This window comes from Pistacia vera, unplaced genomic scaffold (genome assembly GCF_008641045.1).
Source record: "Pistacia vera cultivar Batoury unplaced genomic scaffold, PisVer_v2 Contig398, whole genome shotgun sequence".
In the NCBI taxonomy this organism is placed as follows: Eukaryota; Viridiplantae; Streptophyta; class Magnoliopsida; order Sapindales; family Anacardiaceae; genus Pistacia; species Pistacia vera.
The window spans coordinates 985,800-1,237,215 of NW_022196221.1; the positions used below are offsets into that span (position 1 = coordinate 985,800).

General features: G+C 34.7%; 11 protein-coding genes, 2 non-coding genes and 5 pseudogenes across 20 annotated transcripts; 9 read left to right on the plus strand and 9 right to left on the minus strand.

Annotated features, from left to right (window-relative positions):
- The first annotated feature begins 24,166 nt into the window (after positions 1–24,166).
- On the plus strand, positions 24,167–28,720 carry LOC116141403 (ribonucleoside-diphosphate reductase large subunit). Its single transcript, XM_031426913.1, has 17 exons — positions 24,167–24,394; positions 24,741–24,802; positions 24,909–24,996; positions 25,240–25,503; positions 25,599–25,839; positions 25,919–25,995; positions 26,153–26,323; positions 26,427–26,519; positions 26,642–26,791; positions 26,881–26,967; positions 27,106–27,270; positions 27,359–27,478; positions 27,606–27,808; positions 27,887–28,036; positions 28,130–28,277; positions 28,365–28,448; positions 28,533–28,720. The coding sequence occupies exons 1-17, from the start codon at positions 24,167–24,169 to the stop codon at positions 28,629–28,631; spliced, it is 2,430 nt and encodes an 809-aa protein (XP_031282773.1). The 3' UTR covers positions 28,632–28,720.
- Positions 28,721–29,293: 573 nt separating this feature from the next.
- LOC116141402 (ribonucleoside-diphosphate reductase large subunit) lies at positions 29,294–33,947 on the plus strand. The gene is made up of 17 exons (XM_031426912.1): positions 29,294–29,521; positions 29,868–29,929; positions 30,036–30,123; positions 30,367–30,630; positions 30,726–30,966; positions 31,046–31,122; positions 31,280–31,450; positions 31,554–31,646; positions 31,769–31,918; positions 32,008–32,094; positions 32,233–32,397; positions 32,486–32,605; positions 32,733–32,935; positions 33,014–33,163; positions 33,257–33,404; positions 33,492–33,575; positions 33,660–33,947. The coding sequence occupies exons 1-17, from the start codon at positions 29,294–29,296 to the stop codon at positions 33,756–33,758; spliced, it is 2,430 nt and encodes an 809-aa protein (XP_031282772.1). The 3' UTR covers positions 33,759–33,947.
- Positions 33,948–60,917: 26,970 nt separating this feature from the next.
- On the plus strand, positions 60,918–62,545 carry LOC116141325 (ethylene-responsive transcription factor ABR1-like). Its single transcript, XM_031426844.1, has 2 exons — positions 60,918–61,546; positions 61,793–62,545. The coding sequence occupies exons 1-2, from the start codon at positions 61,129–61,131 to the stop codon at positions 62,470–62,472; spliced, it is 1,098 nt and encodes a 365-aa protein (XP_031282704.1). The 5' UTR covers positions 60,918–61,128; the 3' UTR covers positions 62,473–62,545.
- A 2,116-nt stretch (positions 62,546–64,661) lies between these two features.
- On the minus strand, positions 64,662–82,728 carry LOC116141356 (annotated as a pseudogene).
- A 908-nt stretch (positions 82,729–83,636) lies between these two features.
- On the minus strand, positions 83,637–85,664 carry LOC116141357 (annotated as a pseudogene).
- Positions 85,665–85,677: 13 nt separating this feature from the next.
- On the minus strand, positions 85,678–88,022 carry LOC116141326 (protein S-acyltransferase 8-like). The gene is made up of 3 exons (XM_031426845.1): positions 87,912–88,022; positions 86,193–86,373; positions 85,678–85,786 (listed from the first exon to the last, which is right to left on the minus strand). Exons 1-3 carry the CDS (start codon positions 87,960–87,962, stop codon positions 85,707–85,709), a joined length of 312 nt encoding a protein of 103 aa, XP_031282705.1. The 5' UTR covers positions 87,963–88,022; the 3' UTR covers positions 85,678–85,706.
- Positions 88,023–90,584: 2,562 nt separating this feature from the next.
- On the plus strand, positions 90,585–90,691 carry LOC116141427. The gene has a single exon (XR_004129795.1). It is a non-coding gene; the product is annotated as a small nucleolar RNA snoR99 (small nucleolar RNA).
- A 299-nt stretch (positions 90,692–90,990) lies between these two features.
- On the plus strand, positions 90,991–91,112 carry LOC116141423. Its single transcript, XR_004129791.1, has one exon. It is a non-coding gene; the product is annotated as a small nucleolar RNA SNORD14 (small nucleolar RNA).
- A 2,627-nt stretch (positions 91,113–93,739) lies between these two features.
- LOC116141374 (ubiquitin carboxyl-terminal hydrolase 27) lies at positions 93,740–98,706 on the plus strand. 2 transcript variants are annotated; one of them, XM_031426885.1, is made up of 10 exons: positions 93,740–94,158; positions 94,598–94,709; positions 95,054–95,154; positions 95,237–95,470; positions 95,612–95,680; positions 95,828–95,956; positions 96,235–96,372; positions 96,927–96,989; positions 97,091–97,429; positions 97,995–98,706. In XM_031426885.1, the coding sequence occupies exons 1-10, from the start codon at positions 93,883–93,885 to the stop codon at positions 98,265–98,267; spliced, it is 1,734 nt and encodes a 577-aa protein (XP_031282745.1). In that variant the 5' UTR covers positions 93,740–93,882; the 3' UTR covers positions 98,268–98,706. The 2 variants fall into 2 exon arrangements, with proteins under 2 accessions (XP_031282745.1, XP_031282746.1); XM_031426886.1 differs by lacking the exon at positions 97,091–97,429.
- A 20,444-nt stretch (positions 98,707–119,150) lies between these two features.
- On the plus strand, positions 119,151–126,762 carry LOC116141400 (crossover junction endonuclease EME1B-like). 2 transcript variants are annotated; one of them, XM_031426910.1, is made up of 12 exons: positions 119,151–119,478; positions 120,834–120,989; positions 121,174–121,247; positions 121,840–122,025; positions 122,111–122,264; positions 122,380–122,489; positions 123,532–123,707; positions 124,461–124,524; positions 124,635–124,753; positions 125,050–125,139; positions 125,876–125,990; positions 126,549–126,762. In XM_031426910.1, the coding sequence occupies exons 1-12, from the start codon at positions 119,187–119,189 to the stop codon at positions 126,717–126,719; spliced, it is 1,707 nt and encodes a 568-aa protein (XP_031282770.1). In that variant the 5' UTR covers positions 119,151–119,186; the 3' UTR covers positions 126,720–126,762. The 2 variants fall into 2 exon arrangements, with proteins under 2 accessions (XP_031282770.1, XP_031282771.1); XM_031426911.1 differs by having other exon boundaries at positions 121,183–121,247.
- A 6,894-nt stretch (positions 126,763–133,656) lies between these two features.
- On the minus strand, positions 133,657–137,194 carry LOC116141399 (probable serine/threonine-protein kinase At1g54610). Its single transcript, XM_031426909.1, has 7 exons — positions 136,529–137,194; positions 135,792–136,076; positions 135,322–135,642; positions 134,962–135,180; positions 134,782–134,876; positions 134,558–134,669; positions 133,657–134,134 (listed from the first exon to the last, which is right to left on the minus strand). Exons 1-7 carry the CDS (start codon positions 136,883–136,885, stop codon positions 133,724–133,726), a joined length of 1,800 nt encoding a protein of 599 aa, XP_031282769.1. The 5' UTR covers positions 136,886–137,194; the 3' UTR covers positions 133,657–133,723.
- Positions 137,195–137,330: 136 nt separating this feature from the next.
- Positions 137,331–141,383, minus strand: LOC116141409 (TSL-kinase interacting protein 1). 4 transcript variants are annotated; one of them, XM_031426924.1, is made up of 8 exons: positions 141,330–141,383; positions 140,210–140,349; positions 139,352–139,518; positions 139,019–139,254; positions 138,699–138,939; positions 137,965–138,360; positions 137,750–137,869; positions 137,331–137,643 (listed from the first exon to the last, which is right to left on the minus strand). In XM_031426924.1, exons 2-8 carry the CDS (start codon positions 140,334–140,336, stop codon positions 137,551–137,553), a joined length of 1,380 nt encoding a protein of 459 aa, XP_031282784.1. In that variant the 5' UTR covers positions 140,337–140,349; positions 141,330–141,383; the 3' UTR covers positions 137,331–137,550. The 4 variants fall into 4 exon arrangements, with proteins under 4 accessions (XP_031282784.1, XP_031282782.1, XP_031282783.1 ...); XM_031426922.1 differs by having other exon boundaries at positions 139,352–139,554; XM_031426923.1 differs by having other exon boundaries at positions 137,331–137,639; positions 139,352–139,575.
- Positions 141,384–145,623: 4,240 nt separating this feature from the next.
- Positions 145,624–148,675, minus strand: LOC116141379 (annotated as a pseudogene).
- Positions 148,676–161,411: 12,736 nt separating this feature from the next.
- Positions 161,412–165,510, minus strand: LOC116141383. Its single transcript, XM_031426894.1, has 4 exons — positions 165,403–165,510; positions 164,924–164,974; positions 162,950–163,030; positions 161,412–162,433 (listed from the first exon to the last, which is right to left on the minus strand). Exons 1-4 carry the CDS (start codon positions 165,508–165,510, stop codon positions 162,050–162,052), a joined length of 624 nt encoding a protein of 207 aa, XP_031282754.1. The 3' UTR covers positions 161,412–162,049.
- A 13,983-nt stretch (positions 165,511–179,493) lies between these two features.
- LOC116141419 lies at positions 179,494–182,216 on the minus strand (annotated as a pseudogene).
- Positions 182,217–196,049: 13,833 nt separating this feature from the next.
- Positions 196,050–199,537, minus strand: LOC116141377. The gene is made up of 3 exons (XM_031426889.1): positions 199,076–199,537; positions 197,099–197,179; positions 196,050–196,582 (listed from the first exon to the last, which is right to left on the minus strand). The coding sequence occupies exons 1-3, from the start codon at positions 199,232–199,234 to the stop codon at positions 196,199–196,201; spliced, it is 624 nt and encodes a 207-aa protein (XP_031282749.1). The 5' UTR covers positions 199,235–199,537; the 3' UTR covers positions 196,050–196,198.
- An 11,116-nt stretch (positions 199,538–210,653) lies between these two features.
- Positions 210,654–217,015, plus strand: LOC116141365 (UDP-rhamnose/UDP-galactose transporter 4). 3 transcript variants are annotated; one of them, XR_004129780.1, is made up of 7 exons: positions 210,654–210,860; positions 211,855–212,048; positions 212,861–213,045; positions 213,144–213,344; positions 213,676–213,837; positions 216,403–216,812; positions 216,887–217,015. XR_004129780.1 is itself a non-coding variant. In XM_031426873.1 (6 exons), exons 2-6 carry the CDS (start codon positions 211,919–211,921, stop codon positions 216,721–216,723), a joined length of 999 nt encoding a protein of 332 aa, XP_031282733.1. In that variant the 5' UTR covers positions 210,654–210,860; positions 211,834–211,918; the 3' UTR covers positions 216,724–217,015. The 3 variants fall into 3 exon arrangements, 2 of the variants coding, with proteins under 2 accessions (XP_031282733.1, XP_031282732.1); XM_031426873.1 differs by having other exon boundaries at positions 211,834–212,048; positions 216,403–217,015; XM_031426872.1 differs by having other exon boundaries at positions 216,403–217,015.
- A 1,165-nt stretch (positions 217,016–218,180) lies between these two features.
- On the plus strand, positions 218,181–222,484 carry LOC116141358 (annotated as a pseudogene).
- The last annotated feature ends 28,932 nt before the right edge of the window (positions 222,485–251,416 follow it).

The window sequence follows — 251,416 nt, forward strand, 5'->3', positions numbered from 1 at the left end:
GCCAAAGGTTCAGTCCGTCGATGACACGACAGAACTAAATTATATTTAATCCTAGAAAATCTCGATTAACTGAACTTGGGAGTAAACAAAAATGTTGTAGAAATCATGTAGTATTATTTAGCCACCTACCGCAAATCATGTATGATTATTTAGTATCTTTTAATTGATTAGTTCAAACAGTCCAATTGGGCAACAGAACCATTCAACCATTTAAGTTTTTTTATTCTTCTTCTCGAAAATTATGGATTATTTAAGTGGATTTGCAATAAGATTCAATGTGAAAGTCATACAAAACACTACTTGAAGTAAGAAATCAGTGACAAGTTCCCCAATTTAGTTCACGTTCTTAGTTTCAGTTTTAGTTTAATACAGGAAAACAAATGATTGGATTTTTTTCTGTTCTCGAAATACCCAATAATGAAGACCACTTTCCTCATTCTTGCCATATTTTGGTCCGGTTAATGTTTCTCCCGATTGGTGGAGACCGACAATAATAATTGACCTACTTTAATTATTTGAATAGACTTCTGACACAGCAATTTAACGATTGATCCATACAACTATCAATATATAAAAATGTTGATGTTTGATTTTGTTATGTTTGAAAAAGTAGGGCTGACGCAGAGCTTTGTCAGTATGAATGGTCAGAGCTTAGGTAAGTCCAACAGCCGTTTAGATGAGCCCGTCGCACGCTAACACAAACAACATGCTCCTGCCAGTGCAGTAGGTGCGCCCTAGGCTAGTGAAAGGTTGAGGGCGATCCACGTGTCCAATCCCTACAAGAGTCAAGTAAATCACTTGAACAAGTGAGCAAAGAGACACTGGAAGGTTTGTACGACAATCTGACCCACTCCCTGATTTAGTAATCATTACCTCAATTCATCTATTATAAATAATTGATCCTCTCCCTTTTGCGAGATTAGCTAATTTCTCTCTAGAATTATATATTCTCTCTCTCTTTGTAATCTCTTATAGTCAGCTCGCTGAACGCGACCTGATCTCATAATCAATACAACACCAGTAGACGTAGGAGTCGCTTATTTAAGCATCCGAACCACTTTAATATTGTTCTCCATCTCTTATCCATTCTCATACCCCATTAGCGTGTGTCTTCTGAGTCAGCTCAGCATTTCACACATGCGTTTAGTTGGTATCAAATCACGCATCACACATTTGGCGCTAGAATGGGGGCCTAATTTGATCTTCGTCTTTCATCAGAAGAAACTCTAACTAACTAGTTCTACAAGACAAATGGCTCGCAGATTCGAATCTTAAAGATCCAATCATGGTGAGGAAAAAGTCCCTCAGTGCAGAGGCACTTCGGAAGTCCCTCAAAGTCTCGTAGGGGTATATCCTTCAAGCTCACGCTTGATCCAGCAGTCATGAGCTATCTGAAGAGGTTCAACAATACTCTTCAAATGGTCAACCAAAGGCTGGACTGTTGTGTTTGTATATATTTACATTTAACATACCAGGGTGTTGAGGGCACCAGCTTTGAAATTGTGGCGTGAAGTCTCGCTTTCTTCTGCATACAGATGAGGTTGGGCAACAAATGGCCACTGATGTCTCTGTCTTTGATATTCTCTTAAAAGACCTATTCATATTTAAATGTGTGAGAACAAAATTTATAGTCTGGATATATATATGGGTGGCTTTTAGCTTGAAATTTGAGAAGGTTGAATGCAAATGAACCTGAATAACACTGGGATGATCTTGGCGGGTAAATCATCAGTCCATTTATTGAAGCCTCACGTTCTTCATCTCCATTGACGTACTCATCGCTTACATTCCCAGTTTCAACAACATGTTCTACTCTGGATTTCATGCTTTCATACAGAAGCCTGTTACATGATCAAGGACTGAAGGTCATTAATTTGAAGAAGCTGATTATTGCTAATTATATATACCTATAAAGCTTATTATAATTAATAAGATCATGATATTGTCACTGTAAAAATGAAATAAGACTCTAAGTTATCATCAGTATTAGAAGTAACTAGCTTCCATCACTCAGACTGGTCAAGAACTACACTAGGTATAAGATTTAGAGTCAAATTAAGGTAAGGCAGTGTAGATAACGTTTGGTCATACTAATGAGATTTTGACAGAAACGATCATCTTATGTGTGCAATTTTTTTTATGAGGTGTCAGAAGTGGAGGCCAAGAACAGCTGCAATGTTTGTATCGTTTGCAAAATTGGATGAACAATAAAATATTCGGCACCTACAGCTGCAATATCAGGCAAAAGTTGAAAATAAACGTCGACAGCAGGGTTCAAACCTGCGCGGGCGAAGCGCATCAGATTTCAAGTCGGTCTCCTTACACACTCGGACATATCGATCCCAGTGCGTCGTGCGTTTTCTCTTAATGACAAGAAAATCATTGTTGGACAGCTAGGCAAAAGGTACCATTTCATGCTTTCATAGAGTCGGCCAAATATATCCCCACCACTCTTGAGCCGCTAGTTAAATTAAGTTTTCTTTTCCTATTCAATAATATACATAAAGAGTGATAAAGACCTGCACATATGGTCTTATCCTTTGATCACTTGCAGATATTTCCATGATCTGCCGTCAGCTCAGCGACATGCTAGTTCATCCAACCAGAGATGATCAAGCCTCCACATGACCTAGTTGCTGAGGACAAAACAAGTCCTCGCTACTTAATTTTCTAAATCATTGCTTAAACAAATAAACAAAAGAGGAAAAACCTTTTGTAATTTATAACTGAATTAAATAGCAAGAAAACTACTGTAGAAAAAGAATATTTCCCTTAATCTTCTCAGTCGGAGCACCAAGATAGATTTATGTACTGAAGTATACTTCTGGGCTCTCACCATGATATTCTTCTCCTGCAAATGGCGGCTAGTGACTTGCAAACTTAGCCGCCTCCATGAAAGCAAAGAGAGTGAGTGCCGAGCCTCCATCGTCCGATACATAAACTGAAACCTTCTCAGTTGATAATCATAAGCCATAACTGACAAGGCCGTGTTCACAACATTTATCGGCGGTTCTTTATAAGGGTCCGCGGTGCAAATAAACACATCAAGAGCTGGAAAATCACTCGGTTTCATGATTTTTTCAACGTTTTCAGGGTACTCTATACGACCTTCTCATTGATAATCATAAGCCATAACTGACAAGGCCGTGTTCACAACATTTATCGGCGGTTCTTTATAAGGGTCGCGCGTGCAAATAAACACATCCAGAGCTGGAAATCACTCGGTTTCATGATTTTTTCACGTTTTCAGGGTACTCTATACGATGAACCGGCCGCATATGAAAGGACTGTGAGGCCATCCACATGAAGGCCAGAACAAGATCAACAGTAAAAGGGAGAGTGTCACGGAAAAAAAAGCTACGTTTCTGCATTTGAAAAGTGTTAGTACATGGTGATAGACAAGAGCTAGGATGGCACACGTGTAACAGAGAGGCAAACACGCGATTGAAGAAGGGGCACGGAGGGGATGAAGATTGTGAAGAGAAGGGACTTGGCAGGAGGAGACGGTGGTGCCGGTGCACTCTTTTAGACTTCCCAATTCTTGGTAACTCTTTATAGAATACATAGCACTAGCAGAGTATTAGTCCTGGAAAACTGATACCAGACACACGTACAAACAATCTCAGTATCCGCAAAATCGTATATACAAAGAGAGATTACAAATATATATTAATTAATTTATATTGATGGGGATACAGCAGAAGCAATAATGAGGGTGGCTGTGAAATTTACTGGCCAGCAAAAGATAAATGAAGAAACTGGACACGTAAGAAACGAGCTCCTTTCAAAGAAGATAGTGAAACATTATTAATCCTAAAGTAATATTTGTGTATAATTAATTTACATGTAAAAACATAAACTGCAAAACATCATATTCCAATATTCATATAAAACTTGATAATACAATCAATTTCATATAATCTCTATAGAATATATGCGGAAGTAAATGACAAACCTCCAGCCATAGCAATTGTTGTTTAATCTTCTTGCTCCTTCAAAATACAAGATCTTCACTGACTGCAATTTTAGAGTGATGGTTTTGAATTTAAAATAAAAATTGCGTCTAATGGAGACCTGTAAAGTCTCCTTTTAATATGCAGTTGTCTTTCCATCAAAGACAATGCTCAAGAAAGAGACACAACCGTATGACCACATCAATCCACACCAGCATAAAAGTGTCACTACAAAAACTGACATTGCGTCTAGCAAAATTAGACGCAGAAAGTCACATTTAGACGCTAAGCCATTTTTAGCGTTAAATTTGGTGTGCGCCCCCTTAGTTGCAGTATGCTGGTCGTAGATTCATAGCACGTCTATATTGTGGTTTAACGCAAAAAGTTTTTTTTTTTTTTGCAACATGCAAAATAGTCGGTAAATGCTGGTCAAAATAGTCCCCTAACTTAGACGCTAAATTTCAAGGGTAATTTGGTAAAATTGTATAGCGCTAATCAATTAGTTGCAAAATGTCAGTTTTAGTGTCTAATAATTTGTCGCGAATCACACAAATTAGACGCCAAAGGTGTAAGGGTAATTTCGTAAAGACTTTCGCAACTATTTATTACGACGAATGTATTTTTTGTGACCAAAATTTAGTGGCTAATTGTAACTCTTTTAGACGCTGAATGTAGAATCCAAACGGTTTTCGCGACTATTTTATTAGTGGCCGAATGTATCTTTTGGTGACCAAAATTTAGTAGTTAATTATAGTCATTTTAGACGCTGAATGTGAAATCCAATAGGTTTTTGTGACTATTTTATTAGTGGCCGAATTTATCTTTTAGTGACAAAAATTTAATGGTTAATTGTAATCATTTTAGATGCTGAATGTGAAATCCGAAAGTTTCGCGACTATTTTTTAGATGCTGAATATGGAAACTTATACTAAATTACTTTTTGCTACTAAAACATTAGTTGCAGAATGTGTTTTTTTAGAGCATTTCATATTGACCTCCAGCGGAATGCAACTATGCTAAGACTTTTTGCTACTAAAACATTAGTTGCAGAATGTTTTTTTTTTTTAGAGCATTTCGTATTGACCTACATTATCATTCACATGAACAAAATATAGCCACAATATTAAAATCTGATCACTAAATCAAAAATCATATTTTCATAATATATAATAGTCCATACATGGATTTTTATGCATGATGAGCAATAAAAATCCAAAATGCACTATCACATCTGCATAACCCAAAGAACAAACATGCACCCACATTTTCCTTTTCTCTATCTATCTGTGCATAACTAAAAAAAAAATGCCCACCCCATGTACACCATCTAACACATATATGCAAACAATCCTAAAAAGATGGTTCTACCCCCATGTCAAAATATCTATTGTCCATACAACACAAAAATAACCATCAATACCGTTAGCACGTCAAGTATCACCATTTCCGGTATTTGAAATAGTTGTATCTGATGAGGATGATTCTTCATCATGTTCGAGAAGGCAGTGCTGTCGAGATAGAGCTTTATCAGATTCCCTAGTTCAAGGGCTATAGTTGGCTGCTTCATCATCTCTAACAGGACCAATTGTTGGTGTTCAAGGCTTTTTATTTTCTCTTTTTGTTGATCAAATAAGATTAGCTGGTCCTCCAACTGTTTAATCTTCTATCCATTGTGACCTTCTAGTTTCATAAACAAAACATAAATTCAGTATCATAAATATGTTCTATCATAAAGACAATACTCAACCCATTAACCACCATTCATTCCATACAAAGATATAGTACTAGTGATAATGTAAATGGGTCTAAACGATCAATAAATTAATTAAATATCAATTTACGAACTTATACCTTTTTGTTATGGTTGTAGTGCTGTGGTGCCCGTAGTCTTCTTAGCCTCGGTCTTCAAGTCAACTTTAAGATCCTCAAAAACCTTTTACAACAAAATAATTGGTTTTAATTTTATAATTTATCAAGAATATGTCATTTTTCTTATATGAAAAGAAATACCACACTCTAATTATTAATGTCGGAGGTCTCTCTTTGTACCTAATTAATACATATAAAAACGTCAACTCTCCGTAGAAGTCAATGGAGACAAAGATGGCTATGGAGGCAAGCAATAAAAAGAAAAAGAATATGCAACTGGCTAATTAATTAAAGAGATTAGGTAAGATTACAGGAGTTTAACAAGTAACACCATGATTAGACTTATAAAGTCTTAAAATGATAGAATCAGACTTGTAGAACGCAGGAAAAAGCATGCTTTACAACTTTAATTATTTTTTCGTTAAGCATCCCTTATCCTCACAATCTTATGATATTAAAAATTAATATATAATTCATACCACCAACTTTGTTATCTTCACTTTTTATAGAAAATTATTAAAAATTAAGAATTGTTGTAACTGATGATTCATCAAATTACCTACTAATTAAAGCCTTCTATTATTTTTACTTGCCCAAAAGCACTTAACAAATGATATGTGTAGTTCTCAGCTCGGAAACATATTTAATTTTAGAAGAAATTAAGGTATTAGATATAGCTAACTTATACCAGACTTACTTCAAAGTTAACTAAACAAAAAGCATTAACATCTCATAATGAGCAAGCATTAAAAATGCAGATATTCCCTTTCAACCAGAAGGCCCACCTCATCATTATTATATACTACCTAATTAATGTTTGCTTTCACTCAAAGCAGGTTAACTGACCTGCACTTTTTATGATAAAATATCCACCAAGTTCCTGTTAGTTGAAGAATAACATTTGAATTCATTATTAAAAAATGATACCTCGCAACCAGGTAGACGGTGAGGGTAGAGTGATGCCAAACCCTTTGGCAAACACGACTGGTCCTTGAGGTTTGGCCTAAGTAACACTGGGAGTTAGGTCTAGTAAATTTCAAGTGACATACCACAACAACGAAATTTTTAATTTTCCTACGGCTAATGTATATTTTTCAATGAATTCTATCATCAAATCCAAAACCATAACCAATGCAATACTAATAACTAGAGTAAGCCAGCAATTTAGATGAATTACCGGTTTCTACTCTTGACTCCCTTCCCCTTCACAGTATCTTCATACAAGTTGAAGTACAATTGAAAGTTTGAAACAAACATTCACCTTCATTACCATTTTCAGAACATTACATATAGATAAAACAAAATTTCATACAACATTTATTTCCTATATTCTCCTAAACTTCATAAAATCCAAGGTAAAATTGATTAAAGTTCTCCTCATATAAATCATATAGCCTAAAGTATAATATACTTTGAATGTAGGTTATCAGTGACCTAGATATTTAAAATTCAGCAGCCACTAAAGCAAATTAATATAGTATTTGCACTATCAAAAATTCATAGAAGAAAGCATATAAGTTGGTAAGCAAAAGGAATATGTTCACCTTAATATCCAGTACTCATAATGTAAACAAGAAACAAAGGAAATCATGAGGAACCATGACCTCAATTGCATTTGGCTGGTTGCACCATGGCAGATCTGAATGTGGTGACCACTCTAGGCAGCATGAATTTTACATAATAATGACACTTGTTTTTAACTCATTTTGATAATCTAGCTTACACCAAGACTTTTAAAGTAGAAATAACCATTTGCAAAGTAGCACCTGATGATTGTTTTATTTTTCATAAGGGTGCTAAAATTTTCATTACACCGAGTATAATATGTGTGATACTATCTTTGCCCCAAATGAAAATACACTTTCATTGCCATCATCCCCTTACAGTTTAATCCTCGATAACAAATAAAAAGAAAGTAACTAGCTTACCCTTTTGAGATGGATTCCATGCAGAAGGCAGAGTTGGTGGTGTCCGGAGCATTTGTTTCCAAGAGTATCTGAATTGCCTCACACTTCCTTGAATAAAAACTAAATGGTGCAAATGTAAAGTCAGAATGAAAAAATTGAAGCAGGGCTTTGTAATTAATGATGTGGTTTTTTCATGAGGCAGAGGTGATGAAGCATAACACTATTTTAATTTTGAACCCCAATAATTAAAATTCAGCATTAAAATTTGATTAGAACATCAAACTAACCCCAGCATGGCCACTTAAATAGTACTCATGTTTCCACTTTTAACTCATTCTTTGACTCATTTCCTCAAGCACATGGTGAGTACAATGCAAAATAAAAAATACTGCCACCTAATCTTCATTCTATTCAGTACATTATGAAATGGAAAATCTACCATAGCCATGAAAGAACAAAAACATGAAGCACGTAACATGATTTAATAAACTTATGTTATCTGATTACTATAATTAACAGCATACCCATCTCATGCAATTCATGAAACTCACATGAAAAACTTGATTAATTAATAAAATATTGGCATTATAAGCCGGGGGGGGGAGTGCTATCAATCAAATTGAACTCAAGTGAACATAGATATCTATTCCACAAATCCCAAATTCTGTAACTTCTAGATCCATGCTTCTTTCATCTTTATACACTTAGTCGCCAACAAGTACAACACCCAAAACTGAAATTAGCTATAATCCAACAACCATATCAACGCAATCAATAATTGAGTTTAATTCAACGAATAATATATCAGCTCTAAAAACGCAGTAATGAATTACCTTAGAAACAACATGAAATATGTCAAGCAACAGTTCAAGAGCCTCCCTAGCCGCAGCAGCCTCCAATCTTTTCTTTAAACTACTCTGCAACGCCAAAATAGAACCTTCAACAATGACTCTTAAACCCTTGATTCTCTCCCTCAACTCCAACAATGGGCCTGGTCAATTTCCCGAAGCACATCTCGTTGGATGGATGTCGTTGCCGTGAAGTGAGCTTGGCCACTGGATAATTCCCTAGCGCTCGAGGCAAGGTAGGAATGTTCGGGCTGAGCAAAGACTTCAAAGTAAGTTCAGGCTGACTTCTAAACTAACCAAATCGTGCAGAACTTCATCGAGAAAGGGATGTTGCTTGCCTTCCTAGAATCCAAGAGCCCAATGCAGATCGACATAGACGTTTCCTAAGCAGGTCCTTACTGCCGGAGTTGCTAAAATAAATGGAAGAAGCAAATCTGTTACCAGGTTTTGTCGATGACGAATTCCTCTTTCGATCCTACAACCCCTCTTCTCATTCGCTACTGGAATTCGACCTCCGTTGATGGATGTGCTTGGCCAGAAGGGTCCTTGACGGGGTTAGTAGCTAGAAAGCAGGCCGCGTCGACATCGACGAGCTTGGTGTTCAAGTTAACGAAATCAGCACAATCTCGGTCAATTAAATCAATAAGTTCATGGTTGAGGGAAGATAAATGAGATGTAGCTTAGATCGGAGTGTCTCGAAGGGAACAAAATTTCGGAGCTCCAAGATATAGGATTCGGAGTCAAAGGTTGGGGAGAGAAAGAGATTGGATTTAAACCAAACAGGATGAGCGTCAACTGGTTCAAAGAAGAGGTTAGTGGCGGATCTAGGCGGTGGAGCAGTTGCGATCGAATCCACATTTCTGATTGTGGTTGTGTTTCTTTGATAACAAGTTTTNTTGTGAAATTCACAAAGTAATTATACATATATTTAATTATTAGACTCCCTCGTTTAAATTATTTTTCTATAAATTTAATACAAACATTAGAAAGTATTATAAAAGTAAATATCATAAATTTAGATACATTACTTAAAATCATGATTTAAACTCTAATTTTATATACAATCTCGCAAAGGGAACAAAAAAAAAATACATAAAATTCTCAAAAAAGTGGGGCGAGGCAAGCGGGGCTTCACGGGGACGGGACGGGGCGGGGCGGGTCGGGCCGAGGATTGCACTATCCCCTCCCCAAGCCCGTCCTTGAGTGCGGGGATTTTTCTGAGGACCATCCTCGAAAAATTCAAGGATTCCCTGCCCCATTCGGGCCGAGTCGGTCTGGATCCCTGCGGGGTCGGGGCAAATGCCCATCTTTAGGCACATGCAAACAATCTTAGTATCCGCAAAATCGTATGTACAAAGAGAGATTATTACAAGTATATATAATATAATTAATTTATCTTGACGAGGATAAGCAAAAGCAATAATGGAGGGTGGAACCATTACCGGGTGACCCAGCGGTCAATTAAGAATCTTGGGTGTATTACTTAAGAGGTCCTGAGTTCAATCCATCTAAATTGCTAATAAGAGTGATCATTGAGGAGATTTATTCATTTGTCAATTTCAGAATCTCGAAAAATTATTTAAGGTACGAACAAGCTGACGTGAATACCCCGATAAAAAACAATAATAATAATGGAGGGTGGCTGTAGTAAACGATGAATGAAGACAACTGGACACGTAGGGAACAAGATTACGTACTAAAAATGGCTGTGGAGGTCCCTCCTCCTTTCAAAGAAAATCCTCCACTTACTATTTGGTTATTTGCCGACACTCACTCATATCTCTATAATTAACCCTAATAATAATAGTCAATTGCCAAAGGTTCAGTCCGTCGATGACACGACAGAACTAAATTATAATTTAATCCTAGAAAATCTCGATTAACTGAACTTGGGAGTAAACAAAAATGTTGTAGAAATCATGTAGTATTATTTAGCCACCTACCGCAAATCATGTAGTATTATTTAGTATCTTTTAATTGATTAGTTCAAACAGTCCAATTGGGCAACAGAACCATTCAACCATTTAAGTTTTTTATTCTTCTTCTCGAGAAATTATGGATTATTTAAGTGGATTTGCAATAAGATTCAATGTGAAAGTCATACAAAAACACTACTTGAAGTAAGAAATCAGTGACAAGTTCCCAGTCACTGGATTATAGATCACGTTCTTAGTTTCAGTTTTAGTTTAATACAGGAAAACAAAATGATTGGATTTTTTCTGTTCTCGAAATACCCAATAATGAAGACCACTTTCCTCATTCTTGCCATATTTTGGTCCGGTTAAATGTTTCTCCCGATTGGTGGAGACCGAACAATAATAATTGACCTACTTTAATTAATTTGAATAGACTTCTTGACACAGCAATTTAACGATTGATCCATACAACTATCAATATATAAAAAATGTTGATGTTTGATTTTGTTATGTTTGAAAAAGTAGGGCTGACGCAGAGCTTTGTCAGTATGAATGGTCAGAGCTTAGGTAAGTCCAACAGCCGTTTAGATGCAGCCACGTCGCACGCTAACACAAACAACATGCTCCTGCCAGTGCAGTAGGTGCGCACTAGGCTAGTGAAAGGTTGAGGGCGATCCACGTGTCCAATCCCTACAAGAGTCAAGTAAATCACTTGAACAAGTGAGCAAAGAGACACTAGGAAGGGTTTGTACGACAATCTGACCCACTCCCTGATTTAGTAATCATTACCTCAATTCATCCTATTATAAATAAATTGATCCTCTCCCTTTTGCGAGATTAGCTAATTTCTCTCTAGAATAGTATAAATTTTCTCTCTCTTGTAATCTCTTATAAGTCAGCTCGCTGAACGCGACCTGATCTCATATATCAATACAACACCAGTAGACGTAGGAGTCGCTTATTTAAGCATCCGAACCACTTTAAATATTGTTCTCCATCTCTTATCCATTCTCATACCCCCATTAGCGTGTGTCTTCTGAGTCAGCTCAGCATTTCACACATGCGTTTAGTTGGTATCAAAATCACGCATCAACAATTTGGCGCTAGAATGAGGGCCTAATTTGATCTTCGTCTTTCATCAGAAGAAACTCTAACTAACTAGTTCTACAAGAGCAAATGGCTCGCAGATTCGAATCTGAACGACCTGATCATGGTGAGGAAAAAGTTTCTCAGGCGCAAGAGGGCACTACGGAAGTCCCTCAAAGTCTCGTAGGGGATATTCCTTCAAGCTCACGGCTTGATCCAGCAGTCATGAGCTATCTGAAGAGGTTCAACAATACTCTTCAAATGGTCAACCAAAGGCTGGACTGTTGTGTTTGTATATATTTACATTTAACATACCAGGGTGTTGAGGGCACCAGCTTTGAAATTGTGGCGTGAAGTCTTGCTTTTCTGCCTGGATACATAGATGAGGTTGGGCAACAAATGGCCAGTGATGTCTCTGTCTTTGATATTCTCTTAAAAGACCTATTCATAGTTAAATGTGTGAGAACAAAATTTATAGTCTGGATATATATATGGGTGGCTTTTGAGCTTGAAAATTTGAGAAGGTTGAATGCAAATGAACCTGAATAACACTGGGATGATCTTGGCGGGTAAATCCATCAGTCCATTTATTGAAAGCCTCACGTTCTTCATCTCCATTGACGTACTCATCGCTTACATTCCCAGTTTCAACAACATGTTCTACTCTGGATTTCATGCTTTCATACGAAGCCTGTTACATGATCAAGGACTGAAGGTCATTAATTTGAAGAAGCTGATTATTGCTAATTATATATACCTATAAAGCTTATTATAATTAATAAGATCATGATATTGTCACTGTTAAAAATGAAATAAGACTCTAAGTTAGTCATCAAGTATTAGAAGTAACTAGCTTCCATCACTCAGACTGGTCAAGAACTACACTAGGTATAAGATTTAGAGTCAAATTAAGGTAAGGCAGCTGTAGATAACGTTTGAGTCATACTAATAGAGATTTTGACAGAAACGATCATCTTATGTGTGCAAATTTGTTTATATGAGGTGTCAGAAGTGGAGGCCAAGAACAGCTGNAAGTCCCGTTTTAATGATTTACAGAAAAGAATTTAGAATAACAATATATAAAATTGCTTAAATAACTCAGCGCATCAAAAATTAGAGTCACGCTCTTGCCCTTTAAAAATAGGCTTAATCTGTTTGAATCTTGTCCCCGCCTAATCACTTGAGATGCTGGGGGAGCCAGCAGCAGTGCCCTAACTCACTCCTTTGTGGCGAAGCTGCGAGTTCATGAGCAAGTGAATGAACGAGCTAGCGAGCTGTGAGTGAAGTGACTGAACGAGCCATGTTCCTAAAAGGAGTGACCCTCTTTGTTTTCTTTTTCTTCCTTTCTCCTATCCCTTCAAAGCCCATAGGTTGGGTGCTAGCGCTTTACTACTAGAATCTCAAGTAAGGGCGCCCTCTACCCTCTAAGTTGACCACCCTACCCACTAATGGACTATGATATGAGGGTGGTAGGCAAATGGGAACCGACCGAGAACCCGAACTGCTTGACTGGACTGGCAGACCCCTTTGTACTCGATTCATTAAGGTCGAGGATGGACGGAACCAATCAGAAGTGCACATCGCACAAGCGAAGTCAGGAAAGGGATCGCACCGCAACGACTACGACTCCTGTCGGAGGAGTTTTGAGCGTGAGCTACCACTCATGCAGCGGCAAGGACCCGCAACTCTCGAAGGGGCCACAACCCCCCAAATCACTATAGTAAACCTTCCTTTTACTCCATGGATAGCGCTTATCCTCTTTCAATCAACAAAATTCGAAATGGAGGAGAAAGAAAAGAAAAAGGTCTTTATTGAAAAGGCTTTGCACCTAAAATAGGGCTAATGAAAATCTAGAAGAATGGGTCTGGGCTTTCGAAAAGATGAAGATGCAAAGGGTAAAGAGAAAGAAAGTCTTTTGAACAACCAACCTAACATAAGGATTCTAGCTCGCCCACTTAGAGCAGATGGAGATTCTCGGACGGGGAAAAGCGGCACTCGACATCTATTAAACAACACCAAGAACAAAGCCATACCATGGCCCCGTCAAGCCTTTGTTAAGCTTCTTCAAGTGGAGCATGGCGCGCAACGGAATGGGCACTAGTTGAAGAAAACCACCATGGAACGGATTCTTTCTAACCTGCTGAACCTTCCATTGACCTATATGAAGTCTTGAGTTCAGTCTGTTTGGGTGAAAAGAACTTCCCCCTTTGCCAACGACATCCTAGAAGTTCGCCCGCTTCACCTGAGGGAAGTGCGATCAAGATTCAACTCATTGGAAGAGAGGCCTACCCCAAAGCCAAGCAAGGACAAGGGCTCCAAAGAACCAAGAAGCCTATCTACCCCTATGAAGTAAAGCCTGTAGCGCTTTTACCCGCAGAACTCAAACTTATCCGAGGGTTAGGATCAAGGGTTCGTTCGATGAGCGGTAAGGCTAGAGATAAGTTCTTGTGCTTCCTCCGCGAAGATTTCTCCTATAGTCCTTGACTGTGGGGCTAGGTTCGGGTCGATTTCCATCCCTATTGGTTAGAGAATCTGTTTAAAAATCTTATTCAGTCTTCCTTGGAAAAGGAAGAAGTGAAAACGTCTTCTTAGACTTGGGTATGGAGAGAGCATATCATATTCATATGTGGTAAAGGAGAAGGAGTGAGTAGACCTGTCAGTCTAGTATTGGTGGTAGGGTTGACTTCTTGTGCTTATTGGTCTTCAGTTGGTAAAGAGTGATTTCAAGGATAAAGATTGCAAGGCATTAAGGCACTAGCAGGTCTGTTCAGTCTTAGTAGTAAGGAAGTCTAATAAATGGGCTCGAGTGAAAGGACTGAATGAGCTAACTTTAGTCGTGTACGATCATATAGTAGCCTTCTTTCTTATCTTTGACAACCCAACCCTTCCTTTTACTAGCATCGGATATTCCGATTATCCCATGATGAGAAGGTAGATATGAAACCTAGTCTTTACCTGAGAGATGTCATTGCCCTTTAGATTTTTTTCTATGCCATCTTATTTACAAGGATCTTATCGACACATCAAGGACTTTAAGATTAAGGCAGTCTTACTGAAAGCTGGTTTTTCCTCAAAGCCTAGATCTTCCTCATCATTTGCAAACTTACCACTAGTAATAATATCATCTGAATAAGGGTCATCCACAGTCATGAATCCATTTTCCAAGAGGAAGGGCAAAAATCAATAAGTCACATGGTCTCCTCCCCTGCCCTAGGTTTAATTTAATGAGTGGTGTGAAAAAATTCTGACCTGACCTTTAAGGCTGATGAAATTTGTCATTCAGGATTTTATGGCTTTGTCTAAGGATATTCCCAACGTTGATATAAATTTGTTAGCTTATGCTATCTTTTTTTGGTCTCTTTCTTCAAATGCCTTTTTGTTCAGCAGATTTTTCCCCATGACCATGGATACTCATCCGAGTCTCCAATGAATCTGTTTTGTGACAATAAAGCGGCTATAGAGATTGCACACAATCCAGCCCAACATGATCGTACAAAACATGTTGAAGTGGATCGACATTTCATCAAGCAAAAGCTAGAGGCCAAGATTGTTCAATTTCCGTTTGTAAGGTCATACAATCAATTAGCAGATGTACTTACAAAGGTTGTCTCTAGCAAAACGTTCAATATCTCACTAGACAAGTTAGGCATTGGCAATATCTATGCACCAACTTGAGGGAGAGTGTTGGCGTGAGCTGTTAATGGAGAGATTCTAGGGATTGTCTAATTACCAAGATTGACTCTAATCCCTCGATTCCAGTGATTGAGAATCATCCGGGATACTAGCCTAGAATATGACTGATTTTTTATTTCGTNTAGTGTAGATCAAATGATGATGGATTGTGATACTAAATTGAGACGTATGAAGATTTCTCAAGAAATTTATCGTGAGAAGATGGCAATAGGAATCATAAAACATAACTACCCATATTCAATAGTGGAGCATGAAGGAATTAGGGATGTCCACATGTATTTGAATCATGAAGTTAAGCATTATACTAGGAACACCGCTAAGGCAGATTGCTTAAAGATATATTACAAGGAGAAGGAAAAGATTAAGCTTGCTTTAGAGAGAGTTTCGGGTAGAATATGCTTGACTTCTGATATTTGGAGTTCTTGTACTACTGATGGGTATATTTCTTTAACGGCTCACTATGTTGATAAGAACTGGGAGGCCTTCCTACACGCAGCGCCCTCCAGAATGCCTCCCTAGTTCTGTTCTGGATGAAGCTAAGCCGATATACGATAGGCGAAGGAAAGACCCCCATTTAATAGCATAGCGCCTGCGGAATGCAAGTTTGATCGAGGATTGGAGAAGAAAGGCGGAAGAAAAGGCTCGGGATGGATTTAGGAGTCTTTGTGCGAGCCGTATGCGGTGAGAGTCGCACGTACGGTAACGAGGGGGGTTCGCGTCTATACGTGTAGTGTGGTGGTTGGGCCCACCCACCTTATTTGTTCCATGATCTATGGGTCTACTGGAGCTACCCACTTCGATCAATTAGCCAAGATTTTGACCGGATACGAAATCACAGGTGCTCGATCTAGTGGTATTTTTATGGGGATTCTATCTATCGCTGTAGGATCCCTATTCAAGATCACTGCAGTTCCTTTTCAGGCGGCTATAGGACGGACGGCTGCCTATAGGTGGTAGGGTACATTAGACAATGCAAGTAACAATGATAAAATGGAAGACATTTTAAGGAGTCAACTTTGTGTGCAAAATGTTTTATTATGTGATGGTTCTTTTTTCATTTGCGATGTTGTGCACATATCTTGAATCTCATAGTCCAAGAAGGGTTAAAGGTGAGTAGCATGGCTTTGCATAAAATTCGTGAAAGTGTGAAATATGTTAAAGGAAGTAAGGCTAAAAGAATCAAGTTTGAAGAACTTGTTCAAAAAATTAGTGTGACAAGCTCAAAAGGATTGCGAATGGATGTTCCCACGAGATGGAATTCCACTTATTTAATGCTTGAAAATGCGTTAATATATCGTCTTGTGTTTGTTCATTTGGCACTGATAGATCTCAATTATAAAAGTTGTCCTTCAAATGAAGAATGGGATAGGGGGTGAGGATTTGCAAGTTCTTGCAACCATTTTATGAGATCACTACTCTTTTTTCGGGTTCCCAATACCCGACAATAAACTTGTATCTCAGAAATGTGTGGAGAATTCAAGTGCATTTATACGAAGAGATTGAAAATGAGGATGAAGTTCTTAGTACCATGGCAAGTCAAATGAAAGGAAAATTTGACAAATATTCGGATTCTTACACTGTTGTGTTAGCAATTACAGCAATTCTGGACCCACGTTTCAAGTTTGAGTTTGTTGAGTTTTGTTACAAAAAAGTTGATGGCCCAGTAGTTGCAACAAGAAAGTTGGAGTTGGTCAAGCAGGAGTTGTATAGGTTTTTTGCTGCTTATGAGGGTCTAAGTGGCAATGAGGTTCAAGTTCCCAGCGATCCTTGCTTGCAAGCTGATGATCCTAATATCATTGGAGATGATATTTGTGTAAGTCAATGCTCCCTAAATATTTTTATATTCTTGTAATTAATAAGGTTTTCTTTATCTTATATTCTTGTAATTTTGTATTTAAATGGTGCAGGAATTTGACTACTACAAGAGTGACTTTAGTGCTACTAAGAAGTCCGAATTGGATACTTATTTGGGAGAGGCAAGGTTTGATCGTATCAAATTTTGCAATTTGGATATCCTGGACCATTGGAAGAAAAATAGTGATCAATACCCGATACTTTCGATGATGACCCATGATGTGATGAGTATACCAATAACGACTGTTACTTCGGAGTCCAGTTTCAGTATTGGTAGCAAAGTGCTCAGTAAATATCGAAATTCACTTTTACCGGAGAATGCAGAGTCTTTGATATGCACCAAGACATAGATTTCTGGATATGAAGTTAAAGGTAACATTTTAACTTATATTTCACATGTTTTAATATTTTTGTTTGTTAATATATTATGATAGTTAACTTATATTTTGTTAATTGTAGAAGATGAAATTGATGATGTTCAGTTGCTTGTGCCATTAAGTCAAGTGCCGGGGAAGGAGATTGCATAATCAAGGGCGACTTTGTTTGTTTAGTGTGTTTGGTACTTTGGTTAAACAATTATATATGTTTAATTGTTTAGTGTTTACTATGTTATGTATGTTGAATGTTAAACAATTTTATATGTTTAGTTGTTTATTAATTAGTAATTGTTATGTATGTTTAGTGTTTATTATTTCTATTATCTATATGGTGGAGTTTGATATAAATATGAAAAATATTAATATTGAATTAATAATGTTTCGTGAAATCTAATCAAATTTAATTTAATCATCCATTTATTTAATATAATAAGTTTAATAAATGAATTTTATATCAAGTTTTTAAATTAATATAATTTAATATGCAATTTGAAATTTTGAATTAAAAAAAACAGTATAAATTAAGAAAAATATAAAAGGGTGCTGCCATTTTCACGGGTGCCCCGTGCGGGTACGGATCATGGAAATGTCAACTCGTGAGAATTTTTCACCCACGACCTGTTGCTACTCGGACCATACAAGCCCAACCCGCCTGTTTGCCAAGTCTACCCTTAGATAAGAATTTTATCTCTAAATCTGAATTTGTGCGCGTAATACTATCTCTTGCTTAAAACCTAAATCCAAGATTCTATTCCCTAACCACGACTGAGTAACCTAATGGTAAAAGAGCAAAGGAGGATCTAACATGATCTCCCAAGTTCGACTCCCCTTCATGGTAAAAGAGTAAGAGGAGGATCTAACATGATCTCCAGAGTTCGAGTCCCCACAACCCCTAATAGGGAGTGACCATTAGAAGTCTTACTCGATCGGTAATTTAAAGGTTCCAAGGATTAGTTGAGGTGCCTCTAAGTTAACCCGGACACCTTGGTCATAAAAAAAAAAAAAAGATTCCACTCCCAAGTAAATACTTTAAAGTATATGCTTAGAACAGTAAATATGGATCAAATAAGACTCCCATGAATCATTTTTAAACCCACGTTTTTCCTATCCCTACACAAATCTATTTTTATTCCAAAATCATATCGATAAATTTATATCCTGTAAACTTTAAATTTTTAATCCAAAATTACCCCCATTATTCGGCCAATAATTTAAGAGTGAGTGACGTTTTCCCATCCATAAACTGTGAAAAAAACATTTTTCCACCCCTTGTTATATTCAAACGTTAGTTTTAACGGCAAAAAAACATTTTTGTCGGTTCGCATAATATATATTATAAAGTTAATGTTACTTACACCCCTAAATTACAAATACATAAAATTACCTTCACCAATTTGGACATTAACCATTAAACTCATATCTTCAATTTCTACCATTACAATGGAGGTTTCACTTTTAAAGTAGGTGTGTTTCTAAAAATATTATAGTATAATATTCTTTACTATTTGACTTTATCATTTTTAACAAGACTAAATAACATTTTCCCACCCAAATTTTATTTAAATGTTTTTTCACCCCTAGTTTGGTTTATATTAATTTTAGGGTTAATAAATATATATAAAAAAAAAAAAAGTCAGTTATTAAAATAAAAAAATTATTAAAAAAAATTCGGTTCGATTCTTGGCAACTTTTTTTTTTTAAAAACTTTATTAATTTTTTTTTTCAGATTTTTCTTATTTTTTACAATTTTTCAGTTTTTTGTTTTTTTTTTTTGAAATTATATTTTTATATATGTGTTATGTCTAATAAATCAAGACTGACGTAAGCTTACATCAACGAGCACCAATCAAAGTTCATGAAGGCTTTGTACCGTCCAAGATCTGCCACGTCGCGCCAAGACAGAGAGAATATGGTTGTCATCAACCCAACAGGCTCAAGTTTTGTCTGTGAATGAATAGGGTCTGCACGCTTGTCTAAGCCCCATATAATTTAAGGATATCTCTTAAGTTATCAGCCAATGAGACGTAAGGAAGGACTTGCACGACATATATCCATTTGCAGACATGCAATCATTACCTTGAACTCAGCGGCTATAAATAGAGGACTCCCCCTCACAAAATTAGGATCTCTGATTTTCATAACAACAAATAGCAAAGACACCATACAAAAAAGAGACTGGTTTAATATTCCCTCTGAATACCGAGTCTTTGTACCTCTGTTCACTATTTGCGACCTCTTGTAATTTGGCTAAAAGTCAAAAACACTTATATAAAAGAAAACAGTAGATGGAGGAATCATTTTAAGCATTCGAACCACTATAAAATGCTTACTATCTCATTTAATATTTAGTCTTTGCTTATTATCTTGTAACCTTATCCAAATTCTTAAGTTAATTATGTGTAATTTTGAAGATTTGCTTAACACTTTGCACGTGCGAGGTCGTTGGTGTCAAAATCACATATCAATAACATGTTATGATAAAATATACATACAATTTTAATGAAATATTGTTTTGTAGTTTTATAAATATTTAATTAACAGATATTAATTATAATTTTAAAAAATAATATATACAATTTTAGTCTTTTTGTAGCTTTATCCTTGTTAGGCAACATATTCTATCGACATAGCTTGATCATAGGTGGAAAATTGTTTTTCTCAAAATTGATGATAGTCTTTTCGTAGCTTTGGCTCCGTTTGGTTCACAATTTTGTGTTTTTGGGAAAAGTTTTTTGAAAAAAGTTAAAAAAAAAGTTGAATTAGACGGGTATTACGATGTAGGATTTACAAATTGAAAATACCCCCTATGTTTGTTTTTTTACAAAACACCCCTTATAATAAAATATTAAAAGTTAACAAAAACACCCCCAATCCACCCTCAAATACGGACAGCTAGCCACCACCGCCGGAGGGTGGCCGTAACAAAAACATTAAAAATATTTAGGGGTATTTAATTGAATTAACAAATTTAGAGAGTTTAAAAAATATTGAATAAAGTTGAATAATATTGTGAGTTTTTGGGTATTTTACTGTTTAACTTTTTTAGGAATACTAAAAGTAGTATTCCCAAAATTCAACCAAACGAAACCTTTACTTTTGTCAATAACAGATTTCATTGACGGAGCTTGATGATGGGTGAGAAATTGTTTTTTTCAAAGTTTATGGGTGGGAAAATGTAATTACAGCAAACCAAAAATTGTCATTCACTGCTAATTTAACTTCAATTTCCCACTTAGTTGGGCAACGCGTGACTTACGAGTAAAATTATTAGTTCGAAAACCAAGAAGGCAATTTCTTATCCTCCAAACTGTAAATTTTAAACCCTAAATTACCCCTATTCTTAGGCCAATAATTGAACTTAAATTTCCCGCCTAGTTGGACGGCATGTGATTATGACTAAACAATCAAAACCTAAACCCCTTTTCACTTTTTTGTTCAAACTCTGTCATGTGAAGCCATTAATGCTTTAACAACGCAAAAGTGAAGGGATAAGATAAGACCATTGAAGCTGTGGTCTACTCATCCAACGGCCACGATCTCCTTGCAATCCGCACCCAAAAACAAGTGGCGCCAAGATTCGCTCTTCCATTATTGCCCCCCAACTTAGAATTGATAAATAATAAATAATTAAAAATGTTAATCAAGCTTGTAGAAGAAGCCAACCACATGAAAGTCAACACTATTTGACTTTTAAGGAAAATAATTTAATATTCTCCAAATTAGATATTTTTATTTTTTATTTTTATTAAGATGGTAAAATAAAAATATATTGAAACCTATTTGTTGTCATTTTCTTATAATAAGATAACATAGGGTCCATTTGTTTTGTTATTTTAAATAGGATTTTTGATATTTTTTGAGTTGGATGAGAATAATGAGGTAGAATTTAAAAATTAACAAAAACGCGCCTCTAGGTTTGCTAATTTATTAAATACCCTAATATATAAAAATTTTATAAAATGACAAAAACATCGTCACCTATAGTGGCCAGATTTCGACCACCACCACCGGAATCCGGCGTTACGGTGTACGACCAGTCGGATCTAACTGTTCATGTGCCGATATGGCTTTTTCCGGCCAGATCCACTTCGAAAAGGCCAAATCTACGGCCATTTCTGGCCGTTAGCGACGACCAAAGATATGGGCGTCGTTGATGCCCAGCTATGGCCAAACATCTGGCCATGACGACCAGATCTTTGGCCATGGATCCAACCTTTTCCGACTAGATCCATGGTGGATCTGGCCGAAAAATGATAGATCGGCACACTATCGGGCAGATCCAGCCGATAGTGTGCCATTATACTAGATTCCGGCCACCTCCCAGCGGTGGTGGCTGGAATCTCACAAATATGGGTGGGTGGGGGTGTTTTTGTTAATTTTTAAACTTTTTTCTAAGGGTGTTCAGTTAAATTAATAAACTTAAAAGATTTAAAATAGTTTAAGAAAATATAATAGTATTATAAGGATAATAAAACAAACAGTTATTTTGAGGATATGATATGAAATATTGAACCAAACGGACCTATAAATCTTTTATTTGTTATTTTTTTCTAATTTATAACTTTTTTTTTTTAACCAAGGTGGTCGGTTCAATCTACGCGTAGCTTGACTAATCATTAGGGGGGACTAGGGTCCTCCACTCAAATCGCGGATATTTATATGAGGAATCGAACCTAAGATCGTGCGTCTTTCCACACTATCCTCAATTTGCTCTAACTATTTGAGCTACTCACGGATGGGTTTTTTATGGATCACACACTATGCCAATTTACAATCAAACCAATAAGGCAATAATAATTGTTTGAAGTTTGCAGGATGTCTTTTAGAAAAAAATTGAAAAAAGCAAATCTTGAAGTTCACTAAATTCTTTATAGGAGTGAAAGACAATTGAAAAAAAAAAGGACCAAATTTTGAAATCTTTAAAAAAAAATTATTAACACATTTCTTTATAAAAGAAATTATCTACTTTCTTTCAAAAGATATGTATTCATGAGAGAGATTTCCTATTCTACATCTTTTAATTTTCTTTTGTTCTCAAAGATTTTATCAATTTTTTTTTGTTTGACCGCCGTGTCAAAGTTAGTTTACACATACCTCAATTAATTCCTCAGGATTCTAAAGTAAATGGTCTGATAAATACCCTTAGTGACCACCCTTAGTGGGCGTTTGGTTGGGGGTAATGTGAGATTACTAGGGTTATGTTATCTTATATTATTTGATTATCATGTTTGATTGTCAAATAATATAAGATTTCAGTAATCTTCAAATACCAATAGTAGTTATTGTTGGTAATATTGGAGGTAATTTAATTACCTTTATTTTCTTAGGTATTGTAAGATTATTAGAGTAATTTTTTTTGGTTACATTTCTATCTCTTATTAATAAAATTTTAGGACAATAATACCCTTATTTTTAAATTTATTTACATGAATATTGCTTTTACTATTTCACCTCAATTAATTAATTTTTTGGACAAAATTAGCCTTAAATTCAAAATAAATTGCAGCCCACCCAAGTCATTACCCCCACCCACATGCCTCTGGCAACCACCGTCGCGGCCGTTAGAAAGACGCATGGAAGGCCGGAAATGGCCGTCGTGCATCGATATGGCCTTTTTCGGCCAGAGATCTAGTCGTTGATGGCCAGATTTGTCATGATTTGGCCATTTTCGGTTAGATCTCTGGTCGAAAATGGCCACACGGCTCACGAAGGCCATTTCTTGCCTTCCGTGCGCCATTAGGTTGCTGGATGCCAATGGCTGGCGGTGGTTTCTGGCGGCCGACAATGGCTGGGTTGGTGGGGGTGCTTTGTTGATTTTCCAAAGTTTTATTATGAGGTTGTTTTTGCAAAGTTTTTAAATGCAGGAGGGTTATAATAATCCAAATAATAATCAATATTAAAAAATAATATAATAATAATATTTAATTAGAGGACAATTTAGTAATTTAAATAGCATACCTACCAATTTATTCCTCCCAATCAAACATATTAATAAAACATACCTATCAATTTATTTTAACTAACCAAACACATTCTCTTAAAGATTTCCAGTAATCTTCAAGATAATATAACTTTCCAGTAATCGAATATTTCTAATAATCTAATATTCTCTGAATCAAATACACCCTTATTAGTACTTAAGGAGACTTAAACTCAAGAACCCATACTAAACTCTTTTATTATCTTTTGACGTAATATTATCGAAAAATAAAATACGCTACAAATTACGTTCATTATTAATCATTTTAAATAAAGGAAAGTGGTCCCCACACTCTCAAATAAAATCACACCAACTGCCAGAACACACCACCAAGGCACCAACCCTATCTTAAATCTCACCCGCCACAATAAAACACAAAAAGCTTCGCAAACACGCTCCTCTGTCCTCTCCCTCCACAAATTTGGCGCGAAAATTTCAAATCCCTTAAAAAAATCAAAAAACCCCCCAAATCAAACAAACTCACCGTTTACAAACAAAACAAAACCCAAAAAAAACAAAAAACAAAAAAACAAAAAAAAATAAAATTCAAAACCCTAATACCCTTTTCAAAATTTAAAGCTCTCTAAACATTTCTCCTATTTAAGAAGAGCCTTCGTCTCTCTACCTCTCTATCACATTCCTCAACCTACCCACCGCTTGTTTGATAAAATTCCTCTCTGAAAATGTACGTTGTGAAACGAGATGGGCGGCAAGAGACGGTGCATTTCGATAAGATTACTGCGAGGTTGAAGAAGCTCAGTTATGGGCTGAGTATCGACCACTGTGACCCGGTGCTGGTCTCCCAGAAGGTCTGTGCTGGCGTCTACAAGGGCGTCACCACGAGTCAACTCGATGAGTTGGCTGCGGAAACCGCCGCTGCTATGACTACTAACCACCCTGATTACGCTTGCGTGAGTATTCCTTCTTTGTTTTTGTAATTGGTTTTGGTTTTAAATTAGTTTGTTTGGTCTTGATTAGTAGTGTTTGGTACTGGGTTTAAGTTTTATTTTTGAGATAGATATTGTTTATTATTTTCTTTTGTGAATTTTACGAAGGTCTTCGAGGCTTTTTAAGGAAGATTTATGATTATTTTTTAAAAATTTTGGAGGGTTTTTTTCCACCTCCTAATGAGGGAGTCTATTTAATTTTAGATGTTGTTTAGAACGTTGAGTTCTTTGCTTAAAATGGTGATAGAAAGGTTTGATTTTGATCTCCTTCCGTGTGATTCATTTATGCGTGAAAATTTGTTTGATGCAGTTGGCTGCGAGAATTGTTGTTTCGAATCTACACAAGAATACTAAGAAATCCTTTTCGGAAACGTAAGCGCTTCCTTGTTTTTGTTCTTAATCAGTGAGTTTGTTGATTGAAGTGCTAAACTTAAAGTGAAACGGTTGTTTATACCTATTAGTTGATTGGTAATTGCAGGATCAAGGACATGTATTACCATTTCAATGAGAGATCTGGACTGAAGGCTCCTCTGATTGCTGATGATGTTTATGAGATCATCATGCAGGTATAATTTTATTTTATTTTTGTCAATTGTTTATTGTTCTATAGATGTTTTAACCATGTTAATTATGCACTGCATTTTGATGAGAATAAACTCATATTTTGCCTGTTGAATATTATGCACTGCATTTGGTTATACCATGCTGAAATCTTGTGATTTTGTTTTCTTTTAATGTTTCTTTCAAAATTGTCTCTGAACAATGTTTGCATAAAATTAAAACTCACTGAGTTGACTTTCTTGTTGCAGAATGCTGCTCGTTTGGACAGTGAGATAATCTATGATCGAGATTTTGACTATGATTACTTTGGCTTCAAAACCCTTGAGAGGTCCTACCTCTTGAAGGTCCAAGGGACGGTTGTAGAAAGGCCTCAGCATATGTTGATGAGGGTTGCTGTTGGAATTCACAAAGATGATATTGATTCTGTTCTCAAAACATACCATTTGATGTCTCAACGATGGTTCACCCATGCGTCTCCCACACTTTTCAATGCTGGAACACCAAGGCCCCAGGTATGCTTTATTAACATAGATGATGAATCAGACTTTTCCCTACAATTTCTGTGCTAAACATATATTGATGTGGTTTCCTTGATGCTTTTTGACAGTTAAGCAGCTGCTTCTTGATTTGCATGAAAGATGATAGTATTGAAGGAATATATGATACTTTGAAGGAGTGTGCTGTTATCAGCAAATCAGCTGGAGGTATCGGTGTCTCAGTTCATAATATTCGTGCAACAGGCAGCTATATTCGTGGCACAAATGGGACATCTAATGGTATTGTCCCAATGCTGCGGGTGTTCAATGATACTGCTCGTTATGTTGATCAAGGAGGTGGCAAGAGAAAGGGTAAGTCCTCACATCATTGTTTATTTGCATAATAAATTTGACATTATTTTCTTAAAAATATTACTTGTCATGCCTGTAGGTGCTTTTGCTGTGTACTTGGAGCCATGGCATGCTGATATATTTGAGTTTCTCGAGCTTCGGAAAAACCATGGAAAGGTATAGTGACAAAATTTGGCTGTCACTTGCAATGTTGTCTTGCTATTAGGTTGCTATATCCTCATTTGTTATTGGCACTTAAGGTTTTTTTAAGAGTGTTATATCATTATGCTGTACCGAGTGTGTTATGTTAACATCAATTATCCGTCTGTTGCAGGAAGAGCACCGTGCTCGAGATTTATTTTATGCTCTTTGGGTTCCAGATCTCTTTATGGAAAGAGTCCAAACTAATGGGCAATGGTCATTATTTTGTCCTAATGAGGCTCCAGGACTAGCAGATTGTTGGGGGCCGGAATTCGAGAGACTTTACACCCACTATGAAAGAGAGGTAATTTTAATTCAACCTTCTTGTCCAAAGTCTTATGTTTTTATAATATGTTTCTTTAACTGCAGAAATCTGATTGGCCTTTTTGCTATTATCATATATTTAGGGGAAGGCAAAGAAAGTTGTTGAGGCTCGGAGCCTCTGGAGTGAGGTGTTGACATCCCAGATAGAAACTGGGACCCCCTATATGCTTTTTAAGGTGTGTAACATAAGATATTCAATTTTCTCTTCTATTTCTATCCTTTTTTTTTCCTATTTATTTATGTTCTTGATTTTGCTGTGATGATATGGATTCCCTTTTCTGATTCGATTTTCTTCCAGGACACTTGCAACAGAAAAAGCAACCAGCAGAACCTGGGTACCATAAAATCTTCAAATTTGTGTACTGAGATAATTGAGTACACAAGTCCAACAGAGACTGCTGTGTGCAACCTGGCATCTATTGCTCTACCACGATATGTCAGAGAAAAGGTGGATAGCATGAATTTACAAGGTCGCTTTTCTTTTCGTATTGATTTTGTTTGTTCATGTTAATTATTATATTTTAATGAATATTGTAGGGTGTTCCAATTGAGTCACACCCATCTAAGCTAGTTGGGAGCAGAGGTTCAAAGAATAGATACTTTGACTTCGAAAAATTAGCAGAGGTATGAGTTTTGTAAAATGCTTGTGACTAGTTAAGCATAATTCTGCTTTTTACATGCATGTTCTTGTTTTACTGACAAATGTTTTTCATTTCCAAAACTTGATTGTCTGATTTTGCTGTCTTTCTTCTTCTGGGACAGGTTACTGCAGTTGTTACTGAAAATCTTAACAAAATTATTGATGTTAATTACTACCCTGTTGAATCTGCGAAAAGGTCTAATATGCGACATAGACCCATTGGTATTGGAGTTCAGGGACTTGCAGATACCTTCATCTTGCTTGGAATGTCATTTGAGTCGCCAGAGGTAAAGTTAACTCTTGCATATACCACTTTACCTGAACTTCTTATTTCGATTGCTTGAGGATTGACAACATATTTGATATAAATTTCAGGCGCAACAACTAAACAAGGACATCTTTGAGACTATCTACTACCATGCTTTGAAAGCATCATGTGAGATAGCTGCTAGAGAAGGTCCCTATGAAACATATCAGGGTAGTCCAGTGAGCAAGGTATGCAGATCTACTGGAATTTTTTGAATATTGATCTGCATTCTAGTACTAGGCTGAAATATTAATTCCTGATTCTATAATACTAGTGCAAATTGTCAGCTGCTAAAATGGCCAATTAATTGTGCAGGGAATTCTCCAACCTGACATGTGGGGTGTAACTCCTTCAGATAGGTGGGACTGGGGAGCTCTTAGGGATATGATATCAAAGAATGGAGTGAGAAATTCACTTCTTGTGGCTCCAATGCCGACTGCCTCCACAAGCCAGATTCTCGGAAATAATGAGTGCTTCGAGCCATATACTTCCAATATTTACAGTCGCAGAGTCCTAAGGTTTGTGGCACAAACTCATTCTATGCTGCTTCCATTAAATTGGTTCTTTCTTTTTCCTGACTGTTTCTTTCCTTTCAGTGGTGAATTTGTGGTAGTGAACAAACATCTTCTTCATGACTTAACCGAGATGGGTCTTTGGTCTCCTGTTATCAAGAACCAGATAATATATGATGACGGTTCTGTCCAGCAGATTCCAGAAATCCCCGAGGAACTGAAAGTGATTTACAAGTACTAACCCAACTTCTCTGCCCTCCTCACTCTAGGATTTCTCTATTTCGACTCCAGACTAAAACGTATAAATTCTTTCTTCCTTTAATTCAGGAATGTTTGGGAGATCAAGCAGAGGACGTTGGTTGATATGGCTGTTGATCGAGGCTGTTACATAGACCAGAGTCAAAGCCTCAACATACATATGGAGCAGCCCAATTTTGCAAAGCTAACTTCCCTACACTTCCATGCGTGGTCAAGGGTATAAACTTCTACACCCTCATTATTTTCTGTTCCTCAAATTTCGGTTATGTAATCATTCTGATTATTCCTCTCTGTTGCACAAAAGGGTTTGAAGACTGGAATGTACTATCTTCGCTCACGTGCTGCAGCCGATGCTATCAAGTTCACCGTTGATACTTCCATGCTCAAGGTAACAATCCCGCATTGATAACACTATCATTTTCACTGTTTAACGTATTTCATGTTGTAGATTTAGAATCTGTTGATGATGCAGGAAAACCCTAAGGTGGGGGTAGAAGATGATGATACAAAGATGGCACAGGTGGTTTGTTCTCTCACAAACCGTGAAGAGTGCATGGCTTGTGGAAGTTAAAGGAGTGTTATTAATAATAATGAAATAGTAGTAGTATATTGTGTATAGTTATGATAGCATTATGGCTTGTATTATGAAATTGAATGTCGTGGAATGCAGGAGACACCGTGCTCGAGATTTATTTTATGCTCTTTGGGTTCCAGATCTCTTTATGGAAAGAGTCCAAACTAATGTTTTATTATCTTTTGACATAATATTATCGAAAAATAAAGTACGCTGCAAATTACTTTCATTATTAATCATTTTAAACAAAGGAAAGTGGTCCCCTCACTCCCAAATAAAATCACACCAACTGCCAGAACACACCACCAAGGCACCAACCCTATCTTAAATCTCACCCGCCACAATAAAACACAAAAAGCTTCGCAAACACGCTCCTCTGTCCTCTCCCTCCACAAATTTGGCGCGAAAATTTCAAATCCCTTAAAAAAATCAAAAAACCCCCCAAATCAAACAAACTCACCGTTTACAAACAAAACAAAACCCAAAAAAAACAAAAAACAAAAAAACAAAAAAAAATAAAATTCAAAACCCTAATACCCTTTTCAAAATTTAAAGCTCTCTAAACATTTCTCCTATTTAAGAAGAGCCTTCGTCTCTCTACCTCTCTATCACATTCCTCAACCTACCCACCGCTTGTTTGATAAAATTCCTCTCTGAAAATGTACGTTGTGAAACGAGATGGGCGGCAAGAGACGGTGCATTTCGATAAGATTACTGCGAGGTTGAAGAAGCTCAGTTATGGGCTGAGTATCGACCACTGTGACCCGGTGCTGGTCTCCCAGAAGGTCTGTGCTGGCGTCTACAAGGGCGTCACCACGAGTCAACTCGATGAGTTGGCTGCGGAAACCGCCGCTGCTATGACTACTAACCACCCTGATTACGCTTGCGTGAGTATTCCTTCTTTGTTTTTGTAATTGGTTTTGGTTTTAAATTAGTTTGTTTGGTCTTGATTAGTAGTGTTTGGTACTGGGTTTAAGTTTTATTTTTGAGATAGATATTGTTTATTATTTTCTTTTGTGAATTTTACGAAGGTCTTCGAGGCTTTTTAAGGAAGATTTATGATTATTTTTTAAAAATTTTGGAGGGTTTTTTTCCACCTCCTAATGAGGGAGTCTATTTAATTTTAGATGTTGTTTAGAACGTTGAGTTCTTTGCTTAAAATGGTGATAGAAAGGTTTGATTTTGATCTCCTTCCGTGTGATTCATTTATGCGTGAAAATTTGTTTGATGCAGTTGGCTGCGAGAATTGTTGTTTCGAATCTACACAAGAATACTAAGAAATCCTTTTCGGAAACGTAAGCGCTTCCTTGTTTTTGTTCTTAATCAGTGAGTTTGTTGATTGAAGTGCTAAACTTAAAGTGAAACGGTTGTTTATACCTATTAGTTGATTGGTAATTGCAGGATCAAGGACATGTATTACCATTTCAATGAGAGATCTGGACTGAAGGCTCCTCTGATTGCTGATGATGTTTATGAGATCATCATGCAGGTATAATTTTATTTTATTTTTGTCAATTGTTTATTGTTCTATAGATGTTTTAACCATGTTAATTATGCACTGCATTTTGATGAGAATAAACTCATATTTTGCCTGTTGAATATTATGCACTGCATTTGGTTATACCATGCTGAAATCTTGTGATTTTGTTTTCTTTTAATGTTTCTTTCAAAATTGTCTCTGAACAATGTTTGCATAAAATTAAAACTCACTGAGTTGACTTTCTTGTTGCAGAATGCTGCTCGTTTGGACAGTGAGATAATCTATGATCGAGATTTTGACTATGATTACTTTGGCTTCAAAACCCTTGAGAGGTCCTACCTCTTGAAGGTCCAAGGGACGGTTGTAGAAAGGCCTCAGCATATGTTGATGAGGGTTGCTGTTGGAATTCACAAAGATGATATTGATTCTGTTCTCAAAACATACCATTTGATGTCTCAACGATGGTTCACCCATGCGTCTCCCACACTTTTCAATGCTGGAACACCAAGGCCCCAGGTATGCTTTATTAACATAGATGATGAATCAGACTTTTCCCTACAATTTCTGTGCTAAACATATATTGATGTGGTTTCCTTGATGCTTTTTGACAGTTAAGCAGCTGCTTCTTGATTTGCATGAAAGATGATAGTATTGAAGGAATATATGATACTTTGAAGGAGTGTGCTGTTATCAGCAAATCAGCTGGAGGTATCGGTGTCTCAGTTCATAATATTCGTGCAACAGGCAGCTATATTCGTGGCACAAATGGGACATCTAATGGTATTGTCCCAATGCTGCGGGTGTTCAATGATACTGCTCGTTATGTTGATCAAGGAGGTGGCAAGAGAAAGGGTAAGTCCTCACATCATTGTTTATTTGCATAATAAATTTGACATTATTTTCTTAAAAATATTACTTGTCATGCCTGTAGGTGCTTTTGCTGTGTACTTGGAGCCATGGCATGCTGATATATTTGAGTTTCTCGAGCTTCGGAAAAACCATGGAAAGGTATAGTGACAAAATTTGGCTGTCACTTGCAATGTTGTCTTGCTATTAGGTTGCTATATCCTCATTTGTTATTGGCACTTAAGGTTTTTTTAAGAGTGTTATATCATTATGCTGTACCGAGTGTGTTATGTTAACATCAATTATCCGTCTGTTGCAGGAAGAGCACCGTGCTCGAGATTTATTTTATGCTCTTTGGGTTCCAGATCTCTTTATGGAAAGAGTCCAAACTAATGGGCAATGGTCATTATTTTGTCCTAATGAGGCTCCAGGACTAGCAGATTGTTGGGGGCCGGAATTCGAGAGACTTTACACCCACTATGAAAGAGAGGTAATTTTAATTCAACCTTCTTGTCCAAAGTCTTATGTTTTTATAATATGTTTCTTTAACTGCAGAAATCTGATTGGCCTTTTTGCTATTATCATATATTTAGGGGAAGGCAAAGAAAGTTGTTGAGGCTCGGAGCCTCTGGAGTGAGGTGTTGACATCCCAGATAGAAACTGGGACCCCCTATATGCTTTTTAAGGTGTGTAACATAAGATATTCAATTTTCTCTTCTATTTCTATCCTTTTTTTTTCCTATTTATTTATGTTCTTGATTTTGCTGTGATGATATGGATTCCCTTTTCTGATTCGATTTTCTTCCAGGACACTTGCAACAGAAAAAGCAACCAGCAGAACCTGGGTACCATAAAATCTTCAAATTTGTGTACTGAGATAATTGAGTACACAAGTCCAACAGAGACTGCTGTGTGCAACCTGGCATCTATTGCTCTACCACGATATGTCAGAGAAAAGGTGGATAGCATGAATTTACAAGGTCGCTTTTCTTTTCGTATTGATTTTGTTTGTTCATGTTAATTATTATATTTTAATGAATATTGTAGGGTGTTCCAATTGAGTCACACCCATCTAAGCTAGTTGGGAGCAGAGGTTCAAAGAATAGATACTTTGACTTCGAAAAATTAGCAGAGGTATGAGTTTTGTAAAATGCTTGTGACTAGTTAAGCATAATTCTGCTTTTTACATGCATGTTCTTGTTTTACTGACAAATGTTTTTCATTTCCAAAACTTGATTGTCTGATTTTGCTGTCTTTCTTCTTCTGGGACAGGTTACTGCAGTTGTTACTGAAAATCTTAACAAAATTATTGATGTTAATTACTACCCTGTTGAATCTGCGAAAAGGTCTAATATGCGACATAGACCCATTGGTATTGGAGTTCAGGGACTTGCAGATACCTTCATCTTGCTTGGAATGTCATTTGAGTCGCCAGAGGTAAAGTTAACTCTTGCATATACCACTTTACCTGAACTTCTTATTTCGATTGCTTGAGGATTGACAACATATTTGATATAAATTTCAGGCGCAACAACTAAACAAGGACATCTTTGAGACTATCTACTACCATGCTTTGAAAGCATCATGTGAGATAGCTGCTAGAGAAGGTCCCTATGAAACATATCAGGGTAGTCCAGTGAGCAAGGTATGCAGATCTACTGGAATTTTTTGAATATTGATCTGCATTCTAGTACTAGGCTGAAATATTAATTCCTGATTCTATAATACTAGTGCAAATTGTCAGCTGCTAAAATGGCCAATTAATTGTGCAGGGAATTCTCCAACCTGACATGTGGGGTGTAACTCCTTCAGATAGGTGGGACTGGGGAGCTCTTAGGGATATGATATCAAAGAATGGAGTGAGAAATTCACTTCTTGTGGCTCCAATGCCGACTGCCTCCACAAGCCAGATTCTCGGAAATAATGAGTGCTTCGAGCCATATACTTCCAATATTTACAGTCGCAGAGTCCTAAGGTTTGTGGCACAAACTCATTCTATGCTGCTTCCATTAAATTGGTTCTTTCTTTTTCCTGACTGTTTCTTTCCTTTCAGTGGTGAATTTGTGGTAGTGAACAAACATCTTCTTCATGACTTAACCGAGATGGGTCTTTGGTCTCCTGTTATCAAGAACCAGATAATATATGATGACGGTTCTGTCCAGCAGATTCCAGAAATCCCCGAGGAACTGAAAGTGATTTACAAGTACTAACCCAACTTCTCTGCCCTCCTCACTCTAGGATTTCTCTATTTCGACTCCAGACTAAAACGTATAAATTCTTTCTTCCTTTAATTCAGGAATGTTTGGGAGATCAAGCAGAGGACGTTGGTTGATATGGCTGTTGATCGAGGCTGTTACATAGACCAGAGTCAAAGCCTCAACATACATATGGAGCAGCCCAATTTTGCAAAGCTAACTTCCCTACACTTCCATGCGTGGTCAAGGGTATAAACTTCTACACCCTCATTATTTTCTGTTCCTCAAATTTCGGTTATGTAATCATTCTGATTATTCCTCTCTGTTGCACAAAAGGGTTTGAAGACTGGAATGTACTATCTTCGCTCACGTGCTGCAGCCGATGCTATCAAGTTCACCGTTGATACTTCCATGCTCAAGGTAACAATCCCGCATTGATAACACTATCATTTTCACTGTTTAACGTATTTCATGTTGTAGATTTAGAATCTGTTGATGATGCAGGAAAACCCTAAGGTGGGGGTAGAAGATGATGATACAAAGATGGCACAGGTGGTTTGTTCTCTCACAAACCGTGAAGAGTGCATGGCTTGTGGAAGTTAAAGGAGTGTTATTAATAATAATGAAATAGTAGTAGTATATTGTGTATAGTTATGATAGCATTATGGCTTGTATTATGAAATTGAATGTCGTGGAATCCTAATTGACATTTAATTTACAAATTGAAATTGGCTTAATTTCAATTATATGTATGTATTAATGATGAGTAGTGAAATTGTTATAGCTTAAATATTTGCCTATTTGTGAATGAGATATTGTAGTATTAAACTATTAATTAAATTAGTCTCTTAATTAACAAAAGAAAAAAAAAAAAAAAAAAAAAACCAAATATGATTCCACTAATTAAATCAAATTCTATTCTCAACCTCTAAAATTTAATATAATAAAGCTTAAAGACAACCAAATTTATTTAAAAATCAAATAAAAATAATTGTATTTCATAAAGAATTTTAACCATAGCTCCAAACCAATATTAATGGAGTAATCAATCAAGCAATATACCAATATACTTTGAAGCAATGTTTTAAAACCTGATTCGACTTGGTCGGTTGAATTGGAACCTAGGGCTTTCATTGGGTTGGGTTAGCAATTTTTCTATTCATCCAAAATTTTAGAAATTGGGACGATGATCAACGAATACTTGAAGCTAAAATGTTGAGAGTTTTAAAGAGAAAGCGTTGGTGAGTGCAATGGTGGCAACGAAGGTGATTTCTGGTGAGTGAATTGATTGAAAATTGTAAAACTGAATTGGCGGTAATAGCAAGTTGGCAATTGGCAAGGCAATCGGGGGACGGGTGAGATGGGTTTTGGTCAGCAGGCTGAGGGGAGTGTTTTCGTGATAATGGGGAGTGTTGTCTTTGTCAGAAACATGCCCCTATTTGCCTTGGTTTGTCAATGCCAACGGTGGTGCTTAAGGTGTTCTTGTAAGATTTAAAACCTGTATGAATTTATAATAATTTGTAGGTTTTTTTTTTTTATATTTCAAACATTTTGATACTGATTTGACCTGCCAATCAAACCGATTAAATCAGTCAACTTAGGACCCGACCACTTTGCCGGGTTTCACCTCGGATTGTTTATTAAAACACTACTTTGAAGTACTATTTAATTGCAGAAGAGATTTTTTATTTTGTATAAAACTTAATATTATTTTTCATTTTCGAAAACAAAAAAAAAAAATAATAATAATAATAAGAAAACGCTTTTAGCTGTACTGATTTTAGAATACAATTTTAAATGGTCGTTTTCTCAATTCTCTATATATTTTAACTACTATATCAAACACCGTTAAATTTATTAAAATTATTATTGTACCACAAATCAAACCGTTAGTAGTTTGAAATAAAAAGACTTTACATTATATATTTTATTTTTTGAGTTTGCAGTTTGAATTGAAATGGCTCTACTGCTATTCAAATTTCTCTAATTAGTTTAAAAACCCACTTGTGGTCAACCATTCACCTTTTCAACTTTTACAAGTATTCAATCTTTATGATTAAAAAAATCAAAAAAATAAAATATATATATATATAACATTTTTTAGGTTGAAGATTCAATAAAATATAATAGTTTTAATTGAAATTTCCATATTGGAACCTTTGACAATTAAATTTTATTTTATTTGTAGTGGTGCTTTTTTGAATTTGCTGTATCCAAACTTGGAATTTTGAAGATGATAATGATTATGCTTTGACATAAATGAAAGACCATTTTGATTGACAATTTAAAAATATTACTTTAGTAAATTATTTTCAAACTCTTTTACCATTTATTTTCAATGAAGTTTAATATTCTCTAGTAAATTTATTGACATTTTATGGAAGTGATAGTGCAAATTAAAAGTATAGTTAATTATAGATACCCTGAGATCGGGTAAAATAACAAAATGTCCTCAGATTTTGGAAGTAACAAAAATCCCCTGTCATTAAATGATTGGAGAATAATTTGGTAATATTGATCAATTTTTAACAGTATAAATTCTAATGACTTGCTAATACTTTAATAACCAAAGCGGAATTTTTGTCATTTTGGAACCTTTAAAGTTATTTTTCTTATTATATCATATTTGAGGGATTTTTTTTTTTAACTCTTAAAAATATCTTTTTTTTTTTTTTCATTGATTCTCTTGTTAGTTTCATGCTTATTGAATATAATATAAATTTTTTTTTTTTTAAAACCGACATATATTAAGTGATGTTGGAACCGGCCATTGAATATTTTTGAAAAAATGATGAATTAAAAGAAAGTGACATATAGATACAAAAAGGCATAAAAATGTTTTTAAGCAAAAAAGTATTTTTTTTCTAAAATTGGTAAGACTTGTAAATTTTTAACATATGATAGAATTAATTTTCAACAGCATAAAGTATGGTTCCCTTAGCTGTAGGTCCATAAATTAATTAATTTTGTCACTATATAACATGAATAAAATGTTGATCTTCAAACATTATTTAATTTCACTATTCAAAATGTCAATCACATGGTTGATGATTGATAGTGCCTTAATCTTAAAACTATTGAATGGTATTTTATGAATATTGAATTGTGGTTTTTGTTTTTGTGTTTGTGTTTGTCAGTTGAACCAAACCAAACCAACCACTCGGACGGGTGGTGCACATTCTTCGGCCGGCACTACTTCCAACTTCCAAGTCCTGCCGGTGCTGCTCTTTGGACTTTTTCTTGCAACTTTTGGTTTTCTCCCACGTGCATGTAAAACATATTATAATCATATTCGGAAACACGATAATATCAACCATCTTATAATATAATTGATCCAGTAATATTAATGATTTAGTGTACTTAATCGATTGACCATGTAAAAGGATAAATAAAAAAAAAAAATCCCTTTTTTTAGATTGGTTGATACTTGAGTGATGAAATAACTTATAAATCTTGGGTTATTTACATTTTGGGAACTTGCTTGTTATAGTTTACTAGCGATAAGAACTATTACCCCTTGTTTGTTTCATCATTTTTAATCATTTTTCTGTTATCCTATTCAGATTAAAAAACTAAATATGTATTCATTTACTTATTTGGATCATTATTTTGAAAATCAATCTGAATCAAATAAGATTTTTTCTATTGAAAATAAAAAGTGGGCGAGACTTGTTTCTTATTATCTTATTCTAATATTTTTAAAACTCTATTCAATTAAAAACAATTACATTTCACAATAAACGTTTATAAATTAACAAAGATACCTTCACTCACTCAAGCCACTGTCGCCGCAAGCAACCACTAGCGGCCGCTGATCGGCAATATTAGCCAGATCCAGATATCATACGCCATTCTAGCTACTGTTGACTGCCGTCTGATGGTGGTGACCAGCTGCCGACAATAGCTTGGGTGGGTGGGTGGGCTTTATTATAGGGGGTATTTAGCTAAATTAACAAATGTAGGAGATTAAAAATAATCTAAATGTTTTCAAAAAATGTTTTCAAAAAATATACCAAAAAAATATTCTAATTTTTATCCAACTCTGATATAATTTTCAGATATTGTACCAAACATATTATCAGAATTCTATCATATTTGATTTAATCTTATCTTATTATATTCAGATAGTTTTTTAGAATAACATTTTTTCAAATAACCTACCAAACAGGCCCTTAAGTTATAAGTAAGGTTAGATTATAACATCAAACCAATATTAGTACGCTATATATGATGAACAAATATTAAGTCATTTACGTTTTATATCATTCAAAACTTCTTAAATGTGGAAGTCTGAGGCCAGAATAACATTACTTATGTGATAAACCATATAAGATAAAAACTAAGTTTTTCGTGCGGAAAATGTTTGATTAAAATTTTGTCTTTTAATATTTACCAGTAATAATAAATATTTTATGAAAGTATTATATATATGACCTTATAATGTTCGATGTTTTTGAATTTTTTTTCTTCTCTAACAAATTAAGGCTTTTTGGAATCATTCCATGAAGTTAGTCTATAATTTTTTTTTGATGATCGAGGGTATCCAGGCCAATTTGTGCACACCTTAACTAAGTTAGTTATAAAATTCCCACATTTTATGGCGCAAATCAAGCTAATGATTTAATCCCAAATCTTATATCACAATGTCAAAGCCACAAGAAGTATTAGTAGATTAAAATGAGTGCTCAATTAGACTTCCAAATGAAGGTCAAAGAGCAATTTGAATACTAAAATTAGTGCTCAATTTGAATACTTCCAAACGAAGTATTTGGGTGTTTTTTCTCAACCATATATATATATATTCCTTATGCAACAATCCAATTATATTATTCTTTTTTCTTTTCCTAAGTATTAAGTCATGTTGGTCCTTTGATAGTGGCATATGCTCATTTTTGGCTCTCAATTTGGACTTTGACTATTCTCACCTTCCCTATTTGGACAAGAATTTTGTTGTTTTTATGGATCACACATTATGCCAACTTGCTACCAGACGAGTAATAATCGTTGAATTAAACGATGTTGTATGAAAGTGCAATGTTGGTTTTATTTTTCTTTTATTTATATTATACATCTCTTTCATTGGAGAAGGAGGGTGCGATTTTTACAGCAAAATTCGGGGCGTGAGCCTCGATAGAGCGACCATCATTACACATCTTGGTATTACATTTAATATTATAATTAGGAAACGTTTGGTTCAGGGAATATTGGATTACTTAAATCTTATATTATCTTGAAGATTATTGAGAATTTTTAGGAAAATGTGTTTGGTTAGTTGGTGAGTATGTTACATTAATATGTTTGGTTGGGGGAATAAATTAGTGGGTATGTTATTTAAATTATTAAATTGCCCTCTTTTTAAATATTAATATAATATTATTTTTATTATTAATTTTTGAATAATTCTTTTAACCCTCAATACTTCAAATTTAGCTAAAACACCCCGCTTATATAAAACTTTAATTTATGACAAAATCACCCCCACCCCCGTACCCCCTACCGCCGCCAAAGCAAACCACCGTCGGAAGTCTCTGAAAATCACCATGAGTAGCTCACCGTGACCACGAGGCTCCGATATGGCCATTTCTTGCCATATTGATGGCCAAAAACGGCTAGATCTCACCTAGATTTGGCTTCTAATGGTCAGGGATCTGGTCGTTAACAGCCATATCGAATCCTCCCGGAGCCTCCCAACAGATCTTGGTCATTTTCAGGGACTCCGACGGTGGTGGTGGTCTGTAATTTGTTTTAAATATAAGGGTATTATTGTCTAAAAACTTAATTAAACAAGCGTAAAATTGAAATGATATATTAATGTGAATAAGATTACCTTGAGGTAATCTTATAATACCTAAGAAAATAGAGGTAATCAGATTACCTCAAATATTACCAACAGTAACAACTATTGGTAATGCAAGATTACTGGAATCTTATATTACTTAACAACCAAATATGGTAATCAAGTAATCTAAGATGACATAACGCCGATAATCTTCTATTACTTCTAACCAAATGCCCCCTTAAGGTAATTATGAATAACGAGTTCTAGTGTAAGAAAGAAAATCATATTTTATAATATGTAACATTATGTCTAAAACATTCAATGTATTCAAGTGGCATATAGTGTTATATTAGTGACATGTAATATGTGACTTTTAAATGTTATACATTCTTAGTATTTCATAATTGACCCAATAGCATATAGTATGAAACATACCATTTTTTTTTTTTTTTTATTCTCTTTCATCATTCTTTTCTAAGTATGAAGTCATTCTGCTCCTTTGATAGTGGCAACATATGCTCATTTTTGCTCTCAACTTTGACTTTGACTAACCTTCCCTTTTCCTAGCCACAAATAATAATAATAATAATAATAATAATTAATTAGAGTTTTAATATTGTTTTTATTGATCGTAATATGTCAACTTGTTATCAAATAAATAATAATAGTTGAATTGACACCTATAACATGAATATATTTAAAATTAACAGTTTTCTCAAGTTGATAATATAAATAATAATGTTACTATGCCGTCAAACGAATAATAATATTGATATTACTAGTTTCATATTTATACTTTAAATCTGTCTCGCATATCATATTGTAATCATGATAATTGTGGATAACCAGTTTTAATATATAATAAAATCATATTTATAATACATTGCATTATGTTTACAATATTCAATGCATTCGATAATTCTAAATTGTGGCATATAACATGTATCAATAAATCAATATATAACTTGTAAAATAAAAACATAAGACTTGTAAAATGCATGATAGTATCATAACTACAACCTTTCCAAGTTTTACGTTGATATTTTTATATAGTTGTAAAGTAATAAAACCCGTTTAACTGATCGAATTTAAAAAATGTATATACCCACATGCAAAAATATTATTAATAAATTATTATTTTCATGTTGGAGTCGAATAATTTCCCATATGCGGCAACATGAAGCTACAATTTTGAAATGAATAATTTTATAATGAAGACGGTGGATTTTTTTATTCAAGCAAATAAAACATTATTTCTCCACATTCATTTTCTTCTATTTGAATACAATGAATTTAATCTGCAAATTGCAGTCCCACCATGTTGTAAGAATGGACCTAAATATGAATAGTCCATGTTTTACTAAAAAAAAAAAATAATAATATAAAATTGACATACCTTCTAATTCGATTCATGTGGGCATATTTTAAAGCTTTTTTTTTTTGGCAAGTTGTTACTTGTTTTGGCCCTTCAAAGAAGTTTGAATTGACACCATTATTATATATAAAATCACTAATAAAAAATTAATATAATTGTAGATATAAATTTAGGTCAAGTATCTGATGCCATGGCCCATGGTCAGCCTCATCTATTATTTTTTATTAAAACTAAGATGTCCATGAAAATCTTATCCATCTTATAATGTTTTAATTGAAATTTATAAAGTTTAATATTATTTATGGGAATCTTTCTCAACATTATACTATTCACCACGAGGCTCAAATGGGAAGACACATTTTTTATGTAGGCAAAAAGTCTATGCTAATACAACTAGATTTGACTCATTAGTTCACTTTTTTACAACTTTAGTTAATATTATTATATATTTTTCAATTTCTTTTAAACTTTTTAAATTTGTTAATTTAGCTAGACACCCCTAAATACTTTTTTTTTAGAAATTACAAAAACACTCCGACCACCCTCGGGTGGTGGTAGCCGGCTGTCTGTTTTTAAGGATGGGTTAGAGATGTTTTTGTTAACTCTTAATATTTTATTATAGGGGTGTTTAGTAAATAAACAAATATAGGGGATGTTTTTGTTAATTTTCAAATCCTATATCGTAATACCGGCCCAATTTAATTTTTTTCAAAATATTATTCTAAAAATCATCGGAATAATAAACCAAACGGAGCCTAAATAATCTAGAATGTTCTTACTTCATTCAAGTAAATACAATAAACTATGAAAAAACAAGCTCATATATATATATATATGTTCCTTATGCAACAACCCAATTTTATCATTTTTTTTTCTTTTCCTAAATATTAAGTCACGTTGATCCTTTGTAGTGGCATATCCTCATTTTTTGCTCTCAATCTTTTTTTTTCATTGACTCTCTTGTTAGTTTCATGCTTATTGAATATTATAAATAATTATATTTATTTGTGTGTGTGTGTGTATATATAAAATTTCTTAAAACCAACATATATTAAATGATGGTGGAACCGGCCGTTGAATATATTTGAAAAAATTATGAATTAAAAGAAAGTGACATATAGATATAAAAGGGCATAAAAAGGTTTCTAAGCATGAAATTATTTCTATAAGAATTTTTTTTTTTCTAAAATTGGTAAGACTTGTAAATTTTTAATATATGATAGAATTAATTTTCAACAGCATAAAGCATGGCCACCCTTACTTGTAGGTCCATAAATTAATTAATTTTGTCACTATATAACATGAATAAAATGTTGATTTTCAAACATTATTTAATTTCACTATTCAAAATGTCAATCACATGGGTTGATGATTGATAGTGCCTTAATCTTAAAACAATTGAATGGTTTTTTTTATGAATAGTATTCTTCTTTTCCCTAAGGAAAATTCCATCATATTTTAATCATATATTTACTATGAAAAAAAATATTAACCTTTTTTTTATTTAAATTAGTACTAAAATATTAATCATATATATTAATTATGTTGTTGAAGACATATCTTATATTGTTAACGAATAACAGTTTACGTCAATTATGTGGAGCATTTTAGTTGAATGATACTTGAAATACAAAAACAAATATATAAAGTTGAAAGGGTTTTCAATATTTTCTCCGAAAATTAATTATTATGACAATTTCCGAAAATCATAGATCTATTTCAAATTAAGCAATTACCCAAGCGTATGTAGAAGGGTTTTGTTACAGAACAATGTGATACCAGCTTATAAGTGTTAAATTTGTAAATAAAGGACGTAAAATTTGTAATATGTACTTGTATAGTGTTACCAATTAAATTCAATGGCATCTAGAAGGAACAAAAACTATCAACAAAAAATTGAAGTGTGAATGATTGATTTCTCTCAAATCAAACAGTACAAAAGAAATAAGTAGCAGCCCATATTACTCAAAAATTGAAGTTGACCAATTCCACAGGCTAATCTCATGGCTATTGAATTGCGGTTTTTGTTTTTTGTTTGTGTTTGTGACTTGAACCAACCAAACCAGCACATTCTTCCGCCGGCAATACTTCCAACTTCCGAGTCCTGCCGGTGCTGCTCTTTGGACTTTTTCTTGCAACTTTTGGTTTCCCCCACATGCATGTAAAAATATTATAATCTTATTCGGAAACACGACAGTATCAACCATCATTTAATATAATTGATCGAGTAATATTACTGAGTTAGTGTACTTAATCGGTTGACCACGTAAAAGGAGAAATAAAAAAATCCCCTTTTTTTTAAATTGGTTGACAATTGAGTGATGAAATAACTCATAAATCTTGGGTTATTAACATTTTTGGGAAGTTGCTTGTTAGGTTAATGGCGATAAGAACTAAGCACCTGTTTGTTTCATCCTTTTCTGTTATCCTATTCATATTAAAAAACTGAATATGTATTTGTTTATTTATTTGAATCATTATTTTGAAAATTAATTAGAGTCAAATAAGATTTTTTCTATTGAAAATGAAAAGTGGGTGGGATGTGTTTTTTATTATCTTATTTTAATATTTTTCAAACTCTATTCGGTTAAAAACAATTACATTTCACAATAAACATTTACAAATTAACGAAAACACCCTTACTCACCCAAACCACTGTTGTCGCAAGCAACCATCGGAGGCCGCAGATTGGCTAGATTCAACCATTGTGCGCCATTCCGGTGACTGCTGACTATCGTTCAATGGTGGTGGCTGGCAGTCGGCAATGGCTTGGGTGGGTGAGGTGTTTTTATTAATTTATAAACTTTTATTGTGGGGGGGTATTTAGCTAAATTAACAAATATTGGGGATTAAAAAACAATCTACATATTTTCAAAAAATGTTTTCAAAAAATATTCTAATTTATATCCAACTCTGATATAATTTTCAGATATTATACCAAACACATTCTCAGAATCCTATCCTATTTGATGTAATCTTATCTTATCATATTCAGATAGTTTTCCAGAATAACATTTTTTCAAATAACCTACCAAACATGCCCTTAAGTTATAAGTACGGTTAGATTATAACATCAAACCGATATTAGTGCGCTATATATTATGAACAAATGTTAAGTCATTTACGTTTTATATCATTCAAAACTTCTTAAATGTGGAAGTCTAAGGCCAGAATAACATTACTTATGTGATAAATCATATAAGATAAAAACTAAGCTTTTTGTGCGTAAAAAGTTTGATTAAAATTTCGTCTTTTAACATTTACAAGTAATAATAAACCATTGAAAAATGATTAATAAATATTTTATCAAATTATTATATATATGACCTTATAATGTTCGATGTTTTTGAATTTTTTTTTTCTAACAAATTAAGGCTTTTTGGAATCATTCCATGAAGTTAGTCTATAAAATTTTTTTAATGTTCGAGAGTATCCGGCCAACTTGCGCACACCTTAACTAAGTTAGTTATAAAATTCCCACAATTTATGTCGCAAATCATGCTAATTATTTAATCCCAAATCTTATATCACAATGTCAAGGCCACAAGAACTATTAGTAGATTAAAATGAGTGCTTAATTAGACTTCCAAATGAAGGTCATAAAGCAATTTGAATACTAAATAATCTAGAATGTTCTTACTTCTATCAAGTAAATACAATAAACCATGAAAAAAGAAGCTCTAAATAGACCAAAACAAAGTCAAACTTTGAGGAGTTTCAATTTATTGGGAGTTTAAAATGGGTTCAATTCCATGTTGTGTTGGGTATTTTTCTCAACCATCTATATATATATATATATATATATTCAAGAATCTAAAGCGTGAACTTGATTGACCTAGCCTATTTATGAAACGGAAGAGAGAGCACTGCACTCCCCTTCATACCTATCATTCCTGACCTATTCCTTATGCAGCAACCCAATTTTATCATTATTTTTTTATTTTCCTAAGTATTAAGTCATGTTGATCCTTTGATAGTGGCATATCCTCATTTTTTGCCCTCAATCTTTTTTTTTTCATTGATTCTCTTGTTAGTTTCATGCTTATTGAATATTATAAATAATTATATTTATTTATTTGTGTGTGTGTGTATATATATAAAATTGCTTAAAACCAACATATATTAAATGATGTTGGAACCGGCCATTGAATATATTTGAAAAATTGATGAATTGAAAGAAAGTGACATATAGATATACTTGTATAATGTTGGATGAATTAATTAATAATCGCCCAATTAAATGCAATATCATATAGAAGGAACAAAAAATTCAAGTTTGAATGATTGATTTCTCTCAAATCAAACAGTACAATAGAAATAAGTAGCAGCCCATATTCCTTGTGCCGTATGTTTTCAAAAATTGACGTTGACCAATTCCACATGCTAATCTCATGTCATGGCTATTGAATTGTGGTTTTTGTTTTTGTGTTTGTGTGTCACTCTCGGACGGGTGGTGCACAACTTCCAAGTCCTGCCGGTGCTGCTCTTTGGACTTTTTTAACAACTTTTGGTTTTCCCCCACATGCATGTAAACATATTACTCCCTCCGATTCCTTTTAATTGACGTTTTAGGTGTGGCACAGATTTTAATAAAAACAAAAATTTCTCTCTTCCACCACTTTTTTCCCTGATTTTGCAGTGGGAGGGACTTTGAAAATAGGAACTTTCCCGCATATTTAAATAATATATTTAATAATTTTGTCTTATTTATTTGTTTCTCCCACCTATTTCATCTGTTTCTTTTCTTTTACGTTGCTCCAGTTCTTTTACGCAGACAAGACAAAAGCAGAACGACTTTAATTTTGAAAATTTTAAAAAGTCTTAAAACGACAATTAAAAGGAAACGGAGGGAGTATAATCTTATTCGGAAACATGATAGTATCAACCATCTTATAATATAATTGATCCAGTAATATTAATGAGTTAGTGTACTTATTCGATTGACCATGTAAAAGGATAAATAAAAAAAATTCCCTTTTTTAGATTGGTTGATAATTGAGTGATGAAATAACTTATAAATCTTGGGTTGTTTACATTTTGGGAACTTGCTTGTTAGTTTACTAGCGATAAGAACTATTAGCCCTTGTTTGTTTCATCATTTTCCTGTTATCCTATTCATATTTAAAAAACTGTATATGCATTCATTTACTTATTTGGATCATTACTTTGAAAATCAATCCGAATCAAATAAGATTTTTTCAATTAAAAATAAAAGTGGACGGGACTTGTTTTCTATTATCTTATTCTAATATTTTTCAAACTGTATTCAATTAAAAACAATTATATTTCATAATAAGCGTTTATAAATTAACAAAAATATCCTCACTCACCCAAGCCACTGTCGCCACAAGCAACCATAATGGTCGTGGATCGGCAAGATCAGCCAGATCCAGCTATCATGTGCTATTCTAGCTACTGTCGACTGCCGTCTAATGGTGGTGGTCGGCTACCGGCAATGGCTTGGGTGGGTGGGCTTTATTTGAATACTAAATAATCTAGAATGTTCTTACTTTCATCAAATAAATACAATAAACTATGTGTTGATGCTCGATTTTGACGCCAATTACTTTTCCAGGCATAACACTACGGAAAAAGAAGCTCACAATAGACTAAAACAAAGTCAAACTTGAGGAGTTCCAATTTATTGGGAGTTTAAAATGAGTTCAATCCCATGTTGTGCTGGGTGTTTTTCTCAATTATATATATATATATATATATATACATACAACAGTCCAATTATATTATTCTTTTTTCTTTTCCTAAGTGATGTTGATCCTTTGATGGTGGCATATGCTCATTTTTGGCACTCAATTTTGACTTTGACTATTCTCACCTTCTCTATTTGGACAAGAATTTTGTTGTTTTTATGGATCACACACTATGCCAACTTGCTACCAGACGAGTAATAATCGTTGAATTAAACGATGTTGTATGAAAGTGCAATGTTGGTTTTATTATTCTTTTATTTATATTATACATCTCTTTCATTGGAGTAGGAGGGTGCGATTATTACAGCAAAATTCGGGCGTCAGCCTCGATGGAGTGACCATCATCATAGATCTTGTTATTATATTTAATATTATAATTAAGATGCGTTTGGTTTAGAGGATGTTGGATTACTAAAATCTTTAGAAAAATATGTTTGGCTAATTGATAGGTATATTATATTAATATATTTGGTTAAGGGGAATAAATTAGTGGGTATGTTATTTAAATTATTAAATTACCCTCTTTTTAAATATTAATATAATATTATTTTTATTATTAATTTTTGAATAATCTTTTAACCCTCAATATTTCAGATTTAGCTAAAACACCCCACTTATATAAAACTTTAATTTATAACAAAATCACCCCTACCCCCTGCCACCGCCACAGCAAATCACCATCGGAAGTCTCTGAAAGTCGTCGTGAGTAGCTCATCGTGATCACGAGGCTCCGATATGGCTGTTTTTTGTCATATTGATGGCCAAAAATAGCTAAATCTTGCCTAGATTTGGCTTCTAATGGCCAGGGATCTAGTAGTTAACAGTCATCTCGAAGTCTCCCAAAGCTCCCAGCAAATCTTGGTCATTTTCAGGGACTCTAGCGACAGTTTGTGTTGGCTGACCTGTTGCCGATGGTGGTCTGTAATTTGTTTTAAATATAAGGGTATTATTGTCTAAAAACTTAATTAAATAAGGGTAAAATTGAAATGGTATATTAATGTAAATTTATTTTAAAATAGGGGTATTATTGTCCAAAAATTTTATTAATAAATGATAGAATTGTAAGAAAAATAAAATTACTTTGGTAATCTTATAATATTTAAGAAAATAAAAGTAATCAGATTACCTCTAATATTACCAACAGTAACAACTATTGGTAATATAAGATTACCAGAATCTTATATTACTTGACAATCAAATATGATAATCAAGTAATATAAGATGATATAAACCCGATAATCTTTTATTACCTCTAACCAAACGCCCCCTTTAGTTAATTATGAAAAACGAGTTTTAGTGTAAAAGAAAATCATATTTTATAATATGTAACATTATGTCTTCAACATTCAATGTATTCAAGTGGCATATATTGTTATATTAGTAACATGTAATATGTGACTTTTAAATGTTATATATTCTTAGTATGTCATAATTGACCCAATAGCATATAGTATGAAACATACCATTTTTTTTATTTTTTTATTCTAAATCATCATTCTTTTCTAAGTATCAAGTCATTTTGCTCCTTTGATAGTGGCCAGATATTCTCATTTTTGCTCTTAACCTTGACTTTGACTATCCTTCCCTTTCCCTAGCCAAAAAAAATAATAATAATAATTAATTAGAGTTTTAATATTGTTTTTATTGATCGTAATACGGCAACTTGTTATCAAATAAATAATAATAGTTGAATTGACACCTATAATATGAATATATTTAAAATTAATAGTGTTCTCAAATTGATAATATAAATGATAATCTTACTATGCCGTCAAACGAATAATAATATTGATATTACTAGTTTCATATTTATATTTCAAATCTGTCTCGCATATCATATTGTAATCATGATAATGGTGGATAGCGAGTTTTAATATATAACAAAATCATATTTATAATGCATTGCATTATGTCTATAATATTCAATGCATTTGATAATTCTAAATTGTGGTATATAACATTGTATTAATAAATCAATATATAACTTGTAAAATGTATGATAGTATCATAACTACAACCTTTCCAAGTTTTACGTTGATATTTTTATGTAGTTATAAAGCAATAAAACCTTTTTAACCCGATCGAATTTAAAAAATGTATGCAAAAATATTATTAATAAATTATTACTTTCATGTTGGAGTCGAATAATTTCCCATCTGCGGCAACATGAACCTACAAGTTTGAATTGACACCATTGTTATATATAAAATCCAATTAATATTATATAATCACCCACTAATAAAAAATTAATATAATTGTAGATATAAATTTAGGTCAAGGATCTGATGCCATGGTCATCCTCATCTATTATTTTTTATTAAAACTAAGATGTCGATGAAAATCTTATCCAACTTATAATGTTCTATTTGAAATTTATAAAGTTTAATATTATTTCTGGGAATGTTTCTCAGCATTATACTATTCACAACGAGGCTCAAATGGGAAGACACATTTTTTATGTAGGCAAAAAGTTTATGCTAATACAACTAGATTTGACTCATTAGTTCACCTTTTTACAACTTCAGTTCATATGGGTAATACAACTAGATTTCACACAATGTGAACGACTGAAGAAATCCGTATAAAACTTATATGACCACAATACCTCGTAAAATACTAAATATTATACTGAACCATAACAAATAATGATAACACACAATACGACATTAAACGTAAAATTTATAATATAAAATTGTTAGATTTTAGTAATATAAACATGGATTTAATTTCTATTTACAAGATCCCATTTGAGTATATATACAAAAATAGAAATCTGACAAGACTAAATAGTGTGTAGTTGACAGTTGAGAATATTCAAGAGACAAAGAAGATATTGTTTTGTAATTCCACTATCAAATCACTTTCTATTCAATCCAAATCATCAACTTTTTTTATCTTTTATATGTTTGACGGTCCAACCATTCATACTAGTTTTCTAGCTCTATTGTAAGGGCTAAATAACATTACATAGTTCAGATTTGTTAACTGAATATCTGGTTGAGAAGATCCTGAGAGTGATACTGTCAGGGGTCAAAGTATTTTAACTTAGAATTAGAAATGAAAAATTAAAAATAATAAAATAATATTTTTTTATTAAAAAAAAAGTCTGATCTAGTGCCACGGATCAAAGTATCATTTTCTTAATCTTTTGGAATCACTTCGTCATCTTTTATGTGTTATATGGTTCAATCGTACAAGCTTCTATCTCCAGTCTGACAAAAGATGACATAACCTCATTGAGGCTTCATAAGTGATAATCGAATCTGAAGGATTCTAAAAAGTGAAAATGACATTATCATCTATATCAATTCGACGAAATGTATCATCCATTGGACGATGTAAGACACTTTTGTCATTCCATATCAATAAATTTATAAGGTTGTAAAAATAAGTTAAAAGTCTTTAAGGGTCTGTTTGGGAGTTTTTTTTACTGGTTTTGAGAGGTTTTTAATTAGACTGATTTTGAGGTGTTCTAAAACTATTGCCTACCAGATTTTTTATGCACTGGTTTTGACTAGCTCAAAAACCTCCCAGAACCAGTATAGGGTATTTTTAGGGGTTTATAAAACACCCAAAATCAGGGTGTTTTGATTGATTTTAAAATTTTACTCTATAAATACCTTGTCCATTGTAAAACTATCCCAATTATATATATAAAAAAAAAAACAAAAATTTAAACATATTATGCACGTCTCCAACCATATTAAATATAAAATAATTTTAAGCAATCATAAAAAAAAAAAAAATTATTAAAATCTCATTTCTAAATGCTTTCTTGGAGAATGATAAGGAGACTTTATCACATTTGAAGTTATAAAATATTAATAAGTAGAAAACAAATAAATAACCCTTACCTTGTAATTGAAAAAATAAAACTCCCAAGTATTGGTTGAAATTGAGGTATTTTTATGGGTATAAATGTAAATTTATCATTTTATGAATTTATTATATATATTACTTTATAATGTTCGATGTTTTTGAATTTTTTTCTTCTCTAAAAAATTAAGGCATTTGGGAATCATTCCATGAAGTTAGTCTATAAATTTTTTTTGATGATCGAGGGTGTCCGGGCCAACTTGTGCACACTTCAACTAAGTTAGTCTATAAAATTCCCACATTTTATGTCGCAAATCAAGCTAATTATTTAATCCCAAATCTTATATCACAATGTCAAGGACACAAGAACTATTAGTAGATTAAAATGAGTGCTTAATTAGACTTCCAAATGAAGGTAAAAAAGCACTTTGAATGCTAAATAATCTAGAATCTTCTTACTTTTATCAAGTAAATACAATAAACTATGAAAAAACAAGCTCACAATAGACCAAAACAAAGTCAAACTTTGAGGAGTTTCAATTTATTGGGAGTTTAAAATGGGTTCAATTCCATGTTGTGTTGGGTGTTTTTCTCGACTATATATATATACCATTGAATATATTTGGAAAAATGATGAATTAAAAGAAAGTGACATATAGATATAGAAGGGCATAAAAAGGTTTCTAAGCATAAAAGTATTTCTATAAGATTTTTTTTTCTAAAATTGGTAAGACTTGTAAATTTTTAATATATGATAGAATTAATTTTCAACAACATAAAGCATGGTCACCCTTACTTGTAGGTCCATAAATTAATTAATTTTATCACTATATAACATGAATAAAATGTTGATCTTCAAACATTATTTAATTTCACTATTCAAAATGTCAAGCACATGGGTTGATGATTGATAGTGCCTTAATCTTAAAACAATTGAATGGTTTTTTATGAATAGTATTTTTCTTTTCCCTAAGGAAAATTCCATCATATTTTAATCATATATTTACTATGAAAAAAATATTAACCTATTTTTTTTTAAATTAGTACTAAAATATTAATAATATATATTGATTATGTTGTCAAAGACATATCTTATATTGTTAGCGAATAACAGTTTACGTCAACTATGGGGAGCATTTTAGTTGAATGATACTTGAAATACAAAAACAAATATATAAAGGTGAAAGGGTTTTCGATATTATCTCCAAAATTTAATTATTATGGCAATTTCCGAAAATCATAGATGCATTTCAAATTAAGCGATTGCCCAAGCGTATGTAGAAGGATTTTGTTACAAAGTAATGTTATATCCGCTCATAAGTATTAAATTTGTAAATAAAAGACATAAAATTTGTAATATGTACTTGTTTAGTGTTATATAATGTTGGATGAATTGATTAATAATCACCCAATTAAATGCAATGGCATCTAGAAGGAACAAAAACTATCAACAAAAAATTGAAGTTTGAATGATTGATTTCTCTCAAATCAAACAGTAGAAAAGAAATAAGTAGCAGCCCATATTACTTGTGTTTGGAATTTATGGCCGTATGTTTTCAAAAATTGAAGTTGACCAATTCCACATGCTAATCTCGTGGCTATTGAATTGTGGTTTTTGTTTTTGTGTTTGTGTTTGTCACTTGAACCAAACCAAACCAACCACTCGGATGGGTGGTGCACTACTTCCAACTTCCAAGTCCTGCCGGTGCTGCCCTTTGGACTTTTTATTGCAACTTTTGGTTTTCCCCCACGTGCATGTAAACATATTATAATCATATTCGGAAACACGATAATATCAACCATCTTATAATATAATTGATCCAGTAATATTATTGATTTAGTGTACTTAATCGATTGACCATGTAAAAGGATAAATAAAAAAAAAAAAATCCCTTTTTTTAGATTGATTGATAATTGAGTGACGAAATAACTTATAAATCTTTGGGAATTTGCTTCTTTGTTTCATCATTTTCAATCATTTTTCTGTTATCCTATTAAGATTGAAAAACTGAATATGTGTTCGTTTACTTATTTGGATCATTATTTTGAAAATCACTCTGAATCAAATAAGATTTTTTCTATTGAAAATGAAAAGTGGATGAGACTTGTTTTCTATTATCTTATTCTAATATTTTTAAAACTCTATTCAATTAAAAACAATTACATTTCACAATAAACGTTTATAAATTAACAAAGATATTTTCACTCACTCAAGCCACTGTCGCCGCAAGCAACCACTAGCGGCCGCTGATCAGCAATATTAGCTAGATCCAGCTATCATGTGCCATTCTAGCTATTGTTGACTGCCGTCTGATGGTGGTGGCCAGCCGTCGGCAATAGCTTGGGTGGGTGGGCTTTATTGTGGGGGGGTATTTAGCTAAATTAACAAATGTAGGGGATTAAAAATAATCTAAATATTTTCAAAAAATGTTTTCAAAAAATATACCAAAAAAATATTCTAATTTTTATCCAACTTTGATATAATTTTCATATATTATACCAAACACATTCTCAAAATTCTATCATAATTGATTTAATCTTATCTTATCATATTCATATAGTTTTTTAATGTTATTTCAAATATTCTACCAAACATGCCTTTAAGTTATAAGTACGGTTAGATTATAACATCAAACCAATATTAGTATGCTATATATGATGAACAAATATTAAGTCATTTACGTTTTATATCATTCAAAACTTCTTAAATGTGGAAGTCTGAGGCCAGAATAACATTAGTAGATTAAAATGAGTGCTTAATTAGACTTCCAAATGAAGGTCAAAGAGCAATTTGAATAATAAATAATCTAGAATGTTTTTACTTCTATCAAGTAAATACAATAAACTATGAAAAAACAAGCTCACAATAGACCAAAACAAAGTCGAACTTTGAGGAGTTTCAATTTATCGGAGTTTAAAATGGGTTCAATTCCATGTTGTGTTGGGTGTTTCTCTCTCTCTCTCCCCTCTCTCTCTCTCTCTCTCTATATATATATATATATATATTCCTTATGCAACAATCCAATTACATTATTCTTTTTTCTTTTCCTAAGTCATATTACAATTAGGAGACGTTTGATTCAGAGAATGTTGAATTACTGAAATCTTATTTTACCTTGAAGATTACTGGGAATTTTTAGAAAAATGTGTTTGGTTAGCTGGTGGGTATGTTATATTAATATGTTTAGTTAGGGGGAATAAATTGGTGGGTATGTTATTTAAATTATTAAATTGCCTTCTTTTTAATATTAATTTAATATTATTTTTATTATTAATTTTTGAATAATTTTTTTTAACCCTCAATATTTCAGATTTAACTAAAACACCCCGCTTATATAAAACTTTAATTTATGACAAAATCACCCCCACCCCCACCCCCTGTCGCCACCACAGCAAACCACTGTCGGAAGTCTTCGAAAGTCGCCATGAGTAGCTCACTGTGACCACGAGGCTTCGATATGGCCATTTCTTGCCATATTGATGGCCGAAAACGGCTAGATCTCTCCTAGATCTGGCTTCTAATGGTCAGGGATCTAGCCGTTAACAGCCATATCGAAGCCTCCCGGAGCCTCCCAACAAATCTTGGTCATTTTCAGGGACTCCGACGGTGGTGGCTGGGTGGCGGTGGTGGTGGTGGTGGTCTGTAATTTGTTTTAAATATAAGGGTATTATTGTCCAAAAACTTAATTAAACAACGGTAAAATTGAAATGGTATATTAATGTGAATAAGATTACCTTGAGGTAATCTTATAATACCTAAGAAAATGGAGGTAATCATATTACCTCCAATATTACCACCAGTAACAACTATTAGTAATGCAAGATTACCGGAATCTTATATTACTTGACAACCAAATATGGTAATCAAGTAATATAAGATGACATAACGCTAATAATCTTCTATTACCTCCAACCAAACGCTCCCTTAAGGTAATTATGAATAACGAGTTCTAGTGTAAGAAAGAAAATCATATTTTATAATATGTAACATTATGTCTAAAACATTCAATGTATTCAAGTGGGATACATTAGCTATTAGTAACATCGTAATATGTGATTTAAAGGTGTAGATATTCTTAGTATGTCATAATTGACCAAATAGCATATAGTATGAAACATACCATTTTTTATTTTTTTTTAATTCTCTTTCACATTCTTTTCTAAGTATCAGTCATTTTGCTCCTTTGATAGTGGCAACATATGGTCATTTTTGCTCTCAACTTGACTGACTATCCTTCCCTTCCCTAGCCACAAATAATAATATTAATTAGAGTTTTAATATTGTTTTTATTGATCGTAATATGTCAACTTGTTTAAAATAAAATAATAGTTGAATTGACACCTATAAGATGAATATATTTAAAATTAACAGTTTTCTCAAGTTGATAATATAAATATATTTTACTATGCCATCAAACGAATAATAATATTGATTACTACTTATAGTTATACTTTAAATCTGTTCGCATATCATATTGTAATAATGAAATTGTGGATAACCAGTTTTAAATATAATAAAATCATATATAATACATTGCATTATGTTTACAATATTCAATGCATTCGATAATTCTAAATTGTGGCATATAACATGTCTCAATAAATCAATATATAACTTGTAAAATAAAAACATAAAACTTGTAAATGCATGATAGTATCATAACTACAAACCTTTCCAAGTTTTACGTGATATTTTATATAGTGTAAAGTAATAAAACCCGTTTAAACCCGATCGAATTTAAAAAATGTATATACCCACATGCAAAATATTATTAATAAGTCGTATCGTGTTTTCTATGCTGGGACGTCAACATAGATTTCCCTATAGGCAGGTCAGAGCTACCCATGAAGACTACTAATTTGTATTTAATGAAATCTTTTTATATTACCTTGAGACGTGACGCCATGTATTTTGTGGGCGGTGCGCTACAAAAACGACCCTGCAAAGCCATTTGGGCTAGTCGTTTTGCCGAAAAGGAAACGCTGCTTTGACTTCTAACTCATAACAGATTCAATTCGATCATGTGGATACTTCGACGTACTACGAGTGACCTGCAGCATACAATCAGAGATCTTTGAAATGACATTAGGGTATTGCTCATGAAGTGACGACAAATTACTTGCAGGATTACAAAATGACATAGGAAAGGATTTGGTTTCTAATGTATGCCTGCGCGAAGGTTTTTACTAGTGGTCGTCGTCCCGGTCATTTCTGCAACAAAGGCGCAACTGTTACTTTTCTCTTGTACCAGTTGCCACACGCTCACCATACGTACATCCGCAGATATATTGTTATTATTACGTATCGACCTCCCTATTCTATGATATATGTGCACCGTGAAGGTTCGACGAGGATGAAGAATAGTACGCGAGACGTGCTCATTGAGATGCAAGCAGAGTTTAGCAGAAGATTTACATGCGTACATATCGAGAGGCAATCGTGAGGACAACTCCCCTTGTCTGCGGGAACTTCGTACGATTCAGAAAAGATGAAGTCCGCGACGTACGTGGTTAATTGGGAAAGTGCCCATTGGTAGTTCAGCGAGATTTGTGCCAAGCTTCAGTCATATTGTTCCTCCTGACTTGTGAGAATAGCTTCACAAGACAACACTGAATTTTATTTTCCTTTTGATATACCCACTGCGTTTCCAGGTCCTACCCTCCTGTATACTCTTCCCATTAGTGACTTTTGCACCCAACTTCCGACGACCTAAAGTTTGGTGAGAATACTTTGGAGATATGGGCTTGGCAACTGGTACAAAGAGACATTAATTGTGTAAAATAGGCTGACTTTTGAGGGGATATAGAAGTCCCTAGTTTTTGAAGTGCGTTGCACTTTAGAAAACTAAAGTCTTTGATTTGATTGGCTGCGGTCTCGAACTGAAGAGCTCGAATTGAAATCTGTTAGGAAGATCAAAATCTGTTAGGAAAACGACCTGAAATCTGTTAGGAGCGACCAGAAATCTGTTAGGAAAACGAGCAGAAATCTAGTAGGAGCTCGACCTGAAATCTGTTAGGAAAACGACCAGAAATCTGTTAGGAGCGACCAGAAAGTGTAAGAGCTCGAACTGAAATCTGTTAGGAAAACGACCAGAAATCTAGTAGGAGCTTGACCTGAAATTGGTAGAGAACGACCTAAAGGTCATAACGAGCTCAACTGAGCAAAACGAGCTCAACTTGAGAGCAAAACGACATCGACCTGAGAGGTCAAAACGAGCTCAAAAAGCAAAACGACCTCAATTTTAGAGGTCAAAACGAGCTCAATCTGAGCAAAACAAGCTCAACTTGAGAGCAAAACGACCTCGCCTAAGAGGTCAAAACGAGCCAAAAACAAACGACCTCAATTTTAGAGGTCAAAACGACTCTCCCGACCTGAGAGGTCAAAAAGACCGAATGAGCAAAACGACCTCAACTTGAGAGGTCAAACGAGTCAATGAGCAAAACGACCTTGACCTAAAGGTCAAAACGAGCTCAAAAAGCAAAACGACCTCAATTTTAGAGGTCAAAACGACCTCTCCTCGACCTAAGAGGTCCAAACGATTGAATGAGCAAAAAGACCTCAACTTGAGAGGTCAAAACGAGCTCAATGAGCAAAATGACCTCAATTTTAGAGGTCAAAACGAACTCTCCTGACCTGAGAGATCATAACGAGCTCTACTAAGAGCACAAGAGATCAGCGATCTGAAACAGCGATTTGAAGCTAAAGATCTGCGATCTGAAGCTGAGGATCAGGATGCATGGGCGTGCGATCTGCGATGGGCCATGCGACGGAGAACTTTGATGCGTGCGATCTGTGATTTGGCCACGCGATTGGAGAATTTGATGCGCGATCGAAGAATTCTAACGGTGCGATCTACGATCTGGCCACGTGATCGGAGAACTCTGACGCGGGTTTGAGATCTGAGCATGCCATCAAGGAACTTTGATGCAGGTTCGAGAATCGGACCTGCATGGGCCACCAAACTGTTGACGCTTGATTTTGGATGCCAACGACTCGACGTAGGAAACGCTGAGCTGACTCAGGAGACACACGTGATGGATCCATGAGATTTGAATATGGAGCTGAGATTATATATTTTGCAGAAAAATGAATAAAAGTTGGCAAGAGGGGGTTTTTATAGTGGTTCGGATGCAACAAGCGACTCCTACATCCACTGGTATTTATTTGATCTCTCTCTACTTCTATGATTTGCCCGTAAGGCATACAAAGATGAAGAAATACAGTGTTTTACAGAGAGAAAGAATTGAAGCTAAATCTCAGCCCAGCCTCCCTTCTTCGGGAAGAGGGGTGCCCATTTATTCACATTTGACTCAATGCCATGAGAGTTTTGCAAACTGCTTGACACATGGAAGGCTCTCGTCCATTCATCTCTTTGAAATGAGATAAAGTTGGTGAGAATATCTTTGGAGATATGGGCTTGGCAGCTGGTTCAAAGGAGACATTAATTGTGCTGACATAAGCTTGACTTGAGGCATAACATAATTAAGACCGTGGATTTTTTATTCAAGCAAATAAAACATTATTTCTCCACATTCATTTTCTTCTATTTGAATACAATGAATTTAATCTGCAAATTGCAGTCCTACCATGTTGTAAGAATGGACTAAATATGAATGTCCATGTTTTACTAAAAAAAATAATAATAATATAAAATTGACCCACCTTCTAATTCGATTCATGTGGCATATTTTAAAGCTTTTTTTTTTTTTTTTTTTTTTTGGACGTTGTTACTCGTTCTGGCCCTTCAAAGAAGTTTGAATTGACACCATTATGTTGATATAAATTTAGGTCAGATCTGATGCCATGGCCATGGTCAGCCTCATCTATTATTTTTTTAAAACTAAGATGTCGATGAAATCTATCCATCTTATAATGTTTTAATTGAAAATTATAAAGTTTAGTATTATTTATGGGAATCTTTCTCAACATTATACTATCACCACGAGGCTCAATGGAAGACACGTTTTTTATGTAGGCAAAAAGTTATGCTAATACAACTAGATTTGACTCATTAGTTCACCTTTTTACAACTTTAGTTCATATGGGTAATGCAACTAGATTTCATCATTAGTTCACTTTTTTACAACTTTAGGTCATATGGGTAATACACATTTACTATATTCATCATTAGTTCACTTTTTTACAACTTCAGTTCATATGGGTAATACAACTAGATTTCACACAATGTGAACGAATGAGAAAATCCATATAAAAATTATAGTATGCGTTTGTTTAATATTTTTATTCATATTCTGGATCCTATTCTCCAAATAGGTTTGGACAATATTCTAAAATATACCCTATTTTTTTAATTACTTTTAACCCCATAAGGTTATTAATTTCACTAAATACCCCCTGAAAAAAAAGTTTTAAAATTAACAAAAACACCCCCATCAACCCAACTTGTCAGATTCCGGCAACCACCGTTGGTGATAGCCGGAATCTGTACAACAGCCTAATTTCCGACAGAAATGGTCGGAAGTTCAACGCTGTGGCCTTTTCCGACCAGATCACACAGATCTGGTCGGAAAAGGCCAGATCTGGCCGTCAGCGACGGCCAAAGAAATGCCGTCGTTGACTGAAAACGACGGCCACAACTTTGGCCGTCGTTGACGGCCAAAGATGGCCCTCGTTTGGCCTTTTCCGGCCGTCAACGGCCATAACAGCCCGTAGATATGGCCTTTTCCGGCCAGATCCACCATGGATCTGGCCGGAAAAGGCCATAACGACGTGTTACGGCACATATCCGACAAGTCTGTGCCGTAACGAAATTTTCCGGCCAGATTCCGGCGGTGGTGGCCGGAATCTGACACTGCAGGTGGTGGGGGTGTTTTTGTCATTTTATATGTTAGGGTCTTTAGTTAAATTAGTAAACCTAAGGGCTTTTTTATAAATTTTTAAAATTTACCTCGTTATACTCCCATATCCAATAACCCAATACTATCCCTAAAATCATATCCAAAATACTAAACAAAACGCACCCATAAATATTATATTGAACCATAACAAATAATGATAACATACGATACAACATTAAACGCAAAATTTATAATATAAAATTGTTTGATTTTAGTAATATTAACATCGATTTAATTGTCTATTTAAGAGATCCCATTTAAGTGTATATAAATATATACAGAAATAGAAATCTGACGAGACTAAATAGAAGGAAAGCTAGCAGGTGTGTAGTTCACACTTGAGAATATTCAAGAGACAAAGATATTGTTTTGTAATTCCACTATCAAATCACTTTCTATTCAATCTAAATCATCAACTTTATTTATCTTTATGTGTTTGATCATTGATGGTCCAACCATTCATACTAGTTTTCTAGCTCCAGGCTAAACAACATTATGTCGTTCAGATTTCTTGAGTGAATATCTGGTCGAGAAGATCCTAAGAGTGATATTGTCATCTCTTTCAGTTGTCGAACTTTATTTTTAACTTAGAATTAAAAATTAATAAATTAATAAAATAAGATTTTTCATTAAAAAATATTCGATCCACAGTCAAGGATGAAAGTGTCATTTTCTTAATCTTTTGGAACCAAGTGTACTTACATAAAACTATAGGTATCACTTCAGGGGTGTTCAAGAAAATGCAAAAACCGAACTGAAAAACCGGTTAACCAAAAAAATGGTTCCGTTATGGTTCAAGAAATTCAAAAAACCGAATTTTTGGTTTGGGAAAAAATCAAAACCGGTTTATATATATATATATATATTAAATAAAAATAATAATTATATATTAAATAAAATAATAATAATTTAAACTAAATCCTTAAAAAAATTGTTAGTAGTGGTCAATGGATATGTATGAATGTTTAATTTTTATTTGAATATGTATTGTTTATATTTACAATTTAATTTAGGAAAAAATTAAAAAAAAAAAGTTTTATCCAATAAAAAATGGGAAAACCGATTTTCTCCCAAACCGGTTCGGTTTCGGTTCGAGAATTTTCTCGAACCGAAAAACTAGTTCGGTTCAGAAAAGTGGTTAATCAGTTCGGTTAACCACTTTTGAACACCCCTAATCACTTCAGTATCTTTTATGTGTTATATTGTTCAATCGTACAAGCTTCTAGCTTCGATCTAAAGGATTCTGAAAATGACATTCTCATATATATCAATGGACAATATGTATTATCCATTATGTCATTCCATATGGATAAATTCATAAGGTTGTAAAAATAAATTAAAGTTATTTTAAAAAAATGTTAAAAATTAAATGCCCGTCGAAATCTTCCGGTCCCACTTGTATTGTCATGAAACCTAACGGACAAATCTGTTATTATCTTATTCGAGCTAGATTGGTCGCACCTAAGGTTAGCCACCGTCTATAAAAATTTAGTTCCGTTGACTCTGGTCAACGTTGACATTTAATATCAATCTACACCGGCCTATCCATCAATCAACATCCGCCACGTCAGAGTGAAAAAATTAATGAAGATTGTGGACAAAACGAACTTGAACTTCTATTTAACATTAAATCAAATAAATAATCTAAAGGCAAATATGTCGACAGAGCTAGAGCATAGAGGTGGGAAAAGGCCAAATTTATTTTTTATTATTTGAAATAATAAAAATAAAATATGAAGTATTTGATTTAATTTGACATTAAATCAAATAAATAATCTAAACGCAAATATGTCGACAGAGCTAGAGCCGCCAAATTTATTTTTTATTATTTGAAATAATAAAAATAAAATATGAAGAATGTTCTATAACTATCTTTGAGTAACATTGTTAAAATATTTTAATGATCTTTATTCTATTTGATTTTCCAAATAACCATATCTTTTATAATATATAACATTTTTTAGAATATTGAAAATAAAAAAATAGATATATATATATATAAAAGAAAAGGACAGAGCTGAAATAGAAGGCCATGTGGGTAAATTTTTTGTATCTTCATTTTCAAAACAAAACCACCGCCAAAGACACTAAGACAGGACGTTCTCCCACTTGCTTCCGCTGTTAAACATCACCGACTGCTTTAACCCTTCTCCAATATTCTTTTGACTTTGTTTTATCTTAACGTATTCACCTCCCCATCATTAAATTTATATAATTGTAATGGTTTCACAACTCAACTCTGTCTCCCCCCAAATTGATTATCCACTTCTCAACCGTTTAAATGTAAACACTCGATTTAACTTTGCCATGGCGGCGTTCTGTCTTATCCTTATATAAACACTCACCATACCACTATTTCTTTCTTCATAACGAAGAAAATTGTTAACCCTTCTTGTTTATCTCTCCGTTTTCTCGAGAAAAATTTTGTTCTTTTTCATGTGTTGTTGCGTTGTAAAGGTGGCGAGCCAGAAAGGAAAGAACGCGGCGGAGAACAATCCTCAGGTTGATAATGAAAGCTGGCTGTTTGAATATCAACCGTCGGATGAATCTCAGTTATCCGGTAGTCGCGGTGATGAGACGTGGATGCTTTCGAGGGTGAGAAGGGAGAGGGAGATGTCGGCGATGGTGTCTGCGCTGACGCACGTGGTGGCTGGAGATGATTGCGTGCAGCGGCAGAGTCACGACGGTAATGAGTATTTGGTAAATGAATTGATGGATAATATGAATGTTGCTTCAAGTGAAAGCTCCTTGCATGGCGGCGGCTCCTCTTCTTCTTCTTCGCGGAATAGCAGCGGCCATAAAAGAGGAAGAAATCAAAATATTCAAACCACTCAAGATTTGTCTTCTTTAAGAGGTAAGTTTTATTTTCAACACTCTATTAAATATTTTAAAAAATATTATATATTTTATATGAAAATAGAATATATTTTTGAAGATTTGATCATAAAATATATTGTTGTAACTCTCCCTCTCTAAAATGGTAGTATATTAATGTTAAAATTGCATGCAAATCAATAGTATAAATAATAATATACTCAAAATTAAGAGTTAATTTATAATTAATGATTGATTTAATTCTTGTTAATTTTTATACCAACAGAAACCTCAAATTCAACCGTGCAAACAGAAACTACATCATACAACACAAAATATGAGTACACCACCAATAATGGCGACCAACGTCAGAAGAATAATAACAACACCACCATTAACGTTCAAGAACCCAGAAGAAGATACAGAGGAGTGCGGCAGCGGCCGTGGGGGAAATGGGCGGCGGAGATAAGGGATCCATTCAAGGCTGCAAGAGTGTGGTTGGGCACATTTGACACGGCGGAGGATGCAGCCAGAGCTTATGATGAAGCCGCTTTGAGGTTCAGAGGCAATAAGGCCAAGCTAAATTTCCCTGAGAATGTCAAGCTCCGCTCACCGTCCCCCGCCGCCGAGGCGTCGGCAACCCAGTTCACCATTTCCGGTTCTGCACCACCCCTTTTGAGCATTCCCACATCCACTGAACCGATTGTTCACTGTCAACTGGGTGCTCCTGCCCCTATGGTTTTGGATTTTGCTGAATTTCAGAGTCAGCCTTTGAGTTTGTACGACCAGCTTGTGTTTTCTTCTTCATTGTCTTCTAATTTATCGCCGCCGCCGCCACCACCGCATTCGATGTTTCAGCTTCAGCCTCCTTATCATTTCATGCCACCCTCCACTCAGAGTGGTGGTGAAAATTTTCAAATTCCTCCATGGATGAGCTCCCATCAATATCCTCCTAGTTCAGGATAACTTTATATTATACAGTTGAATCATTCTCCCTTACAGACGTTGGCATTTTGAAATTATATAATACAGTTAATTAGACTCTCTTGCAGACGTTCGTATTTTTCCAAAATCCACTTCTTGGCGCAGGCAAAAGTCCATTCTCGTAAATAAAAGTTCATACAATCTTATTTTTTATTGAATCACTGATAATAGTTCATTCCCGTAGATCTACTTTTTTACATATATATGTATATATGCGTGTGTGTGTGTGTGTGTAAAAAAGTAGATTTTAAATCGTCTTAAGTGATTTATACGATATTATTCATTTATGATAATGGAGACTTTGATTACTGTTGCTATATGCCTATATCCAAAGAAAGATTACAAGTAGGAGCAGTCTCTTTCAAAGACTTTTAAAAGAGTACACCTCAACAAGTTATAATTTTTAATTTTTGCCATGATTCATTGCAACCAGTTTCAAATTTCTTCTTTGCCTTCTGGTTAAAGATTACAAGCCCAGTTTGAATAGTTTATGCTCTATACTTTGATGGATATGGACATTTTGAAAGGGGATGTGAAAGAGACAGTGACTTTGTCTAAGGGTTACTCTAATACTTGTTCCTTGAGTATGCAATTCAACACACTTTTCTTTAAAAACAATTGAATGCGTGGAATTTCTGTAAGCACACAGCAAAAGCCCTTGACTTCAACTGTATATAGTAAAAGTTGGGGTGATGTATCCCTCCATTGACCTTTTGATCGAGATATTCAGTAAAAATTGGAATATCATTATCGCTTCATCGGACCTTTCCATAATTCTAAGGTTAAGAAAAGGGGATAACATTACCTTCAATACTCTTATTAAGAGTAACATATTTCGTCCAATAGTTAATCAAAATAAATATAATCATTAGCTTAATGATTGAAAAAGGAGAAAAATGTTAGCAACCAATAACATTAGTAAATTAAGTAATAAAACTTACAAAAATTGATGTGAAAGAAAATGAATAAGAAACTAAATACGATAGATTTTACTTTTTGTATTCACTCTTCTGTTCATTTTATACCAAATCTAAAGAAATATATGTAAAATTTATTTGTACATTAATAAATATCCATTTGCAATCAATCTAAGCATTCGGAATGTTCTTTAAGAAAATACCCGTCTCGTCTACAAAGTACAATCTAACCACTAAAGTGCATTATAAAACCCTTTTTAGGAACTATATTGAATGTTTATAAAAAGATAGTATTAGGTGGGGTGAGTTGAATGATAGATTGTCAAACTATTGAAATAGTTGTGCCATCCCAGATTGACCATCTAGTTAAAACTGGTAAATTGACTGAATATTACTTCTTTCCGATATTTGAGATTGGATAATAATATAATACACACACAAAGTGCACAGTCAATATTTTGAATCTGACTATTTTCATTGACCTCTTTAATAACTCTTATATTAAAAAAAATGACTATTGTCTTTACTTCAAAGGTTAATAACTTTGTCAAACCTCCCAATAATTTTCCTGTCAGAATTATACAAGCGACTTCAAATTAACAGAAACCCTCATTAAATTATCCTGTAAAAGAATTAAAAAAAAAACTCTATTTAAGACATTAAATAGTTTTCGACAATCACTAAGACACTTTAAACTACACTTATCAATCCCTTATTAAAATCATAACAAAAATTAATTTCTAACTGTGAACTTCAATAGACAGAATCTCCACCTTCAAAATAGCCTCTATCTTGGGACATTTAAATTGGGGGCATCCAGGAAAACTTACTTCGACTTACGCTTGGAAGCAACAAAAACAAAACAACTTTCCATTTCAAGAACAAGGCATTACTGTCTGTAGACTACAAGACTCAGAGAGATGTTTCGATTGTTTATAACTAGATCCAAAATTGAGATTCATGAAATTTGCTTGCCCTATGATTTTCTCCTCTGATCCTACTACAGTACTGGTTGATAACTTTATTAATCCTTTGAAATCGAGGGAACAACAATCAAATAACACTATAATGTCATTTCCGATGCAATTTCTAGATATCCATAAGGTTCATTGACTGGTACCTAACTATTTCATGCATCTACTGATAATACTTGCTAGTAAATAAGGTATCATCTGACAAACCGGTTGATTCTGGCACTGGCAATTAACTCTAAATCAGAGGGTTAAAGTAAAACCACAGTTTAAAACACAAATATGGAGGAAACCATGAGAAAGATCAGAATCTTCGTGAAAGCATGAGAAATTATAAACGAACCAAGTGGAGAAATTTAATTTCTTTCCACTGCTACTAAACAAGCCCAATGAGGTTTTTGCTATAGCCAGCAATAAAAGTATGTACTGATAGTATACAACAATCTTTCAGTTTTAGGAAACAAATTCGAGATCTACATTCCCTAACTTCCTACCAACAAAATAACTTCCAGAAAGAACCTGATCATAAATTTGAATGCTTGATCAAACCGGTCGAAGTTGAATTCACATTGATTAAGATCACAATTGAAACCTATCAAGCATAACAAAAGACAGCATGTCACTATGGTCCTCTGTCGTATTCATTGGCACGACATAAAATTACAAAAAAAGAGACATCTACCTGAAAATCGGGCAATGTCGTCATCATCAAACTTTGAGGGCAGCTTTGTGAACCATAGTTTCTTTGTGAATTTGATGGCAACTCTTCTCAACGAGATCAAGTAGCTTCTCCAAGTTTGTTGCCCATGAGTTGAGAATGTCATTGCTATCCTTAGCTACCACAAAACTGACTATTCCTTTTGGCCTGTCAATTTTAGCTACCAGTGCCTTGGACACAACCATATCTGACAGATGCTTCTCCGCATCCTGAATTTATATGCAAAATTTTAGAAAGTCTTAATGCGGATCTGGGAGAAATATTTCATGAAGAAATTCCAAATTCATGCAGCTGTGGCATCACACTAAGCATTAATTAAACATGTTCTGAGGGAGAAAAGGGAGGAAGAAATCAATATTCAGCAGCACAACAGCAACAGAACTGGACCAACAAGAAATGCCTTTGCTTAACTACTACAAAAGCATGCTGCTTTAAGGGCAAGGACTATCCAGCCTCACAGGCCAGCAAAGGTATTTCTTTTCTTTCTCTGTTTGAAACAGTGAGTCACAACAGAAATCACACTATTCGGAAATTATTTCAAGCATTAAAGGTATAAACAGTTATTAAAGTGGCCCATTTTTATAGGCTGTTTATATGCAATTAAGTAAATCACCAAAACTGAAAACTTCAGACATTATCTTTTTCATTGGAATGTGACAGACTGCTAAATTAATCAGATTGTGGACTTTAAGAAAAAGTGATTGTAAAAAAGATCTAATTGGCAATGCAATGAATTGATACCAGAAATCACAACCATCTTTACGAGCTATATGTTTAAAGACAACCCATTGTTGCAAACTACACCATTTCAAGTAAAATTACAAAGTACTGGTTTCTCCCTTGAATCCCACCCACACACAGTGGTCAAAAAGATTTCTCATGGATAAGTTTGACATAAAAATACTTTAACAAATACAAACCTGGATACTGAGACACAACAGCTCTGCAAGTCTCGTCGGGTAATTCTTGAGTAGTACTTTGAAACAACAAGAATATTCTAAAAACTCAAGTGCATTGCCAATGAATAAAGGGGTTCAACAGAGGAAAACAAGAAGCACAAACCTAATTTTAGGCCAGAACTTACTTTCAATTATTCTCTGTCTCAAATCTTCTGCAGCTTTAGGACCCAATGGTCCTCCGAGCATGCTATTTTCATAACAAACTCCTTCTCATATGTTTCCAAAGAGATGTCCCCAGGATGACCTCCATTGTGACCAACTGTTTCAATAGCACCTAAGGCAAAAAGACCAAAAAAAGGCAGGCATCAGTTAAAATAACCTCATAGTTTAACAAGTGACCTAGAGCGAAGATATTCAAGAAAATACATCTACATAAAAGACATACCTAAAATTAGGAATTTCAGAGAGATTCTTATCCTCCAAGAGTTCAAAAGGCTTGTTGCATAGGATCGTGTGGCCAACACCAAATACCAACAGATTTTCCTCAGGACCTGCAAGTTAAAAATAAATAAATGTACAATCACAGATTCCCAGCGGAACCCAGAAGGCATAATTAGGACAAGCTTTACCGGTATCCACTGATCTGGGTTTTCTCTGATTAAGGGATCTCATATATTATTTATAGCACGACAAATTTCAAGGTAATCATTGTGTGAGATAATACCTGCAAAGATGAGAAGAAAAAACATGTTTATGACATGTTCCAACAAAGGCAAGAAAAAAACGACGGTACCATTGTAAACCTATTAGCGATTCTATGATTTAAAAGCATACATAATATGATAATTTCCAAGGAAAAACAACATGATAAAACACCCATCCCAATAAAAGAGTTAGTGAACAAGGAATTCAGTTATGTTATTATTATCATTATCGTAATTATGATATTATACAGAATCAGTTATACTATTCCTTCCATGAATTTGAACACGTGCATGAAGTACTTATAAACCACTAGCATATCGCAGCCAAACAGGAAAGAGGGAAAAAATGAAGCTCAAATTCCAGTGGTGACCTAATCTATTATTTCATAAATCAAACCAAGCTTACAAGTTCATAACATCAAACACCCTAAACTAAACTAGAAATTTTAGATATCTGGGTTGTCAAAGTAGGTATATATCAGAAAACACCTTTGTCGGCTGCTGTAAATGTAGAACAGGGTGTCAAAGACACACATCATTACACACCTCCAAAACAGAAGGCCAAGTAGGTGCAAATATCCTAAGCACCATATATCAAAGTCTATATTATTCTAGTCTATACCTTACTAACAGGAACATTTAAAGTTCAATCTTGAAAGAACACCACCAATCATTCCACCTTTAATGAAGTTCATGATTCCAAGACAAAACAAGATAATACTCAAAATTACTCCAATCTGGCGGCCAAATCCAAAACAAGTAGACTCTATTTTCTGCTCTCTAGATAAAAAGATAAAAGTACACATCTGCCAGAGCCTTATATATCCACAGTATGATTACATTTAGATATAATATTTTTCCATGTACTGCAGTTAATAGGAACAAGCATCTAAGGAGTAAACCATAAAAGAAAGATAAACTTATGAAGCATGCATTATTTCACCAAAATGTACACAGTTATTGCACAAAATAATCTCATCTCAATCAAGCATAACACAAGAACTTTGAGAATATGATCACACATTTAATCAGACTATCCCCATGTAAACAAAGCAAAATCAAAATATAAAATATTAATGTGACTAGATACCTAATCATTAGTTCATAGTAGATCCGTTTCAACTCCAATAGGGATGGTATATCAGCAGGAGCCTCTTCAACAACATTGTCACCTTCTTTGGGCTTTTTCTTTTCTTTCGAAGGATCGGCATCAAAAACTCTTGGACTAATCTTCCTTGACAGAATTTGTGCACGAACATAATCCTGGCGATCTAAGCACAGACGAACCTGCAAAATTCAGCTTATCAGCAAATGTCATCATATTTATAGCCCAAAAAAGAATTATCCAGTATTAATGATAATGAAAGCATAACAAAAAGAATTCCATACTTGCTCAAGAATGAATGCGATTTTCTCAGTTTTTGCCATCGCACCAAATGTTTCCACCTGTAACATATAAATTATTAAAAAGAATACCATAGGGGAATGAAAAATATATGAAAGGCATCGTCAAATACAGAAAATACTGACAGCGACTTCTTGCATGAGATCTGCTGCTTCAGCTATAAGCCCCTGTTCTTCCTTAATCTTTGCAAGTTTTTTAATCAACCTTGCTCTCTCAATTTCAACATATATCTGCAACAGATGAAGTTTATTAGAAAAGAATACAACAGTAGGTAGTGTCAAATTAAATAAAAAAATACTTAAAAAGATTTATTGGCACATGTTCACCTTCCCCGCGGAGACATTGTTCAGTGTTTCGATGAGCTCTATACGAGTACTAATATCTGGTGTCTCATCAATATATTGCATTGCTTGCTGGACCATTGCAGTTACCGCCTGCAGAAACATACACCCCCAAAGAAACATCAAACATGTATCTCAAAAAGCTAACCATTTAAATATTGCCCAAAGATTTTAGCAACAAATGATTCCAAATCTGATCAAATGGTTCACCATGCAAGTTATGTGAATAATTTGAAGAATACTTAATGAAATTCTAAAAGAACCAGAGAGAGAGACAAATAGCAACACAGGAGAGATACAGAAGTTACAAATATTGAATAGCATTACTTTTGTTCTCATTATTCTCAAGCACATACATGAAAGACATGCATACACAAAGAAATATTTTAAGATAATAACATCATATCTTTTGAGATTTAACACATGCAATAGTATTTTACATTAACATGCCACAAAATTCTAGATGTAATCAAATCTCGGGATCTTATCATCAATTAGATAACTGTACACAGGAATTGAACACAACAGGAACGGAAGAATGCATCTCTAAACACCATTAATGACACACTATCCGAGGTTCTTCCAAACAATAAATCATAAGCAAAAGGCATATCCACAGTTTTTCTCTCTTGCTCCCTCTCTTTTTTTTTTTTTTTTTTTTATTTGTTTAGTGAATCACAGACTAATAGTTCATTCCCGTAAATCTCACTATGTTGATATATAATTAAATCGCCATTTTAAGTCTTAAGTGTGATGTATACGATATTATTCATTTATGATAATGGAGACTTGATTACTGGTGCTATATTGCCTATATACAAGAAAGATTACAAGTATAAGTCAGAAGTTGAGAAGCAATCTGTTCAAAGACTTTTGAAAGAGTAACTCACAAATTATAATTTTTAATTTTTGCCCAGTTTCAATTTCTTCTTTGTCTTCTGGTAAAGATACAAGCCAATTTGAATAGCTTATGATCTTTACTTTGATGGATAGAGAAATTTTGAAAGGGGATGTGAAGAGACAGGTGACTTGTCTAAGGGTTACTCTAATACTTATTCCTTGAGTATGCAATTCAGCAACACTTTTCTTTGAAAACAATTGAATGGTGGAATTTCTGTAAGCACACAAAAAAGCCCTTGACTTCAACTGATATGGTAAAAGTTGGGGTGACGTATCCCTCACTGACCTTTCGATTGAGAGTTACTATAACATAATCTAAGGTTAAGAAAAGGGGATAATATTACCTTCAATATCTTAAAACATTTTGTCCAATAGTCATAATAACTATAATCATTAGCTCAATGATTGAAAAAGGAGAAATGTTAGTAACCAATAACATTAGTAAATAAGTAATAAATTTTACAAAGTTGATGTGAAAGAAAATGAATAAAAAATTAAATATGGATTTTACTTTGTATTCACTTCTTACTCATTTATACTAAATCAATTTTAAAGAAATTATGTAAAATTTATTCTTAAGAAATATCCCGTCAATAAAGTACAATCAACCACTAAAGTGCATACTAAACCTCTTTAGGAACTATATTGATGTTTATACAAAGATGGTATTAGTTGGGGTGAGTTGAATGATAGATTGTCAAACTATTGAAATAGTTGGCCATCCAGATTGACCATCTAGTTAAAACTGGTAAATTGACTGAATATTACTTCTTTCCGAATTTGAGATTGGATAATAATACATACACACACAAAGTGCACAGTCAATATTTGAATCTGACTATTTCATTGACCTCTTAATAACTCTATACTAAAACAATGAAATTTTCTTTACTTCAAAGGTTAATAACTTGTCAAACCTCCCAATAATTTTCCTGTAGAATTATAAAAGCCACTTCAAATACAAAAACCCTCATTAATTATCCTGTAAAAGAATAAAAATAAAAAAAACTCATTTAAGCATTAAATAGTTTTGACAATCACTAAGACACTTTAAACTAACACTATCAATCCCTTATTAAAATCTAAAAAAGTAATTTCTAACTTCAATAGACGAATCTCCACCTTCAAAATAGCCTCTATCTTGGGACATTAAATTGGGGCATCAGGAAAACTTACTTCCACCTACGCTTGGAGCAACAAAAACAAAAAAACTTTCCATTTCAAGAACAAGGCATTGCTGTCTGTAGACTACAAGATCAGAAAGAGTGTTCGATTGTTTATAACTAGATCCAAATTGAGATTCATGAAATTGCTTGCCCTATGATTTTCTTTTCTGATCCTACTCAATACTGGGTGATAACTTTTAATCCTTTGAAATCGAAGGAACAACAATCAATAACACATAATGTCATTTCGCATGAAATTTCTAGATTCCATAAGGTTCATTGCTGGTACCTAACTATTATGCATCTACTGATAATACTTGCTAGTAAATAAGGTATCATCGACAAAACGGTTGATTCGGCACTGGCAATTAATTCTAAATCATAGGGTTAAGTAAAACCACAGTTAAAAACACAATATGGAGGAAACCATAAGAAAGATCAGAATCTTCGTGAAAGCATGAGAAATTATAAACGAACCAAGTGGAGAAATTAATTTCTTTCCACTGCTACTAAACAAGCCCAATGAGGTTTTTGCTTTAGCCAGCAATAAAAGTATGTACTGATAGTATACAACAATCTTTCGTTTTAGGAACAAATTCAGATCTACATTCCCTAACTTTACCCACAAAATAACTTAGAAAGAACCTGATAAAATTTGTATGCTTGATCAAACCGGTCACTGTTGAATTCACATTGATTAAGATCACAATTGAAACCTATCAACATAACGAAAGACAAACATGTCACTATGGTCTCTGTCGTATTCATTGGCGCGACATAAAAATACAAAAAAAAGAGACATCTACCTGAAAATCGGGCAATGTCGTCATCATCAAACTTTGAGGGCAGCTTTGTGAACCATAGTTTCTTTGTGAATTGATGGCAAACTCTTCTCAACGAGATCAAGTAGCTTTCCAAATTCGTTGCCCATCAGTTGAGAATGTCATTGCTATCCTTAGCTACCACAAAACTGACTAATCCTTTGGCCTGTCAATTTTAGCTACCAGTGCCTTGGACACAACCATAAGACAGAGCTTCTCCACATCCTGAATTTATGTGCAAAATTTTAGAAAGTCTTAATGCTGATCTGGGAGTAATATTTCATGAAGAAATTCAAATTCATGCAGCTGTGGCATCAACTAAGCATTAATTAAACATGTTTCTGAGGAAATCAATATTCAGCAGCACAACAGCAACGGAACTGGACCAACAAGAAATGCCTTTGCTTAACTACTACAACAGCATGCGCTTTAAGGGCAAGGACTATCCAGCCTCACAGGCCAGCAAAGGTATTTATTTTTCTTCTCTGTTTGTAACAGTGAGTCACAACAGAAATCAAACATATTCGGAAATATCAAGCATTAAAGGTATAAACCGTTATTAAAGTGGCCCATTTTTATAGGATGTTTATATGCAATTAAGTAAATCACCAAAACTGAAAACTTCAGACATTTTTTCATGGAATGTGACAGACTGCTAATTAACAGATTGTGGACTTTAAGAAAAAGTGATTGTCAAAAAGATCTATGGCAATCCAATGAAATTGATACAGGAATCAAAACATCTTTACGAGCTATATGTTTGAAAAGACAAGCAATTGGTTGCAAACTACACCATTTCAAGTAAATTAACAAAGTATGGTTTCTCCCTTGAATCCACCCCACCACACACGTGGTCAAAAAGATTTCTCATGGATGAAGTTTGATATAAGAAAATACTTTACAAAGACAAACCGGATACTGAGACACAACAGTCTCTGCAAGATCCGTCAAGGTAATTCTTGAGTAGTACTTTGAAACAACAAGAATATTCTGAAAAACATCAAGTGCATTGCCAATGAATAAAGGGGTTCAACGAGAGGAAAACAAGAAGCACGAAACCTAGTCTAGGCCAGAACTTACGTGTTCAAATTACTCTGTCTCAATCTTCTGCAGCTTTAGGACCAATGGTCCCAAGCATGCTATTTTCATTAACAAACTCCTTCTCATATGTATTCCAAAGAGATGTCCACAGGAGACCTCCATTGTGACCAACTGTTTCAATAGCAACCTAAGGCAAAAAGACAAAAAAAAGGCAGGCATCAGGTAAAATAACCTCATATGTAAACAATGGACCAGAGCAGGAATATTCAAGAAAATAGTATCTACATAAGCATAACAAAATTAGGAATTTCAGGGAGATTCTTATCCTTAAGGAGGAGTTCAAAAGGCTTGATGCATAGGATCGTGTGGGGCCAACACCAAATACCAACAGATTTTCCTCAGGACCCGAAGTTAAAAATAAATAAATGTACAATCACAGATTCCCAGCGGAACCAGAAGGCATAAATTAGGACAAGCTTTACCGGTACCACTGATCTGGGTTTTCCTGATATAAGGGATCTATATATTGATTTATAGCAGCGACAAATTTCAAGGTAATCATTGTTGTGAGAATAATACCTGCAAAGATGGAGAAAAAAACATGTTGTATGACATGTTCCAACAAAGGCAAAAAAAAAAAAAAAAACAGCAACGGTACCATTGTAAACTCTATTAGCACCTTCTCCAAAAAAGGATACAGTAACCATAACAAAGTCAGAAACAAAATACTACTATCTTAGCAACAAAACCTCACCTGACCACATAATCAAAATTCCAAAACAATAAACAAGCCACAATTCTAAAAGCCAACACAACTCATAACTATCTCAACAATACCAGAAAAAAGCATAACAAACCAAACCCAGATCATCTGTCATTGCATTAAAAAAACCCACCAAAACTCTAACATAAATTAAACATAGCCATCTTCAAGAAAACAAAAAATAAATAAAACTATACACTTTAAGAACTTTTTTTTTTTTTTTTTTTTTTACAACTAGCCATATCAACACTAGACTATATTATAAAACATAAACAAATAAACAAGCCAAAATTAGAAACCAGATCACAATTCACTACATTAACAAAAAGCCACCAAACTTTAGCATAAACTAAGCAAACCCATATGCCAAAAAAAAACAAAAAACAAAAATAGTACACGTACAAGAAGTCCATATTATCATAAAACAAGCAAGCAACCACAAACATAGGAGCCAAAATTATAACTCATAACTTACAAGAATAATAATGATAAAATAAAGCCAACCATGTGCAGATCATATTTCAAACAAAACCCACCAAACTCTAGCAGAAACTTAGCAAAAGCATATGCCAAAAGGAAAAGAAAAAAACGACAGTCCCAAGCTTAGGAGCCAAAATTATATCTCATAACTTCAAAAAATAAAATAAAATAAAAACAATAAAACAGACCAACCGTGATCATCTTTCTCACATTAACAAAAACCCACAAACTCTATCATAAATATGCACAAAGAAATACTACAAGTACAATAACCTCTATATTATCATAAAATAAGCAAGCCACAAGCCTCAAAGTCCAAAATTATAACTTAGAACTTGATCAAAAACAACACAAAACAAACCCAGATCATATTTCTCTACATTAACAAAAACCCACATACATTTCTCCCCTTCCAAGTTTGATAAACACGCTTAGGCTTAGAATCAGCCATAAAGAAATGGTTTTTACTACAAGTAAGAGTTGAATGAGCAGGTAAAGCAAGAGATAAAGAGAAGAATACTTGAAACTTGTAGCTTTTGAGTTCATTTTTCAGAGATTATTAAAAAGAAAAGAAAAAAAAAATGCAAAAAAAAAGGCTGTCTTTGGGTTCACATTGTTGGAGTCCCACACCGACTAGACACGCTAAGCCTACTGGTTTATAAGAGGGGATAATCCTCCCATTCAACAAGGCCTTATTGGGCGAAGAGTAAGACCCACCTCAAATTCTATCATGGTATCAGAGCCCAGGTTCAGTTGAGCTGAGTCTTTGACCAGCTGGTGAGGAGTTAGAGCTGACAACTACCTCCAATAACAGGCATCACCCAACATATGGGCTTGACTCTTTATAAGAGGGGTAATAGGCCTTATTAGGTTAATTTATAATTAATGATTGATTTAATTCTTGTTAATTTTCATACCAACAGAAACTTCAAATTCAACCATGCAAACAGAAACTATACAACACAAAATATGAGTACACCACCAATAATGGCGACCAACGTCAGAAGAATAATAACAACACCACCATTAACGTTCAAGAACCGAGAAGAAGATACAGAGGAGTGCGGCAGCGACCGTGGGGGAAATGGGCGGCGGAGATAAGGGATCCATTCAAGGCTGCAAGAGTGTGGTTGGGCACATTTGACACGGCGGAGGATAAAGCCAGAGCTTATGATGACGCCGCTTTGAGGTTCAGAGGCAATAAGGCCAAGCTAAATTTCCCTGAGAATGTCAAGCTCCGCTCACCGCCCCCCGCCGCCGAGGCGTCGGCAACCCAGTTCACCATTTCCGCTTCTGCACAACCCCTTTTGAGCATTCCCACATCCACTGAACCGATTGTTCACTGTCAACTGGGGGCTGCTGCCCCTATGGTTTTGGATTTTGCTGAATTTCAGAGTCAGCCTATGAGTTTGTACGACCAGCTTGTGTTTTCTTCTTCGTTAGCTTCTAATTTATCGCCGCCGCCGCCACCACCGCATTTGATGTTTCAGCCTCAGCCTCCTCATCATTTCATGCCGCCCTCCACTCAGAGTGGTGGTGAAAATTTTCAAATTCCTCCATGGATGAGCTCCCATCAATATCCTCCTAGTTCAGGATAACATTATATGATACAGTTAATCATTCTCCCTTACAGACGTTGGCATTTTGAAATTATATAATACAGTTAATTAGTCTCTCTTGCAGACGTTCGTATTTTTCCAAAATCCACTTCTTGACGCAGGCAAAAGTCCATTCTCGTAAATAAAAGTTCTACACTTTATTTGCATGACTCAACAGATAGACGTTCATCCGTAATGATCTACTATTTTGAATATATATTTTAAATCGCCATTTTAAGTCTTCTGCTTTTTTACTCGCTCTTGGCTCGTTTACCAGCCAGCTCATTTTCTTACTAGCACAAAAGAGTACGAAATTATTAAAGGGCATGCTTTCTTTCATGGTAAGATAGAATTGAGAGCTACATCAGAGCTTGAGGACACCCACATCCAGCGGGCTAACCAAGGCTTTTAAGTATCCAGAAAGACTTGAACCTTGAGAGTTCACAGGGAACCCCTGAGAGGAAAAGTTTAAGCGTGATGTATACGATATTATTCATTTATGATAATGGAGACTTTGATTACTTGTTGCTATATTGCCTATCTCCAAAGAAAGATTACTAAGTAGAGTCAGGAGTTGAGAAGCATCTGTTTCAAGACTTTTGAAAAGAGTAAACCTCACAAATTATAATTTTTAATTTTATGCCCAGTTTCAAATTTCTCTTTGTCTTCTGGGTAAAGATTACAAGCCCAATTTGAATAGTTTATGATTTTTCTTTAATGGATAGAGAACTTTTGAAAGGGGGATGTGAAAGAGACAGTGACTTCGTCTAAGGCTTACTCTATACTTATCCCTTTGAGTATGCATTCAGCTAACACTTTTCTTTAAAAAACATTGAATCGTTGAATTACTGGTAAGCACACAAATTGAAAAGCCCTTGACTTCAACTGTATATGGGTAATAGTGGGGTGCGTATCCCTCACGACCTCTGATCGCAGATGTTCAGTTAAAGCGGAATACCATTATCGCTTCATCGACCTTTCCGATTGAGAGTTTACATACATAATTCTAAGGTTAAGAAAAAGGGATAATAGTTACCTTCAATACTTTAGTAACATATTTTGTCCAATAGTTAATCATAATAATATAATCATTAGCTCAATGATTGAAAAAGGAGAAGAAGATGTAGTAACCACTAACATTAGTAAATAAGTAATAAATTTACAAATTTGATTGTGAAAGAAAATGATAAATAAAAAATTAAATATGTGGGATTTACTTTTTGTATTCACTCTCTTACTATTTTATACTAAATCAATTTAAAGAAAATATTGTAAATTTATTCTTAAGAAAATACCCGTCAAAAAGTAAATCCAACCAGTAAAGTGCTATACATAACCTTCAAAATAGCCTCTATCTGGGACATTTAAATTGGGGGCATCCAGGAAAACTTACTCACACTACGCTTGGAAGAAACAAAAACAAAATAACTTTCCATTTCAAGACACAGGCATTGCTGTCTGTAGACTAAAGACTCAGAAAGATGTTTCGATTGTTTTAACTAGATCCAAAATTGAGATTCATGAAATTGTTGCCCTATGATTTTTTTTCTGACCTACTACAAGACTGGTTGATAACTTTATTAATCCTTTGAAATCGAAGGAACAACAATCAAATAACACTATAATGTCATTTCGATGAAATTTCTAGATATCCATAAGGTGTCATTGACTCGGTACCTAATATTCATGCATCTACTGATAATACTTGCTAGTAAATAGGTATCATCCGACAAACCGGTTGATTCTGGCACTGGCATTAATCTAAATCATAGGGTTAAGTAAAACCACAGTTAAAACAACACTATGGAGGAAACCATAAGAAAGATCAGAATTTCGTGAAAGCATGAGAAATTATAAACAAACCAAGTGGAGAATCAATTTCTTTCCACTGCTACTAAACAAGCCCAGAGGTTTTTGCTTTAGCCAGCAAAAAAGTATGTACTGATAGTATACAACAATCTTTCAGTTTTAGGAAACAAATTCGAGATCTAATTCCCAACTTCCTACCAAAAATAACTTCCAGAAAGAACCTGATGACAAATTTGTATGCTTGATCAAACTGGTCATGGTTGAATTCACATTGATTAAGATCACAATTGAAACCTATCAAACGTAACGAAAGACAACATGTCACTATGGTCCTCGTCGATTCATTGGCGCGACATAAAAATACAAAAAAAAGAGACATCTACCTGAAAATCGCGGCAATGTCGTCACATCAAACTTTGAGGGCAGCTTTGTGAACCATAGTTTCTTTTGAATTTGATGGCAACTCTTCTCAACGAGATCAAGTAGCTTCTCAAATCGTTGCCCATCAGTTGAGAATGTCATTGCTATCTTAGCTACCACAAAACTGACTAATCCCTTTGGCCTGTCATTTTAGCTCCAGTGCCTTGGACACAACCATATCTGACAGATGCTTATCCGCATCCTGATATATGTGCAAATTTTAGAAAGTTCTTAACGTGATTGGGAGTAAATTTCATAAGAATCCAAATTCAGCTGTGGCATCACACTAAGCATTAATTAACAGTGCTGAGGGAGAAAGGGAGGAAAAAATCAATATTCAGCAGCACAACAGCAATGGAACTGGACAACAAGAAATGCCTTGCTTAACTACTACAACAGCATGCCGCTTAAGGGCAAGGACTATCCAGCCTCACAGGCAGCAAAGGTATTCTTTCTTTCTCTATTTGTAACAGTGAGTCACACAGAAATCACACTATTCGGAAATTATTTCAAGCATTAAAGGTATAACAGTTATAAAGTGGCCATTTTTATAGGATGTTTATATGCAATTAAGTAAATCACCAAAACTGAAAACTTCAGACATTATCTTTTTCATTGGAAGTGACAGCTGCTAAATTAATCAGATTGTGGACTTTAAGAAAACTGATTGTCGAAAAGATCTAATTGGCAAGCAATGAAATTGATACCAGAATCACACCCTCTTTACGAGCTATATGTTTGAAAAGACAAGCAATTGGTTGCAAACTACACCATTTCAAGTAAAATTACAAAGTACGGTTCTCCCTTGAATCACCCACCCACACACCTGGTCAAAAAGTTCTCATGGATGAAGTTTGAAATAAGAAATACTTTAACAAAGACAAACTGGATACTGAGACACAACAGCTCTGCAAGACTCGGCAAGGTAATTCTTGAGTAGTACTTGAAACAACAAGAATTCTGAAAAACATCAAGTGCATTGCCAATGAATAAAGGGGTTCAACGAGAGGAAAACAAAAGAGGCACGAAACCCAAGTCTAGGCCAGAACTTACGTGTTCAATATTCTCTGTCTCAAATCTTCTGCAGCTAGGACCCAATGGTCCTCCAAGCATGCTATTTCATTAACAAACTCCTTACTATGTATTCCAAGAGATGTCCACAGGATGACCTCCATTGTGACCAACTGTTTCAATAGCAAACTAAGGCAAAAAGACCAAAAAAAAGGCAGGCATCAGGTAAAATAACCTCAAAGTTAAACAAGGACTAGAGCCGGAAGTATTCAAGAAAATAGTATCTACATAAAAGACATACTAAAATTAGGAATTTCAGGGAGATTTTTATCCTCCAAGGAGGAGTTCAAAAGGCTTGATTGCATAGGATCGTGTGGGGCCAACACCAATACCAACAGATTTTCCTCAGGACCCGCCAGTTAAAAATAAATAAATGTACAATCACAGATTCCCAGCGGAACCCAGAAGGCATAAATGGACAAGCTTTACCGGTATCCACTGATCTGGGGTTTCTCTGATATAAGGGATCTCATATATTGATTATAGCAGCGACAAATTTCAAGGTATCATTGTGTGAGAATAATACCTGCAAGATGAGAAGAAAAAACATGTTGTATGACAGTTCCAACAAGGCAAAAAAAAAAAAAAAAAAAACAACGGTCCATTGTAACTCTATTAGCAATCTATGATTTAAAAGCCTACATAATATGATAATTTCCAAGAAAAACACCATGATAAAACACCATCCCAATAACAGAGTTAGTGAACAAGGAATTCAGTTATGTTATTATTATCATTACTAATTATGATATTATACAGAATCAGTTTACTATTCCTTCCATGAATTGAACAGCGTGCATGAAGTACTTATAAACCACTAGCATATCGCAGCCAAACAGGAAAGAGGGAAAAATGAAGCTAATTCCAGTGGTGACCTAATCTATTATTTCATAAATCCAACCAAGCATACAAAGTTCATAACATCAAAAACCCTAAACTAATACGAAATTTTAGATATCTGGGTTTCAAAGTAGGGATATATAAGAAACACGTTGTCGGCTGCTGTAAATGTAGAACAGGGTGTCAAAGACACACACCATTACACACCTCAAAACAGAAGGCCAAGTAGGTGCAAATATCCTAACACACATATATCAAAGTCTATTATTTCTGTCTATACCTTACTACAGGACATTTAAAGTTCAATCTTGAAGAACACCGCCAATCATTCCACCTTTAATGAAGTTCAGATCCAAGACAAAACCAGATAATACTCCAAAATTACTCCAATCTGGCGGCCAAATCCAAAACAAGTAGATCTATTTCTGTCGTCTCTACAAAAAAAGATAAAAGTACACACTGCCAGCCTTATATATCCACAGTATGATTACATTTAGATATAATTTTTCCATGTACTGCAGTTAATAGGAACAAGCATCTAAGGAGTAAACCATAAAGAAAGATAAACTTATGAAGCATGCATTATTTCACCAAAATGTACAGGTTATTGCACAAAATAATCTCAACTCAGCAAGCATAACACAAGAACTTTGAGATATGATCACAATTTATCAGACTATCCCCATGTAACAAAGCAAAATCAAATATAAATATAAAGTGGACTAGATGCCTAATCATTAGTTATAGTAGATCCGTTTCAACTCCAATAGGGATGGTATATCAGCAGGAGCCTCTTCAACAAACTTGTCACCTTCTTTGGGCTTTTTCTTTTTTTCGAAGGGTCGGCACAAAAACTCTTGGACTAATCTTCCTTGACAGAATTTGTGCACGACTAATCTGGCAATCTAAGCAAAGACGAACCTGCAAAATTCAACTATCAGCAAATGTCATCTATTTATAGCCCAAAAAGAATTATCAGTATTAATGATAATAAAGCATAACAAAAAGAATTCCATACTTGCTCAGAAGAATGATTGCGATTTTCTCAGTTTTTGCCATCGCACCAAATGTTTCCACCTGTAAAATATAAATTATTAAAAGAATACCATAGGGAATGAAAAATATATGAAAGGCACCGTCAAATACAGAAAATACTGACAGCGACTTCTGCATGAGATCTGCTGCTTCAGCTTAAGCCTGTTCTCCTTAATCTTTGCAAGTTTTAATCAACCTTGCTCTCTCAATTTCAACATATATCTGCAACAGATGAAGTTTATTAGAAAGAATACAACAGTAGGTAGTGGTTAATTAAATAAAAAAAAAAAACTTAAAAGATTTATTGGCCCACGTTCACCTTCCCGCGGAGACCTTGTTTAGTGTTTCGATGAGCTCTATACGAGTATTAATATCTGGTGTCTACAATATATTGCATTGCTTGCTGGACCATTGCAGTTACCGCTGCAGAAACATACACCCCAAGAAAACATCAAACATGTATCCAAAAAGCGAACCATTTAAATATTGCCCAAAGATTTAGCAAAACAATGATTCCAAATCTGATCAAATGGTTCACCATGCAAGTTTGTGAATAATTGAAGAATACTTAATGAATTCTAAAAGAACCAGAGAGAGAGACAAATAGCAACACAGGAGAGATACAAAAAGTTACAAATATGAATAGCATTAGTCTGTTTCCTTTTCTCAACACATCATGAAAGACATGCATACACAAGAAATATTTTAAGATAAAACATCATATCATGTGAGATTTAACACATGCAATAGTATTTTACATTAACATGCCACAAAATTCTAGACGTAATCAAATCTCGGGATATTATCATCAATTAAACTGTACACAGTTAGGAATTGAACACAACAGGAACGGAAGAATGCATCTCTAAACACCATAATGACACTATACGAGGTTCTTCCAAACAATAAATCATAAGCAAAAGGCATATCCACAGTTTTTCTCTCTTGCTCCCTCTTTTTTTTTTTTTTTTTTTTTTTTTTTTTTCTCCTTTTAATAATGAGATCCTATGACCATCACATTTTCACTAAGCTCAAAACGGGAGTACTTCCAGAACCTACAATTGGTAGTTGAAAACTTGTGAGATATAATATCCCACGTAGGTGGTCTCAAGGAGATTTGAACCTGAAACTCTAAGTTGAACCAAGGGCTTTTACCACTAAATCCAACCTTGGGGATATGCCTATCCTCTATAGTATTTTCGCAAAAGATAATAACTGAGAAATTTGTTTGAGCCTCATAGTAGAACTAAGAGTTTATTTAAAATTAACAAATATCATGAACTAAAACATTAATATGAACAAGTACATGCATCATCTAAAATATAAAGAGAGGACACCAATCTCAGTTTGCACACAATTCCACAAAATCCCAAACAAACTCAAGCTGAAACTTAACAGAACCAGCAAATAACATTTATCAAGCTTAATCAAAGAAATCTACCATAGACAATATTTAATAATAGTATTGCAATCTATTAACATAACGAAAAAACACAAAACTCCTCAATTCAAATAAACAATTCCAAATTTGAAATTAAACCACATTTATAAAAAGAGTGTAAATTCACTAGTAATAGTTAATTAACTTACCGAACTACTCAACAATCTTTATCAATAGCATTTGCATTACAAAATTCTGCACAAACCATTAACATGAATTATAACACAATTGAACCCTCAAACACCATCACGATAGCAATACTTCTTCAAAAATTTCCTTTTCAAATTTAAAACTACCTATTAAAATTGTATCCCACAATTATTTCTAAAATCATTTTAACTAAACAAATTTTCTTAAATTTCTCATATCCCGTTTACAAAACAATTAATCCTTATCCAAATTCTATACAAACAGGCACTTAAATGTCATTCAAATCAAAAAACTCTCAAACCTTAAAAATCTAAATCCCAAAACCTAGATCACACCCTCTCTTTTCAATCTACAATTAAATTCTACAAAACATCCAATTCACAGTCACAATGTTCCAATCTACAACACCTAAATCAATGCATATACCTCCAATATGCTTCCCTAAATACAAAACACAAAATTCCTTTCATTTCAAATCTACAACTAACTCACCAAAAACCAATTCACAAATCCAAAATCCCAATCTAAACAACCACTTAAAAAAAACTCACCTGCTTCAATTGCCCGCGTTTCTTGGACAAATTAACAATCTGTCATTAAGAGTCTTCCAGTCTTTAGCTTCAAAACAAAGCTGAAAATGTCCGTCGCGGCCTTCTTGGTGCCCGCCACATCCGGCTAGTTCCTCTGCTTCTCGATGTTCAACAACTGATCTATTTGCGCCTCTAAATTGGCTTCCCTCCTGAACCATTGTCAAAAATTAAAACGCTGCGTTCAAAAAGAAGTGATTTTGAACAGAGAGATGTTAGATCTGATCCAATCAGAGACTTACCATTGTGAATCGATTGATATCTAAGAATTCAGAGTGTTTAAAAACAACCCAAAACAGAGAGAGAGTTAGGAGTGTGATTTTGAGAGAAAGAAAAGGCAAAAGTAAACCCTTGGGCGCGAAAGGTTTTTATTTTAATTTTTATAGGTTCTTTAATTCGCAAAAGTCCTCAAAAAAATATAAAATTCTACTATGGTTACAAAATTTTTTTAATTTTCATTTTTACTCTTACCTTTTTTTTTTTTTTTAAAAGGAAAAATAATTAATATAATGGTTTTGATGAATCCTAACCATCCATTATATTTTCTTTAAAGAAAATATTTTATTTTTCCTCTTAATTATTTTATATGTGACTAAAGTAGAAATTTTCAAGTGATTATCTTTTAGGATTAAAATTGATGGATTTCAAATTACTTCAAGTAATATTTTTTATGATTACATATGCTATATTTAGGAACTTGGGATTAATTTTTTTTGTTTTGAAATTTACTTGCTAAGCCAATTGACTTGTATAATAAAGCAAAAACCAACCATATGATGTATTCCAATCCCATTATTTGGTGAAATTTCAATCTCTATTACATCCTCTATTTTATCAAGAGATCAAGTAAAATTTTCTTTTATTTTATAAGAAAAAAAGACGAGCGAGGGGGAGTGTAACGTAATTACAAATGAAATAATATGAAAGTCGTACATATCGAACAACATCAATTTGTATGAAAAATCTGTATATCTATATGTATCGTTCGGTAATACGGAATAATGTTTGTAGATGGTAGCACCTAACAAAATCTTAATAAAAATCATGCAAAATCAAAGGAACACTTCCATGACATCATTTAATTGCCAGAATATCAACTCATTGAGATTCTGCAGTTAAACAAAAACGCAGTAAATTTCAACCAAATTTACTGTTCTCTCTGTTGGAACTCATAGTATGTATCAATGTCTCTGTACTATTTGCAAAGAGAAAAGAGGATCAATGGAGAAACCTCCAAGCTTCTCTTTCAAACCAATTCATGTGTTTCATTGCATGGTTGCAGCAAAAGTTTTCCGACGATCAAGTTTGATCATCAAAGCACTTCAGGATCATACCATTTCTTCCTGTTTTTCAGCCTGCGTGTCCTATACTTCTGCATTCATCACGGCGTTGGGATATCTTAAGGAGATCACCACCGATTTCTCGGTCATCTTCTACCTTACTCGCGGGTCCCCTCCCGATAACGGGCCTCGGCTTCTGGGTGTTCAGGCCATTTGAAGGCCTCTGTTCATTTTCTTGTACATATGCATGGAATTTGATTGCTGGTATCTTGCTGCAGAATACTTGAAGAAAGTTTTTAAGCAACCCTTGTCATAGACACGGATCCGATCATCTCCTCTATAGCGAAAGTTCTCGTATGTCGTCTAAAGAAGTAATTACAGAATTAGAAAGTTTCCATAATCAAGGCAGTATAATAATTATCAGTCTGTTATTTCAAAATTCTAAAATTCAACATGTCGAATCCTTTATTATTTTCATTAAGGTTTCGAAATTCAGTATCCTGTTTCACATCCTCATTTAGCAGCAAAAACATATAATTCAACCAGATATGGAGGTGTGAACAAGCAAAAAAAAGAGAAAAAGGAATACAGAAAACACTAGATGATAATTATTATACATTTTCGCGTGTTATAGATGAGCTATAACACAAATTTTATAGGCCCGATATTCTGTATATATCTTGCTGTATAAATTGATGTTGACAAGACTGTGAAAATGATTTGATTCAGTTTGTAAAAAAAAGGAGCCGAAAGTTGTAAGTCTGACTGTAGAACTCAAACCGAAAAAATCAAGCATATGAAGATATGATAATATCATGCCGAATTGAATGAGAGAAAAACTGACCTGGTTTGTGCTTATGAGATATAAGTGGAAGCAGGTGAGACCTCCAACAAACCAAAGGAAGAAGAAGCATAGGCCACTAGTATTACTGACGCAGGTGTCGCTTTGATTCCTTCCAAAGAGTTCCATAGTTGTCCATTTGAAGTTTTATGTTCAAATGACATTGCACACCACAACCGCAGAGAGAGCTGAAGAAGAACGAACAGAAAGATAACGGTAGTTCCGCTGACATGTATACAAATAATTTTCTAAATTAATAACACTTAGAAATAAGGTCCATGAAGGAAAGATTAGTAAAGAAATTCCCAACAGGCTCTAGTGTTTTAATTAACAACTAACTCAACATCTTTCGTGTCTTATATAGATTTTCTAAATTCCTTATTAAGTAAATGGTGTAGCAATTATCCAAGGCAGATCACTCGCTCCCTAAAATCCCTCTCCATTAAACAATTTTTTTGTTTTGTTTTTCGTTCTCAAATTATAAGCATATATCTAAAGCAGTTTCTGAATCTTCTTTGTCAGCCTATGGCTTTTGAACTGCTAAACCGTGTAAGAATGTAAATCTGACAACATGGAATGAGAATAACTATTATACATGGCTATCATCACAAAAATTGAGCCAAATTTCCTCGAAATAAAAGGATAATTTGCATTTTTTGGGGAATAGGAAGTTTGGCATTTAGATGAATGAAGAAACATACTTTAGAACGGGGTTGATTTAAAATTACACTTGACTGGGGACAAGCACCAGAGTACTACAGCTACAAGAAAGAATTATAAGACCCTGAAGACATACCACTCCAATGCACTGGCCACACCCAAGGGCAATGATGATCAAATCGCTCCACACAGTTGTCGCATCAGAGCAGTGTGAGCAACGTGGTGGACGATACACCTTACATGTATCGCATACTTCACCCGACGACCATACCACCATCAATAATGACTTTTTTGTGGGGGAATCGTGTGATTGGTGTTGGTGTTTTTCATGGTATCAACTGAGGCTGAAGACTCGCCACTACTTCTTCTTCTGGTGGATGTAAATGCGGGGAACAATGCCTGGGTCTTGGGCTGAAGTAGAAACAGCAGCAGCAGCACCTATCATGACCAACTAAGGGATTACAGTTGAATGGTTGCTTAAAACCACAAACATTAGAAAAAAAAAAAAAAAAAGATAGAACATGATCATAAGCAATTATATGGTGACACGAACAGATAAGGGCATCAGGCACAAAGTGAAAAGGAAAACTAGAATCTCATTCAAAGGGCTGCATGATTTTGAAAGTGAGAGAAAAAATGAATCATATGATAAAAATAGTCTTGACGTATCAACAATATTTATCATACTTCTCTATCACCATTTATCCAATTTTTAAAACTGAGCATATGAAGTTGAAGAGATGTCCAACAGTCAATTCTTCAAAGCAAAGCAACGCTAAAATTCTACGATCAGAAAAATTACAAAAAACACCAAAGCTACATTAAGGCTTAGAGAAGAACTAACATAGACTGTGAGCAAAATTGCCACCACCAGAATCGCATAACCTGCAATATGCTGAAACTTCATGAACAAGGTTCCTTGCCACATTTGTGCAAAAGATAACAACAGGAACAAGGATAAGCAAAAGCGTGCCAGCAGGACTTTGCATCGGCCCAAATACAAGCCTTCCATTGCAGAGGAATTTCTGCAAAATGAAGTCAAAGAAAGAAACTTATCAGAAAATTAAAAGGAATAAAGCTAAATCGACAAATCAATTCATTCATAGTAAAAAAACCGTACACACGTACAGAGATGTCATCTACATATGCAAACAGATTTTCTGATCTTCAGCCAAAAGCCACTGAATGATTGATGTAAAACTTTTTTTGGTGTTAGAGCAATTCAAAATGTAAAGAATTGATATTCACTTCAATATGTGCAGAGCTGCTATAAAATGAAGTAAATAATGTTCTGCCATGAATAACTTTTTTTTACTAAACTTAGTAATGGATGTGTTTCCATTGCTCGTCACTATTGCTAAGCACATATCATCTTTCCTTAGGCAAATACTTCTCAGCATTTGAAATGAAAAGTGTTCGAATAAATTGAAAACTGCAGAAACAATCAACACCTGATAAAACTACCAATATCATCTACTATGTTAGAAAAAACACCAAATTTGACAACAATAAAGAAATGCCAAAAAGCTACAACCAAACCAGTAGCTGTATCATCAAACAGACCCATCTAAAATTTCACAATCAAACAAAAATCCAACAAATTCCATCAAACTAGCTAAAGTCCAGAGACAAAAAAGGATACAGTAACATAACAAATTCAGAAACAAAATACTACGTCTTAGCAACAAAACCTCACCTGCCACAACAAAATTCAAAACAAAAATAAGCCACAATCTAAGCCAACAACTCATAACATCTCAACATCAAGAAAACACAATAACAACCAAACCCAGATCATCTGTCACCATTAAAAAACCCACAAAACTCTAACATAAATTAAACATAGCCATCTTCAAGAAAACAAAAAATAAATAATAAATAAAAACTACACTTTAAGAAATTTTTTTTTTTTTTTTTTTTTTTTTTTTACAACTAGCCATATCAACCTCAGACTATATTATAAAACTAATAAATAAACAAGCCAAAATTGAAACCAGATACCAATTCACTACCTTAACAAAAAGCCACCAAACTTTAGCATAAACTAAGCAAACCATAGCCAAAAAAAACAAAAAAAAAAAATGTACACGTACAAGAAGTCCTATTATCATAAACAAGCAAGCCACAAAACTAGGAGCCAAAATTATAACTCATAACTTACAAGAATAATAATAATAAATAAAGCCAACCATGCCGATCAATTCAAACAAAACCCACCAAACTTTAGCGAAATAGCAGAAGCTATGCCAAAAGGAAAGAAAAAAAAACGCAAGTCCCAAGTTTAGGAGCCAAAATTAACTCAAACTTCAAAAATAAATAAAAATGAAAACAATAAAACAGACAACTGTGATCATCTTCTCACATTAACAAAACCCACAAACTCTATCATAAATATGCACAAAGAAATACTACAAGAACAATGACCTCTATATTATCATAAAATAAGCAAGCCACAAGCCTCAAAGTCCAAAATTATAACTTAGAAACTTGTCAAAAAAACACAAAAACAATGAAAGAAAACCAAACCAGATCATATTTCTCAACATTAACAAAATCCCACATCATTTCTCCCCTTCCAAGTTTGATAAACACGCTTAGGCTTAGAATTAGCCATAAAGAAATGGTTTTTACTACAAGTAAGAGTTGAATGAGCAGGTAAAGCAAGAGATAAAGAGAGAATACTGAAACTTGTAGCTTTTAGTTTTTTTCAGAGATTATTAAAAGAAAAAGAAAAAAAAAAAGCAAAAAAAAGGCGGTCTTTGGGTTCAAATGAGCTGTAACGATGATGAGATTGTGGGTTTTTGATTTTGCTTTTGTTACTTTAATTTTATCACTTTTCCCAGGAATGTTTGTTTGTTTACTTGGAAAATGTTTTGTTGTGTTTTTGGTTAAGGTAAGCAGCCGTTCCTAAATATTGGGTTTTTTTTTATTACAGTCAACTCTCTAAGTTTTGAGAAATTCAGTTCCCCCTCAACATCGAGAAATGTGGTAAAACTCCATTTATATTAGTAGATCCTGTTGAGATAGGAGTATATTTGATTTATGATACAAAAATAATCTGCAAATAAATTTCAATATAAAATCTAAAATTTAAGTTGTTGTGACATTGCTCAATTAGGTTTTCATCCATAAAGTTAGTCATAGGACGAAAAGAAATAAGCAATTTCAAGGTTTTGAAGATGTTAAGGTGAGCGCAAGTTGATCCGTATACTTCGATCATTAAAAAAAAAAAAAAAGACAACTATTTGAGAAAGGGGATACATTTAGAGAAATTCAATATACCCCTCAACATCAAGAAATGTCGATGGAACTCCATTATATAAAAGATGATTGGTGTAAGGGTTTGTTTGATTTAGGATCCAAAATAAAAATTGTAAAGAAATTTTAATATGTAACCTAAGGCCCACTTGGGAGTTTTATGGTAGCGGTTATGAGGGTAAACCACTACAGTGGTTTTGAAGGTAAACCATCATAGCGGTTTTTTGTAACGGTTTTTTTAAACAATCAACCTGTGCTTGGGAGTTTATTTTTAGTGGTTCTAACAGTTTTTAAAATGATCAATTTACATATATGCCTATAAAATACCTCAACTCTAACCAGTACTTTGGAGTTTTATTTTTTCAATTATAAGGTAAGAGTTCTTATTTGTTTTCTACTTATTAGTATTTCATAACTTCAAATGTGATAAAACTTCTTACTTATCCGCCATTTTTTTTTTTTTTTTTTTTGTAGCATTTAGAATTATTGAAAAATTGTAACTTACTTCTCCAAGAAAGCATCTAGAAATGAGATTTTAATAATTTTTTTTTTTTTTTTTGCTGATTGCTTTAAATTGTTTTATATTAATATAGTTGAAGACGTGCATAATATGATTTTTTTTTTTAATGTAATTGAGATAATTTTATAGTGGATAAAGTGTTTGGGAATAAAATTTAAAAACCAATAAAACACTCCGATTTGAGGGTGTTTATAACTCTCCAAAATACGTAACTTGTTCTGGAGGGTTTTGAGCCAATCAAAACCAGTGCATAAAAAATCTGGAAGTATAGTTTAAAAATACCTCAAAACTAGTGGAAAAAAAAAACTTCCAAACAGACCCTAAAATTTAGGGTGTCATAACATTGCTCCATTTAATTTTAATCCATTGTAGGTTAAAGAGAAAAAAGGAGAATTGTTCGAGGAGAGTCTCGTATTAGAGAAATTCAATATTATCGTCAACGTCAAGAATATCTATGGAACTCAAGTTAGGGATGTAAGGTCGTGTTATTGTTAATGGTATGTTTGATTTATGTTACGAAAATAACTCATAAATTTTTAAAATTTAAATTATTGTGACGTTGTTTTGTTAGGGTTTCACTCTTTGTATTACCTTCTAGGTTGAGAAGCAAAATGAGTAATCCGTCAAACAAAGGGCTGTCAAAACTCGAAAGTGTGTTGCATTCATACAAAACATGTTTTCGATTTTGGGGGTAATGTCATATTTTAAAAATTTAGGGATGACAGAATTTACCCAGTCTGTAACTTGTCAGTGAACATAGTGAAATGACCAAAAGGACAAAAAAAATAGCTAATTATGGTAACTTTGAGATGGGCATTAGGGGTGTTTTGGGAAGTAAAATACATGTAGGCATGCTGCTTTTAATTCAGACTACCTCTTCATAAAGCAAGGGATTTGGTCTATGAGTTTGCTTTTATTTTTCTTTCCCTTTTTTGACCATCTTGTAGTAGGAAGAAGATTAATCTTCACTAATCTCAAACACTAATTTGATTAATTAGATTTCGGTCAAATCAACCCAACATCTTCAACTAGTCCAGCCCATCTAGACCCGGCCCGGCCCAAACCAGACCACCGTTTCTCAAGTCAAAACCCATTGATCCAGATTGTTCCATCAAAATCCCACCACTGAATCCCCACCGTCCATCTTCGAAAACCCTAAATTCTCTGCAAACCCTAAACCCTAATTCTCTCCTCTCTATATAACAATCCCTCTCTCCTCTCCACCCAGCCACTCTCTTCCTCTTCCTCTTCCTCTTGAAAACCCAATCACTAGATACTCATCACACTCACAGTCACAACTCACAATCCTTGATACGCTGTCGTTTCAGTAATATGTATATGCCCAACTTCGATACTGGTTTTGTTTATTAATAATTTTAGGGATAGGGTTTTTTATTTTTCGGATAATAGAAAGTTTAGTTAGGGGACTATACGTCTGCCCCTTTAGCAGATTTACGAGTGCTCTAGGGATGAACAAGTCCCTAATATTTATTTTCTCCATCTCAATCACTTTGTCAGCAGGCTTTCCTTTGGTTTCTTGCTGATCATTATAGGATGGTACATGTAATTTCAATCTGGGTTTCTGTGATTCTGTTGTTTTATCACGTTCTAAAATTGAAAGATTTGATTTTTTTTTATTTTTGTTGATAGTTAGCTTGGGTTTTTTATTTAATGATGAAAAAGGTAAGATTCCGATTATATGATATATTGGTTGTCTTGAGGTCAATGTGGATGATTTTCAAGGCTTTGTCTTAAACTAAGAGCTGAAAGATTCGGTTCTTTTTGGTTGATAATTAGCTTTGGTTTTTGATTTAATGTTGAAAATGGTTAAAGTATTGATTATATGATGTCATAATCGTGTTGAGGTCCATGAGGATGATCTTTAAGGCTTTTCTCAAAACATTCGCAGTGGCCGCCTGAGAGCTTTCGCCTTCGCCAGGCTTGAGAGCTTATGCTGCTTTTATCCTTCCTTGGATGTCTGAGACCTTAATTGTTAATGGGAATTTGTTAGTTTGCTTTTGGGATGTGTGCGTTTGCCTTGTTTTTGAATGTGTATTCTCATTACAAGTCTAATCTTCTAAACTTAGAAGAATGATATCATTATAGTGTTGATAAAAGCAAATTTGCAGGCTTTTTTTTATTTCATTTTATCGCGTAGAACATGATTAGTTACTTCTAGGTTTAGAAATTTATATTAACCATGTCATTTTGATATAGCAACTTAGTCGAGGCTTGAAATGAAGTAGAGCCTCTTAATGGTTTTCAGTGTGTTGCCAATATGGAATGCCTACTTATTTAAGTTAGTACAAATTTATAATTGGGGTTGTCAAGTTTTTATAATGTAGGTTTTCAATTTTGTTCAGTTTATGGGTGAAGTGTATATTTGTTTGAGGTTATTATTGTTGATGATGACAAATTTGTTCCGAACAAAGAGTTTTGTAAGCGTCACCGGGCCTAAGAGCTTTCGCCTTCGCCAGGCTTTGAGAGCTTGTGCTGCTTATATCCTTCCTTGGATGTCTGAGAACTTTGATCTTACTTTTTTTGACGAGTGTCTTTAAGTCTCAAAATGGTTGAAAATTTGGTTTCTATAGATTCAACATTTCTCACGCCATTGCTACTGTTCACTTGGTTTCACCTCTGCATGTTGAAGTTTTGTTTCAATGTTTTGGGGATGTGGGGAGTTCACTAGAATCAGCTTGAAGTTTTGTCTCTCAAGTTGTACTACATTTTGATAAGCAAAAATAGTAATCCAATGAATTGAATTCTTGGCTAATTATGAAATAGATCCAAATCATTTATAATGTGGTTGAAGATGAGGTGACCCAAATAATGTTCAGTGAATAATTTAATATAGTAGCTAACTCTTTTTTAACTATCTGTTTTCAATCACAAATTTTTAAAATATTATTTTTTCCATCCAAATACCATCTGGGAAAGTAGAGTAGATGTAATTGGTAATTCTCAAGAATTGTTGTATTTCTTTCTTGGTTGTGAGAACATTTGAGAATTTTTGCAATTCATTAGTAATATGAGGTTGAACATATGTTGAAAATAATTTTCCAATACTAGTCAATCTCAATTCCTGAATTGCACTCTTTGATAACTTTTCTCCGATGGTTCAAAACCCTCGATAATTGGAAATTTGTGTTTGCTCACCAACTTGTCCGATACAAAGGTTTGACCTAAGCGAAACCAATCAACACAACGATCGGTCGAAATGATGGTCAAGACCCTCTTTTTATCTCATACACACGTACAATCACACAGATTCTAACATCATTTAAAAGGGCTAGTTAATATTAAACAACCACATAAATAGATAACATGAATATAAATGAAGAACATGTACATAAATAAAAACAAGAACATAAATGAAAATATAACTATTAAACATATTAAAGAACATAAATTAAAACATATATGAGATTTTTTGTTATCTATAATATTTTCAGAGTATTACAACACTCTTGAGGTTGAGGGAAACTTAGAAATATAAAAGAAACATGGAATAATGGAAGTGAAAATGTGTAGAGAAAGTATGGAAGTGTATGGAAAAGAAGAGTGAGAGAAATAAACATAATATTTTCCCACCTATTTGTTAATATCATCATTTATTAAAATCATTTAAACCTTACAACATTATCAATCACTGGCAGTTGAATGGTTAAGGTTTAAATAAAATTCTAACCAATCACAATCATCAAAATTTAATATTTTATCACTAAAAAACTTACTGGTGTTTTCTCATCAAAAGTATTATTAAATTATTATGTAGGTGAGATAAAGTTGTTAACTCATAATTAATATAATTCTATGTGATCAACAACCCCTAAACATTTATTGATCAAAATTTTGCTAAAACGATCAAATTCCTCTCAATTGTAGGTTAGAAAATTCATATACCTATTAAATAAATTACAGGTTTAAAAAATAAAAAATAATTTAACTATACATCTGAAATTATCAGTAACGAATGTGATATTTTATCTATTTTTAGATTAAGCTCTTGAAGGGGAAGGTTATTAGATTTAAATTTAATGGATTAAAAATTATAATTATTTAAAAAATCTTATTCAATATAATTAAATTAAATTATATATATAGGTTTTGGTTTTCAACTTTGATTGATACTTAGAAAGCAATTCACCAACCAAATTAATTACATCAATTTTTTTCAAAATTTAGACCTACTTTTGGAATAATTCAATATTTTTTTGTAAATAATAATAATTATTATAATAGGCAATAATAATATATTTTGGTTTTTAAAATCAAAATTCTAAATATCAAAGCTTGTTTAACTATATAATAATAAAATCTCTCCAAAATAACAAATTCTCTTATTATTAATGAATACTTAACAAGCAGATGAGATTTGTAAAGTCTTTTCAGATTTATAAAATTATTTTTGAAATAATAAATATATTATATCGCTAATAAAGTTTATATTGTTATAAATTAGTAAATATTATTAAATTATTTTTTATTTATTTTAACACCTAAAATCTATTTTGCGATAAGAGATATTTCTACTGTTTACGGAAATATATCCTAACTTAATAGGATAAATTTCATTTAACTCTTTGCTTAACTAAAAGCACTTTCGAAGAAGGCATTAGAGTTTAGAAGGACTTTTACAAGAAGCCGATTCTCCTTTTACAAATCTTTTATTTCAATTGTTTCAACTTCTCAGTTCTTTATTAAAGCTCTTAAGCTTATTTACAACTCACAACTCTTGAATTTGCCCTCTCCTGCAATGAAAACTGAAGCAGGCTCAAGTGTAAAAGCGTTTATTCAGTGTCTCAAAAATGGAGCTTTTTCATGGGTTTCAGCTTCTGGGTTTCACATATCAGTGGCCGGCCTTCTGGGAGCTGCTGGGTTTGTTTTTGCTTTAAAAAAAGATGGTAAATTTGGAAACTTTAGTGGCTTTCCATGGTTGACTGAGAGAGATACCAGTTTGGAGAAGAGGGTGTACTTAGCACCTGGCTTGCAAAATGTTGGAAATAACTGTTTCTTGAATGTTATTTTGCAGGTATATTAAGATTCTTTAACTGGGTATTTTCCTCTTTGCTTAAATTATGTTTGGTTTGAGAGAAAATCATAGGGAAAAAAAAATTAGAATTGTTAACATAAACTTGAGTTTTGTGCTGTTAAGGTCATTCAATGAGGAGTACAACAGTTAAAAGATAGTACAGATTGATGCTATTATTTAATTTATTTATCTTTCTTGTTTTAATATTGCATGCTATTAATATGATGTTATATTTTACAAATCATGATTATGATATGGTACATTACAAACGATGACAAGGTTGTTCGAGTGTTCCAGTATCGTTGCATTTTCCTCGTTTCTTTATTGATGTTGGAAGAGATGTTTTAGTTGACCGGCGTTTGTTATTTATGTGGTTTTAGATGAAGCTTAGAAGTTATTGAATGGATTCTCTAAATACGTTTTTGTTAAATTTTCTCAGGCTCTGGCTAGCTGTACATACTTTAAACCTTTTCTTCAAAAGGTTATGGAGGAATGTGAGGAACACGATGAAAACATGCCGCTTACGGTTGCTTTGGCTGCTTTGTTAGAAGGTGAAAAGAAAATTTTGTGAATGATTATGCTCTTAGGCATAATTTTTTTCACCGCTATTGTAGCAATTCAACTAGCTGTTTTGTCCTGAGATTGACCACTTTAGTTCAAGAAGTTATGATGAGTCATAGGCACATCGTTGACTGAATTATAAAACTCTATTTAGTGGCTTTTCATTAGTCTCTGCTGACTTTACCCAAAACTTGCATTCATCTACTTACTATTCACTGTCAAAAATTAGAATTTATCTTTGTTTTCCTGGATTACATTATTATCAATAATTTGAGAAGAGCAACTATATTTTTCGTAGCTCTGAATATTTGCATTTGAATCCATTCCTATCCAGAATTATGTTTAGTTGCTGAAGGAAGAGTTGTATTAAGTCCACGGGAAGTGATGCTTGCATTGGAACTGTACGTTCAAAACTTCAATCTAACAAGCCAGCAGGTGCAGTCACGTCTTTTCTATGTTGCAACAACTTAGTGTATTGTTATCAGTGCTTGATTTGTGATTTTTTTGTGTGCTTTAGGATGCAGCGGAAGCATTTCTTCACCTTTTGTCTTCTTTAAGGGAAGAATTTTCAGATTGCTACAGTCCAAATCAAAGTTCTCTGGTGGATGCTGTTGCCACTCAAAATTTTAGGATTCTTTCCCCAAAGAAGTCGGAGGACCAGAGTGAGCAGGAAAGATGGCAGAAGCACTTCTTTGGACCATTTGATGGGATTCTTACTAGCATTTTAACTTGTCAAAGTTGTTCATCTCAGGTTCATGTGGCACTCAAAGAACACTTTCAGATAGTGAAATGCTTATAACACTTGTTACTCTGCCCTTATTTTCATATACATATGTGAATAATGTTATATTGAAAATAGATTCTAACTGGTTCGTGTGCGGTTCTCTTGCAGATTTCATTGGACTATCAATTTTTTCATAGTTTACCTCTTTCACCTGTGCTACATAGTGGTTCCTCTATTGTATGTGACCAAAGGTTTAATAATTTAGTTAGTTTATTTTTAAGCCCATTCTCAATTTCTTTCTGAGTTTTGTTTTGTTTTTTTTTTCCTTTTCTTTTCTTTTAATTACAATTGTTTCAACTCTAATTTTTTGCCATGTCATGCTAGATGTTTGGATGTACGTTGGAGGATTGCCTGAAGCAGTTTGTCATTGCTGAACAAGTTGAGAATTACCGCTGCAACCACTGCTGGCACATTGCTGGCATAAAGTACTTATCTGCAATGGGAGCAACTGAGGTAGTTCTACTGTTTAATAATTTTTTCTGATTCTTGGTTAATGGATCTTAAGATGTTGGGCTGATCTACCTTGTGCCGCTGATTTGTTGCTCTTGCTGCCCTAGCAACATAGCCCCAACTCTTGCAGTGCTTCTCCTTTTTCTTGTTCGATTCATCATCTGCTTTCTTTGACTGTGTTGGGCACCTCATCCCATTGATCTGATTCTGGTTATCTAGTTCTTTTGAGCAATACTGCTTTATTTATTATTCTTATGGTTTTAATTTGACTTCTTACACAGATGGAAATTGAAAGACTTAGGACATGTAGTGCTCAAGATTCTTGTGACTGTCGGAATCTTATTCATCTTCAATCACTGCCATGGTCAAATAACTTCTCCCACACTCTCAAACAACTAACTATTTCTCGTTGTCCCCAGGTGTGAATACTGAACCTTTTCATTTGTTGCCATGGGACCTAATGTTCACTTCAGGTTTTAAATGGGACTTTTGGAAGTCATGGAAGCCGCCTAGGACTAGGAGTTCATAATTAATCTATACGATCTGTTTGACAGTCAAAACTGATTACCTCACAACATCTATTGTGAAATCCTTGTTCTTCACTTAATGGAAACAATGTGTGGTGTCCTCTAAAATCTGCCTGGATTTGACAGCATCAGAATGATCTAGGGCAGAGAAAAACATGTGATGGTTATATGTTTTGTAATGTCCCTTTGTTAGGTCTCCACATTATTGTTGAATGCCATTGTAATCTGCTATGTGTTTTTGCTGCGAGTATCAGTTTCTTTTATGATTAGCACAACCCTGGGTAGAAAAACTGCAACTTGTTGCAATGTCTCTGTTCTTTAAATTTTCAAATGTATATGTTAATGTTTCTGAACAACAAGTGCTTTATTCTTTTATTGGAGTGCGAGTATCTTCAAAATTACCTTTGTCTCATGAGCATGCTCATCAGTCTGATCATGCATTGCAGATTCTATGCATTCAACTGCAACGTGCTACTATGAATATGTTTGGAGAACTAGTCAAACTTTGGGTATGTGATCTCTTAGCATTGTAGTTCATATGTTTTCCTCGTTAATATTGTGGGATGAGGAGTTTGTCATAATGTTGGAACCACTTTTTGGAAAATTGTAGGGCCATATTCGGTTTCCATTGATTTTGGACCTCATGCCATTCATGAAAAGTGGGGTAGGAATCAAGGACTTGGAAGAAAGTCGGCTAAAAGGACAAACAACATTGCAACATCAAAAACTAAGCTCTTGTACCAACCCTATTAATATGCAATACGATACAAAAATGCTAAATTCCATTTACGGACTTGTGGGAGAAAATATATATGTTAAAGTATCAGCTGAAGCTGAACTTGGAGGCAATGCACATGTAAAAGCATTTCAGGGAGAATCTGAATTGCCCCAGACTGAAGGCTGTTCTAATACCATAAGCAAAAACATGCACGTGCAATCTGATGATAAGGTTGGTTGAATTTTCACTGATATTAGTGTATCTGGGGTAGGTTAGCTTTCGCATTTATTTTTTCTAGTTTCTTTTTCTAAAAAAAAAAAAAAAAGTTGTCATGCCTTAAGGATGTACATCAACTAACTATTTGTGGTTCAATAGAATTATGAGGTGAGCTACGTACTAAGTTTTGAGAATTTTGTAAAGCAACATTTGGGAGACATCTAAACAGCTTACCAGTCGTGTCATGCTGCATATACCATTAGTCCATGTATGACATAAACCAGTAACAATTGATTCTTGTACCATGAGCATACATTCTGTTCACTTGTTTGGCTCTTACATTGACCATGGATGGATGATTTTGTCTCATAGATGAAACTTTGATTCAAATTCTTTTCTATCAATTAGTAATATTTAAATATTAGTGACGCATGTATCCTAGAATTTTATAATTAGTATAAAGATTACCATCACAAATTTTTAATTAAATTGTTTGGTGATGACATATTGATGCATTTGGAGTGTATTTTTTATCTCTAAAGTTGTCTTATGTTTTGTTTGTCCAATTTCATGGAAGCAGGTGAATGAGTTTCCCCCGTCATGCCCTCCAGAAGCTTATTTTTATCGTCTTTCTTCTGTGGTAGAACACTTTGGAAGAGTTGGAAGTGGGCACTATACTGTTTACAGAAGTGTTAGAGCTGACTCCTGCATAGAAGATCCTGATAAACATTTTGAGACTCCGTCTTCGCACTGGTTTTGTATTTCAGATTCCGAGGTTCATAGTGTTTCAGAAAAAGACGTTCTCACTGCTGAGGCTAGCCTGCTGTTCTATGAGAGAATCATAGAAAGCTGACAATGTGTCCACTACTGTTATTTTTGTTTCAGAAATACAATATAATCCTGGCCAAAGCTGCTACCCGGTTGCAACTCCATTAAAACAATCAAGGGATCTGGTACCTTGAAACTTAAAACAAGCGCCGCCAAGGAGTTTTCACTTCCAGCAGCTCGAATCATTGTATATGAATCTGAAAGGTCGGTCGACTATGCTTGTGAAAGAAAGAAAAAACTTATACATCCATTAGAATACTTAGAATTGAAATCCTGATGGAGTGGTTATGCCTTGAAAACAGAATAGGTAGAAAGAGTTTTTGTCAAATAGGTTTACTTGGATCATCTCTTTGTAACTTGCAATCAAATTGAATTTGTATTTTTCCAATTTGCGTTGAAAATTTGCTTGTATCTGTCTTGAAATAACCAACATGATTGGTGATTTGAAAAATCAATATATATTCAGCGAGTTTCTATTATACGATCATATAAATGGTGTGGTATACTCTTTTGCTTAAAATTATCGACTAAGACTCAGATAGACAGTCATACAAATAATGCGGTATGCTTGTCTTGCTTAAGATTATCGAGTAAGACTTGACATACAGTTGTATGAATAATGTGATACGTTTATCTTATATAAGATTATTGATTAAGACTCGATAATCGGTCATATAAATGATGTAGTATACTCGTTCTGCTTAAGATTATCGATTAAGACTCGGTGAGTGATTGTGACTTACATCATGCTTGATTAGAAGAATAAACAGGCATGAATGCATTTCTGCGGAAGGTTCATTTCACCTCCATTGTTGCTGAGGCCAGACTTTCTAAGCACTCAAACTTGTCCATCATGCACGTTTCTTTAGATTTCATTTTCAGCTGAGATCTTCTGTTCTTGTTCACGCCTATGTCTTATCAACTTATGGGGTAGGCTTTAAGTGCTGCAGAAGAGCTTTGAGGGAAAACCCTTTTCTTTACAAAAGCTCTTAAACAACAATTTCTGCAAAGTGTTTGAAAGTGCTTTTTGGAAAAAATGTTTTTCAAATTTTAGACAACATTTCAAGTGCAAAAACTTATACATTGTTTAAAATACCTTGAATTGAAAGCATTTCAGGAAATACTATCGAAACTTTCAAAAACAAACCTTGGTGAATACCTTGAATTGAAAGTATTTCAGGAAATAGTATTGAAACTTTCAAAAAAAAAAAAAAAACCTTGGTGAAAGGATATACTGCGTCACTCTCTCACGTAGTTATTAGTCATCATTATACGTGAAAAGTTTTTATTACAAAGATACATAAATAACATAATACGTTTATCATAGTTTTATTAATCATGCTTCAAAAGTTTTATTGTTCGGAATTTGAATGTTTCCATGAAAATCATATCGTCATTTCATTCGCATTTGTCGTAAGAAAAACTCTTCTTTAAAACGATGCGTGAATCACGAAGAGACATTATTACAACTTACGAGTGTACGTCCATCTCAATGAAAGACTTTTTCATTATGTGATGCCATAAACTTTCTTATAATACAAGCCTTTATAAAATGTTATTTAGAAAAATAATTTCTAATAAAACTTACATATATAAATAAATAATTAATAAAAAGGATTCAAAATTCACAACTTGTTAAAGTCAGCTACGTCACATGTTGTTTTGCCTTATGAAATCCTCAAATTTTTGTATCTTATGCTAAAATCAAATTAAATCAATACCCCATCAAGTCTTTTCTTTGTCTTTCATTCTAAGGCCTGCCTTTTGTGGAATTTTGATCTTCAGAGTCAAATCATTTCTAGCTCATTCTGATTTTGAGTTTAAATTCATTTTAATTTTAATTAAATTAAAATTCATACAATTGTTTTATCAGTTTTAAACCTTTCTAATGAACTTTATAGGAAATTAATTATAAATTTAATTAAGATATTCCAAAAAAAAAAATCCCTAAATTTATGGTATTTAAATTGGTGGAGATATCTCATTATATGTTAATCATGAATAACTTTAATTAAATGATTTTATTTAATTTACTAGCTTCCATAAATTAATATTTTTTGTTTATATGACTAATTAGTAATTATTAATTTTAATTAATTATTCTTGTTTATCTGGAATATGATATCTCTATGCATGAAAAACTATTAAGAATCATGGAGCAAGTATTAATTATAATTAGTAGTCTTAAAACTAGTTTCAAAGAGAGAAATAATAATAATAATAATAATAATAATGTTGATGCGAGATTCTAACACCAACTAATCGACATGTACGCAACGTTGATTGGTCAAGAAACACACGTGATTATGGATAGAGAATACGAAATAAATGCAATGAGAGCTTTTAAAGCGGTTCGGATGCTAAGGTAGCAAGTTTTACGTCCACTGATTTTTATTAATATGGTGGGTTAGGTCGCAAAAGTGGACTGACTTACAAATGATTGGAAAAAGTAAATACAAAGTTTTTAGAGAGAGAGAGTTTAAGTGTAAAATGGCCGAATCCCCTTAATGAAGGGGTCTTCCTCTTTTTATATCGAGTTGAATGCGTGTAATCATCATTAAATCCTTGGGTTGGTGTGAATGTCAGGACATAATCTGGCTTTACATCCCATTGCCCACTTCCCAAGCTGATTTCATGCGATTTGGAGCAGGGAAATGGACACGTGGGAGCTCCATGGTGTTTGTCAGGCCTGAAGTGCGCTTACCGTTCTGACAGGAGCAGGTCACGCTTCATCACGTGACTTTCCACGTCAGCCCTTGTTTTCCCAGACATAACAGAAATCCCCTAGTTTTTAAGGTTTGAGGATCGAACCTTGGAAACTAAGTCATGCCGTGATTGGAGGTTCTAATAATTTCGACCTAAATGGAAGAAGCTCGGGAGAGGGCCTTTTGCGAACACGACCTCACACAATTTTTGCCCAAACGACGTGACAATCATCATCCTAGCGACCTGGAGTCATCGGACGTTCCTTACCGTGCCTTAGGGTTGGAGATTCAATGAACCTGTTTCTGCGCTGTCAGGCGCTCTGCATGTGTTAAAGCGTCTGGCAGGCTCATTAAATGCGTTGTGTGCTGACCCGGCGTCGTTTTGACAGCATTAATTGCACGACGCATTTGAAACGACGACCCTCATCACGACATTTAATGCGACGTGGGCCGCATTTAATGCGGAGAGAGAGAGAAGACTGTCGTTTCGGTTCTGAGAGGTGGTAACCATCGATTCGCAGTCCATATAAAAGCTCACATTTTTCAGATGATGCCACCAAAATCCCTTTTGCCTCGAGTGACAAGCCTTTGCAAACTGGAAGTTCTTCTTTTCCGATTAGCGCCTCTCAGATATCTGAAACAAGATTCGGCCTTGGTCACACGTTCCAGAAGGTAACATCCTTTTTCTTCTTTTTTTTTTCTTTTTTTTTTTTTGTTTGGTTGGTGGGCAATGGCGTTGGGTCTCCTGGTGTTTCACCAGAGACGCGATGCTATCGTCGGATTCGAACCGTGGATGGCGGCTCGAGTTACTGTTAGGGTTTAAGGAATTTGTCCCATGCTGTCGCACGGGACAAAATGCGAAGGCTAAAATGACCGTGTCTGTCGGTATTGCAGACTCTGGAATGGAGCCGTCAACGTCCAGACCCGAGGAAGGAACCAGCTCGTCCTCTCGGGATGTTCCCGCGGACGCATCCCTTGACGTCTTCTCGGTTCTCACCCGAAAAGAGTTTGATAGGATTAAAAAGCAGTACGATGTCCGCGCAAAGGTGTTCCTCGACAACACCTGGTCATCACGGCATCCTTCCGATGGCCTTGCTGCGATCTCCGAAGAGATCTTCAAGGGTGGAGGGATGATTCCCTTCCATCCTTTCATCAGGTCGGTCCTGGATCACTTCAGGATCGCACCGATGCAGCTGACGCCAAACGTGTATGTCATCACCGTTGCGATGCACATCGCGTGCTGTGAGAGTGGCTTGGGCGAGCCAACGGCGGTGGAACTCGGTATCGCCTACTATCTTAAAAGGAGCAGGGACAAGGATTCGTATTACTTGTCCCGGCGACCTACCATCACCGAAGGGATATATAGCTATCCCAGCAACGCGGGGGCCTACGAGACAAAATTCTTCTTTTTCTGCTATGACGGCTACTGCCGCTTTCAGAAACCAAGTAGGTTCTTCTTCGCTAGGTTCATTGTCTGTTCGCATGCTTTATCATAACGACCGTCCTTCTTTTGCAGTTAATAGAATGACCAGCCAAGACCTGCTTGACGACTCGGACAGGCTCGTGTCTTTTGGAGTCCTTCTTAAGGAAAGCCAGGATGCGAGGAAGCTCGTGACAATCGCGAACTTGCGGAAGTACGGTTTTATCAGTAACAACGCGTCTTTAGAGCCCCTAGAAGTTAAGTTACACTGATTCCCTTCTGGTCGCAGAATAATTTTGTTTACTAATGTACTTGCATGTAGCAACTATGCCTCCGAAAGAGTCCGAGCAGCCTCGCCAAGCACCGTTCGTCTTCCCTCGATCGAGGAGAGAGAGAGCGGCAGAAGCTGCTCGTCCCGTTGCAGCACAACCGGTGTGAACAGCCGCGCCTTCCCAACCCCGTCCTGTGCAAGAAGCGACCAGGACAGAACAGGTCGCTCAGGCACCATCTGCTCGCCCAAGGCGGAAGGCTCTGGCCCAGAGGCCGAAGAAGAGGAAGCAGATTCAGGTCGACGAGTCAGAGACCAAATCTGAGAAAGAACCCTTGAGGTCGGGACAGGACTCAAGGAGGTCGGGCAAGGAACCCGTGGACGAGGCGATCGCTGCCGGTAAGGCCAAGGACGCACCAGTGCTGGACTCATTGGGGAGTCTGCCCGAATACCTGTAGCCGATAGTCTATTTTCTACTCGAGTGTGGGCTATCGGAGTCATATGATGAGTTTGCTGATACGGGCGATGACCTGATGACCACGTCGTTCCAGCATCTAAGCAAGGTAAACGAACTATACTTATAAGTTTGTCCGCCGTTTTCATTCTAATTCACTTCTTGCTCGCAGACTTTGCTTGTGATGAGGATGTCTATGGAGAAGACTCGGTTGGGAGCTGCGAAGGGGGCAAGCGACCTAAAGGAGGGGGTCGCGAAGCTCAAGCATAGCCTGGAGTCTGTCGAAGCGGAAAGAACGCAAGCATTCGAAGCGGCGAACAGGTACCTAAACCAAAAGGATGCTACTTTGCGAACAGTGGACTTCCAAAAGGCAGAGCTTGAACGACGTGCGGAGGAAGTAAAGGAGCTTCAAAGGACAACCGCTAGGCTCTCTAAGGAGGTCGGAGAGAAGGACCAGGAGATCCAGACGACCTCCATATGGGCTCAGCAAGCTGAACAAGAAAGGGAGGCCTCCGAAAAGGAGAGGCAAGCTCTCGAGGTCGAACTCCAGGAGAGTCGGGAAAAAATCGCTTCACTAACTGAAGAAATGCGGATCCAGTCAGAGGAGATCGAGGATAAGGCCGCCGACTGGGCAATCGGGTCTATTTATTCCTTGCGATCAAAGAACCCAGATCTGGATATTTCTGACCTCTCGGAGGGGTGGCAAGAGACCTTGCGGATTCTGGCGGAGGAAGATGATCAGGCAGCAGCGGCCACCCGACAATCCGACCAGGCAAAGGGCTCTGGTCCTGCTTCGAAGGATCCCCCCGACCAGCCATAATGTAACGAGTCTGACTCCATTGAGATTGGGTCTTAATTTTTGTTTGTACATAAATGAAAATACATTTTGCTTTCAATTGCTGTTCGCTTTTTCATACATAAGTACAGTTTACAATTCAGTTTTACATAGGCAATATTACATACGAATTCTTACACGCGAACAGAATACATGTGAACTGTTTCCAGCGAACAAAATAATACTTTACATCAAAGAGGAAACTAACAAAAACTAATTTGAGAGCTGAGTTCGGGATTACTGATAGTATGGCCGGAGGTGCTCGGCATTCCAAGCTCGGGGTACTTTGGAACCGTTCAATCTTTTGAGATGGTAAGTCCCCGGTCTGATCACCTTATCGACCCGGTACGGTCCTTCCCAGTTAGGTCCTAGTACCCTTGCACTTGGCTCTCTGGTCCCAAGGAGAACTTCCTTTAGCACAAGGTCCCCGACCTAGAAGTCTCTTCGCTTGACCTTTGAATCGAAAAACCTCTTTGCCCGCTGCTGGTAGGCTGCTATCCTTAGCGAAGCCTTGCTGCGGTGCTCTTCAACGAGATCCAAACTTGCCCTCATAAGTGCTTCGTTTTCAACCTCGTCGTACAAGTCTCTCCGAAGAGAACCAGTTCCCACCTCTACAGGAATCATTGCTTCGCAGCCATAGGCTAGCGAAAAAGGGGTTTCTGAGGTGAAAGTTCTTGGAGTTGTCCTGTATGCCCATAAGACTTCGGGGAGATCATCAGCCCAATTTCCTTTGGTTGTCCCAAGTTTGGCCTTTAGAGTGTGCTTGATGGTCTTGTTGACAGCTTCAACTTGGCCATTTGCCTGCGGTCTAGCGACTAAGGCAAATTTTTTATGGATGTCCAGCTCGTCGCAGAACTGCTTGAACTCCTCGTTATCGAATTGCTTTCCATTATCCGAGATAAGGGTGTGAGGAATTCCGTAGCGGCACACTATGTTCTTGAAAATGAAGTCTTTCAGCTTTCTGGTCGTGATCGCAGCCAGTGGTTCGGCTTCCACCCATTTCGTGAAATAATCTACCGCGACCACGGCATACTTGACCCCTCCCTTTCCAACTGGCATGGGACCAATAAGGTCGATCCCCCACATGAAAAATGGCCAGGGGCTAGACATCGTTATCAGCTCGTGTGAGGGGGCTCGCGGAATGTTCACAAACCGCTGGCACTTGTCACATTTCTTAACAAAACTATGCGTATCTTCTTGGATCTGGGGCCAATAATATCCCTGACGAACAACCTTGTTCGCAAGAGATCGAACAGCTGTGTGATTACCGCAGATCCCTTCGTGAATTTTCGTCATGATGTAGTCTACTTCTTCACTGGTTACACATCGGAGGAGAGGGGCACTGAATCCTCTCCTGTACAGCTGGTCCCCGATGAGTGTGTAACGAGCAGATCTTGCTCGCAGGACCCTTGCCTCGACCTTGTCGTCTAGCAAGGTCCCATCCTTGAGGTATTGGAAAATGGGAGTCATCCAGGAATCCGGTTGAGTCATATTTACGGTCTGTTCAGTTGAGCTGATAGTTGGAGCATCCACGAAACGAACAGGAATGTTATCTGGAGCCTCTGAATCTAACGATGAGGCTATCTTTGCTAGGGAGTCCGCTATAGAGTTGCTATCTCTGGGGATCTGAGTGATTTCGAAGTGTTTAAACGACCCAAGAGCGGTCTTAGGCTCTTTTAGGTAGCGGACCATGTTCTCTTCTTTGGCTTGGTATTCCCCTAAAATTTGGTTGATGACCAGCATGGAGTCGCTGTAAATGCTGATCGCGGTTGCACCCATTTCTTTGGCAAGTCGCAACCCGGCGAGCAGGGCTTCATACTCTGCCTCATTATTGGTCCCCTTAAACCCGAATAGGAGAATACCATGAATTCGAGCCCTTTCGGGGCTTACAAGGAGAAGACCCGTACCGGCTCTTTTCCTGTTTGATGACCTGTCGACGTAGAGGTTCCAGGTTGACAGGTTCTGAATACTTTCTTGCACGACTTCGCTAGGCTGTTGCTCGCTTGGGAGATAGGAAAATTCTGAGATGAAGTCTGCAATAGCTTGCCTTTTAATGGTCGATCTGGGCTTGTACTTCAGGTCGAACTGGCTCAATTCCATGACCCATTTGAGCAGTTTACCCGAGGCTTCTGGTTTCTGAAGGACCTGTCTGAGGGGGTAATTAGTCATTACGTTGATTGTATGGGCATGGAAGTAAGGTCGTAGCTTTCTGGACGCGATCAGCAGAGCAAAGGCTAGTCGCTCCATTTCTGGATACCACATCTCGGCATTCGATAGATGCTTGCTTGCATAATACACTGGCCACTGCTCCTTTTCCTCTTCCCGTACTAAAGCTGCACTGACCGCGAACTGAGAGACGGACAGGTAGATGAGCAGGATTTCCTGTGAAAGAGGCTTAGAGAGGAGAGGTGGCTTCCCTAGGTGTTCTTTTATACTCTAGAATGCCTGTTTGCATTCGGGAGTCCATTCGAATTTCTTGTTCGCCCTCAGAACATTGAAGAATGGTAAGCAGCGGTCTGTTAGCCTTGATATGAAGCAACTAAGTGCCGCTATCTGCCCATTTAGACTCATGACCTGCTTCTTGCTGGTCGGGCTCTCCATATCGAGCAAGGCTTGAATCTTCTCGGGGTTTATTTCTATGCCTCGCTGATTAACCATATATCCCAGGAACTTTCCTGACGATACCCCGAACGAACACTTGAGAGGGTTCAGCTTCATTCTGTACAGTCGGAGGATGTCAAACATCTCGGCGAGATGTGCAATGTGCTCTGAGGTGACCTAGGATTTGACCAGTATGTCATCCACATAGACCTCCATTGTCTTCCCGATCTGGTCGGAGAACATTCAGTTGACCAACCTCTGATAGGTTGTGCCCGCATTCTTGAGGCCGAAAGGCATGACTTTGTAACAGTATAGCCCCTGGTCCGTAATGAAGGACGTATGCTCTTCGTCTGGCCCATACATCAGGATTTGATTGTATCCCGAGTACGCATCCATGAAGCTTAGCAGCTCGTGCCCTGAGATGGCATCAACGAGCTGGTCGATCCTTGGCAAAGGGAAGCTGTCTTTCGGGCAAGCCTTGTTGAGGTCGCTGAAATCAACGCAGGTCTGCCACTTGCCATTTGGCTTCTTTACCAAGACTGGGTTGGCAACCCAGGTCGGGTATAGCGCCTCTTGGATGGACCCATTTCGGAGGAGGTTTTCCACTTCTGATTTTAGTGCGGCGTACAGCTCCGGATCCATCGCTCTTCTTTTCTGGCGAACCAGTTTGGCTTTACTACTGACGTTTAATGGATGGCAAATAATGTCCGGACTGATCCCAACCATATCTGCATGCGACCAGGCAAACACGTCAATGTTTTCCCTTAAGAAACTTATCAGCTCGGCTCGGCTCTTTTGGATCAACCAAAATTTCGGACAGATCCTCAACCGGGTCGTTAGGAAGGATTTTCTGGATTCGCGGATCTATGTTATCCTCCGCTGGACCAAGCTGTGGCTCGATCAGGCTGATCGCCATAGCCTGGCGAGGCACACATCGCGAAATACCCTTTCCCTTGTCTGCCATCTGCACCGCTTTTACGTAGCATTCGTGAGATGCGCTTTGCGATCCGCCACTTCTCCGATCCCCGTTAGAGTGGGGAACTTCATCTTGAGGTGATATATGGAAGTGACTGCCTTGAAGCTTCTCAATAGAGGTCGTCCCAAGATTCCATTAAAGGCCGATGGGCAATCCACAACCAAAAATTCGGTAACCCTAGTCACCTCGTCGTAGTCGTCGAGCGTGACTAGTAGCTGGATCGTTCCTTTGGGGATCAGGTGGTCCCCTGTAAAACCGTAAAGAGGTATCGAGGCGAGCTTTAGGTCAGCCTCGTCTAGATTCATTCTATCGAAAGCGGTCTTGAACAGGATGTTCACAGCACTTCCGTTGTCCATAAGCATTCTGCAGACATTATGGCACCCTATCAGGGGCATGATCACCAGGGCGTCCTCGTGAGGATGGTGCAAGCGAGCTGCTTCCCTTTCGCAGAAGGTGATCGGCTCCTCCTTTCGAGCCTTTTGTGGTCGCTGCGAAGTGTTCATTACTCTGATCGGGTCGTGATATGCTTCGCGAGCATACCTTTCCTGCGCTCCTCGCTTGTTTCCCGCGAGGTGTGGGCCTCCGAAAATTATATTAATGCTACTGTATCCGCTGCGATCACGACGCTTTTTCTTTTGCTCCCCTTGGCTCTCTTTTGGAGAGTCATCAATATACTCCTTGAAGTGCCCTTTTTTAATGAGCTCTTTGATTGCCTGCTTTAGGGCTCAGCATTTATCAGTGTGATGCCCGTTATCCCGATGGTAATGGCAGTATTTTTTGCTGTTTCTGGCCGTAGCAGGAGTTTTCATTGGTTCTGTCTCATCGAGCAAGCTGGCCTCCTCGGATTTATCAAGGATTGCAGATATGACACGTTTAACGGAGTGTATTGAGCTCTGTCTCGGTCGCGACGAGGAACAGGAGCATAGGACTTTTTGTGCTCGTAGCGAGGTTTTTTCCCTTTTCGCTGATCATCAATGTCTCCTTTGCGATCAGCTCTCCTATTTTCTCCCCGACCAGACATACTGCTCGAAGTGTCGTGATCGCGACGGCGGAGTGCCGCCAATGAATTCTCTATTCGGAGATATTTTTCCACAAGGTTGTAAAATCTGGTGAGGGAAACATCGTCCTCAGCTTGCAGTTCTTTCTACAGGTCGGTTTGCGGGCGAACTCCAGCTATTATAAGTGTTCGAATGGACTCTTCTGGAGCGTGAGCCACCTTGTTGAGTTCCCTGTGGAAACGGTCGATGTAAGATTGCAGGGATTCGTCTCTTTCTTGCCTTATGTTGCTGAGGTAGCTCAAAGGCATCGAAAACTTTCGATTTGCTTGGAAATCCCGGAGGAACGTCGTGCTCATCTGAGGCCACGAACTAATCGATCTTGCTGGGAGCGACCTTAACCACCGCTTGGCGTGAGAAGTGAGCGTCACGGCCAAACAACGGCATTTTGCAAGGTCCGAAACCTAGTGGAGCTCCATCAGGTCGTTGAACTCATACAAATGATCCTACGGGTCATGGTTCCGATCAAACGGTCGCATGTCGGACATTCTGAACCCTGGTGGGAGTGGAGCAGCTAGCACTTCGGGAGAGAATGGGGATGCAGAGGCGACCTGGGCCTGTTCATTTTGCTGCTCCCTTAACCTGTCCAGAGCTCGCTGTAGCTCCTTAATTTATGGTAACGGACCCAATTGAGGGTTGCTTTCACCCATGCGAGTTCGGCCTTCACGATTACGGTTCAGGAAAGTCCGGAGGTCGGATTCCTCTTTGCCTCGGTAGGCATTTTCGGCCGCACTCGACACACGCTGGCTAGAGGCGTGTGAAGACAATGGATTGCACGGGGTGTTTTCACGACCCTCGCGGTGGTACGAACTGCCCCGCGAGGTGTGGGGGCCACCCGCATGATAACGATTGAGATCGTTCTGCTGGCGGTGATAGGAATCATCGCGCCTGACATTTTTGCTTGGGTTTGCCTGCGACGTGGCATGGGACAGCTCGGGATTCACTTTTTCGTCGAGTCTCAGCTTTACCGGCACCCTGCTCGGGGCACGATTTGTGTTCGCTGGTCTTTAGGAGCCCGTAGGCTTACCTTTTGCCACTTGCTTACCCTTACGTCTACGCGCTACAATGCTCGCGGCACGGGCTATTTCCCTTTGCCGCACTTTCGCGCGACCTGCAGGCGTCTTTGGTGGTTGCACCGCCCCAGCTGTTGTACATGACATGCCTTGGTCCAAATGGTTCAGCCTCTGGTTGACCGTCTGGAGAGTATTGTTGAACCTCTCCAGGTAGCTTCTGATGGCAGGGTCGAGCTGCGAAGCTGCCGGGATATCCCCCGCAGCATTTTGTGAAACTGGAAGTACCCTGGAGGGGGTATCTCCTTGGGTCAAGGGGACTCCTTCAGCGCGCTTATTAGCTTGCTCAGGTTCAGATTGGCGGGCCATTTGTTGCTGTAGGACCAGTAGGTCGAAGATTCTCCTGATGAAGGGTAAACGCTAAATCAGGGCCCTCCTTCTAATGCCAAACTGTTGATGCGAGATTCTAACACCAACTAATCGACACGTGCGCAACGTTGATTGGTCAAGAAACACACGTGATTATGGATAGAGAATACGAAATAAATGCAATGAGAGCTTTTAAAGTGGTTCGGATGCTAAGGTAGCAAGTCCTACGTCCACTGATTTTTATTAATATGGTGGGTCAGGTCGCAAAAGCGGACTGACTTACAAATGATTGGGAAAAGTAAATACAAAGTTTTTAAAGAGAGAGAGTTTAAGTGTAAAATGGCCGAATCCCCTTAATGAAGGGGTCTTCCTCTTTTTATATCGAATTGAATGCGTGTAATCATCATTAAATCCTTGGGTTGGTATGAATGTCAGGACATAATCTGGCTTTACGTCCCATTGCCCACTTCCCAATCTGATTTCACGCGATTTGGAGCAGGGAAATGGACACGTGGGAGCTCCATGGGGTTTGGCAGGCCTGACGTGCGCTTACCGTTCTGACGGGAGCAGGTCACGCTTCATCACGTGACTTTCCACGTCAGCCCTTGTTTTCCCAGGCATAACAAATAATAATAAGATCATAATTAGATGTTAACTCATGTTAATAAATTAATTAATTATTATAAGTGAAGAAAACCACATAAAATCAATTAATTTTGATTAAACTTGAGATTTTAAAGAACATTAATGTATCGATTAATTATTAATTACCACTCAAATTTTCATGGAATTATAAGCAATATTGTTTGCATTTGATCATATAATTTATTAGTTTAATATAAAATACAAATATATACATAGTAAATATTAATTATTACTAAATATTCTTGTATATTTATATGAATAATAAATAAAACTCATCTACAAATTAAGCCAAAACCAGTGTAGGTGTAGCATGCATGCATGTTACACTCAATTTTCTCTCAAATTCCCTTCCCAAAAACCCTAATTTACAATAATTTCTACTACTAATATATTTATATTTAATTATTATTAATAATAATATTTTTCCCCCTCTTTCCTGCATACTATCTTGATTTTCTTATACTAAATATATTTACATCAAAATCAAACGATCGATATCAATATAAAAAACCAAAAAAAAAAAAAAAATTTTGTGGCCTCAATTTAGTTATGAATTGGAGGCTTCTTCCTTGCAGGAGTATAATCCACAGTCACCATCTCTTCTTCTTCTATTTCCTTTTGCACTTCTCCTCCATGAATCCCTCTTGAAGCCGATGGTGTAATATCAACATTATTCTCACTTTCAACACTAACCCTAGGCGGCACTACCACTCCCAAACTTCGTGCTGCAACCCGAAAAAGAAAAAAATTATCAACAAACCGTTCGACAACAAACGATACATACCAACAAATTAAATAAATATACCAAGAGAAGAAAAAAAAAAAAAAGATATACTAACCTCCGTCGGAGAGGGAAATGAAGCAAAGAAGAAGAGCAACTACAAGAAAACGATAGTGGCGAGAAACCATAGCCATTTTTTATGAAATATCGAGCGAGTTTTGTCGATTTTTCGATAAAACTCTGGGTATAATTTGGGTTAGAAATGCCTTTGAGTTGGTCGCTTAAATAGGCACAAGTGGAAGAGGAGGAAATTTGCTAGCGAAATGAGGAGACAAAGAGAGTGACAGAAATTTGTAGTAACTCTACGTGAGAAATGAAGGGGTCAACATCGACGACTTGAGCTGTCTCTTCATGAAAATAATAGCTATAAATATTAATTAATTAAAACTTTAATTAGATGATTAAACAGATATTAATTAGAGGAATTTGGTTTTATTTGTTTTTTTCAAGTGAGGAAGGACCCCATTAGAGTTGAACAGTTCGATACATGAGGGATCCACTTATATCATGCGCAAAATGTAATTAAAGCAACATTAATTTTGATTGATTAGTGGGTAAATTAATTATTTCATCTTAATTAATTATTATAGGTTTATTCTAATTACAGTATTAATCATTAATTAATTGATTATTAAATATCGTAATAAGTTAGAATGGAATTTAATTTATTTTTATTCATTTCTTTTGTTATTAGTAGATTTTAACGCGTTAAGAATTGTATTTAAAGGTATGATATATGCTTAATTATTAAACATGTTTTATATTTTTTTATTAGTAAACATATTCTCAAATTAGAAGATAATTGAAATAAACTCTAAAATCAAAGCTCTTGGAATCTATTTGAGTAAAATTCAATTTATAATAATCTAAATTGTACATTTAGCAAGTGTTTATATTTTAGTAAATAATAATGGGTAAAATAATGTTTAAATTATTAATTTTTTCTGATTTTTATTTTTTGTCATTTTATTGAAAAGTATTAATCGATTAGGAAACAGCTTGAAGCATAAAAAGATTTGTGGGTCTAATTTCTACCATGTCTAACAAAAACAGCATTTATGATCTTGCTGTGCTAAGACATGACATTTTCTCTCAATTTCATGACTGACTTATCTAAATTATAAATTTAATAATTATTATTTATCTAAATTTTCACATATAAAATGTCATGATTTTTTAAAAATTTTAACCAAATTTTATTGCGTCCAAAAGACTATTAAAACACAAAATTTCAACCAAATTTCTCGTTAACAGAAATTATAAAACCCTTTCTCGTAAAAGTTTCCTCACAACACTTGGATTTTAAGAAAATTATTAGCATCTAGGAGAGTGTAATTAATATATAATGTATTACATATAATATTTTAGATAATAATGATTGTTTCAGTATAAAACTAAATTTTTTTATGGTTGGATGATTTTATCGACCTAATATTATATTATTAAATTTGTATGATAAATAGACAATAGTATTATTTTTTTTATTAATAGTCATTAATTTTCTCTTATCAAAATGTTATAAGAAATTTAAGTATAATTATAAAATCTTATTTTATTTTATTTTTATTTCAGAAATTTGATATTTCATATGTATTACAAGTTTAATATTATTTTGTGGAATTAATAATATATTTAATTGTTGGTTCTTTCAATGATTAAACCTATTATTAATAAGTAAGATTATTTGACAAAATTTAAATAAATCTAATTATTTAAATAAATATTAAATGAAGCTTTTTGTTTGGCTAATCATGGATTAATCATAGACAAACCAAGCATTAATGAATGGAGGGAGAAAAACCGACAAGCAGTGGGGCTCAGTTCCATTATCCGATAAGAGTAAACGACAATTTTACGTACGTAGATCACGTGAAACGCTCTCGCGATTATCTACTCCATGGGTCCGACATGTCGTTTAATTTGCACATCTATTTAAACAAGATTTATCTAACCAATTAAGGCTTAAGATGGAGACATTAATTCACACCAAAACAAAAACAAAAATATGGGAAAATCATAAAAATAATGAAATTTGATATGTGATATAATATCATATTTATATGTCACTAATTAATCTTAATATATTCTTTTAAAGATGATGGGGTGCGGTGAAGATTCCAATTTCAAATTTAGATTTGCAAAACAAACTCAGAGAGATTTAATAATTTATAAGAATATATTAATTTTATTATATTAATCATAGTATTCATAAGTTGAAAAATAAAATTAATTTAATAAGTTTTTTCTAATTAATTTTTTATAAACTAGTTTTTGTAATTATATTTCTCAAAAATAATTTAAAATTTTAAACAAAAAAAAATCTCAAAATATATACTTATACATATTTTTATTTATTTTATTTTTGGCCACAATTAGCATAAAATCCATTGGCTCTAATTATGTCTCTCTAATCATTACTGGCAATAAACTACACTAATTAAGCATTATTAAAATAATCAAACTTTAATCGGCCACCCCATTTTACTTATGTGTTGGCTAATTAAGGGCCAATGGGTGAGCCGGAGCCCACATGAAGGGGTGAGGGCCCAGCCCTTAAACATGCTAAAGCTAGCCAGGTGGGTTGGGTACAGTGCCCCCCACCCACCGTCCCACCTTGAGCATTAAAAGAATTGGTGAAAGCAAAGCTTTAATTCCCCACTTTACATTGTATAAAAATCTAGAGTACGACCAGGTAATATCTCACTCTGTATTACAAGTCAATGAAATTTTATCTCATATTATTTGTTTTTATCTTATTTGTTTTGACTATAGGACATAAATTTATTGCCTTGTTACATACACTATGCAAAGTAGGTTCTAAAAAATAAAAAATAGGTTCTTATATAAAAAAAAAAATTTGTCATGCGATGCTACAGTAATAACCATCTCTTGACAAGCTAGGTCGGCCACCGGCGTAGAATCATTTTTAAAGTATCGATGTAACTTTTGTGTTGTCATCTTTATGAGTATTGACATTTTCTCATGTCGGAGAAAACCGACTTTCTAGTAGTGATATTTGATATAATATCTCGATGTTATGTCAAAAAAATTAGATATATATTAGACAAAAAAATTAGACATATGTCAAAAAAATTAGAGTTAAAACACAAGAGGGATTTTTACATAATTGATAATTAATTAAAAATAAATACATAAATAGAGCATATATTTACAAGTTACAACCTGTTATAATAATGAAATAATCTTTGATTAATTTATTTAAATTAATATAAACTCTAAGAAGTGTTATGATGCTCAAATAATAATTTGATTTAGACATAAATTCTAATAATTGAGAGTAGAGTTTGAAATTTAGGATCTCTAGATAGGTAGATGTTCCCAAAAGCACAATATTTCATAAATTTAAAAAAAATGAAGAGGTCAAAAATTAATTTTATTAAATTAGGATGAGACAATCTCTTAAAATCCTCTCTTTTTGCAAATTAATTAGCCATCTTTATGGACAAACAAAAAAAAAAAATATTAAAAAATTAATTTGTCAATCAATTTTGTCACCAAAAAAATATTTAAATTTTAGCAATAAGAGATTATACTAGGCTCGACTCTCGAACCCTATTATTGTTTTTATTTCTTAAAACAAAAACAACCCTTTGAAATATATTCTTTATTAATATTTAATTATTATGCCGGACCTTCAATTTTGGACTTAAACTTGTAAAATAAACTCGAAAGATTGATAAATTGTCAAATTTTTAATCTCAACTATTATTCATATTTCCACATTATTCAAATCAATGAAAATTTCTAAAGTTACGAGAGATTCATCTAATATAAAACACAAAGTATCAATATCATTGACTTAGTTTCTAATTATTGATTTAAAAACTATAGCATAAAAATTAACCGAAAGTTTTAAGAATTTTAAATTCACACTTGGCATGGTTGGCACGAAATTCCAAGTATAACAAATAAGAGAAGGAATGTTACTTTATTTTAAATCAATGATAAAGTGATAATAAACAATTATTAAATGATGACTGTAAAATATTTAATTTGGTTTCTCTTTCTTGACTTGAAAACTATATGACAATTTTTTTTATAATTTTACGCAATATTCTAAGTCGAAAACAGTGCATAGATAAGCCTTTACAACTGCAAGATCAATTGTAATTAAAAATCAATTATGTTTCACATCTATAAAGGTTGGTATGTCCAATGGAGACACTAATTGACATGGTAGTTGCATACTGTCTCCATCGCCATTTAAATAAAACGTGTCTTGTTATAGTGTCAAAAGTAACATTACCCTTTTTTCGATGTTCGTTTAACTTTCAAGGATATATGCATTTTGGATAACAGTTATTTAAATGTGTTGATTCATAAATTTGCAAACGTAATTGATAGCGTCAGAACCATATAAAATATGTACATGATCTCGGTGGATTAATGATAGAATGATATGATGAATTATATGCAATAATTAATATAAAACACAAAAAAATAAAGAGACTTTTTTAAGTGGTGCGATGACTTATAATGCAAGGTCTACATCCACTGTTATATTATTAAATGTGTTGAAACAGTAATTTGATTTACAAGGAGTTTGCTATTTATTTTCTGCAATTTTTTTTTCTCGTCCTAGAAACGGAGTACAACTACTATCAGTTCCAAGGTTGAGTTGGAGGTAAACTCAAATTCAGTAAAATAGGAAGTTTAGTGATTTTCAGCCTTAATTATGAGATCTACATTGCAAGATATCTACCTGCCAAAAAGGGAATTTATCTACCCCGGATTTCCCGCAAAACTAAATGTAATGATGAGTTTTTTAAAACGGTTTAGATGAAAGTATCACGTATAGATATACACATCGATGTAAGAATCAAATCTATCTTAAACTTATAAAATTGAGTACTAAATATTATCGGTCCCTACTACGTTAGTTTCTCATATTGATTATACGTGTAACACACTAATTAGAAACGGGCTATTTAAGAAAAAATAGATAGATTATATTATCTATATAGTTTGGGTATGATTTTATAAAAAAAAATAGATAATATTAGCTTCGTTTGGTTCAAGATTGGGAATACTACTCTTGGTATTACCAAAAAAGTTAAACAGTAAAATACCCAAAATCTGTCATTTTTGGGAATACTATTTTCAATATTATTTAATTTTTTTTAAACCCTCTAAATTTGTTAATTTAATTAAATACCCCTAAATTTTTTTTTAAAATTACAAAAACACCCCAATAATCCACATTTACCAGATTCCGGCCACCACTACCGAAAAATGGCCGGAATCTGGTAGGATGGCGCACTACCGGCTGAATCTGNGTTCATTGTGTTATTAATTTTTATAGTTGGTTAATATGAGTAAAATCCAATTTTCATGATAGGACTGTATTGGAGCCATGGATGACAAGCATATATACGCTTCGGTTCACATGAATTTGCCGATAGGTACCGGAATCGCAAAGGAACGACGACACAGAATGTAATGGCTGTATGCGACTTTAAGATGATGTTCACTTATGTCGTTACTGGATGAGAAGGATTTGCACATGATTCAAGAGTTTTAAATTCAATTCTTGATGATCCTAATTATGGATTCCCACATCCTCCACCAGGTATAAGTATTTTCTTGACGTATTATATATATTTGCTCCACTGTTGAGGCCCTGTAATTCAAATAAAATGTTTGATATTATTACAGGGAAATACTATTTGGTTGATACGGGTTATCCAAATAGAGATGAGTTTTTCGCCTCTCATAGGCGAGTGGCTTACCATATTTTTGATCATCGCAGTAACCGAAGGGGGCCGCAAGAGTTGTTTAACTACAGACATTCTTCACTCTGCAATGTTGTCGAGAGAACCTTTGGTTTTTATCATCTATATAGTTTGGGTATGATTTTATAAAAAATAATAGATAATATCGAATCAGTATTAATCTCTATAATGTGCCAGCAATTCCTAAACCCTAAACCCTAATATGTTAGTTTTTTAAAATCGATTATATATGTTTAATACACTGAATGTAAGAAATGGTTCTGATGCAGTTTTACAAAAACAAAAAAATGAATCATATTGTCTATAGTTTGAATATGATTTTACAAAAATGAATAGACAATATCATCTATTAAGTTAGTATTAATTTTTATAAAATGGCTGCAACAACAATAATCAACAATATTTATTATTTTATTTTAATTTCTTGGATTGGTAATATGTGTTTAACACACTAATATAAGAAATGGTCCGGATGCGGTATTATATCATCAACATCGTCTATAATTTGAATCTAATTTTATAAAAATGAAGAGACAACATCATCTAATAACTAAATCTCGAGGGGTTGGCCTGGTGATTAAAGAAGGTTGTTCCCTTCCTTGACTTCTTGGAGTTACCTACCACATAATGATTTTCCCACAATGTGACTTATCCGATCCTTTGAATTTATTAGGATATTCAAGAGATTCTGAAGATTAATTATGCTATGCGTAAACTGATCAGAACATCTTGTTATTAAAAGAAAAAAAAAAAAGAAAAAAAAGAACATCATCAAGTAAGTTAAATGAATACTCTCCGATGTGTCTGCAATCACGATGGCTAGCCTCGAGCTGTGACCACGTGTCACCCTAGCTCAAAGAGAGAGGGTCACCGTCTCGATAAAGGGCCAAAGAGAAGAGAGGGCCATAGATGAATGGTCCACAAACCCTAATTGCGCAAACAAAGAAAAGACACGCAAATCACTTCAGAATCACTTGAAAGAATCACTTGAAAAGGTTGTTTGTTCCAACCATGTCTTGGCCCGCCAGGCCATGAGACTAACCCATTGGGCCACCCCACCCCTCATGGTCCACCCATGGTCCATCACGTGCTCCACCACCTTCTTGGTGGCTCGCATCATGTTGCCTCCAGTGGCTTAGTTCTTTCATGGTTTTTGGATTCAACCATGGCTCCCAAAATCAAACATTGCAATCACAATAATTATTAAGCCCTTTGCTTCATTATTTATGGCTTAACTAGATTGTTGCTTAAATTAATTTTATAAGTCATCTTCAAACTTCACTTCTTCATGTCAAAGTTTTGCGCATGCAATTGGACACCAATGGCAAGAATTAGGGCACAACCTCACATGTATGTGTTCTTCATCTATACACCTAATTGACAAAGACAATATTATTTAATTTTTTTTTTTGATCTTCGAATATAAATTCGAAGAAGTTATTATGTGATCAGTTATGATCCATTCATTTCCTAGAAGAAGTTCAAAATTTCTTATCTATTGATGTCATTATAATAACAAAAAGGTTTAAGACAATATTTATAAATATGGAGAAGTTATTACACATGAGAATTATCATATACAAACATTATGATTTTTTTAAACTATGGACGAAAAACTAGCGATTAATCAGTTATGATTTTTGCATTTTGCATTTTGTTATGCACAAAATTTTTAAAAAAGAAATTTTATATTTGAACTATTTTTCATAAGCATGTGATTAGCCTAACCATCAATGTCATACATTAACTCTCATAATAATTTCTAATTTTCTCTCTCTATATATATATATATTATTTTTTTTCATAATAATTAATTAATTTATAATTTTTTCCCCTAAAAGGTTTGGGTGACGCCGAACCCAGCTCAGCCCAATCCAGCGAGTTAAAGGTTGAGTTTATTGGGCCGGCCTTATTCTTATTATTGAAGTTCTAATCCCAGTCGAAGAATACCCTATTCCCTATATCCAAACAAGCCTCCACCTTTCAAATCCCGCGCTCGCTTCGTTTATTCGAACTCACCACTCTCTCTCTCACTCAATTTCTCTCCGGTTCCCTTCCCTCCGTTTCCTCCAATGGCGCAGCCAATCATTCTCTCCGACGAAGAAGACCAAACCCCCTTCACAACGCCACTTCAATCTCTCGCCAAGAAGCCCCGAACCGGGCCACCCGACCCGACAACCCACACAATTCTGGTCCTCGACGATGACCCGACCCCACAGAAACCGGGCCCCACCGCCACTCTCTCCTCCACGCCGTCGTTCGTCGCCGAGACGCCGATGTCTGACTTGTCTATCGTCAAATGCACCATGGCCTCTTCGCTTGATCCCCAAATTAGGGTTTCGAGTTTTGATAAAAATTTCTGTGGTTAGTTTTAGTTACTATGGGCACCAATTTATTTTTAATTTATTTATTATTATTATTATTATTATTAATTTTTTTTTTTTTTTGCTGAGTACAAACATTATTAAATTTTAGAAGTGAAAATTTCGCTAAATTTTTTGTTTTAATTACGCATTTATTTATTGATTTTGTGTTGGAATTTTGAGAATATGTGAAGTAATTTTTTTTATATTTTTAGATTTTAGCAATGGGTGTTGAGAGCTTTTTAGGATGTAAAATGGGTTCGATTGATTGCTGTCTTTGATTGTGGAGAACTATGATAGAGAGCTGGTAATGTTACCGGGATAATTATGACGTGTGAATTACAGTGTATTCTTGACATGAAATTGTGTTAGATTTTTTTTTTTTTTGGTAATTTGAAATTAAGTAGTTCGAAATCTGACATTTCACGTTACCAATGCAAAGATGCTAGGTTACTAGTACTGGGATTTGGTTGTGTTACTGTGGCATTGCCATTGAAATGGTGATATAATGTCATTGATCATAGTAGAAAATCTGGTATTGGTGACATTCGAAGTAAATTCGTAACAAACGCGTTGAATGTTACTAATGTGGCATGTGTTTTTGCATGCTATTGAAAGATGGTATTCCGGTAACATTATAGAGTTTTCACTTCAGGGTAACATTGCGAATCCCAAATACTTCACATGTTGTAAACTTATGGTTCTTGGTGAACTGTTATTATGTTAGGATTGAAGTAAGTGCGGTTTGTTAGTTCAAGGTTTTCGAACCTTTTATTTCTATGTTTTTGGATCACCTTTATTCTACGGGTTCGGAGGTGAAAATGCTTGGCGGGTGGATGTTTTCTGTTGGTTAAATCTGATTGATTTTAGTGTTCTGTGCAATTTATACGTTTGTTGTTGGTCAATATGTTGATTGTAGTCATGAGGTCTTTTATTGGTTTGAGTTTTTTGTGGGATTTTTTCTTCGCCAGGTTTATATTTGTATGTTATTTTTAAAGGATCCCTTGAGCCCACTGAGGCAACTTGAATTTGAAACTAGGGCCTATGCCGAATCTTGAGTGTATATGCATTTATTATACATATGGTTGTTTATTATTTAGCTCAGGGTTGAGGTGTTTAGGATCTGTAGTTTTGGGTTCTTTATGACATTCTCTATCTAATGAGGAATAGGCTTTATTTGAGCCAGTTTGATTGTGATATGTTCATTTTTGTTTGAGCCAATTTGAACTTTTGTCTTGTTGCATTCATTTTTGTTTTGTGTTCTTAAAGGTTCTGTGTTTAGTTCGGAATAACAATGCTTTCAGCATATTATTAGTATGTTTATTGCTATTCTTGGCTTTGTTTGTGATGTCACAGGAAGTGATGGACTGATATGTTTAGAGTCTGACAATGAATCTGAAAATGGTCCTGGAAGGGAAAATTTGGCGAAGAATGAAGCAATATGTTCTGGTTCTGATGATGATGAGGACATAGAATGGCATTCTAGAGCTGTTAATTCGTCATGTTTCCTTGGTATGTGGAGATCATATCTAGATAGTCTCTTATTAAAAGAGGAAAGAATCTAGATTGTTTTATTTTGTGATTGCACTTTGCCTAAATTTTCTACTCTGATATTTGATAATGCAAAAGATAGCTTTATTATTTGGAATATGTTTTCTTTCTTATTGATGGAATTTACAGGAATTATGTTCATCAGGGAATGCAGATCTGATGCAAATGTCTGAGGACTATTCTTCACAGCCAATCTATCCACTGCATGATCGTGATATGGTACTTTCCAGTGACCACTGATAATTTTCTTCATAATTTCTTGAAGTTTGAGAAATTAGAAAATTTGCCATCTTATAAGAATAAAATTTGCATTTATACTTTGAAATCTTCTTATCTGTATTCTCCATATGCCTTATATCTATCTCTATAGAGAAGAAAAATAGATGGCTGTAAGGTGTGGCATCAGATATATGGCTGCAGTACTACGTATTGCTTCTGTTGGGGAGTTATAGTGGGAGATAATGCTGAATGAAATAACTATGCTCATACCTTATGTTAGAATTTTGAAATTGTTGGACCTCTACTGATCTACTTAAGCTTTTGGGTTGAATGGTCTTGTGTTATAAATTCTCCTTTGCAATTGTTAAATTTTGATAAACAATAAACTTGTGGAAACTTGTTTTTATTTATGGTGAAAATCTTTTTCTTTCTTTGCTGCGGGCTTGAAAGTTGGATTTAATTTTATGTAATCATTTATAGGTTACTTATACTTTTTAGGTCCTCTGTGAAATTAAAAATGTTGTTTACACTAACAATCAAGTTCATCTTTCAGTTGACTCGTTTTTTTAATGGTTTAATTGCATTCAATCAGGTAGAGGATTGCCCTGACAAAGAAAATTTTAGCATGGAGCAGATGAGTAATATCCCAACCACAAAAAGAGGTAAACAAATGAATGCTGTAAAGAAAAATGGCCAATCTGAAGCTGTAGGAAAGAAGAAGAAGATGACAAAAGAGGAAAGAATGCTCTTAATGGAAGAAAAGAAACAGAAGAAGGAAGTGAGTGCTCTATGTTGATGTTACTGAACTTTTTATCACTAGATTACTTTTGCAGATATCTAAATTATTAAAATTTGTAATACAGCAAGAAAAATTGCAAAAAGCAGCACTGAAGGCTGAGGCTGCTGAGTTGAAAAAATTGGAGAAAGAAAAGCAAAAGTGGGAAAAGGGAAAGTTTGCACAAAAATCTATTGTGGCTGAAATTGACACAAAAGTAGTTGAACTGGGCTCAGTAGGAGGTGAGGTGGTTCTAATGTCTCCTTCTAATTTAGGGATGATTATCTCATGTTAATCTATGTCATTTACTTCCAATGTGGTTATGGGGTTGAGAAGTTCTTTTATGTCTTAATATAGGACATCTACTTTCAAGGTTTGCAGAGAAAGGATTTACATATCGCATAACCTCAAATCCAATTGAAAGATCCATTGTTTGGACCATGACAGTTCCTGAACATATTTCTCAGGTAATTGCTTGGAATTTGATATGAAGATTTTGGCTTCAACAACTCAAGGTATCTCTTGAGTCAGAGTTTGCATTTCTATATTTTATTTAAGAAAAAAACCTTACATGTAAGTCAGGAAAAATCTATTGCTAGTAGTTGGAATTGGCAGAGATGATAATCATTACAGTTTTTTTTTTTTTTTTTTTATTTATTTAATAATGAGAAACAGTAACAAAATTTAATTGAAGATAAAAAAAAAATAATGCTTGGAAGAATATTTAACTTTGAATTGGGTTTTTTGAAGTTATATGCTATTCATGGGTGCAATTTCACTAAAAAGCTACTTCACAAAGCTTGTAATTTGAACCTTGGTTATTTCTAATTTTTATCTGCTCTCATCTGTTGCACTAAGTCGAGACTCACAACTAGGGATCCCATATATCTTTCAGCAAAGATGTTGATTGTTCTTTTTTCTTCAGGGTTATCCTTGTTAAGCTTTTAAGTTATTTGTCTTCCTATTTTGTTTGTTTATTCCGTTAGAATTGGCAGACAGGCCAATGTTGATGTATTCTGCTTGTTTGCACTTTTAACTTCCCTTGTTTTACATCACTATCAGAGTAATGGTGGTTGACGAGAATTCTATTCCCAGTTGACTCAAATATGTTCTGAGCTTAAGTGATGAAGCCAAATTCCTGAGAACTGCTTTTCTGATTGATGTCTGATGCTTGAAGCCCATAACATATGACTCGACCCTGGAATGTTTTTCTGTTTCCATTATGCATTTTCTATTCAACTATGTTGAAGAATTCTTTAATTCTCTAATTGACATGCTTTACTTCCAATGTCTAAAAGTTGGTCACATGTTATATTTGATTGGTCAGTTTGATGCCTTCATCTGTTTCTGTGGCTTTTCTTCATATATTTTCAAATGAGACAAAATATTAATATCTGATAAATCAGGTGCTCTAGTTGCTGCAAGTTTGTTACCGGGATGTATCTTTAGTTGGACATATCACTCAATTACTATCATTTTGACATATATATCATCATTCATTTGTTGCAGCTCTCTCCGCAAGGAATAGAGATTCAATATGTATTACTTGTATATGAAGCAGAAGAGTTTTGTAATCTTGTTCTCAATGAATCACTTATGGATCATGTTTCCAGAGTTAGAAGACATTATCCATCTTATTCAATTTGCTTCCTTACAAATAGGTTAATGGCATATATTAATAAAAGGTGAGCCATTACTGAAATTTTGTTATTTTATGCAAGTTCAATGGCATTGTACAACTGTATTGTATTAGAAGTTGTTTATGTCATGTACCCAATAAATATGTATGTGAACCATGAAAAAGGGCTTTATTGATGTTAGGGGAGATCTTCAAGCCAATAGTCAAAACTAATGGAGATTTCATGACTAATATATAAAAAGGGAAAGTAGCGTTTTTGAGGTTGAGGCAAAGATGAGGGGATGCCAGCTAAATTTGCCCAGAAAAGAAATCCAAAACTTGTTTCAAAATTTTATAGTTTAGTAATTCATCCAAGAAACAGGGGTCATTATCATAATTAAAAAGTTTCTACAATAAATTTCATGTAGACTTTGTTCAATCACTATTCTTCTCTTCTTTATGCTATTGGTAAACCAATGTTCTATCCATGAAAATGTCAGTCATGACTCATGTTCATCACAATATATTGTCACCTTCTCATTTTTCATGTGCCAGCTTACAAAAGTTTTTTTAATACGATTTACTTTATTGCAAACTTTACTTAATATGCACATCGTTTCATTTGTATAGTAGTTTATACTTTTTATTCTTTTTTCCACTAAACAATAGAGATAGGCTGCTAATTCTAATTGTGATGAAATTGCAATAGAGAATCATGGGGTAGTGTTTTGTCTTTGTTTTTTTTGGCATAATGTGCTATTCTGTTCTTAGCAATGTAATATTGCAATAAATTAAAACATTGATTCTGGCAATATGTCAGGGAAAAGGAACAGTACAAAAATCCAGCAAACAGTAATAGTTGGAGACGTCCACCTGTCGAGGAGGTCATAAGATTGAGAGAACAAATTATTGAAAATTTATGCTTTCTAGCTTTTGTAGGTGTTTTGAACACTCGATGCTTCGTGTTGATTGTATCTGAAAAACTGTGCTACAGGTACTGGCAAAGTTGACCACACATTTTGTCAGGGTACATTCCAGGCAGTGCATTGATGAAGCTGAACTGGCTGAACACGTTGTTGGTTTAACAAGCAGCCTAGGCTCTTGCCAATTTAGGTACTGTATTATCCTTTATTTATGAGTGTGTTCCTGGTTTAAAAGTATGGGCTAGAAAAAATACATATTAGTTTTTGAGGCCACCTAATAATACATGAATTTATGCAATAACGAATAAGTTCAACAAACTGGATACAAGCAGAGCCATATGCTCTTTTCTTTGCCGTATTTGTGAAAAACAAAGAAATTCCTATCCGTATTGTCCGCATTTGTGCCTCTTAGTGTGAATGGCATGCATTCTTTCTCATAATTAAGCTGATCAATACTCTGAAGCTGCCTTTTACTTTCCATTGCAGAAAGAAATTAACAAGACTTTCTGTCAATGCCAATGGATTGCTGGTCCCGAAGGACTCTGTTGATAGGAATTTAATTAAAAAGAGCCCATGGTGAGTACATTCTTCCAAATAACGCTTAAAGATCAAGTCCTTTCTGACATATTATATTTTTTTCTAATAGTATGTGTTAAAAAGGTCTTTTTACATTTCCAACCGCATTTTTTTAACCATTCCCACTAAGAAGTTTCTGCCATGGACTGCACCATGTATGTGCAGATTTTATTTTATTTCTTATATTTTTATTGACTCATGTCCATCAAATTCCAATTATTTAAATAAAATTTTTACTTAAATCAATTTTATGGACCGCAATATTTGTATGAATTTCATCTTAACTTGTGACTTGGTCATGTGATCTTATCTGAAATAGATACAGCTAACACTGTTATTTGTCTGTGAAAGGATCTGTTTTTCTTTTTTTGTTATTTGGTTGGCATTTGGCCAATGATATCTAGATCAGTATTTTGATGCCGTGTATTAAGTGTTTTGCTTATGGAATTACAGCTTGTTTTGTTTGATGCCTTCTCTGAGAAGAATTATATGAACAATGGACTGAGTTTTAGTGCTTTGTTTGACTTTTGTTTTCCTATGGCTGTCTCACTCAAATTATTAAAATTGTCTGCCACTTGTTCTACTTGAAGTTCACGCTTGTTCACCTCCATGCCAAACTAGAGCTTGCCGTGTGTTGCATGTCTTTATGATCAACCACCAACCAATGAAATGCAAAATATTTGCTTTCTGTTTGGGCATTGAATTTCTATTTTTATGAGCTCTCTCCTGTATCCAGGTTAAAAGCTTTGGTAGCTATTCCAAAGGTACAGCCCCGATTTGCCATTGCTATATGGAAGAAATACCCTACCATGAAAGCTCTTTTGAGTGTTTACATGGACCCTAGTAAATCAGTAAGTGTCAAAGCAAACTATGCCTCTGTCTATTTCCGGTTGATATAAAATATAAGCTCTCTTTGCTGCTATATTTGGCTGGCCCATGTACAACTGTTCAGCTGCATGTGCTTAAATATATAAGGACTCCATTGTGGTTTGCGTAACATTCAGGACATATATTTACCATTTAAAATCTCTGTTAAAGAACATCTTATGGTTTTCCGTAATGTTTCAACTGGTTTCATTTTTGCAACTTTGTAATTGCAATTGACATGTCCTCTTTTACTATCATTGGTGATTAACATTTCCGTCAATGCCTTCTCTAATGATGAAGGTCAAAAAAACCTGTGCAACACATAAGCATTTCAATTTCCACAGCAGGTGTAAAAGCTCCGAAATTTCATGTCCAAAAATTTTTGAGAGTGGCTGTGTTATGAAATATGAATGCTTTGACTTGCACTGTTTCTGCTGCTATTCTTAATCTTATTATTATTATTATTATTATTTTGTCTTTGCTATTGGTGGAAGCATTAATGATAGTAAGATATGTCTATGGCTTCTGTATTGAAACCGCAGGTGCATGAAAAAGAATTTCTACTCAAGGACTTGACCACTGAAGGTTTACTTGGTGGCGATAGACGTTTAGGTGAGGTTTGCTCAAAGAGGGTGTATAGAGTACTTATGGCTCAAAGTGGAACCATCAAAACTGATGATGTTGAGGACGGTGCTGATTTCTTCAGATACTAGTCCATATTAAACGACTTCCAATGGTAATTCTTGGTGATCTTTTTAACTATATGGGCAAAAGTAGAGACTTGCATCTATGTGATCAAGCTCAGTCTGGACTTTATTGACTGCATTTTCTACTTTTAAAATATTTTTGTTGGTACATATCTCTATAGCTGGATCTGATGACAACATTGTTGAATTTGGAATACACTCTGTCAAGTGGCATGCAAAATCGACCCATGTCATCAATTTGTCTCAAGATCAGCTGGCTCAACTGATGTGAACCGAACAAATCGCCATTGAATGTATGGAGATAAGTGCTTCTTCATTTAACTTACTGTATATATTTGAAGCATTTTAGGGTTGCTAAAGTGGCCAAAAAGATAACCAATTATTTTTGTACTGTCGATATCTATTTCGGCAATGCCATTCTGAATGTGATGTCTAGTCACATCTGAATCTTGACTCTTGAGCCTTTTATCTGCCCTGTTCATGCTGAATCTGAAGATAAGAGTAAATCTTATATGTAGTCAAATGATTCTGTGATTTTCATCATGATTTTCTCTTTGATTTAAACTGATTCATGATCAGATTCAAGGATTTTGTTTTGCACACTAGTTTATCAGTTTGTGGATAAAATTCTAAACTTGTAATTTTACGAGTATATTTATTCTCAAACTATATCGAACCTCTAGGAGATAAATTTTCTATGCATCATGTTACAGTATAACTAGTCAACGAAAGTATATTACATCAATGCAAGTATAACATACTTGTTTTCTCATTGGTTGGTTGTATTGCAACAGGATGCACAAAAAACTTTATCCTTCTAGTGCAGTGGGAAGTCACTCTCAAATTTAGGAATGAATTGGACCTTTGTGGCCCACATCACTTTCCACTACTACTACTCATGGGCTAGTTGTGGACTCCGTGGGCTGTGATGCTGGCCCATCTTTTCAAAACCTAATTTTAAATGGGCCCCCACCACCTCTGTTGAAACCCTAACTACCACCATTGGTGCCCTTTCTTTTTCTTCAATAAATTTTGCCCACCATTTAATAATCTCTACCTACTGTTTTTCTGTTTTATTTATAATTATTTTCATACTTTTTATCATTATTTTCGTCATCCTCATCGAGCAATTGCTTCATTCTATTGACATCTTTGTCCCAATAAGTTGGCAAAAGTTGACTGGATTCATTTTGTGTATTCTAATCAATGTGATTATATACATTTACTTATAATTTATATGGTTCTAAGTGCATTAATTGACTATAAACTTTGAATTTTTATTTTTATAATTACTAATGTATTAGATAAAATTATATTTTTTTTAGTAAGTAAACCTAGTTTACCATTCTTTGAAACTCTAGTCAGTGTGATATTGATCTAGTAACATTATCATCATCGGCCCAACTCTAAATTTGGGATGAGTTCAAATCTCCCAACATTTATCCATGATTCTTGATCTAATAAAAAATTAATTATACTTTTTTAAAGACACGTATCAAGATCATTGACGAACAAAAATTTTATTACTTCAAAATAATTTATACAAAAACATGTTCCCACCCAAACTTTGCCTAAAAGACAAGTTAGTATCCAAAAAGTTTCAAAACGATAAATACCCATTTTCCGTCTACATCTGTTAGTAAATTCCATCTATAGTAACTGAAAATACTAAAACCCCCTTATTATTTTCTTCTTTCTCCTCTTTTCTTTTTTACCCTTTTTTCTTCTCCACCGCCTTAAAGTTTAAACACATCTCCTTCTCCAAGATTTCAGCTTTTCATTTGCAACAACAAAAGTGCCCCACCAATAACCACCATCACCACCAGCCCGGCAGTAACCACCACATCAACAACTGCCCCGACAGCAGCCATCATAACATTAACCACCCCTGAAGTTTTCTTAGCAGTTCAATTCAGTCATGTTCCCTGTATAAATGATTGAAATATCACCCTTTTTCTCTGAAATTTGATCTTCAACTCTTTAATAATGCGATGAATTTAATGATATTAGCTTAAGTGATTGTTAAATCATTTGCCAAATAGTGGACGCTCTTTCTGCTTTGAAATAGGCCTTGTTTGATCCAAACGGTGGGTTTCAAAGCTGGGATGCAACATTTGTTGATCCATGCACCTGGCTTCACGTTACAGGCAATGACGATAACAAAGTCACAAGGCTGTATGTATATTCCACTGTTCATTAGTTTATTTAAAGATAATAAATTTGGCTGTTTGAGAACTCAATTTTTTTAACTTGAAAGTGGAATTTCAATTTGCTTCTTGAAGGGATCTTGGCAATTATGGACTCCAATGATCTCTTGTCCCTGAGCTTGGATCTTTGGCTAATCTTCAATATATGTAAGAACATTTTGCTGTTGTCGGAGTGGTTAATGTTGTGGTGGTTGTTGTCGGGGCGGTTGTTGATGTGGTGGTTGTTGGTGGGACGATTGTTGTTGTGGTGGTTACTGTCGGGATGGTGATGGTTGTTGGTGGGGCACTTTTGTTGTTGCAAATGAAAATATGAAATCTTGGAGAAGGAGATGTGTTTAAAGCGGTGGAGAAGAAAAAGGGAAGATGAAGAAAAGAGGAGAAAGAAGAAAATAATAAGGGCGTTTTAATATTTTCAGTTACTATAGACGAAATTCACTAACAGGTGTGGACGGAAAGTGGGTATTTGTCGTTTTGAAAAATTTTGGGTCTTTAAGGCAAAGTTTGGGTGGGAATATGTCGTTCGGCCTTTATCAATATAATATAACTTTTTTATCTCTTAATGGGTACAACAGTGAAATAACTATACAGAAGAATCATGATATAATAATTCAATTTCCATGATAAAATTATTAATCGACAAAACTCAAAGCCCACGTCACTGCCCATGCAAACTCCACTAACGTAAAATAATGAAAACTAAAATCTATAAACCCTAAAAAATCACTTCACAACCCAAAAACCAAAACCAAAAGGCCTCACCAACTTTTCTCTCATCATGGAGAAGAGTAGTCATTTTCAGCTACTCAAGCTCCTACACCGAAGCCCGGTTCGGGTTCGAGACGGGGAAAATCTACAGCTTCAATGCCCCTTCAGGGGACAACGATGCGGTGGTCCTAACACGGGAACCCGGAGATGAAGAGGAGGAAGAGAGTGGCAGCTACAATATGTATGCCATGGAAGGGAAGTTCAAATCTTCAATGAAACAGCTTCAAGTGGTCAAGAACAAGTTCAGTGATGGCTATTATGATATTGAGTGAGGTGTGTTTCATTATAATTATATGCCATGTTCGGATTTTTTTTTTAAATTGAATTTTCGTTTTTTTTTTTTTTTTTTTTTTTTGGGTTGATAAACATTAAGAAAAAGACAGATTTTTATGTAATTCAAAAATATTTTTGTAAAAACATTTGTTTTTTAATGTTCATCAACAATAATAAAATAAACTATTAATTAATTATCGTAAACGTGATCCGAGTTTTAGAAAAATGCTACGTTCGCATAAGAGAAGTTTCTTAAGCTTTGTTGTAATGGTGCTATTTCAGGTTGTACTTTTTATTTTATTTTTTCGAATTATATTATATATGTACGAAGATCTTTAAAACCTTTATATATGAACTCTAATAAAAAATAAAAGGTTGTAAATAATTAATATTGTAAATTAAAATGTCATTTGTAATACGTATTTTCTTCTTTTTTTTCTTCTTATAAATGTAAATTTTTGAGATGAATATAGGTGTATTTTCTTAAATTTTATGTATTAATGATGCTGCTAATTCATATCGTTAATTTGTAGCGTTTTTCACCAATTGTATTGTATGAAGATCTTTATAATATTCATTGATATATTTGTCATAAAAACGTCTGGTAAATGTTATAAATTAATTATAAAAAAAAAAAAAAAAACCATTTGAAATATTTCTTAATATTAATGTATTAAGATTTTTGAAAGTTTCAAAATACAAATATACGATCAACAGGGGCGGATCCAGAAATCTTTATTAGGGTGGGCCAAACAAAAATTTTTAGTTCTAAAATTGAGAGTGGGCCACAATTTTTTAATATTTGACAATAAAAATTAAGGGTGGGCCAAAGTCAAACTAAATGGAAAAATGTATTTAATTTTTATTTTTTAAAAATTGAGGGTGGGCCATGGCCCACTCTTAATACACTTTGGATCTGCCCCTGACGATCAACAAGAAAATGATAAATAAATAAATAGAGTAAACGACTTTTTCTCACCCAAAATGTTTCAAAATACCACTTTCCCATCCAAAGTGTATATTCCGTTAATACCCAAAATACACTTCACTTTCTCAGTCAGCATTCGACGAATTACCAGGAGCCAGGATAAGAGAGGTTTTGTAGAATGAAAGTCGATGGATCGAATGGTGGTGACCGATAGGGGTGTTCAAAAAAATGTAAAAATCGAATCGAATCGAATTGGTTTTCCGGTTATCCGAAAAACCGGTTCGGTTCAAAGAAATACAAAAACCAATTTTTGAGTTCGGTTACAGTTTACAAGAATATGAGAACGGATTAACCGAAACCAGTTTATTATAAAAATATTAAATATAAAATATTAAAAAATCTGGTTTATTATAAATATATTAAACTAAAAAAATATATAAATATTAAATATTAAATTAAAATAGGTTCAAAACTGATTTTTCCCTTAACTGGTTCGGTTTCGGTTCAAGAAAATTTCTTAACTGAAAAACTGATTCGGCTCACAAAATCGTTTAACCGATTTTGAACACCCCTAGTGATCGATTGATTATTCGTAGCCAAAATAAGCTAAGAACAGGAAACCCTAGTTTTACGGTAGCCTAAGGGTGGGATAATTCGGTTAACCGAACCGGTTTTGGTTAAAAACCGAATGTAAACCAAAATAAATTTTTGGTTTGGTTACCGGTTAACCGGTTTTCAAATTATCCTTTAATCCTTAAAATTCTTTAATGTTTCATTTAAGTCCCTAAATTCAAATATTTATTATTTTATATATAATAATTTTTTTGCTTTTATAATTGGGGTAAAACTGGTTTAAAAACCGATTTGAAATTTTTTTCAAACCGAACTGGTTTTCCAGTTTTTTGAATTTCACAAACCGAAAATCGAATCGGTTTGTAAAAAAACCTAATTTTCGGTTCGGTTCAGTTTTCAGATTATTTATCCCACCCCTACAGTAGCCGACAATCGAAAAGAAATAGAGAATTTTCGCTATTAGAATCGGTCAAAATCAGCTTTGGGTAGTAACGGAATATTAACTTTGGGTGAGAATATGGTATTTTGAAACTTTTTGGGTGTGAAAGTTTCATTAAGGCAAACCTTGGGTGGGAAAAAGTTGTCTACTCCAAATAAATAAATAAATCTCAAACCCACTTATATAACAAAGAACAAATATTTCAAGATCATTAAAACTCAAAAAAAAGTTTCAGATATTCTCAGAGATGTCCACCTCGATGCACTTTGTTAAACAAATATAATCTAGGATAAGCATTTATTAACATCGCTAAATATATAAATATCTCAATATTCAAACACAAAATACATCATGTTCCAATTAACAGTAATCTAATCTGCATCCAAAGATAATAAAATTGGACGGACGGGATTTCAGTCACGATTTGGGGTTCGAAAACCGAGTTCTGAGGATTATTACAAGTTNTATTTTGAGTTATTGTAGTTTAATATTTGCATTGAATAAAATTTTATTTTTAATTTTTCATCATTTTTTAAATTATATCATTATTATAAATAATAATCAAATTAAATTAAATACAAATACTCAAATTTGGTGTGATTTTTGGTGTAAAATATAATATTCAAATTAACTTAACAAAAAAAAAAAAAAACCAAAATTAAAAAAATATATATATTTTTTATTTGTGCTACAGTACTGCACCATTTTGGCGCAGTGTTTGGCGTGGGTTGGAGTACCAACCCACGCCAATTTGGTGTTTTTTGCGCCATTTTGGCGTGGGTTGGAGATGCCCTAAGGGTGTTCAAAAAAATGCAAAAACCGAACCGAACCGAACTGGTTTTTCGGTTTTTCAAAAACCGGTTCGGTTCAAAGAAATACAAAAACCAATTTTCGGGTTCGGTTACAGTTTACAAGAATATGGGAACAGGTTAATCGAAACCAGTTCATTATAAAAATATTAAATATAAAAAAAATCTTGTTTATTATAAAAATATTAAACTAAAAAAATATATAAAATATAAAATATTAAATTAAAACAGGTTCAAAACCAATTTTTTCCTTAACTAGTTTGGTTTCTGTTCAAAAAAATTCATGAATTGAAAAACTGGTTCGGCTCTCAAAATCGTTTAACTGGTTTTGAACACCCTTAGTGACCGATTGATTATTCGTAGCCAAAATAAGCTAAGAACAGAAAACCCTAGCTTTACGATGGCCGACAATTGAAAAGAAATAGAGAACTTTTACCGTCGGAATCAGCTAAAATCGGCTTTAGGTAGTAATGAAATATTAACTTTGGGTGGAAAGGTGGTATTTGAAACTTTTTGGGTGGAACAATTACGGCAAACCGTGGGTGGGACAAAGTTGTTAAGTTCAAATAAATAAATCTCAAACCCAGAACAAATATTTCAAGATCATTAAAACTCAAAAAAAAGTTTCAGATATTCTCAGAGATGTCCACCTCGATGCACTTTGTTAAACAAATATAATCTAGGATAAGCATTTATTAACATCGCTAAATATATAAATATCTCAATATTCAAACACAAAATACATCATGTTCCAATTAACAGTAATCTAATCTGCATCCAAAGATAATAAAATTGGACGGACGGGATTTCAGTCACGATTTGGGGTTCGAAAACCGAGTTCTGAGGATTATTACAAGTTCCCTCCTAAGGTATCAATAAATAAAAATTTACCCCCTGAAATACGAAACAGTGACTATAAGTATAGCAGATAAATTGTCATTTTAGATACTTGAGGGGATCCGCATATGTTTCATGATACCTTAGCAGGAAAGTTATATAACAACTCTAATGATAACCTAATCTTGATCAGATCCAAAGAGTTTAGACATCTTCTCAGCATCATAAGTCCTAAAATCCAAGGTAGAAAGTGACCTGCTAAAGGGAGCAAAGGCATTACCTTGTCTGTGGTCGATAATATCAGAAATGGAAGCGTGCAAAAGAGTACTCATGTTTTGGATGTTTTTAAGGGCATTTGGGTGGCCTTCAGTGAGAGTGAAATTCTGAATCATCTTCTTTGAAGGGTTATAATTAATATTAGGGTACCCTTCTGTTCTTGGGGCTGTTTTTGCATGAGAATTATGCTGAATTGGAGAGGGAGATGCATCATCGAAGCTCTTGTCATGTAATATTTTTGTTGGTTTTGAAGATGATGAACTACTTGCTGTACTGCTAACCGTTTGCATAGTTGAGTCTGGATTCTTCTCCAACTGAAACAAAATAAAAGACAGATATATACGTTTGATTACTTCATAAGTTTTCGAGTTAAGTATAATCAAGTTAATTAAGAATCCGTTTTGGCTCTACTAGAATTATGGCCTATGCCGACATTGAGCCGGCGCCAGGAAACACAAAACCTGCGTTGGAGCATTTCTTCCCTAGTGCAAACTTTTGCGCCGGCAACTCGTTGGGTTATCCGTCGTCAGGCATATTATTCCCTGATGCCGGCCAAAGCATCGGTGGAAAATTCTTTAGGAAAGTTCTTTCCACGGACGCACAATCTCGTCGGCCTTGAGGCTTGACATTTGGCAATGGACGTCTTTGTATACCGACATTGGCAGGGCGTGTTCTTCAAGTAGAGCTTTTATCTATAAGTTTATTGAGTTAAAGTGATAAGGTCATATTGAATTCACCTCTTTGGAAGATTCAGTCTGATCTCCTTTGGATTCTTCTGAAGTTGAATCCTTTCTCCTATGAGCTTTATGCTTTGTGCGAGTGGATTTCTTTGCCTTTGATCTCTTGTTCCTGTCAAATTTAAACCCACATTCATGTAATTCACCTACTCATGATGATCAATATAAGAAACTACTTAACAGTGTGTGAAAATTAAGGGCATAATTTGAACTAAAAAACATACTTCTTATGTTTGGTGGTTTGAGAAGACTCATCTTCCTCTTTGTAAATTACTGGTAAACCTGAGAGGTCACATGGCAATGGACTTGAACTGAAGAACTGTAACCAAAACAGAAGTTGTTAATTTTACCTTCAAATTCCTCCGCAGATAATCATAATAGATGCACGGATTCTATATACTCACTTCAAACTGAAGGGCAGAAGCAGCTGTGCCGCGATACGAAGGGTCGAGCGCTAGCAGTGTCGTTAAGATACCGAAAGAAGAGCGAGGAAATTCCGAGAAAACCTCTTGGAAACTAGGCTTCAAATGTGGTGGCCTGAAGGTGACAGTGAACTTCATCTTCTTCCAATAATCATCAGAAGGTGAGCCACAAAGTTTAAAAATCCTGTGAAGCTGCTCAACCTGGAGGAAACTTAATTATTACACTGGATAACACTTTCACATCCTAAAGCTTAATCATGGATAAATCTATTAACTTCATAACAGGTCAGCTTGTGTAAAAGACTTTACGCGAAGAATTTGTATGTTTTAATAAACTTTTACCTCAGTTCTTCCGGGCATGACTGGTCTTCCAAGAAACATTTCAGCTAAGAGGCAACCAGCACTCCAGAGATCAATGCCGACTCCATAATCAGTGGAGCCTAAGAGGAGCTCAGGAGCTCTGTACCAGAGAGTCACAACTCTGCTCGTCATCGGGCGTTTCGGTTTCGGAAGATTGTAAAAATTCGCCAGCCCGAAATCGGCAATTTTCAGCATCCCATTTTTGTCTATCAACAAGTTTGAAGCTTTGATGTCTCTGTGTAAAATCGATCTTTCATGGCAGTGTTGCAGCCCTGAAAGCAGCTGCTGCATGTAGCACTTCACCTGCAAAAATGAAAATAAGAAGTTTGATTACGAGTTGTCAGCATTCGTTATCGTTTCCTAAAAACAATATTTGAAAATGAAGACGACATTGACCAGAGCCTAGTTTAGCCCTCGAAATTGGGTAACAGTACATCAAAATCATCACTCACCTGTGGAAGAGTGAGCCTCTGGCCAGGGCGAGAGATGACTCTAGTTAAGTCAGATTGCATGAAATCAAACACTAAATAGAGACTGTATTGCATTCTTGAAGTGGCTAGGCCTTCAAGTTTGATGACATTGGGGTGATCAAGCTTCTGCAGAATCCTTATCTCTCTTGCCATGAACTTCACACTCTCAGGCTCAGATGTGTCAAACCTCACCTTCTTCAAGGCCACAATCTTTCCTGTGTCTCTATCTCTAGCTTTGTACACATTGCTGTAGGTTCCTTGGCCTACCTGCAAAACGTAGACACGTGTTGTGTTATGAAAAGACTCGTGTTCTGAGATCGAGTCCAGAAAAGATGAAGGTTTGATTATATCAATACATTCTTCTATACAAAGAAATATAAGAATTTGATTATGTTTAAGTATTCATACAAAGATAACCCAATCACTAAAGCAAAAACCGTAATATTCTTTACAATAACTCTGAGAATTATGATCATCACGTATTATCTTATTTATCTATCACTTCCTATCCTTAAATAGAATGATACAATGGAAGTGAGGAGGGTATATTACAAACGAACATGTACTACAAGAATGTTACAATTTTCTATGTACAAAAAGATTTTGGTCATCCAAAGTCTTGTTTAATCTCTGAGAAGGTCACACGTTAAGAGAACGCGATCATAAAACCGAAAATAACACGATTCTACAAAGCATAAATCATAAAAATCAATACCAACCTTAGCTAATTTATCATAAGAATCAGCACTTTTGGGAACCAAAGAAGCCAAAACATCAGGAGGAATATTATCAACAAGCCATTTAGGCCATCCATCCACGAGTTCATCTCCTTCAATCTTCTTCTTAACCACTACCCTCCGCACGCCCTCGCCGCCACCACCGCCCTTCGCCGCCTCTCCTTCCCCAGCTGGTCCCACCTTAACCTCCCCACCACCTTCCTTTTTAACCAACTTCCCACTATGCTCCCCCACAGCCACAACTTTGCTCACCCCCTTCACATACCCATTCTCAATCTTCAACCTCTCCAACCCCTGAGACGGCGAATACGTCGACCCTTTCACCTGAACACACCCCATTTGATCTTCTTCTTCTCCGAAACCCGCCTCACCGGTTTTCTAAAGAATTCAATCCCTCCTTGGCTCTCCACATCAACGAACATAAAAGTTTGTTTCTTGTTTTACTCAATTGGTTTGTGATGAACAAGGTGGGTGGCCGCCATTTTGTCGGCAGTATTTTGGACTTTTGCAAAAGGGAGGCTGAGAAATTGAGGGAGAAGCTCCTCCATTATCAAAGAATCGGACTGTTTTCTCAAGGCCAGCTGTGGTGTTCATGCATACTAGGTGAAGTTTGATTGGCAGTTTAACTAATTTTGGCGGTCAGGTCAGGAATTATTATTAATTATTAATTATTAATTATTGATTTATATTAAGTAATAGGACAATTATATGAATTAATTTATCAAATAAGGATCTAATCTGAATCATTAAAATCATCGAAATTGATTAAAATTAAATAGCTAGGTAAATTTTCTGATATGTTTTACTTTGGTTTTATAACGTGTGCTGTTTTGTAGGGATCTTAATGGTGAAAAATCCGAGAAAGAAAACTAGAAAGAGAGCAAACTCTTATCTTATTATGAACAATGAGATGAAATGAATTTTCAGGTTTCTTATGTTTGTGTCTCAAGGAGGAGCCTTTCGATCTCCAGAAATAGTAGTAGCTTTCAACAGTGATGAGATTGCTAATTAACAATGCCGCTCATGCTAATATTGTCTCCGCTGATAATCTTTCTCGAGGATGATAAGCCGAGGTCGAAGGGCCCCAAAGAGTCTGTCTGCATCCAGACATTGCAACCGAAAACAAAAAGAAGAGGAGGAAGGTTAGCTGGTTACATATGATTCTCTGAAGTTCTATGCAGTGAAGGGGAAAAAACAATTTACCCATTTGATGCCTGATAGACCAAGGCTGCTTTCATCGTTGTATACCCGGGAACGAAACTGCAAGTCTGCCTCAGATTCTTGACAAGCATTGCCCTGTGAAAGCGCGGGTTTTGCATTGGCCTGCAAACAGTAAGGTGGAAACTTTGAAAACAATATATCACGGCACAAAATTTTGCAGCATAAATAAAAAATTATATATATATATTTGAGCAAACCTCTGTCACACTTGGGAATTTGAACGACTTAGGACCAGCACCCTGACTGCATGACTTAGATTCTTTCTCCGAGGAAGAGAATTTTTGAAATGCAAATGCATGACATGTGTCTTCAGCATCCAAAATAGATGAATGTGAGTCATGAGAAGGTGGAGGTGGAGGCCTTGGACCTTGAGAGTGACTCATTTGGCCAGCAAGAAAAGCATCAAATGAATCACAAATCAGTTGAGATGGCTGCAAGCCTGAATTGATCCCGTTCAATTTCGCGTCACAAGCATTGAATCTGCCCTGCAAGGATGCTTCAGACAGCAAGCCTCCTATGCTTATGTTACTTAGGCTATCAGCCCACAGCAAAGATGATTGCCCAACATTGCCATCGATCCTCACTTCAGTGTCCTAGTTATATCACAATGAGTATGATTCAGAAAGATACAACATTTGAGAAGATATATATGTTCAAAATCTAAATTCCACAACGGTAAATTTAAATTCATATTTGAAGAAGTGCTAATTCAATGATTGTATCTAAGAAGTTGAACGTGATCATATAATTTCAAACAGTCAAATCCAAGATGATCATAAAAAACTTGTCAGGAGATTACTCACCATAACAATAAAAAGATTCAATATTCAGTCATCAATATGTGCATTTGGGGCATATTATGCTTTTGAGAAATATCCATTATAGATGGTTAAACAGCAAACAAATAATAATAGAATGATTAATGTGATACCTCAGGATCTATTGGTCTATCAAAAGGCATGTTCTCAGCCAGCACTGCAGTTGTTGCTCCATGTCCAGTACTATGTTCATATTCTTCACTTGTTGCTTCTATTTCTTTTACTTTGCCATATGTATTTGCCACGTTAGGGCTGCAACCTTGCTGTACTTCAGCTTTTAATGAACCCCCTGTTGAAGTTGATGTACAAGGAATTTCAGAGGTTGAAGCTTCAGTATTGGAGGACCAGGCATACCTTGTAACAGAAACTGAGTCAGAATCTTGCACTAAACTACAACATGCCTATAAGAAGAGAAAGTGATCAGGTCTTAGACCTTAATCGGAAAACGGCAGGAGCTCCAATAGCTGTATAGACATCTCCTGCACTGATGTCGATGTCATTCATTGTCCATCTGTAACTTGCAAAATTTTCCACCACATTGTACGGGAAAAGTATGGGTTCCCCAATCGCAATATTTGAATCACCCCATTTGCTATTAAGATGCTTAAGTACAGAAGATATCTTCTTCCGCTTGCTTAGAGTTAGTTCCAAATATGGATGAAATCCATCCTGCAGGAAAAAAAAAAAAAAAAAAAAAAAAGAATATATTTAAATAGGGTTATTAAAAGCTTGCAATTTGTTCAAAGCTTAGTACTTATCATTTTACCTTTTCCAATCCTATGCGAGTGCCTTCATCCAGGGGAAAAAGCTGCAACTTAATCTTCGTGGACAGATGAAGTATTTGTTCTGGATAGAGGTCAAGTGCAGGTAGTTTTTTAGTTGTTTCAAAGAGGCATGCACCTTTTCCTGGATGTTGCAGACTCACAGCTACAGCTGAGCCAGTAGGTGAACAATTCTCATCATTTTCAACTGAAAAATCATCACGTTTCCCTGAAAAGAGAAGAACCGTTACAAATCCAAATGAAAATTTTTGAGTACCAATGAAAATAAACGAAAGCAGTCATGGTTGACTAATGGATGATGTGATAATTTAAAGGTATCCCAGTTCTAGGGGCAAAAAGTCGAAAAGTCCAGAGCTTGGCAAAGTTTGATGGGTTTCCTAACGTGCTAGGCTTTGTTTATTTATGGCTTTTGTATGGACCCACCAAATTAGGTTTTTACATATTTCAGACAAGCTTATATGTCCTGTACCAGAAAATTAACAAGAGATTTTGGATGATTTTGGATGAACTACAACCAGCTCCTTCTCCTCTTTTCTTTACTAACTATTAGTTTTGCCCCTTAGTATTACTAGCTTGTGGCGTGAAGCCTTTTCACATTCTTTTGTAGCTGGAATCCAGAATTAAATTAAAAATCGAATTTACACCGGCCCTTCGAGAATCTTATTAGAATCTAATTTAAGAAGTACTGATAAGTGTTTAACCCTAGACCACACCAAAAGGCCAATTGGCCACAAAGTTCAATCTGAAAACTGTCATAAGTAGTTTATAATAGTGCATTGATTCAAAGAACAGATTGCTAGAAAAAAGCAGCGCAAGCACAAAACTTAGATGAGATGCCGTACCTGTTGTTTTATGGCACTGCACATTAGTTCTCTTTGCAGGTTTCATGACTCCAGTGGCAACTATACCCATATTCTGCTCTCCAGGAGCCCCAACTACCTTCCCCCTTCGCTTTCTAGAAGATGTCATGGCAGTTCAGTCTCTGCATATCGGACCAGTTGTCAAAAACATTGAATCCAACATCTCATATTATCACAAACAAGTGTCAGACACAATCCTAAAAACTAGTTATATTCCAAAAACAACAAATTATAATAAATAAAAAATCCCTTTCCCAGTTTCCTATTGGTTTTTTGTCCATCCAACCAGCTTTCAGATTTTTTAAAAAAAAAAAAAGACACAAACCTAACGAGATGAGAACATAATTCTGACTTCTAAATTGTATCTTAGTTTCTCAAAATATTCATCAATTGTGAATAACAAAATTTACACCACCTATAAATTATCTCAACTTCTAAAACACACACGAAAAAAAAACCCTAAATTGTTATATTCTCCAAAAAGAAATTGTACCCCTACTTCAAATCCTTCAAAATAATTTGAATAAACACAAAATCCTCGCATAATTTAACTCTAAACAAGCAAAATTACCCAAATTATGGCAAAATATAACTGAAAAAACCCCTTTTTTTTTTTTCATTTTTCTTTCAATCTTTATCTAAATCTTAACTTCAACGAGAGATAAACTAACAAAGCCCTATCCTACAACTATCATAAATCAAAATTAAACAAAACTAATCAGCCCTAATTGCTCTCAAATTCGCCAAATAACAACTCGAATCACACACAAGGCGAAATCAAGAATCAACTTTATACTCAGTCGAATTCTAGCTACTATAATGAAATCAAATTACAAAACGAAAACGTTAAAACAGTGAATTTAATCCATAAAATGGGAATTAAAACGCAAAATTTTCTTAAAATAAATAACAAAATCCCTAATTCAGTTACAAAAAAAAAACTAATTATCGAAAATCGAATTCTAGCTACTAAAAAGAAATCAAATTAAAAAACAGCAACGTTGAAACGATGAATTGAATCCACCAACAAAAAAGAAGAATTAAAAATAAAAATTTTGAATTTAATTACAGAATTAACAAATTATCGAATCGAATCGCGTACCTTAATCGAAGCGCCACTGAGAGAGAGAGAGAGAGCGAGAGCGAGAGAGTGTGTGTGTGTGTTCAAAGTGAGATAAAATATGTTGGCGGGAATGAATTGAAGGAAGAAGAATTGTAATGGCGCCGATTCGTTTTTTCATTTTCGTAGAGAGATATGGATCATTTCGGGCGGACGGTTATGGGCCTTGTTTTGCTTGGGCCCAAAACTGATTATTTTTTAATATTATTCTTATTTTTGAATTAGACTGTTAATTTAGAGGCTGTTTGTAAACCCCCTTGTGTTTGACCCTGCTTATGGTGAACACCTACTAGTTTTAGAAATGTGATCTTAACTCCCAATTTTTTACAAATCGTTACGTTATTTTGTTTAAGTTTGAAGGAAATAGCGTTTTAACCAAAATCTGTCAACAATATTGAGAGATTAATATTTTTTTTTTTAGCTTATTTGAGAAATTGTTGATAAATTTAAAGGTTAAATTGATGACATTTTTTAAACCAGGAGACACTGTTTTAAAAACCGGACCGGACCGGACAGTCCAACCGGTTGGACCGTGAACCGGTCATGTGTCCGGTTTGAGTCAACCTCAAAACCGCTATTATACATTGAGCCGCTTTAAACCGGTTGAAAACCGGATAATATCAGTGAACGATTAGACCGGCAGAAAAACCGGTCCACATTTTAACAATCCCTAATACGTGACAATGTCACACAGCCCTTTCTCATCTTCTTCTCTTTAAGTCTTTCTCAGTTTTTGTCACGAAAATTTCTCAGCAAATACTCTGATCTCTGCGAAAATTCTCACGGTTTCGGCTCTATCTTTTGTTCTCTCTGAAATCCCACCCAAATCGCATTTGAACTCTCTGAAATCGACGACGACGTCTTCCTCCCTCGCCGAAAATCAATGACGTCTTCCTCCCTCACTGGAAATCGACGACGATAGCTCCATTCGTCGATCTAGGTAATGTCATTCCTCGCTCCCTTTACATTTAAGTTAACACCCTTTACATTTTTCAATGTATAGAGCTGTTGTGGTTGTATTGTAACAATACTATTGTTTGCCTTGAGTGAATCTTTGTTCATAAGTTGCTGTTTTTGACCCTTGGCTGTTGCTAGATGTCCTGATTTTTTGTTGTTATAATATTTTATAAAATTTGAGTGACGACAAGTTTGAAATGTTTTGTATGTGTCTGTGAACACATAATTTGGCTTGACAAAAGCATACATGCATCTGATGGAAAACACAAATTAAGATGATAATACTATTTGTGCTATTGCGCTGGATGTCCTGATTTTTTGTTGTTATAATATTTTATAAAATTTGAGTGACGACAAGTTTGAAATGTTTTGTATGCATCTGTGAACACATAATTTGGCTTGACAGAAGCATACATGCTTTTGATGTAAAACACAAATTAAGATGATAATACTATTTGTGCTATTGCGATATTTTAGTTTGTTGAATCAGTTTGACTTGTCACACTTGAACTGAAAATTCATTTAGAGAAAAAGAGAATTAGATTTAACTTATGATTTCTATTTCTAAGTATCAAATCATTTTATATACGTGTGAAGGACAGAATTCATGTTTTATACATTCTAGGTGGAAATGAGTTAGATAACATAAAAATTTTATGAATTATTAAAGTAAATAGAATGAACTCTTAAGTTTAAAACACCAGATCACCAATCTTGGAACTCACTCATGCAGAGATTGGGTTATGAACTTACCAAGCTCACCCCTCCCAGGACCTAGTATTAGGAGACCAGCATCTGGTAATGACCTCTATGGTGATGCAGGAGTTAGTTCATACCATAGTTTAGCTGAGTTAGTTCATACCATAGTTTAGCTCACCACCAATATTCTTCCTTTTTTGCAATCTGACTGAACCTTGCATCTCTACTTGATCAGTTCTGAAAATGGTTTAATTTTGAATTAATTTGTTTTATCAGAATGATTGAATAAACTTACTATGTAATTCAAGATGTTCCTTCTTTTATGTGAGGATTGAATTTCAGATTTCGTTGCAATCTTTAAGCAGAAGTTAACAACATTTCCTGCTTGGTTGAGATTTTGCATGACCATCCAAGAAGCCCTTAGCTGTTTAAACTTTTAATGTTCTTAAGAGGGATTGGTTTTGGTGGAATGATTGACCCTATACCCCTGACGTTGAACTTTCCCCTCTGCATTTGCACTCTGTAGATGAACTGTTTAAAATATCAATTTTCTGTGGCTTCTTTAAGGATTTAACTGTTGCGTAGATTTTTCTCTCTCAGATCACATTAAGTGATTTTGAATGGATGTTTTGGATAGATCGACACATCTTGTTTTCCTTCTCTCTCTCATATAATGAACCCCCAACCCCACAACCCACCTTTAGCTTTTGTTCCCTGTACACAAAGGATGTTCACTTTTTCTATCACTACTTTGAGAATTGATTGCTGTCTACATCTTCCTCTGAAATTTCATTCTATTTGAAATCTTTAACCATAGTTTTCATCTCCAGGGATGCTTATTAATATCTTTCCAAGCCCAACCTAAATGATTTAATAATCTGGTTTCTGATTTGGTTGTTTCTTCAAGTGCAGGCTGTGATGTCAAGTGATTTTTCAATAGCTCAATTTCGTTATTTGGAACGTCTGTTGCTGGTGCATGGCCATTGGTGTTACAGACGAATAGCAATGATGGTAAAACTGTCTTCATGATCTTTGGCTGCTCTCTAGAGATAAATTGGATAAGCTTTCTGGTTTATATATAAGAAACTGAATGAAATTTTGGCAACAATCAACACAATGCTTCCTCTGAGTTTCATCTATTAATTTATATTAACTTAGTATCTATTTAAATTACAAGTTTTAACTTATGATTTCTATTTTTTACTAAAATTTGTGTAGATGGTGGTGATGGTTATGATGATGATGATGGTGATGATGGTGATGAATTTTAATGCCAATGTGTGAAGCTCAATCAACATGGAGACGGATTAAAGAAAAAACACTTGCATCAAATGTTTTGTTATTAATTATTATGTATTTTGTCATTTGATATGTAAATACAAAATTATGTTTGGATTTGAATTTTGAATTGTTTTTAAATACTTAAATTATGTTAGGATTGTTGTTGAATTTGAACTTTGAATCATGTTAGACAGTAATTAAGTTGTTATTGTCTTATTGAAAAATAGAAATCTAAAAAAAAAAAATTGTTTTTTTTTTTTAAAATGTACTAACGTCATCATGATGTGTGATGATGTCACCGATCTAACTGACGGTCCACCGGTTGAACCGTGATCCAACCATCAGAGCGGGTTGCCCTCCGATCTAGTTTTTAAAACAATGCCAACAGATACTCACTAAAAAAAGGTTAAACATGCTGGGGTCGGGGGCTATAGCATATTTCTGAAACCAACGAGGGCTATTATCACAATTCTGAAACCATATGCTTGCACAAAAAGGCCAAACACACGAGGGGTTTACTACAGAAAACCCTAATGTGGAAGGTTGAATTTTTGTTTTTGTTTTGTTTTCAAATTTACAAATTTAAACCAAACATTTGAATTTTTTTTTATTTTTTTAGAGATTATTTTTAAGTCTTTAAAAAAGTTTTTTTTTTTAATATATAAAAATAGATCAAATCAAATTTATAAAACAAAATAGAGATACTTTTAAAAAAAAAAAAAAAAATCAACACATTTAAATTAGCTTAAAAAATAACGTACAAGAGAAATTTATTTAAAGTTTGTACTTCAATTTTTAAATTTTAATGTCAAATGGTATAATATTTGAGTAATGTCACTTTTGGAACATAAAAGTTAAAATAAATAAAATAACAGAGTTAATAACATTAATCCTCTTATGTTTGATTAAATAACAAAAATTCCTTCCAAGTTTTTAAAATGATAAAAGCCCCCCTACTGTTAAATTTTAGATATTAAAATAAACTATATATATATATATATGAACTTATAATAATGGAAAATGATAGAGTTACCGAAAATTACACACCGAATTCGTGCACCGAATGACGTGACAAAATCCTAACCGTCGATTAATATTAACTTATAATGAATCAACGGTCAGGATTACGTCACGTCATTTGGTGCACGAATTCGGTACACATCCTTCGGTAATTGTAACATTACTCTATAATAATTTATGTTCTAATGGCTCACTAATGAACTACTAATGACATGGGAATACAATATATTAAGCATTCGATTCTACCATTAAGTTTTCCGAACAATGAATGGACATACAATCACCCACTAAGATCATACACGAGTGCACATATATGATATGATACGTCCACGATAACTTAGCATGTTATGGTTAAGTTATGATATATGCATCCGTTGAACGGAAGACTTTAATTTTTTTCTCTATTGTGGCCACAAACGCTAGCTGGAATATAAAATGGAAATTGCACTACATTTGCAATAATTTCAAGGCTTCTAACAACATAGAAGCTTTAAATAACAAAATTAAATAAATAATATGTAAGAAACCAAACCCGAATTTCAATAAGGGAACTCGCGGCCTGGACTCTCTGCATGCATGTCCATGGATTCAGAACTGGGAGAATTGGCGTCCTTGTTCTGATTGTGGGCACTGTTGGTGTCACTATTCCGAGGACCGTTTCCAGTTGACATTTGGTAGCCTCCCTGTGTCATGTTATAGTGTTGAAGGTTGCAGTTAACAGGTCTAGAGAGAGTGTTCGAGAAAACTGAGTTCTTTGCTTGATGATCTGGTTGTCCGGAACGAACTCCGGGCCCTGCTGCCGGTGTCGCTCATGGAATAGAAGCAATGGGAACATGTTGGTGTTGAATAGGCAACCTGGGGGACATAGGAGGCTCCTCTGCTCCATATTCTAGCTCATTCTACCAAAAAAAAAAAAAAAAAAAATGAAAACGATCTCAGAGGTAATTCAATTTCACCGAGTGAATAAAATTCATCTATTTGTTTTCAAAATTGGGATGACAACAGAAGAATGGAGTGCAAAAAACATTTCCAAGCAATTAGAAAACATATAATATGTAAATCAACAAACATTACAAAAGAAAATCTCTGGTATTTCCTTACACTTAAAAATCACCATACCTGATCTTCCGTAGTCTCATTATGCCAAGAAAATATGACTTGATTTCAAATATGAGCGATCAGATGAACAGAAATAATCATATTAAGGAATTTCTACCCATGTAATTCTGTGTGTGTGTGTGTGTGATATAGACATGAGAAGCACAAAATCCCCTTTGAACAGGGAAAGAATAAGGTATAAGCCATCATCATTTAGTGCTTATCTGCACCAACTGCAGTAAGAATATGACAGTCCAAAACTTGCGATTTTTTATTTCAAAGTTTGATCACATATTAGGGGCACATATTAATGGTTCTAATAACAAAACTATTGATTTTTTATTTTTTTTAACAGAAACACAAAAAAAAATATTTCTCAATGCATTGAGATTCAAAATTTTGTATTTCTCTAGTTTTAACATGAGCCCTTAGTGCCATAATATAAATGTATGAGGACAGAAAGAGCAAGCAATAAAACCACTTAATGATGGTTGATCAAAAGACCTGCAAATAAGCAGCTATATCTACTGTTGTTACTCTTGATCCTTCTTCTTGCTGCCTCAGAATCCATTGATAAAGTTTCTCCTGGAAATGAAAGGAGTATGTATGAGTATATACAAAGCCAATGCCAAAAGTTAAACAGGTGGTATCCACCAAATCAGAAAACGGCAATTACCAGAACAAAGGTGTCATAGCTAACAGCAACATGTCAAACATAAGAGCAACAAATCATGAAAATCATCAAAGAGGGTAAGAGTAAACAGACTGGTGCCTCAGCTTAAGCTTCCCTTTATTTAAAAGTACATCCTTACATTTATCTGTACATGAGAAAAATATGCTGAAAGAAGAAGGAGAACAAGAGCATGGAGAGGGTAACTAAATAACAAGAAACTAAAATGCAAATGCAATCTGGAAGCTAAGAAATTATTTACTTGTAAGTTATTGAATTCATAAGAAAATGCAATGAGCCTCATCCACAAGGAAATTATAATATACTTTCACAAGTCACTAACGAAATGAAAACTGAAATCAAAAAGTAAAGAATACATGTACAAGTAAAAAAGATATGGAATTTCCAAGACAAGAATAAGACGCCCAAAACTTCAAAGTAAGCTTAGGCAAAAAGCAGCTCAAGTTAAAGGGAAAAGAGGTCAAATAAAATAAAATGCACAACCTTACAAAAGAAAAGGACTCGGCGCATAACCAAACTGACTGTCTTACAATGGTTACACCATTCTGCATCTCTTTGGCCCTTTTTGTTTCGAGCAATATAACAAACAATCGAAAGAACCACAAATCACTCAATTAAGCCTAAATAATAATGAGTTAAAAAACTTCACATCAAAATCTTACAAGTAGACACCATCAGAAGTTCCTTAGCTATCCAATAAGCCTTGGCACTACAAGGAATGAGGCATAGTTACACAGAAGTGCTAAAAAACAATATGAATTTGAGAGATGATTCCACAAAATTTATATATGTAGGTAAATGCATAGAAAGAAATAATTTTTGTTCACTCCCGAAAAAATGTAAAACTTTTACACCCAAAAATACAAAATAAAAACAAAAACTTTGCTAAACCAAGCCTACAGCAACTTCCAAAGCTTATTTAGAACAAATTATAAAACATAAAATATTAACTTTCTCTTCCATTTTCTCAAAAACCAAACAGATACAAGCTCATCAACCAGATAATTAACACAAATAATTAACCCAGCATTAAATTTAAAAAAAAAATACAAATTTCCAATTTTCTAATCACTATAATAGCAGAGAACAAATAACATTTAAAAAAAAAAAAAAACAATTTTGATTAAACCCATCACGCAAAAACACATATCACAGAAACCCCACCGATCAAAACTCAAAAAAGCAAAATTAAAATTAAAAAATTCAAGAACTATACATTAGAAATGAAAGCATACCAGTGCGTGACGCTCACCGGCCTGAAAGCTGAGGCGCTGGTGGTTCATCGCCTGCGAGTATAGCTGCGAGAGCGAGTTGGCCGCGCTGCAGAAGGTAGTATACATCGTACGGTCAACTTCATCAAGGCGCGTGGCGTCTGATTTCCTCTTCTTCGCCATATAAAAATCCCTCAAAACAAACGCAAACCCTGAAGAGAAATCGAATTCGAACCCTCTTCACTACTTACCTTTTATTTCCCAATTTTTTCTCTTTTCCTAATCCTTCTTGTTGCTGCTGTGAAATTGGGGAGGAAATTTAACTCTCCCGACCTCCCAAGTTTGCATTTAGAAAAATGACCAGGAAACTATTTTTCATTTTTTTTTAATTTAGGAAAACTGATGTGGCATACATAAGATTCATTAGTCATGTAAAACGGATTAAAGTGAAAGGATTTAAACATATGTAGATAATATTATAATTAATGGAAGTTCGATTAAATTTTAAAAATAAAAAATGACCCCCACCCTTCAAAATCACTTAAGTGAGCCAAATACCCAAAAAACGACTGACGAACACTTTTGATTTCTCTGCCATTTCCGGCAACGAAAGTGCCATATTCTGGCAAATATTCGATTCTAAAGCTTCCTTACACAAAATCATGACTGATATTCAGAAAGAGGATTAAACCCAACCCCACTCTAAATCCTAGACTCCGGCGGTGGTGACAGTTCGAAGGTTGTCGAAGAAGACGCTCCAATGGATGATTCGATGAGTAAAGGTGGTCCAGATGCAGAGGAGACGACGGCAGCACAAGAACAGAGAGTAGAATTGAAAAACGGTTCTGAAGAGGAGGACACCAGCGAGAATTCAGGCGAGGAGGAGGACGCCGGTGAAGAAAGGGTACGTTTTTTACTTGTTTTTTTTAATTGGATGAGAAATTTGATTGGTTTATGCAAATTTTGGGGAGACGTAGTTGATTTTTATTGTTATGGTGGTTGTGGCGTTTTGTCGAGTAGTTGACGGACATTGAGGGAGTGGCTTTGTTTGGGTTCTAGAGGATGGGGGAAGGCAAGAGAGGCCATAAGGAGGTTGTTTGTGGGAGGTTGGTGGGCTGGGGATGTCAGGAGGTGGCGCTACGCGCGCTGCGCGTGGCTAACCCTACAATATGCAGGGTAGCCCTCTAGCCCCCCTACTCCACCACCTCCTGCCATCCTCAGCCCTCCAACCTCATGAAACCTACTACAACATCCTTTGTAGGGCTTGTATTTGCTTCCCCGATCCTCTCGAGGCCAAAAACACCCACTCCCCGATGCCCTCGAAGCCCATATCCCTTAAATTGGCAACCTATTGGTTGTTTTGGTTGTTTTGGTTTCTTTTTTTTTTGCTAATATTTAGTTTATATCGATTACGTAGATTTTCCAAAGCGTAAATTATAAAGACTATGGGTTAGAGGTTGTAAGCGATAAGGTACCGTACTTCCCCATAAGGGTGACAGTTAGGTCGAGTTGGCAAGTTTTTACGAGAATAATAGAGATTTTACGGGAACAGAAGAAGGGTATAGACCAATTCAAAGAGAGCTATTTCGGTCATTTTATGAACATCAAAGAAAATTAGAAAAAGGCATTCTGGGGGCAAAGAGTGCATTATATGTTGCTGCACTCAGTTAAAAGCCAAAAAAAAAAAAAAAATGTGGTTTGTGGTGGATGGAAAGCCACTACGATTTGGGATGATGGAATATGCCCTGATGACAGGCTTAAGATGTGCGGCATTTCCAGATGTGACAAAGCAAGAGAGAATAAAGAAGAGTAGGGCAGCCGATAACTTGGCGAAAAAGGTTTTAGGGGGGAAGGCGTCTATTACAGGACGCGATTTAGAGGAGAGGTTAGAAGAAGATGGATATACCTCTTCATAGAGGTTCAAGATGTGCTTGGTATGGTTTGTGCATTCGATCCTAATGGCTTCTAACTCAACAAAAGCCGTTAATATGGATTGGGTGAAGTTTTCAAGCAACATGGACTTTTTTAATGTTTATCCATGGGGACAGGTATCATTTCAGCTAACCATGGACTTCCTGCAAGGAAAAGACATAGGGTTAAAGCAGCGCCAATCTATCGAGAAGAATAGATCGAGCACGTACAATTTATTTGGCTTCCCATGGGCAATGCAGGTAAATATTAATAGCTTTTTGTTATATTTTTTTTGTATTATATGTGTTTTAATTATGATATACACTGTTTTTTTACAATGTAGGCTTGGATGTATGAGGCCATCCCTATTCTGCCTAAGAGGGGGGGAGGGGGAGAGAAGATGAAGACTTCGGATGAGCAATCGCAATTTCTTAGGATGTTGCGATGGCACATCGAGAAGTGTACCCATTGGGATTATGACAAAATAGAAATCAAAATTCAAGCGGCTCAGGTAAGATTAAAGGATTAATCTTTTGAATATACACTTGCTTTTAAATGTGGCTTAAATTTGATTAATTTTTTTCTTATTGCAGGGAGTCATTCGTCCCTTCATCTGTTTCATCCTTCAGTGCTTTGAACGATGTAACATACTATTTTCCCGCTTCACCCCTAGTAGCGGTGAAGAAGGTTCGGATGAGTAATCGCAATTTCTTAGGATGTTGCGATGGCACATCAAGAAGTGTACCCATTGGGATTATGACAAAATAGAAATCGAAATTCAAGCAGCTCAGGTAAGATTAAAGGATTAATCTTTTGAATATACACTTGCTTTTAAATGTAGCTTAAATTTGATTGATTTTTTTCTTATTGCAGGGAGTCATTCGTCCCTTCTTCACTGCTACTAGGGGTGAAGCGGGAAAATAGTATGTTACATCGTTCAAAGCACTGAAGAATGAAACAGATAAAGGGATAAACTGCCTAATGTGGGACCTAGAAGGGGTCACGCATGTGAGTGCAGTTGTAGGGCCACTACTTTAGAATGTTGTTGACGCCAAGGATGATGAAGCTCCAATCGGCAGGAGGGAGGAAGAGGAGGAGGATGAAGAGGTTCGTACACCTCCACCTAATTGGCAAACCGATACAACAAGTACTGTTTTGTTGAGGCATCGGGGTCGAGAGAATGAGGTGGTTGACCTCATAAACGGTCTATTTGAGAGTTTTACAACAGCCGTTTATGAGAGGTTTGAGAATATGGAAGAGCGAATGAAAAGGATGGAGGAGAAAATTGGTAGGATGAAGGAGGAAGTTGGTGGGGTATTGAAAGTGGTTGAAGTGCAACTTGAGCATAAAAGAGAGAGCCGAAAGAGTAAGCATGTAATTTCTCCTTACACGACAGTAATGTATGGAAAGAAGAGAAAAACGAAGAAAAAAAATGAGGAAGTCTGTGAAAGTGGCAAAGCAAAAATGGAGGAGGAGGGTAAGGAGGAAGGCGGAGGAAGTGGGGAAGTAAAAATGGAAGAGGGTGAGGCGGGACATGAAGGAAGTGGGGAAGCGAAAATGGAGGAGGAAGGCGGAGGAAGTGGGCAAGTGAAAACGGAGGAGTTAAACGTCGATTTGTATAGGCCAATAGATGAGGAAAAGAAAAAACTCTTCTATGTGTATTACAATGATTCTGGAAGAGATGGGCATGTGAAGTGTAAGACCGGGGATTATCCTCAGGAGTGGTTTGAAAAGATGTTGATGATAGGTAGGTGGTTCAAAGACTCAGTGAGTTATTTTCCCTTATTTTTCCTTATTTTTGCTTATGTTTTCTATGAGGTATTGTATATTTATCATGTTGTTTTTATTTGATGCAGTACATCGATGAGATATTGGCACTTATGAGGCTACGATAGAGCAGTAATGATGATATCTTGTATTCGCACTATGACATCACCGATGTGGCCTTTGGCCAAACGCTAGTAACCACATATGACAGTTTAATAAAAAATGTCATTGGTAGAGGTGCAACAAAGGGAGGCAAGTGGAAAAGATTGGCCACAGATGACTTCGATGGTGTCCCTGATGATTTTTAGTTTGATGATAGGATGATGCAGTATGTATGGGGGGAAAGGCCCAAATATGGCAACAGTTGGGCAAACGTTAAAGAGTATACTGCATCATGAACATCAAGGATATGCATTGGATAATCGTTATACAGCTACTAAAGGAGGGCTTGTTGCAGATCCTTGACTGCAACCCCAGTATTTGTCAAGAGAGGCAGTTGGAGACGGAGTTGCAGCCATTGTGTGTATTGTTCCCGTCACTGTTGCACGACAGCGGGATGTTTCAGCGCTTGGGTGATGAACTACTGACAAGAAAGTGGCCATCAAGCGCCTTCCCGTCTTGACAAATGACTCAAGGTAAATTTTGTATAAAACTTACATAATACAATTGTTCTATAAGCTGATTCTAACGCCAATGTCTTCCTCCTGTTGTAGTGCTGATTGTGGGGCATATGCACTGAAATTTATTGAGTTTGACATGATTAACACCCTGATGGACGACTTGAATGATGAAACAATGAACAACTATCGGGAGCACTGGGCTGTTGAGTGCTTCCATGGGCATATGGATCCTTTCTAACTGACCAAAACTCAATCCAAGTCATTGTTGATGCTGTCATCAAAAGGAATGGAAGTTGGACTTAGAATTTTGTAGTTTATATGATGATGTCTTATTGAGTTATCTTGAATAATTGGATTGTCTTGAATTGAATCAGTTGGTGTTGTTAGGCGTCAGGCTGTTGATACTTGCATTGTGGTGCTACTGTTGACACTGCTGCTGATGCTGATGCTGATGCTGAAGTTGTGCTGGATAATTTTGGAGGATGGAGAAGTGGCTGAAGAGAATGATGAAGAGGGAGGATGGAGGCTGTCGGCCTTGCTTTTGTTTTGGGTATATATAGGAGATTTATTTGTTGTATATAATGTTGTAATTTAATGTAATTGACACATTTCAGATTAATACAAAAGCAAGTCAGTATTTCTCTCCCTCTTTTGAGTTTGAGTTTATTTAGTATTCTTGTTACATGACTTGATGTGTTGATGCAATTAGATTGTCAAATTCAGGAGAAAATATGGAATTAATATGTGTTGGTGATTTTAGTTTATCAAAATTCAGGAGAAAAGCTGGAAAAAATATGTATTGCCAATGATCACTTAAGCGACATATAAGCGACTACGTATATTGCTGAAGCGATAAAAGGGTTTTCTATAAAAGATCGCTTAAGCGATCGTGCATCTAGGCAGATGTTTATACTATCATGGACTTAATCGCTTAAGCGACCAACGGTAAAAGCAAAGAATCGCTTAAATGAGACTATAAATCGCTTAAGCGATCGTGCATTTGGGCAGATCTTGATTCTGCATCAGATTTGATCGCTTAAGCAACCAAGGGTAAAAGCGAAGAATCGCTTAAGCGAGACCACAAATCGCTTAAGCGATCATGCATCTGGGCAGATCTTGATTCTGCCTCGGATTGATCGCTTAAGTGATACCAAATCGCTTAAGCGACCAAGGGTAAAAGCGAAGAATCGCTTAAGCGAGACCATAAATTGCTTAGGCAATCGTGCATATGCCTCGAACTTGATCGCTTAAGCAATCCCAAATCGCTTAAGCGACCAAGGGTAAAGACAAACAATCTCTTAAACAAGAAAGTAAATCGCTTAAGCAATCATGTACTGGATAGGTATTGATTCTGCCTTGTACATGATCGCTTAAGCGACCAAGGGTAAAAGTGAAGTATCGCTTAAGTGATCTTGATTCTTGCTTGTACGTGATCACTTAAGCAACGATATCATATCGCTTAAGCGACTAAGACTAAATACACAAGATCGTTTAAGCGAGAAATGAAATCTCTTAAGCGATCCAATGTATTCGGATTATTTTTATTGCCTTTCACAAGATCGCTTAAGCGATTCCTTTTATTTTATTTTTTTGGAATAGGTTGTCCCATATTAAGTGACGTTAATGTGAACTTCGGACGTTCACAACATCACATGATTATTAACGTTAATGTTAAGCGACATCGGTTAGTAACACTTATTAAGGCCAATTGAGAAGGATTATTTGCAACCTAATTCCATCAACACATATTAAGGTTACAACCATATGATATATGGATGAAAATCATAGTGCACTAGCATGACACGTTAGTAGAAACGTACCTGATTTCATAAATATAGATGATATATTTGAGAATAATTAGATTGGAATAAACTTCAATTTTGGACCATGATTTGTCTTGTGCCAATTAATTTGATTATTTATATCACTTAATTGATTTTTTTCAAAATTATATTTTAATTAAATTAGTTCTTTTACATCTGTACTTAAACATGATACATAAACATGGAAAAGAAATATTAAAGTAGATAATGTTTTTAAAGTACCAAAATAAATTACCTTTAATCGCTTAAGCGATCCCGCCTATTTAGCTTTGGTCGCTTAAGCGATATATGGTTTCGCTTAAGAGATCCTGTCTATTTAGCCTTGGTCGCTTAAGTGATAATAAATCGCTTACGTGATCTTGTCAAAGGCAGAACAAAGGTCATCCGACTACAATGGATTGCTTTAGTGATCCTAGGTCTCTCTTAAGCGATCCAGTATGTTGAAACTTAGTTGCTCAAGCGATCACGTCTAGTCGCTTAAGGGATCACGTACAAGCGAGGATCAAGATAACTTAAGCGATGCTTCACTTTTACCCTTGGTCGCTTAAGCGATCAATGATCATTTAAACGATCATGTACAAGGGAAAATCAATGCGTGCCCAGATACACGATCACTTAAGCGATTTACTTTCTCGTTTAAGCGATTGTTCGCTTTTACCCTTGGTCACTTAAGCGATCAAGTCTGAGGCAGAATCAAGCTCTGCCCAGATGCACGATTGCTTAAGCGATTTATGGTCTTGCTTAAGCAATTCTTCACTTTTACCCTTGGTCTTAAGTGACCAAGTCCGGGGCAGAATCAAGATTTGCCCAGATGCACGATCGCGTAAGCAATCTAAGGTTTCGCTTAAGCGATTCTTCGCTTACCCTTGGTAGCGTAGATCGCTAAAGCGATTCTCAACCAAGGCCATTTTTCTTCTTATCTCGCCGATCTTTTGATATTATGCACGTTTGAGTGAGAAATTATATTATGTAGTGTGGCTGAGCTTTATATTCAATCATAACATTCCATATTTGTGAAATGAGGTACATTTCTACTAACGTGTCACACTCGTGACTAATTCAGTAAATTGATTGATTGATTGATTGTCTTGATACGATAATGATGTTGATAATATATATTTTGCTTGTCTTGCTTCTTTGGGAAGCTATCAATGCTATTCAGAGGTAATATGCGAAATTTTACTAACTTAAACCCTTTTTTAAATTGATAAAAATGAAAAATAATTAATTTGATTTAATACATTATAAAGGATGATTTATTCAAGGTAACAATAAAATTTAAAACATAAAAAATTGAAAGCAACAACTCTTCAATGGTTGGTCTTGACAACTCTCTTGATTTCATCTTTCTTCTTGATGACATAGTTGGAAATACAAGGACACAAATCAGTTTAATGCACCACAAAAGATAAACATAATAACTTCATCAGATCACTTAAGCGATCTTCGATCATTAAGTGATCTGCTTGTCAGATCTGCATATAAGAAAAGATCGCTTAAGCGACCTTACATCACTAAAGCGATCTGGTGGCCACCAGATTTGATTTGAGTAGCAGATCGCTTAAACAATTTGTTGTTCAGATCTGCAAATAGCAATCTTATGTCGCTTAAGTAATCCGATCTTATCTGCAAATTGCTTGCTTTCTTGCTACTGATCAATTCGAACCTAATTTTCTGGATCTGCATGTGATCGATTCTGGCAACTGCTTCTCTTATGGCCAACTTGCTTGCAAATTGAGCACTTATTCATCCTCCAGGGAACCTCAGAGGCTAATGGAATATGCTTAACTCTTTTTCTCCCATTTTCTGTCTTCTTGAATGGCGGATGAATGATAATATGAACCAATTCTGGCGGCACCACCCACTACTCTTCTGGACAAATTGGATATATCGTTTCCGAATAAGCCAACATGCAGTGATTTGCCATATAGAGAGGGGAGCAAAGTTCCATGTAAATTCTTGAACCAAAATCCAGCTTCCATTGGTGTTTTATGCTGCTAGTGCATGAGGACAAGGTAAACATTGAATGTCAAGCATTTTACAGCTTCAAGTTTTACTAAGAAGGTTAACTAGGGCATCCAGACTATAGCTGCACACGGTGAACTCTTAAGCATTAAGAAGATAGGCAAACAGTACATTTGACAATTCCATATGTTCTTGCAATAATTTTTCAACTGACAGAACAAGGGTTGTAGTAAAATTATTTGACTTTGTACGACGCTCATGGAACCACCATGACAATGTCCTCTAGATTGCATAAAAAAGGACAACTATTGGAAACTCTCTTTCTATTAACAACTTCAAATTTATGGACTCGGTTATGTTCGTGGTTATGACATCAAACCTTCTTCCAAGAAAGTAAGCTCTACTCCATCGCTCAAAACCAACATCATGCTCAACATACTTAGCAATTCTATCATCCTTGATTCGGATTTGCTGGAAGTGCTCTTCAAACTCATCAACTCGATAAGCTTTTGCTGCCATGTAGAATGTCTGAAGGAAGCCAACACACTTAAACTTTTGTTTTATGTTCTCACCAAGGTGCCTCATACAGAATCTGTGATGTGCTTGAGGGTAAATAGTGGCAATCCCTTTCGTTATAGAGTTGTGCCTATCGGATATTATGCACAACTCGTCACTGTTAGGCACTATCGTACATAATTACTGAAAAAACCAAGTCCACAACTTGTTGTTCTCAGAGTCAACCACACACCATGCAACGAGATATGTGTGATTCTCGCTGTCTTGTGCAGTGGCTACCAACAATGTACCTTCATACTTTTCTATCAAAAAGCAACCATCAACAACCAACACCTTTCTCATGTTTACAAAACCCCTTATAGCAGAATCATAAGCAATAAAAAAAATATTTAAACCTCATATTCTTGTCCCACTTCAAAGTCGTCCTGCTACCTTGGTTTGTTAACTCAAGCATATAACGGTACGCTTCTAATACTGCGTACTCGTGCTTTAGCGTGCCCCTCATAAAATCTTGTGCATGTTGTCTCCCTTTCCAGCATTCCAGTAACTAACAGCACATCCCAACTCTATGCGCACAAGTTTCTGAATGTCTTTAGGAGATGGACCTTTCCCTTCAATGAACTGACTTTTGACAAATTGTCCAATAACATCAGCGGAGGCTTGTTGACGCTCACCTAAAATATGTCCCAAACCACATGTGTACTCACAGGTATATGTACTAACAATAAATTTTTCGAACTCCGCCAACCTTCTACAATAAACCCGCCACTTGCACTTTCGGTCATGACATGCAACCGTCACAACCGATGAATTAGACTTTTTGGTGATGAACTCAAAATTACCTCTCATGGCAGCAAGTTTTAGCTTCCTCACCAATTTCTCTCTATTTTCAAATAAATACCCTATGCACAACTCTGATCCATCAGTAAAAGCATGAGCTGATTCACTACTACCTGTAATTACCCCCTCTGAACCTGCATAAAGGACCATAGTGTTCTCTTCTTCACAAACTACACCTTCTACATAATCTGTATTTAAAGGAATCTCTACATCTGCGGGAACATGTACAGGGTCTTTCTCCTCAACATTTTCATTCTGCTGCACATGACCAACCTCTTCTACAGTGTCCTCCTTACCACCCAAATCACCGCATACTCTTAATTTTTCAACTAAGAAATCAATGCCTTCGTAGTTCAAATTAAAACCAACATTCTCTCCGCCAACTTCCTCGTTATCCCCTTCCTTTTGAACCAACTTCCAACGGTTTATCTACAAAAGAACCGCTTAAAATCGGCCTCGAACCATTATCACCCACATCAATCATATATAACTTCACACCTTCATCTGACTTTAATATAGCAGGAGGTACCTCATAATGTTCAGGAACTCTGCTTAAAACATACTTCACAACTATATCACTATGTGAGCAACTCAAATCACCTCTTCTAATTATTTCATCAATCAACTCATCAAAACTAACTTTTGTTCTTACACTAATTGGTATAACTTATTTGCTCTTCCCAATCCACTTCCAGCAACTTTCTTCCTCCACCCATTCACCAAAATATTCAACACCCAAAACAACTTGTCACATGTCTAATAATAGCCAAGTACCTATAATGCAAGAAAAAAAATATTATTAACTGATGTATTAAGGGTTGAAAGATTTTAAAAAGCATCTGCAGAGTCGCTTGAGTGATCTGGTGTATCGCTTAAGCGATATAATTGATCGCTTAAGCGATCTGGTATAAATAAGCCTAATCGCTTAAGCGATCTTCTGCCATTTACCTGATCGCTTAAGCGATCTGCTGCCATACATTAGACTTACAGTAGATCGCTTAAGCGATCTTCTGCCATTTACCTGATCGCTTAAGCGATCTGCTGCCATATACCAAACTTATAGCAGATCGCTTAAGCAATCTACGATCTATTGCATTATACCAAACATACGTGATCGCTTAAGCGATCCATCATATCCAAAACACATTTTCAGTCATCTCCACCTATAATCAATGCTACCACCCCCAGCTACCCACAATGCAAAAAAATATTCAACAAATTTCACTCCTTTCAACTTGCATTACATCAAACACAACCCAACAACCTAAACAACTAAATCAAAATCATAACCCAAACCCAATTCATCATTAAATCTTTGGAAATCGAAATATAAAATGGAAAAGGGAGATACGCATACCTGGATGAAATGTCAGGAGGAGGAGGAGAAGGAAAATGATCTGTGGTGGAGAAGATATTAATGGTGGAGGAAGAAGATAGTGTTAATGGCGGGAAGAAAAAGATGTACAAGAAGGAGGAAGAAGAAGATGTAGACGAAGCTTAAAAGAAACAACAACTAGGGGAGGGATATGTTAAAGGCGGGAGGAAGAAGAAGAAGATGTTTGGGTTTGTTTGCAAAAATTTTGACTCTTTGGGGACATATTGTAATTTTTAAAAGATTACACAATACTTCATTAATCCTAATTAACCACTAATCATGTTTAAATAACTTTAATCAATAATAAGACTATTTACTTAACACTTTCAAACTACATTACCTTTTAATTAAATTTGAACTTGATTTAGCCTTTTAATAAAATGCCCCTAAATTTGGGTTTTGTTTTTCTTGTGTTTTTGCTTTTGTACAGATTTAATTAGTAGTTTTAGTAAAACCTTGTAGTTTTTCATGAGTCATAGTATCACCTGTCAGTTTTAAAATATAACTCTAGCCCCCATTCCATTCATTTTATTATAAAAATTTGTTAACTAGAAATGACCTTTTACCCTTAAATCAATACCTTATAATCGCCCCAAACTAATTAATTTTACATTCATTAAACAACCTTTACAAAAAATATCTATTTATCAGACCAAAATTTAATTAAATTTTTTCAGTTTACAAACAAAACCTCAGTCATCCATAAATCTCATTCATCACAATTAATCTTAATCCTTTTTTTTTTTTTTTTTTTAGTAACCGAGTTATCTAAACCAGCTTGCACATACCTCAATGAATCATCAGAATCCATTAAACATCCTTAATTAATCCATTTAATTAAACCTTTAATCCACATCTAAAGATCAAACCTGAAATTACTTCTTTAAATCTCTAAGTCGAACTCTTATTTAAAAGGGTGTTTATTTTTCAAAGCCTAATTAGGTGTGTGGTTTTTTTATTTTTTATTTTTTATTGCTTTGGCTTTAAATTTAGCTAAACAACTTTGGCGCCAATGCAATTATCAATTTAGATGATCGGTGATAGGCATAAAACATTAAAACCTAGAAAAAAGTTTGAGCAATCGCAGAAAAGAGGCCCCAACCCAATGTTTTAAAAATAAGAGTAAACGACTTTTCCCACCCGAGGTTTGGCAAATTTATAGTTCCCACCCGTGGTTTCATGAATTACAGATTCTCATCCTTAAATTAATAGAAAAATATTCAATCTAACAGTTATAAGGGTAAAATTGTCATTTCAAGATGAAATTTTCAAAATAACCCTTCACTTCTCAAATTCACCTCATCGAAAAATTTCAAAATAACGCTTGACTTCTCAAATTCGCCCCACCGGCGATTTCAAGCCATTTCGGCTTGTTCCTGTCGCAATCGACCCCTCTTAACACCACCATTACAATCCCTTCAGCCCCCACATCAAAGCCCCTAACCTCCCCACCTGATTGAACCCCCCAATCGCTGGTCGTCGCTCTTAGTTTCAGTTGGCGTTTCATCCAAATTCCGACAGGTCCCGACACCGGAAACCATCCCCAACACCACCAATAGCATCACTAGCTTCCCCCCATCAAAACCCCCAACACCGCCGACCGCAATTCCTCGCTGATCACCGTAACCTCTCCTTTAGGTTTTCGCATTTTGTTGTGCCTTTCCAGCCAAATTCAGGCACCTTGCCGAGGTGTAATCAAGTGGAAAATTTAGGGGTTTTGGTGAGGAGGATAAGCGGATGCTGATGGTGGTGTTGGAATCAAGCGGTTAGGCCGGATTTTTGCTTGGCTGGGATCTCCTCTAGGGGTTATTTGAGAGAAATTTAAGATGTGGGGATTATTTTAAGAGAAAAGTAACGGCTTTAATTTAAGGGTGGAAATATGTAATTTATGAAACTATGTGTGGGAACTTGTAGGTTTACCAAAACTTGGGTGGGAAAATGTTGTTTACTCTTAAGAACAATTACCCTCGTGCCATGTGCCAATATAAGATAAAATATATGTACATTACACGTATGGACTTTTTACGTAAAACATCATTAAATTCAATGATAATGAATCCAATAATATTTAAACATGATCCCCACAAAATTTAAATACGGATATTCTTACTAGAGAATTACTCTAATACAAATAATTTTGTACATGTTATAACATGATATACACATTAAAAACTTGTATGCACTGTTTTAAAACCCGACCTGGCTCAGCCAGTAGAACTAGTTCAATTGGGACCCAGAGCCTTCATCGGGTAAGGTTACAAATTTTCCTATTAATTTAAAACCCTAGAAATTAGGACATCAATCTGTGAACATTGATTACTAGAATGTTAAGGTTTCTGAAGAAAAACTACCAGTGAGTGCAATGGTGACAACAACGTTGATTTTTGGTGAGTAAATAAATCGAAAATCACAAAACAATGTCACCAAAAAAAATCCTGCTATCGCCTGCAACTGGGGAGGCGAACGAGGGAGAGGTGAAGTGGGCTTTAGTCAAGAGCTGAGGAGAGTGTTTAGGTTGTTTTTGCAAGATTTCAAACCTATAGAAACTTACATGTAATTTTCAAATGTATTTTTGTTAAATTTCAAACTTTTGGACATCTCAAACTAGTTAAACCGGTCAACTTAGGATCCGACCACTTTGTCGACTTTCACCCCGGGTTGGGTTTTAAAACATTGGTTGTATATGCATCCATTGAACGTTAGAACAAGGACTTTCCCTCTGATGTGGCCACAAGTTCAAGAGTCGCTACTCTTAAGGAAAATGCATAACCATGCTTAGAGAAATATGATATAGCTACCTTATAAAATGGTACTTGCACTACATCCGCAGTCAATTTTCAAGGCTTCTAAGTTCTAACCACCACACAGGAGCTTTAAAGTTTTGACAACAAAAACAATAAAAAATATGCAAGAAACCACACGGAAACTTCAATAAGGAAAGTCATGGCCCGGACTATCTGCATGCATGTCCATGGATTCAGAACTGGGAGAATTGGCATCCCTGTTCTGATGATGGACATTGTTGGTGTCACTATTCCGAGGACCGTTTCCAGATGACATTTGGTAGCTTCCCTGCGACAAGTGATAGTGTTGAAGGCTGCGGCGAACAGGGCTGGAGAGAGCATTAGAGAAAACTGAGTTCTTCACTTGATGATCTGGTTGTCCGGTACGGACTCCAGGCCCTACAGCCGGTGCACATGGAATAGAAGCAATGGGAACTCCTAGATTATTCAATGCACTTTGGGGATGTTGGTGATGAATAGGCAACCTGGGGGACATCGGAGACTCCTCCACTCCATATTCAAGCTCATTCTACACAAACATCCGAAAACAAGTAATTCAATTTCACCGTGTGAATCAAATTCTTCTATTTGTCTTTGAAGATTTGGAAGATGACAGAAGCAACCAGAAAACAAATAAAAGGTAAATTAATAGAACATAACAAAAGAAAATCTCAGGTATTTCCAAAAAATTATAAAGCCAAACATCATAACTGATCTTCCATAGTCTATTTGAACATCAATCAATGAATATAAAAGATATTAAGGAAGTGTACCCATATAGATAAAATTTATTTCCGAAATACCTTAAAAATGATTCCACAACTATTTGAACATCAATCAATGAATATAAAAGATATTAAGGACATGTATCCATATGGATAAAATTTATTTCCAAAATACCTTACAAATGATTCCACAGCTATGTACAATTTAATTAGTATCCAGCATGAAACATGCATCCAAAATGAAATATCTCATCTCTATATGCCTATAAAATATTTCTCAATGCATTAAGACATCACTAAATGAGGGATAATTAAGAAACCTGCAAATAAGCAACTATATCTACTGTTGTTACTCTTGATCCTTCTTCTTGCTGCCTCAAAATCCATTGATACAGTTTCTCCTGGAATGAAAGGAGGATATCCGTAAGTATATATAGAGCCAATAAAAAAAGGTAAACGCATGGCATCCACCAAAACAGAAAATAACAAGAACAAAGATGTTATAGCCAAAGGCAACATATCAAATGTAAGAGCAGCAATTCATGAGAATCATAAAAGCGGGAAATACAATAACATACTGGAGCCATGGTTTATGCTTTCTATATTTTGGAAATACATCAGTACACACCTCAATTCATGAGAAGGATAATGTTGAAACAACAACATCGAGAAGAGACTGATTCATATACAAGAATAAGGAGAACAGAACACAAAAGGGCATCAAAATAATAAGATACTAAATTGCAAATTCAATCTGAAAGCTAAGAAATCATTTCTTTGTAAGTTATTGAATTAATTAAAAAATGCAACATGAAATATGCTTCATCCACAAGGAAAGTACAATATACTTTTATAAGTCCCTAACGAAATGACTGATCAAAAAGTAAAGAATACATGTACAAGTAAAAAAGATATGGAATTTCCAGGTGAAGAAAAATGTCCAAAACTTTGTAGTTAAGCTTAGGCAGAAAGCAGACCAGGTCAAGAAAAAAGAGGTCAGAAAAAAATGCAGAACCTTAAAAAGAAAATGATTAGCCAATTCCATTACAAGATAAAAATTTGCATCATTTCATTTACAAAATTTATTTCAATATGCATCTTTAAAGCATGAAGGTGACAAATCCGTATCATGTGGCCTGTACCCCGTTTTTCTAGCACCAAGTGGAAGAAAGAGAACTTCCCTGGGTTACCAAAAAAGAGAGAACTTCCCTGCTGGTTATGCATGCAAACAAGAAAGAGATGAAGCTTCACAAATACGGGAGAGAAAGTTGCAAGCAACCAGTGAGACGAACACAGAAGAATTTGTTCTACAACTACTTAAACAAACCAACTCAATTTATTAATTGAACATCATGAATTGGCCCGTAACCAAATTTTGACTCTTTTACAACAGTTACATCATTCTGCATCTCTTTGCCCCATTTTTATTGCGGGAAAATGTTCATGAATTTGAGCAGTATAACAAACAAGTGAAAGAATCACTTAATTAAACCCTAAATAATCATGAGTTGCAAAACTTGACATCAAAATCTTAGACATCGGTACAAGTTTCTTAGCAATCCAAACTTGTTTAAACACCCGTACTTACAATATTGCGAAGAATTTATAACAGGAGACTCTTTTAACTAGCACATAAGCCTTCAGCACTACAAGGAATGAGGCATAGTTTTACAGAGTTTCTCAAAAACAACATGAATTTGAGAGATGAATCCAAAAAATTTATACATCCAGGCACGTGCACAGAAAGTAATTATTTTTTTCTTCACTTTCAAAATCATAAGTTCTTTTTACACCCAAAAATATAAAAAATAAAAGCTTTGCTAAACCAAGCCAACAGCAACTTCCAAGCTCATTTAGAACAAATTATACAACATTGAAATATTAAGTTTCCTCATATTTTCTCCTCCATTTTTTTACCAACCAGACAGATACCAGTTCATCAACCAGATAATTAACAAATAATTAACCCAGCATGGCCAAAAACATGAAATATTAACTTTTGTCGTATCTTCTCTTCCATTTTCTCATCAACCAAACAGACAGAAGCTCATCAACCAGATAATTAACACAGATAATTAGCCCAGCATCAAATTGAAAGGCCAAAAAACATACAAATTTACAATTTTCTCACAAAATCAAATAATAATTAAAAAAAAAAAACAACAACAACAACAACAACTTTGAGATAAACCCATGACGCAAAAACAGATATCAGAGAAACCCCATAAAATCAAAACTCATAAAAAAAAATTATAATTAAAAAAAAAAGTTTTATATTACAAACGAAAGCATACCAGCGCGTGGCGCTCTCCGGCCTGAAAGCTGAGGCGCTGGTGGTTCATCGCCTGCGAGTAGAGCTGCGAGAGCGAGTTTGCCGCGCTGCAGAACCCTACAGCAACTTCCAAAGCTTATTTAGAACAAATTATAAAACATAAAATATTAACTTTCTCTTCCATTTTCTCAAAAACCAAACAGATACAAGTCATCAACCAGATAATTAACACAAATAATTAACCCAGCATTAAATTAAAAAAAAATACAAATTTCCAATTTTCTAATCACTATAATAGCAGAGAACAAAAACATTTAAAAAAAAAAAAAACAATTTTGATTAAACCCATCACGCAAAAAACATATCACAGAAACCCCACCGATCAAACTCAAAAAAGCAAAATTAAAATTAAAAAAATTCAGAGAACTATACATTAGAAATGAAGCACTACCAGTGCGTGACGCTACCGGCCTGAAAGCTGAGGCGCTGGTGGTTCATCGCCTGCGAGTATAGCTGCGAGAGCGAGTTGGCCGCGCTGCAGAAGGTAGTATACATCGTACGGTCAACTTCATCAAGGCGCGTGGCGTCTGATTTCCTCTTCTTCGCCATATAAAAATCCCTCAAAACAAACGCAAACCCTGAAGAAATCGAATTCGAACCCTCTTCACTACTTACCTTTTATTTCCCAATTTTCTCTTTTCCTAATCCTTCTTGTTGCTGCTGTGAAATTGGGGAGGAAATTTACTCTCCCGACCTCCCAAGTTTTGCATTTAGAAAAATGACCAGGAAACTATTTTTCATTTTTTTTAATTTAGAAAACTGATGTGGCATACATAAGATTCATTAGTCATGTAAACGGATTAAAGTGAAAGGATTTAAACATATGTAGATATATTATAATAATGAAGTTCGATTAAATTTTAAAAATAAAAATGACCCCCACCTTCAAATCACTAAGTGAGCCAAATACCCAAAAAACGACTGACGAACACTTTTGATTCTCTGCCATTTCCGCAACGAAAGTGCCATATTTGGCAAATATTCGATTCTAACGCTTCCTTACACAAAATCATGACTGATATTCAGAAAGAGGATTAAACCCAACCCCACTCTAAATCCTAGACTCGGCGGTGGTGACAGTTCGAAGGTTGTCGAAGAGACGCTCCAATGGATGATTGAGAGTAAAGGTGGTCCAGATGCAGAGGAGACGACGGCAGCACAAGAAAAAGAGTAGAATTGAAAACAGGTTCTGAAGAGGAGGACACAGCGAGGAATTCAGGCGAGGAGAGGACGCCGGTGAAGAAAGGTACGTTTTTTACTTGTTTTTTAATTGGATGAGAAATTGATTGGTTTATGCAAATTTGGGGAGACGTAGTTGATTTTTATTGTTATGGTGGTTGTGGCGTTTGTCGAGTAGTTGACGGACATGAGGGAGTGGCTTTGTTTGGGTTCTAGAGGTGGGGGAGGGCAAGAGAGGCCATAAGGAGGTTTGTTTGTGGGAGGTTGGTGGGCTGGGGATGTCAGGAGGTGGCGCTAGCGCGCTGCGCGTGGCTAACCCTACAATATGCAGGGTAGCCCTCTAGCCCCCCTACTCCAACCTCCTGCCATCCTCAGCCTCCAACCTCATGAAACCTACACAACATCCTTGTAGGGCTTGTATTTGCTTCCCCGATCCTCTCGAGGCAAAACACCCACTCCCCGATGCCCTCGAGCCCATATCCCTTAAATTGGCAACCTATTGGTTGTTTTGGTTGTTTTGGTTTCTTTTTTTTTGCAATATTTAGTTTATATCGATTACGTAGATTTCCAAAGCGTAAATTAAAGACTATGGGTTAGAGGTTGTAAGCGATAAGGTACCGTACTTCCCCATAAGGGTGAAGTTAGGTCGAGTGGCAAGTTTTTACGAGAATATAGAGATTTTACGGGAACAGAAGAAGGGTATAGACCAATTCAAAGAGAGCTATTTCGGTCATTTTATGAACATCAAGAAAATTAGAAAAAGGCATTCTGGGGCAAAGAGTGCATTATATGTTGCTGCACTCAGTAAAAGCCAAAAAAAAAAAAAAAATGTGGTTTGTGGTGGATGGAAGCCCCTACGATTTGGGATGATGGAATAGCCCTGTGAACAGGCTTAAGATGTGCGGCATTTCCAGATGTGACAAAGCAGAGAGAATAAAGAAGAGTAGGGCAGCCGATAACTTGGCGAAAAAGGTTTTAGGGGGAAGCGTCTATTACAGGACGCGATTTAGAGGAGAGTTTGAAGAAGATGGATATACCTCTTCATAGAGGTTCAAGATGTGCTTGGTATGTTTTGTGCATTCGATCCTAATGGCTTCTAACTCAACAAAAGCCGTTAATATGGATTGGGTGAAGTTTTCAAGAACATGGACTTTTTAATGTTATCCATGGGGACAGGTATCATTTCAGCTAACCATGGACTTCCTGCAAGGAAAAGACATAGGGTTAAAGCAGCGCCAATCTATCGAGAGAATAGATCGAGCACGTACAATTTATTTGGCTTCCCATGGGCAATGCAGTAAATATTATAGCTTTTTGTTATATTTTTTTGTATTTATGTGTGTTAATTTGATATACACTGTTTTTTTACAATGTAGGCTTGGATGATGAGGCCATCCCTATTCTGCTAGAGGGAGAGGGGGGAGGGGGAGAGAAGATGAAGACTTGAGGAGCAATCGCAATTCTTAGGATGTTGCGATGGCACATCGAGAGTGTACCCATTGGGATTATGACAAATAGAAATCAAATTCAAGCGGCTCAGGTAGATTAAAGGATTAATCTTTTGAATATACACTTGCTTTAAATGTGGCTTAAATTTGATTAATTTTTTTCTTATTGCAGGGAGTCATTCGTCCCTTCATCTGTTTCATCCTTCAGTGCTTTGAACGATGTAACATACTATTTTCCCGCTTCACCCTAGTAGCGGTGAAGAAGGTCGGAGAGTAAATCGCATTTCTTAGGATGTTGCGATGCACATCAGAAGTGTACCCATTGGGATTATGACAAAATAGAAATCGAAATTCAAGCAGCTCAGTAAGATTAAGGATTAATCTTTTGAATATACACTTGTTTTAAATGTACTTAAATTTGATTGATTTTTTCTTATTGCAGGGAGTCATTCGTCCTTCTTCACTGCTACTAGGTGAGCGGGGAAAATAGTATGTTACATCGTTCAAAGCACTGAAGAATGAAACAGATAAAGGGATAACTGCCTAATGTGGGACCTAGAGAGGGTCACGCATGTGAGTGCAGTTGTAGGGCCACTACTTTAGAATGTTGTTGACGCCAAGGATGATGAAGCTCCATCGGCAGGAGGGAGGAGAGGAGGAGGATGAGAGAGGTTGTACACCACCTAATTGGCAAACACAAACAAGTACTGTTTTGTTGAGGCATCGGGGTCGAGAGATGAGGTGGTTGACCTCATAAACGTCTATTTGAGAGTTTACAACAGCCGTTTATGAGAGGTTTGAGAATATGGAAGAGCGAATGAAAAGGATGGAGGAGAAAATGGTAGGATGAAGGAGGAAGTTGGTGGGGTATTGAAAGTGGTTGAAGTGCAACTTGAGCATAAAAGAGAGAGCCGAAAGAGTAAGCATGTAATTTCTCCTACACGACAGTAATGTATGGAAGAAGAGAAAAAAGAAGAAAAAAAATGAGGAAGTCTGTGAAAGTGCAAGCAAAAATGGAGGAGGAGGGTAAGGAGGAAGGCGGAGGAAGTGGGGAGTAAAAATGGAAGAGGGTTGAGGCGGGACATGAAGGAATGGGGAAGCGAAAATGGAGGAGGAAGGCGGAGGAAGTGGGCAAGTGAAAACGGAGGAGTTAAACGTCGATTGTATAGGCCATAGATGAGGAAAAGAAAAAACTCTTTATGTGTATTACAATGATCTGGAAGAGGATGGGCATGTGAAGTGTAAGACCGGGGATTACCTCAGGATGTGGTTTGAAAAGATGTTGATGATAGGTAGGTGGTTCAAGACTCAGTGAGGTATTTTCCCTTATTTTTCCTTATTTTTGCTTATGTTTCTATGAGGTATTGTATATTTAATGTTGTTTTTATTTGATGCAGTACATCGATGAGATATTGGCACTTATGAGGCTACGATAGAGCGTAATGATGATATCTTGTATTCGCACTATGACATCACCGATGTGGCCTTTGGCCAAACGCTAGTAACACATATGACATTTAATAAAAATGTCATTGTAGAGGTGCAACAAGGGAGGCAAGTGGAAAAGATTGGCCACAGATGATCGATGGTGTCCCTGAGATTTTTAGTTTGATGATAGATGAGCAGTATGTATGGGGGAAAGGCCAAATATGGCACAGTGGGCAAACGTTAAAGAGTATACTGCATCATGAACATCAAGGATATGCATTGGTAATACGTTATACAGCTACTAAAGAGGGCTGTTGCAGATCCTTGACTGCAACCCAATATTGTCAAGAGAGGCAGTTGGAGACGGAGTGCAGCCATTGTGTGTATTGTTCCCGTCACTGTTGCACGACAGCGGGATGTTTCAGCGCTTGGGTGATGAACTACTGACAAGAAAGTGGCCATCAAGCGCCTTCCCGTCTTGACAGACTCAAGGTAAATTTTGTATAAAACTTACATAATACAATTGTTTTATAAGCTGATTCTACGCCAATGTCTTCCTCCTGTGTAGTGCTGATTGGGGGCATATGCACTGAAATTTATTGAGTTTGACATGATTAACACGATGGACGACTTGAATGATGAAACAATGAACAACTATCGGGAGCACTGGGCTGTTGAGTGCTTCCATGGGCATATGGATCCTTTCTAACTGACCAAAACTCAATCCAAGTCATTGTTGATGCTGTCTCAAAAGGAATGGAAGTTGGACTTAGAATTTTGTAGTTTATTGATGTGTCTTATTGAGTTATCTGAATAATTGGATTGTCTTGAAGGAATCAGTTGGTGTTGTTAGGCGTCAGGCTGTTGATACTTGCTTGTGGTGCTACTGTTGACACTGCTGCTGATGCTGATGCTGATGCTGAAGTTGTGCTGGATAATTTTGGAGGATGGAGAAGTGGCTGAAGAGAATGATGAAGAGGGAGGATGGAGGCTGTCGGCCTGCTTTTGTTTGGGTATATAGGAGATTTATTTGTTGTATATAATGTTGTAATTTAATGTAATTGAACAATTTCAGATTAATACAAAAGCAAGTCAGTATTTCTCTCCCTTTTGAGTTTGAGTTTATTTAGTATTCTTGTTACATGACTTGATGTGTTGATGCAATTAGATTGTCAAATTCAGGAGAAAATATGGAATTAATATGGTTGGTGATTTTAGTTTATCAAAATTCAGAGAAAAGCTGGAAAAAATATGTATTGCCATGATCACTTAAGCGACATATAAGCGAACTACTATATTGCTGAAGCGATAAAGGGTTTTCTATAAAAGATCGCTTAAGGATCTTGCATCTAGGCAGATGTTTATACTATCATGGACTTATATGCGCTAAGCGACCACGGTAAAAGCAAAGAATCGCTTAAATGGAGACTATAAATCGCTTAAGCGATCGTGCATTTGGGCAGATTTGATTCTGCATCAGATTTGATCGCTTAGCAACCAAGGGTAAAAGCGAAGAATCGCTTAAGCGAGACCACAAATCGCTTAAGCGATCATGCACTGGGCAGATCTTGATTCTGCCTCGGATTGACGCTAAGTGATACCAAATCGCTTAAGCGACCAAGGGTAAAAGCGAAGAATCGCTTAAGCGAGACCATAATTGCTTAGGCAATCGTGCATATGCCTCGAACTTGATCGCTTAAGCATCCCAAATCGTAAGCGACCAAGGGTAAAAGACAAAATCTTTAAACAAGAAGTAAATCGCTTAAGCAATCATGTACTGGATAGGTATTGATTTGCCTTGTACTGATCGCTAAGCGACCAAGGGTAAAAGTGAAGTATCGCTTAAGTGATCTTGATTCTTGCTTGTACGTGATCACTTAAGCAAGATATCATATCGCTTAAGCGACTAAGACTAAATACACAAGATCGTTTAAGCGAGAAATGAAATCTCTTAAGCGATCCAATGTATTCGGATTATTTTTATTGCCTTTCACAAGATCGCTTAAGCGATTCCTTATTTATTTTTTTGGAATAGGTTGTCCCATATTAAGTGACGGTAATGTGAAACTTCGGACGTTCACAACATCACTGATTATTAACGTTAATGTTAAGCGACATCGGTTAGTAACACTTATAAGGCCAATTGAGAAGGATTATTTGCAACCTAATTCCATCAACACATATTAAGGTTACAACATATGATATATGGATGAAAATCATAGTGCACTAGCATGACACGTTAGTATAGAACGTACCTGATTTCATAAATATAGATGATATATTTGAGAATATTAGATTGGAATAAACTTCAATTTTGACCATGATTGTCTTGTGCCAATTAATTTGATTATTTATATCACTTAATTGATTTTTTCAAAATATATTTTAAAAATTAGTTCTTTTCATCTGTACTTAACATGATAAATAAACTGGAAAAGAAATATAAAGTAGATAATGTTTTTAAAGTACCAAAATAAATTACCTTTAATCGTAAGCGATCCCGCCTATTTAGCTTTGGTCGCTTAAGCGATATATGGTTTCGCTTAAGAGATCCTGTCTATTTAGCCTTGGTCGCTTAGTGATAATAAATCGCTTACGTGATCTTGTCAAAGGCAAACAAGGTCATCCACTACAATGGATTGCTTTAGTGATCCTAGGTCTCTCTTAAGCGATCCATATGTTGAAACTTAGTTGCTCAAGCGATCACGTCTAGTCGTTAAGGATCACGTACAAGCGAGGATCAAGATAACTTAAGCTGCTTCATTTTACCCTTGGTCGCTTAAGCGATCAATGATCATTTAAACGATCATGTACAAGGGAAATCAATGCGTGCCCAGATACACGATCACTTAAGCGATTTACTTTGTTAAGCGATGTTCGTTTTACCCTTGGTCACTAAGCGATCAAGTCTGAGGCAGAATCAAGCTCTGCCCAGATGCACGATTGCTAAGCGATTATGGTCTTGCTTAAGCAATTCTTCACTTTTACCCTTGGTCTTAAGTGACCAAGTCGGGGCAGAATCAGATTGCCCAGATGCACGATCGCGTAAGCAATCTAAGGTTTCGCTTAAGCGATTCTTCGCTTACCCTTGGTGCGTAGACGCTAAAGCGATCTCAACCAAGGCCATTTTTCTTCTTATCTCGCCGATCTTTTGATATTATGCACGTTGAGTGAGAAATTATATGTAGTAGTGTGGCTGAGCTTATATTCAATCATAACATTCCATATTTGTGAAATGAGGTACATTTCTAACGTGTCACACTCGTGACTAATTCAGTAAATTGATTGATTGATTGATTGTCTTGATACGATAATGATGTTGTAATAATATTTTGCTTGTCTTGCTTCTTTGGGAGATATCAATGCTATTCAGAGGTAATATGCGAAATTTTACTAACTTAAACCCTTTTTAAATTGATAAAAATGAAAAATAATTAATTTGATTTAATACATTATAAGGATGATTTATTCAAGGTAACAATAAAATTTAAAAAAAAATTGAAAGCAACAACTCTTCAATGGTTGGTCTTGACAACTCTCTTGATTTCATCTTCTTCTTGATGACATAGTTGGAAATACAAGGACACAAATAGTTAATGCACCACAAAAGATAAACATAATAACTTCATCAGATCACTTAAGCGATCTTCGATCATTAAGTGATCTGCTTGTCAGATCTGCATATAGAAAAGATCGCTTAAGCGACCTTAAATCACTAAAGCGATCTGGTGGCCACCAGATTTGATTGAGTAGCAGATCGCTTAAACATTTGTTGTTCAGATCTGCAAATAGCAATCTTATGTCGTTAAGTAATCCATCTTATCTGCAAATTGCTTGCTTCTTGCTACTGATCAATTCGAACCTAATTTTCTGGATCTGCATGTGATCGATTCGGCAACTGCTTCTCTATGGCCAACTTGCTTGAAATTGAGCACTTATTCATCCTCCAGGGAACCTCAGAGGCTAATGGAAATGCTTAACTCTTTTTCTCCCATTTTCTGTCTTCTTGAATGGCGGATGAATGATAATATGAACCAATTCTGGCGGCACCACCCACTCTCTTCTGGACAAATTGGATATATCGTTTCCGAATAAGCCAACATGCAGTGATTTGCCATTAGAAGGGGAGCAAAGTTCCATGTAATTCTTGAACCAAATCCAGTTCATTGGTGTTTATGCTGCTAGTGCATGAGGACAAGGTAAACATGAAGTCAAGCATTTTACAGCTTCAAGTTTTACTAAGAGTTAACTAGGGCATCCAGACTATAGCTGCACACGGTGAACTCTTAGCATTAAGAAGATAGGCAAACAGTACATTTGACAATTCCATATGTTCTTGCAATAATTTTTCAACTGACGAAAAAGGGTTGTAGTAAAATTATTTGACTTTGTACGACGCTCATGGAACCACATGACAATGTCCTCAGATTGCATAAAAAAGGACAACTATGGAAACTCTTTCTATTAACAACTTCAAATTTATGGACTCGGTTATGTCGTGGTTATGACATCAAACCTTCTTCAAGAAAGTAAGCTCTACTCCATCGCTCAAAACCAACATCATGCTCAACATACTTAGCAATCTACATCCTTGATTCGGATTTGCTGGAAGTGCTCTTCAAACCATCAACTCGATAAGCTTTTGCTGCCAGTAGAATGTCTGAAGGAAGCCAACCACTTAACTTTTGTTTATGTTCTCACCAAGGTGCTCATACAGAATCTGTGATGTGCTTGAGGGTAAATAGTGGCAATCCCTTCGTTATAGAGTTGTCCTATCGAATTATGCAAATCGTCACTGTTAGGCACATCGTACATAATTACTGAAAAAACCAAGTCCACAACTTGTTGTTCTCAGAGTCAACCACACACCATGCAACGAGATAGTGTGATTCTCGCTGTCTTGTGCAGTGGCTACCACAATGTACCTTCATACTTTCTATCAAAAAGCAACCATCAACAACCAACACCTTTCTCATGTTTACAAAACCCTTATAGACAGATCATAAGCAATAAAAAATATTTAAACCTCATATTCTTGTCCCACTTCAAGTCCGCTACCTTGGTTTGTTAATCAAGCTATAACGGTACGCTCTTAATACTGCGTACTCGTGCTTTAGCGTGCCCCTCATAAAATCTTGTGCATGTTGTCTCCCTTTCCAGCATTCCAGTAACTAACAGCACATCCCAACTCTATGCGCAAAGTTTCTGAATGTCTTGGAGATGGACCTTTCCCTTCAATGAATGACTTTGACAAATTGTCCAATAAACATAGCGGAGGCTTGTTGACGCTCACCTAAAATATGTCCCAAACCACATGTGTACTCACAGGTATGTACTAACAATAAATTTTTCGAACTCCGCAACCTTCTACAATAAACCCGCCACTTGCACTTTGGTCATGACATGCAACCGTCACAACCGATGAATTAGACTTTTTGTGTGATGAACTCCAAATACCTCTCATGGCAGCAAGTTTTAGCTTCTCACCAATTTCTCTCATTTCAAATAAATACCCTATGCAAACTCTGATCCATCCGTAAAAGCATGAGCGATTCACTACTCCGTAATTACCCCCTTGAACCTGCATAAGGACCATAGTGTTCTCTTCTTCACAAACTACACCTTCTACATATGTATTTAAAGGAATCTCTACATCTGCGGGAACATGTACCGGTCTTCTCCTCAACATTTTCATTCTGCTGACATGACCAACCTCTTCTACAGTGTCCTCCTTACCACCCAAACACCGAACTCTTAATTTTTAATAAGAAATCAATGCCTTCGTAGTTAAATTAAAACCAACATTCTCTCCGCCAACTTCCTCGTATTCCCCTTCCTTTTGAACAACTTCCAACGGTTATCTACAAAGAAACCGCTTAAATCGGCCTCGAACCATTATCACCCACATCAATCATATATAACTTCACACCTTCATCTGACTTTAATATAGCAGGAGGTACCTCATAATGTTCAGGAACTCTGCTTAAAAATACTTCACAACTATATCTATGTGAGCAACTCAAATCACTCTTCTAATTATTTATCAATCATCATCAAAACTAAATTTTGTACTCACAGCAATTGGTATAACTTATTTGCTCTTCCCAATCCACTTCCAGCAACTTTCTTCCTCCACCCATCACCAAAATATTCAAACCAAAAACAACTTGTCACATGTCTAATAATAGCCAAGTACTATAATGCAAGAAAAAAAATATTATTAACTGATGTATAAGGGTTGAAAGATTTAAAAAGCATCTGCAGAGTCGCTTGAGTGATCTGGTGTATCGCTTAAGCGATATAATTGATCGTTAAGCGATCTGGTATAAATAAGCCTAACGCTTAAGCGACTTCTGCCATTTACCTGATCGCTTAAGCGATCTGTGCCATACATTAGACTACAGTAGATCGCTTAAGCGTCTTCTGCCATTTAATGATCGCTTAAGCGATCTGTGCCATATACCAAACTTATAGCAGATGCTTAAGCAATCTACGATCTATGCATTATACCAAACATACGTGATCGCTTAAGCGATCCATCATATCCAAAACACATTTTCAGTCATCTCCACCTATAATCAATGCTACCACCCCCAGCTACCCAAAATGCAAAAAAATATTCAAAAATTTCACTCCTTTCAACTTGCATTACATCAAACACAACCCAACAACCAACAACTAAAAAAAAATCATAACCCAAACCAATTCATCATTAAATCTTTGGAAATCGAATATAAAATGGAAAGGGAGATACGCATACCTGGATGAAATGTCAGGAGGAGGAGGAGAAGGAAATGATCTGTGGTGGAGAAGATATTAATGGGGAGGAAGAAGATAGTGTTAATGGCGGGAAGAAAAAGATGTACAAGAAGGAGGAAGAAGAAGATGTAGACGAAGCTTAAAAGAACAACAACTAGGGGAGGGATAGTTAAAGCGGGAGGAAGAAGAAGAAGATGTTTGGGTTTGTTTGCAAAATTTTGACTCTTTGGGACATATTGTAATTTTTAAAAGATTACACAAACTTCATTAATCCTAATTAACCACTAATCAGTTTAAATAACTTTAATCAATAATAAGACTATTTACTTACAACTTTCAAACTACATTACCTTTTAATTAAATTTGAACTTGATTAGCCTTTTATAAAATGCCCCTAAATTTGGGTTTTGTTTTCTTGTGTTTTGCTTTGTAAGATTAATTAGTAGTTTAGTAAAACTTGTAGTTTTCATGAAGTCATAGTATCACCTGTCAGTTTTAAAATATAACTCAGCCCCCCATTCCATTCAATTTTATTATAAAAATTTGTTACTATGAAAATGACCTTTTTACCCTTAAATCAATACCTTATAATCGCCCCAAACTAATTAATTTTACCTACATTAACAACTTTACAAAAAATATCTTATTATCAGACCAAAATTAATTAAATTTTTTCAGTTACAAACAAAACCTCAGTCATCCATAAATCTCATTACATCACAAATTAATCTTAATCCTTTTTTTTTTTTTTTTTTAGTAACCGAGTTATTCAAACTAGCTTGCACGTATCTCAATTAATCATCGGAGTCCATCAAACATCCTTAATTAATCCATTTAACCTTTAATCCACATCGAAGATCAAACCTGAAATTTACTGATAAATCAAAGCCCCAACAAATATACTCATACAACTTCAACAGTTGTGTATTTTTGCATGATTTGAGTAAGGGCGATTACCTTAGGAAGAAAAATGTTATTATTTATAATATATGGACTAAATTACTTCTTTAAATCTCTAAGTCGATCTCTTATTTAAAAGGGTGTTATTTTTCAAAGCCTAACTAGGTTTTTTTTTTTTTTTTTTTTTTTTTTTTTTTTTTTTTGCTAAATTTAGCTAACAACTTGGCGCCAATGCAATTATCAATTAGATGATCGGTGATAGGCATAAAACATTAAACCTAGAAAAAAGTTGAGCAATCGCAGAAAAGAGGCCCCAACCCAATGTTTTAAAATAAGAGTAAACGACTTTTCCCACCCGAGGTTTGGCAAATTTAGTTCCCACCCGTGGTTTCATGAATTACAGATTCTCATCCTTAAATTAATAGAAAAATATTCAACTAACAGTTATAAGGGTAAAATTGTCATTCAAGATGAAATTTTAAATAAACCTTCACTTCTCAAATTCACCTCATCGAAAATTTCAAAATAACGCTTACTTCAAATTCGCACGGCGATTTCAAGCCATTTCGGTGTTCCTGTCGCAATCGACCCCTCTTAACCACCACCATTACAATCCCTTCAGCCCCCACATCAAAGCCCTAACATCCCCACCTGATTGAACCCCCAATCGCTGGGCGTCGCTCTTAGTTTCAGTTGGCGTTTCATCCAAATTCCGACAGGTCCCGACACACGGAAACCATCCCCAACACCACCAATAGCATCACTAGCTTCCCCCCATCAAAACCCCCAACACCGCCGACCGCATTCCTCGCTGATCACCTAACCTCCTTTAGGTTTTCGCATTTTGTTGTGCCTTTCCAGCAAATTCAGGCACCTTGCCGAGGTGATCAAGTGGAAAATTAGGGGTTTGTGAGGAGGGAAGCGATGCTGATGGTGGTGTTGGAATCAAGCGGTTAGGCCGGATTTTTGCTTGGTGGGATCTCCCTCTAGGGTTATTGAGAGAAATTAAGAGGGGATTATTTTAAGAGAAAAATAACGGCTTTAATTTAAGGGGGAAATATGTAATTTATGAAACTATGTGTGGGAACTTGTAGGTTTACCAAAACTTGGGTGGAAAATGTTGTTACTCTTAAGAACAATTACCCTCGTGCCATGTGCCAATATAAGATAAAATATATTACATTACACGTATGGCTTTTACGTAAAACATCATTAAATTCAATGATAATGAATCCAATAATATTTAAACATGATCCCCACAAATTTAAATACGGATATTCTTACTAGAGAATTAACTAATACAAATAATTTGTACATGTTATAACATGATATACACATTAAAAACTTGTATGCACTGTTTTAAAACCCGACCTGGCTCAGCCAGTAGAACTAGTTCAATTGGACCAGAGCCCCATCGGGTAAGGTTACAAATTTTCCTATTAATTTAAAACCCTAGAAATTAGGACACAATCTGTGAACATTGATTACTAGAATGTTAAGGTTTCTGAAGAAAAACTACCAGTGAGGTGCAATGGTGACAACAACGTTGATTTTTGGTGAGTAAATAAATCGAAAATCACAAACAATGTCACCAAAAAAATCCTGCTATCGCCTGCAACTGGGGAGGCGACGAGGGAGAGGTGAAGTGGGCTTTAGTCAAGAGCTGGGGAGTGTTTAGGTTGTTTTTGCAAGATTTCAAACCTATAGAAACTTACATGTAATTTTCAAATGTATTTTGTTAAATTTCAAACTTTTGGACATCTCAAACTAGTTAAAACGGTCAACTTAGGATCCGACCACTTTGTCGACTTTCACCCGGGGTGGGTTTTAAAACATTGGTTGTATATGACATTGAACGTTAGAACAAGGACTTTCCCTCTGATGGCCACAAGTTCAAGAGTCGCTATCTTAAGGAAAATGCATAACCATGCTTAGAGAAAATGATATAGTACCTTATAAAATGGTACTTGCACTACATCCGCAGGTCAATTTTCAAGGCTTCTAAGTTCTAACCACCACAACAGGAGCTTTAAAGTTTGACAACAAAACAAATAAAAAATATGCAAGAAACCACACGGAAACTTCAATAAGGAAAGTCATGGCCGGACCTTGCATGCTGTCCATGGATTCAGAACTGGGAGAATGGCATCCCTGTCTGATGATGGACATTGTGGTGTCACTATTCCGAGGACCGTTCCAGATGACTTTGGTAGCTTCCCTGCGACAAGTGATAGTGTTGAAGGCTGCGGCGAACAGGGCTGGGAGAGCATTAGAGAAAACTGAGTTCTTCGCTTGATGATCTGGTTGTCCGGTACGGACTCCAGGCCCTAAAGCCGGTGGTGCACATGGAATAGAAGCAATGGAACTCCTAGATATTCAATGCACCTTTGGGGATGTTGGTGATGAATAGGCAACCGGGGGACATCGGAGACTCCTCCCTCCATATTCAAGCTCATCTACACAAACATCCGAAAACAAGTATTCAATTTCACGTGTGAATCAAATTTTCTATTTGTCTTTGAAGATTTGGAAGATGACAGAAGCAATTAATGAACTACTAATGACATGGGAATACAATATATTAAGCATTCGATTCTACCATTAAGTTTTCCGAACAATGAATGGACATACAATCACCCACTAAGATCATACACGAGTGCACATATATGATATGATACGTCCACGATAACTTAGCATGCTATGGTTAAGTTATGATATATGCATCCGTTGAACGGAAGACTTTAATTTTTTTCTCTATTGTGGCCACAAACGCTAGCTGGAATATAAAATGGAACTTGCACTACATTTGCAATAATTTCAAGGCTTCTAACAACACAGAAGCTTTAAATAACAAAATTAAATAAATAATATGTAAGAAACCAAACCCGAATTTCAATAAGGGAACTCGCGGCCTGGACTCTCTGCATGCATGTCCATGGATTCAGAACTGGGAGAATTGGCGTCCTTGTTCTGATTATGGGCACTGTTGGTGTCACTATTCCGAGGACCGTTTCCAGTTGACATTTGGTAGCCTCCCTGTGTCATGTTATAGTGTTGAAGGTTGCAGTTAACAGGTCTAGAGAGAGTGTTCGAGAAAACTGAGTTCTTTGCTTGATGATCTGGTTGTCCGGAACGAACTCCGGGCCCTGCTGCCGGTGTCGCTCATGGAATAGAAGCAATGGGAACATGTTGGTGTTGAATAGGCAACCTGGGGGACATAGGAGGCTCCTCTGCTCCATATTCTAGCTCATTCTACCAAAAAAAAAAAAAAAAAAAATGAAAACGATCTCAGAGGTAATTCAATTTCACCGAGTGAATAAAATTCATCTATTTGTTTTCAAAATTGGGATGACAACAGAAGAATGGAGTGCAAAAAACATTTCCAAGCAATTAGAAAACATATAATATGTAAATCAACAAACATTACAAAAGAAAATCTCTGGTATTTCCTTACACTTAAAAATCACCATACCTGATCTTCCGTAGTCTCATTATGCCAAGAAAATATGACTTGATTTCAAATATGAGCGATCAGATGAACAGAAATAATCATATTAAGGAATTTCTACCCATGTAATTCTGTGTGTGTGTGTGTGTGATATAGACATGAGAAGCACAAAATCCCCTTTGAACAGGGAAAGAATAAGGTATAAGCCATCATCATTTAGTGCTTATCTGCACCAACCGCAGTAAGAATATGAGAGTCCAAAACTTGCGATTTTTTATTTCAAAGTTTGATCACATATTAGGGGCACATATTAATGGTTCTAATAACAAAACTATTGATTTTTTATTTTTTTTAACAGAAACACAAAAAAAAATATTTCTCAATGCATTGAGATTCAAAATTTTGTATTTCTCTAGTTTTAACATGAGCCCTTAGTGCCATAATATAAATGTATGAGGGCAGAAAGAGCAAGCAATAAAACCACTTAATGATGGTTGATCAAATAACCTGCAAATAAGCAGCTATATCTACTGTTGTTACTCTTGATCCTTCTTCTTGCTGCCTCAGAATCCATTGATAAAGTTTCTCCTGGAAATGAAAGGAGTATGTATGAGTATATACAAAGCCAATGCCAAAAGTTAAAACAGGTGGTATCCACCAAATCAGAAAACGGCAATTACCAGAACAAAGACGTCATAGCTAACAGCAACATGTCAAACATAAGAGCAACAAATCATGAAAATCATCAAAGAGGGTAAGAGTAAACAAACTGGTGCCTCAGCTTAAGCTTCCCTTTATTTAAAAGTACATCCTTACATTTATCAGTCCATGAGAAAAATATGCTGAAAGAATAAGGAGAACAAGAGCATGGAGAGGGTAACTAAATAACAAGAAACTAAAATGCAAATGCAATCTGGAAGCTAAGAAATTATTTATTTGTAAGTTATTGAATTCATAAGAAAATGCAATGAGCCTCATCCACAAGGAAATTATAATATACTTTCACAAGTCACTAACGAAATGAAAACTGAAATCAAAAAGTAAAGAATACATGTACAAGTAAAAAAGATATGGAATTTCCAAGACAAGAATAAGACGCCCAAAACTTCAAAGTAAGCTTAGGCAAAAAGCAGCTCAAGTTAAAGGGAAAAGAGGTCAAATAAAATAAAATGCACAACCTTACAAAAGAAAAGGACTCGGCGCATAACCAAACTGACTGTCTTACAATGGTTACACCATTCTGCATCTCTTTGGCCCTTTTTGTTTCGAGCAATATAACAAACAATCGAAAGAACCACAAATCACTCAATTAAGCCTAAATAATAATGAGTTAAAAAACTTCACATCAAAATCTTACAAGTAGACACCATCAGAAGTTCCTTAGCTATCCAACAAGCCTTGGCACTATAAGGAATGAGGCATAGTTACACAGAAGTGCTAAAAAACAATATGAATTTGAGAGATGATCCCACAAAATTTATATATGTAGGTAAATGCATAGAAAGAAATAATTTTTGTTCACTCCCAAAAAAATATAAAACTTTTACACCCAAAAATACAAAATAAAAACAAAAACTTTGCTAAACCAAGCCTACAGCAACTTCCAAAGCTTATTTAGAACAAATTGTAAAACATAAACTATTAATTTTCTTTTCCATTTTCTCAAAAACCAAACAGATACAAGCTCATCAACCAGATAATTAACACAAATAATTAACCCAGCATTAAATTTAAAAAAAAAATACAAATTTCCAATTTTCTAATCACTATAATAGCAGAGAACAAATAACATTTAAAAAAAAAAAAAAAAAAACAATTTTGATTAAACCCATCACGCAAAAACACATATCACAGAAACCCCACCGATCAAAACTCAAAAAAGCAAAATTAAAATTAAAAAATTCAAGAACTATACATTAGAAATGAAAGCATACCAGCGCGTGACGCTCACCGGCCTGAAAGCTGAGACGCTGGTGGTTCATCGCCTGCGAGTATAGCTGCGAGAGCGAGTTGGCCGCGCTGCAGAAGGTAGAATACATCGTACGGTCAACTTCATCAAGGCGCGTGGCGTCTGATTTCCTCTTCTTCGCCATATAAAAATCCCTCAAAACAAACGCAAACCCTAAAGAGAAATCGAACCCTCTTCACTACTTATCTTTTATTTCCCAATTTTTTTCTTTTTTATTAATCCTTCTTGTTGCTGCTTTGAAATTGGGGAGGAAATTTAACCCTCCGACCTCCCAAGTTTGCATTTAAAAAAATGATCTTAAAAATATTTTTCAATTTTTTTTAATTTAAAAAAACTGACGTGGCACACTTAGGATTCATTAAACATATAACGGGTTAAAGTAAAAGGATTTAAATATATATGGGTAATATTATAATTAACAGCAGTTTGTTTAAATTTTAAAAATTAAAAACGACCCCCACCCTTCAAAATCGCTTAATCGAGCTAAATACCCAAAAAACGACCGACAAACACCTTTGATTGACAAAAGTGCCCTATTCCGGCAAATATTCAATCTTAAAACTTTCTTACATAAATCATGGCTGATATTCAGAAAAAAAGAGGAAAACCCAACCCCACTCCAAATCCTAGACTTCGGCGGTGGCAGTTCAAATGCTATCGAAGAAGATGCTCCGATGGATCATCCGACGAATGAAGGTGGTCCAAAGGAAGAGGAGACGACGGCGGCACAAGAACAGAGAGAAGAATCGAAAAACGGTTCTAAAGAGGAGGACGCTGGCAAGAATTCAAGCGAGGAGGAGGATGCCGGTGAAGAAAGGGTACGTTTTTTACTTCTTTTTTTTTTTTTAATTGGATGAGAAATTTGATTGATTTGTGCGAATTTGAGAGAGATGTAGTTGGTTTTATTGTTATGGTGGTTGTAGCGTTTTGTCGAGCAATTGGTAGACATTGGGGGAGTGGTTTTGTTTGGGTTCCAAAGGATGGGGGAAGGCAAGGGAGGTCGTAGGGAGGTTGGTGGGCTCGGGATGGCAGGAGGTTGGCAAAACCTGCAATATGCAGGGCAGCCCTCCTATTCCGCCACCTCCTGCCATCCTCAGCTCTCCAACCTCATGGAACCTACCACAACAACCTCTGTAGGGCTTGCATTTGCTTCCCTAGTCCTCTTGAGGCAAAAAACATCCACTCCCTGATGCCCTCGAAGCCCATATCCCCCAAATTGGTAGCATATTGGTTGTTTTTTTTTTTTTTTTTTTTTCCTGATATTTAGTTTATATCGATTGTGCAGATTTTCTGAAGCGTGAATTATAAGGACTATGGGTTAGAGGTTGTAAGCGATAAGGTACTGTACTTCCCGTAAGGGTGACAGTTAGGTCGAGTCGGCAAGTTTTTACGAGAATAATGGAGATTTTACGGGAACGGAAAAAGGGTATAGACCGATTCAAAGAGAGTTGTTTCGGTCATTTTGGGAACATCGGAGAAAATTGGAAAAAGACGTTCTGGGGTCAAGGAGTGCATTATATGTTGCGGCACTCAGTTAAAAGCCAAAAATAAAAAATGTGGTTCGTGGTGGATGGAAAGCCACAACATTTTGGGATGATGGAATATGCTCTGATGACAGGCTCAAGATGTGGGGCATTTCCAGATGCTACAAAGCAAGAGAGAATAAAGAAGAGTAGGGCAGCCGATAACTTGGCTAAAAAGGTTTTGGGGGGAAGGCGTCTATTACGGGACGCGATTTAGAGGAGAGGTTAGAAGAATGTGGGTATACCTCTTCAGAGAGGTTCAAGATGTCTCTAGTATCGTTCGTGCATTCGATCCTAATGGCTTCTGACTCAACAAAAGCCGTTAATATGGATTGGGTGAAGTTTGCAAGCAGCATGAACTTCTTTAATGCTTATCTGTAGGGATGAGTATCATGTCAACTAACCATGGACTCCCTGCAAGGAAAAGACATGGGGTTAAAGCAGTGCCAATCTGTCGAGAAGAATAGACTGAGCACGTACAATTTGTTTGGCTTCCCATGGGCAATACAAGTAAATATTAATAGCTTTTTGTTATATTTTTTTGTATTATATGTGTTTTAATTATGATATAAACTATTTTTTTACAATGTAGGCTTGGATGTATGAGGCCGTCCCTGTTCTGGCTAAGGTGGCGGGGGGGAGGGGGGCGGGGATGGGGATGAAGACTTCGGATGAGCGACCGTAATTTCCTAGGATGTTGCGGTGGCACATCGAGAAGTATACCCATTGGGATTATAACAAAACAGGGAGGGGATGAAGACTTCGGATGAGCGACCGCAATTTCCTAGGATGTTGCGTTGGCACATCGAGAAGTATACCCATTGGGATCACGACAAAATAGAAATCGAAATTCAAACGGCTCGGGTGAGATTAAAGGATTAATCTTTTGAACATACACTTGCTTTTAAATGTGGCTTAAATTTGATTGATTTTTTTGAATATGCACTCCCGAGGCGTCGGGGTCGGGAGAATGAGGTGGTTGACCTCATAAACGATCTGTTTAAGAGTTTTATAACAACCATTTATGAGGTTTGAGAAGATAGAAGAGCGAATGAAAATGGTGGAGGAGAAAGTTGATAAGGTGGAGGAGGAAGTTGGTGGGGTATTGAAAGTGGTTGAAGTGCAACCTGAGCATAAAAGAGAGAGTCGAAAGAGTAAGCATGTAATTTCTCCTTACACGACAGTAACTATGGAACGAAGAGGAAAACGAAGAAAAAAAATGAGGAAGTCCGTGAAAGTGGAGAAGCAAAAATGGAGGAGGAGGGTAAGGAGGAAGGCGGAGGAAGTGGGGAAGAGAAAATAGAGGAGGGTGAGGCGGGACGCGAAGGAAGTGGAGAAGTGAAAATGGAGGAGGAAGGCGGAAGAAGTGGGCAAGTGAAAATGGAGAAGGAAGGCACGTGGGCAAGTGAAAATGGAGGAGGAAAGCGGAGGAAGTAGGCAAGTGAAAACGGAGGAGTTTAAGGTCGATTTGTATAGACCAATAGATGAGGAAAATAAAAAACTCTTATATGCCTATTACAATGATTCTGGAAGTGATGGGCATGTGAAGTGCAAGACCCGGGATCATCCTCGGGAGTGGTTTGAAAAGATGTTGACGATGGGTAAGTGGTTCAACGACTCAGTGAGTTATTTTCTCTTATTTTTGCTTATGTTTTCCATGAGGTATTGTATACTTATCATATTGTTTTTATTTGATGCCGCATCGATAAGGTATTGTCACTTATGAGGCTACGATAGAGCAGTAATAAGGATATTTTGTATCCACACTGTGTCATCACCGATGTGGCATTTGGCCAAACGCTAGTAACTACATATGACAATTTAATGAAAAAGGCCATTAGTAGAGGTGCAACAAGAGGAGGCAAGCGGAAAAGATTGGCCACAAATGACTTTGAGGGTGTCCTTGATGACTTTTAGTTTGATGACAGAATGATACAGTATGTACGGGGGGAAAGGCCCAAACATGGCATTAGTTGGGCAAATGTTAAAAGAGTATACTGCATCATGAACATCAAGGATATGCATTGGATAACCGTTGTCACGCTACTAAAGGAGGGCTTGCTGTAGATCCTTGACTGCAACCCCAGTATTTGTCGAGAGAGGCAGTTGGAGATGGAGTTGCAGCCACTGTGTGTATTGTTCCCGCTGTTGTTGTACGACAGCGGGATGTTTCAGCACTTGGTGATGAACTACTGACGAGAAAGTGGCCACTCAAGCGCCTTCCCATCTTGACAAATGACTCAAGGTAAATTTTGTATAAAACTTACATAATACAATTGTTCTATAAGCTGATTCTAATACTAATGTCTTCCTACTATTGTAGTGCTAATTGTGGGGCATATGCACTGAAATTTATTGAGTTTGACATGACCAACACCCCGATAGACGGCTTGAATGATGAGACAATGAGCAATTGTCTGGAGCGCTGGGCTATTGAGTGCTTCCATGGGCATATGGATCCCTTTTGACTGACTAAAACCCAATCCAAGTCATTGTTGACGCTGTCATCAAAAGCTATGGAAGTTGGACTTAGAATTTTGTAATTTATGTGATGTTATCTTATTGGGTTGTCTTAAATAATTGGATTGTCTTGAATTGGATCAGCTAGTGTTGTTAGGCGTCAGGTTGTTGATACTTGGGTCGTGGTGCTGATGCTAATGCTGATGTTGATGTAGATGTTGATGTTGATGTTGAAGGTGTGCTGGATAATTTTGAAGGATGGGAAAGTGGCTAAAGAGAATGATGAAGAGGGGGGATGGAGGCTGTCGGCCCTGCTTTTGTTTTAGGTGTATATAGGAGATTTATTTGTTGTATATAATGTTGTAATTTAATGTAATTGACATATTTCAGACTAATACAAAAGCAATTCAGTATTTCTCTCCCTCTTTTGAGTTTGAGTTTATTTAGTATTCTTGTTACATGGCATTGATGTGTTGATGCAATTAGGTTGTCAAATTTAGGAAAAAAATATGGAATTAATATGTATTGGTGATTTTAGTTTGTCAAAATTTAGGAGAAAAGCTGGAAAAAATATGTATTGCCCATGATCGCTTAAGCGATATATAAGCAACTACATATATCGCTTAAGCGACAAAGGGTTTTCTATAAAAGATCGCTTAAGCGAGACAATAAATCACTTAAGCGATCATGAATCTAGGCAGATGTTTATACTGTCATGAACTTGGTCGCTTAAGCGATTCAAGGGTAAAAGCAAAAAATCGCTTAAGCGAGACCATAAATCGCTTAAGTGATCGTGCATCTGAGCATATCTTGATTCAGCCTCGGACTTGATCGCTTAAGCGACCAAGGGTAAAAGCGAAGAATCGCTTAAGCGAGACCATAAATCGCTTAAGCGATCATGCATCTGGGCAGATCTTGATTCTGTCTCGGACTTGGTCGCTTAAGGTAAAAGCGAAGAATCGTTTAAGCAACACCATAAAATTGCTTAAGCGATCATGCATATGGACAGATCTTGATTCTGCCTCGGACTTGATCACTTAAGCGATACCATATCGCTTAAGCGACCAAGGGTAAAAGCGAAGAATCGCATAAACGAGACTGTAAATCGCTTAAGCAATCGTTCATCTGGGCAAATCTTGATTCTGTCTCGAACTTGATCGCTTAAGCGATACCAAATCGCTTAAGCAACTAAGGGTAAAAACGAAGAATCACTTAAACGAGACCATAAATTGCTTAGGCGATCATGCATATGGACAGATCTTGATTCTGCCTCAAACTTGATTGCTTAAGCGATCCCAAATCGCTTAAGCGACCAAGGGTAAAAGAGAACAATCGCTTAAATGAGAAAGTAAATCACTTAAGCGATCGTGCATCTGGGCAGGTATTAATTCTGCCTTGTACATTATCGCTTAAGCAACCAAGGGTAAAAGTGAAGCATCGCTTAAGTGATCTTGATTCTTGCTTGTATGTGATCGCTTAAGCGACGGTACCATATCGCTTAAGCGACTAAGGCTAAATACACAGGATCGCTTAAGCGAAAAATGAAATCTCTTAAGCGATCTAGTGTATTCGGATTATTTTTATTGTCTTTCACAAGATCACTTAAGTGATTAACACTATTGCTTAAGCGATGAAAGCTTATCAACATTGGATCGCTTAAGTGATGACAGGATCACTTAAGCGATTCCTTTTATTTTATTTTTGGAATAGGTTGTCCCATATTAAGTGACGTTAATGTGAACTTCGGACGTTCACAACATCATATGATTATTAACATTAATGTTAAGTGACATTGGTTAGTAACACTTATTAAGGCCAATTAAGAAGGATTATTTGCAACCTAATTCCATCAACACATATTAAGGTTACAATCGTATGATATATGGATGAATGTCATAGCACACTAGCATGACACATTAGTAGAAACGTACCTGATTTCATAAATATGGATGATGTATTTGAGAATGATTAGATTGAAATAAACTTCAATTTTGACTGTACGATTAGTTCAGTGGACCATGATCTGTCTTATATCAATTGATTTGATTATTTATATCACTAAATCGATTTTTTTCAAAATTATATTTTAATTAACTTAGTTCTTTCACGTCTGTACTTAAACATGGTACATAAACATGAAAAAGAAATATTAAAGTATAGAATATTTTTAAAGTACCAAAGTAAATTACACTTAATTGCTTAAGCAATCCCATCTATTTAGCCTTGGTCGCTTAAGCAATATATGGTTTCACTTAAGAGATCCTGTCTATTTAGCCTTGGTCGCTTAAGCGATAATAAATCGCTTATGCGATCTTGTCAAAGGCAAAATAAAGGTCATCCGACTACAGTGGATCGCTTAAGCGATCATAGGTCTCTCTTAAGCGATCCACTATGTTCAAACTTAGTCGCTTAAGCGATCACGTACAAGCGAGGATCAGGATCACTTAAGCAATGCTTCACTTTTGCCCTTGGTCGCTTAAGTGATCAATGATCGTTTAAGCGATCATGTACAAGGCAAAATCAATACGTGCCCAGATGCACAATCGCTTAAGCGATTGTTCGCTTTTACCCTTAGTCTCTTAAGTGATTTGGGATCGCTTAAGCGATCAAGTCTGAGACAGAATCAAGATTTGCCCAAATGCACAATCGCTTAAGCGATTTATGGTCTCGCTTAAGCGATTTTTCACTTTTACCCTTAGTCGCTCGCTTAAGCAATTCGGGATCGCTTAAGCAATCAAGTCTGGGGTAGAATCAAGATCTACCCAGATGCACGATCACTTAAGCAATTTAAGGTCTCGCTTAAGCGATTCTTCGCTTTTACCCTTGGTCACTTAAGCAATCATAGATCGCTTAAGCAACCAAGGCCGTTTTTCTTCTTATCTCGCCGATCTTTTGATATTGTGCACGTTTGAGGGAGAAATTATATTCCGTATTGTCGCTAAGCTTTATATTCAATCATAACCATCCATATTTGTGAAATGAGGTACATTTCTACTAACATGCCACACTCGTGACTAATTCAGTAAATTGATTGATTGATTGATTGTCTTGATACGACAATGATGTTGATAATATTTATTTTGCTTGTCTTGCTTCTTTGGGCAGATATCGGTGCTATTCAGAGGTAATATGCGAAATTTTACTAACTTAAACCCTTTTAAAAATTGATGAAAATAAAAAATAATTAATTTGACTTAATACGTTATAAAGGATGATTTATTCAAGGTAACAATAAAATTTAAAACATAAAAAATTGAAAACAACAACACTTCAACGGTTGGCCTTGGCAACTCTCTTGATTGCATCATTCTTCTTGATGACATAGCTGGAAATACAGGGACATAAAATTAGTTTAATGCACCACAAAAGAGAAATATAATAACTTCATCAGATCGCTTAAGCGACCGATCTGCTTGTCAAATCTGCATATAAGAAAAGATCACTTAAGCGACCTTACGTCGCTGAAGTGATCTGGTGGCCACTAGATCTGATCTAAGCAGCAGATCGCTTAAACGATATGATGTTCAGATCTGCAGATAGCGATCTTATGTCGCTTAAGTGATCCGATCTTATCTACAAATTGCTTGCTTTCTTGCTACTGATCATTTCGAACCTAATTTTCTGGATTTGCATGTGATCGATTCTGGCAATTGCTTCTCTTGTGGCCAGCTTGCTTGCAAATTGGACACTTATTCATCCTCCAGGGAACCTTAGAGGCTGATGGAATATGCTTAACTCTTTTTCTCTCCTTTTCTGTCTTCTTGAATAGTGGATGGATGATAATGTGAACCAACTCTGGCGGCATCACCCACTGCTCTTTTAGAGGAACTGGATATATCATTTCCGAATAAGCCAGTATGTAGTGATTTGCCATATAGAGAGGGAAGCAAAGTTCCATGTGAATTTTTGAACCAAAATCCGGCTTCCGCTGGTGTTTCAATGCTACTAGTGCATAAGGACAAGGTAAACGTTGAATGTCAAGCACTTTACAGCTATAAGTTTTACTAAGTAGGTTAACTAGGGCATCTGGACCATAGCCGCGCATGGTGAACTCTTGAGCATTAAGAGGATAGGCAAACAGTGCATTTGACAGTTCCATACGTTCTCGCAATAATTTTTCAACTGACGGAACAAGGGTTGTGGTAAAATTTTCTGACTCCGTACGACACTCATGGAACCACAGTGACAATGTCCTCTAGATTGCATTAAAAAAAAAAAAAAAAAAGCAACTATTGGAAACTCTCTTTCTATTAACAACTTTGAATTTATGGACTCAACTATGTTTGTGGTCATGACAACAAACCTTCTTCCAGGAAAGTAAGCTCTACTTCATCGCTCAAAACCAACATCATACTCAAGATACTTAGCAATTATATCATCCTTAATTCAGATTTGCCAGAAGTGCTCCTCGAACTCATCAACTCGATAAGTTTTTGCCGCCATGTAGTATGTCTGAAGGAGGCTAGCACACTTAAACTTTTGTTTTATGTTCTCACTAAGGTGCCTCATACAAAATCCGTGATGTGCTTGAGGGTAAATAGTGGCAATCTCCTTCTTTGATAGAGTTGTACCTATCGGATATTATGCATAAATCGTCACTGTCAGGAACTATCGTAAGTAATTGCTGAAAAAACCAAGTCCACAACTTGTCGTTCTCAGAGTTAACCACACACCATGCAACGGGATATATGTGATTCTCATTGTCTTGTGCAGTGGCCACCAACAATGTGCCTCCATACTTTCCTGTCAAAAAGCAACCATCAACAGCCAACACCTTTCTCATGTTTACAAAACCCCTTATAGCAGAACCGTAAGCAACAAAAAAATATTTAAACCTCATATTCTTGTCCAACTTGAAAATCGTCTTGCTATCTTGGTTTGTCAACTCAAGTAAGTTTGTCGATGCTCACCTGAAATATGTCCTAAACCACATGTGTGCTCATGGATATATGTGCTAACAATAAATTTTTCGGACTCCGCCAACCTTCTATAATAAACCCGCCACTTGCACTTTCGGTCATGACATGCAACTGTCACAACCGATGAATTAGACTTTTTGGTGATGAACTCAAAATTACCTCTCACGGCAACAAGTTTTAGCTTCCTCACCACTTCCTTTTTGTTGTCAAATAAATACCCTATGCGCAACTCCGATCCATCCGTAAAAACATGAGTTGATTCACCTGCAATTACCCCCTCTGAACTTGCATAAAGGACCATAATGTTCTCTTCCTTACAAACTACACCTTCTGCATAATATGTATTTAAAGGAATCTCTACATCAGCGGGAACATGTACGGGGTCCTCCTCCTCAACATTTTCATTCTGCCGCACATGACCAACCTCTTCTACAGTGTCTACCTCACCACCCAAATCACCGCCTACTCTTGATTTTTCAACTAAGAAATCAATGCCCTCGTAGTTCAAATTAAAACCAACATTCTCTCTGCCAACTTCCTCATTATCCCCTTCTTTTGAACCAACTTCCAACGATTTATCTACAAAAGAAACCCTTAAAATTAGCCTCGAACCATTATCGCCCACATCAATCATATATAACTTCGCACCTTCATCCGACTTGAATATAGCATGAGGTACCTTATAATGTTTAGGAACTATGTTTAAAACATATATCACTACGTGAGCAATTCAAATCACCTCTTCTAATTATTTCATCAAAACTAACCTCTGTGCTCACAGCAATTAGTATAACTTATTTGCTCTTCCCAATCCATTTCCAGCAACTTTCTTCCTCCACCCACTCACCAAAATATTCAACACCTAAAACAACTTGTCCCATGTCTAATAATAGTCAAGTACCTATAATGCAAGAAAAAAAATATTATTAACTGATGTATTAAGGGTTGAAAGATTTTAAAAAGCATCTATAGAGTCGCTTGAGCGATCGGGTGTATCGCTTAAGCAATCTAGTGTATTGCTTAAGCGATCTAGTATATCGTTTACTAGATCGCTTAAGTGATCTGGTATAAATAAGCTTGATCACTTAAGCAATCTTCTGCCATTTACCTGATCGCTTAAGCGATCTGCTGCCATACACCAGACTTATAGCAGGTCGCTTAAGCTATCTTCTGCCATTTACCTGATCGCTTAAGCGATTTGCTGCCATATACCAGACTTATAGTAGATCGCTTAAACGATCTTCTGCCTTATACCTGATCACTTAAGCGATATACGATCTACTGCATTATACCAAACATATCAGATTGCTTAAGCGATCTATCATATCCAGAACACATTTTCAGTCATCTTCACCTACAATCGGTGCTACCACCCCTAGCTACCCACAATGCAATAAAATATTCAACAAATTTCACTCCTTTCAACTTGCATTACATCAAACACAATCCAACAACCTAAACAACTAAATCAAAATCATAGCTCAAACCCAATCCATCATTAAATCTTTGTAAATCGAAATATAAAATGGAAATGGGAGATACACATACCTTGTCGAAATGTCAGGAGGAGGAGGATAAGGATTTGTGGCGGAGAAGATGTTAATGGCGGAGGAAGAAGATAGTGTTAATCGCGGGAAGAAAAAGATGTACAAGAAGGAGGAAGAAGAAGATGTAGACGAAGCTTAGAAGAAACAACAACAACAAGGGGGGAGGGATGCGTTAATGGTGGGACAAAGAAGAAGGTGTTTGGGTTTGTTTGCAAGAATTTTGGCTCTTTAGGGACATATTGTAATTTTTAAAAGATTACACAATACTTCATTAATCCTAATTAACCACTAATCATGCTTAATTAACCTTAATCAATAATAAGGTTATTTACTTAACATTTTCAAACTACATGGCCTTTTAATTAAATTTGAACTTGATTTGGCCTTTTAATAAAATGCCCTTGAAATTGGGTTTTGTTTTTCTTGTGTTTTTGCTTGTGTTTTTGTTGTACAAATTTAATTAGGCGTTTTAGTAAAACCCTATAGTTTTCACGAAATCATTGTATCACCTGTCAGTTTTAAAAATATAACTCTAGCCCCCATTCCATTCAATTTTATTAATAAAAATTCGTTAACTATGAAAATGGCCTTTTTACCCTTAAATCAATATCTTATAATCGCCCCAAACTAATTAATTTTACATTCATTAAGCAAACTTTACAAAATTTTGTTATGTATGTAACAAACTTTAAAAAAAAAATCTTATTTATCTGACCAAAATTTAATCAATTTTTTTCAATTTACAAACAAAACCTCAGCCATCCATAAATCTTATTACATCACAAATTAACCTTCTTTTTTTTTTTTTTTTTTGGTAGCCGAGTTATCTAAACCAGCTTGCACATACCTCAATGAATCATCAGAATCCATTAAACATCCTTAATTAATCCATTTAATTAAACCTTTAATCCACATCTAAAGATCAAACCTGAAATTACTTCTTTAAATCTCTAAGTCGAACTCTTATTTAAAAGGGTGTTTATTTTTCAAAGCCTAATTAGGTGTGTGGTTTTTTTATTTTTTATTTTTTATTGCTTTTGCTTTAAATGTAGCTAAACAACTTTGGCGCCAATGCAATTATCAATTGAGATGATCGGTGATAGGCATAAAGCCTATAAAAAAGGTTGAGCAATCGCAGAATATAGGCCCCAACCCAATGTTTTAGAACAAGAGTAAACGACATTTTCCCACCCAAGGTTTGGCGAATCTATAGTTCTCACCCATGGTTTCATAAATTACAGATTCTCATTCTTAAATTAACATAAAACTATTTAATCTAATAGTTATAAGGGTAAAATGGTCATTTCAAGATGAAAATTTCAAAATAACCCTTCACTTCTCAAATTCACCTCACTGAAAAATTTTAAAATAACCCTTAACTTCTCAAATTCACCCCACTGGTGATTTCAAGTCATTCTGGTCTGTTCCCGATGCAGTCGACTCCTCTTGACACCACCATTACAATCCCCTTAGCTCCCACATCAAAGCCCCTAACATCCACACCTGATTAAACCCTCCAATTGCCGATCGTCGCTCTTAGTTTCAGTTGGCGTTTCATCCAAATTTCAGTAGGTCCCAACACTAGAAACCACCCCTAACACCACCAATAGCATCACCAGCTTCCCCCCATCAAAACCCCCAACATCGCAGACCGCAATTGCTGTCGATCACCGCAGCCTCTTCTTTAGGTTTTCACATTTTGTCGTGCCTTTCCAACCAAATTCTGGCACCTCGCTGAGGTGCAATTGGGTGGAAAATTTAGGGGTTTTGGTGAGAAGGATAAGGGAATGCTGTCAGGCCAGATTTTTGGCTTGGCCGGGATCTCCTCTGGGGGTTATTTGAGATGTGAGGGTTATTTTGAGAGAAAAGTAACGGTGTTAATTTAAAGGTGAAAATATGTAATTTATGAAACCATGGGTGGGAACTTGCAGATTTGCCAAACCTTGGGGCGGGNTTCAAAATAACGCTTGACTTCTCAAATTCGCCCCACCGGCGATTTCAAGCCATTTCGGCTTGTTCCTGTCGCAATCGACCCCTCTTAACACCACCATTACAATCCCTTCAGCCCCCACATCAAAGCCCCTAACCTCCCCACCTGATTGAACCCCCCAATCGCTGGTCGTCGCTCTTAGTTTCAGTTGGCGTTTCATCCAAATTCCGACAGGTCCCGACACCGGAAACCATCCCCAACACCACCAATAGCATCACTAGCTTCCCCCCATCAAAACCCCCAACACCGCCGACCGCAATTCCTCGCTGATCACCGTAACCTCTCCTTTAGGTTTTCGCATTTTGTTGTGCCTTTCCAGCCAAATTCAGGCACCTTGCCGAGGTGTAATCAAGTGGAAAATTTAGGGGTTTTGGTGAGGAGGATAAGCGGATGCTGATGGTGGTGTTGGAATCAAGCGGTTAGGCCGGATTTTTGCTTGGCTGGGATCTCCTCTAGGGGTTATTTGAGAGAAATTTAAGATGTGGGGATTATTTTAAGAGAAAAGTAACGGCTTTAATTTAAGGGTGGAAATATGTAATTTATGAAACTATGTGTGGGAACTTGTAGGTTTACCAAAACTTGGGTGGGAAAATGTTGTTTACTCTTAAGAACAATTACCCTCGTGCCATGTGCCAATATAAGATAAAATATATGTACATTACACGTATGGACTTTTTACGTAAAACATCATTAAATTCAATGATAATGAATCCAATAATATTTAAACATGATCCTCACAAATTTTAAATAAGGATATTCTTACTAGAGAATTACTCTAATACGAATTATTTTTTACATGTTATAACGTGATATACACATTAAATAGTTGTATGCACTGTTTTAAAACCCGACCCGGCTCAGTCAGTAGAACTGGTTCAACTAGGAACCGAAACCTTTATCAGGTCAGGTTACAAATTTTCCTATTAATTCAAAACTTTAAAAATTAGGACATCAATCTGTGAACATTGAATACTAGAATGTTAAGGTTTTTGAAGAGAAATTGCCAGTGAGTGTAATGGTGGCAACAACATCAATTTCCGGTGAGTGAATCAATCGAAAATCACAAAACAATGTCACCAAAAAAAATCTCGCTATCACCTATGATTGGGGAGGCGAACGGTGGAGGGTGCAATGGGTTTGGGTCAAGAGCTAAGGAGAGTGCTTTCATGGTAATGGAGAGTGTTGTCATTGTCAAAAACAGGCCCTATTTGCTGATGCTAACAGTGGTGTTTAGGGTGTTTTTGCAAAATTTCAAACCTATAGAAACTTATATGTAATTTTCAAAGGTATTTTTGTTAAATTTCAAACCTTTAGACATCGGTTTGGCCCGTCGGTCAAACCAGTTAAACCCGTCAACCCGGGATCCAACCACTTTGTCGACTTTCACCCCGGGTTAGGTTTTAAAACATTAGTTGTATATGCATCCGTTGAATGTTAGAACTTAGAACAAGGACTTTTCCTCTGATGTGGCCACAAGTACGAGAGTCGCTATAAGGAAAATGCATAACAATGCTTAGAGAAATATGATATAGCTACCTTATAAAATGGTACTTGCACTACATCTGCAGTGAATTTTCAAGGCTTCTAAGTTCTAACCACCACACATGAGCTTTAAAGTTTTGACAACAAGAAACAATAAAAAATATGTAAGAAACCACACGGAAACTTCAATAAGGAAAGTCATGGCCCGGACTATCTGCATGCATGTCCATGGATTCAGAACTGGGAGAATTGGCATCCCTGTTCTGATGATGGACATTGTTGGTGTCACTATTCCGAGGACCGTTTCCAGATGACATTTGGTAGCCTCCCTGCGACAAGTGATAGTGTTGAAGGCTGCGGCGAACAGGGCTGGAGAGAGCATTAGAGAAAACTGAGTTCTTCACTTGATGATCTGGTTGTCCGGTACGGACTCCAGGCCCTACAGCCGGTGCACATGGAATAGAAGCAATGGGAACTCCTAGATTATTCAATGCACTTTGGGGATGTTGGTGATGAATAGGCAACCTGGGGGACATCGGAGACTCCTCCACTCCATATTCAAGCTCATTCTACACAAACATCCGAAAACAAGTAATTCAATTTCACCGTGTGAATCAAATTCTTCTATTTGTCTTTGAAGATTTGGAAGATGACAGAAGCAACCAGAAAACAAATAAAAGGTAAATTAATAGAACATAACAAAAGAAAATCTCAGGTATTTCCAAAAAATTATAAAGCCAAACATCATAACTGATCTTCCATAGTCTATTTGAACATCAATCAATGAATATAAAAGATATTAAGGAAGTGTACCCATATAGATAAAATTTATTTCCGAAATACCTTAAAAATGATTCCACAACTATTTGAACATCAATCAATGAATATAAAAGATATTAAGGACATGTATCCATATGGATAAAATTTATTTCCAAAATACCTTACAAATGATTCCACAGCTATGTACAATTTAATTAGTATCCAGCATGAAACATGCATCCAAAATGAAATATCTCATCTCTATATGCCTATAAAATATTTCTCAATGCATTAAGACATCACTAAATGAGGGATAATTAAGAAACCTGCAAATAAGCAACTATATCTACTGTTGTTACTCTTGATCCTTCTTCTTGCTGCCTCAAAATCCATTGATACAGTTTCTCCTGGAATGAAAGGAGGATATCCGTAAGTATATATAGAGCCAATAAAAAAAGGTAAACGCATGGCATCCACCAAAACAGAAAATAACAAGAACAAAGATGTTATAGCCAAAGGCAACATATCAAATGTAAGAGCAGCAATTCATGAGAATCATAAAAGCGGGAAATACAATAACATACTGGAGCCATGGTTTATGCTTTCTATATTTTGGAAATACATCAGTACACACCTCAATTCATGAGAAGGATAATGTTGAAACAACAACATCGAGAAGAGACTGATTCATATACAAGAATAAGGAGAACAGAACACAAAAGGGCATCAAAATAATAAGATACTAAATTGCAAATTCAATCTGAAAGCTAAGAAATCATTTCTTTGTAAGTTATTGAATTAATTAAAAAATGCAACATGAAATATGCTTCATCCACAAGGAAAGTACAATATACTTTTATAAGTCCCTAACGAAATGACTGATCAAAAAGTAAAGAATACATGTACAAGTAAAAAAGATATGGAATTTCCAGGTGAAGAAAAATGTCCAAAACTTTGTAGTTAAGCTTAGGCAGAAAGCAGACCAGGTCAAGAAAAAAGAGGTCAGAAAAAAATGCAGAACCTTAAAAAGAAAATGATTAGCCAATTCCATTACAAGATAAAAATTTGCATCATTTCATTTACAAAATTTATTTCAATATGCATCTTTAAAGCATGAAGGTGACAAATCCGTATCATGTGGCCTGTACCCCGTTTTTCTAGCACCAAGTGGAAGAAAGAGAACTTCCCTGGGTTACCAAAAAAGAGAGAACTTCCCTGCTGGTTATGCATGCAAACAAGAAAGAGATGAAGCTTCACAAATACGGGAGAGAAAGTTGCAAGCAACCAGTGAGACGAACACAGAAGAATTTGTTCTACAACTACTTAAACAAACCAACTCAATTTATTAATTGAACATCATGAATTGGCCCGTAACCAAATTTTGACTCTTTTACAACAGTTACATCATTCTGCATCTCTTTGCCCCATTTTTATTGCGGGAAAATGTTCATGAATTTGAGCAATATAACAAACAAGTGAAAGAATCACTTAATTAAACCCTAAATAATTATGAGTTGCAAAACTTGACATCAAAATCTTAGACATCGGTACAAGTTTCTTAGCAATCCAAACTTGTTTAAACACCCTTACTTACAATATTGCAAAGAATTTATAACAGGAGACTCTTTTAACTAGCACATAAGCCTTCAGCACTACAAGGAATGAGGCATAGTTTTACAGAGATTCTCAAAAACAACATGAATTTGAGAGATGAATCCAAAAAATTTATACATCCAGGCACGTGCACAGAAAGTAATTATTTTTTTCTTCACTTTCAAAATCATAAGTTCTTTTTACACCCAAAAATATAAAAAATAAAAGCTTTGCTAAACCAAGCCAACAGCAACTTCCCAGCTCATTTAGAACAAATTATAAAACATTGAAATATTAAGTTTCCTCATATTTTCTCCTCCATTTTCTTACCAACCAGACAGATACCAGTTCATCAACCAGATAATTAACACAAATAATTAACCCAGCATGGCCAAAAACATGAAATATTAACTTTTGTCGTAACTTCTCTTCCATTTTCTCACCAACCAAACAGACAGAAGCTCATCAACCAGATAATTAACACAGATAATTAACCCAGCATCAAATTGAAAGGCCAAAAAACATACAAATTTCCAATTTTCTCACAAAATCAAAAAAAAATAAAAAAAAATAAAAACAACAACAACAACTTCTTGATAAACCCATAACGCAAAAACAGATATCAGAGAAACCCCATCAAATCAAAACTCATAAAAAAAATTATAATTAAAATAAAAAATAAAAGTTTTATATTACAAATGAAAGCATACCAGCGCGTGGCGCTCTCCGGCCTGAAAGCTGAGGCGCTGGTGGTTCATCGCCTGCGAGTAGAGCTGCGAGAGCGAGTTTGCCGCGCTGCAGAAGGTGGTATACATCGTACGGTCAACTTCATCAAGGCGCGTAGCGTCTGATTTCCTCTTCTTCGCCATGTAAAAAACCCCTCGAAACAGACGCAAACCCTAAAGAGAAATCAAACCCTCTTCACTGTTAGTCGTCTAATTTTCCTAATTTCTTTACTTTTCTCTTGTTGCTGTGAGAGTTTTGTTAGTTTGGCTTGTGTTAATTGCGTGGGCCGTGGGGGCTTGAAAGAGAGAAACAGATGAGTGCTTTGCTTTTGTAGTTTTTTTTTTTTTTATTCTTTTTCTTGTGATTTTGTTTTTGTTGTCGTTGTTGTGCAAATTCTAATTACGAAAAGATAAAAGGAAAAGTTTTGGTGGGTGGCGAAAGGAAGCGAGAAGGAAGAGAAGAGAAAAGAAGAGAAGAAAGAGAGAAAGATTCTGTCTCTGCTTGTGTTTGTGGATATTCTGCCACGTAGATTGACACGTGGATTATTGTATTTTTATTTTGTCGGTTCCACTGCCATCTCATCTTTTTCTTTCTATAAATCAGCCAGGCAAGTTTATGTATATCCGGCTAATCAGGTTTGTAGTATCCAATAATATTATACGTGATAAATTATGGTTTGTTGATTTTTCATCTAATAATCTTTTATTATATATATATATAATATTCTTATTGAGATGTGTAATAGTATCGTATAGTCTTAGACTATTTGCCCCATCATGTCTTGTTTGATTGTGGATATTCTGCCAAGTAAGTTGACACGTGGAATATTTGTGTTTTTACTCTGCAGCTCTCACTGCCACCTATCATTTTTTCAATTTTTCCGTTTATGAATTTATATCCATTTAATCACATTTATATACATAAACTTTGTTTGATATAGAATTTAAATATTTTTTCTTTTATTTTGGAAAACAATGAATACAAAAACCTTATGAAAGATGTATTTGGTAGATTTGAATTGAAATATTTTCGATAACATTTTTCAGATATAACCCTAAAAATTGTTATAGAATTAGAAAACAATTAAAAAGTTGTTTTTCACAATTTTATATTATTTTTATTAGAAAACAGTTTTTAACTATCATATTAAACAATTTTTCAAATATTAAAAATGCCAAGATATGACACAAAATTTTGAATCGTATTTCAGTTTTTGAAAATTAGTTTTGAATCGTAAATTAATTTTTTATTTGCCCAATCACGTCTTATATACAAGTTATAAATACTAATGTGGTGAGTCATGATTGAATCAGGTGCTTATATTATTAAAGAATTTTTACAATTTCGTTATAGGTAAATTTCATGAAATGTATGGGTTTCTTTAGGGTCAGAGATTACTTGGTTCGTAACATTACATTATATGTTTATTTAATGACATTGTCTTTTCTTTTAAAATAAACCATTATAGTGGTAGGTAATTGTAGGGAAGAGAAAATATATACGTAAATGATGAGATATTATTGGATATATAAACACAAGTATAATTGAACTTGTTTTTCATCTCAAAAGCTTTTGTGAGTATATCAACGTCAACCTAAATTCATTGAATTATCAATATGAGGTGTATTTTCATCTGTCTTTAGAGTTAGGTTAAATTCGTCAATCTAAAATGTCTGTGTAGCCAATGACATATTATTAGGGATTTATTATACTTAGAATACTAATGTATAAATGATAAGTTAATATCATAAAAGATATGATAATAACATACCGATATCACGTCGATTTTGCATACTATTTATAGTAAAAATCATATATGCATTAATCTTCTATTGTTTGTGTGAACAATTTATGTGATCGAAGATCTTCAAGATAGATGTATAATTATCTTATAGATGGTATGGTATTTATTTTATTTTCTTGTNTATTATTCTTATTGAGATGTGTAATAGTATCGTATAGTCTTAGACTATTTGCCCCATCATGTCTTGTTTGATTGTGGATATTCTGCCAAGTGAGTTGACACGTGGAATATTTGTGTTTTTATTCCGCAGGTCTCACTGCCACCTATCATTTTTTCAATTTTTCCGTTTATTGGTGCGCATGAATTTATATCCATTTAATCACATTTATATACATAAACTTTGTTTGATATAGAATTTAAATATTTTTTCTTTTATTTTGGAAAACAATGAATACAAAAACCTTATGAAAGATGTATTTGGTAGATTTGAATTGAAATATTTTCGATAACATTTTTCAGATATAACCCTAAAAATTGTTATAGAATTAGAAAACAATTAAAAAGTTGTTTTTCACAATTTTATATTATTTTTATTAGAAAACAGTTTTTAACTATCATATTAAACAATTTTTCAAATATTAAAAATGACAAGATATGACACAAAATTTTGAATCCTATTTCAGTTTTTGAAAATTAGTTTTGAATCGTAAATTAATTTTTTATTTGCCCAATCACGTCTTATATACAATTTATAAATACTAATGTGGCGTGCCATGATTGAACCAGGTGCTTATATTATTAAAGAATTCTTACAATTTCGTTATAAGTAAATTTCATGAAATGTATGGGTTTCTTTAGGGTCAGAGATTACTTGGTTCGTAACATTACATTATATGTTTATTTAATGACATTGTCTTTTCTTTTAAAATAAACCATTATAGTGGTAGGTAATTGTAGGGAAGAGAAAATATATACGTAAATGATGAGATATTATTGGATATATAAACACAAGTATAATTGAACTTGTTTTTCATCTCAAAAGCTTTTGTGAGTATATCAACGTCAACCTAAATTCATTGAATTATCAATACGAGGTATATTTTCATTTGTCTTTTGAGTTAGGTTAAATTCGTCAATCTAAACGTCTATGTAGCCAATGACATATTATTAGGGATTTATTATACTTAGAATACTAATGTATAAATGATAAGTTAATATCATAAAAGATATGATAATAACATACCGATATCACGTCGATTTTGCATACTATTTATAGTTCAAATCATATATGCATTAATCTTCTATTGTTTGTGTGAACAATTTATGTGATCGAAGATCTTCGAGATAGATGTATAATTATCTTATAGATGGTATGGTATTTATTTTATTTTCTTGTGATCGGGGGTGTTCGGGTCAGCTTGTGCGCACCTCAATTAATCTTTCAGGGTCTTGAAGTTGATAGCTAAATAAATCTTCTTAGTAATCACCTCTATTAGCAACCTAGGTGAATCGAACACATGACCTCTTGAATAATACACCCAAGAGTCATAATTGACCACTGGGGCCACTTAGTGATGGTTGATGGTATGGTATTTCATTGTTTGCGAACTCTCTCTTGGCAACAAACTATAGACTATCGTACCATGAAAAATGATTTTCAAATTTCTAACTAGACGAATAATTTTGACGAAAAAATCTAGAATCCCACTATGGTACCATATCATCCACACCACGATTAAGTGAATTTTTGTCACATCTAAATTCTCTCTCTCTCTCTCTCTCTCTCTCTCTCTCTCTCTCTCTCTCTCTCTCTCTCTCTCTCGTTTATCCTTAGATTAATTATGATTAATAGTTACTAAATATAATAATAACTTAACCTGCATGAATTGACTTATGGTACCACGTCAATATTACTATCGCTGTATCATAGACTTTTTTGTTAATAAGATATAAAAATTACAATAAAAACTCGAAAACCCTAATAACTTTTTTATCGTGTGTGTGTGTGTTCTTCCACTTTCTCTCTCTAGTGTATTTGGTGGTGTTGATGATGGCTGATGGGTGGCCGCCTGGTGAGTGGTGGTTGAAACATGCACCATCACCAAGTGGGTTATGTTTGTGGAGGACGGTGGCAAAGTGGAAACTACGTGGGCCTTGGGTAAGGCCCATCACGTTTGTGCTTTTGCTAAATTGCCACTAGTATTTTGGGATGACATATAGTTGTTTGTAGAGATTTCACCAAATAATTTTGGGACGGTTTGATATAGAACTTAAATGCAATTTTTTTTCTTTTTTTTTTTTTTTTGTTTCAAGAAATAAAAAATATAAAAAGTCTTATGAAACCATGTTTCATTGAAATGAGTTAGAATGTGTTTTAAAATAGTATAATTATAAAAAGATTTTTAGTCGTTTTTACGGTTTTTTATAGCTTTGATTTTAAAATATTTTTTTAATATATTATTAAAAAAAATTAAAATATTAAAATTATTAAGATACAATTCAAATATTTGTTAATTATATTTTAGTCCTTGAAAATTGTTTTCGGATCATAAACCAAATTGACCCGAAAAATTATTTAAGTTGATTGCCCATCTAGTTACTCGATCAAGAAACAAAAAGGAAAAATGAAAATTTTAAGAGGAATAGAAAAAAAAAAAAATGATAGGAGGGACATTTTTCATTGTTTTTTCTTTTTATATATTATAATTTCAGGTTCAAATTAGAGTCGAAATTAAAGTAGATGATTTAAGAATCACATAGTAGGGTTACCTAATTTGTAAAGTAATATTTAAAAAAAAAAAACACTTTTACATTTTTTTTTTTTTTTTTTTGCATTCGTAGATATTCATTTCTCAATACCATAACGTTTAAGTTGATTAATTTTTCCTATTATTTTTATTTGATTTTTCAAAATACTAATAATATATACAAGATTTTTTAAATTCCCAAATCTTATATATTAAGCATGGAGGATTGGTTAATTAAATATTTGTGATTTTTCATGTAAAATAATTATTTAATTTCCTTCTATGAAAAAATAAATTATTGAACTCTTGGAATCTTATTCTATCAATATTTTATTATAATAATAACTCTTACGGTAATGAAAAAGAATTATATTTTGTATTTTTATGAAAAAATAGTGGCCATGTACCTTCTTATTCTTCGTTATTGTAGTATTTTAATTTATTATCCAAAGTATGATGGTTAAAAAAATTTTTTTTTATTATAGTATTTTAATTTATTATCCAAAGTATGATGGTTAAAAAAATTTTTTTTTATTAAAATAATAGTTTAATAATCAATTAGTAACATTCGCATAAAAATTAACCATACACAAAAATTATCAACCAAAAAATAGCATATTAATAACGGTTTATTAGGTATATTAATACATCGATCATATTATTATTTTTTTTGAACGTCAAGGGACGAGTGTCCGGTCCAGCTTACATGCACCTCAATTAATTTTCCGGAATCCTAGAACTACCGCCGGTAAGAACTCCAATAGCTACCCCTATTAGCACCCGATAAAAGACTCAAACTCAGGATCTCTTAAGTAATACATTCAAGAGTTTCTATTGAACTACTCAATCACTCAGAGGTAGTTATATATCGGTCATATTTTAAACATTAAATAATTTTTTTGGTAATTAAATATTAAACATTTTTTTTGATATTTTTAGTTACCCAAAATAAAAGGAAAAAAATGTCTTATTAAAAAAAAAAAAAACATATATTTAAAGCAATCTAATTGAAACACCTACTTGTATATTTATTTATTTTTTAATTAACTTACATGTGGTAGAATGTGAATATAAAATTAATGTAAATTAAAAGTTGACCAAATTTTTTTTTTGTTATTTTTGGAGTATCACAATTACCTCCCTTGAGATTTTCAGGATGTCCTACACCCCTTGTGTATCAAACTCTATCACATGTCTCCTCATATTTCATGAATTGTCACTTACCTCCCTTATAGAGTTATAGCTGTTAATAAACGACAAAAACATATACAATGTCACTTATAGTCCCTAACTCCATTTCCCCCACCCCCTCCCTCCTACGATTAACTAATTTACAATAAGAGAATTTTAAACATGATAGTAATAACTGGGCGAAGAAATGTAAATCATCAGATGTTAATGGTAAGAATTATGTAAGTGATAGGAATAACATCTTGTAATAGCGGCAAATTTTGGACATCATGTTTTTCCTATAAAATAAATAAATTCCACTGTTAAAATCACATTACTACCCTTGGTCAGTAGCATAATACGTTAGGAACCATAGGCTGGCGGAGGTGGGTGATGGTTTCTGATATATGAGGGTGTAAGTAGAAATATGGAAACCTCAGGGGGATCAGTAGTGTACATATTCCTTTACTCCGTAAAGATAAGTAGATAACTTTCTACTTACTTAAATAAAGACGGAACGATGCCGTATAAGTTGAGCATTTTCATGTAGTGATGTACAAGTTACCTTAGCTAGCCTAATTTAATAATAAAACAAAGTCGTAGACATAAATTAAATTAAATTAAATTTGAGAAGTTTTTGTTAATTTACACGCAAAGTTAAAAGTTTTCTTAAGCATAAATAAAGTATTAGATAATATATTCTATTAATTAAGGATTCATTTTGTTGAAATTATTTCGAATTTTTTTAGTAAAATTTACAAAAATCTGTTAATTTTATTTGGGCAATATTTCTCATTATATATATTTCTTTTATTAACCATCAAAGAGGTGAAAGGTAATTTTGAAATGGCATGTATAAAGTCGGCTTAAAGTTACAGAATTACTTTAAACTTTTTCTTATAAATTATCTCTTATAGACACAAGTTACCACTTACCATTAAGTGACGTCTGGACAAATAAAAAGGAACTTTTTTCTAGTGTCAAAAGCTTTTTCCAAAAAATTTCAAGTAAATAACTTTTTTTTCTACCAAAATAATGGCTTAATGATATTTTTCTATCTACAAACTTTTAAAATATACTTTATTACTTAAATTTATATTATATTTCTGATCTGGCATCGTTGCGATCCCATATTACCACTATTCTCTTTCTTAATCATTACTCACCAAAACTCTTTAAACTCTTTGCTCGCCGATCATGTCAATCGTCGACAATCGAACAATTAGAGTTTATACAGTCATCCCTCCTAAGTTAAATTCCGATCAATCTCAACCATCAAAATCCAACCTTCCACTACTAAAAGACTCATCAGTCTTCCCTCTTCATAAACTCCAATAGTTTAGACTGAGTTTACTCTCTGTTTGTCATCAGAATATAAATTTGGGTAATAAAGTGGTATTTTGAAAGCATATAGGTGGGAAAATGTCACTAAATCATTATTTGAGTGAGAAAAAGTCGTTAACCTCAAAATGTTCATGTCGTTTTGTTATAAATCAATAAGGTATATGCGTGATTAAATAAATTGTTTCAACATTATCCCTGATTAAACAAGTCGTGTTATACAAGAATACTAAAATCGACTTTTTTCTTGAGCTCTTTTAAAATTAATTATAGTTTTTAAAATGTTGAAATGTCAAAAATATTCTATGTTATTTAGATAAAAGAAGATCTACTAAAATAACCTTAATTTTAAAAATTATTTAAAAAATTCATACTTAATTATTCAATATATTTTAGGCGATAAAATTATAAAAAATGATAATTATTCTTACACCCTAATCAATACAACATCTTGGCACTTCTTATACTCAATTGAACAAATTGGTTTATTGCTTGGAATTGAAGTGAATTTTTAAGTGATTTTGCATTAAAAAAACACTTTTGAAAAAAAAAAAAAAAAAAAAAAACATTTTTTTTTCATAAGAATGATTATTTAAAAATATTTATCCTACAAAACATTTTAAGTGCTTTCCAGTTTCACATCAAGTATTTTATATAAAGTGTTTTAAATATTTTTTTTTTAATCTCCACACCTATTGTGTCTATCAAAGTCAAACATTAAAAAAACATATTTAATTTTTAAAAAATATTTTTTGACTATAACAATTGTTCATAACACATAGATAAACATTTAGGATTATAAAACCTCATGTATAAAGCATTGTTCTGAAACCCAACCCGACCGGTCCGACGGTGATCCAGCAAGTTTGAAATCCAATAAACACACCCCTGATATACACACACCAGTCTCTACAGGTTTGAAATCTAGTAAATACACCCAGTGATCTGACCGTAGAGTTAGAGTCTCGCTTTTCTAGGCCAAATTTTGACTGATTCCGACGGCCAAAATTCAATCGACACCATCACCTAAACCACCAGCCTCCACTCAACCAAATGTCTCTAACCCTAGTATAAAGCATAAATAATTTATCAAATTATGTGGTTTAGTTTATGATTAGAGAATACATTTTTTAATAGAGTTAAAAATATGGAAAACAAGTGGAAATGATTTTGTTTATCTTTCTCATGGTTTCAAATTTCACACTAAATTTTAAATATTTATATAATTTTTTTAAAGCATTTTATTTATATATATAAAATAATCTCGAGTGTGGACATCCTAAAATTTTTAATGCACAAATTAAAAATTAATGACTAATCTTTGGCTTTTATTTTTGCAATTTGTAAAGTCAATATTTTAGTTGTTGATCTTTGCTCTGTACGTTAAAAGTTTATGAGAGTTTGCACTAGAGAATGACTACTATATGAAAAGTCTCAAGTGCGTATGTTTTGTAATATTTAACGTACAGGCCAAAGACTAGTGACCGATCTACGTCTTTGATTTTTGTATATTTTTTTTAATGGAAATAATAAAGTCATCGAAGGTTGTGCACCAATTTTATGTATCGAATGATGTGACAAAATCCTGACTGTCTATTAATATTTAGTTAAAATTAATCAATGATCAGGGTTTTATCACGTCATTCAGTGCATGAATTTGGTACGTTACATCGGTGATGGTAGCATTACTTTTTTTTTAAACCAGCTAACAACCGCTAGCCTTTGAGTCCGCACCATGAAAACTTCATGACTTATGTTCTAAAGATTGGTAGTCACGTAATTTTTATGGCGTGGATTCATAAAATGCTAAAATTAAATCTAACTATTAGGTCACTAGCTTATTAGCTTATAATGTTTAAAATTGTATGACTCGTATCCATTGTTTTAAAACTCATACCAGAGGGCAACTCGTTTTGCTGTCTGGGACCAGTCTATTAGACCAGTGACATCAGTAATAATTTAATTTTTTAAAAATTACATATTAATCTCTTAAATACTAGTATATTACAAAAATATCCCTAAAAAATTTCAAATTAATCCCTAAATTTTTTATTTATTTCAAAAGTATCTCAAAAAATTTAATTGATCCCTAAACTTTTTATATATCTCCAAAACACCCATAAAATAACAATTAGTCCCTATAAATTTGGAATATTATAAATACCCCCTAAACCCTGAACCAGACCGGAGAAGCTGCTCGTATTTAAATTTTTTTAAATATAGAGTAATCCTTTGGTCAAGATGTTTTAATATTACCTATGTTTAACCACCGTTGGATTCTTATTTGTAAAATAGAGTGAATTTAATCAAAACGTTCTATCTGGATAATCAAACATATAGCTAATACTCATTCAAAAGAGTAATATTCAACTAATTTGACTACAAGCATAATAAAAGTATTTAAATGGGAATTGAAATACAATTAGCAGCCTCTGCCGAACTTGCCCGAATTCTTCTAGAAATCAAACCTAACAATTTACACTAGTTTCAAAGTGAGCACGGGGCAAAATGGGCTATTACGCTCTCACTTTCACAAATTCCAATTCTTAATTTTAATCATAAATTAAACAACTTTGAAAACTATCAAGAAAATGACCTCCCACATAAATTTAATCCCTAACAAGAGAAAGAAAATGACATTTGTGGCCCTACTTAATTGTGTTACAAAACCTACCTTTCTTTTTCTTAATAACCAATCATATTTCATATTATAAAGTAATAATAATAATAATTATTATGATGATTATAGTAATAATAAAACAATATTAATGATATTAATTAAAACCCACATGCCACATGGGTATTTTTTTTTGTAATAATATTTAGAAATTATTATTATTATTATTATTATTTTATAATTTAAAGCTATTTCTGTCTTAGTCATAGAAACATTCCAAAATTCACCTAAAACAAATAGAAGAGGTAAAATGTTGAAAAGTCTTTTCAAATTTGGACAATTATTTTAACTTTTCCATCAACTAATCAAAACCCTTTTGAACTTTCATAAATTATTTAAAAAAAAAAATTTTAAAACAAAAACCCTTTGCTGTTCATAAATTTTAAAAAATAAATTAAAACAATAAAATTTTGTGTTTATTTGAGTTAAATCTTCACAAAAGTTAGACCAAATTAAATGTTGAACTATAGTATTAAAGTCCCCTTTTTTATAAATACAACTTCAAAATTTTGACAAATTATGTTCATTTATAATATAAAACGTTGCATTTATAATTTTACGTAAGAATAACATTAGTTTATAATATTATTAATGTGATATCACCTTGTTATTATATATTTTTTCTTAACAGAGATTAAAGACATATATAATACCACTCCAATATTATAATCTTCCTCTCAACGAAGATTAACTATTGATGCTATTTAGATACTATCTTGATACCATATACTTTTCTCGTGTCAAAGGTTAATAGCGTTAGTCGACGCAAATATTTATCGGTATTATAACCAAATCATGCCAAAATTAATAAAAATCACAACCCCACCCCCATGAGATCTAGAATTAGTGTTCAAAGTAAATACCTCACCACTACTTGTCTACTGCCAAGTACAAGATCCCATTAAAATATTCTAATGGGCCTCTTTTAAGTTTTAAGTCCATGGAATGTGGACACAGTTAATTATTTAATAATAACTAATAAAATATGACTAATCTCCCCCTTTAACCTCAAGTAATTTCCAACCTCCCCTAACTTTTGGTATAGTTCTAAACACCCCCATCATCATGAAATTACTAATTTCCATCCTTTCAAGTAGAGGCGTTTTCCATCCGGTTTGGTTTGGTTTTCGTCGTATTTGAACTAGAATCAATAATTTGGAATTTGGTTTAGTTTTATATTTAAATCTTATTTATTTTATCAATCTTATATTATAAATGATTTAAAATTTCATTATTTATTTTGTCAAATTAATGTTAAAAATCATTTAAACATTCAACTATCTTATTAATACTATATGAAATCATTCATTATAAAATCATCTACATTTCTATCAATATACTTTTAATAAATAACACAATTCTATTTTTTAGGTTAAATAGTCAACCTAAATCAATCTATTGAAAGTATTATTCGACGTAATTTGGTTCGGTTTCTCCATATCCTAAAACTAAAACTATAATCTGTCTGTTATGATTTATTTAGGTAGAGTTTATGGAAAAAGAGTTTATTAAAGTAGAGCTTGTATGAGTAGAACTTTTGTGAAAATTTTGATAGTTGTTTGGTTAGGAAAAATGTAAAAGAGCTTTTTAGTATTAATTTACCAAAAAAGGGCTTTAATATATGAGTAAATAACTTATTTAAAATCTTATAAGTACTTTTAAAATTCAACTAAATAACTCAAAATTATTTCAAAAGTGCTTATAGCTTTAAATAAGTTCTTTTGGCCTGTAGATAAACCCAACCAGATAAGCTTCTAACTGGCCACTCTAGAGTTTATAGATAATCCTCAAACCATGGAGGGCCTATTTGATATGATACCAACTATAAGGGATGTTTCTGAACTTATCCCTCTTTGAGAAAAAAGGTTACAAAAGCACAGTTGTGTTCTTTCGTAGTCTACGTCTCTCTCTCTTACTTTAATGGCGACAACGGAACTCTTCAATTAGGAAAACAATCTGCAAAAAACAAAATAAATATTTTTATTTCCATTTTTAATTCAACATTTTTCTGCTCCCTTAATTGATTGAATTTATTTATAATCTCGAAGCGAAGCGCCACAATTTTCACATTCTCTCAACTACTTTCCAAGGTCAGTTGAACGCTCTCTTTTTCCGTTTGTTACTCGGGAAAATCAAGGATTTTCTCGAGAAAATTTTAAAAATTCGGTTTCAGCTGGAAGACGTAGTTTTTGTTTTGAAGCTGTGTGGATTAAGTGAATTAATTGATTGAAATGTTTAAGTGAGGATTTTTTTTGAATTTTGTTTGTGAAATTTTTGTGTTGAAGAGTGTTGGATCTGTTTGGAAATTGTTTGATTTTGCGTTGTTTTTGTTGCTAATTGCTGTGTTGATTGTAGCTTCTTTGATTATGAGCTGTGATCTTTTGAATTGAGGAAGATTTTGAAATTTGATGAAGGTATTAATCCTAATAGCTGGAAGATTTTATTTAGTGTGCTTTTAATGTATTGTGAAGAATTAGTGTCTACTATGGCTCTATGAGCTTCTTGGTTGCACTCGTTGATTTTGTCAATGGATTTAATTGTTTTTTTTTTTTTTTCTAAAAACAATAAATTTTGAGGTTATTTAGCACTGCCTAAAGCTCTTCTTGTTCAATTACATAAAAACTTCAGCTTTTTGAAGCTTTTGAATTAAGTGGTGGCTTAACATGGCTCCCCAGTGAGTTTGACCAAAAATCGTTTATGTTTTAATCATGCTACGATCAGACTTTTATGTATTTTGTCTTGATCCATGTAACAAGCCTGATGATAGAATCGAGGTTCGCATGTGGAGGGATTTATATGAGGTTAAAATTATTTTTGGGTTCTTGCTTATTTGATTTAAGTGTTTTAATTCAGTTGTCTTAACATTCAGTATGCAAGTCAGAAGGGATACCGTATGCGATCAACTTATGCTCCTTAATATCTATATAATAGATTTTGCAATTTGTTTCGTTTAATTGTACCCAATTTTTTTTTTTTTTTTTTTTTTCACAAAAAAACTGTTGATCTGATGTTTTCTTCAATTGTGTGTTTTAAGATAATCTCTTACTTCAGATATATGATTAGCTTTTTAACATTTGATTATAGTAGTTATTCGCATGAAGATTTGAGACGTGACTTCTGCTGACAAATTGGAAGCTATAAAACAAAAATGTCTTCCACAACCAAGGCTGACAAGAAGGCAACCTTAGATGCAGCCTCATGGATGTTCAATGTTGTCACATCTGTTGGAATTATCATTGTCAATAAAGCTTTGATGGCCACATATGGTTTCAGTTTTGGTACACTCCTGTTAATTATATGACTCGCAAACTTTTTTAATTTCTGCTCTTAAGTTGTTATTTTTTTTGGCAGACCAATAGCCTTTTAGAGAACCCCCTCGCATTTTATGTCAATTTCTGTCCTTCATTTTGCTGAATTGAAATGTTTTCTGCTCTTGCATTACTTATTGATGATTTGAATTTTTTTGTTTTTTTGTGTATTTCTATTATCTGATTTATATTAAGTCATTTGTGAATTTGTCTTCTTTATTGCCATGTTGAAAAAGAAAATACATGGAACTCTATACCCATTTTAACACTTCTTTACCTGAACTTTGGTTCTAGTTTAGCAAGTTAAGAATTGGACATGTTTTGTTAATTTGCTTCTTGTTCTTCAGGTCTTTAGTCTTGCTAGCTAGACCTTGATAGCTATAATTTTAGTCAAAATAAATAGAAAATTACTGAACAATAATGCTCATTTTACAAGTTAATAGTAACATTGGCCATGACAGTGCTTGCTGACACTACATGAGGCTTTACTAAAGCGTATGGGTTAAAGGATGCACTAATGGAGAATTCCATGGGAAGACTCCTAATCGTTTTTACATTTGTTTGTGAAATCAGTAAAGAGAATCAAATGATATCCATGAGGAAAAGTTTGTGATAAAGCTGAAAGATATGCATATTATTTTTTTAATTTAAAAGCACATGAGAATTATTTGTACTGTGTAATTTTTTCTTTAGGTGAAACTTGAAAATCTATTTAAAATTTACCTGATCATTTGTAATCTGCATAAACTCTGAAATTGTTTCCATATATTGATATTGTGCAGCAACGACATTAACTGGTCTGCATTTTGCCACAACTACCATTTTGACTGTTTTTCTTAGATGGTTGGGATATATCCAGCCCTCTCATCTGCCAGTACCTGAGCTTGTGAAATTTGTTATTTTTGCAAACTTCTCTATTGTGGGAATGAATGTGAGTTTAATGTGGAACTCGGTGGGTTTCTATCAGGTCAGTGACAGTGAGCAGCTAAACATTTTTGTTTTCTGTTTCCTAATTTTAGATTTTCGAAAGTTACAATGTTTGCTGATTTCAAAATTTATTATCAGATTGCAAAGTTGAGTATGATCCCAGTATCTTGTTTTCTGGAAGTTGTATTGGACAAGGTGCGATACTCAAGAGACACAAAGCTTAGCATAGTGTTAGTTCTTCTTGGTGTTGCAGTGTGTACTGTTACAGACGTGAGTGTTAACGCCAAAGGTTTTATAGCTGCTTTCATAGCTGTTTGGAGCACAGCCTTGCAGCAGTATGTAAGTAATCCTCTATTCAATAATCCTCTATTCAACCCCTTGTTCCTACATATAAATGGTACTAAGGTGGACTGGGTTTGGGATGTGATAATGTCAATTGACTTCTGGTATCTACATAGACACTTATATATATGCATCAGATATTAGTCTAGCTTCTAATTTTTGAATCCGGTACATCATCTTTTCCCCATGTGGAAGGAGTTATGACTTGTATTTTGGTTCTGAATGATTTTGGACATTGCTATTCCATTCTTGACCCAGATGTTGGTCTCTTATTTATTCCCTAGTTGGTGAAAGTAAGATATCATTTTAATCTTTTATGTTTGTGCAGTATGTACATTATCTTCAAAGGAAGTATTCTCTTGGATCTTTCAACCTTTTGGGGCATACAGCTCCTGCACAAGCGGGGTCTCTGCTGCTGGTTGGGCCCTTTCTGGACTACTGGTTGACAAATAAAAGAGTTGATGCCTATAACTATACTTTAATATCAGTGGTAAGTGTGTGTGTGTGTTTTTAATCAGAGTCGTTTCAGTTTAGCTGGTATAATGATTGTTTCTCTCTGCTTTAGAAGCTTGTATTTGTTTATGAAACTTCGGTCAGTGTGGCTCTTGTCATTCCTTTTCTCCATGTTTTTACTATGATTTAATGTCTTTGAACATCTTATTGAGGTGGCATTCTTTAAGGCTTCAAGTTGTATTGGTGTTAGTGACTGCATGTCATTCTAAAAATGACCGATATTGTTATTACCATAGGTGGCATATAAATTATGGACCATTAAGAAACCAAACAGACCTTTGGTCGCAAATAGCCAGTGCTTGACTGATTAAAAGAGCAAGTGAGGATCCAATTGGAGTTGCTGGGTGTCCTGGATATGTATTCAGACTGTCTAACATGGAACCTTCAAAATTATGCTCTAGAGGAAACTTATCATTGACAAAAGGAATGTGAGAAATATCTATGAAAGGGACCCAAAATATTGTCCAGTTAGGCACTTGTTTAGGGATTGCACAGTTTTGGGAAGGGCAGCCATTAGGCAGCTTCTGGCAATTAATAACACAGTCTTCTGGTTGTATCATTAGGCGTTGGCTGTTGTTTGGCTTTTATCGATTATTTGATAAACTCACACCCAAAAACCATTGTGCTAAAATGTAGCTATATCAAGATTTTAGCAAAATTTGAACTATGGTTATAGGAATACAACTGTTGACTGGTTAATAGAAGCACTTTCAACGGCAGTTTGAGTAAATTACTGCTAATATGCTAGTCTGAAACTAAATTTCCTATTGCATTTTGTCCTGCCATTCTATAAGCCCTTTTGTTGGATTTTGTTTATGGATAGCTTGGACGCTTTTTGTTATATTTTAAAACTGACCTAGTTCTGGTTTGAATCTGCTTCTGTTAAAACTGTATTTATTTACTCAAAAACACATCCATATGCTTTTGAAAACCCTCAGAACAAATGGGATTGTTTCAGAATTCTCTGAAACAGTAAATTTAGGAAAAAAAAAAAAAAAAGTATTTATGCTGATTTTTTCATAAGTTTGGGTGATTTTCTTTTTCCCACTCAAAGTCATATCCATATGCTTTGGAAAAACCCCCTGAATAAGAGGGATTCTTTTAGAACTCTACGAAAAACAGTAAATCTAATGAGTTTCCATGTCATCAAGCGGCAGGCCCCATGTCAATAGACACCTAGGACTTTCATGTTGCCAGGGTCAACTAATCTGAATCAGGCTCTCTAATAGTAGCTAGTCTTGAACTTCCGTATACAAGTATGACCATCTACTTTCGTCATCTAGTTTTCTTTTGCTGTTCATTTAAACTGTTTTTGCTTTAACTTGTGAAACTGATTTTTGTTTGTCATTGAAGTTTAGCTTTTCTATCTGCAACTGTTTAATAAATTGTGCTTGCTTTATGTTGTTTTCCCAGTATATCAATTTTTGTCTATTTGTACTTTATTTTAGGCAACCATATAGTCTAAAGCAATTGCACCTTCCTTTTTGTCAAGATTTCTAGAGTTTTGTATGAAAGTCCAAATCTTTTCGAATCCATAAAATATCTGCACATTGTGGAAGACTTTTATCAAACCAGTTTTCCTTTCATTTTTGGTCAAGTCATACAGTATGTGTAATGTTGTTGTCATTGTACTTCTCTTAATATTATTTGTCAATTTCATCAGAACTGTTCCAATCTCATTATCGCATCATATTATTTATTGGATCCTGAAATGTTTTTGGTATATCTATTATGGAAGACATACCATCCATATAGGCTAGTGCTGTACTAAATGTAGACAGAAAATGACCCAATTTAGTGAACTGAAATTGCTGTCTGCCAAGTTATCTATGGTGTTTATGTAAGGGTCTCAGCGAAGCTTCAAGATTTTGATATATGCAGAAGGTTTTTTTTGTTGCCTGCCTCTTCATGTCTCATCTAGTGCTCAATTGACATGGTAACTGCCTTTGAGGGTGTGATACAATTATCGCTCATAATGCTGTCAGTGTTCGGTATAGGAAATTGTAAAGAGAGGCATTCTACTTCTCCAATCCTGGAATTATTAATTAATATTTCAGATGTGTTTCCTGTTATGGTGTGGTTTTGCAACTAATGCACATGCACATGCTTTGAGCCATAAGGTCATACAGTACGGCAGTCTTGTGAGTATGTTCTCACAATACTAGGACAGGTGTTGTTTAACAAATTTCCATGGTTTATTTTCCTCCTTTAATAGGGCATTAGCTTTTTGAGGTAATATAACATGTATTTATGTTCTTCTGTGACCATGGATTTTGCTCAGGTATTTGATATGTACAATCAGCTAGTGAGCCTTTGATGTAAATATTTGCATATTAATGTATTCTTATTGCCTACATGGATACCTAGTTTGTTCCTTAACAGTGAGATTGTTCCCCATGGTAATGTTTGTTATATGTGCTATGATGTGAAATAAAAATGGACCACTTTCTTTATCCATATGAATACGGATGTATATTGTCATTTATCTTGCAGTGCGTTTTGGCTTCTGTAAATGACATGGACTCTTCTTTCTTGTCTGCAGTTCTTCATAATATTGTCCTGTAGCATTGCTGTTGGGACCAATCTCAGCCAATTCATCTGCATAGGCAGGTTCACTGCTGTGTCATTCCAAGTCCTCGGCCATATGAAGACCATTCTCGTCCTTATATTAGGATTCATTTTCTTCGGAAAAGAGGGTCTCAATCTTCATGTGATTCTGGGTATGGTCATTGCAGTATTGGGGATGATGTGGTATGGCAATGCCTCATCGAAGCCTGGCGGGAAGGAGCGTCGCAGCTTCTCAATGCCTAGCAACAAATCTCCAAAAAATGCAGAGTCCACAGATTTGGATGAGAAGGTCTAAAGTCGATTAAAGATCGGAAAGTTATATAAACAGACAGCCAAATTGAGCTTCTTACTCAACTAATTCCAGGAATTTCTTATACCTAGAAGGTCAGAATCCTCAAATGATTATTACCTCTTTTTTCTTTCTTTTTAATTTATACTTGTTCATTTTTGTGTTCTAGAATTTATTCAAGGGAAAAGATGCTGTTGAGTGGGAGCAAGTTCCCTGTAAAAGTTTCATTATTCCACAAATAATATTTTTTTTAATAGTAATTTATTTCCTTACTCAATAAAATACCTTCTCCATGTCATTCGTATTCTAATACAGATAACATGATACACTTGTCTTGCGTAAGACTTTTACGTTCCAGAGACATATATGATGAAACCTAACTGTGGGTCTCTGAAGTATCGGTATTAGGACTCTCTGAATAAATTTTAGTATCAGAAGTTAAAAGCAGGCTTAGTAAATGCTGATATATTGTTAGGTAAGCCTTAGGGAATCCTGAATAATTGAGGTTATAAAGAAGTATGCTCCTTGCTTCTGCTTCTGCTATTCATAGTGGTCCTTATACAGTTAGATCTGCCTACTAACTCCTATTATTGCTTTAATAGCGGGTTATTTACACTTTCGTTTTTAAGGTTTGGAGTGTATTGCATTTAGCTCTCGGAATATAAGATATGGACAGTTTACCAGTCAAGCAATTGCCGTAAGTTATCTTAATACCCTTATTGTCTTATTCACGATTATGAAAAGTTAGTCTATTTTATGTTTGGATATTAACGATTATAAATTGAATTTTTTTTCTTTTCATATATTTTATCCATTCCTAATTACATGTGAATAAGACAATAGAGGTATTATATTATAAAAAAAAAAAGTCTCTATTAGAGATTAGGATGACTGTCGACAATTGCTTGATTGGACTAAATTGTTCAAATCTTATAGTACTTGAGCTTAGTGCAATATATTCCAAAACTTAAAGGATGAAAGTGTAAAAAACCCCTTTAATAAAACCTGATTTTGAGACATTGGGAGTGATGTATTCATGCTAGAATCTCTTCACTTGGCTGTTAATTCAAAGTCATTAATGGCGTGTTTGGTTGCTGCTGCACACGTGCATGTGCTTGGTGGGGAAGAGGGCTTTAAATACAGCTTCTGCTGTTGCTTAATTTCAGGTTTGATTAGTAAGTGCTGCTTATCAGGCCATGGCCTGGAAGCAACTTCTGGGAAAGATTAATTATTAGTTAGTGGTGGCCTTTATTTCTGACTGATGATTGCTGGTGTTTTCAGACTGAAAAGGTGAGAACTATGGTGATCACTGATCATGGTGGAACTTCTACTGATAAATAGTATTGTCATTAAATCACCCAAATGCTCCAATTTAATTCTCTCCTAAGGGGGTTTGGTAGCGTCGATAATAACTGTTAAAGAGTACCTATGAGGGATTNTTGGCTGTTAATTCAAAGTCATTAATGGCGTGTTTGGTTGCTGCTGCACACGTGCATGTGCTTGGTGGGGGAGAGGGCTTTAAATACAGCTTCTGCTTCTGCTTAATTTCAGGTTTGAGTAGTAACTGCTGCTTATCAGGCCATGGCCTGGAAGCAACTTCTGGGAAAGATTAATTATTAATTAGTGGTGGTCTTTATTTCTGACTGATGATTGCTTGTGTTTTCAGACTGAAAAGGTGAGAATTATGGTGATCACTGATCAGGGTGGAACTTCTACTGATAAATAGTATTGTCATTAAGTCACCCAAATGCTCCAATTTAATTCTCTCCTATGGGGGTTTGGTAGCGTCGATAATAACTGTTAAAGAGTACCTATGAGGGATTAGTTGAGCGGTTACACCTGTGGTTTGCTTCCACGTAGTTTAGGGTTTCAGTTCTCTCATGTGCATTTACATGGGCAAAGGTTGTTTCTTGTTTCCTAAAGATTGTAGGGTTCGACAGATGCTATAGTTCCAAACATGGCTTTACAAAATGAGGTCATGGAATTTCCCTTAAATCTAAAATTAATCAATCCAACAATAGTTAACATTACAGGATAAGAACCTTCAACTTAAGATTTTAGAGACTTTTTTATTGAGAAAATGTCAATAAAATTATTACTATTTTTTTATATGAATAATTCTTTCATAATATACGCTTACATACTGCTTCTTGTATGCTTTTCTTGAAGTTAAAGCATGCAACAGCTTTAAGTCTCCCTTTTATCCAAATGTGAAACGTGAATAAAGTAAAATTGTGCATTCACTTTAACATCTTTTTCTTGAGTCATTTTGCAGTATACTCTGCAGTAATGACGTGAAATTTCACAGTTGTAAATTCCAAAACTGTAACATTCAGTGTCATAATAGTAATACCATATAAAGCCCGATTAACTAATGTGACGTTTCAATGCAACATGACTTTAAAGGTGCATTTGGTTCGAGAAATGTTGAATTATTGGACATGTTATATGAATGAAAAGTTAGATTATCAGAATCTTATATTACTTAATAACCAAATGTGATAATCAAATAATATAAAATGACATAATTTTAGCAATCTCATATAACCCATAACCAAACGCCCTCTAAAAAATCTTACAAATATTATGGTGATGATATATCAATGATCACATCAGGTGAGATTTCAATTTTGTATGTGTAAGTATTATTTTTAATAATAATTACAAATGTTAATATACAAAAAAAATATGATTAAGTATACATTAAAAAAAATCTTGAATAGGGCATACAATCATTTCAACTATCAATTTGTTCAATAAAATTCATTGTATATATATTTATTTTAATATCAAGAGATTAGCAAAAGCAAGACAAACATTTATGTATTTGATACGAAGTTAGATTTTATTCTAATGTTCTTGTATTATATTAGATTAACATACAAATAATATGATACATATGTGTTATCCTAAAGACTTTTTTTTTTTTTAATAGTGAATTTAACTTCAAATATGTTAAATCAACTCCATATTATAATATCAAAACCAACCCATATCCTTTTCTCAATTTATTTTGTGGGGGCAAAAACCCATAGAACAAAGTAGTTATTCACTATTTAATCATAAACAATCCTTGTTTTTTCACATGTTAAGGTAAGGCTCTCAAACTCAAACCGTTGGTGTTCGAGTTCTTGATAGAGATCTCTTAATCACCACCCATTTCTTAGTTCATTGAATTAATTTGGATTCTTTTCTGATCTAAATTTATTTAAAAAATATCTCGTAAACGACACGTAACATTTTTTTATTACATTCCTCTATTAATTATCGATCAGTATCTTGTTTGTTAATCAAATAACAATTCATATGAAGTGATATTGTGATCCTTTTACGAATTATGGAGATAAATTTCGATTATTTCCTCATTTAAATTTACTCGAGTTTTAAGAATCTTGTAATACTCGTGTATTTACTTTTTTCTTATATGTAGTCAAGATTTGTTCTTCCGTTATATTCCTCTTTGAATTATCTATTGTTATCTTGTTTACTAATTACTCATGTAAAAGTTCATATAAAAAAATATCATGCACAATCCCTTCTACAAATCATAGAGACATCGAGAATAAAGAAAAGATACAAGTTGTAACAAGAAATTGTTTGCTTGTATTTGTCACTCTTTTGGGTTTGTTTTTAAGTTCTTAAATCCCTAAAGAAATCCAATTTTTCATAGTAATATTAGGTGATATATCCTAATCAAGAACTATAGAGGATTTGAACGAGTCAATTTTCGGGTCATATCCAATACATTTCTTGGAGAATTTTTTTCACTCTATACTAATTTGACATTTTATTCCTAGTCTATTCTATCTCTTCTTTGTCTCAAATGCCATATTGAATTATTATGATAAAATGGACCTGTTTTCAATACTCTTACTGTTTTCAGATTGCTTTACCCAAAAAAGTAATTCAATCTTTTAGGGTTTTACAAAAATAGCTATGATTGAGGTGTTTCTGAAATTCTCAGTTGTGATCATATTAAATTTTTTAGCGTGTAAATTAAAGGTAAATCGACTAGTTATTATGATGATGGTGGTTATAACGATCATCTTAATTGCTCTATGTCATATATTCATTTAGTTATATATTTTTACTCCATTAACATGAATATAGATCGTAACACACCGAATTGTAACACTATTCATCCACACCAATTTGGTGTGATACTATTCATCCACCATAAAACATATTTTTATTTTTTACGACATTTTATATTAGATGTAATTTTTTTATATTAAATGTAAATGTTTATTTGATTTTATAAATGCTTAATTTGATTAAATTAGTATAATTTTCAAAGTTATTATTAATTAATAAAATATATTATTCCTAATATTTAATTAATATATACAAAACTAATTACTAAAATAAATTAATTATTAAGAATTAATAGAAAGAAAAAGAAAGAGAATATTCCTTTTAGTATAATAGGTTGGAAGTGCAATAGTAAAATAGTGTAAAAGTTACACTAATTTGATATTCAGCTTGTTGTGATAAGCTGAATATAATTTGGACTGCTGAGGAAGATGCAAAGATACTTGCATATGTGTCAAAACATGGAACTCGAAACTGGACATCTGTTCCCAATAGAGCAGGTTGATTAATTTGGAGGTTCTGTAATGTTGAAATTAGTTCATGGTTTTGCACCATTTTTGGTTTTTTTTTTCCTGTCAACTTCAATGCCATGAATGAGCGTGTTCTCCAGGACTTAGCAGATGCGGAAAGAGTTGCAGACTTAGGTGGACTAATTATCTCAGGCCAGATCTTAAAAAAAAAAAAACTTCACACCCCAAGAAGAGGAGTTGATCGTTAGGCTTCATGCAGCCATCAGTAGCAGGTCAGTCGGTTCATGTTCCCTCCCCACTCACCACTTCAATGTTTAACTGTTCTTTTCTTTTGATTTCTATTGACCATTTGATTTGTTTTTAATTTTACCCTGCCAATTAAGAATCTCTCAGTTTAGACATTTGTTTACCAAACATTCTGACGACTAGGGTGGTCCAGGTGGTCGGTCATAGCACCACAACTTCCGGGGAGAACTGACAATGATGTGAAGAATTACTGGAACACGAAGGTCAGAAACAAGCTCTCTCAAATGGGGATAGATCCTGTTACGCATAAACCTTTCCCTCAAATCCTGGCTGATTATGGAAACATTGGTGGACTCGCAAAATCTGGAAACCGAATTGGGTCTCTCAATAGAGATATGAAAAATGCATTCATGTCAAAATCTGAACAATATCAAACACCACAACCTCAGGCGTTTTCAAGCATTAACACTAGTCATTTGATGACAACAATGATACCACCAAAAATGGAGCCAATAGCAGAAGAATATCACAACCATAAAACTATCAACATCCCAGTTCTTAAATGAAGGCACATTCTCATCACCATCTTCTTCATCCTCAACTTGTTCCCCGGCGGCACAGGATAAGAAGTCAAAAGATTTTAGTTGGCAAGATTTTCCTCTTGAAGATGCACTTTTATCTGCAAATCGACAAGTACAAGACAGCACACTGGAGTTTTCATCGAAGGACTTCCCTAACAACTCTCATTATGTGACACCACGAAGTCAGATCAACAATGAGAATAATATACAAATCAATAATGGGGTTAAGAGAATGGATTTTGGAGGTCCAATCTATGGATTTCCTGCTTCATCATCCACTGACAGTTCATTTGTGGAAGCTATGATACACCGACAAAATGAGATGTTCTGGGATTTTCCTGATCTTATGGAGGAACCCTTGTATAATTGATCACTTTTTTTTTTTTTTTTTTTTCCTGTTCCCTAGTTTACTACTGAAATAAATAGAGATTTGTAGCAAGACCCTTTTTTAAGAATTACTAGAGTTGCATCAGCAAATATTAATGTTACGAATATGTGGTTTTATATTAGTTTGTCCAAAACTTTCATTTTAAATGATGTGTTATTCTATCTCGTATATAGATAAATTTATAATTTCTAAATGATACAATAATGTCAAATAAGAATGTGTGATCAAAATTTCATTTTAAAATACTTTTATATTAAGTGTTAAATACAAGATTAGTCATACTTGAAATAGGTCAATTAATAAATAGACTGAACGACATCCTCCCACACAAACTTGATTTGCCTTAAAAGACAATTTAGTATCAAAAAAGTTTTGAAACGACAAACAACCACTTTCCATTATGTTAGCAAAATCAGTTTGAAGAAGGACAAGTGGGTAATTATAATGCAGCCAAAAAATAGTATTTTCAATTTTCACAATTAATTTTAATTAAAATTTCTGAATCTACCCATAGAACACAACTAGAACTTTGGCATTCATAATTCCCTAAGGGTCTGCTTGGGAGTTTTATGGTAATGATTATGAGAGTAAACCATCGTAGCGGTTTTGAGGGTAAACCACCGTAACGGTTTTGAGAGGTTTTTAGTAGCGGTTTTAAAAACACCCAACCTGCGCTTGAGAGTTTATTTTCCAGCGGTTCCGGTAGTTTTTTTAAATAATAAATTTACTTATATGCCTATAAAAATACTCTAACTTCAACTAGTATTTGAGAGTTTTTTTTTTTTCAATTACCAGTACTTGGTATCAAAGTTCCTTATAAGTTTACTACTCTTCAGCCTTCATGTAATTAATTCAAATGCATACATCTTTTGCCTTATTTATTGATGACTAGAATGATTCTCGATTATAAAAGTTTAACTTCAATTTCATATGTCTTTGTGCAAATATTTTGTGGTAGCATTATCGATTGCTCTGTTTAGGGAAAAATTTGTCGACAAGTAGGAAGTGCATCCGCGGTCGCATTGGTTGCTTCCATTCTACTTATTCTGCTCTACAACAGCCTCCTTTACAAAAGGGTCACTATAGTTTGTGTGTTAATTTAATTATATGTTCTGTGTATTTATGTATGTCCAGGGTTCATTGAACGGTATTTAATTTATTTGTAAGTTCTTTCATTGTATGTTATTTAATTTATTTGTAAGTTCTCACTTAAGTATGTAATTTAGTTGATGACATTCATTATGCTGACACTATTAGCATACTTGGTATTTAGACTTCCACTCAACGACTAGATTTGCTGAAAATATATGAAAAAGAAGTCGAGTTCACATAAAGTAATTGTTATAAAAACTATGCTCCTCCTAGAACCAAGATCAAATCATATGACTTCTTTCCTTGTGTAATTAAACTTGCCAATCTATGATGTAGGAGAGTGTATGGGAAACAATACACAACCAAGATCATTCATTTAGATCTAAGGAATGAGAGGATTTAAACTTAGGAAGGTAAAACCATTTCAACACAACCATGGAGGCAATAGTACCATTAACTACAATCTCTGCAATAAATCTGCAAGTGAACTGTTGAAAGCACAAAAACTCTTCATATAAGCTCCTGTAATTGATAATTTAATTTTTCATCTAAAATTCAATTAATTGGACTTTAGTTTAAATTAGGCAGGCAATGAAGCTAATGACCAAGTGATAAAGAAATAAAGAATCTATATGTGGCATGAATTGTTGAAAGCACAAAAATTGTTGGACTTCATTACTCCACACAGATCTAGACAATGGTCATATATCAACTTAAGACATATCAAAACACACCACCTAACAGTAAACTATGCTAGTTGAATTATAGGCTACATTGGTGGGATAGAAGATAGCTCAACATTATTTCACAACATCAAATCCTTATTTACTCATAAGTCCATTACCAAATGAGCATTCTGCATTAGATAAAAACAAAATTAATTAGGATGTGCATCAACTAAATCAGAAAACCACTTCTTAAGTTTCTTCAAGCCAAACAGTCAAAAAAACTAGCAGCTATTGTGGGATTTACCTTGGTAAAGGAATTAAGTTGCTACATTTTCAAGCATTTTCATTAAGATACTCTTGCGGCGATGTTTTGGAAACGAGTAAAATACACGCAGCTTCATGAGATTTTCAAGAAGGAAAGTTTGAGCACGTACCAACTCATCATCATCTTCTATCCCAATCTCAACTAAATGCTCTAACAATTCATTGTCTTTCAAAAAAGACTTATTAGCACACAACAGTAACACATCACCTAAGTAAAGTTTTGCCCTATCCACTGCACTAATAACCTCATTTATAGGATTGTTGTCCTCTTTGACTCTGCATCTATTCTTCAACTTGCGTGATGTAACTTCGGATTGACAACCGAGAGAAGTCAAGTCATTCTCACTTCCTTTAACAGTGACAACATTCAATGAAACTTGATTTTATGCTACCATGTTATCAATGTCCTTATTTGAAGTAGGGCATTCTACATTGTTTTGAGATAAAATAAAGCTATTTTTCTCTTCATCTCCCTAGGGGTGTCACCATCTTCCCCATTCGCCATATCTTTTGCAAAAAGCTCACATAACTTGTCATAGTTATATACAGGCTTGCTTCTCTATTCAACAGCACTAGGATTTGACTATATAAAAATACACACATGGTAAGTAACAATATAATTTCTCCAACAAGCATATTTAAATTGTATGTAAACAATTAAACATGAGCCAACCTAGATAAGTTTGTCCTACATTTCTAGTTCAGCAGGCCATGTCGAAGTAGTTTGATCATATGCAAAATCACTCTATGATTGCTTCCAGCAGTTTATGAAAGTGGCGACTAACCATCTCACCGGAACAATGGAAAAACAATGAACACACACTATGCCTAATGTCTTGACCTATAACCCAAAGGAATTTGGCAACTTGTTCTTCAACTGTAGCTCATTGAGTTGAACAAAGCCCCCCTTTCGTTGCTAAAATTCCACAAAATTATACAAATGTTGTCGGACCCATCCGAATCAAATGTCTACCACTTGGTCCAGCAATACGTTGCATTATTTCATCCCGAATTCGCTCACTTTGCAAGCGTATTGCACAATAAATTCTATTCAAACGTGAAGTAGTTCGTGTTGTGGGTTGTTATGATAAAACACATCCAACTAGTAATAAAAACATCATATGAATATAATGTATACAAATGATAGCGTACATGATCAAATCATCATTATTGAAGTCATCATGGTCAGTCATTTAATAAATAAGAACGAGCACACAACAAAAGAGCTATTATCAAATAATACGTAACATGATCAAATCATCATTCTAATAAAAAAAAAAAAAAAGTCTTCTTTATATCCATAATTTCACCCAAATAAAAAATATTTCTTAATTAAAGCTCTGAATTTTGAATAGATTTTTTACCATTTGTAATGTTAGGTGTAGATAGATGGGAAATAATATATATGAACAACTCCATTTCAACTATTTTATTTATTTATCTAACTCATATATATTATAATTAATGCAGCTTGAATGTCTATATACATTGAAAGCAAAACTAAAATAATAATGTGTACCATTTACTACATTTCTCAGCATGAGTGTCTATAATTAAAATGAGTTTGATTGAAGGATTCTTGACGAAGAATCTAACTATTAAAATACTTGATTGCATAGAGATTTAGTTTTCACAACAACTTCCCTCAATAATAAGAGGAGATTTAGAGATGAGAAGCTCCAAAACAACTTTATCTTAATTGAAGAACTAAATAATTGTAACAACTTCAAATCCATTTTCTCACTATTATCAAATGTATTTAAGAAAGGTGTTATTCCTACACTTATATATATTAATTAGAAGAACCCCAAAATTTATAATAAAATCCGTACACATTAGCCAATATTTATACTGAAATGGAAATTAAAATCTGTAAAATAATGTTTAAATGTTAGTTTTCAATCTCAAAGAAGTTACAATATCTCAAATGTGATTAATTTTACCACTAACTGAAAACCTAATTAAAAAGAATAACCTTTTGCAAATCTAGGGCAAATCAATTAACAAGAACAAAGGATCCTTCCCTCGTTTAAGCATGGTAGATATGCCTTTAAACCCAAACAAAAAATGAGAGAGAAAGAGAGAAACAAACCTTGTTGAGAGAATTAAAGAAGTTGGAGAACGAAGAATCAAATGAAGAGAGGTCAGTCTTTTTCTTTGGCCCTCTATTTTGTGCCTTTTTTTTTATCAGCAGAGTGATTATTGTATATCACAGAATAATAGTGGAAAGGGGTTTTTTGGGGGTAAAATTTTTAAACCAGCCAAAACACCCCGATTTGGGGTGTTTTATAAACCCTTCAAAAATACACTACACTAATTTTGGGGGCTTTTTAAACCAGTCAAAACCAGTGCATAAAAAATCTGGCAAGTAATGGTTTTAGAACACCTCAAAACCAATATAATTAAAAACCATCCAAAACCAATGGAAAAAAAACTCCCAAATAGACCCTAAGCTTTGCTTATGCAAGCAAACTATCAAAAAATGTTGAAAAGAAAAGCTAGCAAAATACAAATCAAGATCGAAGACAAAAAGAGCTTGAACAATCCCGCAAACCCTCCACAACTTCCTTTGCCACCGCTACCCCAACTACCACTAACACTTCCACCTCCTCCTCTCTCCTCCATCTCCTCCCTCATCAAAACCCCTCCTCTAAACCTCAATGCATCGGTCTCTAATCTTAAATTCATACAATCTAAAACATTTGGTTTGGAGTTTGGTTATTGTGATGATGTGGCTTGTAAATTGCCACGCTGGAGTCAAAGTTTTTAAATAGAAGCCAAGACTAGTTTGTGCGATGTCGTTTTGGGTTAGAGATCAAGTGCCTTATCGTGGCACTTGATCCTGGTTTCACTGTAACAACTTTACTCTCTTCAGCTCGAGAACATGACCATGGAAGAAGATTCTAGGCCATCATTCATCAAACAGTTGTCATGCCTTGTTGTACAAATGGTATTCAATCAGAGAAGGTTAATTGTGTATAAATCCAGCTTAGTGGATGCAGGAGTGGCAGAGAGCAGAGTGTGGGATTTTAAATCTCAGGTGTGTTCTTTCTAGTTTTTAGCTCTCATTTCAATTCCTTTGTGTAACCTTGCTATTATGGTTAATAAAATACCTTACAGTATGCCTTGAAGAGTGGATGTAGGTTGTATAAGTCGAACCACTATAAATCCATGTGTGTTAATCTTTCATTTTGTTCATTCTTTATTGATTTCTACAATTGATTATTTGCTTAATAATCTGTATAAGTTGTTAATTCATTTGCTCATCCATTATCCTAATTGAAGTCAAATTCAATTAAACCCTAGAATTCCTACAGTTATGATCTGAACCAGATAAAAGGATATGGGGTTGAGATTGTTGACCAGATTGTTTCTCCTATGGAGGACAATTATGGCTCTGGTTTTGGTTCTGAGTGTGGCTATGATTTAATAAAGGTGCAAAACATGCATGATGTTCAAGTTAATGTGAAAGAGGAGGAAATGCAAAAAGCTCAGGCTGAAGAGAACGAAGTGCAGAAGTTGTCAGAGGAGCTAATTGCATACGAAATTTCACGAAGTTCTATCAGATTCCATATCTGCATGGCCAATCACCTATGCGTAATAAATATTGTCCAGGAAAGTGTTATTGGTGATCTTTGGAGCTTTGATGAGAAGACATTGTCGTACCCTTTTGAACTCAACGCTTCTGTAACCATGCCCAATTTTGTTGTTTTTAATTTTTGCACTTGTATTGTGTATAAATTCCTTGAAATGGGTCATTAGTTTATCATTTTAGGATTGTGTTTAGATTCATTTTTAGCTAAGAAAGGAAGAGAAGAAGAAAAAAGATATGAGAAAGAGGAGGTGGAGGTGGAGGGGAGAAGATGAAGAGATGAGAGAGATGTGTTAGTGTATATTAGTGTATGCCCTAGAAACCATTCATGTTGTGGTTTCAGAGCATTTGTCTGTATCTATATATATCATAAATAATAGAAGAAAGAGTTCTTCAATTCAATATGTAAATGTTTCCTTTTCAGTCATGCATTTAAAATAAAGTATGTTAGAATTGTCCAGATGATTCATTTAATAGGCAAATGAATTATCGAAAAGGGTTCCACGGAAGCAATATAAATTTGGGCAACTATATTGCACAGTAGGCATACCAGATGCTTCCGAAAGATATCATGAGTTGATATAAGTACGGAGACGATGATAGTCATGTCACTGGGGCATTGGTATGGATTAACGGTTGGTGAACTGTTTTTCGAACGTGACCAATAACGACAAATCACTTGGAAAAGCATGTAGTCCATGATTTATCGTTTGGTTATATCAGTGCACGATGGTAGTCCTTTGACCTGAGACAATGTAGTCGGATCCGATATGGATGCGTATGGTTCATACGATGTAAAGTACAAGACTAATCATGTTTCGACAATAAAGCCTATTTGGTCATGCGTTGTTCATATGCGGAAACGAACAATGGTCAAGAGGGGATCCACTGACTCGAAATATAGGATCAGGGAGTACCGCTGACTCCATCCGGATTCGAGTTCCTAGACGAACATCGATAAATGCCAGAAATGAATCTCTGGCCAAAGTCTATTATTAGTCATACAAAAGTAAGTTTGTGATGACAAGTTTCGGACATATTGATCGACAATTCGGTAGAAGATTGAGTTTAGGATTTTGACGTTCCATGAATCCATACTCGATTAGGATATCTCAATGGAGGGACTTTACCTGCATGGTACGTATGATCTGAAATGGGTCGATGAAGTATTTCTTCATCGTGGTTTAGGGACTATGACACATTGCTGAGGTTTACCATAGTCGTTGGGGCTCCAGACAGGTTTTCGGATTCATCCAGAACTGGCTCACGGCAATCCACGGTGGACCTACATGGTCACACCAATAGCCTGAGAAGTTAGAGAAGGATGAGAGAGAGAAATGATTATCTGAAGAGGGCTAGCACCTTCCGAGGTAATAACGGATTTCTATGGTAATAGTTACATAGAAAACTATTTGTGACATTTTAAGGATTTAAATGGTCAAGCAAATATAATTATATTAATTATTATATCTTAAAGTGTTAAGATTAATGAGATGAACAAAAATAACCTTTTAATAGTTAAAGGGTAAAAGGGTAACTTATGGGTTGTCATTGTAAACGTTTAGTTTCATGGGCCCTTGAATATATTGATTATTCAAAGGGTGCATAATAAATTCGTGGGGTCCCTTATAAAAAATATTTATTGGCTTTGAAGTGAAAAATAAATAATTGCAAAAATGCCCAAGTATATATAAATGCAAAAGGTTGCATTTTTGTTCTAAACACACATTGTTCACTCAAAGCAAAACCAAAACTCTCTCTAAAAGCCACGACCACTCTCTAAACCTCTCAAGGTGGTGTTAAAGTATGGAGGTCTCATTACTTTGATGCTAATCTCATCAATCCAAAGCAAAGGAATAGGTATAATCTCTTTTCCAAGCTTTGTTTTTAAAACGTTTTCTGATCATTTTTTATGCTTTTCTCCATTTCCACCACTCTCATGCATGCATGCTGTTCTTCAAGATGGACAAAGAGGAAAAAGTTAGGAATTTATAACTTAAAAAGTCAAAATACCTTTAAGAATGAAAGGATATCAATAATGTCATGTTGGTTAAAGGATTTTACTAACACATTTTGAGGAAAGTGGTTGTTTATCATTCAAAACTTTGGGTGGTAAATATTATTCAGGCAAAGTTTGGGTGGGAGGATGTTGTTCGGCTTAATAATTACAACAAAACCTCTCTTGTCATAATGGTAGGACCAACTAATTTTATTAGTAGAGGAGGTTATAACTTAATAAACATATAGTTACAAAAATTATATTTTGATTTCTTATTTTATAATTTATGTTTTAGTAGTACAGTATTAGGATTTCATTTCATGTTTTAGTTATTAGAATTTCAATAACGTTCAATTGCCTAATTTGAAATGGATAGAAGATTGTATTTGGAACTAGCAAAATAAGTGTCCTTGTGGAATTGTAAATGTAGTTATTGATGGTTAATTGATGTGAGCTACATACAATGTCAATGTTTTAAACAATACAAAATTAGGATCCTCGATGTCGACGAATTGCAAGTACAAATGAAGTGGATTAGGAGAATCAAAGATCATGTTAGAATGAGTGATCAAATTTGACAACTTCACTATACTAATCGAATAGATATAATGTCTCTCAATCATCCAAATGAGCAACAAGTCATGTTGTTTAAATGAAGAATAAATTATTGCTACAATAGACAAGAAGGAAATGAAATAATCTTGAGGATGATAGTATAGAAATACAAAAAGTTTCATATCAAGAAACTCTAAACATGTATGAAAAGCTAGAAAATTTGGCTTCAACAGAAGCTGTCCATGCAGCGAGTTATTTTCCACAAGTTAAAAGATGTGGTAATAACTCTGAAATATAAATCTCTATCCCAAACATTTTAGATAAAAAATTTATTTCATCTTAAACCTTTAATGTAACATTTTTTGTAATATACATATAATTATTACTAGTGAAGGGAACTTCCTTAAGACGGAAATTAGAAAAATTATAACTTATTATAATATGAAGTTATTCTTATTTATAACATACCAAGTTAGGACTAAATTTTTTTAAACTAATGGAGGCTATTCCAATATAGAGTATCACTATAAAAAGGTTTTACTATATGTATATTTATATATGAATAGTCATCAATAAAAAATTCCATGTGATAAAATAAAAAATTATTTTATGGACATTCATCTATCATCCCAAAGTACATTCCTAGTTATGCCCTAGTTACTATGAAAATAAGAAATGAATGTTTTGGTGACTATAATTCAACTCTTAACATCATCACATTATCTTATGACAATATTTGGTAGCTTATGACCATATGCTATTTGTTTTCAATATTACAATCATATTTTGGTTGGGATGAATTTTAAAATGGGAAGTATATAATGGCAGACTAACAATTAAGCAAATTGTTTAGTAGAAGATGTGCATACATATTAGTACTAATATTGTTGTGATCATTTTGCATAATCCAACAACATTTGCATAAATTAAGGTCATAAACCAACTCAAACTCTATTGGAACTAGGGTGGAATTGAGTGAGTATCTGGGACTCGAACTTCACTTGGTTGCTTCAATATCAAGTTTGAACCTGATGAATCGAGTTCAAACTTGAACTCAGTACCTAAAGTGCAAATTCAATCTCGGTAATTGAGTTTTAGGCGAGTTTTTTGAGTTTTTTGTATAGTGATCAAACTCGACTCATGGGGTTATTCGAGTTACCGAACTCGAACTCAACTTGACTAATGCGAAGTCAAATTTGAGCCAAGCTTAGTCGCTTGCGAGCAGCTTGGCTCAATTTTCACCCAATTGGAACCCAATACATGAATGCAAATGTTGTATAATTCCATGACTTATTATACCTGTAAAGCCATTTCATTTGCAATTAACAAGTTTCAGAGGGTCTATATATCTCTTAATTGTTTATTGTTTCTCTTATCCATTTGATATCAACATAAAATTGTATTAAACATATGAGATAGGAGCTGAATGACAGAAGCGGTATTTGGATCAACGGAAGATTCAAAGATACTTGCATATAACCCCAAGGGTTGACATGACAGTCAATGAGGTTTGTTTCCTTTCTTGGTTTTGGGTTCAAACCTTGAGGCCACCTACCATAATAACATTGTGTTACCTGATTTTTAAGCTGTAGGGCGTTCAATGGACCCCAAGGATAGATAAGATGCGCACAAGCTGGTCCAGATACTCTAGTTACCAAAAAAAAAAGATACTTGTAATGTGGAAAACTATATAGAGATTGTAATTAAATCATGATAGCCCTTGGGTTATAGAGATTGGATTAAAGTGTTGTATTACCCTTTCGCCAATTCTAAGACTAACTACTTTTATTTTTTCTGTGGGCTACTTCATATGTAGGAAGAGTTGTAGACTCGGTTGTCTAATTTCAGGCTAGAACTCACGCCCCAAGAAGAGGAGTTGACTAGGCTTCATGCAACCGTAGGTAGCAGGTCAAATATTAGTATTAAGAATAACCCAGTTGTTTTATTACATCATGTTTCTTACAACAATAATGTTAGGTCCACAACCTTCTCTCATAACTTTCTCCCTGACGTGGTAGCTCGTCATTGGTTAGATCATAAATGGGTAGGCGGGGACCCATATAAGCAAACATGACCATTTACGAGTTGATCAATGAGAGCTGCCACGTCGGGTATGTGAGAGAAGATTGTGAGATTGGGCTATAGACCTAGCATTACTCTTCTACAATGGTGAAATAATGAGTTCGTGTGGTCTAGGTGACCTTTCATAGCACAAACTCCTAGGAGAAACAAACGTGCTTGAAATATTACTGAGACACTAGTTTGAAAAGGAACCTTTATAAAATCAGAATAGATACATCACCCATAAGTCTTACTCTCAAATCCTAGCTGATTCCTCATCTGAACAAGATCAACTACCACCACAAGTGTTTTCAACCATCAACCCTAGTCAACCTAAACAACAATCTTACCACAACCTACCAAGGTAGCTTCATGACACAATGGTGTTGAAAGCAATTCCATGGATTTCTTGTCATCTCCAACCCAAAATGGAGAAATAGGCTCTTATCATGCAAACCATAATGCTGTCCCATCTCAATTCGTAGATGAAAGCACATTCTCCTCACCATCTTCTTCATCCTCAACTTGTTCCTCAATAGGACATGATATCAAAACTCACAACTAGATTTTCTTCTTGAAGATACATTTTATCTGTTGATCCACAAGAAAAGTTGTAAAATCCAAAACTGTAACATTCAGTATCATACTTATAATACTATATAAAGCGGATTAACTATGTGACTTTATTTGTCGTTTCAATGCAACATGACTCTAAAATCTCTTATAATAATGTGGGATGATATATCAACGGTACATAATAATAAATACAAATGTTAATATACAAAAAAAAATTGATTAAAAAACATTAAAAAAAGTCTTGAAAGGACATACGATCATTTCAACTATCAATTTGTTCAATAAAATTCAGTATATATATTATTTTAATATCAAGGGTTAGCAAAAGCAAGATAAACATTTATGTGATTTGATACGAAGTTAGATTTCATTTAAGTTCTGATTATATTAGATTAACATACAAATAATATGATACATATGCATTATCTTAAAGACCTTTTTTTTTTTTTTAGTAAATTTAACTTCAAATATGTTAAATCAACCATATATAATATCAAAACCAACCATATCCTTTCTCAATTTATTTGGTGGGGCAAACACCAATAGAACAAAGTAGTTATTCACTATTAATCATAAATAATCCTTGTTTTGCACATGTTAAGGTAAGGCTTCAAACTCAAACCGTTGGTGTTTCGAGTTCTTGATAGAGATCCAAAAAAGGATCACCACCCATTTCTTAGTTCATTGAATTAATTTGGATTCTTTTCTGATCTAAATTAATTTAAAAAAATCTCTGTAAAAACACGTAACATTTTTTATTACATTCCTATAATTATATTAGTATTTTTATTAATCAAATAACAATTCATATGAACGATATTGTGATCCTTTTACGAATTATGGAGTGAATTTCAATCATTTCCTTATTTAAATTTACTCGAGTTTAGAATCTTGAATACTCGTGTATTTACTTTTTTTCTTAGATGTATCAAGTTTATTCTTTTGTTATATTCCTCTTTGAATATCTATTGTATCTTGTTTACTAATTACTAAAGTAAAAGTTCATATAAAAAAAGATCATGATCCTTCTACGAATCATAAAGATGTCGAGAATAAAGGAAAGATAAAGGTGTACAAGAAATTGTTTTTGTATTTGTCACTTTTTGGGTTTGTTTTTAAATTCTCAAATCCCTAAAGAATCCAATTTGTTCATGGTAATATTAGGTGATACAACTAACAAGAACTATGAGGATTTGAATGAGTCAATTTTAGGGTCATATCCATCAATTTCTTGGAGAATTTTTTCACTCTATAATAATTGACATTTTATTCCTAGTCTATTCATTTTCTTTGTCTCAAAAGCCATATTGATTATTATGATAAATTGACTGTTTCCATACTCTTACTGTTTTTCATATGCATTACCAAAAAAGTAATTCAACTTTTAGGGTTTTATGAAAATACTACGAGAATTGTGTGTTCTGAAATTCTCAGTTGCAATCATATTAATTTTAACGTGTAAATTGAAGGTAAACGACTAGTTATAGATACTGTTTTGACTTTCATGTTTGTAAATAGTGGCTAGTCATAATTTTTTTTTTTCTTTTTTGGTAATCGGGATGTCCAAGTCAGTTTACGTGCACCTCAACTAATCTTGAGATCCATTGAACACCCTACAAGCCCAAAAGACCAGGTAAGTCACAATGTGGTAGGTTGTCCTAAGGTTTGAACCACAATAACTCAATGAATGAAGCAAACCTCCTTGATCGCCAAGTCAATCCTTAAGGTTAAGTCAATAACTTTTAGTCACTTCAAAATGTTCGCACCAAAGATATGATATGTAATAGAAAAAAATTAATAATAGGTTGACTGCAAAATAATCTCAAATCAATTGAGGGTTTCGACAGTTTTATCTAGTGCATGTCGACTTGCGAGTGTTAGTTTCTGTCATACTCTATCTCACATTATAGACTTTATCGTCTAAGTTTGAGTAGGAGTATTTGTCTATTCGCTTCAATATTTAGATCATATCTTTTGAAATCAACCCTTTTAACTAATTTGAGTGTTCTCCTTCTCACTAAAATGGAGCTTCTTTAAGTCAAGTGCCATTTAAGAATAAGATTCAACATTTGATGCATAAATTCAAAGAAAGATTTGTTAAATAATTCTGAAAAAAGTTTGTTCAAATAGGTTGATTTGGGGGCCCACTTGGTGTAAAGACACAATAATTGGTACCAAATTTTTGGCCAAAAAAGACTTGGGAAGAGCCACAGATACTTTTTAGTTGGTGGAGAGAGATAGGGTTTGACTTTAGAAATCAAAAATCAGAAACCCAGATTCATTGTCTTACCAAATTTTTAAGTTTTTTTAACTTGTTGAACGAACATTGTTTTTGTTTTCATGACCAAATTTGTGTCATTGAAATGACAGTGTTTGACCAAATACAAGTTAGCTTAGATTGCTACATCAAACATGTACAACACATAGCTTGCAATATGAATGCTTTTGTACCATGTGAGTTGCGTCCCATATGGTTTTTTTTTTTTTTTTTTTTTTTTTTTTTTAATGACAAGGGTCAGGCTTAGGCTACGCATATCTCAAACTAATCTCCGAGACCTTAGAAACTATCGGTTGGATAAGGATCTCACAGTGGCCACCCCTATTAAGCAACGAGGAGGAACTCGAATTCAGGACCTCTTGAATTAATACACCAAAGAGTCCCTATCAAATCACCGACCACCCAAGGGTTGGTTATAAGGGCTTGTTTGTTTGTCACAAATTTTTAACTAGTGTTTAAAAAATGTGGAGAAAGATTTGAGACTTTTTTAAAGGGGTAAATTCCGAGGCACATTCACAATAGTTATGTGCATATTTTGGATTCAGATCATTTGGATGTTTTCTGAAAGGGAGTGATTTTTAGCCCCCGTCATTTTTGTCTTTAGCCCCATCTTCAAGTTTAAATAGGGATATAATGTAATAAAAAAATTATATATTTCTTCCATCCTTTTTCTCATAGCTTTATGTGTAGTTATAAAAAAATTAAAGTAAAATCAAATGAATCAAACATAAACAATAAAACATGAGACAAAATCAATCATATCATAGTGATAATTAGGGATAATTTTTACAACATCACATCCTCAAAGCTCTTACAATCAAATAATCATTTAAATGGACTTTCATAGAAAGGAACTAATTGATATCCATTAAAACAAAATGTCTGATAACACAAATTTCTATAGATGAAATTTGTGTTTTGTTGTTAATGCTATGATTTAAATTTTCTTTTAATTTTTGATAATTGCTGATATAAAAAACTTTAAAGTAAAAGTAGATGAAGATGACGAATTAATTATTTTATTACAATTATACCCCTACTTAAAATTGAAGATGAGGGCTAAAAATCACTTCACTTTTCTGAAAAACAACAAACAAATCTTGTATTTTCTTTCTCTTTTTTCTTCTTCTAAAAAAAAAAGTGTTTTCTACATAAACACTCTAGAAAACTAGAATTACAAACAAACACACCCTAATTTTGTAAACAAAATGCTCTCAAATCTACGCTCATGTTTGTTTGACTCTTTTGAATCATTTTTCTATTATCTTATTGGATTAAAAAACAAAATGTGTGTTTGTTTGCTTATTGAAATTATTATTCTGAAAATTAATTTGAATCAAATAAGATTTTTTTGTCTGAGAATGAAAAGAGGAGGGCTTGTTTTCTATTATCCTCTTCTATTCAACTCAAAACATTTTTCCAACTCTATTTAACTAAAAACAATTATCTTTCACTCATTCCAATCTGAAAATTAATCCACCCAAAACCACCATCACTTGCCAGCAACCACCGTTGGCCGTCGGACACCACTGCTATTGTCGGTCGTCGTGATTGAAATGATGCACGACCAACAAGATCTGGCAGGTCTTGCATTGATATGGCCAGATCCAGCCGTTAACGGTCAGATCTATCTAGCCATTGACAACGACCAAATTTTGGCAATAGATCTGGTTGGAAACGACCATAACAGCGCACAACCAACCAGATCCAATTGATCGTGTGCCGTTTCGACGACTGCCGGCTATCATCCAACGGTGGCGGTCGGCGATCCTCTTGGGTGACTGGGGTGCTATAGTTAATTTTTAAATTTTATTGATTGGATATTTAGCTAAATTAACAAATGTAAATGGTTAAAAAATATTCTAAATATTTTTTAAAAATGTACTAAACAATTATTTAGCATTTTATCAACTCTAATATAATTTTCAAATATTATATCAAATACATTCTTAGAATCCTATCTTATTTAATTTAATCCAACTCAACTCTAGTTAAATCACTTTTCTCATAATAACATTTTTCAAATAATCAATCACACAACTCTAGTTAAATCACTTTCGAATGGGCCAAAGCCCATAAAGCCCAATTACAATTACAAAGCAAAAGCAAAATTCAACTCTCTCTCTCTCTCTCTCTCTCTCTCTCTCTAATTGATAGCAAAATAATTAAAGAGGTGGGTCCCCAACTTCATGTCATCATCTTCTCTCGTGTGACATTCATTTCTTCATTCTCATCCCCAATTTCTTTATTTTGTACTTTCCCCATTCATACACTCTCTGTCCCGCTCTCCTCTCTTTTCGTTAATTAATTAATTAATTAATCTTAATTATATCTCTCTTATCCATTGTATTTGACACATTTTTATGCAACTTCGTTTTTAGAAGGGTATTTGGTCTTTTTACGTTTTCATCAAAAATATTTTTGAGAAACTATGTTTAAGGTAAATCTTAAAAGACAATATATCGAAATGGTCAAAAACATCTACACAAAGATAATTTTGACTATTTTTATAAGTTTGATTTCTCTATTATTTTCCTAAAATGTAAAACAAATTTATAAAAATGTACTAATTAAATCCCTAAAGTTGACCCTTATTTTAATTATATATAAAATATAAATAAATACTATATACAAAAATAGATAAATCTAACCACCAAAACAATAATGGGCCAGGGCCACCATAAAAGTGGGCCCTCAATAAGTGCGTGCGCGTGTTTGCGCACGTGTGGTGTTCCTTTCTTTGCCTCTTCCCTCTATCTTTCTCCATTTATTTATTATTTCATTTTTTGGGGTTTAGAAAGAGAAACTNTGAAGTTCTATCAGATTCCATATCTGCATGGCCAATCACCTATGCGTAATAAATATTGTCCAGGAAAGTGTTATTGGTGATCTTTGGAGCTTTGATGACGAAGCCATTGCTGCTACCCCTTTGAACTCAACGCTTCTATAACCATGCCCAGTTTTGTTGTTTTTAATTTTGCATCTTTGATTGTGTATAAATTCCTTGAAATGGGTCATTAGTTTTATCATTTTAGGATTGTGTTTAGATTCATAATTTTAGCTAAGAAAGGGAGAGAAGAAGAAAAAAGATAGAGAAAGAGGAGGTGGAGGTGGAGGTGGAGGTGGAGAAGATGAAGAGATGAGATGGACAAAGAGATAAAAAGTTAGGAATTTTATAACTTAAAAAGTCAAAATTACCCTTTAAGAATGAAAGGATATCAATAATGTCATGTTGGTTAAAGGATTTTACTAACACATTTTGAAGGAAAGTGGTTGTTTATCATTTCAAAACTTTTGGGTGGTAAATATTCTTAAGGCAAAGTTTGGGTGGGAGGATGTTGTTCGGCCTTAATAATTACAACAAAACCTCTCTTAGTCATAATGGTAGGACCAACTAATTTTATTAGTATGAGGAGGTTATAACTTAATAAACATATAGTTACAAAAATTATTATTTTGATTTCTTATTTTATAATTTATGTTTTAGTAGTACAGTATTAGGATTTCATTTCATGTTTTAGTAGTATTAGAATTTCAATTCAACGTTTCAATTGCCTACATTTGAAATGGATAGAAGATTGTATTTTGGAACTAGCAAAAATAAGTGTCCTTGATGGAATTGTAAATGTAGTTATTGCATGGTTAATTGATGTGAAGCTACATACAATTGTCAATTGTTTTAAACAATACAAAATTAGGATCCTCGATGTCGACGAATTGCAAGATACAAATGAAGTGGATTAGGAGAATCAAAGAATCATTGTAGAATTGAGTGATCAAATTTGACAACTTCACTATACTAATCGAATAGATATTAATGTCTTCCTCAATCATCCAAATGAGCAACAAGTCATGTATGTTTTAACTGAAGAATAAATTATTGCTACAATTAGACAAGAAGAGAAATGAAATAATCTTGAGGATGATAGTATAGAAATACAAAAAGTTTCATATCAAGAAACTCTAAACATGTATGAAAAGCTAGAAATATTTTGGCTTCAACAAGAAGCTGTCCATGCAGCGAGTTATTTCGTATCCACAAGTTAAAAGATGTGGTAATAACTCTGAAATATAAATCTCTATCCCAAACAATTTTAGATAAAAAATTTATTTCATCTTAAACCTTTAATGTAACATTTTTTGTAATATACATATAATTATTACTATGTGAAGGGAACTTCCTTAAGACGGAAATTAGAAAAATTATAACTTATTATAATATGAAGTTTATTCTTATTTATAACTATACCAAGTTAGGACTAAATTTTTTTATAACTATATGGAGGCTATTCCAATATAGAGTATCACTATAAAAAGGTTTTACTATATATGTATATTTATATATGAATAGTCATCAATAAAAAATTCACATGTGATAAAATAAAATAAATTTATTTTATGGACATTCATCTATCATCCCAAAGTACATTCCTAGTTATGCCCTAGTCTACTATGAAAATTATTAGAAATGAATGGTTTTGGTGACTTATAATTCAACTCTTAACATTCATCACATTATCTTATGACAATATTTGGTAGCTTATTGACCAATATGCTATTTGTTTTCAAATATTACAATCATATTTTGGTTGTGGATGAATTTTAAAATGGGAAAGTTATATAATGGCAGACTAACAATTAAGCAATATGTTTAGTAGAAGCATGTGCATACATAATTAGTACTATATATTGTTGTGATCATTTTGCATAATCCAACAACATTTGCACTTAAATTAAGGTCATAAACCAACTCAAACTCTATTGGAACTAGGGGTGAAATTGAGTCGAGTATCTGGGTACTCGAACTTCACTTGGTTGCTACAATATCAAGTTTGAACCTGATGAATCGAGTTCAAACTTGAACTCAGTACCTAAAAGTCAAATTCAATCTGGGTTAATTGAGTTTTAGTCGAGTTTTTTGAGTTTTTTGTATAGTGATCAAACTCGACTCTTGGGTTTATTCGAGTTACTCGAACTCGAACTCAACTTGACTAATGCGAAGTCAAATTTGAGCCAAGCTTAAGTCGCTTGCGAGCAGCTTGGCTCAATTTTCACCCCTAATTGGAACCCAATATACATTGAATGCAAATGTTGTATAATTCCATGACTTATTATACCTGTAAAGCCATTTCATTTGCAAATTAACAAGTTTCAGAGGGTCTATATTATCTCTTAATTGTTTATTTGTTTCTCTTATCCATTTGATATTCAACATAAAATTGTATTAAACATATGAGATAAGGAGCTGAATGACAGAAGCGGTATTTGGATTCCAACGGAAGATTCAAAGATACTTGCATATAACCCCAAGGGGTTGACATGACAGTCAATGAGGTTTGTTTCCTTTCTTGAGTTCTTGGGTTCAAACCTTGAGGCCACCTACCATAATAACATTGTTGTTTACCTGATTTTTTAAGCTTGTAGGGCGTTCAATGGACCCCAAGGACTAGATAAGATGCGCACAAGCTGGTCCAGATACTCTAGTTACCAAAAAAAAAAAGATACTTGTATATGTGGAAAACTATATAGAGATTGTAATTAAATTCATGATAGCCCTTTGGGTATATAGAGATTGGATTATAAGTGTTGTATTACCCTTTCGCAATTCTAAGACTAACTACTTTTTATTTTTTCTGTGGGCTACTTCATATGTAGGAAGAGTTGTAGACTTCGGTTGTCTAATTTCAGGCTAGAACTTCACGCCCCAAGAAGAGGAGTTGATCATTAGGCTTCATGCAACCATCGGTAGCAGGTCAAATATTAGTATTAAGAATAACCCCAGTTGTTTTATTTACATCATGTTTCTTATAACAATAATGCTAGGTCCACAACCTTCTCTCATAACTTTCTCTCACAACCCTTGATGTGGTAGCTCGTCATTGGTTAGATCATAAATGGGTAGGCAAGACCCATACAAGCAAACATGACCCATTTTATGAGTTGATTAATGACGAGCTGCCACGTCGGGTATTGTGAGAGAAGATTGTGAGATTGGGCTATAGACCTAGCATTACTCTTCTTACAATTGGTGAAATAATGAGTTCGTGTGGTCTAGGTGACCTTTCATAGCACAACTCCCTAGGAGAACAAACGATGCTTGAAATATTACTGAGACACTAGTTTGAAAAGGAACCTTTATAAAATCAGAATAGATCCTATCACCCATAAGTCTTACTCTCAAATCCTAGCTGATTTCCTCAAATCTGAACCAGATCAACTACCACCACAAGTGTTTTCAACCATCAACCCTAGTCAACCCTAAACAACAATCTTACCACAACCTATCCAAGGTAGCTTCATGAACAACAATGGTGTTGAAAGCAATTCCATGGATTTTCTTGCTCATCTCCAACCCGAAAAATTTGGAGAAATAGGCCTCTTATCATGCAAACCATAATGCTGTCCCATCTCAATTCGTAGATGAAAGCACATTCTCCTCACCATCTTCTTCATCCTCAACTTGTTCCTCAATAGGACATGATCAAAACTCACAACTAGATTTTCTTCTTGAAGATACATTTTATCTGTTGATCCACAAGAAAAGTTGTAAAATCCAAAACTGTAACATTCAGTATCATACTTATAATACTATATAAAGTCGGATTAACTTATGTGACTTTATTTGTCGTTTGAATGCAACATGACTCTAAAAATTCTTATAATTAATGTGGTGATGATATATCAACGGTCACATAATAATAATTACAAATGTTAATATACAAAAAAATATGATTAAAAATACATTAAAAAAAGTCTTGAATAGGACATACGATCATTTCAACTATCAATTTGTTCAATAAAATTCATCGTATATATATTTATTTTAATATCATATGGGTAAGTAGAAAAGCAAGATAAGAAACATTATGTATTTGAACGAAGTTTAGATCCATAGTAATTGTCGATTATATTAGATTAACATACAAATAATATGATACATATGCATTATCTAAAGACTTTTTTTTTTTTTTAGTAAATTAACTTCAAATATGTTAAATCAACTCCATATTATAATATCAAAACCAACCATATCCTTTTCTCAATTTATTTGGTGGGGCAAACACCAATAGAACAAAGTAGTTATTCACTATTTAATCATAAATAATCCTTGTTTTGACACATGTTAAGGTAAGGCTCTCAAACTCAAACCGTTGGTGTGTCGAGTTCTTGAGAGATCCAAATAAGGATCACCACACCATTCTGTTATTGAATTAATTTGGATTCTTTTTGATCTAAATAATTAAAAAATTACTTCGTAAAATACACGTAACATTTTTTATACATTCTCATTATTACAATTAGTATCTTATTATTAATCAATAAAACAATTCATATGAAAAGATAGTGATCCTGTACGAATTATGGAGTTGAATTTCAATCTTCCTTATTTAAATTACTCGAGTTTAAGAATCTTGTAACTCGTGATTTATTTTTTCTTAGATGTGTACTCAAGATTTATTCTTTTGTTATATTCCTCTTTGAATATCTATTGTATCTTGTTTACAATTACTAAAGTAAAGTTCATATAAAAGATCATGATCCTTCTACGAATCACTAAAGATGTCGAGAATAAAGGAAAGATAAAAGGTTGTAACAAGAAATTGTTTGCTTGTATTTGTCACTCTTTTGGGGTTGTTTTAAATTCTCAAATCCTAAAGAAATCCAATTTGTTCATGGTAATATTAGGTGATACATACATCAAGAACTATAGAGGATTTGAATGAGTCAATTTTAGGGGCATATCCAATACATTCTTGGAGAATTTTTCACTCCTAATAATATTGACATTTTTATATGTCTTTCCATTTTTTTTATGTCTCAAAAAGCCATATTGAAATTAATGAACACTTGACTTGTTTCCATACTCTTATGTTTCATACTGCATTACTCAAAAAAGTAATTCAACTTTTAGGGTTTTAGAAAATACTACGATTGAATTTGTGTTTCTGAAATTCTCAGTTGCAATCATATTAAATTCTTAACGTGTAAATTGAAGGTAAACGACTAGTTTTAGATACTAGTTTTGACTTTATGTTTTGTAAATTAGTGGCTAGTCATAACTTTTTTTTTTTTTCTTTTTTGGTAATCGGGATGTCCAAGTCAGTTTACGTGCACCTCAACTAATCTCTGAGATCCATGAACACCCTACAACGCCCAAAAGACCAGGTAAGTCACAATGTGGTAGGTTGTCCTAAGGTTTGAACCCAATAAACTCAATGAAGAAGCAACCTCCTTGATGCCAAGCTCAATCCTTAAGGTTAAGTCAATAACTTTTAGTCACTTCACAAAATGTTCGCACCAAGTATGATAGTAATTGAAAAAAAATTAATAATAGGTTGACTGCAAAAATAATCTCAAATCAATTGAGGGTTTCGACAGTTTTATCTAGTGCATGTCGACTTGGCGAGTGTTAGTTTCTGTCATACCCTATCTAACATTATAGACTTTATCGTTAAGTTTGAGTAGGAGTATTTTGTCTATTCGCTTCAATATTTAGATCATATTCTTTGAAATCAACCCTTTTACTAATTTGGGGTCTCCTTCTCACTAAAATGGAGCTTCTTTAAGTCAAGTGCCATTTAAGAATAAGATTCAACATTTGATGCATAAAATTCAAAGAAAGATTTTGTTAAATATTCTGAAAAAGGTTTGTTCAAATTAGTGGTGATTTTTGGGGGCCCACTTGGTGTAATAACCAATAATTGGTACCAAAATTTTTGGCCAAAAAAGACTTGGGAAGAGCCACAGATACTTTTAGTTGGTGGAGAGAGATAGGGTTTGACTTTAGAAATCAAAAATCAGAAACCAGATTCATTCAGTGCTTACCATTTTTAGTTTTTTTACTTGTTGGACAGAACATTTGTTTTTGTTTCATGACACAATTTGTGTCATTTGAAAGACAGTGTTGTGACCAAATACAAGTTAGCTAGATTGCACATCAACATGTACACAACAGCTTAGCTTAATTGAATGCTTTTGTACACATGTGAGTGTGCGTCCCATATGGTGTTTTTTTTTTTTTTTTTTTTTTTTTTTTTAATGACATCAACGTGTCAGGCTAGCATCGCATATCTCAAACTAATCCTCCGAGACCTTAGAAACTATCGGTTGGATAAGATCTATCAAGTGGCCACCCCTCTATTAAGCAAACGAGGGAACTCGAATTCAGGACCTCTTGAATTAAACACAAAGAGTCCCTATCAAATCACGCGACCACCCAAGGGTTGGTTATAAGGGTGTTTGTTTGTCACAATTTTAAACTAGTGTTTAAAAATGCCTTGGAGAAGATTTGAGACTTTTTTAAAGGGGTAAATTCCGAGCACATTCCACAATAGTTATGTGCATATTTTGGATTCAGATCATTTGGATGTTTTCGAAAGGGAGTGATTTTAGCCCCCGTCATTTTTGTCTTTAGCCCCATCTTCAAGTTTAAATAGGGATATAATGATAAAAAAATTATATTTTTTCTTCCCTCTTTTACTCATAGCTTTATGTTTGTAGTTATAAAAAAATTAAAGTAAAATCAAATGAATCAAAACTAACAATAAAACATGAGACAAAATCAATCAATATCATAGTCGTATAATTATGGAATTATATTTACAAACATCAATCCTCAAAGCTCTTACAATCAAATAATCATTTCTAAATGGACTTTCATGAGAAGAGAACCTAATTGATATCCTTAAAAACAAAATGTCTGATACACACAAATTTCTATAGATGAATTTGTGTTTTGTTGTTAATGCTATGATTTAAATTTTCTTTTAATTTTGATAATTGTGATATAATAAAACTTTAAAGTAAAAGTATGGAAGATGAAGAAAATTATTTTTATCAATTACCCCTACTTAAAATTGAAGATGAGGGCTAAAAATCACTTCACCTTTTCTGAAAAACAAACAAACAAATCTTGTATTTCTCTCTTTTTCTTCTTCTAAAAAAAAACAGTGTTTTCACATAAACACTCTAGAAAACTAGAATTACCAAAATACAAACCACCCATGATTTTGTAAACAAAATGGCTCTCAATAATGCTACGCTCATGTTTGTTTGACTCTTGAATCTTTTTTATATCTGATTGAGGATAACAAAATGTGTGTTTGTTTGCTTATTGAAATTATATTCTGAAAATTAATTTGAATCCAATAAGATTTTTTGGTCTGAGAATGAAAAGAGGAGGGCTTGTGTTTATTATCCTCTTTATCAACTCAAAACATTTTTCAATCTTATTTACAACAACAACAACATATGTATCTTTCACTCATTCCAATCTGAAAATTAATCCACCCAAAACCACCATCACTTGCCAGCAACCACGTTGGCCGTCGGACACCAATGCTATTGTCGGTCGTCGTGATTGAAATGATGCCACGACCAACAAGATCTGGCAGGTCTGTGCATTGTATGGTCCAGGATCAGCCGAGCGTAACGGTCAAGATCCATCTAGCCATTGCAACGACCAAATTTTGGCAATAGATCTGGTTGGACGGAAAGCGACCATAACAGCGCAACAACCAACAGATCCAATTGACGATGTGTGCCGTTCGACGACTGCACGGCTATATCAGAACGGTGTGGCGAGGTCGGCGATCCTCTTGGGTGACTGGGGTGGCTATAGTTAATTTTTAATTTTATTGATTGGATATTTAGCTAAATTAACAAATGAATGAGGTTAAAAATATGTCTAAATATTTTTTAAAAATGGTACTAAACAATTATTAGCATTTTCAACTTAATATAATTTGCATATTATATCAATACATTCTTAGAATCCAGATTTAATGTAATCAAACTCAACTCTAGGTTAAATCACTTTTCTCATTAACATTTTCAAATAATCAATCACCAACTTACTAGTTAAATCACTTCGAATGGGCCAAAGCCATAAAGCCCAATTACAATTACAAAAGCAAAAAGCAAATTCAACTCTCTCTCTCTCTCTCTCTCTCTCTTCTAATTGATAGCAAAATAATTAAGAAAGGTGGGTCCCCAACTTCAGTCATCAATCTTTCTCGTGTGGACAATTCATTTCTTCATCTCATCCCCAATTTCTTTATTTTGTACTTTCCCCATCATACACTCTCTGTCCGATCTCTCCTCCTTTTCGTTAATTAATTAATTAGATTAATCTTAATTAGTCTCTCTTATCCATTGTATTGACACATTTTTATGCAACTTCGTTTTAGAAGGGTATTTGGTCTTTTTACGTTTTCATCAAAAAATATTTTGAAGAAACTATGTTTAAGGTAAATCTTAAAAGACAATATATCGAAATGGCAAAACTCTACACAAGATAATTTTGACTATTTTTAAGTTTGATTTCTCTATGATTTTCTCAAATGTAAAACGAATTTATAAAAAGTGTACCAACAAATCCCTAAAGTTGACCCTTATTTTAAGTTATATATAAAATATAAATAATACTATAATACAAAAATAGATAAATCTAACCCGCAAAATAATAATGGGCCAGGGCGCACCATAAAAGTGGGCTCATAAAAGTGCGTGCGCGTTTGCGAAACGTGTGGTGTTCCTTTCTTTGCCTCTTCCCTCTTCTTCTCCATTTATTTGTGATTCATTTTTGGGGTTGAGAAGAGAAACTGATCAAAATTGTAGGCCCTTTTTAAAAAAAAAAAAATAATTAATTAATTAATTATAATTTCATAATTTAAGAAAACGCGCGTTTTTGTGAAATGTTTTGAAAAACTATTTTATGACATAAACAATTATAATTCTTCATTTTGTTTGGGGGTTTGGTTATGAAGGGTATATTTTATGTTTATTCAAATAATCAACTTCTTTCTTTTAGAAAAACGTGTTTAGTTGAGATTTTTAAATTTTTTTTTTTTTTAGTGAAGAACAATTTAATGTTACTCATAAATATGAACAAAAAAGATAAGTCTTCAATATTTTAATGAATAATAAAAAAATCAAACATTTACCTTAATTAACTACATTTAAATAATAAAAAAATTTCATACAATTTTATTTAGTCATCCCTTTATTTAAAAACATATAAAGAAAAAAAAACCCTCTCCTATAGCTTAAAATAATCAAAATTTATATTTTTGTTAGATATAAATGTTTTGTTTGAAGTCGTATTTGAAACATGTATAACAAAATTATTATTGCAACTTTTGATGGCATAATAAATAAAAAAATAATACACATTTTCAGTAAATTCAATTTAAAAAAAAAAAAACAAAACAAAACATTTTTCAATATCTCTCAAGTCTCAAATAAAAGCAAAAATAGTGGCTACAGTAAAGTGACAGCCAGGCCAAGCTGGCGGTGACCAAGCGGTCAAACGAGGTGTCAACGGTACGAAGCTCCCGCTTATATTATAGAAATCCTACGTTGGTTATGGGGTCACGTCAGTCAGACTGGACAGGAAGCACGGTTGATTGCAGCCTGTGGGACCGGAAACTTTTGATGATCAGCATCATCATCAACCCCTCATCATCGACCGCATCAGGCATCATCTATCAGTAGCTCTCAAATTTCAGTGCCAATGTATTATTCAAAATGGGATTAGGAGATGGATCAGAGTAGACCCACCTGAGAAATGATAGCTTCTTTTGGGGCCCGAATTAGAGGATTGTGAGAGTGAGAGAGTGTGTGCGTGTGATGTGACTATTAACTTCGTCGTCATCTTCAAGAAAGTTTTTTGAGCAATTAAATATTACGGTTTCGTTTGGTTCACAATTTATTGTTTTTTGAACAAGTTTTTTGAAAAAAGGTTAAAAAGAAGTTAAATTGGGGCGAGGAGTTTACGATGTAGATTTACAAATTGATAAATAAACCCTGGTATTTATTTTTTACAAAACACCCCTTATAATAAAATATTAAAAGTTAACAAAAACACCCCCAATCCACCCTCAAATACGGACAGCCGGCCACCACCGCTGGAGGGTGGCCGGAGTCGCCGTAACAAAAATATTAAAAATATTTAGGGGTATTTAATTGAATTAACAAATTTAGGGGGTTTAAAAAATGTTGAATAAAGTTGAATAATATTGTGAGTTTTTGGGTATTTTACTGTTTAACTTTTTTGGGAATACTAAAAGTAGTATTCCCAAAATCCAACCAAACGAAGCCCTGAATTTTTGGGTATTTTACTGTTTAACTTTTTTGGGAATACTAAAAGTAGTATTCCCAAAATCCAACCAAACAAAGCCGTAGTTTATCGTTAATTTTTTTTTTAGAATAAATTATTATTTAAACATAATTGGTTTAAATTCGCATATATGATTATGAAATTGATCATAACGCCTATGATTTGCGCCTACATGGTTTAGGATTCAAGCTTCTAATGAGCATAAAGCACCTAAAATGTTAAAGCTTTGTTTAAGGGTAAACGAGTTCATACACCGCCCAAAATCAAAAAAACTAGAATTGGAACCAGTTGGTTCCTTAGATTTGGAACTAGAAACAGTTCTGATTCCTAGAAACCTAAAACTGGAATCTAAAACATAGGTTTTGGTTTCTGGCACCTAGGATAATTTTAAGTACCCCCTAATTTTAAAAAAATATCAAACAAACTCTTTGAAAACTAAATGCACCCTTAATAGTTTACATAAATTACAAATACAACCCAACTATAAGGCTCCGTTTAGTTCACTTTTTTGTATTTTTTAGAAATTGTTTTTGAAAAAAGTTAAAAAAAGTTGAATTGGACGGGTATTACGATGTAAGATTTGAAAATTAATAAAAATACCCCCTATGTTTGTTTATTTACTAAACACTCCTATAATAAAACTTTAAAAGTTAACAAAAACACCCCCAACCCACCCATTGAATAATCACAACTGGCCACCACCGTCGGAGGGTGGTCGGAGTAGCCTTATCGGTTCATGACCGGCTGGATCTTGCCGGTCGTACGCCGATATGGCCTTTCCTAGCTAGATCCACGGTGGATCTGGCTGGCAAAGGCCAGATCTACGGCTTGACGGCCAGATCTGGCCGCATTTGCTCGTCAATGACGGCCAACATATGACCGTCGTTGACGATTGGCTACGACCAAAGATCTGACCGTTAACGGCCAGATCTTTGGCCTTAGATCTGGTCGGAAAAGGCTAGATCGGCGCACTGTCGGCCATATTCAACCGGTAGTGCGCCATTATACCATATTCCGGCCATCATCCGGCAGTGGTGGCCGGAATCTGGTATAATGTGGGTTTAGGGGTGTTTTTATAATTTCAAAAAAAAAATTTAGGGGTATTTAATTAAATTAACAAATTTAAGGGATTTAAAAAAAGTTAAATAATATTGGATAATATTGTGAGTTTTTGTAATTTTACTATTTAACTTTTTTGGGAATACTAATAATAGTATTCCCAAAAACGAAACAAACGGAGCCTAACTGTTTATAGAAATTACAAAAGCCCTTCATCTTTCAATCCAACGGCTCTCCTTTCATCATAAACCCTAGTAGCCACCCCTTTCTCCACAAACCCACTTCACTCTCCCTCTCACAACCCAATCGATTCTTCTTCTTCTTTTCGATATTTATTAGATTTTAGATGTATTTTTATCTTCTTCTTCTTATTTATTGGATTTTGGATGTATTTTTATCTTCTTCTTCTTTTTCTTGTTTTCTATATTTATATAATTTTAGATGTATTGGATTTCAGATTTTAGATAGTTCTTAAACCAATTCCAACCCAGGTACCCAAACCTTGGTTCTGGGTCCTGTTCCCAGGTCAATTTCGATTCCTTCAATGGGTGGAATACGTACTGAAATCGCACACTACCAATTCCACCCATAGCAAAATCGGAACCGGTCCTGTAAAGGCCAATCTGGGTTCCTACCTGGAACCAGCTATCTAGATACTTGTCAGTTTCAGGTCTACCCGTTATCCATGCTCACCCCTGGTTTTGTTTAAAATATTTAATCATAAAATCACATGACTTCCACTAAATTGTTCTTGAAGGAAATGACAAAGATAAAAATAGTCAAAATAGGCTAAACTATTAAATCTAGCACCACCTAGCATGGTCTAGCTAGCATACTTTAACTAGGTTGTTAAACCATACAATTATATATTATACTCCATCTAGACTATCCTATCGAGTATAGCATAGTCTAGCGTATATTTTAGGAATATATCATTTGTTTCATTAACGGTATAATTGAAAGGTCACTAAATTTTATAACTAGATTTATCCTTTAAATAAATGAGGTGCGTTTTAGAAAAATACAATTATTGAGTTGGTTATATATGTCCAAACCCTTTTTTTTTCCAAATATTTTAGTATTTGACAATGACTCCAATTTCAAGGTCGGATTTGCAAAACAAGTTTAAGAAATTCTTAAATTATAAAAAAAAAAAAAAAATCTTTCTTCAACTTTTTTTTTTATTGAAGAAAATATCAATATTTTTTTCTCAAATTCCAGAGATTTTCGGACTACAAAGAAAATATCAATATTTTTTTTTTTTAAAAACTATCTCAATTAACAAATTGGCATTGAATTTAAATGTGGGAGTCAAAATTTTACAAATTCCCCATAGTGGGCCTCTGCTCTGACCTATATATATATCATGAAATTTCTTGAGTGAAATGATGATTGATTTTTTTGGCTTACTTTCTAGGCCGTTTAAAGAAGCTATACTCGCTTCAATACTTTCTATCAAAATATTCTAAAGTTTTTTTCAAAACTTCTAAAAATGTCAAATTTTGCGTCGCTAGTGAATAAATTTGGAATTTAGTTTATACATTTAGAACCTCGTAACTAACTAGACTTGTTTAAGTGAAGGATGCTTGTGTGAAGTT

Bases quoted from the DNA above. Each gene is read 5' to 3' on its own strand.
- LOC116141403 (XM_031426913.1), top strand. From the start codon at position 24,167: ATGTACGTTGTGAAACGAGATGGGCGGCAAGAGACGGTGCATTTCGAT. The intron at 25,504-25,598 runs GTATGCTTTATT...GCTTTTTGACAG, and splicing joins CTGGAACACCAAGGCCCCAG to TTAAGCAGCTGCTTCTTGAT. The intron at 27,271-27,358 runs GTAAAGTTAACT...TATAAATTTCAG, and splicing joins TGTCATTTGAGTCGCCAGAG to GCGCAACAACTAAACAAGGA.
- LOC116141402 (XM_031426912.1), top strand. From the start codon at position 29,294: ATGTACGTTGTGAAACGAGATGGGCGGCAAGAGACGGTGCATTTCGAT. The intron at 31,919-32,007 runs GTGGATAGCATG...TGAATATTGTAG, and splicing joins CACGATATGTCAGAGAAAAG to GGTGTTCCAATTGAGTCACA. The intron at 33,405-33,491 runs GTATAAACTTCT...GTTGCACAAAAG, and splicing joins ACTTCCATGCGTGGTCAAGG to GGTTTGAAGACTGGAATGTA.
- LOC116141325 (XM_031426844.1), top strand. From the start codon at position 61,129: ATGTGTTGTTGCGTTGTAAAGGTGGCGAGCCAGAAAGGAAAGAACGCG. The intron at 61,547-61,792 runs GTAAGTTTTATT...TTATACCAACAG, and splicing joins AGATTTGTCTTCTTTAAGAG to AAACCTCAAATTCAACCGTG.
- LOC116141326 (XM_031426845.1), bottom strand. From the start codon at position 87,962: ATGGCTAATTCTAAGCCTAAGCGTGTTTATCAAACTTGGAAGGGGAGA. The intron at 86,374-87,911 runs GATGTGGGATTT...TTCATTTTGCAG, and splicing joins AAACTTGGAAGGGGAGAAAT to AAATTCCTCTGCAATGGAAG. The intron at 85,787-86,192 runs GTTAGTTCTTCT...TGGTCATGATAG, and splicing joins CAATTTTGCTCACAGTCTAT to GTGCTGCTGCTGCTGTTTCT.
- LOC116141374 (XM_031426885.1), top strand. From the start codon at position 93,883: ATGAAAACTGAAGCAGGCTCAAGTGTAAAAGCGTTTATTCAGTGTCTC. The intron at 94,159-94,597 runs GTATATTAAGAT...AAATTTTCTCAG, and splicing joins TCTTGAATGTTATTTTGCAG to GCTCTGGCTAGCTGTACATA. The intron at 96,373-96,926 runs GTGTGAATACTG...CATGCATTGCAG, and splicing joins CTATTTCTCGTTGTCCCCAG to ATTCTATGCATTCAACTGCA.
- LOC116141400 (XM_031426910.1), top strand. From the start codon at position 119,187: ATGGCGCAGCCAATCATTCTCTCCGACGAAGAAGACCAAACCCCCTTC. The intron at 119,479-120,833 runs GTTAGTTTTAGT...GTGATGTCACAG, and splicing joins TTTTGATAAAAATTTCTGTG to GAAGTGATGGACTGATATGT. The intron at 124,525-124,634 runs GTCATAAGATTG...ACTGTGCTACAG, and splicing joins GACGTCCACCTGTCGAGGAG to GTACTGGCAAAGTTGACCAC.
- LOC116141399 (XM_031426909.1), bottom strand. From the start codon at position 136,885: ATGGGGTGTGTTCAGGTGAAAGGGTCGACGTATTCGCCGTCTCAGGGG. The intron at 136,077-136,528 runs GTTGGTATTGAT...TACGTTTTGCAG, and splicing joins CTTATGATAAATTAGCTAAG to GTAGGCCAAGGAACCTACAG. The intron at 135,643-135,791 runs GTGAGTGATGAT...TCATTTTTGCAG, and splicing joins AGAGGCTCACTCTTCCACAG to GTGAAGTGCTACATGCAGCA.
- LOC116141409 (XM_031426921.1), bottom strand. From the start codon at position 140,336: ATGACATCTTCTAGAAAGCGAAGGGGGAAGGTAGTTGGGGCTCCTGGA. The intron at 139,255-139,351 runs GTAAAATGATAA...TTTTTCCTGCAG, and splicing joins CTCGCATAGGATTGGAAAAG to GATGGATTTCATCCATATTT. The intron at 138,940-139,018 runs GTCTAAGACCTG...TTCTGTTACAAG, and splicing joins CCTGCCGTTTTCCGATTAAG to GTATGCCTGGTCCTCCAATA.
- LOC116141383 (XM_031426894.1), bottom strand. From the start codon at position 165,510: ATGGCGAAGAAGAGGAAATCAGACGCCACGCGCCTTGATGAAGTTGAC. The intron at 163,031-164,923 runs GTATGCTTTCGT...CTTTCATTCCAG, and splicing joins CCGGAGAGCGCCACGCGCTG to GAGAAACTGTATCAATGGAT. The intron at 162,434-162,949 runs GTTTCTTAATTA...ATGTTTGTGTAG, and splicing joins ATATAGTTGCTTATTTGCAG to AATGAGCTTGAATATGGAGT.
- LOC116141377 (XM_031426889.1), bottom strand. From the start codon at position 199,234: ATGGCGAAGAAGAGGAAATCAGACGCTACGCGCCTTGATGAAGTTGAC. The intron at 197,180-199,075 runs GTATGCTTTCAT...CTTTCATTCCAG, and splicing joins CCGGAGAGCGCCACGCGCTG to GAGAAACTGTATCAATGGAT. The intron at 196,583-197,098 runs GTTTCTTAATTA...ATGTTTGTGTAG, and splicing joins ATATAGTTGCTTATTTGCAG to AATGAGCTTGAATATGGAGT.
- LOC116141365 (XM_031426873.1), top strand. From the start codon at position 211,919: ATGTCTTCCACAACCAAGGCTGACAAGAAGGCAACCTTAGATGCAGCC. The intron at 212,049-212,860 runs GTACACTCCTGT...GATATTGTGCAG, and splicing joins CACATATGGTTTCAGTTTTG to CAACGACATTAACTGGTCTG. The intron at 213,838-216,402 runs GTAAGTGTGTGT...TCTTGTCTGCAG, and splicing joins ACTATACTTTAATATCAGTG to TTCTTCATAATATTGTCCTG.